Here is a 220,825-nt window from a genome sequence, read left to right as displayed (position 1 = left end):
CAGAACAAACTCTGGCTTCAAAGAACCTGCTGGTGCCTGGTAAGGGTAACAAAGCCCACCTGGGAGCACATTGCTCCCACTCATCTCACTGCTCATTCTGTAGCTGAAGCCCACCACAAACAATCCAGTGGGGTTTATGAGGACTTATGGAAATACCTATTTAGTTTCCTACACAGGGAGACCTCCGAAATGGTGCCACCAACACAGCAATCCCCCTTCCCTTCGTCACCTAAAACGCGTTCCGGAGATACCCACGTGTAGGTGATGCGCAGCTCCTGCAGTACCGCGTGTGGCCACACGATGGCATCTCCCTCTCAGTGATGTGCTACCGGGCAGGCAGCGCCCCTCGGCTCCCCTCCCATCCTCCTTTGGTTGCCCGTTGCCAGGCAGCTCACTCCGGGGACTGCATCTCTGATGCCCGCTCTCTGGCGCCGCACGTCCGGCCGCCCTCCCGCAGGCGAAGAGCCGGGACAGCAAGCTGGTGCTCGGCGTGTTTTACACGCGGTGAGCTCCATAGCGGTGCCCGCAGCGTTGCTCTCGCTCCTCGCTTTCCCACCTCAAATCCCATCTGCATCCTGCCTCCCTGGTGCCTGCTCTTGGCTGTCCTGAAGCCCTGCTCGCAGGGTGAGCCCTGTATGTGAACCACCGCACAGCCCTGTCCCACACCTGCCACGCCAGTGCCATACCAAACACCATGCCATGCTGCCTTATCCCCTTCCCCATGCATCCCCTCCATCCCCATCTCCCTGGGGGAAAAGAGACACCTCGTCCTGCCCCAGCTTCACATGGCACATGCACTGTTCCCATCACTGCTGCAGCCAGAACAAGGCTGTTCTAGCCCAGTTCCTAAAGGCAGAATAGGAAATGCCCCTGTTCCCCCATGGCTTGGGCTAGGAATCCCTGAGCAAAGGCAGCCAGAGTGGCTCCCTGTACATCCCTGGAAAAGATGAACTGGATGAGAGTCAAATGACAACCAGAGGCTTTATTCCAATAGTCCCTTAGGATGGTTGCAGACGTACAGACACACGTACATATTTACACTCTTACACACCTCACAGAGCTTGGATCAATAAATTAAAACAAAAACAGGGGGCGGGGATTGGGCTTTTTTTGTTGTGTTTTTTTTTTTTTTCCTTTTTCTTTGTTTTTTGTCACATAAGAAACAGCAGCTCCCCGGGAGGGGGGGGGGCTGGGGAGCCACTGTAGCCTCGAAGACAGAAGCCAACACAGACACAACCCTGCCCCAGAGAGATGCAGTGACGGCGTGCTGGTCAGCAGGAGCCCACCTCACACCCTGGCTTCGATGCACTCCAGCTTGACCATGTCATCCAGCCTGCAGCCCTCGGCTTGGGCACAGTGGCTCAGGGGGGCACTTGGGCTCTGGGGGCAGGTTGCTGCAGGCTGGGGCGGGGGGGACTCGCACTCGTCCGAGGTAAGGTCCGGCACATCGTCCGACTGGCTGTCGGAGCTCTCCAGGTCGCTCCGGATGCTCTCGGGCTGTGCCAGGGTGATGTCCCAGGTTTTGCTGGCAATGCAGTCCTTTTGCTCACAGCTTGGGTGTTTGCAGGTCTGCTCCTGCTCCCCGTCCTCCTCCTCCTCCTCATTCTCTGCCATTTGGGTGTGGACGTGCAGAGAGTCCTCTGTGCTGCTGCCGCTGGCCAGCTGGTAGTGACTTGGTTTGGCTTCGATGTCCACCTGGATCTCCATGTTATTGCACTCCCTGCAGGAACAAGCACCTTTGTGTTACTGGGCTCCACTGGGTCACCGCTGGGCTGGAAGGATCACGTTTGCTAAACACGAGCAAGATGCTGCTTATCACCCTGCAGCATCTGGGAAACAGCAACGCTTGCTGCTCTCTTTGAGTCCTCCCAACAGCAGCCAAGATCATCCCAGGCTGTAAGCCAGGAACTGAACTGGGAAAACATCAGAGTGACCAGCCAGGAACAGCCCTTGAGGATCTTGAGTTACAGCTTCCTTCCTCAGCCTCCACACCACACGTGGAGGCTGCTCCCACATTGTCCCCAGCCCTCCTGGGCTAGGGAAAGGATCATTCCACTTGCCAGCTACCAGAGAACAGGCTGGAGCTGCTGCAGTCATCTCCCCGCCCACAGCAGCACCCCACAGAGCAGAGAAGATGCCAGCACCCTCCTCACCAGTGCCCATCCTCCTACCTGTCCTGGGGGTTGTAGGAGCTGATGATGGAGCCAGCCATGGCTCGAGTGCTGGCATTGTCACTGATAGCCCCCAGGCTGACAGAGTCTTTGGGGAAAATCTCCTTCTGGACATCAGCCTGAACTTCCAGCCTGCAGGAAAGAAGAGGATTCCTCAGGAATGCCTTAGATGGTCCCTGAGGGGCACCAAGCACTCATTGTTTGTCATGGGAAGGCAAGAGGCCCGTGGTGCCGGTGCAGCTCAGCTTGGCAGAGTTCAACCCCAATGGTTTCTCTCCTTAAGTCTCAGGTTTGGCTCTGTTTAGGTAAAGCCGTTCTGTTTTCCATGACGAAGGTGAAGTTGTTTTTCATGACTCACACGATTCCTGCGAAGAAGCGATTTGCACAGCTCCCGTACAGAGCCATGATGGGATCCTGGCTGCCACCTCAGCACATGGCTCCAATCAACCAAAGTGACTCATAGGCATGTTCAGAGAACTGTGGTGCAGCCTCCTGACTTGGCAAGCAGTGACCCTGCTTGCTTGGGAATGGGAAGCATCAAAGCCTCCAGCCTGGGACAAGAGAACTGGAAGAGCTTTAAGCAGGCCACGCAGGCAGCTCTGCACCATTCCCAATTAACCTGAAGCATCAGCTCTGTAGTTTGAAGGAGCTCAGTAGGGACAGAAACCCCTGTCCTCCTTGCAGGAACCGGCCCAGCACTGGCTCCAGAAGCAGCCTGAGCTGCTCCTGGTTATTCTACAACACAAGATGCCCTTTTTGCAAGGGCATGTAGTGATAAGACAAGGGGAATGGCTTTAACCTGCCAAAGGGGAGACTGAGATGAGCTCTTAGGCAGAAGCTCTTCCCTGTGAGTGTGCTGAGGTGCTGGCACAGGGTGCCCAGAGAAGCTGTGGCTGCCCCATCCCTGGCAGTGTTCAAGGCCAGGTTGGACACAGGGGCTTGGAGCAAGCTGCTCCAGTGGAAGGGGTCCCTGCCCGTGGCAGGGGGCTGGGACTGGATGAGCTTTAAGGTCCCTTCCAACCCAAATCACCCTATGAAAACCTACCAGGACACAGAGGGGGATGCACTCACAGCCTTGAAGAGCTCCCCAGCAGGCTCCTCCCCAGCCAACACCAGCCTTGGGGGCCTCTCCCCTTTTCCTGTGTGCCCAGCAGCTCACTCACCTGCTGTACTTGCCCTTGCCTCCAGAGAGGACCCCCCCATTGAGGGTGCCCCCCGAGAGCGCGGCGAAGCTGGCTGTCTCGCTGTAGTTGCCCTGCATCACGCTGAGCCCATCGGTGGGGCTGCCGCTGGTGCTCAGCACGCTGGTCAGCCCCTCGATGCTGCTCTCCCCAATGCTGGGGTTCTTCAGGGCTCGCCAGGCATCAGCCACTGCGGGAAGAGCAGCACAGGAACAGGGATCAGCAAGGGAAGCATCCGGCTGCGATGGTGCTGGCAGAGCTGGGGTCAGGCAGCATGTGCCCCATCTCAGACTGGCTCCCGGCCTCAGCCAGGGCAAGGAAGAGCTGAGACATTGCTTCAAGGAGCTACGGAGCTCATCACCAAGAGCCTGAAGCAAGTGACTGCTTGTAGGCAACGGCAGACATTCGGGTCTCGGTAGCATGATTACATTACAAGAGGCAATGGGCAGGGTCTTGCTTCACCCCCTTCCCTTCCCCACTCATCCCATTACCTGTGATGGGTCCATCATCTTCATCAAACTCGATTTTCACCCCCTTCCCATTGGCAGTGCTGACCCCGCAGCCACCGCCCCGGCACAGCGAGATGGGCACCACACCGTACACGTAAGCCAGCATGATGGGGACACCGATACCTGCAGAGGAGGATGTGCTGGTGTCAGAGGAGCAGCTTAGGCTTGAGCTGTGCTGGGCAGACAGAAAACTCTTTGGGGTAGGGACTCTTCCCGTTGTGTTCACGCTGCTCTAAAGCCCTAGTTCACAACCCTGCAGGCAGTGCAGGAGCCCCCTGTGCTGCTGCAGTGCAGAACAAGGGAGCTCCAAGAGCAGAGACAGCCTCAGCCGAACCCACAAGACATCAGCCTCCAAACCAGCCCACGGGCAAGAGGCAGCTCTGCTGTCAAGGGACTCCCCTATGGGCTGTGCACAGGCAGCTGGTGCTCCAGACAAGCCCTGGGCTGGCTCCAGGCCACCTCAGGCACAGCAGGATGTGGACGTGAAACAGAGCCATATGCCCAGAAGAGCAAAACCCCCATCCCACAGGGCTGCTCTACCCCTTGTCTCAGTGACCCCTGGCCCCCCAGAAGGGAAAGGGACTGTGCCCACTCACCCACACTGACAGCAGCGATGACTGGAGAGGCAATGACAGACAAGGTGACCCCACCAGTAATGGCCAAGTTCCTCTTGTGCTTGGAGGTTTTCTTTCCCTCGTATCTGCTGTGGATCTGACAGAAGGAGAAGCACCAGGTGAGAACAGAGCAAACACCAGCAGAAGACATTAATAAGCTTGTGATTTTACAGCCTTGTCAGCTGGATTAGCCCTTAAAGAACCTCATCTTGACCACAAATCAGATCTAGTAGGTGGGTCTGTGCTGTAGGAAAAGGAGGAGGTACAAATACAGTGCTGACACACCATTTCTTGCCTCTCAGTGCCTCTTCAGCAGCACAGACACACAACAGCATCACACAGTTCGGGGCAGTAGCTCAGCATCAAAACACGAGTGATTTATGCAAGCTAAAGTGTGATGCTCAGGGTCCAGCCACTGTCCCATAGGGCCCATCATCACGTGTTAAAAAGGGACCAGGTCTCCCCTTGGGTGCTTCCGGTGCAGGCACAAGAGTGATGCAAAATGCATTTGAGAGGACTCAAGGGCTACCAGCCACCACCTTCCCTCTCCCCACCCAAAGCTCTAAAGATAAGGTAAAGCTTAGAAGAGAACTGAGTTTGGGTTCCATGACCAGATCCACCCCTTGTATCAGATGCTCTGAGAGGAGAGAACGCCCCAAACCCCTCAGCAGCTCCAGCCTCCTGCTCTCCACACTCACCTTCCTCCCAACGTACACCGGGATGCCAATGACCATAGCAGGAATGGCAATGCCAGCGATGAGGGAGATGCCCACGGGAGCCCCGATCAACGTGCCCAGCTGCCAGAGAATCTTCTTTTTACGACTCCATGGCTTTTTGCCCCAGAATGTGCAGCCAGAGGGGCTTCACGGAAGGGGAAAACAACGCCATTAGCATGAGAGCGATTCCCGAGAGCCCCCGTTCAACTTCCACACGGACAGAACTCAGGAAGCAGGCAGACAACACAAAAAGGGTTTCCCTCTTTTTCTCCCCATCAAGATTAACTTGCTCCTCAAGGTGATGACCACACTACTGGGCCCTTGCTCAATACCCAGTACACCAAGAGCCCGCTGTCGTGTCAGGAGGAACCTGCTGTGGAAGAGCATCTAAAGTAGGCAGAAAGCTCAGCTCTTGGGGTCAGGCACAGCATTTGGCTGCCTGATCGAAGAGGCAGGAGGAGGGAGGCCACCAGGCAAGGGAACCCCTGCCCAGAGCCCCAGGGCAGCAGGGGCTGCTCCCCTCCTCACCTGAGGTAATGCAGGTCCGAGATCTCCTTCATGCAGAGCCAGCAGAACTCGCAGCCGCACACCGCGCACGTCATGTGGTTGCAGCTCCCGTCGTTCATCTTGATGATGTACGCGCTGCAGCGCGGGCACGGCTTGATGTCGTCGGCTGTGGGATGGATGAGAGCATGGGATGGAGCTGGGAGCAGGCAACAAGGGGGACCTCATCGTGGATCCACCCCTTGGTGGCAGCGCGGGCAGAACGCCTCTGCTGAGCGCATACAGTGGGGAGGTTGTGCCTTTATCTTCAGGGTGAGAGGATAACATTGATGGGACAGAGCCCACCAAAGCCATTTGCCTGCACAGCAGGGACTGAGAACAGCAGCTGCTTTAAAAGCTTATCGTGGCTTTGAACAGGATGTATTCCAGAACATGCTTAAACCCTGGGAACAAGTCATACCTGCCCTGCGCTAGCCAAGGCAGCAGCAAGAGTGAGCCATTACCAAATTGCTCCACTGCGGTGATTGGAAGGCCAAGAACGACAGAACAATTGGGAGCACAAGGGCTTGGAGAAACTCTGAACCTGACCTTGGAAAGCAGCTGAAGAGGGTCTGCAGCCAGGGCAGAGCTTGTGCAGCCCCTGGTTTGCTGCTGGCAGAGAGGAAGGGGCCTTCACCTCTTCCTTAATCCAAGCATCATCTGACGGCGGTTACACCGTGCAGCGGCTCAGGGCTTGCTGGCAGCCTCTGCAACACTCCACAGTATGAAATCCAGCTGCTGGGACCAGCTCGCACCTTATGAATCACCACATTGAATGCAGCAAGAACAGGGTGGGGGAAAACCACTGTCTCAAGAACCTCCCTGTCGGTGGCTGAGCACTAAGCTTCCTGGCAGGGATCTCCTTTAACAGGATGGGAAAACTCGGAAACTATTTGCTGCTGCTGGTTTGTACCACAGGCTGGGCTACAAGCAGTGTCTATGTTGTCCGTTACCAGGGCCCTCTAACTGGGGCATGTTGAATCTCAACACACCACGAAGCCACCTCAGAACCACCCACAGCAGCCCTGTTCTAAGAAGTTCAACTCCTGACAGAGAGGGGAAACCAGAGGGTTTTGTTTAGGGGTAAAGCAGGACTCTATTGCCAGGCTCAGGACAGTTGGTTTTAACCAACACTAACCCAGCAGACACAGCAGCTCCTACCAGGCAGCGTGGGAGGCTGTGGCTTCAGTCCCTGACATTACCAACACCTAACAGCACACATTGCTCCCCACACGCAGCAAGGCATGAACACTGCTCCTTGCTACTGCAGCAGGCAGACTTGAAGCTGCAAGGGTAAAAAGTGCCTGTTTGTTCAGGGTTTAGATCACGGGAAGTGAGAACATCCAAGATCAAAGGAGCCACAAGCCTAGCTGGGGCGGATGAGGGGAGCTGCCCTGACACAGAAGGACCCAAAGCACTTCATCACCTCCTCATCTGTTTTGTGCTCTTGGAGGAGCCCATCACGAGAAGGGGAAATGGCTCTGAGTCTCACAGCTGGTCCCACTGGTGGCTGCTGCAGACCCGCGGCTGTGCCAGACAGCAGCAGTCCCTGCAGGGCACTAACACCCCCCTGCTTTGGCAAGAAGAGTTTTTGCCCTCAGATGGCTCTTTCTCAGCCCCACAAGCTGCACTGCAGTAACCACAGCAAGGTGTGAATCATAGAATCAGAATAGTTTGGGTTGGGAAGGACCTTAAGAGCATCCAGTTCCAGCCCCAGCTCACACTAAACCTGGCTCTGTCCAGCCTGGCCTTGAACACTGCCCGGGATGGAGCATACACAACTTCCTTGGGCAACCTCTGCCAGCACCTCACCACCCTCCCAGTACAGAACTTCCTTATCTCCAACCTGAACTCCCCCTGTTTCAGTCTGAACCCATCCCCCTGTGTCCCATCACTCCAGTCCCTCATGAAGAGCCTCCCTCCAGCATCCTTCCATACCTGGGCCGGACTCCTGCCCATAGCTGAGGCCTGACGTGTGCTTGGTGCGTACCCGCAGCGCCTGTGCCCGCTGCTGCCGGGCCATGTCGCAGGTCTGGTTGGGATGCCAGATCTGCTTGCAGTGGTAGCAGAACTCCGTGTGGCAGCCGTCCCTCTCGCAGGTCAGCTTGGGGCAGCTGGCACAGCCGTAGGCAATGACCGCGTACCTGAAGGGGGGAGACACCAGGAGGATCAGGGAAAGGTATCCAGAGACAGGGATGCTTTAACCCAGCCTGCGGAGAGCCTGCAGCCCACACCCTAGCCAGATTCCTGCTCTCTCCAGTCCTATGCTTTGCACTGCAGGGCCTGAAATTAAGCAGAGCTAATGGGGCTCCTTGGGGCTGACAGCTTTGACACAGACAGCTTGCAATAGCGAGTTCTCTCCTCAATAACTCTTCTGTCAGTTCAGAGAGACCAGATCTGTCCTGCCCGTGTGCCTGGTTAACAGTTCACTGCTTCTGATTCAGGCTCCTAGGACAAGCTCACACTGCAATTCCCAAGCATCCCAGCTTAATACACGTACCCCAGTTCCTTAGGACAGGTATACAGGTGGATGTTATATGGGTGGATGAATCTAGGAAAGCTGAGGCTGTCCTGGGCACTTTATCAAGTGAATGATTCTAAAGTGGCACAACAAGGTTTTTCATGTACGGATACCTCAAGAAGCGTCCATCATCCCCACAGCATTTCCTTTTCTAGAGCAGTGAAGGACAACACTGTTCCTGGAGTGAGCCAAAACTTGAGCAAAACATGCAAGAGAAGAAGAGCAGGTTCAACCACCTCGCTTCTTCCCATAGGAGCGTGATGCTTCCAGCAGGAAATGTGCTGTGTACGCAGCAGTTTAACCAGCACCACCAAGCAGTGCTGCAGGAAAGCTGACTCGGTCCCCTGCAGTGAGCTCGCTTCCACTGGCAGGGGCTGAACTGAGCAAGTCCAGAGGTGCCCCCTCCAGCCCTGCGACACCAGGATGGCAAAGGGTGCTTGTGTTGATCATCCTCAGCACCTCTGGTAGGGGTCAGCTCTAGCCCAGGTTTTATATTTAGAGCCTGCGTGGCTCCAGTTGTGTTGCCTCTTCGCAGAGGCAGCAGCGTGAGAACCGCCGAGTGTGTCACACCACAGTGATTCACATCCCGTGGGAGTCTGAGCAGCTTCATCCTGCCAGGGTACAGCATCATCATCACCAGAGAAACAGCAGCTCCGCGCCCAGCGTGGGGCCGGGACGCACGACTGCAGCGGCCCCGCCTGCACGTGAAGCTGGGACTGGAGGGGAGATGGGATACAGGTGGCTTTAGAAGGCTGAGAGGGACAAATGTGACCTGCATGGACCAGTAGGCATCTTGTCTAGAGACAAGAGTCCCTTCCAAGGCAAACCATCCATAATTCTGTGAAGATCCCACTAAGCATCCAGTGCCTAAAGGGGCTCCAGGAAAGCTGGAGAGGGGCTTTGGACAAGGGCCTGTTGGGGCACGCCAAGGGGAATGGCTTTAACCTGCCAGAGGGGAGACTGAGATGAGCTCTTAGGCAGAAGCTCTTCCCTGTGAGGGTGCTGAGGCGCTGGCACAGGGTGCCCAGAGAAGCTGTGGCTGCCCCATCCCTGGCAGTGTTCAAGGCCAGGTTGGACACAGGGGCTTGGAGCAAGCTGCTCTAGTGGAAGGGGTCCCTGCCCGTGGCAGGGGTTGAAGCTGGATGAGCTTTAAGGTCCCTTCCATCCCAAACCACTCTGTGATTCTAAGATCCCACAAAGCATCCTTACGCTGCTGCTAACACGTGGCCAAAGACCTACCCCTGGCAAACCCCCCTTGATCTGACCAGCTGTGTTGTGACACTGCTACTTCAAACCGTAACAGCAGGCTAGGAAAGCTCAGTGTAATGCAATAAGCAACCCAATGCTCTAAATTACCCCCTCAAAAAGTGGGGTTTTCTAAACACTCAAGCAGCAAATCCTATGAGAAATTACAGTTGTCACCATTTATCTTCTATTCCTTGAGCTGAAATGACCAATACCATGGACAAGCCCAAAGCTGTGGGGGAACAAACTACGTGACTGTCTATTAGGGAAAGAAATAACACATCCCTGCATTCAAGGTCAACTCGGAAGAGGCTGTCGAAGCGATGTCCCCAGGATTAACTGTGGCAGGATCTGGGTGGCCAACATGTGGCCCTTCTTCACCTGACTCCCAGCACATCGCTGAGTTCAACAGCCAGGCTCAACCCCAGCAGAGGAAAGGGAAACTTTGACTTCTCCCCATGCAGCAATGACAGCAAAGGTCTTCCCAAGGCTGTGGAATTGCACAGCTCTGCCGCCAGCCTATTCCTTGGATGGCCACGAGTTGCCTCCATCCCTCTTCCCGTTGCTCCACGCGAGCCAGAGCCTCAGCAGCCTCATTCACTGAGCTCAGCCTACACAGCTCCGCTCCTCTAATGGCTCTGTTATTCTCGCAGGCTTCCAGGAGAGCTGCTGTGTGACAAGCACTAGACAGTGATGCCACCTGACTGGAGCAAGGAAAAACAAGAGCTGCAAACATAGAAAATGATTTGTACCGCAACTGATGGCGCATCAATTGACCGGCGTTTCCATGCCAACACGCACCGGTGTAGTGCTGCTCCTCCTCCTCCTCCCCACGGGCTCTTTCATTTATGAAAGGCTGGGACGTGTGGAAGGGGCAAGGATGCTGTGTGCCACGCACCCATCACCCAGCAGCCCCTCACTGCCACCACCCCAGCACGGGGGGGACAGCCGGTGCTGAGCATCGCATGCCCCAGCTCCCGCTCCGTACACCAGCACTACTACAGTGGGAAAGCCTGGTGTAAATAATTCATACCCTGATGTTACAGAAGCAGGGAGACCCAAGCTGGCTGGCAAGAATGAATAGGGTGATTAATTCCTCTCCCTGCCGGAGGGCTGAATTCCAGCAGCCTTTGTTCAGTGCTGCAGACACACCAGCAGCACTGGTCCGTGAGCATTGCCTGGTCTCCAGCAACCCCAGGGTCGCTTCTTGCTTTGCTGGGCAGCTCAGAGGAGGGTGCCCATGCACATTCCTTGGTCAGCCAAGGGAGAGGCTTTTGCTGGCAGGAGGAGCTGTGGGTGACACCGGTGTGCACAAACCCCCTCAAGACACAGATCAGGCTCAGGCTGGGTGACTGCCCCTGCGCTGGGGGCCGGCTCCTTCCAACCAGGCAGCCTGGGTGATGCACCTCGAGTTTACACCTTATCCTGAGCACAGAGAGACACCACAGCAGCCAAGGAGCCGAGATTCAGTAAGCAGGAACAGGGTTTTCTCTAGCCAGCTAACAGCACTGACAGCAGGGGCATTCCCTCTGGTACTGCTCCATGGCAGCACAACCTGCTCTATCACCCTCCTCTTATCCCCAGAGCTCCTGCGACAACAAGATCCAACACTCGATTTTGCTTCTGCAAGGAGAGAAGCTGTTGTTTGCTATTAACACTGCCCTTTGAAGAAACAAGCCCTTTACACAGCTGCTCAAAGCAATGGGGAACCTGAGCCAGGCTGGGTTTGCATACGAAGGCTATTCCACTGCCCTGATTAAATCTTCACAACCCTCCCACCACGCTTTCCATGCTGACTGCTAGGTCAGACTTTCCTTTCATGTTCTTGCTACCCAAATTGCAGTCCAAGCCGAGTTGTAGCTCAACTTCACAGCACTTCTCTAAGTTTCCTGAATGAAGCCCTTTTCCAGGCAGCTTTGGCTTAGACTCAAACAGAAACCTAAGAGAGTTCATTTGAAGGAAAAGAGAAGAGAAAATGAAAGCAATGCGCAGATAACTATAAAGTCATCAAGCTTGGCTGGGCTGACTTCTGGCCAGGCAGACGTTGCCTCATTTGGGTAATGGGCAATGAGGCAACATCCCTCCTCTGGGCCATGAGCTCACATCCTCACTGGGAAAAAGTGACCGGTTGTGGTTCCCTCTTCCCCACTACGGATGCTGCAGGGTGTCCCCATGGCTGGCACGACCAGGAAACTCCACACTTCCTATTTGTGCTTTCTTTTAAATGAGAGAAACTGTGGCTCACCTAAAACCCCCTTCAAGTCCTATTACTCATAGCTGGGTTGTCTGGACTTCATTAGCCCCAAGATCAAACCCTGGTGCTCTAGGAGGCAGCAGGGATAGACAGTGATGCTTTGGTACCCAAGGCCCATCAGCTGTCCTGGGGACTCCTGACAAGGGGCACAAGTTATTCCTGGGGAGATTCCAACTGGATACAAGAGGGAAATTTTTCCCATTGAGAACAACCAGCCACTGGAATGATCTGCCCAGGGAAGTGGTGACTCCCCAGCACTGGGCACTGTTAAGGTTCAGCTGGACAGGGCGCTGGGACATCCTGTTTAGGCCATGCTTTGCCTGGAAAGGCCGGACCTGTTGATCTTCCAACCTGGGATACCACACAGCAAAGAGCTCCTGGGTGCAGGCTCTCCCTCGGCACTCGGTAGCACTGGAGGTGCGCAGCAGCAGCACCAGCACCCCACCGGGAGCGAACCAGCCCTCCTGTGCCCTCCCCGGCACCCAGACGGGAACGGGCAGCACCCCAGGAGGAGGCCACGTCCCGGGGCCATCCCAGCTGGGATGTGATCCCCAGGGGACCGTGGATCCGCATCACCCACGTACCCCAGCACCCAGCAGGACCTGGGGGGGGGGGGGGGGCTCCCTTCCCGCACCGTCCCCGGAGGGCATGGCCGGGGCAGCACCGCACGGGGCCGGGGCAGCGCCTCACTCACCCGCAGTCGGGGGCCGGGCACCAGCGGCAGTCGGGGTCGGCGGCGAGGCAGCGGCGGAGCATGAACTCCTCGTACTTGGCGACGAGGTGCGGGGAGTCCCGGAGCAGGCGGCGGATGTCGGCGGGGTTGAGGCGCTCGCTGCACTCGGGGCAGCAGATGTTGACGCGGGACTCGGTGATCTCGATGCGCAGGTACTGCCGCAGGCAGGCCCCGCACGACCGGTGCGGGCACGACAGCAGGCGCGGGGCGTTCTCGGCCGGCTGCCGCACGAGGCACAGCGGGCACTCCAGCTCCTCTTCGCCGCCGCCCTCCGGGACCACCGCCGCTTCCTCGGGGGGCGGCAGAGGCGGCGGCGGCGGAGGAGGAGGAGGAGGCGGCGGGGCCGGCGGGGCGGCGGGGGGCGGCGGCGGCGGGGCGGCGGGAGGCGGCTCGGCCTTAGCGCGGCGGCGGCTGCCCGCGGCGGAGGCGGCGGCGGCGGAGAAGACGCTCTGGAAGGAGAGGCGGCGGCGGCGGCCGGGCTTGGGGCACTTGGCGGCGGCCGAGTGGATGGACGAGGAGCGCGGCGACTCGGAGTCCCGCTCGGAGCCCATGGCGGCGGCTGGAAGTCAGCGGTGTCCGGTCACGGCGAGAGTCGCTCCGGGGGCTCCGGCTCCCACCGGGCGCTGCCTGCACGGCTCTGAAACGACAACGGCGGCGGAGCTGAGGGAGGGAGAGAGGGAGAGAGGGAGGGAGGGAGGGAGGGAGAGAGCGCGGCGCCCGCCCCGGCCCGCTCCGCTCCGCCCCGCCCCGGGCGCGGCCGCCGCCGCCGCCATTTTGGTTGCTGGCAGCGCCCAGGGGCAGGCCTGAGGCCGCGGGGCAGGAGGTAACGCTGGGGCATTATGTGCCCCGGCTCACCTCAGGGCTCTCGGCCCGGCTCCCTCAGCCCCCCCGGCTCCCCTCAGCCCCCCCGGCTCCCCTCAGCCCCCCTGGCTCCCCTCAGCACCCCCGGCTCCCTCAGCACCCCCGGCTCTCCTCAGCCTCCCCGGCTCCCCTCATCATTCCCACTCTCCGAGGCTTCCTCCGTTCCCATCCCAACCCAGGCACTACCACGGGTTGGGAAGGAGCGTGCCCCTCTTACAAGGACAAGTGAAGGGCTGTTCCCCAGGGGCAGGTTGCTTTCAAATGTGTTTCTGGTTGGAGAGAGGGGCCTCGAACCACAGGAGTCCCCTCCAAATGCATTCATCCCCGTGGCGCATCCCGTCCCTTCCTGTGGGACTCCTTCTACAGCAGCTGTGGAGATTCCCTTGCCCAGGAATGCTTCCTGGTGCGGGCTTTCGGCTCTCCCATGCACCGGCGCTGCCATTACAAGCCACGTTCCTCCTGCACCCATGCAGAGCTGCCGAAGCCCCCGCTCCCCTGCAGGGCTCTGTCAGTCCCCGGCTCCCGCTGCCGTCAGCCATGGGACAGCGCTGCCCGCTGCGCAGGGGAGGGAGGTGAAGCAGGCGGCTCTGCTGTGCCTGTGCCGCGCTCAGACCCGCACGGAAGGGGCTGCTCGCCCTGCTGGCTGCCAGCTCCCGACAGCCCGGGCTGCAGGCCCTGCCATGCGGGTGACAGGACAAGAGCGGCTCCGTGGCTGCCTCCCGACCGTCGCCGCTCCTGAACTCGTTTCAGCACAGCCTCTTTGCACGGTGATCGCCAGGCTCCCTCCCGGCTGCTCTCAGTGCCCCAGGGATGGAGAACAAGGTGTAGGGAACCAAACCCAGGCTGACAGACAGAAGCACCGGGGGTTTGATGCTGCCTGACTTGCCGTAGGCAAAGACCCCGTGCCTGTCTGCAGCAGGGATAATGATGATGCTTCCCTGTTTGATGGACGGCAATGAAGGCACAGAGGGAGTAAATCACCTGGATAGGAGCACACAGCACACTGGATAGGAGCCAGTCCCCTTCATCTCTCCTGTTACCTTCCCTGTCCTTCTCTGCCTGTCACGCACCCTCACTTGGTGCTTATCCCAAGGTGCCTGCTGCCCGCAACTCCTTCCCTACAGCTTATGTTCCCCAGACATGTGCCAGCTCTCCCTCACTTCGGCTGTGCTCCGGCGTTACTGCAGCACCACACATGGCTCTGGCCCAGCTGGGAGGTTTGGACCACACTTAGGATTGGCCTCTGTTAAATTCCCACCTGGGACAAGAGCCCTGTTACTGTCATGGGGGCGAAACAGTTCTGCTCCAGGAGAGGCAGGGATGCTACAAGGGTGCTTGTGGAGCCGGGTGAGCTGCTGGGCTCTGGTCCCTGGCAACTGTGGGCAGGCATGAGGATGCTCAGCACTTCTCTGATCCTTGTGATGTGGAGCTTTTGAAGTTGAAAGGATCCTCTCCCCATGTCGGTGGTGGGAAAGGAAGGCCAGAGAAAGAAAGGAGAGATGTACTGGTGTGAAACAAGGTTCTATTGAAACGTCTGAGATGAGGCAGGTATACGGCATCTTCAAACGGCTGTCGCTGCCCCTCTGCAGCAGAGACCGGTTTGCTTTGATGATTTCCGTAGAAAAATCACACTGGTGAGTGAAACAGAGAACCCTGCGTAGGGTTTGTGTGGGACGGGTCTCGCAGACAGAGCTCTGCCAGCTCAGCCCTACGTCCTGTGCAGCGCAGGAGCACAGACTGGAACTAATTGTGGGAAGGTTTCGTCTCCAAAGCTAATGCGAGACAGGCCTGAATTACCAGCACTGCAGACACAAACAGAGCAGAACCAGCTGGAGTCCTGGGAAAGGCATCAGCTCACAGGGCAGCGATGACTCCTCATTCCCTTAGACGAGGAATCATGACACAAACAGGGCTGGGGGAGGCTGGGGAACATCCGAGGGGCTCACGCTGCCTTCAGAGCCATTCCCTGCTCCGGAGCTGTGCACATCTCTTGCCAGTCTTTGTGTCTGCGGGAATTCAGTGCCTTCCTGGAGCTCAGACACAGCCTCCTGCTTGTCCTGCCCCCATCGCGGTGCACACACAGCATCCACCTGAAAACACGTCCTCCACGGCTGAGGTGTTGCTCCGTGGCAAGTTTCCATTGCCCTTGCCAGGAGCAGAGGCTCCTGCTCAGCACGTTCCTGACTCCGGAGCAGTTTGAACCCAGGAGGTTGGTTGGATTCCAACCGGGGGAGAAAAAACCCAACCAACCAGGGACTGGGGAGGAGAGGGCAAAGGAAAGGGCTGCCAGGGAGGGGAAAGCCACTGGATTGGGAGCGAGATCAGCTCAGTCCCTCCCCGGGGCTGCAGGGAAACAGTCCCCGCCACCAGTGACCGGTCTGACCCCTTAACCGAGGGTGTTTGAAAGATAACAACGAAAGAAAACCAGCCGGGGGGCGGGGAATGGAATTCAAACGCTCCAGTGCCCTGCTCCGCAAAGCCCTGCTCCCACAGGCGGATCTGCGCTGGCAGCAAGCTGGAAAGCCGCTGACTTCCAAGCCCGCCGCTCAAATCAGGGCAGGATTTGGTCCAGGCGACTTTAAACACTGCCCGGATGGAGCAGCCCCGAGGCTGGGATGGGCTGAGCCTGCTCTCGAGAGCCACGGGGCTGGCTTCCAGAGGAACACCTCAGTCCCCAAGAGCCCAAACCCCCCCCCCCCCCAAGCAGGGTGAGGGCTCTGCCGCCAGCTCTGAGGAGGAAGAGCCTCTGGTGAGGCAATGAAAATCCCCCTTGCTTAATTCCGAGAGTGAAAGCAGAGGCTGGCTGCCGGGAAAGGGCTTGGTGAAACTCCCTGCTCGCACCGGGAGGATTTGCATGGAGGAACTGGGCTGTGCCGGGGCTGGGAATGTTGTGGTGGCAGCAGTGAAATAGAAACGCCAGCTCCTATCCCGTCCCGTTGGCCTGTCCCCTCCTTTCCTGGTTACCTCAGCACAGAATGGATGATAGAACCACAAACTGGGTTGGGTTGGAAAGGACCTTAAGAGCATCCAGTTCCAACCTCCGGCCGTGGGCAGGGACAGCTCACACTAAACCAGGTCACCCAAGGCTCTGTCCAGCCTGGCCTTGAACACCGCCAGGGATGGAGCATTCACAACCTCCCTGGGCAACCCATTCCAGGGCCTCAGCACCCTTACAGTAAAGAACTCCCTCCTTATCTCTAACATGAATTCCCCTGTTTCAGTTTGAACCCATCACCCTGTGTCCTGTCACTCCAGTCCCTGATGAAAAGCCCCTCGCCAGTATCCTGCTTTCCCAGGGTTAGGCAATACCTGCCTGTTGCTCTCAGCCCTGGCCCGCCGGACACGGGGATGTTGAAAGAGCTATTTTGGGACACACAAGGCTTCAACCTGCCTGAAACCTCCAGGTCTTTCTGGCCCGGAGGTGGACATGCTTCCCTGGAGCAGGCTTTCTCTGGAAGTCCATGGCTTTGCTCAGGGTTTCTCATGCTTCCCCAGGCAGAGGTGGGTGGATATTCGTGGGTCACAGCCTGTGCTCAGAGCAGATGGAGGCTGGAGAAAACAGAGCTCACGTTGCTGCTTTCTGACACGGTGGAACAGGGGAAGAAGGGGATCTTTACACCAGGCGTTCTTCCTTGTTGCTAGACAGGGAATGATTCAGCTCCAGTCTGGCTGGGCAGGATGAGACCTTTGGCCGTGCTCAGGTGGGACAGCCAGGGCTGTTAAAGGGATCCATGAGGATTCACCAGTGTCACAATGCAGGTGACAGCTTTAAGGCTCTGTGTCCTGAGGACCCACTACAGGAGGGCACAGCCAGGGACCATCTGGCAGCCAAAGCAGAGAGCTTGCTGTAGGCACAGCCCTGGGGCAAAGCTGGGAGGGACAGAGGGATTCCGGTGGCCCAAAGGTGGTTTTAAACCTCTCTGAGGGGTCTCATCCCAGCTCCGTGCCCTGAAGGGATGTGCCAGGAGCATGGGGGCTGCCTGCATGGGGGCCCTGCTCCCCTGGGTGCAGAGCAGGGCTGGGCTGTCCCAGCCAAGCTTAACCCTGAGAGCTTTGAGGTGTGCGGTGGGGGATGCTTTGCAGTCATGGGGTAGCAGCTGTGGAGTCAAGAGCTGGAGTTCAGTGGGGTCATTTTCTGCTAGGGCCCTGGGGGACACGGGTTTGGAGTGCCACACACTGAGCCTCCTCCCATAGAGATGCCATTAACGGCGGGTTATGGCTCTCCAGGGAGGACACCCGTGGCTGGGAGGGTTCTCCCCAGGGCACACATCTGGGTCTGTCTCGTTAGTTCATGTGCTCTTTGCCTCTCGTGGTCCCCTGCGATGTGCTCAAGGAAGGAAGAGCTGATTCGACTTGACTCCTTTTCCCCTGCCGTGCTTAAGGATTGACATCCTTTCAAATGGAGCGGGAAGGGCAGGAAATGGGAGCCCCGAGTTCAGAAATTCAAGGCTTTTCCGAGAGGATTTGTTCTGGTTTAGGCTGTGATGCCTCCTCTTCTGCCCTCCATCTCCCCATCCCACTCTGCTCCTTCCTCACACCCACATGCACGGCGCACCAATCTTCCACTCCCTGCTGTGGCTTCCCGGGGAAGAGGCTGTCATGTGAAATCCTGGGAGAGAGCTACCACATGGAGCTCTCTGGAAGCACGGTGTCTCCGGCAGAACATGCCTGCAGACAGAGCAACGCTGCTCCCCCTCCTCAAAACCCTGCATGCTCCCAGGGATGGGGGTGTGGGGAGCAGGGAATCATCTTGGAAGCCTGGGAGCTGCCTACACACAAGACAAGCGTTGTCAGCGGCTGATAGAAGAGGTGGGAGGGAGGGAGATTTGGAGGGGGAAGAACTCGGAGGCTCGTGTGCCCACGTAGCTCAGCACCCTGTCTCCCCCAGGGCCCAGCAGGCAGGATGGCTCCATCACTGACATGTGCCTTGAAAGAAGACTCCAAACAGGGACTCAAGAGATAACTCCCATCTACTTCAGCAGTGACATAAAGGTAGGGAGCATTAAGCAAGTAATAGTAACCTGGCATGCTTTTCCCCTCTACAAAACAGCATTTCCTTCTGTAATAAAGCACAGGCTGTTCCGGCTCCTTCATGAACCTGCACCCTCACTGCGCGGCCTTGGGGATAGAAGCAGCAATGATCCCTGCTCTCGAGTCACTCTTCCTGCTGACCTGCTGGACTTAATGACAGGGGATTTACAAGTGAGAAGGTTTAGCACAGGAGGGTGCTGCCCTCTGGGAAGTGCCGGGCTGATCCCTGGCCAGGAGGAAGCAGCCGGGCTCCCTGCTCACCCAAGCCGTTAACAGCCAGTTCTGTGTTTGCTGTGCGCATAAACACAGGCAAATTGGTCACTGGAGAAAACCCCGGTGCCTGCCACAGCTGCCTGGGGCTGGAGGACCCGGGGCGGGGGAGGCAAACACCTCTGAGAGCAGGCACCTGCCTGGCCTGGCCACGCTGTGCCCATGGTGTCCCTGGCACGGAGCTGCTGTGATGGGGCAGGGAGCTCCCATCGGCTCGGGACGCTCTCCTCTCCTCTCTCCTCTCCTCTCTCCTCTCCTCTCCTCTCTCCTCTCCTCTCCTCTCCTCTCCTCTCCTCTCCTCTCCTCTCCTCTCCCTCTCCCTCTCCTCTCCTCCCCTCTCCTCTCCTCTCCTCTCCTCTCCCTGGTGCTTGGGGTGCAGCAAGGAGCAAGGTGAAATCTTCAAGGACCCACTGGGGGAGGACGGAGGGAGGGTTTGTTCTGCCCTCGAGAGAGCAGATGCAGAGAAGCTCCAGCTCTGGCACAGGGCTTGGTTTCTGCAAGGAGAACAGTGAGGCACTGGCCTGGTTTCCAGGAAAGGAGAACAGTGTGTCACAGAGGAGGCGTCGAAAAGACCTGAGGCTTCTGCCCCAGCTTTCTGCCTTCCTGCTGCAGCCGTGTGTGTGCTTGGGAGTTCAAAAGGCTAAACTGGAGCCTGTCCTGCAGCTGGCTCAGGGCAGGGAGCTGTGGGCTTCTCCTGCACAGAGCACACTTGGAGTCCCTGTCCTTGCTGGAGGTCCCTGCATGGCTCAGCACCTCTCCCCTTTGCCATGGGAGTGTGGGAAGCAGAGCTGCATGGGACAAAGCACTACTTGTAGAGCCCAGACCCCCAGAGACCCCCCCATCCCCTGCAGCCTCAGCTCAGAACCTCTCAGCATCTCTGCCATCCTTCCCACTGGTGCATCCTGCAGACACAGGTAGGGCTGGGCACACCACACGTTTCCTCCACCCGAGCCACCCATTTCCTATGTGCTGCAGACATGAGAAGCAGTGAGTTAATCCTGCAGGCCATGAACTAAGCTGTCTTAGCAGACACCATCTGTCCGTTTTCATTTGCTGATGCACGACCTATTTTGCTGTGGAACAGAGCAGGGGCTGCAGTTTAGGGGCTTGCATGATGCACTGTCCCTGTTGCCAGGGTTTAATCCACTGCTCCCTAATGGGAGAAGGCTCCAGTGACCTGAGCACCGGGGGGACCTGCTGTCATGGACTGGTGGTGCCTGAAGCTTGTCCCTATGGATGCTAGGCCTCAGTGGAGGTTTGAGCCTCAACCCCACAAAGCACTTGGGAAGAGAAAGGTCTCAGCAAGAACAAGAGCACAGCAGCCTTCAGCAGGGGCCTCCCCTTTACCTGGAGCCCCTTCAGCAATGGCCATGGAGGGACACTGCGAAATGCCACCCTTTAGAGCCACCATCCAGCCATCACAGCCCTGCACTGGGGCTGGGGACAGGAAAGGCAGGGTAAGAAAAGGGAAAGGGACTGTTTCTGTCTTGGTAGGGGAGGAGACACATCCGAACTCCATCACTTGCCAGCATCTCAGGTCTCTTCAGCACCATCTGGGAGAATACTAGCATGGGGCTCAAACCCTTCTGCTTGTGCCCCTGAGGACACAGATGTGGCACTTCCTTCCCCTGAATAACAGCCCTGCACTTCTCTGTTTGGGAAGCAAAGTGTCCTTGGCACCTCCAGCTCATTTTCATCCCAAAGTGGGGTTCCTGAGAAGAGGCCACATGCTCTGCTCTGCGCTCCAGCCAATGCTGCTTTAGCCTGGGGTCATTCTGGTGCTTTACAGAAGCCGAGCAATGGCAATCCCAGCAGGACAGGGAAAGACAGGAGGAGAACTCTTTCTGTATCCCTCTAAGGGGATCTGGTCCTGCCTGGGAGCAGTCTGGTGACCCTTGTCTGGGTACACAAGTACAGACGTTACGAAAGGTCATAAAACCATCAGGATATTTCCAAGGCAGTTATCAGATTTGATTTACCCAGCTCTCAGAGCCATTCCAAAGGTTAGTGCCTTGCTGTGAGCTGCGATTCCTCCCGAAGTTACCAACTCTTTACTGAGCTCAGCCCTGGGGGCAGGATTTCTCCCTGAGCTCTGAAACCAGGAGTGAGGCCATTCTGTCCTTGGGTGCTGTTAGGAGGGAGCCGAGCACTCGGTGCTAACACCCTCCTGCCACCCAGGTAACTGCTCAGTGACCTCTGCTCGGGCTCCCCACATCAGCTTCCTGCTTTTCCACACAACAAAAGTGGAACAGAGGGAGGAAGCTCTTCAGACTGACGGCATCAGCCACACAGCTTCCTTCTGACTTAGCCCACTTGCACCATTTGGGCTTTCCAGAGAACTCTGAACCTTCTGGATAGGATGTGGCCTGAATCCACCCACTTCTGCGGCTGCCTCTGGGTGGCCAACGCTGGCTGGGCAAGGACAGTGCAAGTACCTGCTGTGGAGTAACTTCCCTGTCCTGATGGTTAGAGAAACCCAGCCTGGTTTGGGTTGGAAGGGACCTTAAAGCTCATCCAGTCCCAACCCCTGCCACAGGCAGGGACCCTTTCCACTAGAGCAGCTTGCTCCAAGCCCCTGTGTCCAACCTGGCCTTGAACACTGCCAGGGATGGGGCAGCCACAGCTTCTCTGGGCACCCTGTGCCAGCGCCTCAGCACCCTCACAGGGAAGAGCTTCTGCCTTAGATCCCCTGTTTCAGTCAGAACCCATCACCCCTTTTGCTGTCCCTACAGTCCCTGATGCAGAGCCCCTCTCCAGCACCCTTGTAGCTCCCTTCAGACACTGGAAGCTGCTCTGAGGTCTCCAAGCAGCTTCTCTTCTCCAGGCTGAACAGCCCCAATGTTCTCATCCTGGCTCCATACGGGAGCTGCTGCAGCCCCTGAGCATCCTCGTGGCCTCCTCTGGGTTTGCTCCAACAGCTCCATGTCCTTCTGATGCTGAGGACACCAGAACCACAGTTGTGCTCTTTTCAAAACCAGCTGAAGCTCTGGACCCCTGGTTTCCTGCCCTGCTGCAGCTGTAATTGCCGGTACCTTCTGCAGCCTTGCTGCCTCCAGGGATGCTTGACCCCTTCACAAACCTTGCTCAGCGTTGGACACCCAGTTTCAGCAGCAATTAACCCTGCTGGCTCCTTGCTGTGTTTGCTAAGCTTTGCCCAGTGTTCCCTTGTCCGTGCTGTGGACACTCCTTTGGCCTCTGCATCAGGTGTGACAAGAACTAACGACTTCCCTGCGAGATGCCATCATGTCCCTCCTGCTCTCCTGCGAGATGGGATGTCCCTCCTGCACTGTGGGGACAGGGACAGCAGCCGGGCTCAGGATCTCTGTGCTGGGAACAAGCTTTCCTCACACTGGGGGGTACAGATCCCCACCGCAGGGCTGCTCCCAGTGCTCCTGATTTCTTCGTGCTTCGGGAAGAGAATGGACTCAGGAATTGTCTGGATGTGAGGCCAAGGAGCAGGCATCACCCCCCCTCCCAGCACACAGCCATGGGCCTCTCCTGAGCGTTCATGAGGCAGAGGAGCAGGGAAGGGCAGCGCTTTGCCAAGCCTACAACAGACCCAGGCTTGGGACTGCTGTCAGGAGCTGGAAAGGGGAAGAAACAGCCCAGTGCGGTCAGCACTGGCTGGGAAAGGCAGTTCCTGCCCAGAGCTGCCTGGGGAGCATTTCCATAACCAGTAACAGCTGTCAAAGGGGAAGACAGAGAAGGAAAGAAAGAAGGAACAGCTCCTGGCTGCAGCCTCCCAGCACAGCACTCCCAGCGCTCCCAGTACAGTGTTCCAGCACGCCCAGCGCTCCCAGTACAGTGCTCCCAGCACTCCCAGTACAGTGCTCCCACCACTCCCAGCACAGCGCTCCCAGCACTCCCAGTACAGTGTTCCCAGGACTCCTAGCACAGCATTCCCAGCACTCTCAGTACAGTGTTCCCAGCACTCAGCACTGCACTGCCAGCACAGTGCACCCAGCACCCCAGTACAGTGTTCCAGCATGCCCAGCACAGTGCTCCCAGTGCTCCCAGCACAGCGCTCCCAGCACTCCCAGTACAGTGTTCCCAGCACTCCCAGTACAGTGTTCCCAGCACTCCCAGCACAGTGCTCCCAGCACTCCCAGCACAGTGTTCCCAGCACAGTGCTCCCAGTGCTCCCAGTACAGTGTTCCCAGCACTCCCAGCACAGTGCTCCCAGCACAGCGCTCCCAGCACTCCCAGTACAGCGCTCCCAGCACTCCCAGTACAGTGTTCCCAGCACTCCCAGTACAGTGTTCCCAGCACTCCCAGCACAGTGCTCCCAGCACTCCCAGCACAGTGTTCCCAGCACTCCCAGCACAGTGCTCCCAGTGCTCCCAGTACAGTGTTCCCAGCACTCCCAGCACAGTGCTCCCAGCACAGCGCTCCCAGCACTCCCAGTACAGCGCTCCCAGCACTCCCAGTACAGTGTTCCCAGCACTCCCAGTACAGTGTTCCCAGCACTCCTAGTACAGTGTTCCCAGCACTCTCAGCACTCCCAGCGCAGTGCTCCCAGTACAGGGCTCTGGCTCCGCAGCAAGGAAAACGGGAGTCATTTTCCAGAGGGCTGAGCCAGCACTAACCCATGTGAGTGTCTCACTGACAATCAGCTGCATCAGGGCTCCCTTGTCCTGGCTGAGCTCTTTCCCCAGCCTGCCCTTTGGTGGCCCAGCCCGTCCTGGCTCAGGCCAGGGCTGTTCTCCCAGTGCTCTGCCCTCCCTGCAGCACAAGGTGGGCAAGGGAGAGGGGAGCTGTGATTTGGGGTGTCCTTCCCTCCTGGGCCAGCATGGAGAGGTAAAGTGGGTTTGTTGTGCAGGGTTTGCTGCTGCCGTGACCTCCCTCATCCTCCCTAACTTCTCCGCAAGCAGAGCCCACCTTTACCACAGCCAGGAAATTCCTCTTCTTCCTGCTCTCCCTCACCCCTTCACCACCAGGAGCAACCCTCCTGCCCCTCTGGGGCTGAGGCCATCTGTGCATTGCCTTAAGCCAGGGTTTCAGCAGCCTGGATCCTGAGCTGTGTGCGGAGGCCGGGCTGTGCCCCACAGGAATCGGAGCAGGAGGTTTCTGGGGTGATGGGTTCAGACTGAAGCAGGGGGAATTCAGGTTGGAGGCAAGGCAGAAGCTCTTCCCTGTGAGGGTGCTGAGGCGCTGGCACAGGGTGCCCAGAGAAGCTGTGGCTGCCCCATCCCTGGCAGTGTTCAAGGCCAGGTTGGACACAGGGGCTTGGAGCAAGCTGCTCCAGTGGAAGGGGTCCCTGCCCGTGGCAGGGGTTGGAGCTGGAGGAGCTTTAAGGTCCCTTTACCCCAAACCACGCTGATTCTATGATTCCATCAAGTCCAGTGAAGCAGGAGCTGCCCAAGTGCCCCCCTGGTGCCTTGGGGGCACAGGGTCCCTCCCCAGTGAAGCCCTGCAGTCCCTCAGGGGTAACTGCTGGCAATCACAGCCCTGTTTCAAACCAGCAGAGCCTTGATGGGGCCTGTCCCTGCCTGTCCCTGCCCTCGTGTGTCTGCACAAAAGCCTCCCAAGGTGGAGCCAGCTCCTGTACGCGCAGCCCGGGCTGGGGCTCCTGCAGCCCTGGCTCCTGCTCCAGCCATTCCCACCCACTTCCCATGGGTCTCCCAGCACCCAGGGGTGCTGCCCAGCCCCAGCATGGGACGAGCAGCGCTGTCAGCATGGGACGAGCACCAGGATCGCAGCTGGGGAACCAGGCAGTGAGCACGGAGCAGGGAGCAGAGCCCCGGGCTGGGGCCCTGATGCCTCTTTCCCATCCGACAAGGCAAGGCTTTGCCGAACCCCAGCGCTTGCTCCTGCGTTTGGCAAGCAAGAGACGGCAACAGGAGCGTGTGTGAGGCGGAGCGAGGAGCTCCAGCGAGGGGGGGAAGTGGCTTTCCCTCGGGTCTCTGTGACCTTTTCTGGTGTGGGAAGCGCAGCGCTGTGCAGAGGCACTGGCAGCTCAGGGCACAGCAAAGCCCAGGGCTTACGGCAGCCCCAGCCCTCGGCTGCTGGCCTGGAACCCCTGGAAATCCAGCTCCAGGGAGTCGGTGCCTTCTCCTCTTTGCAGCAATCGAGCCTTACTCTGGGCTGCTTGTGGTCCAGCTCTCTGGGATACAGGTCCTGCCACCAGCAGCCAAGGCCATGGACCGGGAGCTGTATCAGCAGCACCATGAGGATCCCGTTGAGGGTCCTCACAGCCCTCCTTAGAGGGGCGAGCACAGGGAATGAGCTGTTGGGGCAGACACCCAAGGGAGTCAAATGGCTCCAGCAAGTGCTCCGTGTGCTCCCAGCCCTTCTTGCTTAGCTTCAAAGAGAAGTGATGCTGGCAGGAGGAGAGGAAAGGAGCAGGGTCCTGTGCAGGCAGATTGGGATGCACCCAGATCCCCCCCGAGCTGAGATTTAGAGGTTTAGGAGCAGGTTTAGAGCAAAGACAGAAATGCTGACTTGGCCAGAGGGATAAGATCCATTGAGAGCTATTGATCACTCAAGTAAGCTCAGCTGTGACACAAACAGCTGCCTCAGCAGAAGGCCATTTCAGCCTGGCTTTGGGGAGAGGCTATAGAGGGACCGCAGGGCAGGGCAGGGCAGGGCAGGCAGCAGTGGGAACACAGCACCCTGCTCTCCTTGAGCCAGCTGCCTGCTCCCGGTGGCACCAGATAAGGGGTGCAAACACACACAAGGCAGGCGCCTGTTTGCAGCCCTGCCAAAGGAACAAGGAAGCATCCACTGCAGCGCAGTCAGGACAGACGCTGGAATGGGAAGGATTAAAACGTCTCACAGGACCTGGCGCGGCTCCCAGGGCCCTCTCTGGACACTGGCACAAGGGCAGCTCCTCCCTGAGGCTCAGGCTCTGCAGAGGCTCTCAGCTCCCCATCCCGTTTTCCCAGGAGGGCTTGTGCTGGAGCCAGCACCCAGCAGAGCACAGGTTCCCGTTTGTTCCCATGTTCCTGCGTATCCAGAGTGACAACTCCCAGGTAACGCAGCAGTGAACAGGCCTGCATGAAGGCACTACGAGCACGTCAGACCCAGCTGCTTCAGCTGATGTGCAGATCCCATGATCATCCCTTTTGCAGTGCAGGCAAGTGCAGGGGGAGCAGCAGGGAGAGCCAATGGAGCAGTGCAGGTCAAGGACAGGAGGGGTGACTTGGCCCCTCTGCTGAAGGAGCTCCCAGTGCCATTCCCTGCATGGCTCCGGAGCAGCGGAGCAGGGTCAGCTGCTGGCCATGCACAACTGCAGCTGCAGGCACTGCAACTGCAGGAGAGCAGCGTGAGCCCTTCCCTGCCCAAGCTGCCCCCGGAGCCTGGCTCAGGCTGTGCCCAGCAAGGACTCATTTGGGAGCCCCTGGGCCCATCCAGAGCTGGCTCCCTCCCAGCGAGGGCTCAGAGCACTGCCAGCAGGGCCTGGCCTCTCCTCTCCTGCCCGTGTCAGCCCCACAGCCACCTGAGTGACAACGCTGCAGCCTCCAGCCCCTGCTCCCACACAAGCCCCACAGCAGCACAAGCTGTTGCTGTTTGCAGAGTTACCATCAACCGGCACCCCAGGCCCCTGCCCGGTGCTCCCCATCGACCCAGCAGCATCTGTGCCTTCATCCCGCAGCAACAGCCCTCACTAAAGCATCTTTCTGCTCCTTACTGCCACTCTCCTCTCGCGTGTACTCTCAAGCATTCCTGGCTGCATTTCTCCCTGGCCATACTGCTGCCCCCAGCCCTTTACATGAATTGGGAAACACGGGAAACGTGCTGTTTCCCAGCAGGGATGTGACGGGAGCATCGGCCTCTCCCTGCTCTTGGATTTCAAACAAGGTTTCTGCAGCCCTCCCGAGCATCTGCTTTGTGCCTCTGTCACCTCCAGCACAGAACTGCTTTCTGACACCCACAGCACCGGGCTTTGGACCCCAATGTCCTTTCCTCACTCACATACACCTCAAGGCTGAGTGCAAGTCAGCTTAGCACAGAGGGAGTGGGTGCTAACCCCCTTTCTGCTTTGCTATCGCTGCCTGCGTATAGGTGCAGAGTCCACACACCCCTGCCATGGAGCTGTAAACCCAGCAGCTTGTTCAAGTGTTCAAGCCCAGCTTTAGGATTAGCAAGAGCTGAAATTCCACCCCCAGGGCCCTGGGCCAGCACAGGGGTAGTGCAGGGATGCTGCAGGGCACAGAGGTGACCGTCACCCCTTGTTCTCTCCCCTCACAGACCAGATCCCGTTATGCAACCGCTAAAAGGCAGCACAGCATCCAGAGTGGATCCAAGGACTTCGTTGGTTTGCCTTCCAGATCCCCATCCAGAGCGCTCCCAGCACCAGCTGTGCACCGTGGCTGCCTTCCCCACAGCCACTGCTTCCTGCAAGGGCAGGATAAGCGCTGAGCCTGCTGGAGAGCTGCAGCTCAGGCTCCCCCCTGCAAACACGCGCTGCTGGGCTGGCTCCCAGTGCAGCAGCTCAGGGGCTGCAAGCTCCTCATTCCTTCAACCAATGACTCCTGCTCTAATCCCAAGCGAGCGCCCTGGTCCCCTTGCCCACTCCCTTCAGCCCACGCTGGCTTTCCCCGCACAGCATCAGTGACACACACACACTGCTACACTGGGGGGATGGCTTCGCAGGTTTGGACCAGCCAGGCTGCCAGGGCATTGTGTAACGCTGCCGCTGCCCGAGCGCCATCAGAAAGAAGCCAAGGCAGGATGGGAGCCCAGCAGATGCCCCCCCTGCTGCCCCCGGAGCATCCCTTACCTCTGCCAGGAGCCCGCTCCCGCTGCAGCTCTTCCCTCCGCAGTCTCCCTGGCTCCCCGGTCCCCACTCGCCTTCCCTCTGCGCCACCTCCCGGTGTGATGTCAGCCCGGCCCGGCCTCCGCAGCCGCTCCATCACACCCCGCGGCTGCTTCCCTTCCCTTCCCTTCCCCACGGTTGCCACAGCGACAGGAGGGGGAATCCCGGCCCCTGGTCCTCCACCTCCCGGAGCCTCGCTTGGTATCATCCACTGCAGCGCTTCCTCAAGAGCCTGGAGACCAGGCAAAGGACACGGTGACAACGGGGAGCAGTGGCAGGCAAAGGCCAGGGACAGCTTCCTGGCTTAACCTGCCTGGAAGGGAGGGCAGAGGCAGCCATGGGAAGCAGGCCCAGGCAAAACAGGCGCTCACCTTATCCACAGCCATTCCCACCCATGTCCCTGGGGCTCCTTCCCCTTTCCACCCCCTCCATTCACTGCTCTCCACGAGTTCTTTGTTCCTCAGCCCCTCTGCGCTTTCCATCTCAGGGCTATGCCCATGTGCACCACGATACAAACTGTACAGACAGGGGCTTTGTGCTGCTTGCCCGCAGCAGGTGCCCCTTGCAGCCACTTCTCACTCTGAAATCAAAGTCAGAGATCAGGTATGGAGCAGAAGCGCACGCCCACCTTCAAACCAGACCCTCAGGAGTCGGTGGGCTCATTCTTACTCCCCACAAAGGTTTTCCTGCACTCCCCTTGTCACAGATGGCTCCAGCAGGAGGGGAGAAGGGCAGATACTGTATTTTTAGGACTGCAGCACATTTTTAATGGGAAGCAATGGCCCAGAGCTTCTCAGCCCTCCCCCATCCAAGAAGCTGCTGCTTTTCAGCAGAAATCTCTCTGCATTAGAGAACAGGTCACTTCCTCTATCAGGAAGAATTCAGTGTCCTATTTGATGCTGGTCCTTGGGCTATAAATAGGAATTTTCCCCTTTTATAGCTGCTGAATAATTGGGAGGCTGAAACACGAGCAGAGTTTTCAAAAGAGTGCCTGATAAGCAGCTTGCTGGAACGGAATGGGGGAACAGAAGGGAGCTGCAGCGCCTGCAGAGCAGCATGCGCGGAGGGAAGAGTCAAGGGCAGCTTGAGAGAGACGGGTCACAGAGCAGAGCCACCTACAGAGGATGGAGGATGGAGGTAAACAGCCTCCCCACAGCTCATCCCATGCTCCACACTTAGGTAAGCATCAAACAGAAGCAGCCCAGCTCAGAGGAGCCAGGATTCTTCCATCCCACGTACTGGAAAGCCAGGAGGAGCAGGCAGAACAGGTTTTTAAACAGCAGCAGGCAAGCAGTAGAGGACACAATCCCAAACCATGAGGAAGAGCCCGGCTTAACATCCATCAGCAAAAGAAATAAGGGAAGGACACCACAAACTTGCCTTCAACAGGGAGGGAATGCTAAGTGGAGGTACAGAGAGGTGCTAAACCCATCAGAGCACAGAAACAGGGTAAAGGGAGGCCAGGAACTGCTCTTGTTCCCTGTGTTAGAGCAGATTTTACCCTTGGTACTTCAAGAAGCACCAGTGGAGGGGAACAAAGAGACACAAGAAGCTACAAAAGGCAGAAAGCAACCAAGCAGAAGCAGAAGATAAAGCATGAGGGTTCCAGTTGCTGCAGGAGGAGAGAAGGAAATGACATCAGCTCCTGCATGCACTGGCAGCGTGAAGGGAAAGTAGAAAAGGTTTGGAATTCCATCCCTGAAAGAAGCTTTGGCCAGAAAGGGTCAGGATACAGAGTGCTTTCAGTGCCATGCCTGAAGAAACAGGAGAGAGCGAACCAGAAGACACCATTGCCATGGTGATAAAGCATTAGAACACATCCAGCAGGGAAGAGGAAGAAGAATTCCAAGCCACAGTTCCAACTGCCCAGAACATCCTCAAGAAAGGATCAGGCCCAGTGTTAGTTGCCTACAGTGGCATCCAGCTCCTCTCCCATAGCCTGCAGGGCAAAGAGGACACAGCAACAGGTACAAAAATGTAAAGGGGTTTTTATTCTTGATTCAGAGGTTAGACAAAGGCACCATTTGAGCTCAAAAGAAATGCAAAACCAGCCCCATTCAGTGTTAGCTCTGCAATCACCCCAGGAAAAAAAAGGCTCTTTTGCATTTCTCCAGCATTGTGAGAATTCCAGCTTGGTCACAGTGAAGCCACCCCATTGCCAAGGCAGGCACAGAGCCACAGCCCCTCTGCTCAGCCCAGAGCAGCCCCTGTGCCAGGGCTCAGGAATGCAGCAGAACAAGAACTTCCAGGAAAAGACCTGGCATCTTTTTTTTTTTTCCCCTTGGTCTTTCCATGAGTCATTTGTTCAGTTTGGTCCTTGCTGATAGGAAGAAAAAATCATAGCAGTGGCCTCAAGGTACTCAGGAGAGAAGCCTGGGACAGCATCTACCCCTCCCCTCCTCACAGGCCAGGGACCTGGTCCCTGCTGGGGATGTTTCACCCTATGCCATGGTTTTCCCTCCCCAGTCAGTGATTTGAAGGAGAAGCCCATCTCTTCACAAAGATTGTGCTGAATAAGGAATCCAACCAAAAGCCAACCAAATCAGCCCCCAAGCCCCTTGTCTACCACCTCCTTCCCTCCCCTCCCATGTCGTACCCCCCCTTCCCTGCTGCAATGGGTGCTGGAGCAGTGTGCAGCGTGTGGTGGTGTCTCATCTGCTTCGTGGAGTCACTCAGCTGGAATAAATGGGAACAAAAACATAGATTTAGGGAAAAAAATAAAGAAAACCCCCCAAGTAATCATGGTTTAAGGCAGGAAAAGGCTGTGAGCTGGATGCAAAGAGCACAAAGGGGGGAAAGAAGAGCGTAGAACACATTGTTCTTGCTGTGGAGGAAAACCATGGCCAGATCCAGGAATGTCAACTGCTTGGGAAGCCTTCCCTGGGTTAGAGCAGCGTGCAGGGAGCTGCAGCTCTGACTCTCTCAAGATGCTTTCAGCTGAAAGCTGCTTCCACTCAGACCTTCTTTATAGTCACACAGACACTGGGGCAGCTCTAACACACGCTCCCCTGGAGCCCCACAGTCCTATGCCACACACCAGCGCTGCCCTTTCTCTCTCCCCCCATCTAGAGGATCCCAGTGGACCCCGAGAGCTGCTGAGGAAACCAACACCATTCACTTCCAACCCCTGTCTCCCTGCAGCCACGTGCTTTCAAGAGCAACAAGTCAAGTGCTTTCAGTTCCCCATGATATTCCATTTACTGGAAGAGGTGCGTTTCCATGAAAAGGATGCCTGAAGACACAGAGTGATTCTCAGACAAAAAGAGCAGCTCCCAAGAGCAAAGGATTCCAGAGGATGGGGCATCCAGAGCGGACACACAGTCCCCAGAGCTCAGTGTGGGAGGGAGACAGCCCAACTCCCCCAAACAGGAGGGGACTCCACCACCAAATCACTCTGTAACACATGGAAGGCTAAAGGCCAAAGTCTCATCTGGGCCAGTCTGCACTGACAGCAGGGTCCTCCAGGCCAGGCTGGAGTGCCACATGGGCAAAGGGCACCGGCAGCCCTGCAGGGTCACCACAGAGCAGTATAATGGCACTAAGACACCGCACACGGTACCCTAACGGAGCAGCAGGATGTGCCCAAGGAACAAAGACTTTTCCATCAGCTCACAATGAAGGTCGCCGGCTCAAGGACTCATGAAGCCAGTGGTTAATAACGCTGTCTTGGGCCCTGAGAAAGCAGCTGTTTGGCAATAAGGCTTTATTTAGGCTGTGGGATCAGGAGCAGCTCAACACATCTTCATCTCCTTGGCCAAAGCCAAGGCAAGAGTGAAGAGATAAAGCCCATGTCTTTTTCTTGTCCTCAGATCACCACAGTGACTGTTAGGCTCTGACCAGAGACTTCCAGTTAAAGCAGAAAGCACCTCATATTTGCTAGATTAGGGCCCACAAATGAGAGGCTGAAACCTCCCCAGCTCTTACTCCCCCTCTTCTGCCCTAAAACCCCATCAGAATGGGAGGAAGATGGGCTGAGCTCTCAGGTAAACCTGCCCCACAGAGAATAACACCCCCAGAACCAAGACAAGCTCTCGGCCAGCCCTGAGCAGCAGCACTCAAACCGTCCCTCCCCAGATGACACGCACACAGAAAGCCCTTCACCGCTTCCTAAAGTAACCCTGTGTGTCATTGCCTACAGAGCATCACCTACCCAGCACCCAGGCCTGCTCCCCAACCTCCTGCTGGGGAGCAGCCAGGAGGAGCTGGAAGTTCAGCTCCTTCTAGAGTGAAATAAGCGCCTTTAGAGCCCGGGGATGCAAACCCCGCTCCCGGCAGCGGGTGCTCGGGCTCGCCGCGACCTCTAGAGGCCAAAGCTCCGGCATCCGCAGGCACACAGCTCCCGAGATACAGAGACCGTTAACAGCTCCTTTAATAGGGAATCAGCACAGCCCTGCCTTGGGCCGCGTCCCCTCCTCTTCTACTCTGCTCAGCTCCTCACCCTCCCTGGCCCCAGAGACAGAGATGGAGAGACAGAGAGAAAAGCGAGAGAGCTCCGTCCTGGGACAGAGCCCTAAATGAACATAACCAGGTCTTTACATGTTGCTTTCGAGAAGGCTGCCAGGATGCTGGCAAACACCACGTCAGGAGACTGGGAGGCATCCACGGCCGTGTGGATCCCACGCTTGCTGTAGTAGGACACCAGGGGGGAGGTCTGGGTGTGATAGGCCTTCAGGCGCGTCCTCAGGGCTGTTTCATTATCATCCGAACGGCGGATGAGGGGCTCTCCAGTGACCTGGGAGAAGCAAGGGGACAGTCTCCAGCTGGCTGCTGCCTGGCACGCTGCCCCATTCGCTCTGCAGCTCTCACAACCCGTGCTCCCCTCCTCCAAACACAGCCCTGAGCTGCAGGAGCGATGCCCGGGTCTGCAGGGGAGAGCAGGGCGAGCCCAGCGCAGCCAAAGCAGTCGCTGAAGACACGAGGGTTCAGCATCATGGCCATTCCCCCACACACCACTCTGCTTGCTAAAAGCAGCCAAAAGAGGCTTTAAGAGCAGGCTACAGTTGCTCCCCAGGAGGGAAACCAGTCACAACCCACTGCAGCTTCAGCTATGGACAGAGTCCTGCATGGCTCCATGGAACAGCCATGCCCTTCACTCATCCCATGCCGTCGCCTCAGGCTGCCCAGGCAGATCCCCACGCTCCCCAGAAAGCCAGGACAGGAGGCAGGAGAGAAGGAAAGCAATGAGGTTTTGTCCAGGGATGCTGCAAAGCAGCAGCTAAACCCAAAGCAAGGGAAGCTGCAGCCTGGGGAGCTCACATACATCGTCCTTCATGTGCTCTTTCGGGGGTCTGAACTCCTCGTGATAAGAGCGGCCGCTTGCTGGGTGAATCAGCCTGAGACAGAAAGCAAGAGTCAGCAAAGGACAAGCTCTCCTGAACCTCAGACTCAGCAGCATCTGAACATCTGCAAGAGCAGCCCCATCAGCCTCTCTGTGCTCAGAAAAAAAGCTCTTCTGGTTATTTCTGTACCAAGGGCCTCTTCAGGACCCTGAAAAAAGCAGCTGTGCTAAGAGATGGAGCTTTTGCTTTATGCTTTCCTGGGGAAGAGAGCCAGCTTCTGGAGATGGGAGGGTGACACCGGGCAAACAGGGGCCATCATGGACCACAACTGACCCCAGATAGGATGTTCAGCAGTGCTGAAATATAGAATCACAGAATCCCAGAGGGGTTTGGCCTTAAAGCTCCTCCAGCTCCAACCCCTGCCACGGGCAGGGACCCCTTCCACTGGAGCAGCTTGCTCCAAGCCCCTGTATCCAACCTGGCCTTGAGCACTGCCAGGGATGGGGCAGCCACAGCTTCCCTGGGCACCCTGTGCCAGCGCCTCAGCACCCTCACAGGGAAGAGCTTCTCTCTAAGAGCTCATCTCAGTCTCCCCTCGGGCAGGTTAAAGCCATTCCCCTTAGCCTGTCCCTGCATCCCTTGTCCCAAGCCCCTCTCCAGCTTTCCTGTAAACCCCCTTTAGATACTGGAAGACTGTTTTAAGGTGTCCCTGGAGCCTTCTCCTGCATAAAGGAGCAGCAACAGCTTCAGAAGAGCAAGAGCACAGCCTAAAGGCTGACCTGGGTCACCACACTCAGAGCAGGAAACCCCACATCCCGAGTGGGAGAAAAGGATTTACCGGCCGGTGATTCTCCGGATGAGCAAGGAGTCGGGAATGCTGAACTCGATGACTGAGTCCAGCTTCTCTCTCCTCTTGTCCAGGAGCTCATCCAGCTGCAACAGAAAGTACCCACCTCAGCAGGACAGCGGCAGAGGAGCTGGGGTCCAGGGAGGGAGGAGATGCTGGAGCAGCAGCTCACACGTACCATTTCCGCCTGCTTCACCGTGCGCGGGAAGCCGTCCAGGAGGAAGCCGTTCTTGCAGGGAGGGGAGTCCAGGTTGTTCTCGATCAGCTCCACCACCATGTCATCACTCACCTGGGAAGGAGGCACAGGAGGGATCTTAAAGGTCTTTCTCCACCCCAAGTGATTCTAGGACACCCCGATTTTACACACAGCCCCTCTACTCACACCGGGCTGTTTGAACAGGCATCCCTGGTGCCAGAAGACAGGAGCTAACAGGGTGGAAGCTGTGTGTTCAGACCTGAAGCACTCCCTGCCATGGGTGTCACCCACCACCAGGCGGCTACTGCCACATTCCACACCAGGGACTTGGACCAGTGCTACCACATCTCTGTTCCAAAGGTTGCTGGGTTTCAAGGAACACCAGCAGCCTGAAGGCAAACTCTGGAGATGAGGGAGGTCATGACATAACCTCTACTTCCTGCTACTGCGTACCTTCACCCACAGGGCCCTGCGGAAGCCAGGAAGGGTGAAGCAGTTGCTCATTGACTCATAAACCTGGTGTGAAGGTGAATGCCTTCAATGGCTGACAAGCTCTGCCCTGGCTGCCTGGTTTTTCCCCACATACCACCGAGATTAGCACCCTTTGGGAGGCACTAACAGGCACGGCAGCCCCAACAATAGCTGTTTATACAGGAGCTCTCCTCAGCAGAGCTGTTTTCTCCAACACCCACAACTGGGACCCAGCAGGATCAAGGACCAGGCTGTGCCAACACACAAACAAGCACCCTGGGATGGGAAGCGCTGGGGTGGGAGGAGTTTGGGGAAAGCACCAAGCCCCTTCTGTGCGTTCCTGATTACTGCCTTCAGAGAAAGGGGTTCTGCTTCCTAATCGAGCCCAAAGCCCGCTCCCTGAGGCCAAGTTATCACAGAGCCAGAGCATGGTGCTGGGCTGTACCTGCACAGCAGCCCTGTGGAGCTGCCCCGCACACACGTGGCAGATAGCACCAGCAGTGCCAGATAACAGCCCTATCTTTCATAACCAGCTGGGCTATTGCAGGCTCGGTGTTGCAACGCAAGCCTGGAGTGAAAGCTGGAGCTAGGCCACGCTGTCCTCCCAACCTGTGGCCTGCAAAGTCTCTGTGGGGGGCTGTAAGTCCATGAGCCAGCAGCAATGCCCAGGATCTGCCCCATACCCCTTTGTTTTGGAGCACATCACTGCAACTTGCTGTCCCTAATGACATATTTCAGTCATTTTGCCAAGCCCCTCAGAAAAGCAGTGTGTCAGAGGCCCCAGCTCTGTCCCCTGGGAATCCAAAGCATCTCTTGCACAGCATTACCCAGTGCCCACTGTATCTCAGCAACACCCCTGCATCTATTTTTGCATTACAGGCAAATGGCCTTCTTGCAGAGCTGGGACCCTCTGAACAAAGTCATCCAGCCCAGAGGAGCCCAGGAACGACGTGAAGCGAAACCAGAGCTACAAAGCCTGACTGTAACAGCCTGCAGCTCCAAGGAAAAAGCTTCACTTCAGTGCTGAGGAGCCAGAGAACCCCTTGCACCCAACCCGAGCACAAAGAGGGACACTGGCTGCTGGTAAGCAAGGAGCAACTGTGAAGAGGAAGGGCGTTTAGAGAGGGTGTTTACTCCTGCGGGATAATGAGAAGGGAAACCCCCGCCCTGCAATCTGCCTCCCTCCCCTTTTGTCACCGAGGCTTCTAATTACCAGGTGGATTTGGGCTGTTCCCATTCCAGCGCTGCCACCCGCCTCCCCTCCCACCACACCCCCGGTACCCACCAGCTTCCCGGCGTCCATCGTCTCCTTGAGGCGCTTGCCCAGGTCGGAGCCCGAGGCCACCATGGCCCGCAGCATGTCGCCGGTTGCTAGGTGGCACACGCAGTAGGTCTCTGCCAGCTTCGGGGCCTGCGGGAGGACACAGACACACCGGGGGGGTGCTCAGCGGGAGGGCTCCGAGGGGCTGAGGCCCAGGCAGGGGATGGAGCCCCAGCGCGGCCTTGCTCCCGCTCTGCGGCCGGCAACCACGTGGCAGGGCCCGCCGGCAGCGCCGGTGCCGGGGCCCGGATACCGGGTCCCCGCGGCCGCCCGTAGAGAGTGGACCGGGACAAAGAGCACGGGTACAGGCGCACGGCTGAGCCCGCAGCGGGAAGAGGCACGGAGCCCCCGGGTCGGGTCGGGTCGGGTCAGGCCGCCCGCCCCGCTGCCTCGGCGACAGACGCGAAGCCGGACACCGGCGTCACCCCAGAGCCGAGCGGGCCGCTCCCGCCGCCGCCCCGTTAACACCGCCCCCCGGTGCCCCCTCACCTGCGTGCCCTTGCCCGCACCGGGCGGGCCCAGCAGCACCGCGCGGATGCCCCGGCGGAGCCCCGGACCCGAGGCCTGCCCGCGGCCATCGCCCGGCTCAGAGGTATTTTGGGCTCTCTTCCCCTCCATGGTCCCTGTGCACACCATGACTGGCTGCAGGAGGGCTGGGGGTGAGCTGCCGGCGCGGGGTAGGGGGCTCGGTGGGGATCGGGGTGTCTGCTGGGGGCAGCCCCATCCCTGGATAAGGTGGGCGAGGGGTGGAGCATTCCTCAGAAGGGATGAAGGATGCTCCGAGGCAGCTCAGCCAATGGGGTGGCTGGGTTTGGTTGCCATGGCTATGGTTGGAAGGCAGAGCAAGGAGGGGGGTGCTGGGATACAACGGGTCCAGGGCCCGCCAAACACAGGGTCTGGGGGCCAGGGGCAGGCGGGGAGCTGGGGCAGGACAAGAGGCACGGCTGGGGCCACTCCATTCTCCTGCGCGACCTATGGGCAAAGCCTGTTTAAATGCTTTCTAAGGTAACTGCGGGAGGACGACACGGGGCTGCGTGGGGCTGCCGGGAAGCACAGCCGGGAGGGGGCTGAGGAGGGATGCCTGTGCTTGCTGAACGTTGGGAATGATGGCTCAGTGCCCCTCACCAACCCCTCGCCCTGCTTCTGCCCAGAGACCTCGGACCCCCAGCAACAACAACGCCTCGGGGTGCAGCGGGAGCTCAGCGTTCCTTGGGGACCCCCCCTGGCATTGTGCCTAGGCACTGGGAAGGAGGCATCGGACCTTGGGAGGGAGGGATAAGACCTTGGGAAGGAGGCATCAGACCCTGGTAAGGAGGGAATGTCTGTCTGTGGCATGGGCTGGCAGGAATGACCCACTTAAATGACATCATTTCTGTGCCAGCCGGGGGGGGGTGAAGGGCTGGTTGGTGATGGGCAGTGAAGGGCAAGGCTGGAGGAATCACTTTTCTTTCCCACGTACGAAGCTTTAAGAGCCTCAAACTCCATTTTTTTTACCCCGTTCCACATCTCTGGAATTCACTGGCAGTGCTTGCTCAATGCATGGCACCATCCGGCTGCTCCGGGTCAGCGTGGGCCTTCCCTAGTGCCGCTCCAGAGTGTTGTAAGGTCTCTGAAGGGGAGGAGATGCAGCTCTGATGTGAAACCTCTGTCTCCCACTCACTGCAGGTCAGGGAGACCTGTAAAAGCCCTGGAGCTGGACCTGGAGTGGGAATGTTCCATGTGAGCTTGCGCTGGGTCATCAGCTCCCTGCATTATGGGATGGGCTGGATCCAGGGGAGCCAAGTGTGTGAGCTTAAAGCTCAGTGTACGAGTCAGGAAACACCCTGCAGCTTAACTTGTCCCCTTGCTCCACACCCTGTCTCAAGGGAGGGAAATGAAACTGGAACCACAGCAGGGATCCAGACCATCCTCAGCGAGTGGCCTGTGCTGTGCTCTGTCAGGGTGCCTCTTTCCATGGGGCTGTGTGCCTGGGTCCATGAGACAGGAAAACCACAAGGGTCCTTCACCCCATGCAATGTACAGCAGATCCAGCTACATGCCAGAGCGTGATGGGACATGTCCTGGCATCTATAGGCCATCTGCTTTGCAGTGAGCTTGGCTTTGGTGCTAAACTTGCTTTGGGTTGGTGCCTGAGCTGCAAGGTCTGGAGCTCAGGGTGTACACTGGTGAAGCTTCTGGACCTTGCTTCTCGCATCCCTTTCCTTGTTTTCCCACTGCGTTGCATACTTAGACACTAAACCCTACTCGAGAAGGCCTCAAACTCACGTTACCGCACCTCAGCCATGAACGGGTACTTGAATGAGTCCAACTTCATGATGGTGGAGGAGGGCTTCACCACCAGAGACCTGCTGGAGAACCTCCTCGTGGAGCCGTGCCAGGCGGTGAGGGCCGATGCTCGCTGCTCCCTTGGCAGAGGTTGGCACGGGGGGGCCAGTGCTGCTCACTGCAGCTTTCCCCCAGGGTGCCCAGCAAGCCTTCTTCGTGGCAGACCTGGGGGACATCGTGAAGAAACACCTGCAGTTCCTGAAGGCCCTACCCCGGGTGAAGCCGTTCTTCCCTGTTAAGTGCAACAGCAGCGAAGGAGTGATTCGGCTGCTGGCGGAGCTGGGGACAGGCTTTGCCTGTACCAACAAGGTAGGGCTGTGGGAGAACAGCCTGGGGGAAGCATCCTTTGGGCATTTAACAGCTGGGCTTGGTCGTAAAGGTCTTTTCCAACCTGGTTGATTCTGTGATGAGAAAGCAGCAGGGTGCAGGTTTCTCCTCCCAACACAGCTCGGAAATCCATGGCCTCTCTGGTGGCTCAGGCTTGTTCCCTCTGACCCTCATTCCTGCCTCTGGAACTGGTGCCCTGGCTGGTGGCAAGGCAGGTCCCTGGGGGGCTGCTGCCAAAACCAGCCAACTCCTGGTGGCTTTCAAGCTCCCTGCGCCCTCCTGCAATAGCCAGATTCCAGGGAGGAACCAGAGCTGAGCTGCTTGTACACAGTTAAATGGTACCAGGAGGAGAAAGTGCAGGGTTGTGACAGGTCAGAGCAACGCTGCCACTGTCACCCTCGCTGCAGCTCGCAGGGGACACACGCACCAACCCCATACCTGCTAAACCCCCTCGTTTCCTCTCCTCCTCATCTCATTCCACTCATAGACATCCTGCTGCAACCTGCCCTTACCAGGACAAGGTCTGGCGTGATCCCTTTGAGCTCCTGTGGCTGTTCCCTGGCAAAGCCCAGGCTGCGATGCTGGCCCAGGGCTCAGCGAGGTGCCAACGTGTGTGTTGTGTCCCTGCAGGCAGAGATCGCACGGGTTCGGAGCATCGGAGTCCCCCCTGACAAGATCTTCTACAGCAGCCCTTGCAAGCAGGTTGCCCACATCAAGTATGCAGCGAGCCACGGGGTGCAGCTCATGGCCTTTGACAACGAGGTGGAGCTGAGCAAGGTGGCCCGGAGCCATCCTCAGGCTCGGTGGGTGTCCGGCAGCATCACTGCACGGGGGGAGCTGGTGTAGGAGCTATGGGGTGGCTGTGGGGTGATAGAGGGCCTGAAACCCCTCAGCACCGGGTGGCTTTGCTCTGCAGGATGTTGTTGGGTATCGCTGCTGATTCCAGCCCTTCTGCCCATCCGAGTATGGCATTTGGGACCACGCTCAAGTCCTGCAGGCACCTGCTGGAGATGGCGAAGGAGCAGGCTGTGGAGGTGGTTGGCATCAGGTACAGCGCGTGGTCCTTTATCCATAGGGACCGCATGGAGGTCCATGGAGCCATCAGCAGCTCTGGTGGGGAGAGAGGTGAAGGCAGGGACCTGGGGAGGTTGACCCTTGTGGGACCAGTTTGGGGCAGGTTTGGACCTCAGAGAGGATCTGGGGGGCTCTGAGGGGCTGGTCGGACACTCGGCATTGGGATGGTGTGTGGGACCCGGTGAGCGATGGTCCCAGCGCTGTGTCCCCTCCCGGCTCTCTGGGGACACAACCCCTGCTGACACAGGGGCTGTTCCTCAGCTTCCACCTCGGGAGCCATGGCCTGGAGCCTCAGGCCTTTGCTCAGGCTGTGGCTGCAGCACAACTGGCCTTTGACATGGGCACGGAGCTGGGCTTCCAGATGCACCTCCTGGACATCGGAGGCGGATTCCCTGGCACCGAGGACACCAGGGCCCGGTTCAAAGAGGTGCGTGGCTCCCGTGCCTGGGTCAGCAGGCAGAGAGTGGAGGGTGCCTGGGTCTGGCTCCTGCAGAGGGGCTGAGCTAACCCAGGGGGTACATTTTATCATGGAGTCATGGAATGGTCTGGGTTGGAAGGGACCTTAAAGCTCATCCAGCTCCCCGGGCAGGGACCCCTTCCACTGGAGCAGCTTGCTCCAAGCCCCTGTGTCCAACCTGGCCTTGAGCACTGCCAGGGATGGGGCAGCCACAGCTTCCCTGGGCACCCTGTGCCAGCGCCTCAGCACCCTCACAGGGAAGAGCTTCCTCATCTCCAGCCTGAACCTGCCCTGTTCCGGTTTGCTCCCATCACCCATCGCCTCCCTCCCCTCCAGATGGCTGCTGTGATAAACTCTGCCCTGGACTCGTACTTCCCGGACGGCCGCGGAGTGGAGATCATGGCCCAGCCAGGGCGATTCTACGTCACCTCTGCCTTCACCCTGGCTGCCACCATCACTGACAGGGAGGAGGCCCCCATGGAGCATCCCGGCTCTGACAGTGGCTGGGATGGGACCAGCCCCGCCGAGTGCCCGAGCCCTCCTGAGCCCTCTCCCTGCTCCTCTCCAGAGGACTCTGCCAACAAGAAGAGCCTCGTCTATCACCTCAGCGACGGCATCTACGGCGCCTTCAGCTGCCTCCTGTTTGACAGCCCCTGCCCCACACCTCAGCTGCCCAAGGTGAGGTCCCTCGCTGTGGGTGACATCGAGCCCAGCCCTCCTCTGTGCCCCCGGGCTCCATAGCAGAGGGGAGCCGGAGTCCCGGGGCTGATGCTGCCCTGATGAACCAGCAGAGCTGCAGCCTGTCCCTGGGCTCCCGGGGTGGGTGGTGATGAACCAGGTCCCTGTGGCTCCGCGATGGCCTCATTCCCAATGGATACCCCATCGTTTCCCTGCAGAGACCCTGCCCTGACCACCCCTCGCACAGCAGCAGCCTCCACGGCCCCCTTGGCCATGCAGACGACCGCCTGGCCGATGGCCTGGCCCTGCCCCAGCTGCAGGTCGGGGACTGGCTCGTTTTTGAGGACATGGGTGCCTACAGCATCAGCACGGCCCCCCCGGGGCGGCCCCAGCCCCACATCACCTACGCCATGTCCCGCATGGCCTGGTAAGAGGGACATCACCCTGCATGTCCTGCATGAGCAGGGTGCTGGGGATGGGGTGTATCCCATGGGAAACACCGCCTTGATTTCCACCTGGGCTCTTTGCCCAAGGGAAGGGGTCAAATCTGAGCACCAGAAGCTGGGAAAAGCTGGTTTCAGAGGCAAAACTCCTCTGGTTTTTAAGCCTTGACAGGCTTGAAGCAGTTTGTTGCTGGGGAAACCACCTCTGGCTTCAGGGGGACAAGGGAGCCCCTGAGCTCCCCCGTTCCCAGCCCTATCCTGCAGCATTCCGGAGGGGCTGCTCTCTCCCGCAGGAAAACCGTCCAGCTCTTCCTTGGGAAGCCACCACAACCCGGAGACGACCACGAGAGCATCTGCACCCCGCTGTCCTGCGGCTGGGAGATGGCAGAGTCCCTCTGTGTCACCCCGGTCTTTGCTCCAGCCGGGATCATCTGAGCCCCGGGAGCACGGGACGCATCCTGCCCGCCGCCGGCATCGCCCCGTGGTGAGGTCTTTGAAGCCTGTGCCATAAAGCCTGTTTCTCCTGCCCGTGTGCTGTGTGTGCCGCCGGGGCAGCAATGGGGCCGAGCAGGTTTGGGCTCTGGGAGTTAGGGAATTACCGGTTGTCCAGAGCTTCCGAGGAGGCGTTTCCCAAGCGCGGGTGGCCGGGAATCAGGCTGCAATAGGCAGCTGGGTGCTGCGCTCGTAGGGAAGGTGGGGCTGTGCCCCCAAACCTTGGACACTGCTGGGGTATGGGGATAGGGTGGGTGAGTGCCAGGCGGGGGGTGCTATGGGGGGGACTTGGGGCTCCCACCCTCATCCCTGAGCTCTTGGCAGCCCTGATGGAGGGCTCTGCCCTGGGAGGGGGGGTCCTGCAGAGAACTCAAACTGCCGGAGAACAGGGACACGGAGAGAGCCCAGGGACTGGGAGCACTGGGGGCACTGAGGGGGGCCTGAAGTGTGGGGATGGGGCACACTGGGAGCACTGGGACTACTGGGAGCACTGGGAGCATTGGGAGCATTGGGAGCACTGGGACTATTGGGAGCACTGGGAGCACTGGGAGCATTGGGAGCACTGGGAGCACTGGGACTACTGGGAGCACTGGGAGCACTGGGAGCATTGGGAGCATTGGGAGCACTGGGAGCACTGGAAGCATCGGGAGCACTGGGAGCACTGGGAACATTGAGGGCACTGGGAGCATGGGGAGCATTGGGAGCACCAGGAGCACCGGGAGCACTGGGAGCACTGGAAGCACTGGGAGCACTGGGAGCATTCAGAGCACCGGGAGCACTTGGAGCACCGGGAGCATCGGGAGCACTGGGAGCACTGGGAGCACCGAGAGCACCGGGAGCACTGGGAGCACTGGGAGCACCGGGAGCACTGGGATTACTGGGAGCACTGGGAGCACCGAGAGCACTGGGAGCACCGGGAGCACTGGGAGCACCGGAAGCACCGGGAGCACTGGGAGCACCGGAAGCACCGGGAGCACTGGGAGCACCGGGAGCACTGGGAGCACCGGGAGCACTGGGAGCATTGGGAGCACCGGGAGCGCCGGGAGCACTGGGAGCATTGGGAACACCGGGAGCACTGGGAGCACTGGGAGCACCGGGAGCACTGGGAGCATTGGGAACACCGGGAGCACTGGGAGCACTGGGAGCACCGGGAGCACTGGGAGCATCGGGAGCACCGGGAGCACCGGGAGCACTGGGAGCATTGGGAGCACCGGGAGCACTGGGACAGCCTCTGAGGCAGCCGCAGCGGCCGGCAGGGGGCACTGGGGCGCGGCGGGCGGTCTGTCCTCCGCGCCGCCAGGGGCGCTCTACCGGGACAGGCTGCTCTTGCCTCTGGTTCATCTCCTCTCCCTGGCTCCGCCGGAGCCTCCCAGCCGTAAAGCGCGGGGCGGGTGTCGCGGTTGCGGTGGCGCTTGACGGCGGGCAGCGTCGTGAAAGGCCCGTGAAGGACGACGACGGCGGCGGCGGCGGCGGCCCGGTCGTGCCCCGGAGGTGTTCCCGTCTTGGAGCCATGCCGTTCTGGGACCTGCAGCAGCAGCTGGGCATCGATGTGGACCGGTGGCTGCTCCGGCAGAGCATGCCGCAGCCTCACGGCAACGCCGGCGCCTGTCACGCCTTCGAGCGGGAGTGGGTGGAGTGCGGGCACGGCCTGGGCCAGACCCGCGCCCGCCGCGAGTGCCAGCCCGAGTACGAGGACTTCATGGAGTGCATGCACCGGACCAAGCTGGTGAGTGCCGCCGGGGCCGAGCCCCCTTCCGCGGGGGGGCTGTGGGCTTTGCGGGCCCCTTGCTGCGCTCCCCCCCCGCCCCTCCAGTGCTCAGCAGCGGTGGGGAAGCTGCCGTTCCCCTGCGGGCTGGAACCCGGTCATTAGCAGTATTAAACCGTGTTGTAACAGCCTGGAAGTGTTGCAGGGGCTGAGCCCCAGGGCGGGGGGGGGGGCTCTGCATGCGCACAGCTTTGGGGACCCTTCAGTGCTTCCCCCCACCCCGTGTGTGTCCTCGGCCAGGCTGCGAGGCTGAAAACCATCCTGGAGCAGCGGGACAAGATGATCAGGGAAGGGAAGTACACCCCCCCCGACTACCACAAGGGCAAGGAAGACCCGCGGCCGTGATCCATAGGGATGTGGCTCCGCGGGGAGGCGTCGACGTGGGATTCCTGCGGGAAGAAAAGCCACGGCGCAGGCGGGTGATGCTGTGGGGCTCCTGCTGAAGGGGAGGGACACCGCAGCGGGCACCTCTTGGGCCAGTAAATGTCTCCTTCCCAACAGCCCTTGACTCTGTCTTGGCTTTATTTACCGAGTGAAGCACAGCTCAAGGGGCTGTGCTGGGGAGGTCCTGAGACATCCCAAACCCCTGCAGTGGTGGGGACCTGCCCTGGAGGGGGTCAGATGCTCCTGGAGCAGGGGACCTGGTGCCTTTGTGCTTCCAGCCCTGCGCTGACTGCAGGAAAACCACGAGGAGTCAACTGGAAGTAAAAATCCCACCACCTCTCCAAGCTTGTCCTGCAAAACCTCATCTAAAACCCACCAGCACGCAGGACTGGTGTGTACTGGGCTCCTTCCAGTCACTCGCCAGGCACTGGAGTGGTGGATGAGGGGAAAACCTGGTACAAGTAGTTCATTCCCACTGGGATTCAGAGCAGTAGTGGGTGGATTTAGTTTCTCTCCTGCCCTTCCAAGGTGGTGGTGCGGGCTTTGCTTTGGGATCCTGTGTCAGTGGGATCCACTTGGCACATTTGTACCTCCCCAAGGCAGATGTTTCCCCCATTCCCTCCAAATCCAGCCTGGATTTGTAAGGGCATTAAAGCAGGTGAGTCCCTGGAAGAGGAGAGGGGAGTGCTCTGAGCTTTAATCCATGGTTTTAATACTGGTGATTGTGGGTTTAATGCTTAATCTTTGATGCAGGTTTTGAGCTCCCTGATCCTCACAAAGCCCCACCCTGGGATGACCAGCTCTGTCCCTTGCTGGTGCTGCTGGTCTCTGCCTCCTGCCCTGCTAATTCATGCCTTTCTCCATGGATCATCCCTTTGGACACACACCTCTGTCTCCAGCTGGGAAATGGCCCCTCTCAGGGGCTGTGGCAGAGCTCCTGGCTCTCCAGGCACCCTGTGAATGATTAACCAGGTGGGGGAAGAGCCACTGGTTCCAGGAGAGCTGGAAATCAGCCTAAAATCCTGCAATGGTTTGGGTTGAAGGGGCCTTAAAGCTCATCCAGCTCCAACCCCTGCCACGGGCAGGGACCCCTTCCACTAGAGCAGCTTGCTCCAAGCCCCTGTGTCCAACCTGGCCTTGAACACTGCCAGGGATGGGGCAGCCACAGCTTCTCTGGGCACCCTGTGCCAGCGCCTCAGCACCCTCACAGGGAAGAGCTTCTGCCTAAGAGCTCATCTCAGTCTCCCCTCTGGCAGGTTCAAGCCATTCCCCTTGGCCTGTCCCTACATCCCTTGTCCCAAGCCCCTCTCCAGCTTTCCTGCAGCCCCTTCAGGCACTGGAGCTGCTCTCAGGTCTCCCCTTCAGGAGCCTTCTCTTCTCCAGGCTGCCCCAGCCCAGCTCTCTCAGCCTGGCTCTAGAGCAGAGCTGCTCCAGCCCTCACAGCAGCTCTGTGGCCTCCTCTGGCCTCGCTCCAGCAGCTCCACGTCCCTCTTCTGTTGGGGTCCCCAGTGCTCAACGCAAAGAAAACCTCAGAATTGGAGGGTTTGACTTGAAGGTATCAGTTCAGGTGGACTGTGCCAGGAGTGAGCAGCCAAGATCTCCCAGTGGGACCCTTCCCTGGCCACAGAGCAGGTGCTCTCAGGCCTTGACCTGCATCTCCTGCAAGTGGGAAGACTCCAGGCACAGCCCCTTGAAGAGCTGCACTGGCAGGTTCCTCCCTTCCCCCATTCCCAGATGGATCCATTGCTCCAGCCCAGATGGGTTCCTTGCGTTGGGGCTGATTCATGCCTGCATGTGGAAACATTCCCCCCGGTTGGGGCAGTGCTGGGGGGGGGGGGGGGGGCAGCAGCCACAATCCCAACTGCAATCCAGGTTGGGATGCTCTGAGCTGGAGGCACATCTGAGCCCCAGGACTGGCTCCTCCCTGCTCCTCCCTTTGCCTGGGATACAGTTGGAATGCTGCCACCCCAGCCCTTGGCTCCGGGGTGGGGGGTTCTTTGCAGCAGGGGTGCCCATGAGGAGGCTTCGGGGAGGGGGAGAGGTCAGCGGGGCTGGGGCTGTGCCCATGGGGGACCCAGGGACCAACGTCACACCCCTGGGAAGCACAGTGTGGGGCTGAGCTGTGCAGGTGCAGAGGGAAGCACCCACATTCCAAAGCTGCCATTCCCATGGGGTTCACCCGAGGATGGGAATTTGGGGAGTGGGAGGTCAAATCTTTGGGACTCTGGGTGCATGCACCCCAACCACTGCAACGGCTCATTAGGGCTGGTGTTAATCACCCTCCCCTTCGGCAGTGGCGTGTTGTGCAGCTTCGCTGTAATGGCTGTGGACACTTGGCCCGTGGCAGCATCCATGGGAAAGGCTGGGAAGGGCAATGCTGCTTTTCCAAGGAGAAGGAGAAAGCTGCAGTGGAGTGATCCAGGCCATGGGGCTGAATCGTCCTGAGTGGCTCTTTAGAGCCATCAAAACCTGATTGTTCTGGCAGAGGCTGTTAAGGCAGGCGGGGATGGCCGGGGCTGGGACCAGCGGGGCTGGCTGCTGGAGTTAAAAGCTCCAGGAGAGATTTCGGCTGATAAAGAGAATAATGAAAGAGCTGCTGAAAACAATCGGATTCCTGGAGAGAGAAAACAGCCACCGCGGCAGGAGCCTGGGCAGCAGCCATGGGGACAGGGCTGAGCATCCTGCCCGCCTTCACACAGAGCAGCCTCTGCTTCCCAGTGTTGATCCCCACGGGGCTGCAGCATCCAAGATCCTGCAGCAGATCCAAGTTTCCAGTTTCCTGGCTGCCTTTTGGTTGGTTTTCTGCACCCAGCTCCCCCATTCCCATTGTCCCATTGCCCTCTGGGAACAGGAGCTGGGCTCTGAGCGAGTCCCCCTCTCCTGCAGCTGCAGCAGCATGTGCAGCTCCTCTGCCTCGGAGAGGGGGAGCAAACGGCTCTTGGGAGATGAATAATTGATCAAAAGTCAAGGGAAAAGGCACATTCCATCTCTGGGCTTGGGGGGGATTTAACGAGGGACAGAGGATGGATCCTGGATCATTTCCCTGTGCCGCTGCGGGTGCAAAGGGAGACCCCAGGGTCCCACCGTACAGCACAGGAATGGGAGGATGAAACGATTCCGGGAGGTAGGACCTCCACTGCACATCCCCCGTGCCTCCCAGGATAGCAATTCCCATCTCCACAAACCATCGCAGGATCTGAACCCTCATTCACAGCACCAACAATCCGGTGCCACCAGTGCTGGGGGCGGATTCTGGGACGCACGTTCCGGGTGTGAAATCCACAGCAGCTGGAGCCGGAGCTGTGTCCCGGCTGCTCCTCGGGGCTCAGCGCAACCGGAATTGGGCTGCTTCGCTCCCAGGGCACCGCGAGGGACGAGGCCGGAGCTGGGCCGTGGCGCCGCGGTGACCAAGGGACGTGTCACCGCCAGCCAGCGCCGGGCGTGCGGTGAGCAGGGTGTGAGGAGCAGCAGTGCTGCCCCGAACGGGGTCACCGGGGAGTCCTGCCCATTGCCCTGCCGAGCGCTGGGGCTGAGCCGCCCAACCCGTCCGGGAGCTCTGGGATGGCGCAGGCAGCGTCTGCTCCTGGGGCACATTCCTCCTCCCAGCACGCCTGAGGCTGCTGCTCCAGCGGGATGAGCCCCTGTGGCTCTTGGGGATGGTGGGATCTGGGATCCACTTGTAGGATCCCAGAGTGTTTTGAGTTGGAAGGGACCTTAAAGCTCCTCCAGCTCCAACTCCTGCCACGGGTGGGGACCCCTTCCACTAGAGCAGCTTGCTCCAAGCCCCTGTGTCCAACCTGGCCTTGAACACTGCCAGGGATGGGGCAGCCACAGCTTCTCTGGGCACTTGAGCACAGCGGTTGCATTTATCCATCAGTGCCAGCTCTGGACTCCACAAGGGTGCACATGAGGGGAGAGAAGACAAAGCTGTGCAGGGGCAGTGGGGCTGATGCTGGCCCAAGAGAGCACTGGTTTCCAGTGTATCCCTTATTTCCACAGTGCCCAGCATTAGCCTGTCCTGGCCACAGCGTTGCCGGGGCTCCTGAGCGCCTTGTGCCCTCATCCCAAGCCAGTGCTCACGTCTTTGAGGCCTTGACTCCCACGACTCCCACATCCCAATGACTGAGTGCTTCCTCCTGCTCTGCATTCCCCATGCCTGGATCCGGCCAGGCAGGGCTGCAGGGCAACACGTGCTCCTTTAGAGCCACGTCCCAAGTGTCCACGAGTGTCACCACACCCCGCGCCGTGTCCTGCGCTGCGGCACACCCCGGCGCTGGAGGTGCTCGTGGAAACAGCCGCCGGGAAGCCGGGAGACGCTTTGGGATGAGATCTGAAAACTGGGGGGGGAGAGGTGCCCGTGGGGCTGCCGGGACCCCGGGCGGACCGGGGCGACGAGCTCGGCTCGGCCTGGGGCCGTGGCCCGGCGCAGCCGCTCCCCGGGTCCCGCCGCCGGTGCGGGGAGCTTGGCTGTGCCGTCGGCCGGAGCGGTTTATCCTGCTCCGCTCCTGCGGGGCGGCCGGGGCTGTCCTGCAGCTCCAGCACCCCCGGGGGCTCCTGCTGGTGACCCTGCCTGCACCTCGGCTGCTGCTGGGACTGAGTCGGCTGGGGCTCGGATGCCTCCTGGCCCCGCAGGTGAGGCCCTGGGCAGCGCACGGTGTTCCCAGCGCCGCGCTCTGCCCTTTCCAGCCTTTTCCAGGCTCTTTTATCCCGGTCGTGTTCTCCCACCCGCGCCGCGCTCCCTGCACGGCTGCTGGCCCCGATCGATGGTGTTCTCATTACCCTGGGCCTAGAGGGCATCCGGAGGATGGGGTGGAAGGGGAGGTTATGGGGAGGCAATGGGGTGCCCGGGGAAGGGGCCGGGGGGGGAGCCGCTGTGTGGGTTATGGGAGGCTGATGGGTGGTTTGGGGGGGTCCGTGAGCAATGGGGGTGCGGGGTGAGGTAGGGGCAGCCCGGGGAGTGACGGGCACCGGGGTCAGGGAGAGCCGGGGGGGGACCCGGGCAGTCGGGTACCGGTGCCCTGCGCTGCGCTGGGCGGGAGGCGGCCGGGACCCCCCCGCCGCTCCGTTGCCGCCCCGGTGGGCAGGGCCGGGGGAGGCGCCGCGGCGGCGGGAGCGCTCGGCGGGGCCGGGAACGGGACCGGGAGCGGCTGCGGGGCCGGGAGCGCCGCGTCCTGCCCGCGCCGAGCCGCCGGGGCCGGGGCCGGGGCCGGGGCCGGGGCTGGAGCATCGGCGGGGGGTGAGCGGGGCCGGGATTGCGGGAGCAGCGGCGCGCACACCGGGAAGGGCGGCGGATGGAGCGGGGATGGGCAGGAGAGGAGCGGGGGATGGAGCGGGAAGGGCAGGAGATAGGGATGGAGCGGGGAAAGGCGGCGGATGGGGATAGGGATGGAGCGGGGGGGGCAGCAGCCGCCGGCTCTGTGCTGGGGCTGCGCGCACCGGACGATGCTCCGGGGGCAGACATAGGACGGCGGGGGGGGGGGGGGGGGGGGGGGGGGGGGGGGGCGGGCCAGCGCCGTGTGCCCCGCAGCGCCGTGCCCGCACCCGCTGCTCCCGCACCTGCTGCAGCCCCAGCCCCGCACCCCCGGCCCTGCCTCCCCCTGGGGGGCACCGAAACCCTCTTCCCCCCCCCCCCCGGGCCCTCATCCTGCCCCCATCCCCCCCATGCCCCCCAAAAGCAGGGCGAGGGCTGAGCCCCCCTCGGTGTCGGGGCTGCCGGGGAGGGGGGGGGGGGGTTGGGCCGCGGTTCCTTTTTTGCAGCTTTTCAATGGGGGGTGAATGACTCATGGAATCCTTTCTGCCTCCCTCCCGACGGGTTTTTGGGTCTCTTTGTTCCTGTTTTGCCGATTAAAATGATGCTCATCGGGAAGGGCTCGGCGCGATGGAGGCGGCTCCTGTGCCGCCGCGCATCGGTTGTAGGAGTCTCAGTCATTTCATGTGCATTTTTCCTGCTGGAGCTGGAGGACACAATGAGAATGGGTTTAAATATGTCTCACGCAAGGTGCTCATTTCCCAGCGTGTGAACGCGGCGCAGCTCACCCCGGGTGCCACAGAAAACCCGACCATTCCACCCCCCCCGCCACCATTAATGGGCTTCCTTAAAGCTATTCCCACTCGGAGAGGGGGAAAATCCTGCAGGTACAAAGGGCAGCGCCGATGCGGTGGCTTCTTGTACTGAGCACAAAGAAACCGAACCCAAAAGGTTGCACTGTGCTTTGTGGGGGTGAGCTGGGGAAGCCAGCGTGAGCATTGGTGGCAGACGGGTGCCTGTGCCATCATCCCTGGGATCCCCACCAGTAAGTGGGGAAACTGAGGCAGCATTGGGGAGCGCCAAGAGCCAACATTCACCTGCCCAAGAAGATGACTGAGATCACAGGGGCGAGGGTAGAGGCATCTGTGACGGGACGGTCCCTTCTCCATCACCAAGGGTACCGATGGAGCCGTGGTGGGGCCTCACACGCTGTTTCCTCCTCTGCAGGCTGCTGCCCGTGGGGACGTGCTGCCCGTGGCCCTGCCCGCACTGCTGCCCGTGCCCGGGGCCATGTCGTCTTCCGACGAGGAGACCCTGAGCGAGCGGTCGTGCCGGAGCGAGCGGTCGTGCCGCAGCGAGCGCTCCTACCGCAGCGAGCGCTCGGGCAGCCTCTCGCCCTGCCCCGCCGGAGACACCCTGCCCTGGAACCTGCCCCTGCACGAGCAGAGGAAGAGGAAGAGCCAGGACTCGGTGCTGGACCCGGCTGAGAGGGCAGTTGTCAGGGTCGCAGGTAAGGCAGCGCCACGCTGGGGCCCTCCAGGGATGGGCAATGGGGCTTGCCGGACTGCCCCCATGGTGGCTGAGGGTCTGGGGTCGTTGCTGCTGCTCCTTGGGAAGCTGGGCACGGATGGGATGGACACGGACGGGATGCGGGGTAGGGAAGGATGGATGTGGCCAGGGTAAATAGTTCAGCTCTGCGATGGCTTTGTCCTGCCTGGCCCCGGGTTGCTCATACCCTCAGCGCACTGGAGTTAAGGGATGACTGGGCACCTCCAACGCTTGGCTTGGGTGATGTTAAAATGCTTAATGAAGGCCTAAATGGCTCCTTGGAGGAACAAAGCCATTGGCCAGGCTCCCGGGAGGAATTTGCCCTAGGAGGTTTGTGACTCCCCCCTTGGCGGATGGAGCTGGAGCTGCTCCTTTGTCATGGTGGTGGTGCCCGTGGGCACCCCCATCATTGGTCATTGGGGTGATCTGGGGTCCCTGCATTGCGGGGGGGACCCTGCCCATGCGATGCCCACCACGGGGGAAGGGACAGGGACAGGAAGGAGAAGCAAAGACAGGGATAGCCCTGCCGTGGCTGATGGCTCCTCCGAGCGCCAGTTGACGGGGCTGGCTGTTGTGGTGGGAGGATGGAGAAGCTTTGCTCAAGGTGTTGGCCCCACCACTGGGATTTGCTTCTCCACTCAAGGCAAACGGACACCGGGGGCTTTGGTTTGTGGCTGATGGGTCTGGCCCCTTCTCTTCCTGCTCTGGGGGTCTTTGATCTGCTCCTGCTGGAGCAAACAGGGATTTGGGGCTGTGCCTGTTCTGCTCTGCCCATGGGCAAATGTGCCCCGCACTGGGCTCTGCACCCTGTGGGGGCTCATCCTGGGATCACCAGGGAGCAGGGGACCTGCACCCGGGGCAGGTTGTTCCATCCCAGCTCACGGGCAGCTCGGGGCAGGAAGAACCAGTTGATTCAAATGATGCTTCTCCAAAGCGCTCGGGCTGGGGCTGGGAGAAGCAAAAGCACAGGGTGCAGCCGGGCCTATCCAGTGCAGCCACCATGCCCCCCCTGCTCAAGGACCAGCTCTGCCCCCAAAGCCCCATCCCGCTGTGCTGAGCGCTATCCTGTGCCCCAGGGCAGGACCCTGCTGGCACAGCCACATCCCCATCCATGTGCTCCCTGGGATGCCGAGCGCTTGTTGTCACAGTGGCTGTCTCCATCCTATGATTAAAGCCTGGGAGATGTCACCAAACCCGGTCTCACGCAGCTTCCCCATTAAAAATAACTCTGGAGGTGCAGCTCCACGGTGCTGAGCAGGGAAGAAAGAGTTTGGAGACAGTTTTGTGTCACCGGGTTTGAAAACGAGCTGAAATATTGATTCAGATCCTGCATTATTCAGTGGGTCTGTCTGCAGCGTGCAGCTGTCCCGGTGCCTGTCCCCACCATGGGGCTCCAGCACCTGGAATGCTGCTGGTGGGATGTCCCATGGGGAAAGGGCACTGGGAACCCAGAGCTTGGGTTTGGGGGACACATGGGTCTGGGGTGTTCTGTGGGGTCTGGTGGTCTCTGCATCCCTCTGGCCATCAGAGCCAAGGGATGCTGGACGTGGTGGTGCTGGTCCCGTAGTGCAGGGGACACCTCGATACCTCTGTGCTGGGCTCCCAGGCAGCCTCTGGAGCCGTGCCCTGCTTTGCTGGCACATCCCTGCAGGCTGTGGCGCAGCGGGGAGCAGGATGGGGGGTGAGAGTCGCTCTGTCCCGCTCCAGCCGCTTGGCAGAGGGTGAGGGTGGTGGCTGGAGGGGCTGGTTAGGAAGAAAAGGCTCTTTGACCCCAAACCTGTTGGCACTCGATCCTGCCGGGGGTCATGGCTGGTGCTGGGGGGTGCTGGGGCAGGAGGGACCGTGGTGGTGGAGAGCCAAGAGCTGTGGCTGGGGCTTGCCAAGGGCTGAGCTTGCTCCCATTGCAAAGGCTCCCGGGAGCCCTTTGTCCCCAGGAGCGTCCTCCGGCGCCTGGCCCAGCGCAGGGACGTGTTCTTCATCCTCGGGACGTGGGAACAAACCTCCTCCTCCTCCTCCTCGGGATGGGGCAGGGTCCCAGCTGCTCTCCCCATGCCCATCATAGGGATTCAGCAGTGCAACAAGGGCCTTACCTTGCAGTGCACCCAGTGCGACCAAAGCACTGCTTCCCACTGTGCCCAGAGCGCTCCAGCTCAGAACTCCCAGTTCATCCCAGCACAGCTCAGCGCAGCCAAACGCATCCCAGTGAGCACAGGGCGCTGCATCCCTGTGCATCCCAGAGCATCCCTGTCCAACCTAGTGCATCCCTGTCCAACCCAGTGCATCCCAGCTCATAAGATCTCTCAGGAGATCCGCAGGGAGCCATTCCCCTCAGCTTGGGAGGGTCTGGGGGGAATTGGGGGTCCCCCCAGTGATTCCAGACATGGCAGAGTGAAGCCTCCCACAGAAATGGGGGCACGGGGGGGGGGGGCATCCCCAGGCCAGGACCGCCCTGGTCCATGTTCCCCCCACCAGTGTCCCCCCCCATCCCAAGGGCACCCGAGGTTGGATCCATCCCCCTTCACTCCCGCCCTCCCCGATTTTTGGCCACCACAAGATGCTGCTTTTTCACCCCGTTGCCATGGCAACCGGCGGGCCGGGCTCCCCAGCTGGGTTACCATGGCAACGAGAAAAGCCCCATCCTGCTCAGCCCAGACATCAGGAGTCTCCCACTGTCAGCCGGGGACCCCCAAACTCTCCACTGGCACTGCAGGGATGCACTAGGATGCAGTGCCCTCGGCTCATTGGAATGCCCTGAGATGCCAGGGCTGTTCTGGGGTGTGCTGGGATGCTCTGGGATGTGCTCTGATGCACTGGGATACACTGGGAAGCAGAGGGATGTGTTGGGATGCAATGCTCTGGACTCACTGGAATGTGTTTGGCTGCACTGGGCTACACTGTGATGAGCTGGGATGCACTGGGATGTGCTGTGCTGTGCTGAGCTGGGATGTAGCACCTGGATCACTGTGGGAAGCAGCGCTTTGGCTGCAAAGAGTGCACTGAGAGCACTGGGAGATAATGCCCTTGTTGCAGTGGGATGTGCTGGGATGCACTGGGATGCAGTGCACTGGAATGCACTCAGATGAGCTGGGATGCACTGGGATGAGCTGGAGTGCAGTGCTCTGGGCACAGTGGGAAGCAGTGCTTTGACTGCACAGAGTGCACTGGAAGCACTGGTAGGTAATGCCCTTGTTGCAGTGGGAGGTGCTTGGGATGCAGTGCACTGGAATGCACTGGGATGAGCTGAGATGCAGTGCTCTGAGCACAGTGGGAAGCAGTCCTTTGGTTGCACAGAGTACACTGGGAGCACTGGGAGGTAATGCCCTTGTTGCAGTGGGAGGTGCTGGGATGCGAGGGGATGCACAGGGATGCCGTGCATGCAGTGCACTGGGCTGCACTGAGATGAGCTGGGTTGCACTGGGATGTGCTGGGCTGCACTGGGTTGAGCTGGGATGCAGTGCTCTGAGCACAGTGGGAAGCAGTCCTTTGGCTGCACAGAGTGCACTGGAAGCACTGGTAGGTAATGCCCTTGTTGCAGTGGGAGGTGCTGGGATGCGAGGGGATGCACGGGGATGCTGTGCATGCAGTGCACTGGGCTGCACTGGGCTGCCCTGTGATGAGTTGGGATGCACTAGGATGTGATGAGCTGCACTGGGATGAGCTGGGATGCAGTGCTCTGGGCACAGTGGGAAGCAGTGCTTTGGCTGCACAGAGTGAACTGGGAGCACTGGGAGGTAATGCCCTTGTTGCAGTGGGAGTTGCTGGGATGAGCGGGGATGCACGGAGATGTGCTGGGCTGCACTGTGATGAGCTGGGCTGCACTGGGATGTGCTGAAATACACTGGGCTGAGTGCATGCAGTGCACTGGGCTGCACTGTGATGAGCTGGGATGCAGTGCATGCAGTGCACTGAGCTGCACTGCGATGAGCTGGGCTGCACTGGGATGTGCTGGAATACACTGGGCTGCAGTGCACGCAGTGCACTGGGCTGCACTGTGATGAGCTGGGATGCAGTGCATGCAGTGCGCTGGATGCACTGGGATGCACTGGGCTGCCCTGTGATGAGCTGGGCTGCACTGGGATGTGCTGGAATACACTGGGCTGCAGTGCACGCAGTGCACTGGGCTGCATGTGATGAGCTGGGATGCAGTGCATGCAGTGCACTGGATGCACTGGGCTGCGCTGTGATGAGCTGGGCTGCACTGGAATACACTGGGCTGCAGTGCATGCAGTGCACTGGGCTGCACTGTGATGAGCTGGGATGCAGTGCATGCAGTGCGCTGGATGCACTGGGATGCGCTGGGGTGCACTGGGATGCAGTGGGATGCGCTGGGGTGCACTGGGATGCAGTGGGATGCAGTGGGCTGCACTGAGCTGCACTGGGATGCAGTGGGATGCGCTGGGGTGCACTGGGATGCGCTGGGATGCACTGGGATGCAGTGGGATGCACTGCGATGCACTGGGCTGCACTGGGCTGCACTGGGATACAGTGGGATGCGCTGGGGTGCACTGTGCTGCACTGTGCTGGGCTCACTGTGCTGCAGCACCCGTGTCACCGGGCTCACTGGCAGCCCCGGTCGCCGCCGCGGAGCTCGGCGGGGCAGTGCGGCCCCGGGCTGTCCGCCCGCCAGGAGGCGCTGCAGGGCCGGGGCGGGTGTCAGCGGGCGGGGCCACAGTCAGCGGAGGGCGGAGCCAAACGTTATAGGCGGGGCCTCGGGCTGTGGGCGGAGCCATCCTTAGTGGGCGGGGCTCCCGGCGGTGGGCGGGGCCGCGGGTGGGGCGCGGCGCGGGCGGAAGCGGTGGCGCGCAGACCGGCCCCGTCCGCCGCGCCGGCAGCAGGAGCACCGGGGCCGCCGGCACAAAGGCCGCCATGGCCGGGTACGTGCCGGGGCTGCTCCCGGTCGACCGCAGCCAGGAGAAGGAGTTCGTCCAGGCCTACGAGGACGTGCTGGAGCGCTACAAAGGTACCCGCGGCCGACGGGGCCCGGTGCGGGGCCTGGAGCGAGGCGGGGGCTGAGCCGGTGCACGGCCCTGGGGCGAGGGGGCGGGATGGCCGGGCCCGGCGTTCCCGGTGTCCCCTTGTGTGGGGCCCTCGGGGGTCCCCGGCACCCCAGCGCCCCACGTTCCCTCTCAGAGCACCGCAGCATCCTTCATCCCGGGGGAGGTGTGAGCTGCACGGGAGCCCCTCACCCTGCCCCGGTGTCCCCGCAGCCCCCCGCGGGGCAGTGGCTGGGCAGGGGTAAGGGCTGATGCTGTCCGCGGGCCGTGGCGGTGCCGGTACCGGCGGTGAGTGTGCAGTTTTGATGTCAGCGGCTCTTCTCCAGGACTTGAGTTCCATTCCAGCCTTGGTGTTATTGTTTTTCCCTCCTCGCTGCAGAGGGAGGCTTGTCGTGGAGCCCAGATTCAGCCCCACAGGGCTCTGTCTGCGCGCTCTGGTTTGTGAGCTTAGCAGCCAAGACTCTGTAAAATGCGGATGGCCGAGGCCAGCGGAGCCAGGCGCCCGTTTCCTTTTCCTTTCTGCTTGCGGAGAAAGGGGAATAATGGATTCCCTGGCTCCCTGATTCAGGGGGTGCCACTCAAAGCTCCCAGAGGTGGAAGCACGGCGCGGCCTCGCTCCGCTTCACAGGGAGAGAGGGGAGGAAAAGCCTCGTCGGGTGCCTTGGGAAAGCGCTGGGTAACGCGGCTCGGGCTCGTTCAAGGACTTGACAAACTTTCCTATTAATAAAAAGCCTTTTGATGTCGCTGGGTCCAGCGTGGAGCCGCGGAGGGGGAGCGGTGCGGCCGGTGGCAGCGCCTGGCAGGGAGGGAGCTGGCGTTTGCAGCGGGGTTTGCTTTGTTCCGCAAGAGGAATTGAAATGACAGTGCTGGATGTGCTGGTCCAGGCGGAGCAGGGCCGGGGTCCCGTCGCCTGCCCCCGGGATGGAGAGGGTTTTAGGTAGTAACGCGGTTTCTGCACTGGGTTATAGTGGAGAGCTGGTAGTCGCTTGGAAATACCCCGCTGGGTGCCGTTTGATCTTGTTTGTGGTGTGGGGGAAATGAGTGTTTATATTGGAGCTAAGCTTTCCTCTTTGCCTTCAACCCGTTCCCAGCTCCCGGGACGTCCTACCCAGGCTGCAAGGTGGGGAGCCTGCAGCTCCAGTCGCTGCTGGACGCGTTGCCTCTTCCCTGCTTCCCCCTATTGCAGCGCCTGTCAACAGTTTGGTTTTTCCTGTCCGGAACAAGTTTTCCACTGGCTCGTCCCCTCCCCCTCTTAATCCTGCACGAAATGAAGCGTTTTCACCGAAATGGGGGTGTGGGGACACGAGTGGTGCTGGTGTCGGTGTCTGGCTCGTGGTGGCCACCCTGGACCTGTTGCATCCAGGACCTGGTGCCAGCTCGTGCTGTTGGAGGGCAAGGGGGATGCTTGGTTCAGGGGTTCCAGATGCTCCCTGTGGTTCTGTTGGCTCCACTCTGTTCCCAATGGAAAATAGCCTAAAAAAACCCCACTCAGAGCAGCGTGGCCTCTGCTGTCGAGCAAGCTGGGGCAGGTCTGGAGACAAGGAGGTGCATGGCACGGGAAGGGTCCTGGAGCAGCATGGTGAGCTCTGATCCTGCCTTTCCTCACCGAGTGGGGGTTTGGCACCTGGCAGAGCCCCGTGATGTGTTTCTTGTTATAAAAGCACCAAAACCACCCACCTGAGGCAGAGTGGAGCTGCCGGGGTGCCGGGTGGGTAGGTGTGCCGCATCGCTGCGGTGCCGGTGCTCACCGGGGTGCTGGCAGAGGAGGAGGAGGATGATGAGGGTTGAATCAGTGCCATGAGCTGCTGTAGGTGCTGCGGGGGCACCCGACCCTGCTGCTGGTGGGCCTGGTGCTGGGTGATGTGGGATGCTGTGCCCTGGTCCCCAAGGGGTTGGTTGAGCAAGGGAATGGGGGGTGTGTGTGTGTGAATCAGTGTATTGCTCTTTCTTTGTAAGAACAGGGTTACTGAGGAGGGGAAGCAGCTTCTGAGGAGAATATCACATGGTTAAAAGGGTTAAAAGGCATTAAATACATGGTTAATCACATGGTTAAAAGGGTGCTGGAGCTTCCTTCAGTACCCTCAAGGGCACAGCATGGGGCAGAGCCTGGTGCCTGCAGCTGAAGGTCTCCAGCACCAAGGCCTTTACCAGTGTGGCCCAGTTAAAGCCAGCGGGCTGGATTCCCAAGGCCTGGCACAGGGCGGCTTCCAGCCCCGCTTGTCTCATCACTGGGTCATGGTGGTGCCGCAGCACATGCCGGGACGTGCCGCGCGGGTGCCAGTGGGATTGACGGCTGGGGTGCCAGTGGAGCCTCTGGGGACCCCGCTGGGTGCTGTTGCTGGGCAGAGGGGGCAGCCCTGCTCCATCCACACAGCACGCTGAGTGGGGCTCAGTGTCCAAGCACTGCTCTCCGTTCCCATGGCGTATCCCTCCCATTTTGCTGTCCCTTTGGGAAAGCCGGAGCTGGCCCGTGGAGCCCCTGGCAGCACAAGGGTGCAGGCAGAGCTGCTCAAGTCCTGTAAACATTAACTGATGGATCTCTGTGAAAGGCTTTCCTTTTGGCAATTAACTCTTTCTGGGCTTTGTGGGGAGAATCCTGGAGCTTCAATAGCCCAGAAGCTTTTTCTCATGCTCGGTGCTGTCTCTGCCTCCTCCATGGTGCCCAGCACGTGGCCTGCCTTGTTTGGGCTAGGACAGCACGGTGCCTTGTCACCTTGTTTGAGTGACCTGGCTCCTGTTAGGAAGCGAACCCCCTTCCCAGGGGCTGGAGGAGGCCTCGGCCACCTCCTGGTTTCATCCTGCAAGGAGAAAAGTCATTCCTGGGCTGTGCTGAGCGGCTGCACGAGGTCTCTGTGGTCTGTGAGAGCATTGATGGGGCTGGTGGCATGATGGTGACTCCTGGCTGTGAGGAGGAAGCCCTTCTTCCTCTTCATCGCCTGCACGAAGGGTGGTCAAGTGCTGCTGTTGGAGTGGAGAGTCCCTGGCTTGAGCAAGTGCAGGGGGAAGCTGGGCTGGGAGCCATGGGGCTTTCCATCATTGCAGCGGATAACACTGATGCACACTGGAGTTGGTGGCTTCCCTGGGGAGCAGAGACAATGGTGGTGGGGGGCTCAAGGAGGTGGCAGGAGCCCGGGGGTGGTCCCGGGGCTGGTGGAGCAGGGGGGAACGTGCTGTTTTGCTCACGTTTGTTTAGGGCTGTGCCTTGTCAGGTGAGAGGATCCACCCGGCCTCGCCCCGCTGCTGCCTTGGGTGCAGTCATCGCCCTCCGCAGCACCCAGCGGCGCCTCGCCAGGAGCCTCCCCCATCCCAGCAGCACCCCTGCTCCCCGAGCCAGCGGCAGCGGCTGCCACGCTCACCCCGTGCCCTGCCCTCGGCTCCTGGGGCCATTGGCTGCTCCTTGCTTCTGGTCCTCCCTGGGGAGCGGTGGTGGTGGGTGCCCATGGGAGGGGGCTGCCTGCATCCCTGGTACTGGGATGTGGTGCTGTGCCGGAAGGCTCTGATCTTGTTTTAGTGTTGGGAAAGGGCCCGTGTCGTTCTCCTGCTCCTCTCAGCACTGCCTGCATTCCTGTCAGAGCCTTTTCTTTCCCAGCTCATGCTTTGGGGTGAGACCGGAGTCTTTGACCTCCGTCTGCTGGTTCCTGGCCAACCTCCTTTCCAGGCTCGTCTTGCTTGTGTCAGCTAAGTTTAGACTGCTCTGGACATACGGTGGCTGATGCCAGCAGCAAGAAACCTCCTAAAGGGAGGAAGAAACCTTCCCTAAAGGGAAGCAGAAGAAGAGCTTTTATTTAAATGTAAAGTGTTTAAACACTGTTGTTTGAATACCAGGGTGATAAATCCCTTTCTGTGCACCTAAACCACATACGTGCGGGCTGTGGAAGCAGCAGGCACCTCAGTTCCCAGTTCCTCCTGTCTTGGCGCAGGGAGAAGCAGCACCGGCGCTCAGGGTGGGTGTGAAGAAGTTGCTCTGTATTGGGGCTGCTGGATACGGCTCCATCTCTTGTGCTCAGAGGTCATGGGCTCAGCCGAGCTGGTTCCTGCACGGGGCAGTGTTTCGCCACCAGCCAGAGCACAGGGGCTGGGACAAGCATGGGGCAGCCGGGAGCATGCACCAAGTGATGCTGGGAAGCAGCGTGGCTCTTTCCGGGGCTTCCAGGGAGGCTCTAGAAGTGCTCCTGCTCTTGGAGCTCAAATCCAGCCCTTCCCTGCTCCTCTCTGTGCCTTGGCCATGCCCAGGGTGTTGGTCGCTGCCTCGAGAGGCTCTGTGGTGTGGACAGATCCTGGCAATGCCAGCTCGGTTTTCCAGGGTGGATGAGGCAATCGGTGCCCGCGGGGCGAGGCGGTGCTGTGGTGGCTGCGATGGCACGTGGCACACCAAGAGCTGGGCCATGGTGGCAGCCCTGATTTCTGGGGCTGGAGGTGACCATCAGCCATGATGTTCCCCTACCTGGTGGTGCAGAGCCAGCCTTCATGCATCCATGAAGGATGGACCTGGAACCGGCTCCTCTCCACACCCCGACTGGTTGCTCACACCTTTGCCATTCCGTGACTGCGGGTGGGGTGGGAACCAGTGGAGCTGGTGGTGGTGGGAGAACAGGGCTGGAGGCAGGATGCTGCTGTCTCCATCCAGCATGGGGAGGAGAGCTGCTTTTGCCTCCTGTCTGCAGGTGCTGCACGTGCCGCAGCGTGGTCCCCTGCCTGGGCATCCCGCATCCCGAGGGCCAGGTTTGCTGCGTCCTTGCTGGATGCTGACCTTGGGCTCCCCCTTCTTCTTCCAGACCCTCTCGAGGCTTGCTGGAAGCTCCAGATTTAACATCTCAGTGCTGCCCTTGTCCTGAGGGTCAGGGCCCACTGCTGGGCTTTGGAGGTGTTCAAGCAGCCTCCAGCTCAGAGAGGGAAGCCACCAAGGAGGTCTCCTGCATGGTGGGGTCTGCAAAGCATGGAGGATGCTTGTGAATAAGCTGGAAAGTTTCATTTCCAAGCTCATGGCATGGTGTTTGTGTGTTTGGATGCATCCCACCCAGCCTGGGGAGCGGGAAGGGGGATCCTGCAGCATCACCTTCCCAAGGAAGAGATGTGTGGGGGGAGCTTGGCTGATCCGATTTGGGGATGTCTGGCTATGGGCACAGTAAAATGAGTCCTCGGAGCTGATCTGTGTGCTCTGCCTCTGAGATAGATAAGCCCAGCGATTCCTAGAAGGGGGAAAGCGGGGAGGGCTGTTGGGCAAGATGGTTTGGGAGATTTGGGATAGGAAGCGGGATGCTGATCCCGGAGCAGAGCTGGCAGAATGGGCCAGGGCTCCCTCTTGACAGGGGTGCTGATGGGAGCCTGGGTGTGTTGGTGACACAAGTTGGGCTGTAGGCTGGGGGAATGTGTCTTGTGTTCAGAATCATAGAACAGTTTGGGTTGGAAAGGACCTTAAGATCATCCAGTTCCAACCCCCCTGCCATGGGCAGGGACACCTCACATTAAACCAGGTCACCCATGTACCCAGTGCTGCAGGCTCAGCCTGGCAGTGCCCCTGTCACCCCCATTCAGCAGTGACCTGGACTGTGGGTTCTGGCTGCCTGCTGCCAAGCCACAGTCACGTTATTGCTGTCATTTCCCTGTGTGTTTCCATCTCTCATTTCCTGCTTGACCCTGTTTCCCTCCCGTGAATCCCAACCTGCGGCGTGCTCCGGGGGGCCGGTTCTGTGCCCGTGTTTGTCTCTCTCTTTAACCCGTGCTGGGGAAGCTTTTCCAGTGCCCCAGGGGTGATGGGTGCTTTGTTCTGCACCTCTATGGCACATGGGGTGGTCTCCTCCTCTCCCAGCATCTGCTTTTGCCCACCTTGAGCTGTGCTGCGTCCTGGCACAGTTGGGGCCAGAGCCAGCTCTGTCCCATCCTGCCCCTATCCCCTTGCTCTGCCCTTGCTGTCTCCCACCCAGCATCCCATGGAGTCGTGCCCTGATCCCAGTGGGATGTTTGTGCTGACTTCTGCTTGTGTCAAATAAGGGCATCACCTCTATCTTGGGTTATATTAATTGCTCTTTGGGTCCGTTGTGGCCTTTCAGAAGTGCTTTTGCCAGCAGCTTATTTTCCCCTGCAGGAAACTGTACACAAGGGCTCCCATGGCTGCGAGATTCACGTTGACCTTGGGCAGTTTTGCTATAAGAGCTGGAGTCCTGGTAAAACTATCCAGTGGGAGCAGCTCCTTTCCCTGTGGAGCAGGCCCTGCACTGCACATGGTGCCCTGCCAGCTAATGAACGTGAATTAGCAGCCCCTGCACCATTCCAGCACCATTCAGCTGACAGAGGATCGCTATGAGTGATGCTGGGGACAGCTGGTGTGGCCATGGACACCACCATGGCCCTGCTGGGGGCTCGCTGCATGGTGCGAGGGTCTCCTAAAATAAGAGCATCCCACATCCCAGGCTTTGTCCCGCTGCTCCCGTGGGTCACGTGTGTGTCCTGGCTCTGCCAGCATCCTTGGCATGGTGTGATCACACCTCTGTTCCAGTGCTGGTGGTGGTGATGGTGCCCCCCATCACTTGTGTGCACAGAGGGGAGCAAACCCTGCTGTGGGGCTCTGTCCCGGGGTGATGGCCATGGGGACAGCCGTGGCGCAGGAGGTTTTATGGCAGGCAGCTCCAGACGCTGCACGTGGGGATATTTCATCCCCACCGGCTGTTTGGGATGCTTCTCGTTCCTGCTGCTGAGGGCAGTTGCTGTGCTGGGAGACGCTGGATTCCTCGGGTGCGGAGGGGCCATCCCGGGAGCTGGGTGCTCCCCCCCCATCCCCGATCCTCCCTCCTCTGGGGATTCCTGGCATTCCTGATGAGGAGAGGGAGCCGGGATGCTTTTGGATGGGGTCGGGTGGTGTCAGACCTTAAACCTCTTGGGATGGGAGGAGGGAAGTGCCCGTCTCCCTGTGGTGCCAGGCTGGTTCTGACACCACTGCCCTGGTGTTGGATGGCACATTAGGGAGTGAGGCAGGAGGGAACGTGGGGTCACCCTGGAGGTACAAAGCCCTGGTGAGTGCCTGGGCAGCCACATCTCCCTCTTGCTGTGCTTCTGGAGCAGCTGCCTGCGTGCTGCGTCCCGTGTCCATCCTGGGTCTCTCCCTTTGCTGGGAAGGGGAGGATGGACATAGATAAACCCGGGATGTTGTGGTGCTGCCCTGTGCCAGCTCCACTCTCCGTGTGCGGGTGATAGCAGGGATGAGGATGGTGTCCTCTGTTCCCCCTTTGGGGGCTGTTCCCGCTTCCTTCTCACAGCCCCTTTGTCAGCAAGAAGCAGGGTTTTTCCTTTCTTTTTCTTTAGAGGAAAATTCCATTGTGCTATTTTTAGTGGTGACAACTTGGCTGCTCGCAACAACTTCATTCTGCTCCTGGCTCCGCCGGCGGGCGCAGGGGGATGGTGTCTGCAGGACAGGCTCCGGCACAGCCGGGATGCTCCATGTAGGAGCTGTTGGATCAGCTCCCTCTCAGCAGGGTGAATGGATGCCCACCCCGACTGCTGCAGACCCACACATCCACAACTCCCTTTGATGGCAGCGTGTCCTTTTGGGTGTCATCTTCATCCCACCGGAGCCCTGTGCCCCCCACTGGGGTTGCTTGCTTGAAGAAACTGGTTTTATCAATGTTGTTGTGGGTGACATTGGGCACTGCCATGGGACCTGCTTGTTCTGGGGATGGGTGGATGTGCTCCGCCCGTGGATTCATGTGCTGCTCCCTATGGATGAGGGGAATCTTGTCCTGCTGCCACCCCTGGTTTTGGGGGTGATTTGGCTCCTGCCCCAGACCCTTGCTCTGCTTCCTCTTCCTTGGTGCTCAGCCGTGGTGCTGGGTGTGCTGAGCGGCTCTGCTGAAGCCGTGCTGTGGGTCTTGCTCAACCTGCTGGGATCTCTCTGGATTGGCAATGGGATGATGAAGGGAGAGCGGGATCTGCCTCCCTGCACAGCACGTTTCAGCCCTGCTGAGGAGGGTGATATTACCTATTGTTTGCTTTGACACAGCTCTGGGATGTGCCTGGTGGGCACCATCCTGCTGTGAAGGGCAGCGATGAGCAGGGTGGGTGCTCGGATCCCTTTGGATCACACTGGGCTGGATCCTGCTGCCAACAATATCCTTTTAAAGCCGTAAATCTCCATTTTGGCTTTGTAAGCGCCTCGCTGCCGGGATCTGTCCCCCACCATCTCCTGGTCCTTTTATCCAGCACTTTATGGCATTTCCGTTGGCTTCTCCCAGGCTGGTGTCCTGGTGTCCGTGTCACCAGGGTGGCTTTTCCCAGCAGGACCCTGTGCTCTGCTCATTGACTCTCTTCTTCCTATCTTCTCCCAACCAGTCTTAAAGCCTGTTGGGGCTTTTTTTCCCCCTCCATCCCCTCCCAATTCCCTTGCTGGAAATATCTCCAGGACATACAATCCCTGAATCCTCCAGCGTGGAGGGGTGGGGTGAGGGCTGCCGGCAGGCCTGATGGTGCAGGGGCATTTGCCGTTAGTGCTGGGCTCATTTGCAAAAAGGGGGGTGGCCTCGGCCATGGGAGGTTTTAGTGGGCTTCATCAAATAAGGGAAGGCAAGGGCCGTGCTGTGGGGTGGGCGAAGGGCTGGTGGGTGCCCTGATGCTGCCCAGCTGAGGAGCGGGGTTGGGATGAGCTGGAAAATGAACCCGGAGAAGTACAAGAAGTTCCTGGATGGACTTGGTGCCCTGAAAGGTATTTCTCACCCTGTGCAGCACGGGGGGAAGCTGAGCCGCTCCTCCGAGGGCTCGGGCAGAGTCCGACCATCTGCCATGGGTCACGGATGGAGCACTCCTGGGATGTTGAGGAGTCGGCAGCTTCCAATGGAGGCAGGCGGGAGGGAGGGGTGATGCTTTCCATGGCTCCGCTTCACTTCCCTCTTTTGTCTTGTACTTGGATGCGGAGCGGTGTGTCAGGGCACAAAGCGCTGGGGCAGCGGCTGGCCCAGCCCCATCACTAGCACAGGGAGGCAGGGGAGGAACAACTGGGAAGGGAACTGAGCTCAAAATCCCGCTGAAGGGAGCGGAGCCGGATGCTCTCTCCATGGGCAGGGGGCTCCTCTGGTTCTGGTTGAGGGTGCTCCCACCCGGCTGGGTCCCGCTGCCATGGGTGCGCTTTGCTGGTATCCGGGTGCAGTTTGGTGCCTGTTTTCCTCCTTTTTCTTTCCAAAGCTCCTTCCCGAGGCTCTGCCCTGTCCCTCGAGAGTGGCTGCGACACTCGATCGCGCTGGCAGGTGGCTGCAGGCCGGTGGCTGTTGTCCTGCAGCCGGCAGCGCGCCCGGGATGCGGGGCCGCAGCGGGAGGGAATGCTTCCCTTCCGTTCCCCTCCTTTCTTCATCTGTTTTCCCCTCTCCCTCCTATCAAAGGAGCTTTTTGCTTTGGGACTCCACTCCTTGTCCTGCTGCAGGATGGGAGCTCACCTCCTAGAAGGACAGCGGAGAGGGATGCAGGAGGCAGCTGGATGCCATCGCCGATCACCTAACAACACTTCTGCAGCCCTGCCTTGGCACAGCCGGGCTTTACCAGCCCGTGGCTGAGCTTTACCAGCTGATCCCGCTGCCTAACAAAGGTGGATCCATTCAGTGTTGAACTTAGCAGGGAGCCAAGGGAGTTGTCACCCGCTGGCAGGCTCCCCACCCTGCCGTGAAGGGTTAATCCATGGCTCTGTGGCTGACAGCTGCCCTGACTTATCGCGTCCGGCAGTAACATAATTCACTTTCCTAATGCTGCCGCCGTGTCCATCATAAATTTTTCCTGAGCCTCGCTGCAGCTGGCACTGGGAATCAATGTGAAAGGAGCTCCGAGTTGCTGCGTGCTGTGCTCCATCCCATAGCCGCGCTCGTCGCCCTGTCTGCAGCCCCGTGACAGCCGGAGCAGGGATGGGGTTGGGTGCCTGCGCCCCTGCTCTGTGTTTCAGGATGCTCATATGCCCCCGCTTCCAGCTGCAGCCTGGCACGTTCCCCTTCTGCCTGCGAGAACGAGGTGTGAGGAGCCCAGATGACATTATTAATGGCGTTTACAAGGTGACTGGCTGCAAGAGCTGATCTGGCAGCATTCCCCCTTCCAGGTGCTGCCCAGAGCTGCCTGCGCTGCCTCCCGTGGTCCGCGAGCCTGGAATGGCAATGGGAAAACATGGGTGGCGAGTCCCCACAAAGCCAAATGTGCAGGTTTTGGCCTGTTTTCTGCCTGTAGCCTGAGTGATGCCACCTTGCTGGCTGCCACCAGCTGTGTTCACCGCAGCCCTTTGTGGCTTTAATTCAGAAAGTGGGGCAGGGAGATGGAGGAAATGGTGTCATAGGCAGAGGATGCTCAGGGGATGCAGATGGGGCTCTGCCACCCCTTTTGCACTGCTGGGCCGCTTCCCTGTGCGCCTTCCACCTGGCTGTGCTTTGCTCTGCCATTCCCGCTGGCATGGAGATGCTGTGCTGTGCCGTCTTGCTGTCACCATAAGCTAAGCGTGCTGTGGCACTGCACAGGGCTGCAGGGCTGGACAAAGCTGCAGGAGAGGAAGGGTTTATTGCTGGAAAGGTTTTCTTCTGCCCCCCTCTCTCCCCCTCATCTCTATTCATCTCCCCAGGGAGGTGGAGGCAGCAGCGGATATTGGAGCTGGGAGCGTTTCATATGTAAATGCCCCTGTGTGCAAGTCCAGGCCCCTGACCCCCGGCGCGGTGCCAGCATCCATCCATGTCACCCCGCTGGGTCTGGGAGAAGGGCCTGGAGCGCATCCTGGTGCTGTGGTCGGGATGGGGGCCGGGAGGCCCTGCCAGATCCCTGGGGACAGAGGATGCTGCTCTGGGATGGACCCTGCCCCAGCGGCTGCTGCCCCGGTGGGTTTGGGGTCAGTGACTGTTCCACTCGGTCTCCAGCTCCGGTTTCCCAGGGCAGAGGCTGTCGCAGCCCCGCAGTGACACGAGCCTTGGGCTCGGCTCAGGAAACCCATTTGATTACACATTCATCGCCGGGTTCATTTTCCCGGCGGCACGGCCCCAGTTTCGCTTTCTGAGGAGTTGTTGTTTTCTTGGCAGCCGCCTGAAATCCGGCGTCTTCTCGGCCTTCTCCCGTGCCGGTTAATCTCCTGCCTTCATCTGACCTTGTTGCTGCCGTCTGCTTTCCCCAGGGGAACAGGGCTCAGATTTTCCCTGTGGCCACGCAGCCGCGAGTGGCTCTGTGCTTGTTCCCGCAGCATCACGCGTGTGCCGAGTTCCCGCTGCTCAAAGACATGGGTTTAGATGTAACGTGCTGGCCCTGCTGCCGGAGGGATGCGTGGGATCGGAGCAGCATCCAGCCCCGGTGCGTTCCATGGCGCTGACACTGGAGCGATGCCACAGCTCGTCCCCGTGCCCTGCCGTCGCCGTTTGCTTTCCTCCCATCATGTGATGGTTTCCCCCAGGAGCAGCCCAGGCCAGGGCCGCCCAAGGTGGCCGGGTGTGATAAGAGACCCAGGGCCTCCATCTGCCCTGGCCACCGCGGGTGGAGGCCGTGGTGCGTTGTGGTTCCTCCAGCACCGTCTGCCCATGCCTGGGGAGGAGGATGCAGCCGGTTGCTCCTGGGGACCGGAGTGGATGCTTCTCCTCTGGCACAGCCACCCTATGGGTTGTCCCCCAGGGGTACTCATGGCTCCCTGGTCCCACCATGAATATTCCCATCTCTGCAGTGCCAGAGGATGGTTTTTGCTCCGGAAGAGTCCATCTCACCCCTCCTAAGAGCATCTGATGGGCTTGGGCCAGGCTGGTGGGATCCAGCAGGTCTGGTGCTGCGCTGGCGCTTGAATGAAGCAAGCAGAGCGATGTTAGCAACTGACTTATTTCATTTGTGTTTTGATGGGGATTAAGTTTCTCTGTGGGTCTCCAGGGAACAGAGGTGTTTGGCTCCTGCCTTCCCCTCTTTGGTTGGTTGGTTTTAATCCCAAATTCCTCCTTGCTGCTGCACACCAGCCCGGCCAGGAGCTGGGGGCAGAGCCAGGGTGAAGCATCAGGTCAGAGCATGGCACAGGCACGGGTAAAGCCCTGGCATGATCCCTGTGAGCGTTCACCCTCCGGGCAAGTGAGTGTGGAAAGACCAGGGCCGCATCCAGACCCTGGGCAGGCACAGGGTGCTCTGGGGGTCCTGCTCTTCAGCACTGCCATCCTTGGGGGGACCAGGACTCCCCATCTTTGCTTCAATGGAACAAACTACCTACGCTTCGCCCGCCTCCCGCTCGGCACTAATCAGGTTTCACACTGCTTAGTTTGGGACATCTAATGAGATCAGGGCTCAAGGTTGCTGCCTGCCCTCCATTTGCAGAGGGAAACAAGGGAATTGACTCCTTCCTTCTCTTTCACCTCCGTTTCTTTGCACATCTCCTGTCCTGAGCAGGCTGCGGGACTGCAGGTCCATGAGACGCCCTCGTGTTTTCACCATGGTTGAACTCTGCACTGCTTCGTGGAGCACACCAAGGCAGCTAAAGAGAGCAAAAGGGGGTCGAGAGCTTCCTACCAGCAGCTCTTCTGCAGGGAGCTGGGGGTGTTCCTGGGGATCATTCCTGGTTGGGGGGGATCCGGCCCCGACACTGCTGTGTGGAGCCTGTGCAAACACGACTCCCAAGCGCGCCCCGAACAAAGCCCGGCCAGTTCCCACTAGCCTAACGTTTTCCTAGTGCTCCCGCTGCCAAGCAGCCTTTGGTTGGCGTTGGAATAACAAGCCTCTTTGCCGAGACACCGGGCCTTTTGTTAGCTGCTAGAAAAGGAGGTTTGATGCCCATGATCCCTCCACCCCCCTCCCCAGCTTTCCTGCTCCCTACGCTGCTGCTGTGGGAAGTGCAAAGCTTGGCTGTGAGCGGCCGATGGTGATGCCACCACCGTGGGGCTCAGCTCTGCTGGGGTGTAGCTCCGCACCCCAGTGGGATCTGGCGCTTCCAAGAGGCTTGGGGGCCTCCTTTGGGCCTATTTTCCCAGGATTTGGGGCATTTGCTCCTGTGAAGGGGGTGGGAGCGGGCGCAGGATGCGGCCAGTGCTCAGGGCTCTGCTGCTGGGGCTTCCCTAGACCTCACGGTGGGCTTTTGGTGGGTTTTGGTGTGGTTTCTGCCCGGGTTTCTCCCTCGTGCTGCCATCAGGGCGTGCTGGGAATCACGGAGAAGGTGTTTACCCAGCCATGGAGACGGCGGGATGTGGAGGTGTGCGGCGTTGTCCCGGTGGCCGGAGGGGCAGGGAGGGACCTGGAGATGCCATCGCCTTCCTCCTCCTCCTCCAGCCTGGGAAAGATGCCACGTTGCCGTGTCAGCACAGGCCCTTGGGAAAGCGAGCAGACGTGTGCGTCCTCTCGCACGTGGGGGTGCGAGCGCGCCTTCCTCTGTGCCCAGACCCGGGATAATGTTGTTCAATCCCAAAAAGCTGGAGTGCTTCCTGCTGGGAGACCTTTGTTGATCGTGCATCTCCGTCCTCCTCACCTCCAGCACCGGCTGCACGTCTTTCCTCTCACCATGTGCACCAAGAGCTGCCCTCTCCTCTTAGAATGGTAGAGTCATGGAATGGTTTGGGTTGGAAGGAACCATAAAGCTCCTCCAGCTCCAACCCCTGCCACAGGCATGGGCACCTTCCACTGGAGCAGCTTGCTCCAAGCCCCTGTGTCCAACCTGGCCTTGAACGCTGCCAGGGATGGGGCAGCCACAGCTTCTCTGGGCACCCTGTGCCAGCGCCTCAGCACCCTCACAGGGAAGAACTCCTTCCTTATCTCCAACCTGAACTTCCCCTGTTTCAGTTTAAACCCATTAGGGGTTTAGGGCCCTCTTGGCCATCTGCCTCCTGACGTGCAGCTTTGATCTGTGCCCTGGTACCCAGGTGCTGCCTGTCCCTGTCCCCTGCAGGATGATGCCACCGGGTCAGCGCTGGCTCACTGGGGTTTGGTGCTTTCCCGGAGCCCGGGTTGCATGGCCACGAGTTTCATGCAGTGAGCCAGCGCAGTGGGCTCCCTGCCAGCGTCCTCGGGGGGTGACAAACCAGGGCAGGCTTCTGAGAAGTAGGAAGGGATGAAATAATGCCTGAAATGCTGCTTCAGCATAAACCAAATGGCCTTGCAGTTATCCAGGAGGTTTGTAACACTGGGGAGAAGTGGTGAGATCACCCTGGCTTCCTCTCCAGCCTGATGCACTCACCCCTGCTTTGAGGCCAAAAGGGAGGGTTCAAAACCCTGGGAAGTGCTAGAGAGGGTCTGAATGCGGATGGTGTTGCCGGGGCTGGTGATGGGTTTGAGGATCTCCTGATCCATGGGGTGTGTGGGGGATTGGGTCACTGTTGGGGGCTCATGGAGGGGTGGGCACCCTGTCCATGCTGGGGCAGTGGGGCTGGGAGTGCTGATGGCTATGGACACCCCTGGGAAAGGTTCTATATCTGGGCACCAGAAAGGGAGCCCCACCAAGGACAGGAGTCTTGTGAGGGACCAGGCAAGGCTCCCTGCTGTCCGGGAAGGAAAATGGGCTTCTTTTTGGTTATTTTAGAGATTCTTTAGGGTCTGGGTCCTCCTGTTGGCTCCATCCATCCCGTTTCAGTCAGTCCCATTGGACAGCCCCAGTTGGGATGTCGCATTCCCATAGATCCCATAACTGCTGGGGGTTTTCCACTCCTCCTGCCCGGGAGCAGGAGTTAATCATTCCCCAGCAGCAGGCTCAGCATTAAGCTGGGAGCAGGTGGCTCCAGCTCAGCTGTTTGCTTTGCACAGTGAAACCTGGCAGGAATGGTGTTTGCTTCCAGCCTTACCTCCAGCCATCCACCTCCACCCTCCACCTACCAGCAGCAAGGTCATCCCAGGGACCCCCTGACGCCCCACAACAGCTCTGTTGGTGCTCTGTGGGAAGGAAGTCTCCTTTTTAAGCTGTAGTTGTTATTTTGGTGCCCAGACGTCTGCTGGAAAGGGGAACATCTCCACCCTTATCACCAGCACTTCCTTCCCCTGGTTCCTTGGAGTCCAGGCTTTACCACTGATGGGATGGGTCCAAGCTTCCCCTGCGCCCCTTGTCCCTCTGCCCTTGTTTGCTGTGTCCAGCTGACCTTCAGCAGCTCCTGTGCTGAGAGATCTGCAGTTAAACATTCACTTGTGCTGCCCTTTTAGTGCGGACTCTGCTCCGAGGTGGTCAGCCCTGGGCTGAACAAAGCTGCCCTGGTCACTGTGGGTGAACCCCCCCAGTTCCCTGTGCAAACATGGGGGTGATGATGGGGCACTCGGAGCCTCAGACCCTTGTGCCCTACCTAAACCCCTGTTTGCACGAGCACCGCTGTCCAGGAGGTTGTTTTTTCCAGGACCACGAGGCACGTCGGGACAAAACAGTCCCTATTTTTCCAGCCCTTTTGCAGCCCTGGAGCTGGGAGGTGATGCCGAGGGGCCCGCACAGCACCCGCTGATGAAAGCCAGAAGGAAAAGTTTCCCGTAGGGAATGCGCCCGCTCTGCCAGGAGCTGGAGGCGCTTGGGCAGGGCCCGACGGCAGAGCCCTCCGCATGGCGAGGAGGGATCGGCGGCTCTGCCCGCACACGCACGGGGAGGGTGATTCAGAGCACAAGGGAGAGGTTCGTGCCGGAGCAGAGGAGCTCGTCCCGCAGGGATGCGCTGGGCAGTGCCGGGAGCCGCGACCTGCCTCGTTCCTCCTCTGTGTTTAATAGCCCAGATCACAAGAAATGTCACCTTTGTTCTTGCTTCCCTTTCCCATGGCTGCTGGCGCCGCGGGCAGGGTGGAGCGAAGCCTCCGCGCCCCGGTAGCTCTGCCCGTGCTTGCCGGCAGGACGGGGTGCGCGGGCACATACGGATGCGCTCGGCAGCTGGAGGTGGTGTTGCTGAGCTCTGTCTCTGCCCACCCGCAGCAGCGTTTGCAAGGAGGGGGCAATGATGGGTTTAAACTAAAACAGGGGAAGTTCAGGCCAGAGATAAGAAGTTCTCCCCTGTGAGGGTGCTGAGGCACTGCAATGGGTTGCTCAGGGAAGCTGTGAATGCTCCATCCCTGCAGAGTTCAAGGCCAGGTTGGACAGAGCCTTGGGCGACATGGTTTAGTGCGAGGTGTCCCTGCCCATGGCAGGGGTTGGAATTGGGTGCTCTTAAGGTCCTTTCCAACCCAAACCACTCTGTGATCCTTTGTGGATTTAGCCAACCTCTGGGTTTTGCAGGGGGGAGAGCTGTGGTCCAGGATGGTTGATCCCGGTTGAGTGCTGGTGCGGGGCATGTGCTCAGTTCCCCAGCTTGAGGTTGGGGTGCAGTGGCTTTGCTGGCACACGGTGCCCCCCATGCAGTCTCTGTCAAGGCCAGAGCCAAATTGGGCTCCATAGGGAGCCCTGGGACAGTGGTGGGTGATGTGTGTCTGTGATTGACCTGAGCATCCCTGATCCAAAACCCTGATCCGCCCCTTCCTTTGCAATTCACAGCAACTGGGATTTGCCCTCAAAACCTTCCTGCAGAAAGGAGGAAAAAACAGCAGAAAGATGAAAGCACTGCAGAGGAAGCACAGCAGGAAACCTGGCTCCTGTGCTGGGGTTATGAGTTTGTGTGTGCTCAGCACCACTGCTGAATGGGCTCTTTACCCCGCTGTGGGGAGCAGGGTTTTCCCTGCCCAGTGTGGGTGGTCCCACTCCCCATTTGGGACAGAGACCCCCCTTTGTAGCACCCCACAGAGTCCCTTGGTGTGCTCACAGCCACTTCTTCCTCATCCGGTGGTAATTGATGAGGGGGGGACTGTGAGGGGCCCTGGCAAGCACCCCCTTGGGCACAGGAGGGTGCAGGCAGAGCGCTGGGGAGATGCTTCTCGCAGGTAGGGCAGCAGTGCCATGCAGTGACACTCTGGTGCTTCCACAGTGCCACCTGGCTGCCACCTCCCTGGTGGGACATGTGTCCCCGTTGGAGCTCATGGGGGACCTGCCGGGATGCAGACACCCAGGGGACTGAGGAGCATCCCGGTGGCATCACCCACCCGGTGTCGGGAAGCGTGTGCCGTGCCCGGCAGCTTCTCCAGTCATATAAGGAGATGCCGGAGCCGGGGCTGTGTCGCCTGAGCATTACTCACCAGGAGGCACATGGTGGGGAGGGACCAGGACCGGCCCTGGCCCCGGAATGCTTGGCCGGAGCCAGGGGTGACTCAGCTCCGGGTGTTAGGAATGGCTAGAGCGAGTGGGGAGACGGAGCAACCCGTGTCCCCCATCCCATCCCATGGGTACCCTCAAACCCAGGCAGGGCACTGGAGGGGAAACAGGGGTGCTGATGGAGGTGATAACCCCACTTTGGGTGATGTTTGGGGCTGCAGAAAGCACTTGGTGAAGCAGATGAAGCACTACAAGGTGGGGATCCCCCCATAAAGGGGCTCAGCCTCTGTGCGCCCCAAATTCGTGCACAGGCAGGAGATCCATGGCCCTTCCCCACCCGTTTCCAGGGTGAGGTGACTGTTGGAGCTGAAACAGTCACCTTGAAAGGACTGAAATGAGCTGTTCGTGTGTGCGTGTGTGTGGGGGGGGCTGGTGGCTGCATCCGGGGCTTGGGGGTCCCCAGAGCCCCAAAAGCTCCCTGCACCCCGAGTCTGCCACATCCTGTTTGTGGCTGTTATCAGCTTCCTGCTGTGGCAGGAGGCTTGTGCTGGTGAGGGGAGTGTGGAAGTTAAAGTGAGTGGGATGAAGTGGGGGACCACTGGTGTCCTGGCACAGAGGAGGGATGTATTTATATATATATATATAATATTCATTATTTTGTATGTATATACACATATAAATATTCATTATTTTGTATATGTTTACATAGAGATAAAAATATATATGGTTATATCCATTCAAAGAGTTTCTTTTGCCCAAAGGCTTGTCCAGCTGGGGATGGGGAAAAGCAGCTCCTGCTTTCAAAAGCCTTTTCTGCTGGCACATCCCAGCCCATCACCGGCAGCAGCAGGCGTCTGCCTTGCAAGGTGCTATTTGCCCCGCTGATGGTGGCCCACGGGCCCATTTATGGTGGCCTCATGCCTCCTGCAGCACTTCCTCTGCCTTAACACAAAGCAGATTGCTTTAGATGAAAGCTGTGCCGGGATATTTTTCATCCGAGCAGGGATGAGGCTGTGGAAAACACATTGCAACAGCGCCGAGCCCTGGGGTTACTCGCTGTGTTTTCCATCACCCATCCCATGGGTGATGTCTGGAGGTGGCAGGGGGTGCAGGTCCCTCATGGAGCGATGCAGTGGTTGGGGCTATTGAGTTTTGCTTGATGTGGTTTTCTCGTTGGGCCTGACCAGGCTGTGGTGTTGGGTTTGGGGAGCTGCTCAGGGGGGTTAAATGCAATAGAAATCTCTGCTTGTGTCTGGGTGACACCCTGGAGGGTTTCACCATCCCACACTGTGGAGCACTGGGGGCACTGGAGCCTGGTCTCCTGCTTCTCCCCATCAGGAAAGCCTGAACCAGGCTGAGGTTTCTCAGCTGAACAGTTTTCCCCTTGCTGCCCCAGAGCAACCCCCTCTTGTCTGAGCCCCTCTGGGAAGGTAAAGGCCACGAATGAGTGTTTAATTCTGCACAACTTTCTACCTCAGAGTAGGTTTCTTCTCCCAGGAGCTGGCGGGTGACGTGATGGGCTCTGAAGACAAAACGGCCTTCATGAGGAGCCTCTTCCCCCGCTCTGCTCGTGGTTCAATGGCAAAGGGGCCGGGGGACGCTGCGGCCATTGCAGGACTCGCTGCTCTCGGTTTCCCTGAACTGTTTCTGCACCTTCGCTGCCGGAAACGGTTCTGAACAGAAGTGAAACTGAGAGCAAGGCCCGGCCCGGCACTGTCTGTAACCGGGGTTGCGCTGCCTGGTCTCGCCGTGGGCGCGGCGCCCGGCTGCGGGAAGGGCTAGGATGCAGATGAGCATTTGCCTTCTGTGTAGAGCATCTTATGGGTATTTCCCCGTGTAGGTGAGCTGGCAATTAATACACGGGCATCCAGGGAGGGGAGGGAAACGCTTTTGGGGTTCCCAGCTCTCATGAGCCCAAATTGTGTTGCCTTCACTTGTGGGGCAGTGGTTTCCTGCAGGCAGATGGGCAGAGGGTGCCCACGGCTCCCAGCCGCTGTCCCCTCCATCGCGGCTGCTCTCGGTGTGTTGGCATCACCAGGCTGCCCACCCTCACCCGCTGGGGTTCGTGCCTCTCCCGAGCCCCCGTGAGGAGCGGGGTGCCGCGGTGATGCCGCACGGCAGCTGCTCCCACCCATCCCACCCTTGCCAGAGCCGCAGCCGCCTTCCAGCGGGGCTGGGAATGGAAAGTGAGGAGATGACGTCTCTCCCCCCAGAGAGGAGGGGGGGGGACGGACAAAGTTTGGCCGCGTGAACACCAAGGAACGATGTTGGAGCCGGCCTGACGCTTTCTCCCTTTACCCCCCCCCCCCTCCCTTCTCCCTGAGCTCCCAAATCTCCCTGTTCCCGTCCCGGTGACGCTGGCTGTCCCCAAGCCCTGCCAGCGCCGGGGCTGCAGCCAGCTGGAGGCAGAAACAGGCAGGAAGTTTCGGAAGCGTCTGCAGGCAGCGGTTCACCCTCCCCGTCCCCTCACCCTCCCGGCGATGCCGGCCCTCCTTGGGAGGAAGAAGTTGGGAGCAGGGCTTGGGATAGCGGGACGGGAATAGGAGACGATGCCTCTTTCGGAGAGCTCCTATCTGCCGCCCGCCGCCTTTATCCTGAGCCACGTCCTGGGCATCGCCGGCGTCCTGTACTGGAGGAGCCGGAGCAGAGAAGGTAGGGGCAGCCCCCGTGTAAGATGGCCGGCGGCAATCCCGCAAGGAGCACGGCTTGTTCTCCCTCTCCCTAAGCTGTGGCAGCGGCACGGGCAGGGATGGACGTGGCTGGGAGGGAGGAGGATGTGGTGGTGGGGTCCCCGTGCCGGGGGGGGCAGAGGTTTCGGTGCCTAAATTTGGTCTCGCCACCCGTTCCCGGCCCACGTTGGGGTGGGAGAGGCTGGGATGGGGGTTGTCCCGCTGGGATGGGGTTGTCTCACTGGGGATGAAGCTGCTTTTTGTCTCGGCGCAAGCCCTCGACACGTGGCTGGTGTTGTGCCTCCCATCTCCTGCCCCTCGCCATCGCCCTTAGCCACCAGCACGGGCAGGATGTGGCCCCAGAGCTGCTCCCGGCGCTGGCACGGGCTCGCTGAGCAGCTGGGGCTCACCCTGCCTCAGTTTCCCAAAATAGGGCTCGCACATGACCGCTGCCCGGGGAGGACGAGCATTCGTTCCAGGGATGTGCGACAGCGCCGGGCCCCGGATGAGCGCTCGGCAGCTTCTTCTCTGTCCCGACCCCTTTCTCCTGGGATTAGTTTGTTTTCATTCCTCCCTCTGTTTTTCCAGCAGTGCTCGTTCTCGCCTGTGCCTCCGCATGGGGCCTTTTCCCTGCATCCGTGACCAATTCCCCCTTTTTTTCCACTTTTCCCATGCAAAGGAGCGAGGCCGCGGAGCCCGGGTAGCGCGCAGGGGCTTTCCCCTAAATATCGCTTTTGGGATATTCTTCCTTTCTCTTTCAAAACTGCTTGGGAGACCAAGTTGCACAACCGTGCTGCTGTGCAGAAGTGCACCCGCTCACCCATTAAACCCAGCCTGGCTGCAGCTTCTCCTCTTCATCCACCATCCCCTGTCCACTCCAAAGTCTCTTTGGAAGAACTCCCAGTGGAAGTGTTGCAAGCAGCCGGTATATTCCGTATCGGTTTTCCTTCATCACTCCTTCCCGGAAAGGCTCAGGTAACACCCACCCCACAGGCGCAGCATCCTGGAAGCTGAGGGTCATCTCACAGCAGGTCCTGTTGCCCTGTGATGCTCTCCCACCTCTGCCCAGCATCTGCCTGGGGCTCCTTTGCATCATCACCACTTCTCAGGTGTCTTCCTCATCACAATACTTGGCTGTTGGAAAGTTTTCCACTGCAGGTATCTCCTGTGCATTCTTCCAGGCTGAATCAGGCACCGTTTCCTCTCCCTGTTTTGAAAGGCTCTGTAAATCCTGCCCGGTCTTGGCTCTGTTGTCATGGTGGATTATGTCAGCAGCAAGTTGGCAGCCAGCATATTTGAAATACCTCGTGCTTCTCAGCCAGGCAGGTTCTTTGCATATCCCCCATCTTAAAAGCACCACGTTAAGAAAAAGAAGGCACATTCCCATTCTTTACCTGGAAGGAGTTCAAAGTGAAAGCGATGGGTTTCTCACTGAGCATGGGCTTGGGGAGGTCATGGAATCACAACCTGGTCTGGGTTGGAAGGGACCTTAAAGCTCCTCCAGCTCCAGCCCCTGCCATGGGCAGGGACCCCTTCCACTGGAGCAGCTTGCTCCAAGCCCCTGTGTCCAACCTGGCCTTGAACACTGCCAGGGATGAGGCAGCCACAGCTTCTCTGGGCACCCTGTGCCAGCGCCTCAGCACCCTCACAGGGCAGAACTTGTGCCTAAGAGCTCATCTCAGGCAGTCGACACCTCCTGTATTCCCTCAACTTTAGCAGGAATTAATGAACAGGAGTTGAAAGCTTGGGAGATGCTTCCAGGCTCTATTCCAGCAGGATGAAGGAGCTGGGGGGGGACGCTGAAAGCCCCCGGCTTACTGCCAGGAATGGTGAAGGACCATCCCGAAGGAGCCCTGGAGAGCCTGGTCCCAGCCCTGGGCTCTGGTGGGTTGGGGAGTGCTTGGCTAGGATTAGGATTTGAACTGGGACCAGGCTCTTGCAGCAGCAGCCTGAGGCAGGAGGAGGTGACCAGTGATGGAATCTGGCAGTGAGTGAGGCCAAGGATGATGGAGGAGAGATCCTTGGGGAGCAGCAGCTCCCGGCCGGGCGTGTTGGGAGCTGCTGGGGACAGGCAGGCTGCCAGGACAGAGGCTGCTGCAGGCAAATGGGGCAGGGAACTGTCTGTGCAGGGTGCTGTGGTGGTGTGGGAGGGTCCCTGGCACCCAGCGCCGATGGGAGCCATCCCAATGATGGTGGAAGTGCCTAGGTCTGTGGGTCTTTCTTCCAGCTGATGCCCCTGGTTTTGGGGTGCTGGAGACCAGCAATGGGGCAGGATGGTTTTCCCCTCCCCTCCTTGCTAGTTGGGTTCACTTGAGGGACTGCCAGTGGGAAAACCTCAAACCCCACCTTCTGCCTCTGCTCCTTGGTCCTTGCTGCTTCCGGCCCCTCTACAGGGATGGAGAGCAGACAGTGCCCCGGTGCCTTTGGGATCCCCATTCCTGGGGATGCAGTGGACTGTGCCCTGATATACAAATGGGGGAGGAGGGAATGAAGCTGCATGTGTGGTCCTGCAGAGGTGCAGGCACCATGGAGCAGATCTCGGAGCACTCCGTGGCTGTCCAGGGCTGGGCTCTGCCTGGGCAGGGATGGGGATGTCCCAGGCTTGGTTGTTGCTTGGCTCATCCTGGTTTTTGTCTCTGTGAGTCTGACCTGTCTCAAGAAAGCAGCAACATGAGAAAGTGCTTCACATCTGGAACATCCTTACAGCCCCAATAGCATCGGCTGTGCTGGAAGCCGTGGGGTGGTTGTATGGCACTGCTGGCTTGTCTGCAGAGAGGTGCAGGTTCCACCTCTGCTCGCTGTCTGTGGCTGGTGGTTCTTGGTGGCTGGGGTGAGGCTCTGCTAGACAGGGGAGAGGACAAGCATGGGGGGGGGTTGCAATGAGTTGCTCATCAGGGTGACTCTGGCAAAGATTAGCCAGGGAGAGATAAGCCTGCAATGCCTTAATATCGTTAGTAAGCAGTAACTGGGCATTATTATTAGCTCAGGGTGGGGAGGTGTAATCTGGTCAGAGCCCAGGAACCACCCAAAGTGGTGAGACAGGGCACAAAAGGGAGGAAAACCCCCCTATTTCTGCAGGAGATGGGACGAGGGAGCACACTGAGGAGCTGCTGGCCTGAGGGCACCTCCGGATCCAGCACCAGAGACTTGCTGCAGACTTCCCAAGTGGGACTCGGGTGATGTGCCTCCATCCCCGTGTTATCCATGTGGTGCTCCGGGACGTGCTCCTGCCTTTCCCCAGCAGCAGCCCGGCTCCTGTCACCCTCCTGGCCGGGTTCCTGCCGGCAGAAGGTCTGCAGGGGGATTATATTTAGAAGAAGAGGAAGAGAGGTGGTGATAAGGAGGCCCCCGTTATCTCCCCGCGTGCCGAGCGGGGCTGCGGCCGAGTCCCGGCTCTGCTTTGGACCCGGGGAATGATTTGGGAAGGATCCGCAGGCAGGCAGGCGAGAGCGGAGAGAACAGCCTGGCATTGTCCTGCCCGTCCCTGCTGCAATTAACTGGAAAACAAGGCGAGGGAAAACAAGCCAGGAGCCTGCTGGTGGGGCAGCAGCTCTGCCCATTCCTCGCTGGGAGCTTTGCGAGAGGCTTTGCCGGCCGTTGGGATCGCGGTGGTGAGGCACTGGGCAGGCTGGGAGCACCGGGAGAAGCACAAGGAACAGGGGAAGCAGCCGTTGAGGTGATGATGGGGTTTGGGGCGATGCCCTGCAGGAGGAAGGGCTGGTGCCCGTGCCGGGGGTAGGAAGTGGCGCGGTGGGAGGAGCTGCGGCCGAGAAGACACCCAAGGTCGGTGAGCCGGTGGTGCCACCAAAGACCCTTCCCCAGGAGCCCGGAGGTTGCTTTGCCAGGACCCTGCGCTCCCCATCCCAGGCTTGGGTGATGGAGAGGAGGCATCTCCCCAGGGAGCAGCGGCGGCTGAGCGCCTGCCTCGTGTGCCGGATGTGCTGCATCGGTCAGTACCCACCGCCGTCCCCTTCCTGACCCGAAGGAAGCCCCCAACCATTGCAGCAGGGCACGGCTCCAGCTTTACCCACCCTGAATTAACACCAGGGTTAGGAAGGGACCCTGGAGGGGTTGGGTGAAGGAAGGGACCTTAAAAACACATGGGGGTGACGCAGCTTCCTATGGCAGGCGGTGCCAGGCGGCAGCTCCGTGGCTTGGCCGCGTGGTCCCAAGACCAGAGCCCGGTGGGGTGGGGAACCAGAGCTCAGCCACTGGATGGATTTGGGCGCTTGGGGATGGAGCGGGATTCGGGATGTGATGTGCCGGTGGTGTGCCGCGTGTTCCGCTGCAGCGCTTTGGGATGGGGAAGCCGTGGGGTGGATGGGGAGGAGATGTGGTGGTAGATGCTGCGTGCATTGAGATGTGGGGAGGTTTTCCCTGGGGCTGTGGCTGCTCAGATAGAGAAGGGACCCCCCCGCCACTGACTCCCTGTCCCAGGAAGGGGGACATGGGCTCAGATAGAGAAGGGACACCCCCCCCCCCAGTGACTGCCTATCCCAGGAAGGGGGACATGGGGCCTCCGGGCAGGACACACTGTATGTCTGCGGAGCCTGGGTCCAGCGTGTTGATTTTCTCACTTTCCTTGATATTTTGGCTTCAAATGAAAGCAAAGGCAGCTGCTGCCGGGCAGACTGATGGCAAGGGGATGTCTTGGGGCTGTGGGGCTTGTCCTTCACCACTGTATCCAGGGGACCTCCTGGCTGCACAGGGTGGTACTCGGGAGCTTGGGTCATGTCTGGGGGTCAGCACTGAGGCACCTTCCCCTCCGAGGTGATGCTGTTAAAACCAGGTGATCCCCTTTGGCACAGGGCTGGCTGCTGGGGTTACCCTGAGCCCTCCTCATGCGCCCCATGGGACCCTCCAGCCCTGTGACCCCACCTCGTGTCCTCTCCTTTGATAACATGTCCATTGTATTATGTTTTTGCACCAAAACCCGGCAAAGCAAAGCTCCCGTACCCCACATTGCCACTTGGCATTGCCATCAGTGTCCCATCCTGTCCCCCCATGGGGCTGGCAACCCCCCCCGGCTGCTCTGTGGGGGTGGGACCCCCAGACATGGGACCCCCATTGTCACCCCTGCTCCCAGGATGCCCTGGGCTGAGCCGTGGGACAGAAATACACATTAAGTCCTGACAATCCAATGAACCGAAAATACAGCGACACAATAAGCTGCTAATGGCACCGGCTGGGGCTGGGTATGGGACATCTGGGGTTTATCTCGTGCACTAAAGCCTTCCAGGAGCGGGCAGGGGAGGGGGTCACCCTCCGGAAGAGGGGGCCTGGGAAAACCCCAATTCCCTCCCTGTGCTGGTCCAGGAGGGATGTGGAGGCACAGGGAGGACCCATTCAGGGGTTTTGGATGCCGCTGCCAGCTGCAGCTGTACCCGTCCCAATCATCCATGCTGCTTTTGTTCAAATAACACTATTCTGTCCCCCAAACCCATCACTCTGTCTGGTTGTAGCTGTGTGGATGCTCCTGGTGTGGAGCGAGGTGTTCCCAGAGCTGCCTGTTCTGCACTAACCCATGAACAAGCAGCCTCTGTATACCCTGCATGGGCACTGGATCCACCCTGGCACCGGCAGCGATTCCTCTTTCTCTTCCCCTCATTTCAGTGTCATTTGAGTTTCTGCATGAGAAACACTGACCAAGAGCTCCCTTTTGTCTTCTTTTGACAGATGAACGGGACAGAGTCCAGAAGAAAACCTTCACTAAATGGGTCAATAAACACTTGATGAAGGTAAGGGACATGGAGTTTATTATAAGGCCGGTTCAGTGACCATCTGTGTGTCTGCTCTGGCTCAGCACTGGCTGCTGAATGCCTTTTTCTTAAGGAAGTTGTGTTTTGTCGAGGACTTTGTGCATGGATTTGAGTGTTCACACCCGTGTCTGCGCGCAGAGCAGAGCTGGTTGCAGTGGGAATGTGCTGGTGCCTTTGGAGGGCACTGTAACATCACCACACAGCCCTTGCTAGTGCATGTGCCTCCTGAGTACCCGGTCCTTGCTTTAACACGAGGCTTGTGCATCATCAGGGTGAAAGAGGAGATCCCAGGGCCCCATTGCCGGGCAAAGGGGCTGCATTGTCTTTTGAAGGATGCTCCTGTGTGGAAATGGGCTGCAAAGGGAGATGCTTGCTGTTATAGGTAGCTAAGCAGGATTAACGTTGCACTGTGAGGTGCCTAATGCTTTTCTTGGCTAATGCCAGGTGTCTGGTAATTAATTCTCCATTTTCCAAAAAGAAAAAGAGGGACCAAGGAGAAGGAGTTGTCTGGGCGTTGGGTGTCACTGTGTGTTTTCCTGCCAGCTCTGCTGAGCTCAGCATCAAGCTTTTGGCTACTTACTTGTTGTGGGAACACATCAAGGGATGCGCCCAGCTCTGGGCCTCCAATGTAAGGATGTGGATCTGCTCGAGCACATCCAGAGGAGGTCACGGAGCTGCTGCGAGGGCTGGAGCAGCTCTGCTCTGGAGCCAGGCTGAGAGAGCTGGGCTGGGGCAGCCTGGAGAAGAGAAGGCTCCTGAAGGGGAGACCTGAGAGCAGCTCCAGTGCCTGAAGGGGCTGCAGGAAAGCTGGAGAGGGGCTTGGGACAAGGGATGCAGGGACAGGCCAAGGGGAATGGCTTTAACCTGCCCGAGGGGAGACTGAGATGAGCTCTTAGGCAGAAGCTCTTCCCTGTGAGGGTGCTGAGGCGCTGGCACAGGGTGCCCAGAGAAGCTGTGGCTGCCCCATCCCTGGCAGTGTTCAAGGCCAGGTTGGACACAGGGGCTTGGAGCAAGCTGCTCCAGTGGAAGGGGTCCCTGCCCGTGGCAGGGGTTGGAGCTGGGTAAGCTTTAAGGTCCCTTCCAACCCAGACCAGGCTGTGATTCCCAGGTGAGTAAAACCCCAGGACAAGGTCTGGGTGTCTGGGAAGAGCAGTTCCAGAGGCTGCTCTCACAGCTCGCAGAAGCCTCCTCTGCTCTCAGATGGAGCTGGGTGCCGTGCTTTGGGAGTTACTCCAAGGCAGCCTGAACACTTAAACCAACGCTTCAGGACTGCAGAGCTCTGTGTGCAGTGTTATGAATGCTCCATCCCTGGCAGTGTTCAAAGCCAGGTTGGACAGAGCCCTGGGTGCCATGGTTTAGTGTGAGGTGTCCCTGCCCATGGCAGGGGGTTGGAACTGGATGATCTTAAGATCCTTTCCAACCCAGACTATTCTATGACTCTTATAATTCTATTGCCTGGAATATGGGTGGTTTAACAGCCTGATTCCATGTGTATAAGTTGCAGCAGGTTATTTGGGAGCCAGGAGACCTCTGTCCTTAGCCATCATTCTGGAATCACCGTGCAAAGTGATGGTTGTTCCTCCCGCAGGTGCGCAAGCACATCAATGACCTCTACGAAGACCTACGAGATGGCCACAACCTCATCTCCCTCCTGGAGGTGCTGTCAGGGGTCAAGCTGGTAAGTGCCCAGGGCCGGGCAGCGATGCTGCTGCCACCCTTCCCCATAGGTCCCCTCCATCCTTCCCCCACTCCCTTCATTCCTGTCATTTCTTACGCCATAGTTTTGTTTTCAAATGTCTGTCCTTGTTCCTTTTATTGTATTAGTTATCATTTTTGTTGTTTCCACTCAGACCCGTGTTCCCCAGGCTGGTCTTGGATCCCCTCAGAGCCCCTGGTTTGCAGTGCCCTGGGTAGAGCCCTCTTTTTGTGGAGGCTTCAAACCTTCATCTGCATTTAAAATAGCAGATACTGATGGCTTTGACTCAAACTCTTCCTGTGAGAGTTTGCCCAGTGCTTTAGCTCACGTTTGATGCTCCTGCCCCATGCTCAGCTCCTGCCTGAGCTGCATCTGTGGCGTGCAAACCTCATCCTGCGTCATGAGCATCGTAGAGTCCCCCTCCTTCCTCCTCCTCCTCCTCAGACTGACACATTCACTCAGCTCTGGGAAGATCCCAGTGCCTGCAACAGGGTAGCGCAGCAGGAATTATTTTAGCTTTCCCCTAAAATAGGATGTGGGTAAAGATCTCCCCGCTCCCTCTGTTACCCTCCACAAGATGCCAAATCAGGTTTTTGTGGGGGTTGAAAATTTGGATCAAGCTACTTGTGATCCAGACAGCTTCCTTCTCTTCCCTCCGGCTTTCAAATCCAAGGGGAAATTTCTGTGCTGGAGCCCAGGGAGTGCTCCAGCCGCCTTCATCCCCACTCTTTTGTTTTCCCTCTCACCTGGGTGTTGCCTTTTGGTTTCCATTGTGTCTCCCTGTCGTGTCCCCCTCCCGTCGCCTCGCCGCCGTCCCTCCCGTCCTCCATAGCAAATAGAGCCGCCAGCTCAGCGGAGCCTTCGCCTGGTGAGAGCGCCGGCCTGGTGCCGTGCGAGCAGCGAGGAGCGGGAGGAGGAAGATGATGATGATGAAGAAGTAGGTTGAGTCTGTATCCCGGGCAGGCACTGGAGTGCCGGCGGATAGTCCAGTGCAGCCCAGAGGCTCCCAGCTTCCCTTCTCCTCGGGTCTGGATAAAAGCCACCCAGGGTGGGCACCCTGAGCGAGGGAAGCAGGAGGGAAGCTGCAGGAGCCCCGGCTCCCGGTTCTGCTCTCCTCCTTCCTGGGCTCTGCTCACCTGAACTGGATTATCCGTGCGCGCCCTGCGGTGTCAGCCTGCGGTCAGGGCACGGCACCCACCCGGGGTGACAGCATGTGTCCCCCCCACGGGGCTGCAGTGGTGGCTGCTCACCTCGCACTGCATGGACAGGGCACAGGCACCTTCTTGGAAGGGGTGGGGGGGGTTGTGGCTGGTGCCACTGTAGGGTGCGAGGCACAACCAGCAACCCCATGCATGTGAGTGGAGGTAGGAGCGAGCACAGCTGAGGGTCCCCATGAGGGGGCAGACCCCAAAGCCTTACTCAGGGTACAAGGGGTGTTTTCCAGCCCCCTTTGCTCTGGGTGATGACTCCCTTGTGCATGGTGTCACCTCCACCTGGAGCAGTGCGGGAGGAGCTGGGGGGGCTGTAGCATCTTCCCACCAGGCTCCAGTCCCTGCAGCCCTGGAGATGTTCCCCTTGCAGGGGCAGCCTTTCCCCTTCAGGCTGGGGAAGGAAGGGGGCTCATAGGAATTGGGGTGTCCCAGCAGTTCAGAGCATCCTGGTGATACCTCATTGAGGCTGGGATCAGGATTTGTGCATCCATTCTCTTCCTGCTGTATCAAAGCAGATCCAGCATCCCATATCACATACCCTTCCCCTGGCCACGGCTCAGCCTCCTGGTACCTTGGAGAGTCCCCTGCCTGCAGCAGCAGCGATGAGCGCAGCCCAGGGCATTCCCGAAGGGTTTGGAAATGGGGCCTGGAGCCCACATGTGGGAAAAGCTGAGCTGGGTCTGCAGGGGCTGAGGCTGAGGTCATGGCTTCTTTGCCATCAGTGGGGACCTGCCTGTGTCCCCATGTCCTGCTGCGGAGCAGACCTGCCTCTGCTTCCATCTGGATGGCTCAGACCCTGCACCCGCTCATGCACATCTCTCTTTGCTGAGCCCTCTTCCCAGTGTGTCTGACTTTGGGATAGGTGGGATCCTGCCTTGGGATCTTGGAGGCTGCACCGGTCCTGCCTGCTGCTGGCTGAGCACACAGCTCGGAGCCTGGATGCCAGCCCTCGGGGTCTTGGAGGAGGTCAAGATCTTGGGGTCTTCCCACCTCCATGCCCCACCTTGCAGCAGGATCATGAGTAGCAACGCCTCTATTTGCCTCCAGAGCGAGAGGATAGAGCAGGATGTGTGCAGTGCACGGGGTCACAGCAGCACGCTGGGCACGGGGGGTGGTTGTGCATGTGGGGAGCTGCCAGCCCGGCTCCAAGACCCCCCCTGAACCTGCTGCCTCTCTTGCAGCCGCGTGAGAAGGGGCGGATGCGTTTCCATCGCCTGCAGAACGTGCAGATTGCCCTGGATTTCCTGAAGCAGCGACAGGTAAGGGCTGAGCTGGGCTCATCCAGAGGCAGAGCTGGGTGATTTGTGGTTGTTCTCCCGGCTGGGACTCGGGAATGGTGTTGAGAAGCAGCATCAGCCTGTGCCAGGGTGTGCCCATCCCCGTGGTGCCAGTGCTGGTTGAGGGTGGCTCTCAGGGGACATTCCCCTGTAGGTGTTCGCTCTCAGAACCACCCACGCAGCACAAAAACCAGTATGAAAATGAGGAACCAGACTCCACTTGTGGGAAGGGGATTGCAAATGTCACAGACAGGCACTTCTGTTCCCCAGAAAGCCTCAGATCCCAGCACCGGGGATGGGCGGCTGTGGCACATCCCACGGACAGACAGCATCCCCCTTTGGCTTTCAGAGGGCAGGCTTTTGGGAGGTGCTGGCCCTGCAGTGCCTCCTCCGCACCCCTGGGCGGGATCCGCCTGGAGCACTGGGATGCATCCCCAGACTTGTTGGCTCTGTAGGTGGAACCCCCGGGGCCGTGTGTCCCGTTCTGCCTGTTGGGTCAGGTCTCCCCACCGAGATGCTCCCCAGATATGCCGAGGTGATGATAAATCCGAGCAGTTCCTGCTGAAGCAGGGTTCTCTGCTGGCCTGGGGGCACTGAATAAACGTGACTGTGCCCCCACTCCAGGGAGGGTGAGCTGCTTCCAGCCCCCTGCTCCTCCTCCCCAGCCCCTTGATAGAGACATTTTGCTGGGGGCTCTCGGGAGCTTGTTTCTCTACTTGGATGAAACAGCTTTTCCTTTGAAGCAGGATGTCTTTTCCCACGTGCTCCTGCTGGAGACTGAGCGTGGAGCCCTGCTGGGGAGCGGGGACCCTCCATGGGGAGCCCACCAGGGAAAAAGAGCCCAAAGCACGTGGCAGCTCCTGGGATAGCGGCTGCAGGGGGAGCAGGAACAGTGGCCAGGCAGCTCTGGGACTGTGGGGCTGGAATCTGCCTGGATGGGGCTCTTGGTGGGTGCTGGGGGAGGACCCTCAGTGCTGGTGTTTCTGCTTCCTTAAAGTTGAAAACCAGCCCAAGCAGGGTGGTTTTGAACCCGGGAATGAGTTGTTAAAGCTCAGCCATCCTCTTCTACCCGTGCTCTGTGCCTGTTCAATTATGCACCAGTGCTCAGGGCTTTGGGGATGAAGCACTTCCCTGTGTGAGCTAAAATAAAGCCATTAAGTGCTGGGAAAGCAATTCCAGATGGAGAGAGCTGGAGATGTGAAAAATCCTTCCTGAGACAGGGCATGGGGTGGCCTCGCTGCTGCTTCAGGAAGCGCTGGGGTCTTGCGTGTCCCCACTTGAGGTGCTTGGGGTGGCCCATGGGGTCAAGGCCATGTCCCCCTCCTTCCTGTGGGTGAGCTTTGACCCTGATGTTTCTCTTTCAGGTGAAACTGGTGAACATTCGCAACGATGACATTACGGATGGCAACCCCAAGCTCACGCTGGGGCTCATATGGACCATCATCCTCCACTTCCAGGTAGGTCATCAGAGCTTCTTGCTGAAGGGTGCGGGGTGGATGGACTGGGATGGCGCTGGCATCCCTCTGTCCGTGTGTTCTGTGGCAATGCTGCTGCATGGATTGGTCTGGAGGATCCGCACCCATCGCAGGATCATGGAGACTGGTGCTGGAGAACAGCAACACCCTTTTCCCATTGTTTCTGTAATGGGATCATTAATGATGGGCTGTGTGTGGTGGCCTCCCGTTGGCACTGCGGTTGCTGGCGGTAGCTGTTTGCTCAGCTGATGTCTCTGGAGGAGAAGAGCAGATCCTTGAGGGATCCAATGGGCTGAGCTCCCACCCGCATGGGGCTGTTATCCCGAGGTGCTCCCAGCCCTTTGTGTGGTTGTTGGAATGGAAAATGTCAGCCGCGTGACAGTGGTTCAGGACAGGGATAGGAGAAGCTCTCTGGCCCTGCTGGGGAACGCAGCCGGGACCGTCTCCAGCAATTGTGTGCTGTAGATGCTCTTGTAAAACAGGGTCTCAGGTCTCTAATACCTCAAATTACCCAGCTGTAGCTCTGAAGCCCTCAGGGCACAGCCCCGAATGCCACCAGTGTGCTGGCATGTTGGCTCGCTGAGCACTGCTGCTGTCAGCAGCGTGTGAGCTATGTGGCCGTTCCCGCTGCTGTGTCCCAGCTCCCTGCTGCATCCCTGCTGGCATCTTCCAGATGAGGCTGGCGCTGGCTTTGGGACCTCGTAAGGAAGGTTTTATTACTTGGAGGAATGAGTGAGCAGTGCTTTTGGGGGGATCATGGGGATAAATTGGGTGTGAGGCTGCTGGCAAGGCACTCGGCTGGTGGTTTGCCCTGGGAAGCAGCCAGGATCGAGCAGGATCTGGATGCTGAGCAGTCGCTGTTGTCTCTGGTGGGACCCTGGCTGGTGGCATCCCATGCCCGTGGTCCTCGTCTTTGGGTTGGTCCAGTCCTGGTGCATCCTCTGCTGCAGGAGACCAGCAAGGGGATATCAGGAGGTCCTGGGTGCCCTCCATGCCCAGCTGGGAGGGGATGATGCCACCCTGCCGTGGGGGACAGGGTGGGTGACAAGGGGTCCCATGGGGAGCTGGGCTGGTGCCATGAGCCTGCCCATCCTCTCCCCACTGGGCTAATGGGATTGTTTCTGGGGTTGTGGCTCCATTGTGAACCTCTTAATCTCCAGTGTCCCAGTACCACTGCCTGGGGGCAGGCGGCTGGGAGAGGTTTGGGAAGGGCTGGAGTCAGTGTGGAGCAGGGAGCTGGAGCAGTGAAGGTGTGGGGCCTGCCCCACATGCCCTGGGAGCTCTTGGGGTCCCTGGCTGCCATGGTCGTCTCCTGGGTTGCTCCTCATAGTGTTTTTCTCCCCTCCCAGCCCTGCTTGCTGGGGCTGAGTTCCATATCCCCATCTTTATGCCTCCCTTTTCCCCATTTTCTGTCTCATCCCTGCTTGTGGTGCATGTTGCCCTACTCTGGTCCCTCTGAGCTGCTGAGAGCTGGAATGATCAAAACCTGCCCTCAGAAGGGGTTGGACTGGGATGGGGTCATTGGCACTGGTTAGGACCCCAGGCTGCTTCTCCCTGATGCCAGGTCCCCGAGGTGCCTTGTGCTCCACGCCCTGAGCTGGGCGAGCCCGGCAGGAGGGTGGGCACATGAGCCCCCATGAGAGCTCTCGGGGCTCTCAGCATTAAGGTTTAAGGAGCAAACCTCTCGAATTGGCCAGGAGCATCCCTGTGGAGCCGGCGCATTCCCCGTAGTGTGCGTGCAGAGCCGCTCTGACTCCTCCCTGCTTCCCCCCACCCCGTTTCTTTCCCACCCCTTCCTTTATCCTACCTTTACCAACCTTCCCCGCGTTCTGTGGGGTTTATCCTCCCCGTTCCCACCCTCCTCCCCTCTCTGCTCCCTGTTTGTGTCGGCGAGGGCCGTGCTCCCATTACCTCATGTTTGGAGAACAGGAGCTGCAGCCAATCCCCGCTCCCTCTGCTTTTAGGTCAAGTGATTTCTGAACTGCAGTGAGATGCTTTGAATGTGTGTGCTGGCAGCGCAGGCTGTAAGATGGCTGTCTGGAGCGGCGGCGGGGCTGGCGGGAGGGAGCGCCGGGCACGGGCACCCCGCGGCACGGAGCACGGCCCCCGTTGGAGCCCATGAAGCCCCGTTCGGGATTGATTCGGGAGCCGGCGACTCGCTCCGCTGCGGTACTGCCGGCGCCGGGGAGGAGGAGGAGGAGGAGGAGGAGATGGGGAATTCTCTGGGCTGCGTTAAGGAGCCGAAGGAAAAAACAGTGGGAAAAGCACCCCTGTCTCCTAAAAAAAGGGTCCGCTTCAAACGGAGGCGGAGGGGGAAGAGAAGAACGATGCCGGAGGCAGCCCCACAGCAGGAAGCCCCAGCCCTGGAGGTGCGTGAGGATGAGGATGTGCTGAAGTCGAAGGCAGCGCCTCGGGAGGGAGGAGAGGAACCCGCCGGCCGCGGGGACCCCAAGGCAGCCGCGCTGCACCCCGGGCTCCTGGTGCAGGTGAAGGAGCGGTTCCAGGGCAAGGTGCAGAAGGTTCTGCTGGTGCCGGAGCCGCAGCAGCCGGGCGCAGACCCTGCCGGGGATGAAGGCACCACCGTCATCGCCCGCTTGCTGGACAACCCGGCTGAGGAGGGCTGCGAGAGGGCGGTGAGCCGCCTGGTCGAGCTGCAGAGGAGCGGCGCAGGCAGCCGCCGGGCTGTGCTGCTGCCCCTGCGCCCCAATGGCTACCCCGGGGGGCTCCTGTCCCCGACCGGTGCCGAGGAGCCAGCCAAAAGCAAGGAGCTGGGAACCAGCAGCGCCCTGGATGCCTGGGGGAAAGGAGGCAGCAAGGACCCTGGCTCCAGCACTGTGTGGACCTGCTCTTCCGCAGCAGAGCCGGGCACCCTTTCAGAGCTCTCGACGCCGTCCCCCATGGTGGATCAGGCAGAAAACCCCAGCACGGGGAGAACCTCAGGGCTGCCATCGTCTCAGGCTGGGGAAGGAGATGGGCATGGACCGCCGGCATCCCGCAGCACGTCCTCCTTCAGCGGGCGCAGCGGGTGCGCAGCCCGGAGCTCCTCGGGGTACGGCAGCGACCCGGCCACACGCGCTGGAGCCGGTGGGACCGCGGCGCCTCCCTCTGAAGGTGGCCACAGGCTTGGAGGGGACCAGGCTTGGAGGGGGAGCTCGGGGCCAGCCGGAGGAATGGTCAGTGCCTGCGTGTGCCCTCACCCGCCTCTTGGACCGGGGTGGGGGGAGCCGGGTCAGTGGAGCCCGGATCCTGGTGGCTCCTGGGGACGGTCGTCTTGGCAAGGGGCAACCTCGTGCTGAGCATGGGTGGTGCAGAAAGCTCCCGGAGCCCTTTTCCTTCTGAGCATCTCCACTGGGAAGCGTTTCCCAGGGATCAACCCATCCCATCCTGTGTTCCCAGTACAGCCGGTCGGAGAGCTGCGCTCACCGGAGCTCCTGCGTGCTGCCAGGGGTCACGGAGGTTCTCGGTGCCGTATTGGTGTCACCAGTGGCACATGTGCCCTCGGGGCTGCTGGGTCGGGTGTGAGTTTGGGGTATCCCCATCCTGCTGCCTGCACTAAGCTACCAGGAGCAGGGGCTCTGCCTGATCTCAAAGAGGAAGAGGAGGGGATGGTGCTGTGTTGGAGCCCATTGGTGCTGTTTGGAGGTCTCTGTTTAGGGGAGGCAGGGTGGGCTGAAGGAGCTCTTGGGTTTGGCCAAGCTCTGTATGCCCCAGGAGACGCATGTGATTGGAAGGGGAGGAAAGGGGCTGTGGCCCCGATACCTGTGCTAGGCTGGGCTGGTGTCACCATCTGGCCTTCAGCATCCTGCCACCGGTTGCTTGGTTCATAAGACTGATGCTGGAAGGGTTTGGAAGAGGCTGAGCCCCGGTGCTGTGAGTTTCCACTCTCAGTTCTTGCTGGTGCCTCCCTAAATCTTTGTCCTGACACAGACATGTGAAGAAAGGAGGGTGGAGCTGGTGCTGCATCCTGCACCTCCATACGCACGCACGTCTCTAGGAGGGTTTCCTGCAAGGATGCCCTCGGGGAAGGGCTCAGAGGTTGGAGAGCCCCAGTGCTGTGGGAATAGTTGAAAATAGAGGATTTATCCCAGCTGGGTGCGTGAGGAGTGTCCTGAGGGGCACTGGGGAGCTCAGGTGGGGCAGAGCTGATGGGTGGCTCACAGGAGGTTTCATTCTGCTCTTCATTAGGAGTCGCTGGGTAATCAATAAGGGAGTGCCGGGCAGGTGAAGGTTTGTGGGTCCATCCCTGCTGCCTGCACACGTGGAGGGTCCCATTCTGCTGCTCACCTATGCTATATCCATTCTGGCTGTGCTGCCGGGTCCCGGCATCCCTAAGGAAGCGCAGGCGCGGGGCTGGAGGAGTTAAAGGCAGCGCCGGCGGTGTGGCAGCGGCTGACAAAGAGCAGTTCTGTGTGTGATGAGCGGCTCAGGCTGGGGAGAGGGCGGTGAGCTGCAGCATACCAATTACACATCCTCCAGCCTTCCTCCAGCTTCCTGATCCGGCAGGACCCGCCTGCACAGGGATCTCCAGCAGCCAGGGCCCGAGCAGTACCAGCACCCACCCGGCTGGGTTTTGGGGGGGGGGATGAAGGTGCTCAGGGGGGCTCGGTAGGGCTGGGTCCTGGTACCCCTTCTCCCTGCAGTGCCGGGAGGAGGAGTCCACTGAGCGTTGCTTTTCCACAGGCACCCTGGAATATCCAAGCAGCTCCCGCCCTCCCCTTTGTCTGCCCCTTCATTAAGGGGAGTAATTGCACTAATTGGGGAGCTGGGGGGGGACGACTGGGTGAGGAGGAAGCTGTGCCAGTCAGGAACATGCCGGAATGTGGAGACACGTGCGTTCTGTCACGTGCAAGTCTGGGATCTGCAGCCAGGCCTGGGCGTCTGGCTAAGAGGGGTCCGTGACCATTGGTCTCTTGTTAGGGAGGTGGGTCACAGCACCCCTGTCACCAGCACCCCTGTCACCAGCACCCCCGTCACCAGCACCCCTGTACTGCCTCTCCAGGTACCACGAGGCAGAGTGGGGATGCAACAGCTTCCTCCCCATTCCCTTTCCCCCTGGGATGGAGCTGATGGCCCTGCTGCAAGCAGCACCAAGCTGGAGGTCAAGGAGAGACCTCTGTCCTCTCACACAGCACCTCCAAACGCTGTTTTCTGCTTCTTAAGTTGGTTTCTTTACAACGTGATGCTCTGGGTGGAGCATCCCTCACTGTGGTGGCTGCCCTGATGAGGGATGGTGTTGGTTGCTCCTTCCTTGGGTGCTGCTGCATAGGGCTGTGACCATTCCTGGTGAGCCCTGGGTATCCAAGGGTGCTGGGCAGGAGCTGGCAGTGGAGTGGGTGCACGAGCTGCCAGGTCTCAGGCGAGTTCATAGGAACCAGCGGTGCTGGTGGGGCCTTTTCCTGCTCCTGCATCACCCCAGGGCTGCTGCTTCCTTGCAGATCTCCGACATCTACATCAGTGGCGAGTCGGGGGATATGTCAGCCAAGGAGAAGCTGCTTCTGTGGACACAAAAAGTGACTGCAGGCTACATCGGGGTGAAATGCACCAACTTCTCATCCTGCTGGAGCGATGGGAAGATGTTCAACGCGCTCATCCACAGATACAGGTAGGCAGGGGCAGTGGGGAGCATTGTCTGGGTGGGAGGAAGGGCTGAGGACCTCGGAGGGGTCCCTGCCCACAGTGCATAGAAATGTAGGTGAGGTTTTTGTCTCTTTTACCTGGAAATCATCTCTTCAGCCAAGTAGCTGGGGGCGGATGCTGGGGAAGAGCCACAGTACATGAGGCTGCAAGAAAAAGCATTTTGAGTGAGGCTGGGGAGAGAGGCAAGAAAAGCTTTTAGACTGGGAGTGCTGCAGTGTTTGATGTGTCAGTGCTGCCCTTCCTGCTCTCCATGAATAGCAACACTTCCATCCACGCTGTCATCCCAGGGTCTCGGAGCTCTCCCCAGCTGCAGATAAACCTCTCACAGTTCCTTTAGGGACAGTGCACCTTCTGCATGGGCAGGGAGGCAGCGCTGGGGCTGCTTTGTCAAGGGCACTTGGCCTTGGAGCCTGCAGGAGAACAGCAAAGCCCTGGGAGGAGGCATCTCCTGGGAGCTGGAAATAGCACTGCCCTGTGCTGCTCTGGGCTTGCCTGTGGCCGGGAGGAGCAGGCAGGGCTCAGCAGGGAGGGACACAGCAGGATTCTGCAGGCAGGGGCAGGCAGGAGATGGGCGCATGATGGGCAGCACGCTCGTGGTGCTCAGAGGCCGGGATTTTCCTGGCTCCTCCATGCTCATTTGAGGTTCATTTGTGCTGTGGTTTGCTGCTGGTTCTGTTCTGGTGCAGGGCTGGCAGCATCTGTGCCTGCTGCATCCCCTTCACTCCGCCCGTGTCCTCTGGAGAGGTTTAACCACCCGCTTTGGGGCTGTTCGTGCACCTCTGTCCTGTCCCAGTCCACCACACTGGATACAGAGTGTGTACAGAGAGGGGTAATCCCAGAGGAGCACAAGAGTTTTTCCTTCCTAGCCTGAAGATCCCTTTCCCAAAGGGGCTGAGCTGGGGAGGTGCTCCCAGCTCACCTTGGAGACAGACACCAGCCCAGGGCAGGAGCTCAGACAAGCCCTTGGGAGCTGCCTGGGCAGTGGGGCCCATCCAGGATGCTCCATCCTGGGCACCTTTGTGCTGTTTGCCAACGTTGTGGCTGTGCTGCGTGCCTGCAGGCCGGATCTGGTGGACATGGAGAGGGTGCAGATCCAGAGCAACCGGGAGAACCTGGAGCAGGCCTTTGAGATCGCGGAGAGGCTGGGGGTCACCAGGCTGCTGGACGCTGAAGGTGGGTGCCCAGGGTGATGTGGTGACGTGGGGTGATGCTGACCTCTGCCTGCTCCCCTTCCTCACTGCCTTTCTCCTTCCCCCTTGTCAGATGTGGACGTGCCCTCTCCGGATGAGAAATCCGTGATAACTTATGTGTCTTCAATCTATGATGCCTTTCCCAAAGTCCCCGAGGGAGGAGAAGGGATCAGTGCTATCGTGAGTTGGGATGCTGGGGCAGCGATGTGGGAGGCAGCTGGTTGTTGTGGGGAGGGCTTGGAGGTTCCCTGTCCACTGTAGCAGATGGTTGATGGGTGGAAGAGGCTCAGGCAGAGGAAGGAGCTTCCCTGTTAGTGTGTCTGCCTGTGAGCTGCTGATGTGCCTGTGGAGCCGTGGTTTCTGCTGTGGGTTTGAGCTCATGGGAAAGCAGAACTGGCTTCCAGGGAGCAGCTTACGAGGAGGATCGTCCTCCTCCTCCTTCCTATACCTGAGATGGCATCACAGGAGGGAGGCACAGGCAAACGATCCACCCCTTAGGTGTGACCATGGCACCTCAGTTCCCTCCGTGCTCTGCCTCTCCCCATGGAGACCTGCCCATGGCAGTGCTCTGCAAGGGCCCTCTCACCCCGCAGGAGGTGGACTCGAGGTGGCTGGAGTACCAGACCCGCGTGGAGTCCCTCGTCTCCTGGATCAAGCAGCACACGATACTCATGTCAGATAAATCCTTCCCCCAGAACCCTGTAGAGCTAAAGGTAGGTCCTGAATGAGGTCAATCTGCAGTGTCCCATGTTCTCAGCATTGAGAGCTGGCTGGTTTCATTCCCCATGGTGGTTTCTGATGAGCTTTTCTCATCCCAGGCACTTTATAACCAGTACATACACTTCAAAGAAACTGAAATCCCAGCAAAAGAGCAGGAAAAAGGAAGGATAGAGGAGCTCTACAAACTCTTAGAGGTAAGCAGCATCTTGGCTACCCAGAGGCTTGCAGGTGGGAGTGTTGTGTTGTGCTTTGAGCAAGACTAAAGTGCCCTCAGTACAGGTTTATTTTGGAAGGGAGAAGTGGAAATAACCTTCAGGGTAAAGGATGTAGCAGGCAGCGCTCTGCAGGAGTGATGCTGTTACCTTTCAGCCCCGCTTTCCTTGCTGTGGTCTGTAGCCAGCTGGAGGAGGAGGGAAGGAGATGCCATTCTGTTGCTGTTTTCCCCAGGTATGGATCGAATTTGGACGCATCAAGCTGCCCCAGGGCTACCACCCCAATGACGTGGAGGAGGAGTGGGGCAAGCTTATCATAGAGATGCTGGAGCGCGAGAAGCTGCTGCGGCCAGCGGTGGAGAGGTCGGTGTGGGGACGTCCCCTGCTCCCCTGCCTGGGGGGATGGCCCAGAGCCCCTGTCTCATTGTGCTCCCCTCTGTCATCACAGGCTGGAATTGCTGCTACAAATCGCTAACAAAATCCAGAATGGTGCTTTGAGCTGTGAGGAGAAACTCACCCTGGCCAAGAACACGCTGCAGGCTGTGAGTGAGGGGGCATTCCCACCCTTCCTGGTTTTCCTGCCTCTTCCTCTGTCTTCTGCGTGGGGTGGTTGGTTCTCCAGGCCACCTTTCCTATCTCTTCTGACAGTGTGGGGTGGTGGTGGATATCACACAAGGACCCTGGGGACAGCTTGTTGTGCTGTTAGGCCTAACATCCCCAGATCTGTTTCATTTGTCTGAAAAGGACAGAAAGTCCTTTGGCAGAAAGGACTCAGGTGCAGGCTGCAGCCACCTGGGTAGGGAGCAGGTATCTGAAAGAGGGCGTTTTGTTCTGGGAGAAAAAGATGTGAGGGTTGGGAGCTACAAATAGTTAAGCCCAAGCAAGAAATGAGATGATTTACGTGACTGTCCATGGGACTAACCACAGGAACCCATCTGTCATTAGAAGCTTTCAGTTTATCTGCAGGAGCTTTTCTAAAGGGGACATCCTGGGGGTGGTGTGAATGATGAACTCACGTTCTTCTGCTCACGTCAAGCTTGTGGACCAAAAGGTCTCTTGGGGTTTGAAGTTGATGCTGGGCTCCTGTGCTGTCGCTGTGCCCACGTGTCCTCAGTCTCCTCTCTCCATGCAGGATGCTGCTCACCTGGAGTCAGGGCAGCCGGTGCAGTACGAGCACGACGTGGTCATGTACCTGCAGGAGTGTGAGGGGCTCATCCGCCAGCTCCAGGTGGATGTGCAGATCCTTCGGGATGAGAATTACTACCAGCTGGAGGAGCTGGTGTTCAGGTGAGACGGGCCCTGCCGGGATGGTCTGTGGATGGAGAAACACGGAGGAACAGAGCTCTGCTTGGCTGTGGGGAAGGGGCAGAAGTGTGTGTGCATCTCCTAACCCAGGCCTTGCTCCTCCAGGATCATGCGGCTGCAGGATGAGCTGGTGACGCTGAGGCTGGAATGCACTAACCTGTACAGGAAAGGTCACTTCTCCACCCTGGAGCTGGTGCCCACTTCCACGCTGAGCACAACGCACTTGAAGGGCGAGTCCCTGACGAAAGGGCTTCACACCTCCTCTGCCTCCTGGTTCCGGAAGCCCATGACCAGGACAGAGCTGGTGGCCATCTCCTCTTCCGAAGATGAAGGCAGCCTCCGGTTCGTGTACGAGCTGCTGGCCTGGGTGGAGGAGATGCAGGTGAGTGCTGCCTCTCTGGGGGACATCACCCACTCACACTGATGTGGGGCGGTAGGAGCCTGCTCTGGGCTTTATCCTGCTTTATCTGTGAATAACAGTTTTGGTGGTTCAGAGTTTCAGGGGGGCACCAACACCTTTATCTTGTGTTGGGTTCTCTCTCTTGTGGCCCCTCTCATCAGTGGGTATCAGGAGATCCTTTCAAAGCTGGAAGCAAATCTGTACTGATGCAGTCAGTTCTTTTGCTCTTAAGTGGATGTGAAGCTTGTGCAGGCTGCCCCAGCCATCATTCAGTGGTGGAGCACTGGCTTAGGACCTTGTGCCAGGACTGGCGTGGTGTTTGTTCTGTCTTGAGTGACCTGGAAGGTTTTCTTGCCCTCGTGTCCTATGAGAGATGCTCCTGCAGATGAGGAGAGCTGACCTGAACCCCTTGGCCTGTTTCAGATGAGACTGGAGCGGGCAGAGTGGGGAACCGACCTGCCGAGCGTGGAAACCCAGCTGGAGACCCAGCGGCACGTCCATACCAGCGTGGAGGACCTGGGCTCCAGCGTAAAGGAGGCCAGGATGTACGAGGTACAGTGGCAGGGGCTGGGTGATGCAGTGCATGGCACAACTCGTGTGGGGAGGTGAGGGCATCAGGATGGGTTCTTGTGGGTAAAGGCGTTGTTTAAGGATGGAGCGTCTGAACTGATGCTGGGTTGGTCCAAGGAGCTGCCGCCCTGAGCCATCCTTCCACGTCCTCTCGCTCGCACAGAGCTGGGGAGGGAGATTTGGAGGTGGGGTTTCAGGTGGTGCTGTTCTGTGTTGGGTAACAGGAGCAGTTTTCATCCTTCAGGGTAAAATGTCTCAGAACTTCCGTGCCAGCTACACAGAGACGCTCGGCAAGCTGGAGACACAGTACTGCAAGCTGATGGTGAGTGGGCTGGCACTGCCCGGGGAGCACAGGGTCCATCACAGAATCATAGAATAATTCGGGTTGGAAAGGACCTTAAGATCATCCAGTTCCAATCCCCCTGCCATGGCACGGACACCTCACACTAAACCATATCACCCAAGGCCTCATCCAACCTGGCCTTGAACACTGCCAGGGATGGAGCATTCACAACCTCCCTGGGCAACACATTCCAGTGCCTCAGCACCCTAACAAGAAAAAAATTCCTCATTATATCCAATCTAAACTTCCCCTGTTTAAGTTTGAACCTGTTACCCCTTGTCCTATCACTGTAGTCCCTACTGAAGAGTCTCTCCCCAGCATCCTTATAAGCCCCCTTCAGATGCTGGAAGCTGCTCTGAGGTCTCCATGCAGCCTTCTCTTCTCCAGGCTGAACAGCCCCAACTCTCTCAGCCTATCTTCATACAGGAGGTGCTCCAGCCCCTGAGCATCCTCGTGGCCTCCTCTGGACTTGTTCCAACAGTTCCATGTCCTTTTTATGCTGAGGACACCAGAACTGCACACAATGCTCCAAGTGAGGTCTCACGAGAACAAAGTAGAGGGGCAGGATCACCTCCATGACCTGCTGGTCACGCTCCTTTTGAATCCTTGCTGCCCTGCTCCTGAGCATCCCTGCTCCAAGGCTGGGGTGGGGGGAAGAAACCAGCCACTGCAGAGCAGGGAGAGGAATCACCCTTCATTGTGTGCAGGAAACCTCGAGCTTCCGGCTGAGGCACCTCCAGAGCCTGCACGGGTTTGTGTCCCGGGCCACTGCTGAGCTCATCTGGCTCAATGAGAAGGAGGAGGAGGAGCTGGCCTACGACTGGAGCGACAGCAACACTAACATTGCAGCCAAGAAAAACTACTTCTCGGTGAGCAGGGCTGCTGGGATGGGTGCTCTCTGGGCTGCGCTGCTGCTGCTCTTGACCTGCTGGGGGTCCTTCAGCTGCCAACAGACCTGAAGTCCCCAGAGGTTGGATGTTCCCTCTGAAGTCATTGAGCTTGTAGCTCAGGAGTGCAGCTGATGAAATTATTTCTTCAATTGAGTTTCAATGGAAAAGGCGTCAAAAGATGATTTTTTGACACCATGGGGAATTAAAGGCATCTTTAACTGGTGGGTAGGAAGAAAAGGAAAATTGATTCCTCTTTAAAGCAGTATGAATAAACTGCTGTCTCCGCAATTGCACTCTCTGGGACTGAAGAGGCTCCTGGGCAGGTTTCCAGTACCTGTGTTACATCTGCCCCATGTGTTTGGTGCCCCGGGGGCATCCTGAGGGGGACTGGTTGTGGTGGTGCTGGTATTTACTGCAGCACTTCCGTGCTGTGTTAACTGGACACGGTCTGAGTGAGGCAGCTCCCCATAGCTGAGATATGCACTTTGCTTGTGTCCTTCATGCAGGAGCTGATGACAGAGCTGGATGAGAAGCAGGACATCTTCCGCTCCCTCCAAGACACAGCAGAGCTGCTGTCCCTGGAGAACCACCCGGCCAAGCAAACCGTAGAGGTGAGCAGGCAGGAAATCATGGAATGGTTTGGGTTGGAAGGGGCCTTAAAGCTCATCCACTTCCAACCCCCTGCTATGTCATCTCTGTTTGGTCCATGGTTCCCAGGCCTACAGCGCTGCTGTGCAGACCCAGTGGCAGTGGATTAAGCAGCTCTGCTTGTGCGTGGAGCAGCACGTGAAGGAGAACGCTGCCTATTTCCAGGTACTTGGGAGGAACAGCCCGGATTCCCCTGGTCCCCATCCACTGCATGAACTTCATATGCTGCTGTTCCCTCTGGGGGTGAGGGAAGGAGGGATTTGTGGTGCTCATGGGGGCTGCTTGCTCCTGAAACATCTCATTTCCATTAGCTGCTCTCTGGGGATGTCTCGCTAGGGCAAAAGGGATTGGTTTCCATGTAGTTCTGGCCATCCATGTGGAATGCTCGCTGCCCTTGCAGCCTTAAGGCTGGAATAGCATTGGGAGTTCCTGGTTGAGGTGCTGAGGAGGGGTCTGCAGTGTGCTGCTGACTGCTCCCGGGGCTGGGGCAGGTTTCTGTGACCCTCGTTGCCTTTGCAGTTCTTCAGCGATGCCCGGGAGTTGGAGACCTACCTGCGCAACCTGCAGGACTCCATCAAAAGGAAGTATTCCTGCGACCATAACACGAGCCTGACGCGGCTGGAGGACCTGCTGCAGGACTCCATGGTGGGTTCTCCAACACCCCCACCACCCTGGGTGGCCGATGGGTGGCCTTCTTGCTCCGGTTCAGCAGCATTGCTTGAGGCACCTCTTGCTTCCCAGGGAAAACTGGGCTCCTTTTATTCCCGCAGCGATGCGGGTTCATGGAATGTGATTTGTTTCTCCATCGTGGTCAATGTTTTGCTTCTCATTGGAGCTGCTGCACGTGTTTGTACGTGGCCATAGAGTGCACATTGTGCACCCCTGTGTGGATTTAACGCTGCTCATGGTAGCTGGATCTCAGTTACAACAGCCAATGGGTCACTGCAGCTTCGGGGTGAAGAGCAGGCAGCACGTGCTGCCTGTGCAAGCTCTGAGCTTCACATGTGAGCTGGTTCTTCCCGTTGGTATCCATCCTGCCATCCTGGTCGGCATGGAGCCTGTTGGGTTCTACCAAGGGAGCCGCAGAGCCTGTAGGATGCTCCAGTTTCTGCCTTTGAGCTGGTGCTCACTAGGATACGGAGAAATGCCTGCTCTTCATCCAGACTAAATCCCATGTTAATCCCTGGTGCTGTGCCGCTGGGGGCAGAGCCAGGGCGGCCTGGCTGTGCGTGGGGATGGGAGCAGTGCTGAGCTCCAGACACGTGCCCTGGCTTAGCTGCAGCGTAGCAGGGAGGGGATGACCAAGATCATGCTGTGATACCCTCATCCAAATTGGCCTGAAAGAAACACAACTGAAAACCAAAACCCAAGGTGCAAAGCATCAGATGGGGTTTGAAACCAGGGCCAGAGGAGGGTTTGGGCTGTGGGCAACCACTGAGCCACTGCTGGAAGGGCCAGGAGGTGCCATTTGAGGGTGTGGAGGCAGGTGGCTGCTTTGGCTTTGCTCTTGGTGCACAGCGCTGATCTCCAGCGTGTCCCCAGGGAATGGGGATGCCCTTAGCGGGTGTTGGTGATGGGTGCTTCAGCTGGGCTAGGACTCACCCTCTTCTCTCCTGGCGGCTCCCAGCCTCTCTGTCATGGTCTCAGGGTTGTCCTGGTCTGTTCTCTGGCACTACCGGGACACAGAGCTCCTGGTGTCCATATTGGTGAGCTCTGCAATTCCAGGAGTCCAGCGGGCACTGGCCGGGGTGGGAGAAGCTCATCCGGGCAGCTGGAGCGTGGCCAGGACCGCAGGGCTCAGCTCTATTACTCTTTCTTACCTGATCAGTTAAAGTTGTATTTCTTCCAATCATGCTCCCTGGGACAGGCACAGGTAGTTTATTTAATCATTTCTTCTTTTCTTTTTTTGCCATTAAGTTATCCTCCACTGTTGTTAGCAACTAACCAGCCCCGGGAATACCAAGCATGAAGGAGAACGTGTTCCTGGGATCCTTTTTAAACCTCTGCAGCCAGAATAGGCTGAGCTGCCACTAACGACACAAGCTGCCAGTGCAGTGATCCTCACAGGTCTCTGCTGGTGCCAGGGACTTTTCCACCAGTGCCCTGGGTTGTCCCACCACCAAAGCCAGCAGGGACTTGTGGGAATCAGTGCCCAGCATCCTCCTGCACTTGGGAAGTTTCTGCCCACAGCCAGAGGCCTGTGCAATCACTCCATCATTTAGCCCCTTCTCCCCAGATGTTTTACCCGTGTAATTCATCGTATTCCCATTCCAGCCGTTGGTTTTCACGTGCCTTCATCCTTTGCTTTAGAAAAGGGAGCATGCTTCTGTGGTTTCTCCTCCAGACAACTGAATGTGCCGGCTTTGGGCTGGAGCTTGTCCTGTAAGGACAGCCCCTTACAGCTCCTGAGACGTTCGTTTTGGTGTCTGCTGTGTTCTCTTTCTTTCCCTTTTGAAAGAAAACGTGTTCTTGTCCTCGCAGCAACAGAGCCAGAGGCGTGCATGCGGCTTTGTAGGGCAGGGGGAGTGGTAGACGAGAGGACCCACCCCGACGTGAAGTCCGTTCTCCCATCCCATCTCCTGACCCCTTTTCCCACCCCGTTAGGGCAGCAGGATCCTCCCGATGTGTTTGTTCAACCCCTGAGATCCCAGCGTAGCTCCTCCAGGCCAGCGTTGGGGTGGGAGGTGCGGAGATGCCTGTGAGAGAGCTTCTCCCCCCTGCCTCCAGCAAACCCCCCCCCATCACCCTTCTCTCGGCCAGGACGAGAAGGAGCAGCTCATCCAGTCGAAGAGCTCCGTCGCCAGCCTGGTGGGACGCTCCAAAGCCATCGTTCAGCTGCGGCCCAGGAACCCGGAGCACGTCGTGAGGAGCACGATCCCCATCAAGGCTGTTTGTGACTATCGGCAGATCGAGGTGAGGGCTGGGAGGTGCTGGTGAAAGGGGAGGCAGGGGAGCAACGCCCATGGGAGTTTAGGATGAGCTCCACGGTGTCTGTCAATGGAAAGCAGGAAGGGAGGGGGAAGCAGAAGCGATTTGCATGGCTGTTTTTCCTGGAGCGGGTTTCCGTGTCTCAGATTTATTCTGGGCAGGAGTGAAAGTCCTTTTTCCCCAAGGATGGGCTTCATCAGCCTCAGCCAAATAAGCACGTGGTGGCAGCCAACTCCTGTCCCTTCCTCTCCAGACATGAGCTTGATGCACTCTTGGCACTGATATAGGGATGTATATATCATAAATACATGATACAGGGATATATATTTATGGAAGCTGGCATCAAGGGGCAGGTGTGTGCAGCCCCACTGCTGGGTTGTGACGGTGTTGGTGTCCCTGCAGATCACCATCTGCAGGAATGACGAGTGTGTGCTGGAGGACAATTCCCAGAGGACCAAGTGGAAGGTGATCAGCCCCACAGGGAATGAGGCCATGGTGCCTTCTGTGTGTTTCTTGATCCCCCCGCCCAACAAAGAGGCCATCGAGATGGCCAACAGGTAACTTGGTCTCTACTGGGGAGGAGGCTGATGTGCAGTGGCAGGGAGATGGGGAGAGGGCAGAGCTGGGGTGGGAATGGGAGAAGAGCTGGGGTGGAAGAACAGGAATGGGTGGCATGGCTGGTTTGAGGTAAAGGAAGGAATCCCTATGGTTATACAGCTGCAAACTCCATTGCAGCAGCTGCTATAGTAGCTTAGAGAAAATGAAGATATGGGAAAAGGGATCCCTGCAGGGCTTTCTGGCAAGCTTGTTGGCTTGGTGGGCTGCTGGCTGGCAGCAATGGCTGGTGGATTAACAGGGTCAGGGCTGAGCGTGCTGCAGAGATCCAGCGCTGATGGATCTGCTCCTTCCCCTGGCAGGATAGAACAGTTGTACCAGAAAGTGATGGCTCTGTGGCACCAGCTGCACATGAACACAAAGAGCCTCATCTCCTGGAACTACCTGCGGAAGGACATAGCCGTGGTGCAAAGCTTCAGCATGGAAAAGGTACAGTAGGAGCTTCTCTGCCTGGATCTGTGTCGGTCACTGTCCAGGCTTCTTCATGAGGCTGAGGAGAAAGGGAAGACCAGAGACTGTGAGGCTGGGGAAGTGAAAGGTCTTTGAACAGTGGGAAAACCTGTGGGGTTCTGTGCAGAATGGTTGTGTTTTTTTTCCCAATGGAAAGAGCATCAGCAGTTTGCTGCTGCACTGTGATAGGGATAAGAGACTGTGGACTGAGAGTTCCATTAGGGAGCAAGCGAGGCTGGAGGGAGGTGTGGGGCTGGTACGGAGGAGCTCGGCTTCCCCTCTGCATAGAACTCCTCACCTGGCAAACGCAGGCGATTGAGCTGGGCAGGGTGGCCTCAGGTGCTGCATCGGGAGTCGTTCCGGGGGGCTCCATGTGCTGCTTTTCCACGTGCAGCTCCGCTCCTTGGCGCAAGGGGAGTGCCAGCAAGCCATGAGGAGCCTCCAGGCGCACTACGAGGACTTCCTGCAGGACAGCCGCGACTCGGAGCTCTTCTCCGTGTCGGACCGGCTGCGCCTGGAGGAGGAAGTGGAGTCTTCCAAGGAACACATCCGGCAGCTGCTGGAGTCCATGGAGAACGGTGAGCTTCAAAGGGCTGATGGATTAACCAGGAGCTGTGGGGACTCATAAGCAAAGGATTTATGGGATGGCTTTGTTTTCTTTCTGGGCTAGCTCGTTGATGGTGTGAGCAGCTGCTCTCCTTGTTTCTCCATCCACTCAAGTGTTGGGCCTTTGTCCAGCCATGTTCTTGTAGAGAGGACTTGACTTTGCAGCTTCAGCTTAACTGCTGACTCCTCTTGGCCTAATACTGTTGGAGACAGGTTTAGTCGTGAGGATGCATTCTGAGCAAGGGGCTCTTCTTTAGGAAAACAGATGTGGTGGTGACACATGTGACACAGCGATGCTGTGAATCCCGCTAAGACCAGGGACTCCAGTTTTCTCCTGGTGCCCTGTGGCTGGGCTCATTTTCAGCTGCATTTGAACGAGATGATTTGCTTGACTCATTTTCCATCTGAGCAGACGTCCGTTGCCTCGGTGTCACTGTGATGCTGCATTCGGCTCCAGGGCTCCCGGCAGGTCCCATGTGAGGCAGACACCAGAGGGCTTGATGGAGCTGCTGATTTGGTTTGTCTGTGACTTGCAGAAGACAAGGACGAGACCGTTGCCAGGACCTATCTCTCGGAGCTGAAGAACATCCGCCTGCACCTGGAGGAGTGCGAGCAGCGGCTCGTGAGCCGCATCCAGGCCCCCAGCAGCGCCCGAGCGGATGCTGACACCATCCAGGAAAACACCATCCGCATTGCGGAGCAGGAGGTCAGTCCTGGCACGGGGAGGGCAGGGAGGTGGTGGCCACCGGTCTTCAGCATGGGCCAAAACCAGCTTTAACTTCTGCGGGGGAATGTGAGGGTGGTGGGTGCGTGACTGTGCAGGGGTCGAGGGGATCCTGCTGCGCAGGAGGTAGCAGGAAACCTCTCCAGTTGCTTCATTTCGTATCACCCCCTTTGCCCGGGGCGATCCTGCCGTTTCTCCACCTGCTTGGGCATTCCTTTCACGTTCTTCCCGTTCCTGCCGTAGCGGATGCAGGAGGATCTGCAGCGGCTGCAGTCGGACCTGCGGTTTGTTTCGGAGAGATGCTACAGCTTCCTCAACAAGGCGCCTGCAGGGTCCAGCACACCGCACCTGCGTTCTGAACTCGACTTGGTGGTGAGCAAGATGGACCAGATGCATGGGCTGTCTTCCACCTACCTGCAAAAGTGAGTCAGGACATGCCTCTGTTCCCAAATACCTGCTTGAATCCACCCGATTCTGCTAAAGATGTTTGCTCTGGGCTTCTAACACACCTTGCACTGGAGCGTAACTGAGCTCCATCCCTCTGTGGCATATGCTGCAAACAGGTCCAAGAGGATCTCTGTGTCATTGTGCTGCCTCTGTTTGCTTTGCAGGTTGAAGACGGTTGATGTTATTATTCGTAACACCCAAGGAGCAGAATCTCTGGTCAAAGGGTATGAGGTTAAACTGAGCCAAGAGGAGGCAGTGCCCGCTGACCTGGCCGCTATCCAGTCCCAAAGAGCAGCCTTACAGGTTGGTGCTGGTCACCTGCTGGGATGGGCAGGCAGAGACCAGCCAATGCTTTGGTATTTGTCAGGCTTCTGCTCTTTTCCTGCTCAGTCTGTATTCTGTGACACTTTTCTTGCCTTAGAATAGCTGCCAGGAGGATTTTATGTTGTTTCTGTGACCCTTTATTGCTTTGGAAAGGTGAAGGAGCAGCTATAGCTTGTGCTGTCTCTCACAGAGCATATCTTGAGTTTCCTATTGCTGTAGGACAGGGGCTGAGCCAATCTGTCTTGCTCCATGCTGGGAACATGGTCGCCTGCGTTTTATACTTCCTATAATCAGCCATTTCTTGGCGGGTTAAGGAGATACAAACCCCTTCTCAGGCAAATCAGCCCCATCCAGGAGGGCATCACTGACCTAATGTGCCTTTTGCTTTCCGTGGCGCTGACCCGGTGCTGCCTCTCTCTGGTTGTGCAGCAATGGCTCGGGGAGGTGAAGGACAAGGGCTCCGTGTTCTCCACGCTGGAGGAGGAGCTGGCGAAGGCGAAGGCGGTGGGGGAGCAGCTCTACCGCCTGCGGCAGGAGCGCAGCATCGACCTCGAGCGCTACCAGGAGAAGGGCACCCAGCTCTGGGACCGCTGGCAGCGCGTCTGTGCCCAGATCGAGACCCGGTGAGCCCCCAGATCCGCTTCCGTGCTTCAGCTGAGAGCTGGGATCACGCTTGTTAGCAGCTGTGTTTCCAGATGGGATTCCCGCCGGTGGCTGGGATATCCCCGTAGCCTCTGGTGCCGTTTCGCTCTCCTCTTACTTGTCTTGGTTCTCTCAGCCATGCAGAGCTGGAGAGCATCCAGGAGGTGCTGAGTGACTACCGGCAGTGCCACAGTGCCCTGATCCAGTGGATCGAGGCGATCACGGTGCAGCAGGAGCTGATGAAGCCCGGGCAGGCGGAGGACAGCCGGGTGCTGTCGGAGCAGCTCAGCCAGCAGACGGTGAGGAAGGACCTGGTGGTGCCTCAGCTGCTGCAGTGACCGCGTCACTTCTTTTACTAAAGCCTTATCTGTGAGCTTCACATGATGAAGCGTGGTGGGGAAGAGGCTGCAGGCCTGAGCTGGGGGGTCTGGGACATGGAGAAACTCAGCTTAGCTTGAGGTGGAGATGAGGCCATGCATCAAAATGGAAGAGTTTAAAGACTTTACCCAGAAGGGGAGGGCTGGGGATGGGAATTCAGCTCAGCACCCATGGCAGCCATCCTAACAACTGGTTTTGCTTCAATTTTGGTGAAGGCTTTGGCTGCAGAAATCGAGAACAATCAAGCCAAACTGGACCAGTGTCAGAAGTTCTCCCAGCAATACTCGGCTGCTGTCAAGGTACGTGGTCCCTCCTGCACCTACACGAGGCTGGCTGGGCAGGAGCGGTCCTGCATTTGCATCTCCATGCTCCATGTCTCTGCACCCTGGTTGTGTTGGCAGGACTACGAGCTGCAGCTCATGACATACAGGGCGTTCGTGGAATCGCAGCAGAAGTCGCCCATGAAGCGCCGGCGGATGCTCTCCTCCTCGGATGCCATCACGCAGGAGGTAGGAGCAGGGGAGGGATTGTGAGGAGGGGTTCTTCAACACTGAGCAGCCTCTGAAACAAGCTCCTTTCTGCTCAACCCCCTGGGACCGGTACAGTTTCCACCCTGGCTGCTTTTCCCCATAGCCAGAGGGGATGCTCTAAGCACCAGGTAGGACATTCCCACGCTCCTGGCAATCCGTGGGTCGAATCAGTAGGCTCGGCTCAGCCCCTCAGCCTTGCGAGGTAAATAACAGGAGCACCACGCAGCGTTCCTGTGGGGATCCTTGGGGTGAGGCCTTGAGGGCCCCGAGGTCCTGTCTGCTCTGTGTGGGTAGTAAAGATCCTGGTAGTCCTCTGTAAGAGCTGAGCATCCCAGTGTCCGTGACCGGCATCTCCCCTTTGCTCAGTGTCGTGCAGGATGCTGTATGTGGCCCTCTCAGACTTGCTGTGTTTCGTTGATGCTGTGCTGGGTCTGTGAGGTGTCTGGGGGCTTTCCAAGCGAGAGCTGGTGCATCGGGTCCTGTTCTGTAAAGTACATCACCGGGGATCTGCCAGCTGTGGCAGATGTGCCCCATTTCCCCCTCTCTCCCTTCACAGTTTATGGATTTACGGACTCGCTACACAGCTCTGGTGACATTAACCACACAGCACGTGAAGTACATCAGCGATGCTCTCCGGCGGCTGGAGGAGGAGGAGGTAAGGGTGTTGTACAGGGCTGAGCTCTGTCCAGGCTCATTCCCTAGCACCCCAAGAGTGCTGCTCCATGTTGAGGTTACATCTGGGATGCTGCTCCTGAGAGCCTTTGGGGACCCCTTTGACGTGGTTTCCTTCCTCTGTTTGCAGAAAGTAGTAGAGGAGGAGAAGCAGGAGCACGTGGACAAGGTGAAGGAGCTGCTGGGCTGGGCTGTGTGCTTGAAGCAGAGTGTCCAAGGCAGGGTGGCTGCCGCTGGGAGCAGGGAGCTGGGCGACATCGAGAAATCCATCTCGGAGCAGCAGGTAAAGCAGGGGCAGGGGGCAGACAGTGTTTAACTGCTGCTCTGCTTCCACAGCTGAATTAAGCATCTGCCTTTTGTGTCTGGTTTTGAAAGGCCCTGAATGAGGAGCTGGCTGCAAAGAAGGAGCAGGTCTCTGAGGCCATCAAAACTTCACAGATCTTCCTGGCAAAGCACAGCCACAAGTGAGTGTGGTGTGAGGAGGGGCCGGGGAGGGAGAGCACTGGGGGGAAAGTGGGACCCCTTAGAGCTGGGATCCAGTGCCCAAGTCTCATTAGAAACAGCGATGAGCTGCACGTGACAGTTGTCTCTTTCTTCTCTGCACCAAGAGCTATGAAATACGCCACCCGTTTGCGCTGTTGTGACTATATTAATCCCCTTTAGTAGTGACCCAGCCCTGTATATTTGGGAGTTTGTGTGTTACAACTCATATTGTAACAGCCTTTGCTCAGCGTACTGACCTGTGCTGGTTTTAGCTGAGCCAGGCAGTGGGGAGGGAGCACTCGTGCTGGGTTTGGTCTTTGCCTTCACAAGAAGAGCACGGTAAGTCTGTGGAGCTGGGCTGTGCAGGTTCCCTGACAGGTTTCCCCTTCCCTTTGCAGGCTTTCCCATCCAGAGAAGGAGCAGATTTCCGCTCAGCTCGGTGCTTTGAAGGAGACCTACCAGGAGCTGTGCAGCGACTCCACGGAGCAGCTCCAGCAGCTCCAGAACCAGCTGGCTCAGGAGACAGAGCACAAGGTACTGACTGCTCCCTGCTCGGTCCTGTGGCCACATGGGCACAGGCTGCTCCTCAGGGTGTGAAAAGGTTTCCCTTGGTTGTGTTTCTCATGGCCACCGGTCACTGTCACCTTTCTTACGTGCACGTGGTTGCCCTCCCTTCTCTTCCATCCGTGCATTATCCAAAGCTGGGGTGGTCCCTGGAGGCCAAGCAGGAGGAGCCATTTACCTGCTGCCTTCCAGGTCATGGGAGAGTTGTCCTCTGCAATGGACCCTGTGCACCAGGGTCAGCTTGTTCACGCTTGGTGGGCAATGTGTAGATGAAAAGGGTCCCCTTAGCAGATGTGTGTCCTCTGCAGGATGCTCTCTCAGTGCTTTAACCACAGAGTGCTCCATCTCACAGGCTGCCTGTGCGCAGGGGAGCAAGAAGGTGGGTTTCTGCTGGACACTGGCAGTCTCATGTATCTCAGGGTCTGGTGAGGTTTGTCTCTGGATGAAACTGCTCAACTGAACGAGGTCCTCAGCTGGCCTGGGAGACCTTCACAACCCAAGCTGCACCCATTCCCTGTTCCCATCCACCAGTCCTCATCCCTGGGTAGGGAGGGCTGGAAGCGCATCCTTACTGCCTCTGTTAAGAGCTGTCTCCAGTCATTCAGATATACATGTCCGTGCTATGTGAGTGTGTATACATGTGTCAATGATATATTTGTGTTTGCTTGCTGGCTCCCTGTACTCTGAAGCAACAGCCCACTCAGATCTGGACACGTAACGCCGCGTTTGGCTGTTGGGTCTGTGAGTGAAGCCCTGTTCTAACTGCTCACGGGCTGCTCCTTTGAAATCTGCTTGTCCAGCTTCTGCCTAAACACGGAGCGTTTCTCTCCAGATTGGACTTTATAGCACGTTTCAGGTGTGTCAGTGCAGTAAATGCTTTCTGGTGCAAGCCCTTTAGCCCTTGTGCTGGCAGTAGAAAGCTTGTGGTGAGCAAACTGGCTCTAGTCACTGCTAAACCATCGTGGCTTTGATGCTGCTGCTGCCAAGAGAGCAGCTGGGAGCAGCCTGCCTGCGGAAAGGATGCTTTTCCCTTTCCCTTTTCCTCCCTCCTGGGTGGGAAAACGACTTGACAGCAAAAGCCTTCTCCAGGGCTTGTTTTCTTACAGCATCAGCACACGCTGGGGCTCAGGCTGGAACAGTTGGGCTCTCCATGAAGCCCAGGGAACAAAAGGAGAGACGGCAGTGGGGCTTTGCCATAGATCCCATTTATGGGATGATCCCTGTGGCTCTTGTGCGGTGCAGTTGCTTCACTGTAGAGGGAGCATGAAGAACTCTTTAACATTTGCTTGCTGGAAACATCCAACTGTCAAAGAGAAGTTACAAAAGACGGGAGTGCAAAGCAGAACGCGCTAAATTGAGCATGATGTGTCCTGTACAGTTTGTGTTTCATGTCAACTGGGTTTGAGATTAACTGACATCCTTGCTTACAAGTTTAACTAACCCTCCGGGATTTAAACAATCAAAACACACAAGGTGAAGGAGGACGACCTGTGTGGGGGGTTCTTTTTGCAAACAAAGCAGTCGCATGCTGGACGCTAACACCAAGCTTTACACTGTGTGTGACACGGCTGAACTGCTCCATAAGGCTCTGTCTTTAACTGCTCAAGGCACACCCTGCAACTCGGGTAAGTAAAAGCCTTTTACCCCCCTCCCTCCCATCTCCTTTTTTCTCTTTTCTCGTTTCTTTCCCCCTCCTCTTCTCTGTCTTTCCATGGCTTGTTCATCTCCGAACGTGCATGTCGCAGTCTGGTGATGGTGGTGGAGAGCTTAGGGTTCCTCTGGCAGGTTCACCGTGTCTCCACAGATCAAAGCACCCCCAGCCACTGGTGCTGTTAGACCCACCAATGAAATAGAGATACCAGAGGGTGTTCGGGATGCAAAAGGAATTCATCCCACAGTCCTCATTACTTCCTCCCGATCCTCACAAAAAGATTGGGTCAACTTATACCCAACCGATGGCACTGGGAGAAACCCAAATGTCCAAAGAGCTGCTGCTCTTTATCATTTTAATATTGCCCTACCTGTGGGGATACTGGAAAGAAGGGAAAAGCCCCTCCAGAAACACCAAAGTAGATGGTCTGTTCCCAGTCTGGGACCTCCAACTTATCCCAGTCCTCCCCTAGCCCTGGCTGTGTGGAGGTGCAGGGGCCGGTGGTCATGCTTTTGAGCTGCCCTGCACGCAGCGCTCCTGCCTTGATGCATGGCCAATCTGTGAGGCTGTGGAGCTGCTCGATGGCACAGGGGGCTGTGGGGTTCCCCGGCCATCCTGACACTTGGGGTCTGCTTGGGAAGTGCAGGATTTAAAGCACGGCAGGAATCAACGCTGGGAGAGATTCCTAGATGCCCTGGAGTGGGCATCTTTGGGGTTGTTCTCCTCCATGAGTACACAGGGGGATTGGTGCTGTCTTTCCTTTTTAAAGTGGAGGTGTTGAGCAGCTTTGGTGTGCTTGTTGGTCTCCTTCTCTCTGTTTCTCCATGGAGCATTAGGAGCACCTCTGGGGTTTGCTGCTTGCTGCTTTGCTGCGTTCCTGTTGGTGGATGTTGGAAGCATCTCGGTGCTGCCTTGGGTGATGGACTAGATGAGCATTAAAACTTGCTGGCAACGTGCAGGCCAGCAAATGCGCCCATTTGTGTGCTGCGGTGCCTTTGGAGGTGCATTTCAAACACTTTGGGACTTGCTTTCTAGCCTGTTTAGGTGGTTTTGGGTTTGTTTTTTTTTTTGAAACTGAGATCTCCCTCGTGCAATCCAAATACTTGAAATGCTCAATTTTGATTGAATTCTTTTCCCTCTCTTTCTGTTCTAGGGCAGCGAAGCCGTGGCAGGCGTGATTGATCTTGGCACCGTAGAAATATTCCCTGTCTTTGGTGCCATGCAGAGAGGTCTTATAGATCAGGACACTGGCCTTGTCCTCTTGGAGGCCCAGGTTATCACATCTGACTTAGTTGTTCCAGAGACCAATGAGAAACTCTCCTTGGAGGAAGGTCTGGCAAGAAACCTCATCGATCCCAGGACATTCCAGGTGCTGCAGGAATTGAAGGATGCTCTCCACCGGGTGGAAGAAGTCAGATGTGAAGGGAGGCAGCTCCTACCTGTTGTTGCTGCGATAGAAGAGGGGAGGATCAGTGAGAGCATTGGACTGAAGATGCTTGAAGCTGAGCTCGTCACCGGGGGCTTTAAAGTCCATCAGGGCAGAATCAGCATGGAGGCAGCAGTGCAAGAAGGGCTCCTTACTCACGAGCTTTACTCCAGGCTCGTGTCTCACCTGGAGGGTGCCAAGGATTTGGTTGACCCCAACACTGCTGAGAAAGTCAGTCTGCTTGAGCTCATGCACCGATGCATCACCCACCAAGAGACGGGGCTGAGGCTGCTCCCAGTCAAGCAGCTGGCGGGTGGGATGCTCAGCTTGAGCTCAGGCAGGAAAGTCAGCATCTTCCGTGCGGTCCAGGAGGGGCTGATAGACAGGCAGGTCACGGTCAGGTTGCTGGAAGCCCACCTCTTTGCTGGTGGCATTGTGGACCCCAGGACGGGGCACAGACTGACTGTGGATGAGGCTGTGAGGCATAATTTAATTGACCAGGATTTGGCATGTGCACTTCTTATCCGGCAGCTTCAGACAGGTGGCATCATCGATACCAGCACGGGAGAGAGACTGAGCATTGATGAAGCTGTAAGGAAAGAGTTGGTTGCACCAAGAATTGCACTGGTGGTCCTGGAATCCCTGTGGTCCTTCATGGGGCTCCTGTGGCCAGAGACAGGGGAGATCATTCCGGTTGTGGATGCTTTAGAGCAAGGAATCCTGTCCACAGAGTTGGTTTACAAGATTCTCAGCAAGAGGCAACATATTAAGGGTGTATTTATACCAGAAACCACGGAGGTGTTGTCCTGGAAGAAAGCTGTTGAACATGGCATCTTGGAGAGGGATGTGGTGAGCAAGCTGAAATCAACAGTCATGCCTGATGTCATGGCCAGCGTGCAGCTTGCTGGCTCCCCAAGAAGCAGGCATGGGCAGAGCTCTGCTGCAAGGAGTCCCACAGATCACAAAGAGCAAAGTGACCCCCTGCTGAGGAGTGACGACGACCGGCTGATGTTCCACTTGATGACCCACAGCTACATCAACATCCGTGATGGCCAGAAGCTGCTCTTAGTGGATGGAGACTTGAACAATCTCACTAAAGCCCTCATCCAAACCCAAGAAAACGGATCCTGTGCATACCTGTTGGAAGACACTGAAGGCTTTGAGGAGACAAAGGCAAATGCAGCTCTTGAAAGTGAGCCTTGCAATGGTTTGGCTTTACAGCAGCTTGAGTTTCAACTTGCTCCTTCAAAAGAACAAAGTGATAAGGTCCTACCATCCACAACTGCTTTGGAGAATGGGGAGGTGGCGATGGGACCTGAAAGCCTCCTGATGGAGGAGGCAGAAGATGTCCTGCTTGTGGAGGAGCAGGAGCAGGAGCAGGTTTATACCAAACAGGCTACTGTCAAGAGTGAAACCGGTGCTGAGTTTGGAAGAGAGGAAGTAGATTCTACAAGCAAGGATGAACATCGTGAAGAGTTACCAATGCCAGGACATCCTGGTGAGTTCCATAGTGGATTCAGAGAAACAGAAGAAATGATGATTGAGACGGAAGAAGAGTTCAAGTCTACTACAGTAGATGGAGTGGAAGGCATTGAAGATCAAAAGAGGGCATCAGAAGTTGGAGCAGTTGTTGTGAAAAGTGAGATCTGCATATCGATGGGTGTTTCAGAACACAGGGATAGACCGGAAATCCTGGCAGAGAGGTCTCAGGGTGTGGAGGAACCTGAACCAGAGGCTGAAGATGTTGGAGAGATTTATATGTTACACGAGGAAATGATTGAGAATGGTGTGTTGGGAGGAGAGGAGGTTGTGCTCCCTGAAACTGGAGAGCCGGAGCAAGCAGAGAGGCAAGGCAAAGACATGGAAAGCGTATTGGAAGTGGAAGAAGGAGAGGGGAAAGAAGCATTGGGTGATGAGAGCCTTGGTGAAACATCCCTGCCGGCCCCTGCAGAGCAGGAAGCAGAGGACACTTTGGAAATGCTCTTAACGCAGCTCCAAAGTGGTGGCATAGTCCATGAGCAGACAGGCAAGACTCTTCTCCTGAATGAAGCGGTCTCCTGCGGGCTCGTGCCCAGCCACACGGCTGTGAAACTCATGGAGAAGATGAAGATGTTCAGTGGCTTCTTCGACCCTCAGACCTGTGAATCATTGACCACCGAAGATGTCATTGAAGAAGGTCTGATGGATGAGAGGCTTCTCCAGAAGGTGCTTGCATCTGACAAAGCAATAAGTGGTGTTCTTGACCCAGGCAATAACTTTGTCTACTCTGTCAAGGATGCTGCTGCCGTTGGCCTTTTGGACAAGGAAACAGCAATGAGGATCTTGGAGGGGCAAGTGGTTACTGGAGGGATTGTTGACTTGAAACGTGGCAAGAAAGTGTCAGTCACTTTGGCTTCAAATCTGGGCCTCATAGAGCCAGCAAACCAGAAGGAGCTGGTCAAGCTGGAGAAGGCTTCCAAAGGGAGAGGTACCGATGAGGTGACCAGACAGAAGCTCATTAGCTTACAGGCTGAGACCAGTGGGATTGTGGATCCTAAAAGCAAGCAGCCTCTGACTGTTGCCCAGTCTGTTGAAAAAGGGCTCCTGAGAAAGGAAAAAGCTTTTCAGCTCTTGACCAAGCAGATTGCTGAGGGAGGAATCATCCATCACGTGTCTGGAATGAGGCTGTCGGTAAATGACGCCATGAAGCACGGTTTGATTGATGAAGATCTATATGAGGAACTTGGGAAAGCTGAAAGCGTGTGTCTGCAGGGCTATGTTCATCCAGACACAAAGGAGAAGTTGCCTTTGCCCCAGGCAGTATCCTTAGGGCTCCTTAGTCCAGACTTCCAGAGGAAAGTGCAAGAGATCCAAGCTGGGAGTGGAAGCATTTTTGACCCTGCTTCTGGCCATAGGCTGGCGCTCTGTCAGGCAGTGCAGGAGGGCTTGGTGCCCCAGCCGGTTGTGGAGAAGGCCCTGTCATCGCCAGAGATGAAAGAAGGGATCGTAGATCCCGAGACCTGCATGCTCGTTCCCTACTCGGAGTTCCTCAAGAAGTGTAAAATCGACGTTGAGTCCGGGCAGAGGTACCTGGAGGTCCATCCCTTCCGCGCCATCCGGGACGAGGCGACGGGGAGGAAGCTGCCGTGCGCCGCAGCGGTGCGGCTGGGCAAGGTGGACCCTGTGCCCGCGCTGCGGGTGCTGCAGGCGCAGGCAGACGGTGGTGGGGTTGTGGAGGGCTCTGTCAGCAAGAGGCTGTCCCTGAGGGCTGCTGTGGAGCAGGGGCTGCTGGATGAGGGCATGGCCGAGCTCATCGCCACCAACCAGATGAGGGCTGGGGGAATTGTTGATGCTAGCAGTGGGAAAAGGGTGACTTTAAAGGAAGCTGTTGAAAAAGAACTGATTAGCCAGAAATTAGCTGCCAGTCTTCAGGATGCTCAAGTATCCGGAGACAAATACGGATCTGAGGTCTGTGAAGTAGACAAAAGGCAGGAAAAAGTATCATCTCCAAAAGAGGAAGATGTCATCCGTGCTGCCAAGAAGCCTGATGGTGCTGAGCACAAACCTGAACCTGAAGCCGTGAGCTACGACGTGGCTGGTGGTGCAACTGCTGCCAGTGGGAGACCCCCGGTGACAGCGACAGAAGGGGAATCAAAACCTCAAGAAGCTTCAGAGGCTGGTTTAATGCACCATCCCCAAGAAATGGTCCAGCTGACTCCAGAATACCCCTCGGGTTTAGGTGCAGCATCTCTCCCTGAAGAGACAGTGGTGGTGAGGGCTATGGAAAAGGAGATGGCAAAAAGCAGCTCCCCGGTGAGAACTGCCTGGGGGAAGGAATCAAGGAGAGAAGTGGTAGATCAAGGGACGGGGAAAATGGAGGGATTTGGCTTGGAGAAAGAGCAGGAAGTGGAGGTGCTTCAGAGCGTGGAGGAGGAGAGGAGGAGAAGGAGGAGAGGGTTTGTAAGTGCAGAGGGAGCTGCAGCAGGTGACGAAGGTGCAGTGGAGACTTCTGAGCAGGGACGAGCAGGCAGCCTGGACCGGGTACCACCAGCAGCCCCGAGGGCATCTGTTACTGTGGGTCGAGGGAAGGAGGAGGTGAGTCCTGCAGAGTCTGCAGAGCCCCCTGAGACCAGCATCGCTACAAAGCCTGAAGGAGATGAGCTTGCAGGTGAAAGAGCTGTCAAACCCGCTGAAGGAGAAGCCCCGAGAGTGGGTGCAGAAGGTCCAGTTGATCAGGAGAAAACAAGTGAAACGGAGCTAAAACCCACCCAGAAGCAGAAGAGGAAGAAAAAGAAAGCAAAGCAGATCAGTAGTGCAGGAGACAGCGCTCAGCCAGAGAGATCTGCAGAAAAGCAGTCCCTTCCTTCTCTGATTTCCAAAGAAATCCCAGGGAAGAAGGAGGAGGGCTTGGTCTCGAGCACAGCAGAACCAAAACATGAAACCAGCACCAGGATTATCTCTGAGGAAGATAAGGAAAACCTCAGCGGGGCTCAGGTGTCCCCTGTCCCCCCAGAGCAAGAGGGAGCTCCAGAGGTGATGGAAAATGGGACCAGAAGTGGATGGGATTCCTCAGCAGCATTGAGCCTGGAGGAGAGGATGACCCAGGCAGACACCAAGGTGAAAGCCACCGGTGATGTGTCCATCACAGCCCCTGCAGCAGACGAACTGCCCCAGGAATTACTTATCAGGGAAGCTGAGGAAACCTCTGCTGCAGTCCTTGAGCTTGGAGAAGAGAAACAGCAAGAGCCAACAGCGGAGGTCAGCACAGGGCAAGAAGGTGCCCCTGCTCCCCCAAGATCCCAAGGAGAAACAGCCCAGGAGAGGAGCAGGCAGCCGGGTCCTGGCGACCGGAGCTTGCTCCTCCCTGTGATAGTGGAGGGGGAGCTGCTGGAAACCTCGAGGGAATCCACGAGACCAGCCCAGGTAAATTGATGCTTTTGGTACTTCAACAGCTTTTTATGAGCTCTTTGTGTAGGTTTGGTGTTAAATGTGCCCGAGGACCTCGGCACAGCCAGAACGTGAGGGGTGAATGTTTGAGCTTGATGCTGCAGCAGTGGCTGCAATGGATTTGGCAAAGGACCCAGTGATGTCTGCCTGAAAACACTTGGGGCTTAGTTGTGGCTTCTTTCTGCTGGAGCATTATTTATAAATGACTAATAAGTAGGACTCTTTTTGGCACTTTTACTGTAACTCCAGACATCTCTTGCCATTTATGTTGGGAAAAGAGCCACGTGGTTTATTTTCCCTGCAGTAAATCGTGTAGATAAGGCCAGCAAAGGGCAAGTCCATCAAGTGGAATGCTATTAATGGATTCTTTCTTTGGAAAAAAAGAAGAATGATCCTTTGTTTTGTTCTCTCTAAATTCCAAGTTTTGCATTGCTGTTTGGTTCTGCAGATCATGTTCAGCAAGAAGATGTGTCTGGAGCACGATGAGAAGCTGATATCCTATCTCTCCATGCTCCGAGATGTCGAGATGCGGATCAAGCGGGTGCAGCCGGCGGAGCAGAGTTTGGCAGCTCTGCATGAGCTGCTGCAGCAGGCGGAGGTGAGCTGGGTTTGGCTGTTGTTAGGCAGGACACAGCTCGTCCCTCCTGTCCCCAGCTTCATGCACCTCCTGCTTGCTCTTGGAAGCCAGCAGGAAGGTCAGACTCAGGTTTAACAGGGGTTTATGTGCAAAACCCATCCCTCCCTGTCTGGTCTCACCTCCTCCTCCCTGCTTAGACAATCAGAATCCCAGCCTGGTTTGGATTGAAGGGGCCTTAAAGCTCCTCCAGCTCCAACCCCTGCCACAGGCAGGGACCCCTTCCACTAGAGCAGCTTGCTCCAAGCCCCTGTGTCCAACCTGGCCTTGAACACTGCCAGGGATGGGGCAGCCACAGCTTCTCTGGGCACCCTGTGCCAGCGCCTCAGCACCCTCACAGGGAAGAGCTTCTGCCTAAGAGCTCATCTCAGTCTCCCCTCTGGCAGGTTAAAGCCATTCCCCTTGGCCTGTCCCTACAGGCCCTTGTCCAAAGCTTCTCTCCAGGTTTCTTGTAACCCTTTTAGGCACTGGAGCTGCTCTGAGGGATGCAGCCCAGAGGCAATAACCTAAGCTTGACTGAAATGAATTTTACAGCCTGGAGAAAGCCCAGGCGATTGCTGGCAGCTGAACAGGGCTGGAGGACAGCACAGGGATGCATCTTTAACAGATAGACGCAGCTTGGAGCTGGGTCTCCAGAACCTTTCCTCAGTTCTGGCAGTGGGAAGATGAAGTCACCCTGTCTCAGACACAACGATCCTGTCTTCCCGCAGGCCCTGGGCGCTGAGCTGCAGGAGCTGAGCTTCCCAGTGAATCAGGAGCTGGACGCCGTGAAGCAGATTGTGGCCAACCCCCCTGAAGAAGTCCCTGAGCAATTGCTGAAGGCTTTGGAGAAGGATGCCAAGAACTTGCAGAAGTCTCTGAGCTCTACGAGTGATGTCCTGGAGTCCCGGCTGCAAAACCTGCGTGGGGCAGCAGAAACTGCAAAGGTAAAGCTGGCACCGGCCCCGAGCATCCCGGTGCTCCTTCCCGGGAACGCTCTGCTCCTTTACATGATAAATCCCTGTTTTCAAGGCTAAAATCCTGGCACATCACGAGACTCTCCAGGGCAAGCTCCAGGAGCTGCTGAGCTGGGTCTCCAGCACCGCAGAGTCGCTGGAGGGCAGTGATTACAGCCACGAGACTGATGCGAACAGCCTGAGCCGCTGCCTGCAGCAGTACAAGGTAACCATAGCAATGCCCCTAATCCTGCTGTCTGATGAAGATGCTGTCCTCTGCATGGAGAAGAAGCTTTTAATCCTGCTTCCCTCCTGAAGCCTACCAAGGGTTTGCCCTTATCCTGTGTTGCAGGAGGAGCAACAGTATTGTATTTGCTCCAGAGTCATTTGTTTCTACAATACAGGAGCCATCTGCTTTGGTTGTTTGGGGAACATGCTCACATGTAGGTGTGGGGTAAGGGCTGAGGGACTCCCATCTGGCTATTGAGGAAAGAGCTGCTTCCTTATGCTCTGGTTGCTCCATCCATTGCACCTGCCCTGGTCTCCATCAGCTTTACGAGGAGCTCTAACTCCCCTCCATATTTATTCAGGCTGCCCCAAGAAGCTGTGGCTGCCCCATCCCTGGCAGTGTTCAAGGCCAGGTTGGACACAGGGGCTTGGAGCAAGCTGCTCCAGTGGAAGGGGTCCCTGCCTGTGGCAGGGGTTGGAGCTGGAGGAGCTTTAAGGTCCCTTCCAACCCAAACCGCTCTGTGATCTATGAATCCCTTCTAGCAATAACTGTCAAGAAATGGTCAGTTCAGCATCTCCTGGCTGCTGCTAGCTCCTTGGCATTGAACTCAGGGATCAAAGGCTATGAGTGCTGCTGGTGACACCATGGTCCCCATGGACTGTCCAGGCCTGTAGGGTCATTTTGACGGGTCTCTTCTCCATCATTCAGGAGCTGAAAGAGCCCTTGGCTGACACCAAGTCTCAGCTCGACGCCACTGCCTTCGACATCCAGTTCCTTATCTCGGAGCACGCACAGGACTTGACCCCTCAGCAGAGCAGGCAGCTGCTGCGGCTGCTCAATGAGCTGCAGAAGGCTTTCCGGGACCTGTCGGAGCACGTCACGGCTCGGGTGGAGGTCCTGCAGGTCTGCCTCCAGCAAGTGGAGCAGACGGATCAGGTGAAGGTTGGGAGACGTCTGCTTCCTGGCTGCAGTTTGCTCGCTGAAGCGCTTCCCGGCCACAAGAACGTGCGCTGAGACACCTCCTGTCTGGGATTTGTGTGCATGCCACTCACAGTTTATGACTTACTGCACATCACGAGCTTCCTCTAAAGTATTTTCTCTCCTACCACCTAACTCCCAGGTGGAAAGTCGCTTTTCTCCCAAAAGATGGAGCCTGGGTAGTGCAGCCATCAAGATGCTATGCGCTGGGTGGAATAAACCCACCAGAAAAGCCCTGTGTGGAGGGGCCACCCCAGGCATTTGGCAGTTTTAATGCTTATTCCCACTGCTCAAGTCAGGTGTAGCTGTCCCAGAGAAACAGCAGATGACCCATCAAGGCAGCAGGCAGCTGCAAAAGCACCTCCTCAGGTCTCTGCTGCGTTGCTGCAGCACCCATCACTGCATGGAGCCTCTTATTCAAGACAAGATTAATGTGGTTTTTATTAACAATTGCTCTCTGTAACTCCTGCCTGTCCTCTCTGGAGTGTGTGTTTGTATATTAACCAGTTTGCTTTGCTTTTTCAGATTGAGTGTGCGCCCATCCTAACCCAAGAAGAACTCGCTTTGCAGCTGAAGAGCTCTTAAGAAGGCTCTTGCCATGTGCTTCTATTGCGTATCTTATGACTGGGAGAAACAAGCACAGTGTTTTGCACAAGTTTGTACATCACCTTGCTGAAATGCCCAGTGAAACTCAAAAAAAAAACCCTTTATCTCCCCTGGGAAAGGGGAGCAGGAACGTTGCAGGGACTCTCAGGTCACATCATGCTCAATTGCTCAAACAGGCGCTTCTGTGTTGTGCTCTGGCAGCAAAACCGAGGAGCTGGATCAGCTACAGAAACACATTCCCTCTCCCGGGCTCCCTCTCCAACCCCAGGATCAAACGCAGCCTACTTGGGCTGTCTGGGGCTCCACAGCGGTGCTGCCTGACCCCAGGTTGTTGCCACCTCTCTTAGATGCGTTTCTGCTGCAGTTTTAATGCTTGTGAGGCTGAATGGAAAAGGCACAGAAACTCGTGGTTGAGCTCTCCAGGAGAGGAGTGCATGACCTGGAGCGTGGCTCCACGCTGGAGTTCAGTGGGCTCCTCAAAGAGCAGGAACCTGCTGGAGTGGTGGCAGCGGTGCAGGGAGCAGCTCCTGCTCACAGGCACTGGGCACCGCAGCCCCATTCCTGCAGTGTGTGAGCTGGAGAAGGGAGCCTGCGGAGAGCTGTGGTTTCTGTGCTGCCTGCTCATCTTCAGTAACCTCTCACCTTGCCTTGCAGCCATGTGCCTGAGCCGGGTGCAGCTCTGGTGCTAACTGTCCCCTCTCGCCTCTGCTCTGCCCACAGACACTGCAGGAGCAGCAGGCAGCCCGGGCGCAGAGCCTGGCCGAGCTGAGCCGCTGGCTGAGCCAGGCTGAGGACACGCTGGTGGAGCAGCAGAGAGCAGCCAGCGAAGGGGACCTGTCCACCCTGCAGCAGAGGCAGAGCCACGTCAAGGTCAGTGCTCCAAGAGCTGGGGGGCAGGAGGAGGAGAGGCTTGGGAGTGAATGGAGCTGACGGCATCGTCTGCACAGGAGCTGCAGAGGAACATGCACACCCGAGCCGCCTCCTTCGCCAGCATCCTCAAAAGCACAGAGGAGTTTTTGGAGGACAACAAGGTGAAGATGGAGCCTGGGGAGCTGGCAGCTCTGCAAGAGAAGCTCCAGCACGCCAAGGAGCAGTACCGGTCCCTGCAGGAGAGGACGGAGATGGCCCAGAAGGAGCTGGAGAGCGCCGTGACTGCTGCAGTGCAGCAGGAGACTGAAAAGGTGACATGCAAAGAGCTCTAGCCCTGAAGGTGGGCAGTAAGGTTCCACATGCTGCAATCAGATTCATTTGGGGTCCTGGCAGCCAGCTGGGTGATGCAGCATAAAGCAGTTTGGGGTTCCTTCCTGTCTGTCCCTCAAATGAGGTGCCCCCCAGGTATTTCTCTCATGAAGTGCCTTGGGAGTTGCAGCCACGGATGGGCTGGTTGTGCAGGAACTGGGAGAGGAAAAGGTTCTGCCTTTGGACTGACCTTTAATGGGAGCTTGAGCATCAGGGCTCTCCATGTGCTGGTGATGAAGGTGATGCTCACTTCTGGAGTCAAAGCATTTCAGGGTGGGGGCTCTGGGCTTCATCAGGGTTTAGAAGTGCAATGCTGAGTTTATGCAAAGCTTCTTTGCACCTTCCTCCCTTCCGGAAGAGCCACAAAGGTTTGTGGAGCTCTGTGAGTGTCTCAGGCATTTGCTGTGGCTGGAAAACTGTCCAGGGTGTTTCCTCTGTGGGGTTTTGTCTCCCTCCTCCATGCAGCAGGTTGCTGAACATGCGTAAAATGGGTCATTCTTTACCTGGCGCCTTTGTGCTTTCAGGTGAAAGCTGCCAAAGAGCTGGAGGAGAACAGCAAGAAGATCGATTCCCTTCTGAACTGGGTGGCATCACTGGAGCAGAAGGGAGGGCTCCTGGAGTACAGACCCCACCCCATCGAGCAGGCACGAGGGGAAGGAGCAGGGACAGGCACTGGGGACGTCCCTGATGGCCACGTCGTGGGAGCTGACAGCGCTGCTGAGAGCCTGGATGAGCAGTACGAGAGGCTGAAGGTCAGGACAACGCCTGCTTCCTCCAAAGCTTTCTGCCCCGTGCACTGACCCTGCTGATGCAGCTGGGAGCAGCATTGGATGTTAGATGTGGCTGGCCTTGAAAACCTGTGTTCAGGGGGATTTTCCATGTGGGAAACTTGGGAAGTCGCTGCTGGCTTCCTGGAGGACATGCCCTCTGGGTTGGTGGTGGGTGCTGTGGCACGGTGCCATCAGGGTAATGAGAAGGTGCTCGTCATGGTCAGACCAGGGGTTCTGTGGGCAGAGCTCCTGTTCCTATCCCAGCCTTTGCAGTGTTCCCCACCTCACCAGTGCTGGGGGAGGTGAGGTACACTGGGTGCTGCTGGGCAGGGACCCTCAGTCATAGAATCACAGACTGGATGGAAAGGGCCTTGAGATCACCCAATGCCAACCCTCTGCCATGGGCAAGGATGCTTCACCCTGGAGCAGTTTGCTCCAAGCCCCATCCAGCCTGGCCTTGAACACTGCCAGGGATGGAGCATTTATCACTTCTCTGGGCACCCTGTGCCAGCGCCTCAGCACCCTCACAGTAAAGAGCTTCTTCCTTACATCCAGCCTGAACTTCCCCTGTTGCAGTTTAAACCCATCACCCCAAAGTCGCAAGCATCACCTTTGCTCACTGGCATCTTTCAGGCCCAGCACCAGGAGCTGCTGTCCCAGCAGCAGGACATCATCCTGGCCGCGCAGTCAGCGCAGGCGTTCCTGGACAAGCACGGCCACAGCCTGGCCGGGGAGGAGCGGGCCGGGCTCCAGGGCCGGCTGGCAGAGCTCAAGCACCAGTACGGCGCTTCCCTCGCGCAGTCGGAAGCGCGGCTGAAGCAAGTGCAGGTCCTGCGGGATGAGCTGCGCAAGTTCCTGCGGGATCACGGAGAGTTCGAGGCCTGGCTGGCGCAAGCGGAGCAGGATCTGGAGGGCATGGCCAAGGGGGGCAGCGACCCCGCAGCGCTCCGGCGGCTGCTCCAGCGGCAGGGCAGCTTCTCCGAGGATGTCATCTCCCACAAAGGGGACCTGCGCTTCATTACCATGTCGGGGCAGAAGGTGCTGGATGCGGAGGGAGCTGCTGGGGATGCCGGGTCCCAGGCGCTGATGTCCGGGAGCGTGGTCAGGAGCAAGCTGGAGGATGCGACGCGGCGATACACCACGCTGCACTCCAGGGTATGGGAAGGGCTGTGGGAGGCTGGGAGTTGAACCCTGGGTGCTGTTTTCCTCCTGCGCGTTGTAGAACACACAGGGAAGGCAAAGGGACATTTCAGTGTCTGGCTGGCCTTAGAGAACCACAGGATAGGTTGGGTTGGAAGGGACCTTAAAGATCACCCGGTTCCACTCCCCTGCCAACTGGTGGTACTTATGTGGATTGTAGGACAAGGTTTCTCCAGTGCTTGGGCAGGGGTAGCACGTCTGCCTTGGGCTCCTGTGGTTCCTATAGCACATAGGGCAAGATTGGGGTTTTTAATTGTTTTTCTTTCTTCATGACTTCTGTGCGTTTTCCAGCAGTGCCCAGGTCACTCCGCGCTTTGTTTGCATCCTCTCCTTACGTCTCGTTGCTCCTTTGCAGTGCACCAAGCTTGGTTCCCACCTCAGCACCTTGCTGGATCACTACCAGCAGTTCCAGGAGGTGGCAGAGTCTCTCAGGACATGGCTGCAGGAGAGCGAAGCTGCCGTTGGGAAACTGCTCTCGGAGGCGGTCTCTTCGGATCCGGCCCTTCTGCAAAAGCAGCTTGCCAGTGCCAAGGTACGGGATCCATGGGTGATCCTGGGGAAGCACCGGAGCCCGTGTGGGAATGTGGCTGCTGCAGCCACAGACTGCCCATGGGGACATCCCAGTGGGACATGGGGGGACATTCACCCCCAGTGAGGGTGGCTGAGCACTGGGACAGCCCAGACCCTCTGACCCAGCTCTGCCTGCAGCGTGGGGTTGGGCCTTCCATGCAGCGTGGGGTTGGACCTTCCATGCAGCGTGGGGTTGGACCTTCCATGCAGCGTGGGGTTGGACCTTCCATGCAGCGTGGGGTTGGACCTTCCATGCAGCGTGGGGTTGGACCTTCCATGCAGCGTGGGGTTGGACCTTCCATGCAGCGTGGGGTTGGACCTTCCATGCAGTGTGGGGTTGGACCTTCCATGCAGCGTGGGGTTGGACCTTCCATGCAGCGTGGGGTTGGACCTTCCATGCAGCGTGGGGTTGGACCTTCCATGCAGCGTGGGGTTGGACCTTCCATGCAGCGTAGGGTTGGACCTTCCATGCAACATGGGATTGGACCTTCCATGCAGCGTGGGGTTGGACCTTCCATGCAGCGTGGGGTTGGACCTTCCATGCAGCGTAGGGTTGGACCTTCCATGCAGCGTGGGGTTGGACCTTCCATGCAGCGTGGGGTTGGACCTTCCATGCAGCGTGGGGTTAGACCTTCCATGCAGTGTGGGGTTGGACCTTCCATGCAGCGTGGGGCTGGATCTTCCAACCTATGATATTTTTCCTAAGGAGTTTGTGGTTGAACAAGGTCCCTCAGCAGGGTTCTGTGGAGCCCTGAGCTCCCCATGGGTGCAGAGCTCTTACGTGTGACCCACCACTGACTCTGCCTCATCTTGTGTCAAAGCAGCAGTTGCAGGGAGACCTCGCTGAGCATCAGGTGCCAGTGGAGAAGCTCCAGAAAGCAGCTCAGTCCCTGCTGGATGTACAAGGGGAGCCGGCTCCGGACCACGGGCACATCCAGGAAACAACAGGTACAGAGCAAAGCCTCCACCTGCGTTAGCAGGGATGGCTGAGGGGGGGTGCAAACCAAACAGGGAGGGAAGATGAAATTTCCCACTTTTGGGAGAAGGTGAGGCAAAGCCTCCCAGCAGAGCATCTTCAGGGCTTGTATTTGCCCATGGGGAGCACTGTGATCCAGGCTGGCTGTTTTGTGTTGGATCCCTGTCTTGCTGCTGAGTTTGGGCACGGGAATCCATCGTCAGCGGGAGTTTGGCAGGAGGCAAGGGTGATCCTTGCTTCTCGCTGAGCTCTTTGTGCCGAACTCCACAGATGCCATCGTGAGCCGCTTCCAGAGCCTCTCCCAGCAGATGGCCGAGCGCTCGGACCTGCTGCAGAAATCCATTGCCCAGTCCCAGAGCGTCCAGGAGAGCCTGGAGAGCCTCCTGCAGTCAGTGGCCGAGATTGAGAAGAGCCTGGAGAGGGAGCAGCCGGCCGCGCTCTCCTCCGCATCCATCCAGGACTCGCTTGCCACGAGTGCGGTAAGGCTGGGGCCTGGGCTCCTGACCTCGAACGTGCCTGTCTGCAGGACCTGAACCCTGCAGGTTCCCCATGCTGCAGGACCTGAACCCTGCAGATGCTCCAGTATTCTGAAAGCACCAAAAACAGCCCCTAAAAAGAGATGTGAGCAGAATCTTTAGTGAATTCCTTTAAGCTAGGACCCAGACCTGTTGAAAATCTCTTCTCTTCTTTGCTAGCAAGTAGGGCTTGGGAGTCACATAGAATCATAGAATCATGTTATTAATGAGGTTGGAAAAGACCTTTAAGATCATCAAGTCCAGCCATTATCCCAGCATTGCCAATGCCACCACTAACCCATGCCACTGAGGGCCTCATCTACCCAGTTTGTGAACACTTCCAGGCATGGTGACTTCAGCACTGGCCTGGGCAACCTGTTCCAATGCCTGAGCACCCTCTGAGGAAGGAATTGTTCCTAATATCCAACCTAAACCTCCCCTGGTGCAGCTTGAGGCCGTTTCCTCTTGTCATAATCACGCAGTGGGGGAAGGCAAAGCAGGCTGGGGAGATCAAAAAGGAAAGGAAAATGGATAGGAAACAATTCCCACCCAACCCTGGCTGATGGTCCCAAGGACAGCCCAGCCTCTTCACATCGGTCTTGCCCAAGAGCCTTCTAAACCACCACCCATCCATCCATCCATCCCTCCCTTTTGTGTGCTTCCCGCAGAAGCTGAAGCAGGACATCGCCCGGCAGAAGAGCTGCCTGGAAGCCACCCGGGAGATGGTGGCACGGTTCATGGAGGCAGCAGACAGCCCCACGGCCTCTGCCCTCCAGGACAAGCTGGCGGAGGCGACGGAGCACTTTGGGAGGCTGTGCCAGCAGCAGCGGGACAGGGAGGATGCCCTGAAGGGGCTCCTGCCCAAGGTGGAGCAGTACGAGCAGCTCTCGGAGAAGCTGCAGCAGTTCACCGAGAGCAGGGCAAGGATGTTGGCATCTGGGAATCAGCCGGACCGGGACATCGCTCGCTTCTCCCAGCACATCCAGGTGAGATGCGTGGCGAGGCGCCTCCGTCTGTGTCAGGGCTGTTTTGCTGTGATTCCCTCCCCATCTAGCAGGATCCATGGGAGGCTCTTTGCCTGTTAAAGGGAGCATGTCTGAGGTGGCTGAGGCTGCTTCCAGCAGGGAGAGGATGGTGGTTCCTTGGAGCCAGGCTGGTTTTCAGAGGGGATCTCTAGCCAGGCTTATAGAGGCCAGTCCAGATACAGCAAGGATTTACCAACTGAAGACTCCATGGGGTTAATAGAGCAGAACACCCATGCTGGCAGTACGCAGGATGTGACAAAGCCCTCGGAGATGCCGTGGGTCATGGTGGCCGGTCATGGCTCCATGGGACTCCTCCCTTGGGCTTCCGATGAGTTCTCTGCTGTGGGGGGCACTTTGGCCCCAGCCTCAGAAATGCTGGCATAAAACCAGACACGTGTGTGTGTGTGTGGGATTGATTTGGTTTGTGTACGGTCCCCCCATCCCCTTCACTGCATGGCCTTGCACCAGCACTGGGAAAGGTGGGATTTACCCTGTATTTGCCATAAGCTATGCCCACCTGGCTCTGGTGCCTACAGAGGACAGGACATGGGGCTGTCTGGTTCATCCCCTCTGCCCCAGTCTGGGGCGCAGTCAGCATCACCTTTTGCTTTTGGCAGGAGCTGAATTCGGAGCTGAGGCAGCACCAGGAGGACCTGGCTGTCCTGGAGAGCCTGGCTGCGGAGCTGAGCTCCTGCGGCTTCGCCCCTGGCGCTTCCCAGCAGCAGGAGAGGCTGCAGAGCCTGAAGAAAGACTTTGTGCAGCTGCAGAAGGTGGCAGAGGAGAGGTGAGTCCGGGGACCCAGCACCCCTTGGGGCAAGACCCCAGAGCAAGGAGAGGGGAGATGCTCTTTCCACAGGGGGGCACGAGCGAACCCTTCCTGCCTCCTCCTGGCAGCAGGAGCTGGGGGCAGCTCAGCCCGCTCCAGCTGACGCTTTATAAAAAGCCTTGGCTGGGGGCGTTGTGAAACATTCCTGGTGCTGTAGGAGCCGCGTTCCTGCGCTTCCCGGCGTGTGGGCTGCTGCAGCTCCAGCCTGGAGCATCCTGCCAGAGGGGAGATGGGGGCTGGCGCGGGATCGGGAGCCGGCCCCAGGCGTGCTCTCATCTCTGGAGGTGACAGAGCAGAGGAGCCTGTTTCCAGCTCTGCTAAAGTAGGGATAAGGAGGAGCTTTAGCAGCAGCTTGAGCTTGAATTGGCCACGGCAGCTTGAGCAACAACATGCCTGTGTCCAGGGGGTTCATACCTCTGGGTGCCTCCAGACTCCCTGGTGAATACAGGGAAGGGGGTGGGAAAAAAGCAGCTCACAGAATCCCAGAATGGTTTGGGTTGGAAGGGACCTTAAAGCTCATCCAGTCCCAGCCCCCTGCCACGGGCAGGGACCCCTTCCACTAGAGCAGCTTGCTCCAAGCCCCTGTGTCCAACCTGGCCTTGAACACTGCCAGGGATGGGGCAGCCACAGCTTCTCTGGGCACCCTGTGCCAGCGCCTCAGCACCCTCACAGGGAAGAGCTTCTGCCTAAGAGCTCATCTCAGTCTCCCCTCGGGCAGGTTAAAGCCATTCCCCTTGGCCTGTCCCAATGAATCCCATGACAATCCCCAGTCATTCCATGCTGTGCCGGCTGCTCGCAGCTGCGGTGTGTGAGTGCGGAGGGGTCCATGGCTCCTGTCCTGTCCTTGTTCCTACTGGATGGGCTGAATAGAGCAGAGCTGTGGCCAGGGAGGAGGGGCAGCATCCCCCCCCCTGCAGCTGCCTGGGGCCAGGGGCATGAATGAGCTCTGTCTTCCCAAAAGCTTCTCTTCCTGTGGGACAAAGAGCCCGGCACAGAGCCAGCGCAGGTCCCGGTGGTCCATCGCTCTTGGCTACCGTGGTGATGCTGGTGTGGTCCCCAAAGCGCCACCAGCCACGGCTTGAGGGGTCCAGCAGTGGTGAGGGGCAGGCTGGCGAGCACCCCGCTTCGGTTGGCGCTGCCTGCACTGCTCCTGGGCAACATCTACTACTGATAGTAATAAAGGGCTCCTAAAGGCACAACTGTGCTGCATTCAGGCACGGGTAATTGCAAGGCAAAGCACGAGCTCTGACTCTCCAAAACCTTTTCACTCCCAGAGAAAAGGATGCGTCGTCCTGCCAGGAGCAACTGGATGAGTTTCGGAAGCTGGTTGGGGCCATGAGGAAGTGGCTGAGGGAGAGCGAAGGCAAAATGCCGTCCGCTGAGACCTCCCTGGGCACCCAGGAGCTGCACCAGCGCCGGCAGCAGGTCCAGGTGGGCAGAGGGAGCTGGAAGCAGGCTGGGACAGTTGGCAGCTGGTGTGGAAGTGCTGGAATCGATCCCAGGAAGCAGAGTGCTGGGAGCTGTTTTATGGTCTCAGGAATCCTGGGCTCCCCTGTACTTGCTGCTGAGCTGCAGCCTCTGGGGTGTGTGTGCATGCAGTGGTCCCTGCGGGGAGCAGAGCAGTGTGAAGGTCCTGTTGAGCACTGCCTGGTTTCCTTTCCTCCCCTGCCTCCTCTGGGTGGGATTTGGGAGTGGGAGACCCAAGCACATTCATTTTCCCTGAGTGTTTTCCTCTTGCTAGACAATGGAAGGTGTCCTGTCATCCGAGCCCCCGCTCCGCGATGCTTTAGATCAGGATGTGCCAAGGGTTTGACTCAGAGGCAGAGCAGCGCCTGCTGAGTCACTCCCAGCCCTCGCACCCCTCGGCACGTCACCGGGCTCCCCACGGCGCATCGGGCTCCGGCACCCCCGGGCTCTGCCAGGACTGGATTCAGCGAGGCTGGGTTGTGCAGAGAGGAGGAGGGAGGTCCCAAACCAGTAGGAGGGAGAAGAGGGTTTCCTTGAACAGACCCGATAGTTCGGGAAGAGCTTTTCCTTCCTTGAGTTCCCCTGACAAAAATAAACGTGAAGACACCCACTTCCCCGGTGCAGTCTGCTCGCCGGGCTCCGGTTCCATGGGTGCCGTGTCCCGGTGCCACCGAGTCACTGCAGCGGTGATGGGTGACGAAGGGAGGGCTGCAGCCACGCAAGTGACATCCCCAATCCCGGCCTTTGTTCTCGAGCAGGATCTGCTAGAGGAGTGGAAGGGGAAGGGGGCTCAGGTGGAGGAGATCGGCCGCAGAGGGACCCTCCTGGAGAACCTGATTGTGGAGATTACGGCCCCCGACACCCCGTCCAAGGCAGGTGAGTCGCAGCCGCTCTCCTGAGGATGCCTCCTTCCTCAGTGCTCCGTTTGCTCTCACACTGAGCCCACCTCAAGCAAACAATGGGGTTATTTCCCCCTTCTAACAAACTGCAGAGGGCCTGTGGTGGTCCAGCTATCGTGGAGCTCAACCCCATGGTCGGGTCGCTGGTGCTTGCTGCATTGAGGCATCAGCCAAGCACTCGGAGGCCACACACTTGGCTTGATTTGCTGTAGCATAGCAAGCACTGAATGACTGAATGTGATCCCAGCGTGAGGACAGGGACTGCTGCTCGCATGGAGCATGGGAGCTCATGGAGGCAGCTCCTGCTTTCCCTTTCGATGTCCTTCAGGCTCCTGAGGGCTGGAGTGTTTCAACCAAACTCCAGCCTTTGGGTTTCATCTCTGGATGAAACAAGACTGCGATATTCAAAGATAATTTGCTTGTCTCCTTGCTGGCTTCAAGTCTGCGAAGCAATGAGATTATGTCTGGGTTGTTTGGAAACCAACCGAAAGACGTCTTCCAGCTTGTGAGAACAAGTCCCTGAGCTCTCATCATGGATGGGCATTTATGGGAGTGCACGGTCCAGATGCGTTCATTAGGGTTAACCTGAGGAGCAGTTCAGTGGGAAACCTCCAAGAGGGGTGGTCACCCCACATGGCGTGACCAAAGCTGCAGCCCCTTGCATCCATGAAAGCTTTAAAATACGTGGTTAGAAGGAGAGAAGCTTGCCCTATAATGTTTCTAATGAATCCCACTTTGTTGTGAACATAGCTGTGCTATCTGGTGTCCAAGGAGTGGAAGCCTCTTGGCAAAGAGAGCGTGTCTGTGCACTGAGGCGGGTTTAAATAGTTTCATCCCATCAGAAAAAGAGAACATGGGGGAGTTATGCTCTTCAGGGGAGTGAATCTCTTCAGAGAAGGCACTCAGCACTTGATATTATAAAGTCATGTTTAGGCTAGTAGCTTTCCAGGCTTGGGGAGGTGCCCAGTGGTCCCCAGAATGATAGGAGCCACATCCACCATGCGTGATGCTGCGAGAGGTGACCAGCTCCAGGCAGCTTCGGCTCTTCTGCTTCTGGTCCAGTGAGGCAGGAGCAGCTCCAGGGCAGCGAGGGCTGCGAGCGTGTGGGGAGGAGGAGGAGGAATAAACCCATTCCAAAGGGAACTGTGGGCTCAGTGGCCCCGGGCGGGTGGGGACGCTGTGTGTGTGCTTGGTGGCCGGTGTAGTCCATGTCATTGGAGCACCATTCATCGCTTGCTGTCTGCATTCCTAACGCCTCTGTCTTGTCCCTCTGTCTGTCTCCGTCCCCTGTGCTCAGGTGCGGCGCTGCCCGCTGCGGGAGGGTCGCTCGGCAGCGTGAACGGATACCACACATGCAAAGGTGAGCTCGCTGTCACTGCTGTGCCAAGGCCACCTCACCGTCCTTGTCCATTTGTCTGTGCATTTCCATCCGTGAGAGTATAAACCCCGCTGTGGCACCATCAGCATCCCATCCCAGCCGTGCTGGAGCCGCGGTGCTGGAGGACATCAGTCAGGCTGAAGGATGCCGAGGGGCAGCTCTGGGGAGTGAGGGCACCCTGGCACCCCCATCGGTGGTGTTAAGAGCTGATAAATGGGAGATGGTTTTAAGGCCTGCAGTTAAATTTATTGGTTCTAAGGGATTGTAATGGCATCCAAGCCTTCAGTTTGAAGAGCAGTTTTAATTATTGCCCGTTATCTGCTGTTAACGCATCAGTTCAGCAAGGTAATAGGTGCATAAAAACAGCTTTATATTTCGGTGTCAAATCCTTTAACCTTGTACCAGCAGTGACCTTGATGGGGGGGTTGGACACGACTCAGCCTGCACCATCTCACCCACACAAAAGCATTTGCTTTGTTTGCAACCTGTCAGTGTGCGGACACGGTGCCGCTGGAAGGGCCCCTCGGGCACGAGAGGGGAGGATGATGTGACACTGCTCTGCAGGAGGATGGACAGCAGCACAGCCTCTTCCTCCTCACGCTTGGCTGGCTGTGGCTGCCCAGAGCTAGATCAGTATCTGAGAGCCCAGGTGAAGGCAGGCAGCGTGAGCAGTGTCCTCACCTCGGGCTGCTTTTTGGCGACAGATCTGACTGAGATCCAGTGCGATGTGTCTGACGTGACCCAGCAGTACCAGGGCCTCGGTGCGGCGCTGCAGGAGCGCCAGCAGCAGCTCTCGGCTATGCTGGAGAAGATGCAGGAGGTGCAGGAGGAGGCCAGCTCCATGCTGAAGTGGCTGGAGTCGAAGGAACGAATGTTGTCGGAGCTGGACGCCTCCTCCTCGCCCACCAAGACAGAGACAATGAGAGCCCAAGCTGAGCACAACAAGGTAACAGCTCTTCCAGAGCACAAAATGGGGATTAAAGCATTTCCTCCCAAAGGATCTCAGTGATGGGCTTTATTGCAGCAGGACTAGGAGCTTAAAGAAAGGCTTTCCACAGAAGGGATCTCACGCAGGTCATGGTTCATGAGCCAACGTGCTGTGCTCGACCTCTTTGCTTCTAGACCTGCTGCTCCCAGGCACTGGGCTCAGGGGAAGGGAGTTTATCTATAGCCCTTGTTGCTGGGTCACTCCAGCTTCTCCTGGAAAGCAATTCCCAGCCTTTCCCTGCTCTTGGAGCCAAGTTAGCTCATGATATTGCTAATAAAATGAAATGATTTCATTAAAGAGCAAAGAGCAGAAATTGCCTAACTCCAGCTTGTAGCCGCTGCTTCATTCCTACTCAGTGATTTCAGTCTTTTGCCCTATATCTGAAGAAGTTCCAATGATTGTTTTCCAGGCATTTCTGGCTGAACTGGAACAGAATTCAGGGAAGATCCAGAAGGTGAAGGAAGCGCTTTCTGGCTTGCTGGAGAAATACCCAGATTCTCCAGAAGCAGCGAACTGGAAGAAGATGCAGGAAGACCTGAGTAAGTGCCCGGAGCACTTAGTGAGGCTCCTGTCTTGAAGCATCACATACAAGGGGTTTGGGATTGCAGGGGGCTTCCAAAGTCACAGCAGAACAGAGTCACTTCCAATTAAAATGAAGTAAATAACAAACTTCTCTGCAAGCTGTCTGGTGTACAAGGTGTTCCTGAGATGAGCCCTGTCCTGATTAATGAGATCTCCATGATGGATGTGGATTTTAAAGCCTTGCCTCCTTAAATTACTTCTTAAAGAAAAGGAGGGGAAAAAAAAAGCATTAGCAACACAAGTTGATTATTTTCATTAAATGCTTCATGGCTTGATATAAAATTCCAAGCATTACTAAGGCTGTCCTGGGTAGTTAAATGTTGACCCACCAAGACTATTTAAAAAGGAGCCCATAGATTCTCTTCTTTGAAATAGCAGGAACCTGTTTATGGACTTCTCTGTCCAGGAGATCTGAATGTGCTGTGTGAGGCCTGATACCCATGAGAGCATCCTCATGCACTGAGCCAGGGATGCTCAGTGGCACCCAAGGCTGGACGAACTCATGGCAGTAGTGACCCAAGTGCAGAAATCCTCCTTTCCTATGAGCTATGACTACGTAGCCATTAGAAACGGCTTCTTAGATGGAGAATGAGTAGAGCCACGCTAGCTTTACTGACAAGCTGAGGAGGTTTCGTGGTGTGGAAGCCATGGGGAGGGTAAAAACCGTTCTTGATGGAGTGGTGGGCATGGTCACCACTAACAGAGCCCGTGCTTCAGATTGCAGGTGGGAAAGAGCCAGCCAGGCGACGGCCGCGCGGCAGCAGAAGCTGGAGGAGTCGGTGAACCAGCTGGCCAGCTTCCAGGCTGCTGAAGCCCAGCTGCGGCCTTGGCTGATGGAGAAGGAGCTGATGATGAGCGTGCTGGGACCCCTCTCCATCGACCCGAACATGCTGAACGCGCAGAAGCAGCAGGTCCAGGTGAGCCGGGAGCTCCACTGCGTGATCAGGTCAAGAGGCGAGGGTGTCTCATCCGGTACATGAGGTGGAAGATTGCACTTGGAGATGTCCCAGTGAGTGCTGGGAGACCTCAGGGCTCCTCCAAACCCTGCCATGAGTAACTCAAAAGGGAGCCGTGCTCGAGCTCCCTTCCCCGCACTGCATTGACTCATCAGTGAATCACTTGGCCCCTCTTGGAGAATGAAATTGCTTTAAAGAAGACCTGTGCTGCTGCTCAGCAGGACTCACTAACGCTGCCCCTCCACCTGGCAGCCTGCCCTTTCCCAACCTCTTACTTCCCAATCCTAACATGTAACTGGCTGCATCAGAAAACGCAATGCCCCGGTTAACATCATCTGATTTCCTTCTCATCTGCCTGGTTTGTGTCACATTACACAGCAGTAGAACAAATAAGAGCGAGCAAAGTACAGAAGTCATGGACCCTCCCAGCTTTTTAAGTTGGAAGGTCACAGGAAATCTGGCCTACCCAGCGCAGGGCTTGTTCCATGGGCTGGATAAAGCCCCTGGAGGTCTGCTTTGTCTTGGCTGTGTGTACACGGAGCTGTCAGTTTTGTGCAAACATTTGTATGTTATTTCTATTCCAGTTTATGCTGAAGGAATTTGAAGCTCGCAGACAACAGCATGAGCAGCTCAACCAGGCAGCTCAGAGCATCTTGACTGGCCCTGGAGATGTTTCTCCATCCACTAACCAGGTGCGGGAAGAGCTCCAAGGGGTTAATCAGAAATGGTCTGAGCTAACGGAACGCCTCAACTCCCGCTCCAGCCAAATTGACCAAGCCATAGTGAAGAGCACCCAGTACCAGGAGCTCCTCCAGGGCCTGTCGGAGAAGGTGAAGGCAGTGGGGCAGCGCCTGAGCAGCCAGTCTGCCATCAGCACCCAGCCCGATGCCGTGAAGCAGCAGCTGGAGGAAACCAGTGAGATCCGCTCGGACCTGGAGCAGCTGGAAGAGGAGATCACGGAGGCTCAGACCCTCTGCGATGACCTCTCTGTCCTCATCGGGGAGCAGTACCTCAAAGATGAGCTACGGAAACGTCTGGAGACAGTGGCGCTGCCTCTCAAAGGGCTGGAAGACCTGGCAGGTGAGATGGAGCTGAGAAGTTGGTTCAGAGGTGTGGGGATGTCAAACTCCACCCCTGCTTTTTGCCTAAGGGCTCTTCCATTGCTGGGCTTCTAAAAGTAAACAGATTCATTGGTTTTCAGGGTGTTTCCTGGGTGTTTTATGTGGATCTAAGCGCAGGAGAGTTCACACTGCAGCCTGGGGAGCGAGTTTAGACCCACTGATGTGGCTCTTCAAGCACATCGCAGCAGTGTGCAGTGTGCTGTGCTTGGGGTGGAAAAAAACAGTTCCTGAATTCAGAATGGGGCATGGAGAAGAACCAGTGGCCAGCCTCTGACCTTGGGGTGTCTCTTCTGGTTTCTAAGAGGTTGCATTTAGGGACTGGCCCGGAGAACTTGAGGCTCCTGTGTTATCGTTGCCACTTACTATTAAGGAAATTTATGAATCAGTGAGCAGAAAAGGCCAGTGATGCAATGGAAAGCTCCTTCCTGTTAATCAAAACACAGTTGGTGCATCTGAGCTGATTTGAAATAATTGCACTTTGCTTATTTGATTTCAGCTTAATTGTCGCGTTCTAATGTCATTCCCGTTTCAGCCGACCGGATGAACCGACTGCAGACTGCGTTTGCCAGTTCCCAGCAGTTCCAGCATATGTTTGATGAACTCAGGACCTGGCTCGATGACAAACTGTGCCAGCAAGCTCAGAGCCAACCCATTTCTGCTAAACTGGAGAGGCTACAGAGCCAAATTCAGGAGCAAGAAGAGTTCCAGAAGAGCCTCAACCAACACAGTGGCTCCTACGAGATGATTGTAGCCGAGGGAGAATCTTTGCTGCTTTCTGTCCAGCCTGGGGAGGAGAAGAGCACTCTGCAAAACCAGTTGGTCAGCCTCAAAACGCACTGGGAAGAGCTCAGCAAGCAGGCTGCCAACCGGCACTCTAAGCTCAAGGACTGTTTGCAGAAAGCTCAGAAGTACCAACGGCACGCAGAGGACCTCCTGCCTTGGGTGGAGGACTGCAAGGCAAAGGTGATGGAGCTGGAAGTAACTCTGGATCCAGTGCAGCTGGAGGCGACTCTTCTGAGATCAAAGGCTATGCTGAGCGACGTGGAGAAGCGCCGCTCCTTGCTGGAGATGCTCAACAGCGCTGCCGACATCCTGATTGATGCTTCTCAAGCCGATGAGGATGACATTCGGGATGAGAAGGCTGGCATCAATCACAAGATGGATGCCATCACAGAAGAGCTGCAAGCCAAGACTGGCTCCATTGAAGAAATGTCCCAGAGGCTCAAGGAGTTTCAAGAGAGCTTTAAGAACATTGAGAAGAAGCTGGAAGGGGCGAAGCACCAGCTGGAGATCTACGATGCACTGGGGCCACAGGCCTGCAGCAACAAGAATTTGGAGAAGCTCAGGGCACAGCAGGAGGTGCTGCAGGCCCTGGAGCCACAGGTGGATTATCTGAGAAACCTCACTCAAGGTCTACTAGAAGATGCCCCAGATGGATCTGACTGTTCGCAGCTCCTAAGCCAAGCTGAGGTGGCTCAGCAGGACTTCCAAGCTGTGAAGCAGAAAGTCAATGACTGCTGTACACTCATGGAGAACAAGCTTGAAGGGATCGGTCAATTCAGTAACCGGGTCAGGGAGATGTTCTCCCAGCTGGCGGATCTTGATGATGAGCTGGACAGCATGGGCCCCATCGGGAGAGACTCTGACAGCCTCCAGTCCCAAGCAGAGGACGTTCGCACGTTCCTGGGCAAGCTCCATAGGCTGAAGTGTGACATTGAAGCTTCTGAAAGCGAATGTAAGAAGATGCTGGAGGACGAAGGGAGCCCAGATTTATTAGGACTGAAACGTGAGCTGGAGACACTGAACAAACAGTGCAGCAAACTGACAGAGAGAGGCAAGAACCGCCAGGAGCAGGTAGAAACGACGCTGTCTCGTGTCGAGGACTTCTACAGCAGGCTGAAGGAGCTGACCCACATGACAACCGCAGCAGAGGACAACGAGGCGTTGCAGTGGGTGGTGGGAACAGAGGTGGAAACCATCAACCAGCAGCTGGCAGACTTCAAGGTAAGTCTTTATGCCACAGTGTTTCTTCAGTGGTGTTTGGTGTTGGAAGGTCTGTCTAGTGTTGTGGTGTAGGACCTCTGGTCTTGGAGCTGTCACAGCTTTGCTGTTCGTTGCTGTCGTGTCAGCAGTTTTGGTGTTGGAAAATCGCCTTGCTCTGGAGGATGGAAGATGAGCTGCTGGAGTGGATTGTGGTGAAAAGGTGCAGAATGGGTTTGCTCGTGGGAGGAAAAACCTTTTCCCTGTTCTCCTTGGCATGTGTGATGTTGGTGTGCCAGTGCCTCGTGGGCTTGGAGAGGTGGTTGGCATTTAGGTTTTGGGGGAGAGAGCGTTGGTTTTGAGTCTATCTTAACTGTCAGTTGGTGTCATTTGAGTACTCCAGATTGAAGCATCCTGCAGGTCTTTCTAGCTGGCTCACCTTTTCCTGCTGCTTGTTCACCTCATCTGGGCCATGTATTGCATCCGTTTTGGGGTCCTTGGGTACAAGTAAAGCCACAGATAAAACTATGGGACAAGGAGGTACACACGGGGGATAAAACCAAGGCCAGGTTTTGGTGTGGGCTTTCATGTGCCTACCAAAGAACTGATGGAGACCATCAAGGCTTGCATATGAACTGCTGAGAGGGAAGAGTTGGCGTGTTTGCTGTTCTTTCACGCAGTATTACGGTGTTGGGTCCTGCTGTTACACTATGTTGATTATATTAATACTGCTCAGAAGCTCTCTTGCTGTGACATTTCCATTACTGGTGTGCTCGGTAGCTGCTGATAGGGCTGATGTGCATCTGGCTGCTCGGCTCCTGGTGTTAATGGAAGGGGTGGGAAGGGGGGTGGTTTTACAGCCATTTACTCCTCATCTCATGGCTAACTGATCCTGTTCCACCTCTTAATAGCTCTGTGAAACCTTCACCTGGACAAAGTATTCCTGTTTTGGGGGCTGCCTATCCAAAACATTGTTTGGAAGTGTTACTTACAGGGCAAACTGAAGCTCCTCTGGTGGTTTTGCTGTTAACTCTTGTGTTGGGCAGTGTTTTGCATTGAGTTTGTATTGATTGGGAGGATTTAACTTCATCAGTAAACACCACAGAGGAGTCTCTTGGAATATATCCCAAAATATATCCCAAAAGTGGTTTCTTTTCCTTAAAACCAGTGAAACTTTCCTACAGAACAAGGGATTATTCCCTTGAGCAGCTCTCATTAGAAACAATAAGAAAACCCATCATCAGTGCAGATTGCTTGGTTGGGGTTGGCAGGCACAGCTTAACCCATCGTAGTGCTTGTAAATGGTCTGTATCTCAGTGACCTTGACGTGTCTCAAGCTCTGTGACCCTTTAAGACGATGGTGGCCTTGGCTGCATGAGCCAGGGGTGCTCTGGGAGGTTATGTGTCTTTACCAGGAGTCATTCGTTGTCCCCGCGGTGCAGTTGAGGTCTGTGTTGGTGGAAACCCAGCAGCTGCAGCAGCGATGGTGGGCTTTTACTGTGCAATGGCTGAGAATAAAAATGGGGGAGAAGCGAGAAGGGGGGATGGAGCAATCGTGGTTACGCCGCAGCATCCCTCCCCTGCACGGTTCATCCCGAGAGCAGGCATTGCTGCACGGATCCCGAGGTGCTGCAGGGCACATCTTTGCAAAGCCTCACCGTACCGGTTGTCTCCAAGGGGAAATGCAATCCCGGATACTCATCTGCACGGGGAAGGGACCGTCTGTACTCCAGACGTGCAGGAGGGAGAGCGCTGGAGAAGCTTGGCTTGGGCGCTGGGGGAAGCGGGGACCTCAGGGGGCTTTTCTTTCTCAGCGCCTAAGACAATATCACAACTGTGTCCCGTCTTGGATCGCAACCAAGATGCAGGAGAGCGTGTCCGGGGGGACCAGAGGCAGCTCCTGGGTCGGGAAGTGCTCCCGCAGCAGTGTGGGGATGATGCAGCTGAGCGTGGGGAGCAGGATGGGGTGGCCGGGGCTCTCCAGGCGCCGTCGGGGTCGGTCTCTCCAGAAGGCTCAAATGGAGGCAGATATAATGTCTTAAGGCATTAATTTTAATGAACATCTGTGTGAATGAGATGCAAATCAGGCATGGCCCCAGGCCTCCCGGCAAGTTGCCAGTGCAGCCCTGACAAAGGTGGGCACTTCTGGGCTCATTGTGTCCAGGTTTTAATAAAGAAGATCTATTGAAGCTCTGATGGAGGCCGTGAACAGATGACTCCTGGAGCAGTTTATACTTGAAACTCCCCCTAGATTTGTCCTGCAAACACCCCTCAAACTTGCCCCAGAAGGCCACAACCTCCAACAGACCCTTAGCTTTTGGAGAACTGCCACCCATGCATTTCCTCTCTCCCGTCCAGCCCCATTCCCAGGCCACAGAGGGACTAATCCTGGCTGTGGCAGGGATGAGCCCTCTCCTGCTGTAAATGCTCTTCCTGGCCGGGGCTCTCGGAGGCAGGAGGCTGGGAAGCAGCTGTGGGATCTTGCTGGGATGGGGGAAGCTTTGTTTGCAGGAGGTGTTTCGGCTCAGCAAGCAGATGCGGAGATGGGGATGGCTGCACCGAGGGGCTGAGCCCATGCCGGTTCCTGCAGCCATCAGAAGGCAGGATGGTGATGGGGGGAGGTTGTGGCACTGGCCTAGGTAGGGACCGGTTTGGAGCACCACACTGTTGGAGGACTGTAAGAAACCCATCAGGAAGGGACTTGAAGGGGTCTCCTGCTTAGCTTCTAGTTTTATGGTGAGATCAAGTGCAGCTGAAAGGCATTTCTGTGGTTTGGAGCCTGTGCTTATATGGATATCCTGATGAATTGCTTCAGATAGAGCTACACTGCGGAAGAAAGAGCACGGGTTCAGCTTGTGTTAAGCTGGCAGAGCAAAGGAAACCTCATCCTTAACTCCTGCTCTGCATCAGTTTAACCCAAGGCACTGTCTTCCCATTGCTGCCTCTTTGAGGAGCATCTTTTTGTATAAAAGGAAGAATCTGTGCCGTGTCTCCATGAGCATCACGCATCCGAGTTGGGCTCTTCAGCATGAGGGACAGGTGACAGCCACCAGCAAGAGCTCCTGGTAGGAGCTTCCAGGCTGGGGCAGTTCCTCCCCCTCCGTCCTCTCTGCTGTCAGCTCAGGTTTCTCAAAGCTAATATTAAATGTTAATGGCTGGAATCAAATGAGCTGCAGTTGAAATGGTACCAAATCGAACATCTTATGTTGATTCCATTTAGCAAACAGCAGAATTCCCCAGGGAAGCAACTCCGTAGGTGCAGATGAGGGACAGAGGTTCACACAGAGACACGTAGGGGTTTTCTCCGTCGCGTACTCACCAGGTTACAACCCTTCATCCCAAAGGCTGGGAAACTAATGCTGTCCTTTGGATCAAGCTTGTGCTGAGAGAGGGGCTTGGGACAAGGGCCTGTAGGGACAGGCCAAGGGGAATGGCTTGAACCTGCCTGAGGGGAGGCTGAGATGAGCTCTTAGGCAGAAGCTCTTCCCTGTGAGGGTGCTGAGGCGCTGGCACAGGGTGCCCAGAGAAGCTGTGGCTGCCCCATCCCTGGCAGTGTTCAAGGCCAGGTTGGACACAGGGGCTTGGAGCAAGCTGCTCTAGTGGAAGGGGTCCCTGCCCGTGGCAGGGGTTGGAGCTGGAGGAGCTTCAAGGTCTCTTCCAACCCAAACCATCCCCTGGTTCTATGGCATAACCCAATGGTCACCATCACATCCAAATGGGTGCGGGTGCACTTGGCTGAAGGGGAGGCCTCATGGTGACACCTCTGTGCATGGCTGGACCCCCATCACCTCACCGGCCCCCTCCTGATGCCGCACTGGGGGCCACCACAGCTGCCTCCCCCCCGTGCGCTGGCAGCAGTGGGGCACGGCACAGGAATGCCGGCGAGCTGGGACGTGCCGCAGCTGGCACAGGCAGTGCTGCCTATCCCAACCTCACTCCCAGGGTTAATTAAACCCCACCCTCGCCCCAGCCGGAGCGAGGGGCTGCTGCATCCCATGGCTTTGCTGTGGGGAGTGGAGAGGGGATCTGTGGCTCCTGCCATGGATTTCCCCGGAGGTTATTGAAGCTGTTGCTCAATGCAGTGAACTCGGGCACCACTTCTGCACGCCAATCAACGTTTTATGCTGGATGATGCTGGGGGAGGGAGAATCCCCAGAGAGCAAGCACTGAAGCTGCAATCCCGTTCTGGTTTAGAGCGGGTCAGGTCGGCCGGAGCCCTCGTGCCCTCAGCACCCTTTTTGCTCAAATAAATGCAAAACGCAGGGGAGCAGTCCCAGGAGGGGTGATGCAGTGAGCGAGTAAAGCCCTGCACAGCGATTACTCAGCTGCCGTTCTGATGCTGCTCTGTCTATCCCTGCTCCGGGTCCTCCCCTCTTCACCCTAAGTAAAAGCAGCAATTAGCTGTCGGGTGCTCATCAGGAGCCCAAGCTCTTAGGTGCTCTATTTATGCCTCTGTCAGGCAAGAGCTGACTCAACAGCACTATCAGAAGTGCTGTTGTTAATAACAACGTCCCTTGTGCCCAGTGCCCTGGGTTTTTCCTGCATGCTGCTTTTCAGGAATGGGGCCTGTACCTTGGGGATTACAAGGGCATCACCTCCCTGAGGTGAAGCTGTCATTGCACAAGGCATCAAGAGCAGGAAGAGATGTGGGATGGGATCGGCCCAGCACCGTGGAAGGTTTCATGGGGGTCATTTTGCAGGAGGACTGAGGCAGGTGGTTTCTTCCCAGTTTGTCCCATTCAGGTTTGAAGAGCCCTGCAGGCTGGGGACAACCGTGGTCCCTGATTGCACAAATCTGCCTTTGTAAGACACACGTCTGATGATCCGTGCTTCCATCTCTGGAACCAGCAGCTCTGAGGATGGGCAGAGGGAAACCAATGCCCCATCTGTGGATCAGAGAGCAGGACCACATCCGTGTGCCGATGAGGGGATGGGATGGGATGGGGCAGGGAGCGGGACACTGCCACTTGCTGTGCCCCAGCCTGACTGAGGGTATTTTTAACCCTGTGTGCCCCCGGAGGAATGCGGGTGGCTCCCGACAGTCGTCCAGTTGGGAGCAGCTGGGTGGGACTGGGCTGGGAGCGGGGACCGGCTGCACGACGGTGTCTTCTCGTTGAACGCTTTCCAGCCCTACTTAAAGTATCTCTGGTTAGTATTTTCAGCATCAGCAGCACACGCAGAAATGCCTCCTCTCTGACAGCTGTTAAGCTGCCTTAAAGGCACCATCTCCCCTCGTTGGAGAAGAGGATGATAAATGAGGGGTGATAAGCGCAGGCTGTGACGGGGCTGTCACCGATCCTGGCTGGGGTGAATTGGCCCAAGCAGGGCTGTGAAGTGCTTGGTGCACTTCTAACCTGGGGTGTTGTAAAGGAACGTCCTTGTGCCGGTCCCTGCAGCCTCCTCCTTCCTTGGAAATGAATTGTACTGGGGAGGGAAGAGTAAATGTGCCCCCAGAGCTCATCCTCTCCAAAGGGAGCGTCGCCCATGTGCTTGTTCATCAGCAGGTGGATGGGCTTTGACCTTGAGGTGTCAGCGGGCAGGCAGAGGGGCACAGGCGCTGCTCTGGTCCTGAGTAAAGAGTGAATTAAGAGCTGCTGACACTGACAATAATAGCGAGGCTTTTACTGTTTGCCTTGTCTTGACCATAAAACACTTGGGCTGTGGTCAAATGGTCCCTTCCAGGAGCCGGGTTGGGTCAATGCTCTCAAGCCACCCCCTTGCAGATGCTTTGGCGACCCTGCCTGGTCCCAGCTGCGGGAGGTGGCCATAGGAATGTCCCCCGTTAGCTGGTGGTGGTGACACTTCCCAGCGTTTCCAGGAGATACTAAAAATACCAGCGTTGCATGGGAGCGAGAGAGCCGAGGATCCGAGGGAGGAGGTGATGGGAAGCTCTGTGTCTGCAAGGGCTGAGCAGAGGAGGGAGAGGAGCCTGGTCCTGGTGGGATGCGGCCACGAAGTGGGAGATCCATGGGAAGCACGTGGACGCGGACTTTCCCATCACCCAGAGCATCTGAGGGAGTCGGGGCTCTCCACCAAAGGGAGTGACTGTGGCCACGAGGGTCTGGAGCAGCTTCTCCAAGGGCAGGGCTTGAGCTTGGATTCGTCACCGCAGCCCTTGAGGAACAATTGCCAGTTCTTCTGCCAAAGGAGCGTTTAAAATGTCTCCCACCCGGAGGATTCTCTGGATAACACACTTACCTCACTTCCTAAGGAGCCTCCAGAGCAGTTTATTCATCACCTCATCCCTCGGGCTCTCCCTGTTGTCCCTGATTACTCTGACATTGCTCACTGCCACGGCGTGGGGCTGTGCCTGAGCTCTGCTGTGAGAACGTGGGCTCCAGCCTTCATCTGGGAGAATTATTTATACCAACGTATGTATTAGCTGCCTCGCAGGGAACGTGCCACCGCGCAGCTCCAGCACCCGTGGAAAAATCAGGTCCGTGTAAAAGTGCCGTGCTCGGGTGTCTGTACATCCAAGCTGCAGGTTGCTTCTGTGGGGTCTGGGTTTTAACCTCTTCCTGCACCTTTTCCCATGGAGGTGCAGACCCCCCCCATGGAACCAGCTGAGGTTTCGTCCCCCAGTGCTGCAGAGCAGGGCCCTGAATTCATGCTCTATAGGCTCAAATCACCGCATCACCAACCACCCGAGCCTTTGAGGAGGGGATTGCATGGTGGCAGAGGCCTGGCATGAAATGGGTTTGAAGTCAGCTGTAAGGCAATGGGATGAGGGAGCAGCCAGCCCGGCATGGTGGGATGGGATCAGCCCCAGTGCTCCTGCCTGGAAGAGGCTGGGAGCTTGAGGCTTGCCCACGCAGCACCGTGATGGCAACGATTTGGCAATAGGAGCAAGTTTAAGAGGAGAACAACAGCACTGGAAGGGAGATAAAGAAATCTCTCTGACTGTCTGACGAATGCAGCAAAGGGTTTAAAATACACGAACGCGCTGGTAAAAATCCCACAGCAACCTAAAAAGCAAGTTTCTGAGGCAGATTTTGTGTGTGCTTTGGCTTTGTGCTTTCATTGCAGGGTCTGAGGGAGGTTGAGATCCACCTTGAGTCCCTCCATCAGGCTCAAGGCACTTGGGGTTCATCTCCTCTGCCTTGCTTGGACATGGCACCGTGTCCCTCCTGCCACCACCAGCTTGGTGACCCTGACAGAGTCCGATATGGGGGACACAGTGACCTGCACACACAATTGGATATGGGGGACATGGGCAGCAAGACCTGTAGGGACAAAGCTCATGGTGCAAAGTCAGGAACAATCCTGCACCCAGGCTGGGCAAGTGGGTCCTGCCCTACCTGGCACCAAGGGCAGATTGAAGGCTTGAGGATGCAGAAGGCCCTTGGTTGTACCCTGGTCTCATTAGCAACATGTCCATCAAAGATCTTGAGCTATCTCTGGGCTCTCTTGCCTGTCACATAACACAGGTCCCTCATTTCCAGCTGCTGAGATGCATTAAAAGCAAGCTAAAAATATATTGGTTTCCAAATACTGCTTTCCCATGTAAACAGTGATGGCAGGATGTAACACAGTCATAAACAGGGTGACATCAGCCCGGGATGGGGAGGGCACGTGTCCCGCGGCCGGTGGCCATATGAGGAAAGCTCTGGGAGACAAATGAGGATGCTCCTACTTTGAGCAAGTGTTGGAAAACCTCTGGGTGGGTTTTAGCTGAGGGTCTTTATCTGCAGGACGTGGCCCTGGGGCATGAGTGGGGCTGGGCAGGGTGACAGCCCTGGGTAGAGCTCGCTGGTCCTTTCTCCGTGTTGGGCGTCCCAGCGCTTGCAGCCATGGTTCAATGTAGGATTGGCCAAATATGCTGGTAATGGGGATTTGGTGACTGAACAAAAGCCAGATGAGGTCCTGGTGGTCCATTCTGCTTACCACCACCATGCTGCAGGTCCAGCAAGCTGCAAAGGGAGCAGATGTGATCTCCTGAGCTCTGAAGCTCTACCAGCCCTTTACTTCAGCCCAGGCACTTGCTGCTGGCGGGGCTCTGTGTGCTGGAGCCACATGGAGAGAGCCCAAAGGACCTTTTTGTCCTGCCCCGTCCTTCCATCAGCCAACGCAAAGCTCGAGCAAGGTGCTCAAGTTTCAATTCTCACCATGTCCCCATCGCTGCAGTGGCACTTGGTGGCTTCAAGCCATGACTTAGGGAACCTGCAAGGGCTCCGGTTGGGGTCTTTAGGCCAGGCACAGCAGGTTTGTAATTGGCTTTAGTACTTGCTGAATATCTCCTTAATGGTTTTAGGGACGGGGGGGGATGTGTTGGAGGAAGACTTGGCTTGCTCCTGGCACGTGACTCGGTGAGGAAATGGGAAAAGAATTTCTGGCTGTGAAACGGCAGCTCCACGTCGAGACCTCGCTCCTTCTTCGCAGTGGAACAAAAAGGCTCCGCGCCCCAGCCCAGATGCCTGGGATTCCTCACGGAGGGGCCCCGGAGCGGTAACGGTCCCGCTCCTGCTCCCGGCCAAGGTGGTAGCGGGGAGGCCGGGGGTGGCTTTGCTGGAGCGCTGGCACGGCGCAGCCGCCCTCCTCCTGTTGTTTCAGCTGCGCTGGGTTAATAACGGCAGCCGAAAGCTGGGGTGTCCCTGCCAAGTCTTCAAATCTGGGCTTTGGGACGCTCTTGTGGCGTTGGCAGCCAAGGATGGAGGAGGCAGCAGGGCCAGCCATGACCGTCCGTCTGGAGGGGACAAGGGATGGGCAAAGGGGATACGGGGGGGCTGCTTGTACACACACACACACACACACACGGTCCCTACTCCACCTCCCGTTCTTGGTCATATTTAATGATGGAAATAAGAAAAGGGGTTTCCAGAGGTTTCCTGGTGCACAACTAGCCCCACCGAGCTCTTTGGGCCATTGAGTGGGTGCTTCTCCTCTCATAGCCCTGAACCCTCCCCTTCCCAAAAGCATCCGTTCCCATCTCTCCAAAAGTGATGCCCCATCCCTGGCAGTGCTCAAGGCCAGGTTGGACACAGGGGCTTGGAGCAAGCTGCTCTAATGGAAGGGGTCCCTGCCCGTGGCAGGGGTTGGAACTGGATAATGAGCTCTAAGGTCCTTTCCAACCCAAACCTTTCCATGATTCTATCGGGGTGCACGGTCCATGCTTTTATGCATTAAGTACCTTCCCAGGCTCTTGTATTTTTATCCCGATGCTGTAATTCATCCCGAGGCAGCAGGCCGGGGGGCTGGTGGGGTGGGTTGTTGCCTGGAGATGTGTGGAGGCTGTTCCCAGCCCTCCTGGTTTCTCTCCCAAGTCTGCGACTTCCCTCGGCATCACTTCACAGCAGTGATTCACGTCTCCCAGCCCCACTGCAGCCGCTTTGACTGTTCCCCATCTCTTAACCCCAAGGGTTGGGGAGGGGAAAACAAGAGGGTGACGGGGCTCGGGATGGGGGGAGCACGGCACTGACCCGGAGCTGGGGCTGTAAAAATGAGTTTTTAGGGCGAGGAGCCGGCGTGCCGTGCGGCAGCAGCAAGTTGTGGGTGGGTTTTTGGCAGTGTGATGCGGCTCCAGGGAAGGCGAAAATGGGACTTTGGGGATGGTTTTTTTGGGGGGGGGGATTTAATAACCCGGCTCTTTGTGCAGGGTGGGTGCGAGAGGAAGGGGAGACCCCGAGGCTGGGTCCAGGCCCCCTCCCAGCGCGGGGCTCGTTTGGGAAGCGCCTTTAAAAGCGAAACCGGGGAAAGCCCCGTGTCCGGGCGCGGACAAAGGGCCGGGGGAGCGCGGCTCGGCGGGGCCGGTGCGCGGGGAGGGGGGGGGGGGGGGAGCCGCTGCCGTTGCCGGAGCCGAGCCAGGGCGTTGCTGCTCTTTGTCGGGGGCTGCCGCCTCCCCCCCGGAGGAGGGGCCAGTCCCGGCGGGGCGGGGAACGGGCCAGCCCCGGGGCTGCCGCGGGCCGAGTGCTCCTCCCCCGCCGCTCCCCGCCGGGGTCCCGGTTCCCCCGTTCCCGGGGCTGGTGTTGGGGGGGGGGGGGGGTGGACGGGGCCGCGGTACCCGGGAAGGGGCGGCCCCGGTGCTCCCGCCCCGCCCCTCGGTGCCGCCCCCCGCCCTCCGCCGGGGCTGGCAGCGCCGCGGGAGCCCGGTGCTGGCGGCGGGGCCGGGGCGTGCGGCGGCCTGCGCGGATCGGCTTTGTTCCGGCGGCGGGAAGGAGAGCGGGCGGCGGCGGGGGACGACGAGGACGAGGAGGAGGAGGAGGAAGGCAGCAGCCCGGGCGCGCCATGCATCCCGCCGCACCGCCCGGGGGCTGCCCGCGGGGACGACGCGGAACTCCCCGGCCCCGGCCCGGCCGCTGAGCCCTGCACAAAAGGGACGAGAGCGGCGGGGAAAGAGAAGAGGAGAAGGAAGAGAAGGAAGAGGAGGAGGAGGAGGGGGCGGTACCGCTCTGTCCCGCCCGTCCTCCCACCGCCACCGCGGGGACCGGCCCCCGCCGCCCCCTCCCCAAGCCATGGCCGGGCCGCCCGGTGGCGCGGAGCCGCCGCAGCCCCTTACCGGCCGCTGGGAAAGTTAGTGCGAGAGGGGCCGGGAGGAGGAGGAGGAGGAGGAGGAGGAAGCAGCAGCAGCAGCAGCAGCCTCCGGCCGCGAGTGCTGCCGTCCCCCCCGCCGGCTCCCCGCAGCCCGGGGGATCCGGTCGCTCCGTCCCGTTGCCATTTTTGGATGCGTTTTATCGCCTTTTTTTTTTTTTTTGCCTGGGGAGGAGAAGAAGAAGAAGAAAAAAAAAAAGCAGCGAGGACGCGGCAGCCTTCCTCGTCCTCCTCCTCCTCCTTCTCGTCCTCCTCCTCCGCTGCAGGACTCAGCTGGCTGGACTGGGGGGGTTCGGCGTCTCTCGGTGATCGCGGGGTGACGGAAACCCCGATGCCATCATGGTTTGGAGACAGGAAACCTCCAAGTTTGCCCTGAATGAAGAACTTCCTGTGTTGAAACTTGTACGAATATCCGCTGACAAGCTCAGTTCAAATGAAAACACGGGAGCCGGGGGGAGAGGCTAATTCAGACCGGCTGGACTTTCCCGGGACAGCGAGGAGCCGCTCGGGACGCGATTCCCAAGCCACCGGGACAAGCAGTGCCTTTGTTGTTAGAGGCGGACATTCGGGATAACCGAAGAGCTTCAACCTCTGTCGCAAACGGCGATTTGGAATATTTTACCGAAGCTGCCGGGTGTTTTTTCCCCTTGGATGGGGGGTTTTACACGATGAGATGCGGTGTTTCACTCCTTGGGAACGCTGGTGGAGCTGCTGAGCCGGCGCGGTGCTGCCGGTGCACCCTCCTGTTCCCATAGCGCCGCTGCTTTGGGGTCCGAGTCTGCCGCGGTGGGTTTGGGACCTGCTGGCTCTGTGATGCTTCCTGCGGTGCTGGGGCGGTTCCGTCATCCCTAAGGACGGGAGCATGGGCAAACCACTGAGCCGGCCAGACTGTTTACGGCAGAACCGCACTTGCCTGGGGAAGGGCGAGGAGGAGGATGGTTATATAGAGGATTGCTACGTGCCCCAGAGGTCCATATACGACACGATGCGGATTAACGAGCAAATCGATCAGGGATCGAAGCTCAACCAGCTTTCCAAGAGCACCCTCGGCAAGGGGGACGGCAGCACCATCTCCAGCAACGGCACTCTGGGAGCTGCCAACGTCTTCGAGTCCAGGGCGCCAGAGGCAAAGAAGTTGGACGAACGAGTCATCTTCGATGCACTGAAGCTCAGCAGCGACGTCTCCAAGCCAGCGCCGGCTCCACCGAGGAGGCGACCGAACCCTGAGAGGAAGGAGAATGTCAACCGGCGGTCGTGGAAGTCCTTCATGCCACCAAACTTCACCGAATTTGCAGAACGGATGGGGGCTTCGCTGAGCGAGGTGTCGGAAGCGGGTGCTTCCAACCCTTCCCTGCGGGATAAGCGGGAGTCAAGCACCATACTCACCGACCACCCAGGCCAGCCTGACCACGGCGAGCCCATGTCTGAGTCTCTCACCTTGGAGCACGTCTCCAAGTCATCCGGCACAGCGGAGGCTCTCACGGCCAAGCAGTTCGGTGCGGATGGCTACGGGGGTGCCCGGGATGAGCGCCAGGCCCTGCTGAACCCCGGTGAGGGCCGCGGTCGCGTCGGGAACCTGGCCAGGGTGCACCGGCTCCCCAGTGCCACCTGGCCACGAGCCAGGAAGAACTTCATCAAGGGAAGCCTCAGCGATGGGCACCAGGAGACCCTGGAGGCCTCCGAGTCGGACTCTACGGTGGAGAACGTCAACCTCTCTCCGTGCCTTAGCGAAGAGCTGCTGGATGCGGGACTGGATATTCTCATCGCCTCCAATCTCAGGGAGAAAACGGAGTCTGAGCTGAGATTTGAGGAGGACGAGCGTTGGGTGATGATGGAGGAGTGGGAGGAGGCGACGCTGTCAGAGAGAGGAAAGGCTGTTCTGGTGGCAGAGGAGAAGAGGAGCTGTTGCTTGGCAGATATTACTGAGGAAAGGGAACAATTCACTGCTCTGACGGACCCCCCCAGCCCGGGGACCTCCCGGTCCTGCGCATCCCGGGGGGGTGCCGGCAGCCCCCCCGCTGGCAGCATGTGCTGTACTGAGGACACGGCGGTGCAGTGCCAGGTTGAGGACTTGGCTCTGGGTTCAGAGCGCTCGGCCAGCCCCACGGGCCCTGAATTGTCCGACACGGACTCGGTGCAGATGTTCCTGGAGCTGGAGGAGCAGTGCCTGAATGAGGACGAGGGTGATGGGGCTGCTCCCGGCTGCTTGGAGGTTCAGGTCTTCCCGATGGATTCAGAGGGGCTGGACCCAGATTCAGCCAAACTGGCCCGGGTGGGGATGGAAGCGTGTCCGCACAGGGCCCCTTTGGACATCAGCGCTTCAGACTCTGCCGTTGTGTCAGATCTGGAGGACTTTGATGTCACCTGCAGCTCGCAGGTGCTGAGCGCGCTGGAGCCCTTCTCGGAAAGGGACACCTCGGCCGTCACCCCGACGGACTCGGACGGAGGGGCCTCCCCCAGCCCCATGGCCATGGCAGGGCCGGGCTCCCTCCTGCAGTGCTCCTCGGCACCAGTGGAGGATGAACCTGAGCCGCTGGTGGAGCCGGAGCTCGCAGGCAGTTGTGTGGTGGTGCCGGGTGGTGAGGTGCCATCGCCTGAGATGGGCACAGGGCCAGCTTCTGGCTTGGAGGAAGCTGGTGACCCCAGTGCTCGGGTGGGATGGGGTGTGGAAAACCAAGACTTGCTGGTCCCTGATGGAGAAGCATCAGAGCTTCCCGAGGAGACCTGTCCTGGCCGAGCATCCCCCTGCCAGCCCCCAGCTCCCCCCATGGTGGTGGAGGAGCTGGAGTCTCCCCCACAGCAACACAAAGACAGTGTTGAGTGGATGGATCCATTTGGGACCCATCACCTTCTGCCAGGAAGGACTGAGCTTGCCAGCTGGGATGTCCCACAACTGGTTTCTCAGGGTGAAGCCACAGACTTGGGGTCAGAGAGCGATGGGGCTGAGGGCCAGCCTCATGTGGCAGAAGGGGATGCTTACTGTGGTTCTCTGCCACCTTTCCACACCAGCTCTGCATCAGAGCTGGGCTCTGAGGCTCCAACAACATCCCCAGTGCATGTTGAAGACCCTCTATGGGAAACGGATCCCCTGGGCCAGAGCCTGGCTCTGGAAGGGGCTGCCCATGCTGAGGGGTCCCCCATGGAGGTGGCCATCATGCACAGGGATGCACCAGCCGCCATCCTGCAGCCGGGAGACCTGGACTTGCTGTTTGCCGGTGGCTGGGAGGGGCAGTCAGCAGCACGGTGCTGTGCCATGGTGCTGGGTGATGGGGTCCCATGTGCAGCCAGCCCAGCAGCCCTGGAGGAGCTTCCCAGCACATCACCCATGGTGGGGCAGCCTGCTCCCGATGCCATCCTAAGGGATGTTGGAGGGCTCTCTGCTCCAGGGGATGTGGCTGTCCCAGAGCTCCGGGCTCAGGAGACTCCACCAGCCACCGGGTATCCCACCATGGGTGCTGAGGAACTATGTATTGAGCACCTATCTCCAGATGCCACCACCACTGCCATGTCCTTGGCAATGGAAGAGCTTCTGGATGCTCCACCACCATTTGCTGATGTGCCTGTTGCCGCCGTGCCACCACAAGCAGGCGACCCACTCGTCTCCAGTGTTGGGGATCTTGGCGGTGGCCCTGTGCTGCTGTCAGTGGTGGGGCCAGCAGTGGCCTTGGGGGATCCAGATGACTTTGCCACCGCGGTTGTGCCGCCCGTCCCGGAGGAGCTATCCGCCAAAGTGCTGGCTTTGGAGGATGACCCCACGGTGGGAGCGTCCGCTTTGGATGCGGCAGCCTGGGATGGTGCCATGGAGGGGCCCTCCTTTACCTTCCTGCCCCCTTTGGAAGGACCCAGCTCCCCAGAGCCATGCGTGCCGCCGGGTGCACCCTGCCTGGCACAGAGCCCCCCGGGGGACACCCTCCATCCCTGCAGCCGTTCCCCGGCGCCCGGTGAGGGGTCGGTGCCTGCGGACACGGAGGGACCCCCCCTGGCCACCGCTCTCCTCGCAGAGGGGCCTCCAGCTCCACGGGATGGATTCGTTCCAGATAACGAGGTATTTGCTGCCTGGACGGGGTTTATTTTGTGCTCGAGGGGTGGGTGGGAGATGGGAACTTAAGAACACAAGGACAGGATCTGCCTCCCAAACAGCCTCCTCCCTCCGGAGTTCAGCTTGGATTTGGGAAGCAAAGTGTTTCGGGGCCGGGGTGGGGGGGAGTTGTGTGTTTTTGTAAGTAGGGCTTCTGCTGCTCGATGACCTAAACCATTGTCTTAAGCTGTTTTAGCTTCTCCAAGTACATTATGGTCACCCCAATGTAAATCACAGGCTTGAGAAAAACCTTTTTGCCAGGTCCTGGCGGGGTGGTTCCTGTCTCTGAAGCAGAAAATGCATTGGAAGAGAGAATCCTGTGAAACAAATTAAGTGCAAATAATTCCTGTCCTGGGTAGTCATTGCTTGCTGCAGCTTTTTAAGTGAGCACGGAGGTGCTGGGGCTCTGGAAGGGCTCAGATTCGCTCTGGTGTTTGGGGATTTGCTTTGCTGTGCCATAGTTTTGCCTGGAGAGACCTCGGTGGTGGAGTTCCCACAGCCAAGTGCTGCTTTCCTGCCATCTGGATTAGGAGCGATATCACTAAGGAGACATCAGAAGTTAGACAGCGCCGAAAATCCCAATTGGGTGGCATTTCCTCATCCTTTGGGCTGTGCCACGTGTGTGGAAAACACACGTGGAGAGGCTTGGAGAGATGTTCTCACATGGGGGGGTCCATGTGAGCATGGGCTGGGGCACCCAATGTGGACCTTGGCAAGGAAGCAGAGCTCTTGGGTTCTTGCCTCTTTGGTGTCAGTGTGTCCTTGCTGGAGGAACCCTTGTTTCAAGTGCAGCATCTCATTGTTAACCCCATAAATCTCTGCCTTGCTCAAACGCTGTTGAAGCCATTGCCAGCTCTGGGTCTGTGCTGGTTCTTCCTGCTTCGGGGCCAGGCCCCGGGTTTGGCAGCGGTGGGGTTAAGGAGTGAAGGTGATGGAGGAAGCAGAAAGTGAAGGGATGCTTTGGGAAGCTGCTTTGGGAGGCATTGCTGGGAGTGGAGCAGATGTCCTTCTGCTTGCCAAGACGTCTGTCCAGCCGCTTTGCCCAGGGGGGACGCCTCACTCTGCGCCTTCTCCTGCCCAGCAAATAGATATTAAATATGAGCCTCAAAGCTGAGTCACCGTGAGGTTAATGAACTAAATCACTGGAATCTTTTATGAGCAATGAAACACAATGTGTTGGCCGTGCTCGCTCCTCGGGCTGTGGCTGTGATTGCCTTTGTAGGGATCCTTGCGCAGCGATGCATGGTGCAGGTGCCTGTGGCCGGGTTTGCTCAGGGCTCCTGCCCTGCTCCGAAGCCCTGGAGTTTGTTTTTTTGCATGCCAGACTTATCAGCCTGGTCCTTTTGTGGCTTTGGCTGCTCTGGCAGCCGGCTCCAGATATAAACAGCCACGGGAGCAGCAGCCAGGGCATCGCTGGTTCCGTGTCACTGTTTGTTTCTTAGAACCGTGGCATAATTTTCCTGGAGCAAACAGCTCCTGGATGGGAAGAAATCACTTGGGAAATGAGGCAAAGAAAGTCAAAGCAGCCCCTTTGCTTGGGCTGGGGACTTTGTGTGTGTTTGTGGGGGGAGGTTTCGCCTGCCTTGTGTTCCTTTGGAGGCCAAGCGTCTGCTGGGTCCGCAGAGCTGTGCCATCCATGAGCTGCTGCTCTGTTAGGAGAGATCCTGCATCCGAGTGGGACTTCCTTGATGCCGTCAGTGTCCATTCAGTCTGTGGCACATGAGGAAGCAGGCAGCTGCCTGCGATCCCTCTGCTTCCCAAAGAGAAGGTGCTGTGCCAGGGCTGAGGGCTCCGCTCCTGCCCAGCGCTGGGTGCAGGGTGATTTGTGCTCTGGGTGGGCTCGTGGTCCAAGGGACCAGAGGAAGTGATGGAGGGCCTCTTTTCCTTTGGTTTTCCCAGGTTTGTCCCTTGGGACCGGGCTGTGCGGCTGCAGGGACCATGCAGGGCGGCCGTCAGCACGGTTAGAGCAGATCCCCAGCTCTGATACTCTGATAAAAGCATGTATCTCCTTCCAGGGAACAGGATTTGCCCTGCTGCCTCTCTTCACAATGGGGTGCTTCATCCGCTCTCCTCCCCCTTCCCTATCGCATCTTTTGTGTTCTGAAAAGCTTTTCCCCACAGGATTCCCAGGCAGGACCATGCCAAATGCGTGGTGCAGTAAATGACTGGCACATTCATTGCTCATTGCCTTTGTCTTTCGAAACACAGCCGGCTTCATGGTGTCTGTAATTTTGTGGTTAACAAACTCCTATGATGTCAGGTCTCTGTTCTCAACAGCATCACTGTGAGAATTGCTTTAGGTTTTCCCCCAGGAGCATCGTTTCCCAATCTGGTGGCTGGCCAGAGCCAGTGCTCTCATTTCTTCACCCATTTGCTCTTTCCACCTTGCCCCAGTGCTTGGAAAAAGGGGATTTACCCATTTAAAAGCAGAGGTGGATGCTTATAGATCCCAAGCTGTGCTCCACACTAGTGGCATCTGTGTTACTGGGTCAAGGCGAGGGAGGAGTTCAAACTTGTGCAACTCCAATGAAATCACTGCAAGGAGCTTCTGCATCTCCTCTAGAGAAGAAAGCCTTTTGTATCTGAATGATTGGAGGGGCTTTAAGAGCATCTCGTGGATTACAAACACCTTTTCTCTCCCGCCCTTCCCATTCCTAGCTGTTCCAGAAGGAGCAAGTGGATCCTCTCCAGCTAAAACTACAGCAGGTCAATGGAGTTGGTCAGGGACTCATCCAAAGCGCCGGGAAAAACTGTGATGTCCAAGGGCTGGAGCATGACATGGAAGAAATCAACACCCGCTGGAATACCCTCAACAAGAAGGTGAGAGCATGGCAGGGGGGGCTGTAACCAGATCCTCTGGGCCCTGTTGGGGTCTGGTAGAAGAAGGGGGTCATTGGCAAGGAGCTGAGGCTCCGGTGTCAATGCATCAGCAGCCTGACGGTGCGGTGGGGTTGTATTTGGGGTACAGGTGGCCCAGCGAGTTGCTCAGCTGCAGGAGGCCCTGTTGCACTGCGGGAAGTTCCAGGATGCCCTGGAGCCGTTGCTGAGCTGGCTGGCAGACACCGAGGAGCTCATCTCCAACCAGAAACCTCCCTCTGCTGAGTACAAGGTGGTGAAAGCCCAGATCCAGGAGCAGAAGGTGAGCAAGCACAGGGTGACAACAGGCTCAGTGGGACCGGGAGCCCTGCACAGCCAGACAGTGTTTTGGGGACCAGCTGTAACAGCAAAGCCTATCTGGGATGTCCACAAGCCTGCTTCTTTCACAGGGACCTCAGAACAGCTTCCAGTATCTGAAGGGGGGCTATAGGGATGCTGGGGAGGGACTCTTCCTTAGGGACTGTAGTGATAGGACAAGGGGTAACGGGTTAAAACTGAAACAGGGGAAGTTTAGATTGGATATAAGGAAGAAGTTCTTTACTGTGAGGGTGGTGAGGCACTGGAATGGGTTGCCCAGGGAAGCTGTGAATGCTCCATCCCTTGCTGTGTTCAAGGCCAGGTTGGACAGAGCCTTGGGTGACCTGTTTTAGTGTGAGGTGTCCCTGCCCATGGCAGGGGGTTGGAACTGGATGATCTTCAGTCCTTTCCAACCCAAACTGTTCTATGATTCTGTGGTGGATCTTCTGGATTCCCACATCCTAATGTAATAAGCAGGTAGCTCCTTTGACCACACTTGCTATCTCTGCTGTCCCAGTCACCAGCGTTGCTTTACCCTCCTGCTGCCTCTTGAAGTTTGCTGCTGGTTTTGCTGGTCGGCCGTGTTTTTCCAGCCCTGCCTTCTGTTTGTGGTGGCAGTTCTGCTGTGTCAGGAGCAAGCTGCTGTTGTAGGCACTGGTTTGGGTATTTGGACAAACTGTAAGACCCGGCCTGAGGCACGCTGGTGTTTGCAGAGATAACAGCCTGGGTTGGCGCCTGCCCTTGTGAGCCAGCGAGGGAAAGTTCAAGTGTGGTCATAGTAAAACATCTCAGAAATGAATTCTTACCAGGGCTTGGCCCGATGTCTTGAGGCTCTGAAGAGGAGATGTATTTGAAGTGGAAGTTAAAACATGATCCCCATAAGTTAGGGGGTGATACGGGGGAAGCCTTTGAAAACTTCCCCGGTGCAGAAGTGCTTTGAATTTCTTTTCAAATAGAAATTGGAATAGAATGGGACTGAACGGGATCGAATGGAATGGGATAAAGTGGAACGGGATAGAATTTAACAGGATGGGATAGAATGGAATGGGATAAAATATTTCAGTTGCAAGGAGCCTACGATGACATCTAGTCCAACTGCCTGACCACTTCAGGGCTGACCAAATTAAAGCATCTCATTATGTTGTTATTATTAGTTTTAAACTGGTTTTGATGGCAGAGGCTGACCCACGGGGCTGGCTTTGGCCTTAGCCCCATCCTTACAAGTGGTTTTCAGCCACAATGAGAGATGCCACCTCTCTGAGGGCTAGAATTGGTTCTGCTGCTCCAGCCCGGTAACCCTGCTCCTTTGGTCTCACTGCTGATGCTGTAAAGCTGCTCCAGCGCCTCCTGGACGATCGCAAAGCCACCGTGGAGATGATCCAGGCGGAAGGCGGCCGGATCGCGCAGTCGGCAGAGCCCGCGGACCGGGAGAAGATCGTGGGGCAGCTGGAGAGCCTGGAGCGGCGCTGGGCAGGGCTGCTGGGCAGCGCGGCCGGCAGGTGAGGGGCAGCTCAGCCTCTGGGCTCCCACGTGCGGGAAGCTGGCGGGGGTTTGTGTGCAGACACATCCTGGAAACAGCTGGAAAACAGGGGAAATCAGAGGCAGTCCGGGAGCTGAAGCTGATAGCGGTGGCTTCCAATGGCAGGGAAGAGCTCGGATTAAATAAATTCCCTGCAGGGGATGGATGTTATTTTTATTCCTTTAAGCTTTAACGTTTAGCTCGAGCAGCAGCATCCTGTTGACACCTTCCTGCTGCCTGAATCTCATTTGTGAGTCGCTTGTTGCTACATAAGCTAATTTTTGAGGTTATGAAATCACTTCTGAAGGCCCCGTTTGACCTTCCCAGTGTTTTAGATCCCTGCCAAGATGGGACTGCCCATATAAGACTTGTATCAGTGCTGGAATGTCTTTGAACAGAAGCTCAGCAGCTCCCAAACACCAAGAGCCCGGCCACAAGCTGAGCATGTCAGAGCATCTCCAAGATAATGATGGGAATGGGTGTAAAGCAGCCCAGTGAGGGAGCCTTTCTGCCTCTTTCCCAGGGGGATGAACTGGACCCAAAGGCACTGCTGCACGAATCAGTTTATTTTGCAGTTTCCCCACGCTGATTTTTGTCCTTGCCTTTGCAGCTTGAATGACAGCGTCCCCACCTTGCTCTGAAGAGGGCTGCTTTGGTTCCCTCTCCCTAATACTCAAAGCCTGGCTCCAACAGGGAGCTGCTCCTTAGTGCTTTATTCCTCACTGCAGGCAGAAGCAGCTGGAGGACATCTTGGTCCTGGCAAAGCAGTTCCACGAGACCACGGAGCCCGTGTCGGACTGGCTCTCCGTGACAGAGAAGAAACTGGCCAACTCGGAGCCCATCGGCACCCAGACTGCCAAAATCCAGCAGCAGATCAGTCGGCACAAGGTAGGACCCAGGAGCTGCTGATGGAAGTGATTGCTCTCAGGTCCTGCTCAGGTGGTTGTTTCTGCCCCAGCGAGGGGGTTTTGGGCACAAATAAGTACGCAGGGAGGTACCCAGGCTGCTTTATGTACAGAGAAGGCTCCAAACCCTAACTCAGGGCGGGTAAATACCAAACTGATGTCTTTGCGCCTTGCAGCCTGTCCGGCTCTGGATAGAAAACCCATTCCTGCTCTTGTGTTTCAAAGAGTCACAGAATATCTCAGGTTGGAAGGGATCATCGAGTCCAACTCCCTGCTCCTTGCAGGACTACCTAAAACCAAACCATCCAACCAAGAGCTTTGTCCAGATGCTCCTTGAATATCAGTCTCGGTCCCTGCACCTCAGAGATGTGCTCCCAACTTGGTGTGAAACCTTTCCTTTATTCTGTTGCAGCGTGCCCATTCACGGATGGGTTTCGTGTCTCCTCCATCCCGTCAATCACATTTCATTGTTTCCGTTTCCCCTTTTGCGTTCGTTTGGTTGTGTTCTCCATTTTTAGTTTTGGTTTGCTCACTCATTTTCCTTTCTGTTGTCCATTTTATCCTCCCGCCATTCAGGCTCTAGAGGAAGAGATAGAGAGCCATGCGGGCGACGTGGCCCGGGCGCTCGGGGTCGGGCAGTCCCTCTCCTCCCTGAGCTGTGCCGCTGAGCGCAGGCTGCTGGCAGAGAGGTTGGAGTCTCTGCAGAGCCGCTACGGCGAGGTCCAGGAGCGGTGCTGCCGGAAGGCAGCGCTGCTGGATCAGGCGCTATCGAACGCCAGGCTCTTTGGGGAGGAGGAGGTGGAAGTGCTCAACTGGCTGGCTGAGGTCGAGGACAAGCTCGGCTCGGTATCCGTAAAGGATTACAAACGGGACGTCCTGCAGAAGCAGCATGCCGACCAGCTGGTATTTTCCATTTTCTTCCATGTTTATGTTGTTTATTTGGTTGCATTTCTCTGTCTTTAGTGCCAGTTCTGGTCTGACTTTAATTTGACATAGCTCATTCCACTCCTGGTTCCACTTCTAGGCTTGGAGAAGCATAAAGAGTTTTCATGTGTTAAAAACAATCGGTATGGCCCCAAAACCCAGGTTTCCCAGAGGGGAAAACATCCAGTTATTCATCTGCTTTGTGAACAATGTCTGGGCAAGCTTGGCCACCCCATGCCTTTAGGAAGCTGGATGCTGTTTCCAAGAATGCGAGCTTGAAAAGCCCAGTGGGTTTTCCAAGGCAGGCTGGCCACCGAGGGAGCGTCTGCTTCCGCTCCTGGGGCCATGGAAGTTCCTTTCAGAAGTGAGGTTATGTCTAATACAAGGGCGAGTTCTTTGCTAACACAGATCCAGTGGGTTGGGTTGGGTTTGCTCTAAGATTGGAGCCTTTTGGTCCTAGAAGTCCCAGTTATGCCCATAGCAGGATGTCTGGACAAGTACCACATCTGATGTTCACCCTTCCCATACTCAGGAGGAGCACTTCATGCTCTCCTTAGCATCTCTGGCTGGCAGGACACAGGGACCTGCCTGCAGGAGGATAACCCCAATCTGCCTTTCCCTCCAGGCTTTGAATGAGGAAATTGTCAACAGGAAGAAGAATGTGGACCAAGCCATTAGAAACGGGCAAGCTCTTCTGAAGCAAACCACAGGTACCACGAAGAGCTGGGGATGCTCTGGCTGATGGGGGGGTCTGGGAAGCCCCTGTCCTCCCCACGATCCTCCCTGGGAAGCCCATGCTCTGCAGTGATACTCTCTTTGAGGGAGGATGTTCTTCCTGAGGTCTCATTTCTTTTTGGATGCTCCCAAAGGAGCTGGTTTGCATCCAGAGCCACAAAGTGCTCCAGCTTAATCCTTTGGACTCCCTTGGTCCCAAGTCTCATAGCTCGGTGCGCGGGTGATTCCCACCAGCGTGGCGATGCTCTGTGCTAAGCAGCCCTGCAACGCGAGGGAGGGTTTTCCCATTGCATCCAGCTGCTAAATCACATGGAAAGAGGTTAAAAATACACCCGGCCCTTTCCTAATATCGCTTTCCCATGCTGAGCATTTGTTGCTGTTGCCACGTGGGTGCGAGTTTGTGTTTCTGAGTGGGAAGAAAGGTCGGGGCGATGCATTTCCTTCAGATGTGGTCTGCTCGGAGCAGATGTCCAGGCCTCTGTCCCTGTGGGAGCCGTGCAGCAGGAAGAGTGATTAGAAAGAATTTGGCTCGCAGTCTCTTGTCCCCTTGGGAATAGCAGTAAAGAGTGAACTGGACCTTTTTTTTCTTGGTACTTGAGAGCTGAGTTATGGTGGTTTTGGGGTTTGTGGCAAAGCCAGGCTTCGCAGCATGATCCCATCCTGTTCCAGGGATGTTGTGCTGGCTGGTAGAGAGTGTCAGCTCTAAGAGCAGCTTCCTGGCTGTTAAAATAGGTTGCAAAGCTGCACTTTGCATCCCTTCCAGGGATGGGGCAGCCACATCTTCTCTGGGCACCCTGTGCCAGTGCCTCAGCACCCTCACAGGGAAGAGCTTCTGCCTAAGAGCTCATCTCAGTCTCCCCTCAGGCAGGTTAAAGCCATTCCCCTTGGCCTGTTTCTGCAGGCCCTTGTCCCAAGCCCCTCTCCAGGATTCCTGCAGCCCCTTTAGTCACTGGAGCTGCTCTCAGGTCTCCCCTTCAGGAGCCTTCTCTTCTCCAGGCTGCCCCAGCCCAGCTCTCTCAGCCTGGCTCCAGAGCAGAGCTTCTCCAGCCTCTAATCCAAACAGGGGAGAACAGGGCAGGTTGCTGCTTAAACCTTCCTTCAGCACCCACAGCCCCAGCATCATTTGCCCCTTGGTGCTGTCTCACAGGGGAGGAGGTGTTGCTGATCCAGGAGAAGCTGGATGGGATCAAGACCCGCTATTCGGACATCACCGCCGCCAGCTCCAAGGCGCTGCGCACGCTGGAGCAGGCTCGGCAGCTGGCCACCAAGTTCCAGTCCACGCACGAGGAGCTCACGAGCTGGATGAGCAGCGTGGAGGATGAGCTGGCTTCCAGCGGGGGACAGTCCCCAGCCAGCGAGCAGATACCCCAGTTCCAGCAGAGGCAAAAGGTGGGAGCAGCACCCGGGCAACGCGAGGGTGGGAGACAGCAGGGATTTGCTTGCTGTGTTGAGAGGATGGGGGATGATGTTCTTGGGTGTCCATGGGTGCCTTCCACAGGAGCTGAAGAAGGAGGTGATGGAGCACAGGCTCGTCCTGGACACGGTGAATGAGGTGAGCCGAGCGCTCTTGGAGCTGGTTCCCTGGCGAGCCCGGGAAGGGCTGGACAAGCTGGTGTCCGACACCAACGAGCGCTACAAGCTGGTCAGTGACACCATCAAGCAGAGAGTGGAAGAAATCGATGCTGCTATTCAGAGGTCTCAACAGGTAATTTAATAACCCCACTGGAGACTGATGGGGTTGCTTGGGAGAGCGGGAGCGAGCGGCTCAGCACCGCTCCAGCCCATGCGGCATGGTGGTTGTGAGAGCACAGCACAACAGGAGAGGGAGATCCCATTGGGAATGCCAAGAAATGAATGGGCCCCACCAGCGGTGCGTGGCAGCCAGGCTGGTTTCTGACCCATCGTACTGTGTGTGGTTTGGATTGGATAACTCTGGTGCAGCACTGTGTTATCCCGCCTGCGGGCTTTAGCTCGCATGGGTGATGGAGAAGGTGTAAAAGCAATGACAGGTGACTTTCAGGCCTGGAAGAGCATCATCCCGTGTTGTGATAGCACAGGGATTTGTTCCAGGTGAACAGTCCTCTCAAGCAAGGCTTGTTCTCCACAGAGTGGAGGCTGTGGAGCTCTCAGAAAACTGTGTCCACCCCAGTGTCCCCTTCTCCCCACATCCTGGCAAGACGTTTGTTCCCCTACATCCCTCTGGGTCCCCCATCTCTCCCACCCTCCCCAGCGTGCTCCATCCCTGCTGCCCATCACTAACCTGTGCTGCCTGTCCTCTCCCGTGGTCCAGTACGAGCAGGCGGCCGACGCGGAGCTGGCCTGGGTGGCTGAGACCAAGCGGAAGCTGATGGCTCTCGGTCCCATCCGCCTGGAGCAGGACCAGACAACAGCCCAGCTGCAGGTGCAGAAGGTACGAAAGCACTTGCTTGGTGAAGAGGGATGGGCTTTGGGTGATGGGATGGGCTTTGGGTGATGGGATAGGGTTTGGGTGATGGGATAGGGTTTGGGTGATGGGTTGTGGTTTGGGTGATGGCTTAGGGTTCAGGGGGTTTACCCTGGGGTTTATGGTGCTGAGCCCAGAGCACCAGGAAAGATTCCAGCACTTGTCCTTGGTAAGCAGATGGAAAAAACAAGGGAGAAAGACAATTTAGAGAAACAAAATGTTGGGCTTCTAAAGGAAGAAGCCTTGTGTCCTGTCATGGCTGTTTAGGGCTGGATGGGTGCTCTTCGCTGTACTTTCAAGGGCTTTCCATGTATCCACTGGAGCAGCTCTCCGTGGATCTTGGAGGCGCTGGCAGCAGGAAGGGTTCAGAGAAAAGTATCTATTGATTAATGAGGGTGCTTTTACATTTGCTTTTTGCTCATTGTTCCTTGCAGTGAGGGACTCGGTTCCCTCCTGGCAGCCAGACGTGGAACAAAGAGGCGCTGGGGGGGTGTTATATCTTCGAGATGAGCTCATCTCAAAGGGCCTGAAAGAACAGCACTTTAAATATAAACGGCCCTTTTCTTCCCTTCGCCAGCCTCAGCGATCAGAGCAGAGCACGGGCTTATTGGGCTTGAAAACAAAAAGGAAACATAAGACATTGTTCTAAGGGAGGGGACTGAACCATTGAGTATCAAGTTAAATTGAGCTCAGCTTGGCTTCCCGCTGCTCATCGCGTGGACCTTGGGAATGGCAAAGTTATTGGTAGATGCAGTTCTGGAGAGTGATGTTTTGGGAGTTACCATGTTGAGTGATGAATGGAGGGTTGAGCTTTTCCTCTGGTGTGGAGCTGGGCTGATTCCTCAGGCCTTTAAAAGACAGAGGTCAATGCGGATGAGTCATGAGAAACCCATGCTGTAATCTGCACTTTCAGCCAGGTTTTCCATGTGCTGCAGGAACCTTGTGCCGAGTTCTGCACAGTCCCTGCACTGCTGAGCTCCCATGGATGGGTCGAGGGGGAGAAATCAGGCTCAGCTCTGATTTCTTTCCTTTCTCTGGATGTTTCCTTCCCGCAGGCTTTTTCCATCGACATTATTCGGCACAAAGACTCCATGGATGAGCTGTTCAGCCAGCGCAGTGAGATCTTTGGGACGTGCGGCGAGGAACAAAAAGCTGTTCTCCAGGTGAGCCCCGCTCTGTGATGGGGAGGGACGGAGAGGGGTGAGTGCTCAGCTTGCTCACAGGCTGAAGTAGTTTCTAATGGCTCCATCTTTAGGAATTCCCACCAGTGTTGGCAGAAATCTCTTTGCATTTATTGCTCTGCTTTATTGCATAGTTTTATTGCAGTGTTTGGGGATTGGGCTTGGGGGGAGCAGAGATTTCTGAGGCTGCTTTAATTGGAATTACAGCCTGTGCACGTGGAAGGCCACCAAAGGCACCTCAGCTCTTCGAGCTCACGGCATGCCCTGGTGCTTGGCCTGGTCCCTTTCCGTCCCTGCCTATAACTCCCCTCCCTCCTTTCCTTTAGGAGAAAACCGAGTCCCTGGTGCAGCAGTACGAAGCCGTGAGCCAGCTCAACTCGGAGCGCTACACCCGTTTGGAGCGTGCCCAGGTCCTGGTCAACCAGTTCTGGGAGACCTATGAGGAGCTGAACCCATGGATCGAGGAGACACAAGCCCTCATCTCCCAGCTGCCCCCTCCGGCCATCGATCACGAGCAGCTCAAGCAGCAGCAGGAGGACATGAGGGTAAGGGGATGCGGCGTTGGCATCTCGGGTACCATCAGTTCTACCTTAATGGAGGCACAGCTCCCACAGGGGTTTTTCATGTTTTTTTTCTGATTTTTTCCCCCCATTCTCTTCTTTTTGGGCATCCTGCCTGTATAATACAATATTATATTGGCCATGAGTGTACCGTGTGAAAATCACTAGATATGTTGGAGCCCTTCTTACTGAAATACAGATGGCACCCAAGGGAGCCAGGCTGCCTTCGGATCTCCTGCCTGATCGTGGCAGGGAAAACTGCTTTGTGCTTTTAGGGGAGAGAGCTGCAAAGCTTTCTCTGTGGTGTTCCCCATGGGGAGGGGAGGGAGCCGGGCAGACTGTGCCAAAGCCATGTTAGGAAGCGGCGAGTGCCATGTGCTTGGCAGATGCTGGGTCAAGAAATCCCCAGCATGAGTTCACTACGAGATAGGATCGCTGCGTTTGGAGTGTCTCATGCAACAGAGGCAGCAGCTTTCGGCAGGTTTCTAAACAAATGTGGGTTTTATCCCCTCTATTCCCTAGCAACTGCGAGAGTCCATTGCTGAGCATAAACCTCATATTGACAAGCTGCTGAAAATCGGGCCGCAGCTCAAGGACCTGAACCCCGAGGAAGGGGAGATGGTGCAGAAGAAATACTGCACAGCAGAGGCCATGTATGCCAGAATCAAGGAGGAGGTGTGTCAGCGGGCTCTGGCGCTCGACGAAGCCGTCTCGCAGTCCACCCAGGTATGCTGCGGTGCCGTGGTGCTGAGTGCTCTTATCACAGTGTCCCAGGGGAGCCACGGGCTTTGAAATGTGGTTTCATTCTGAGTGTTACAGTTGTAAAACCCTTTCTAAGGCCCAGTGTGGTCAGACACCTCCGGGGTAGTTTCCTGCCACTCAGCACTGGCTGGGAAAGGAGGGGAGAAGGCGTTGGAGTCCTGACATAGTAAATAGGGTAATAAAGTTTTACAACCTCAGTAATGATGCTCGTTCAAAGGGGCTGTGTTGGCATCCACCCAAGGTTGAAAGGGCCTCTTGAAAGAGCTTGGAGAGATAAGTTTCCTTTCTGATAAGCTGTGTGTGCAGTGAACAGCCATGTGCTCTTTTGTATGGGCGAGTTAACGGTCATCTCTAGGGTCTGGGCATCTCCAGAGGAGGTCGATGGCAACAGGAGCAGAGATATGAAAGGAAGGGCTGTAGGTGCTAAAGTCCAGAGAGGGGGTGAAGAGTTCCTGCCACTGGAGGTTTATGACCCCCTGGTTGTGTTTCATTTCCCCCTGTGTTAGTAGCACAGTTGGTTTTTGTCATGTCTGGGTGTTTTTTACTCCTGTATTGTGTAGTCACTTCTCTTGGTTTGCACTGTATTAACTCCGAGTTTTTCCCCTCCACCCCCCCTTCCCGTCTCATCTCTCACTCCCATTGTGGAATGTGTTATCTGTGTGTGTTGCTGCCTGTGCCCGTCCTCCCCACATGGTCCCATTTCATTCTTGTGTTGACTGCGCCCCACCATTGCAGATCACGGAGGTAAGCCCCACACCACCCATCCTCACTTACACTCTTCCTTTGGGCTGATTCTGATTTACACCCGGACCTCTAGTCCTGGTCCATGCACAGCTGAGCAGAACATGCTTGAAAGTTAACTCCGGGGGCCTGAAATCCCGTTTCTGAGATGGCTTTTGTTGCGTTGCCGCCTGGTTACAGCCATTGGCCAAGCTTCCGCTGGGAATGCTTCCTGCAAAGCAGAGGGTTTGCTTTTACATTGATGCTCAGAGCTTTCTGCTCTGGCTGCACTTGCTGGTTTGCTCCTGCTTCTTGGCTGAGCCAGCGTGTCCCAGATCAACTTTGCACCCAGAGCCCATCTCCTCTCTGCTGTTGGAGCCTGGGTTTGGCCACCACCAGCACTGGTGTCCTGCAGGGAGGGCCTGGAGCTGGCAGTCGGAGCACAGAGCTGTCCTCCTCCAGCAGAGATGCTTTGGGATCTTTAAGGCCAAAGTTGACTTTTCTTCTTAAGGAAGACAATAGCAGTGAACCCTGCTAGACCCCATCCTCTGTCACTCTTGGCTTTCCGGTTCTGCTTTGGTCAGAGACCCAGCACCGTGGCAGCTCGCTCCTCCCCATGCATGCAGCCTTCACCAGCTCCTGCTCCTGCCGGGGCCATATCCTGCTGCCGTTGCAAAGTGGAGATTCCATCAGCACCAGACACGGTGCTTTTCCAGCAGCATCTCTGCACAGATGCTCAAACAACCGGGAATGGATTTTGGTACCACGCTGCCCATCTGCAGCAGCCAAAAATGGGAGGTTTTGAAGGGTTGAATCTGGTGATAAATCGCTGCTGTGTTTGGTTCACAGTTGCCCGTGCTGGCTCTGTGAGGCTGTGGCTTGTGTGTGGTTTGAGCTGGGGCAGCCTGGGGCTGTTGGCAGCAGAGGAGAGCCGAGGCAGGCACGAACAGGAGGCTCCAGGTCTCATTGCTATTGCAGGCAATGTTTGTCCTCTCCAAGAGGCCGCTGGGGCTGTTGCACACGCAGGGAGCGAGGCAGCGTTGCTTCATCTCCTCTCGCCCTCCCTAATGGACTTGTTCTTCTCCAGTTCCATGACAAGATCGAGCCCATGCTGGAGACACTGGAAGCCCTCTCCTCCCGCCTGCGTATGCCCCCGCTCATCCCCGCCGAGGTGGAGAAGATCCGGGAGTGCATCAGCGAGAACAAGAGTGCCAGCGTGGAGCTGGAGAAGCTGCAGCCCTCCTTCGAGGCGCTGAAACGCCGCGGGGAAGAGCTGATCGGCCGCTCGCAGGGAGCAGACAAGGACCTGGCAGCAAAAGGTATCTCTGGGTGCCTTAAACAGGAGGTGCTGGCTGGCCTCGTAGCTGTGCCCAGCTTCTCCTACCCAAACCACGGCTCTGTCGCTGTTGGGGAGGCTTTGATGTCCACGGGGTGTATTTCAGAGGGTCTCCTGGCCTTAGGAGGAAGGATGCGTGCTCCGTGTGGAGATGTCTGATGCCTGCTTCCATCCGGAGCAGACAGGGTGGTATCAGGGCAGAAAGAAGCGTTTGTGGCTTCTCAGGCAGAGGTTTCAGCTCAGCCAAGCTGAGCCCTCCCCCCTGAGCTGGTCTCTTGTGGCAACGATTGGTGGCCCCTGTGAAACGATTTGCTGGTGTTGATTCAGCATCTAATGGAGGGAAAGAGCATCCCCAGCACAAAAAGACCTGTCAACAGCATTGGCACTAATTGGCACCTTTTTTTGGCAGCTCAAAAGCCAGCTCATGGACCGAGCAAGCGTAGACTTCATGCTAGAGGTGGCCAGAACAGAGGTTCACTGGAAGAGAGTGTGTGGGCAAATTTGCCCTGAGCTTGCCTGCACATAAAGGCTTTATTGCTGCAAGCTGGAGTTTCTCACATCCCTTGGTTCTCAGAGTAAATGCTCTAATAGTTCTGGTCGTCTCTAGTTCCCGTTGAATATTCCTTTGGCTGTTTCTAAGTGGAAAGCGTTTGCAAAATGCTCTTGAGTTGTAAAACGATTTCCTCCTCCACTGAATGTTTTCACTCCCTTCCTCAGTAATCCAGGATAAGTTGGATCAGATGGTCTTCTTCTGGGAAGACATCAAAGCTCGGGCAGAGGAACGTGAAATGAAGTTCCTTGATGTCCTGGAGCTTGCAGAGAAGTTCTGGTACGACATGGCAGCTCTCCTGACCACCATCAAAGACACGCAGGACATCGTTCATGACCTGGAGAGCCCAGGCATTGACCCCTCCATCATCAAGCAGCAGGTGGAAGCGGCAGAGGTGAGGACCGGGGGGCTGTACCGTGTCGGGAGCTTGTCTGCACCCAGCTTGTAAGCTAAACGGGGACAGATCGTAGATAGGAGCATGGCCAGAAGTGGTTGTAAAACGGCTCTGTAGGCAGGCAGGCAGATTATGACATGCTCTTTCCACTGCGATTTGGAGCTACAAGGCAAAAAGCAGAAGTGTGTTTCGCATATCCCTGCCCACCACCACCCCCTGTTCCAGACAAGGAAAGGATGTCTAAATCACTTTATCTGCTCCTGTTTGAGGAAGCGTATCAAGCGTGCGGTCAGACTCGCGTGCCCACTTGTTTCGAGTGACGTGGCAGTTTGCACGGGTCTGCTCCCAGTCAGAACTGGAGGCATCTCCCCAAGTGCTGTCTGGTGTGGGAAGTGTGTGTTTAGATTTCGGTTAGAGCAGGGAGAGGTGTAAAGCTGGATAGGCTTGCATGTGTGTCTTGTTTGTGGGGAAATGCACTTCGGGTGGATTTGACTCCGACCTTGGGCAGCAGAGATTTCTTTATGCTTTGCTAAGTTTGTCCTTGCTGTTCTCCCTTTAAAACCATTCTGGCTTTGCAACTTATTCCTATATTGACAAAATGCTCCTGTAAACAGGATGGCTCTTCTAAACAGCACCCTCAGCCAGGCAGTCCAGGCACGTGTCAAGCTAAATACAGTTGTTCTTAGTTGAGTTCCCCCAACCCCTGCACCCAGCAGCATCGCTGGGAGCAGGTCACTGGTGGTGATGCCAGTGAGCAGGACACCATCATCTCGCTGTGTAACCCCATCCTGGGGTCTGGCACTGGGGCTGTCAGCCAGGGCCCGGGACACCAGAGCTGGAAGGACTGCCCGTGCCTTAGTTCCTAGGGTGATTTTGGAAGAGCATTTAACACTAAACGTGTTTCTCTTGTCACTGTGTCCCATGCAGACCATCAAGGAGGAGACGGACGGCTTGCACGAAGAGCTGGAGTTCATCCGACTCCTTGGAACCGACTTAATTTTTGCCTGTGGTGAAACTGAGAAACCAGAAGTGAAAAAGAGCATTGATGAGGTAGGAGAACCAGCAGCCTCTCCTGCAGGTAACATCAGGTAGGAGGAGGTGGGAGCTCCGCTGGAAGAGCCTAATACATTCTGTGGGCAATTTCTTGTTCCACAGATGAACAACGCATGGGAAAATCTAAACAAAACATGGAAGGAGAGGCTTGAGAAGCTTGAGGAAGCCATGCAATCAGCTGTGCAATACCAAGACACGCTTCAGGTAAGAGGCAGGGTATGGGTAGGCTTTGTGAATCCTCTCCCTGGAGTCGTACTGGGATTTGCACTCACGCAAAGCAGGAAACATCTCCTGGGCAAGTGTTTGCAGCCTCCGGTAGAGCCTGAGCTCAGCAATGAGCTCCATGGAAGAGCAGATATTTGGTTGTATTTGTCATCCCAAATCTGACTCCATTTCTGCATGAAGCAGTAGGATGAGCCCTTTGCTGGAAGCAGGAGAGAGAAGGAAAGAGCTTGGAAATCAAGCAGGCATCTCTGCCCTGAAAGACAAGTTCTGTGGTTGCAGGGTGATGGAGGCAGCAGCCGCAGGAGGAGCCCGTGTTGCCATTCCCTTTGCTAACGATGCCTTTGCTCCTTCCAGGCCATGTTTGACTGGCTGGATAATGCCGTGATCAAGCTCTGCAACATGTCTCCTGTGGGCACTGACCTCAGCACAGTGAAGGAGCAAATGAACGAGATGAAGGTACGTGGGACCGGTTCTCCGGTGCTGGCTTCGCGTCACGGCGCTCGCGCTCCAGGGATTCATTATGGTCTGGTTTTTGTCCTGCTTGTTTTGGCAGGAGTTTAAGATGGAGGTTTACCAGCAGCAGATTGAGATGGAAAAGCTTAATCACCAAGGTGAACTGATGCTAAAAAAAGCTACAGATGAGACAGACAGAGACATCATAAAGGAACCACTGACAGAGCTGAAGCATCTCTGGGAGAATTTGGGCGAGAAGATTGCTCACAGACAGGTAGAGAGATTTGGGCACTTGTAGGTGTGGGGCCGAAACTCACGGGGATGCTCCTCCTCCCTCACCACTTAAACTCTCCTTTTCCATCCCTGTCCTTGCCCAGCATAAGTTAGAAGCAGCTCTCCTGGCACTTGGACAGTTCCAGCACGCATTGGCTGAGCTCATGGCCTGGCTGACCCACACTGAAGAGCTGCTTGATGCTCAGAAACCCATCAATGGAGACCCAAAAGTCATCGAGGTTGAACTTGCGAAGCACCATGTGAGTACCCCTACTCCAGGTACATCTTCACTCTGTTCTGTTGCAGGATTTCCTTTCTCCTGGTTTGAGTTGGCTCAAGCCCATGAGAGCGGGCAGGAATTAACAAGATGGTTTGAGGTGTCCCAGTGTTTGCCCACCCCATCTCTTGTAGAATCATAGAATAGTTTGTGCTGGAAAGGACCTTAAGATCATCCAGTTCCAACCCCCTGCCATGGGCAGGGACACCTCACACTAAACCATGGCACCCAGGGCTCTGTCCAACCTGGCCTTGAACACTGCCAGGGATGGGGCATTCACAGCTTCTCTGGGCAACCCATTCCAGTGCCTCAGCACCCTCACAGTAAAGAACTTCTTCCTTAGATCCAATCTAAACTTCCTGTTTCAGTTTTAACCCCTTACCCCTTGTCCTATCCCTACAGTCCCTAATGAAGAGTCCCTCCCCAGCATCCCTATAGGCCCCCTTCAGACACTGGAAGCTGCTCTGAGGTCTCCACGCAGCTTCTCTTCTCCAGGCTCAACAGCCCCGACTCTCTCAGCCTGTCTCCATACAGGAAGTGCTCCAGCCCCTGAGCATCCTCGTGGCCTCCTCTGGACTTGTTCCAACAGCTCCATGTCCTTTTTATGTTGCAGGTGCTGAAGAACGATGTCCTGGCCCACCAGGCGACGGTGGAGACTGTGAACAAAGCAGGCAACGAGCTGCTGGAGTCGAGCGCAGGGGATGATGCCAGCAGCCTGCGGAACCGCCTGGAGAAGCTCAACTCCTGCTGGGAATCGGTGCTGCAGAAGACGGAGGAGCGGGAGCAGCAGCTCCAGTCCACTCTCCAGCAGGTCAGGGGGGTGCTCCCGTGTGCCGTGGATTGGGGCTGCTTCCCCCTTTGCTTTGGGGAAGAAATAAAGGGGGAAAGACTTAGAGAGATGTTGGGAACTTTTTCGTGCCAAGTTTTTCACCTAAATCTTAGTCCTGGAGGGTTCTGAAGCAGGGCAGGGACCAGGCACACGTGCTGAAGGATATCCCATATATCTCCCAGCCTGGTGCCTCCAGCTCTGCCTCTTTATCTGGTTCTGAATCAGACGCAGCGTTAACCCTGGCGCATGATCAATGGTGGCTGATGTCATCTGATCCTGATTCTGTGTTCCTGAACAGGCCCAGGGTTTCCATGGTGAGATTGAAGACTTCCTCCTGTGGCTAACGAGGATGGAGAGCCAATTGTCGGCATCAAAACCCACAGGAGGGCTGCCAGAAACTGCCCGGGAGCAGCTCAATGCCCACATGGTAATTTCCTAGGAGAGACTTTTTTAATGCTTTTAGTTCAGCAAGCTCCTGTCAAATACCAGCATTGAAACGTCTGCCCTTCTGTATCTGATGGGAAGGAAAGTGCTTTTCTGGTCTCTTTGAGCAGATAATTCTGCACCTGATGCCTGGTACAGGTGCCGTGGTGCTTTAACCACCTTCCTCTGCTCAAAGTGACGCACTGCTGTCATTCCCTGCCTGCCCTGAGCTTCATTTTCTCACCACCCTGACTTGCAGCCAGCCGTGGCCCCTCTCCAAGCTCTTCCCTTGTCTAACGCCTCGGTGCTGCCTCCCTTGCAGGAGCTCTACAGCCAGCTCAAAGCCAAGGAGGACACCTACAGCCAGCTGCTGGCCAAGGGGCGACTGATGCTGCTGAACCGCGACGACACGGGCTCGGGCTCAAAGACAGAGCAGAGCGTAGCACTGCTGGAGCAGAAGTGGTGCCTGGTCAGCACCAAGATGGAAGAGAGAAAGGTAGTGTTGGTGGGGATGTCCGCCCTCACCCCATGAGCTGGTCTGGCAGTGGTTGCTCCCTGCTTTGCTAGTCTGTTGTCCCAGGAGGGATGGAGCCGGTGAGGGCAGGAGAAGAGGCTGGGGTTTCCTTTTGGACACCTTTCTGTGCTGTTCAGATTGAGTTTGTGCTGCCTGAGTGTCAAACTGTTAGTGTTTCCTCTAGACAGTCATCAGAGTTGGTTAAGTCCCACAGAAGATGAGGGTAAATTTTGTTGTGGGTTAATAGGAGAAATGGGAAGAAACCTCCCGCTTTGAACAGCTTTGTTGGTCCCCCACAAGACAGCAGGCAGAGCCCTCCTGTGAGCTGCCTCCATCCGAGGCTTTTGGCTGGCGATGAGATAAACCAGGGCACACAGTGGTCTCAGCCCAGAATAAGTGTGTGGTGCTGCAGCTGCTGCCGTTGAAACCCCATCCAGCTCACTGAGCCGCGCTCCCATGGCGATGCCGCTGGCAGGAAGCTGAGGGTGACGCAGCTGCTTGCTCGGGTGCTCATGAAGGTCTCCCCTTTCAGAGGCCCTTCTTGTTTGGAAAGGAAGCGTTGGCTTTCACCAGAGCCCCCTCCCCGCGGTAGAGAAGCCGTGTTCCCGGGCTGAGGCGAGGAGGTCCCTTTAGAGGGACGTTCCAGCAGGGACACAAAGGCTGCCTCTGTCCGCGGAGCCGCGCATCGGGAGCTCTCACCCTCCATGCTGTGTTTTCTTCCCCTTCCCTTTTTGCCTTCCCGCTGCTGCAGGCGAAGCTGGAGGAGGCGCTGGCCCTGGCCACGGACTTCCAGAATTCCCTCCAGGATTTCATCAATTGGCTCACGCTGGCCGAGCAGAGCCTGAACATCGCGCCCCCGGCCAGCCTCATCCTCAGCGCCGTGCTGGCCCAGATCGATGAGCACAAGGTACCGGTGCCACCAGCAGCCAAGGGCTCGCCGGGATGCAGGAGGGAGCAAGGGTGGCTCCTCACCTGCCCTGCTCGCAGGCACGGCTCCCCTTACACAGGGCGCATTTTGCCGTTCGCAGGTGTTTGCCAATGAGGTGAATGCTCACCGGGACCAGATCATCGAGCTGGATCAGACTGGGAACCAGCTGAAGTTCCTCAGTCAGAAGCAGGATGTGGTGTTGATCAAGAACCTGCTGGTGAGCGTCCAGTCCCGCTGGGAGAAGGTCGTGCAGCGCTCAGTGGAGCGGGGACGGGCTCTTGATGATGCCAGGAAGCGAGCTAAGCAGGTGAGAAACATGGGAAGGGTGTGACAAGAGCCTGGGGTATATCCAGCTTTGGAGGGCAGGAGGTCCCAGGACCAGACAGGGACTTTGGGACACCACCAGTGTTAAGTTTCAGACTGGCTCCTGTTTCTTTGCAGTTCCATGAAGCTTGGAAGAAACTGGTGGATTGGCTGGAGGATGCAGAGAATCACCTGGACTCAGAGCTGGAGATTTCCAATGATCCCGACAAAATCAAGCTCCAGCTTTCCAAACACAAGGTAGAGTTTTGGCAAAGCAAAACTGGTGCTGAACGCTGGGGGAAAGGGTGCTTTGTTGGGTGGGGAGCAGGGCAGCATCTCCCCTGCTGTGAGGGCAGGGGAAAGGAATGTCAGTGCTTACCACTGCCATGGAAAACGTTCCTGTGGGGATCTTCACTTCAGAGAGCCAGGGCCAGGCTTCCTGAAGCACCTTTGCTTTCTCTCTGGTTCCCAGGAGTTCCAGAAGACGCTGGGGGGGAAGCAGCCCGTCTACGACACCACCATCAGAACAGGCAGAGCCCTCAAAGAAAAAGCATTGCTTGCGGATGACACTCAAAAGTTGGACAATTTGCTGGGAGAAGTCCGGGATAAGTGGGACACAGTGTGTGGCAAGTCTGTGGAAAGGTGAGTCCAGCCCCAGCCTTGTACCCACAGCACTTGTTGGGCCATGGCAATGGCTAAACACACTGACCAGGCACATCTCCCGGGGTGGCTGGAGGAGGCCACTGGAACGTGACAAAAGGAGGTGACTTTGTGCATGGAAGTTCATGGGGATGTTGCTTTTCAGGCAGCACAAGCTGGAGGAAGCCCTCTTGTTCTCTGGCCAGTTCATGGATGCTCTGCAGGCCTTGGTGGACTGGCTCTACAAGGTGGAACCCCAGTTAGCTGAAGACCAACCTGTCCACGGCGACCTGGATCTGGTCATGAACCTGATGGATGCTCACAAGGTGAGAGTGTTGTTTCCAGCTCTGCTCTGAGACACAAGATGGGTTTGTCTTCCCCAAGAGCCAAAGAAGAGAGAAACTTTGCTGCAGAGCTGCCTTGCTTTGCTGCAGTGGACAAGGAGGGCAAAACAAGTGGGAAGAAGCTTTTGCATTACTGGGAAGGATACAGGAGCTGGGGCTCCATTCTTCTGAGGTGCTGCTAGTCAGATCTGTTGAAGGTTTAGTTTGGAAAGGTGGCTGGATTTATAGTCCTGGATAAACTTTGGCCATGGCCATTCTCCAGCACGTCTCGGAGACTGGGTTTGGATCAGCTTGTACATTGAATTCCCTGCACAGCCGCTGTGTTGCAGGGCCTGGAACTTGTCTGCTCCAGGTCACAACTGCTTCTACCAGGGTGTCAAGTTGTTGTACCTACACCAAAACATGCTCAGGAGCTGCCTGTTCTGCCTGGCTTTCTGCCTGCCCTCCCATCACACCAGGTTGGGTTGGATCCCTGATGTGGGCGCAGAACCGTGTTCCAAACTCATTTCATTCACTCCTTCCATATGAAACACCCCGCCGGGACCGACCAGCCCTGCTCAGCTTCTGCCCTGTGTCCCTGCAGGTCTTCCAGAAGGAGCTGGGGAAGCGCACGGGCACGGTGCAGGTTCTGAAGCGCTCCGGCCGGGAGCTCATTGAGAACAGCCGCGACGACACGACCTGGGTGAAGGTGCAGCTGCAGGAGCTGAGCAACCGCTGGGACACGGTCTGCAAGCTGTCCGTGTCCAAGCAAACCCGCCTGGAACAGGCCTTGAAGCAGGTGAGCAGAAGGCTATGGCTGGGAACGGGCTCAGAGAGCTTTGCTGGGCTCCAGCTTTGAGCCTCAGCGAAGAGGTTTTGCCCCGTGCCTGATCTGGCTGAGCAGGGCAGCCCAGCCCCGCAGCAGTTACCAGGGGTTGCTGCAGAGCAGCCAGTGGCTGTCAGTTATTTACTTATTCTTTACCCCAAAGAAGAGCCAATAAAGGCTGATCTGAGAAGGGAGAACGAGCAGATCTCACTGATGTGCACAGCAGGATTAGAGCTGTGATCAGACTGTCCAGGCTGGGGTTTGCTGATGTCCAGTGCAAGAAAGAGACCTGGATTGGAGCTAAAAGGGGGTCTTCAGCCACTGCAGGACCCATCTGCTGGTGCTGCACAAACCCAGGCCAACAAATAGGACTTCTTTCCCCTCTTTTAATTTGTTTCCCAAGTCCCTCTCAGCCCTTTTGTCTCCCCAGCTCCCAGCAGGGGTTCGAGCAGTGTTGCAGGAGGAGGAGACCTGATGCCTTTGCTTTTGTCGCTGCAGGCAGAGGAGTTCAGGACGGCCGTGCACATGCTGCTGGAGTGGCTCTCGGAGGCAGAGCAATCCCTGCGCTTCCGAGGAGCGCTTCCCGATGATGCCGAGGCGCTGCAGTCCCTCATCGACACGCACAAGGTACTGGGGAGCTCTGGAACTCAACCTGAGCAAGGCTGCTGGGGGAGCATGTTGCTAAATCCTTGACTTGGGCCTTTCAGGAGTTCATGAAGAAGGTGGAGGAGAAGCGAGCGGACGTGAATGCAGCCGTGGGCATGGGGGAGGTCATCCTGGCCGCCTGCCATCCCGACTGCATCACCACCATCAAACACTGGATCACCATCATCCGAGCCAGGTTCGAGGAGGTGAGTGCACCGGGTGTCGTTGGGGAGGGATGGCTGCAGGGGTTCCTGCCCAGAGCCGGGCTGATGCTCATCCCTGTGCTCCCAACAGGTTCTCACATGGGCAAAGCAGCACCAGCAGAGGCTGGAGTCTGCACTTTCGGAGCTGGTGGCGAATGCAGAGCTTCTGGAAGAGCTCCTGGCTTGGATCCAGTGGGCTGAGACGACTCTGATCCAGCGGGACCAGGAGCCCATGCCACAAAATATTGACCAGGTCAAAGCCCTCATCTCCGAACACCAGGTGAGCCCAGTCCCCAACACGGGGGGCACTTGGGATTGGGGCAGGAAGCGGGTTTCTTGCCCCTCCATGGGAGAGGCATTGACCTCTCTTGGAAGTCCCTATTAAAACAGGAGGTGACCCAATCAGAGCTGTCACCTGAGAGCAAAGCCAGCCCAGGGGATGAGCTCCAGCATTTGCAGATCCAAGCCAAGCCGGCGCTGTGCAATAGCTTGGCCACAAGCTTACCTCTCCTCTATGGCCTTGCCATGTCCCAGCAAGGACCTGGAGCAAGAGGAGACCAAAACCGTCTCGAAACTGCCAAGGTTTTCTTGTCCCTTCTGTATTTCCACAGTCCTTTATGGAGGAGATGACACGGAAACAGCCGGACGTGGACCGGGTGACGAAGACGTACAAGAGGAAAGCTACTGAGCCCCCCCACGGGCCTTTCATTGAGAAGTCCCGCAGCAACAGTATGTGCCTGCTTGATCCGTGTGATGATGGGAGGAAATTAAATGCATAGGGAACTAATTAACTTTGATTATCAATTAATGAGGCATCCTGCCTTGACAGGCACCAGGAAGGCAGTTGAGACTTGTTAGGAGGGGAAAATCCAGGTGGCAGTTGCCAAAACCCCTGTGCTGGGGTGTGTGGAGCTCGTGCTGTCGCTGCTCTTCCCTTTCTCTGCGGTTGCTTTGAGATGAGGTTTTGGGTCTTTTTTGGTGTTGTTTCTTGAAGCCGGAGTCCAGTGTGAATTCCCAAGTGCAGAGGGAGCGCTGGGGAGGTTGGGTGTAGAGCCATCCATCACCATGTCCTCCTACTCGGGGACACTGCATCCCTTCGGAGAGCAGCCAGCAGGGACCGCTCAGACTGGCTGAAACCCATCGCCACCACCTCAAACAATTCCTTTTCTCCCTTTTCTTCCAGGAAAATCCTTGAGTCAGGCCGCCCCCCCCAGCATGCCCATTATCTCCCAGTCGGAAACAAAGAACCCCCGGATAAACCAGCTCTCGGCCCGCTGGCAGCAGGTCTGGCTGCTGGCGCTGGAGCGGCAGCGCAAGCTCAACGATGCCCTGGACAGGCTGGAGGAGGTAACAGTCCCCGGCTGCTCGGGGATGGGGAAGGGAGCAGTGCTGTGGGTTGCTGTGAAGCATTTCACATTAGTGCTGCCTCTTGAGTTGCCCACTCTTGCAGGCAGCTTCTGCTGCCTGGCTGATGGTATGCCTACAGTATCAAGGCTGAAAGCTACCTTCTGTAATGAACTGCCTATTAATGAACTGCTTCATGCCCCTGCAGTCGGTATCTGTAATGACAGCCAGGCCTGTACTCCTAGTGCTTAGTTTAACAATTACTGTCTCTATCTTTTCCAAACATCTAATGTCATTTTTGTTTTTATTTATGCTTAACAAAGCAGCTATGCCCAGAAGTGAGTGTTTTTGTTTTCTGTTGCTTTTGCTGTAGGTCAGTTCAGTTTATGCGTATTAATGTTTTTTCTTTGTTGCTTTGAACTCCCAAGAATGTTGAGAGGAAAAAGAAAATGCTCAAAAACAATGGCATTACCTTGTTGTGAACTGCTTGAGCTTGGGGGTGGGTCATGGGAGCCCTTTCGGTGGGGTGGGCAGGATAAAAAGGGTGTTGGTTTAAACTGGAGGGTGAGTGGCTCAGCTGAGGCCAGTGGCAGAGCCACAGGGTTTGTAGAGCTGAGCTGTGCCCCAGCCACTGTCTTACCTGGAAGATGAGCAAGAGATCCCTTCTTTGCTGCTTAGAGGGAAAGGGAAAAGGGAGCAACGTGCCCAAAATGATGCCAACAATGAGTATTCTTCCCAGGCATCATCCCCAGCTTCCCAAGCAAAGACGGGGTGTGTGTGTGTGTGTCTGTGTGCAAGTAGCTGATACCTCTGCCTATGTGTACATATACCAGCGTGGGGGATGCTGCATCCCATGTCCATGGGTCCATGGTGCGTGGTCCACGTGGTGGCTGTTGGCTACGCCGTGTGTCCTTCTGTCTGGAAAGTCAATTTGAGTGGCCCCCTCATCTGGATAAACCCAGATGAGCCTTCCAGGAGGGTGGGAGGTTGCTTTCGCACCAGGAGCTCGGCACAGGCTCAGCTGGAGGCTGGTGTTTGAGGGTGCTGTCGAGCCGGGGGTGCTGCTCCCTCAGGGATTTTCCCCCCTGACTCCCATGGGTTTGCTTCCAGTTGAAGGAGTTTGCAAACTTCGACTTCGACGTCTGGCGGAAGAAGTACATGCGCTGGATGAACCACAAGAAATCCCGCGTCATGGACTTCTTCCGGCGCATCGACAAGGATCAGGATGGGAAGATCACCCGGCAGGAGTTCATCGATGGAATCCTGGCCTCCAGTAAGTGCCTGAAATGAGCTCAGAAATGGCCACCTCCATGTGACGAAGTTGGCCCTGCTTGAGGACTGAGATGCTGAAGAAACTGGGTTCAGCCTGGAGAAGAGAAGGCCACGGGGAGACCTCAGAGCAGCTCCAGTGCCTAAAGGGGCTGCAGGAAACCTGGAGAGGGGCTTTGGGCAAGGGCCTGTAGGGACAGGCCAAGGGGAATGGCTTTAACCTGCCAGAGGGGAGATTGGGTGAGCTCTTAGGCTCTTCCCTGTGAGGGTGCTGAGGCACTGGCACAGGGTGCCCAGAGAAGCTGTGGCTGCCCCATCCCTGGCAGTGTTCAAGGCCAGGTTGGACACAGGGGCTTGGAGCAAGCTGCTCCAGTGGAAGGGGTCCCTGCCCATGGCAGGGGTTGGAACTGGAGGAGCTTTAAGGTCTCTTCCAACACAAACCATTCGTGATTCTATGCTGACCATGCTCTCACATCTTCGATTGTGATGAGTGAGGTTCCTGTGTCGGTTGCTCATTTCCCTCTCCTTCCAGAATTCCCCACGACGAAGCTGGAGATGACAGCGGTGGCTGATATCTTTGACCGTGATGGTGATGGCTACATTGATTACTATGAGTTTGTGGCTGCTCTCCATCCCAACAAGGATGCCTACCGCCCCACCACTGATGCCGACAAGATTGAAGATGAGGTAAAGCACCAGAAGAGACGGGTCCTCAGGGCTGTTGGGGTAGTTCAGGCTGTGGAGAAGACAAAAGGGAGTGGGGAAAAAAGGATCATGGAGGTGCTGAGCCAAAATAATCACCTGGTTCTGACAGAACCCACCGTGGTTTTGAAGGAAAGGCTGCTTAGGTCTGTGTTTTAGCCACGAGACTCCCCAAATCCCGGTCCCTCACATCTCTCTGTTGGTGATGGCAGGTCACCAGGCAAGTGGCCCAGTGCAAGTGTGCCAAGAGATTTCAAGTGGAGCAGATCGGCGAGAACAAATACCGGGTAAGGCAGAGGGGGCTGAATCCTGCTCCCCATTCCCAGCTGGGGCAGGGGCATCACCGGCGGGGTGCCGGGCACCTCGTCCTCCAGCTCCCAACAGAGGTGGCTGGGCCATGTTTGCCTAGCACCGTCCTCGGCCCCAGGGCGTTCCCTGAACCGGGAGAGCATAAAAGTGTCCCTGTTCTGGGGCAGCCGTCCCTGTGAAACGCTGCATTCAGCGCGCCCGCAGCCGCCCTTGAAGTGTTCCGTGTGGATGAGTGTGCCTTCCGCCGTGTTTTTCTTAGCTTGCTCCCCACCAAGGGAGGATAATTTCCTTAAAGAATCTCTTTGTACCCAGCTCGCTGTTTACCTTTGGGATCCTTCACCGAGGTGAACCGGTGACAGAGCTGGCAAGCTGGGTCCTGCCCTCTTCCTGGTGGCGGGGCCGATGCTCCGGCCGGGAGGAGCGGAGCCGCAGCGCTCACCCCCTGCCTGCACCAGGCTCCCTGAGCTCCCACCCAAGTATCATAAACCCTATGGATCTCTAACTACCTGCAGTTAACAGTTCTCATGGTTATTGCGCTGTTAATCCCATTAAATGTTTTTCTTGTTTTTCTTTCCCCTCCTTTCCCTCTCAATTTTCCTCCCACCCCACCATCTCCCCTCCCTCCGTAGTTCTTCCTCGGCAATCAGGTACAGTTTGCCTTGTGATGCTGCCTCTCACCTCCTGAGTTCTGTTAACAAACGTAGCTCTGTGTGTCCTGTCCTTTGTCGCTGTGGGAGGATGTGATCTGTGAGCGCTGCTCAGCAGAGCCTGGTACAGGGGAGCGCCTGGGCTGGGAGGGCCACCTGGAAAACAGAGTGCACTGGGCAGAAAAAAAAAGGGGGAAATTCAATGGGAACAGCAGGATTTGACAAAAATGGAGAGAGATTTCCTCACCGTGGCTCCTTCCTCATATACATTGGGGGTGCTGATGGGAAGCAGTGGCAAATCACAGCACCCTGTGTGGGGAGCACCTACCTGCATGAGGTCTGTACCAGGCTCTGGGTGGGTTTGGATCCCAGTCACTGTGGAATGAGAGCACTGAGTCCTCCCTTTTAGTCCTGTAGGTAATGATAACTAAACCCTCATCCCCCTACACCTCCTGAGTAACTCCTAACTGGAGCAAGGCTCACAAAACCTGCATGTATCCCCATCATGTCATGAGCTGTGGCGAGCAGGGCAGCATGAGTGCTGGCTGGCTCAGGGGGCAGAGCCCTTTCTTTAATGGGACTGGAGCATCACGTGCCAATAGCATGTGCCACTCCAATAGGAGAGCACATTTTTCACATAGGATGATGGTGCCCTACCAAAAGCATGTCCAAAAAGAAACAAACTTGGCTGGATCTGAGGGAGCTCTGGCTATCATTTAGGCAGTGATTTATAGAAACCTTTTCAACAGCAACTGAAGAATAAGGTCAGTGTGGCAGAGGAAATGGGAATTGACTTGTCCCTGGTGCAGAACAAGCTCTTGGACACCTTACACAGAGCCCAGAGGGTGGGAAGGCAGCTCCCTGCCCTCCTCATACCCGGGGCACTGCAGCTCTGCCAAGCATGGCTGTGACAGCTCTTTCACCATGAGCCTGTTTTGGTAGGACCCTGGAGCAGGGACACCCAGGCCCAGAGTCCCATGTCCCTGTGGGAGGAGATGCTGTTCCCTCCTGCCCCTCTGACCCACCCCAGTGGCTTTGCACTCTCTGTTTTCATTCAGTCTCCTGGGTTTTCCGTTCTTATCCACCCAGGGGCAATGTTGCTGCTGTTTCTTTCTTGGTTTTAATCATCCTGAAGGTGGTTCTTGATTTCTAAGGATTCCCCCATCCTCTCATCACATCAGATGCGCTGTAGACCTGGCTGCAGAGCTGCCGCATCCGAGCCAGGCTCCCGGTGTCCCACATCGGCTCTGGTGCCAAGGGCAACCGGGAGCCTGGGCTTGGCTGTCCAGGAGATTCAGGGGAGCTTTGTAAAACAGGCACATGCTTCTAATTGAGGGTGCGCTCGTTTGAGATTGCAGGTGTTTAAAATCACTAATGAACATTGCAGTCACTAATCGACATTGCTGCGGGATTCCTGCCTGGATTCCCATCACTCCGCACTCACCAGGACATCCTCACGGGGTGATCTCTGCGGCGGGGGCTTTCTGGCTGCTGGGGTCAAGTCTGAGGCTCAGTGAAATCCCTGGGCTTCAGACTTGATGAGAAGAGGTTCCTGGCTGAGCGGTGCAGCGCTGCTTTGCCTCACTGATGCACTGGCATCCGTGAGCTGGATCTGCCGGCTCTGTTCCACGTGGGCTGCACCAGGAGAGGGGCATTGTGTTGCCAGCCTCTTGTTTCCTTCACAGTCAAAAGAAACTACAGTTCTGGCTGGAAAAATCCCATCCAGAGACCAAATTCCAAAACCTCATTCGCTCCTCTAAAAAAAAAATCCCTTTCCAGCTTTAAAACTAAAGGATTCGGTGAGTTGCATCACCTTAAAACCATGCAGCAGCAGAGCTGCTGTAATCTGGTGCTAGCCTGCGCTTCCTCCAGAAGAACCTGTCTGGAGAAACCTGAAATTCCTCAGTAGATCATTCCCAGGATGTGGAGCAGCCCGCAGTGGGAAGGGGCCGGGTCTCCCCTCTCGTGTCCCCCTTGTCTGAACTCTTCCTTGGCTCCACAGTTCGGCGATTCCCAGCAGCTGCGGCTGGTCCGTATCCTGCGGAGCACGGTCATGGTCCGCGTCGGGGGAGGATGGATGGCCCTGGATGAATTCCTGGTCAAGAATGATCCTTGCAGAGGTAAGGCAGCTCCTGGGGTTTACAGCACCAGTGTCTTCTCGCCCGGTAGTTTGAGGGCTTGTCTGCTGTGACTGAATGGATGGTGCCGGAGCGGGTCTGGGGTATCCAAATAACAGGAGATGGAGAAAACACATCCATGGAATGTAAAAGCAAAAAGGTTTGGTGATACTGTGACAGTATCTGCCCAGGGGTATTGGGAAGAGGAAAGGGAAGGGATGTGGTTCTTGTTTTAAGACCCCAGTGAGTGTTGCCGCACTGTGTGCTTAGGAGCAGTCAGTGTGTCCGTGTGACTCTGAGTGATGGACTGAGCTTCATAGAGGTGACCTGAAAGAATTCAGAAGGTTCAAAGCCAGGAGATGGTAAAATCCTGGTCTGAGGCACTCTGGGGAGAAGATGCTCGAGCCCAGAATGGTTGAACCCATGGTACTGAGGCAGTGGGCTGTGGCCACAGCGTACAGATGGTCCATGCTCATCCTAGTGAATAAGCAGAGATTTCTCCTGTGACCTTGAACTACTTGGTTTCTCTCTGACCTATTCCTACTACAGGTTTTCTCAGTTCATCTGTCATCCCTTTAGAGCAGTGGCATAGGGAGCTAACGTGGAAACCCTGAGCTGTACAGGACCGTGCACCCTAAATAAAGCAGCAAGAGCTGCCGATGGTACCGGGTCTTCTTCTGGTGCCTTACAAACCCTAAGGTCTCCTCCCCTTTGTCCCCTGGCAGCACGAGGACGGACCAACCTTGAACTCCGAGAGAAGTTCATCTTGCCGGAGGGGGCCTCCCAGGGAATGACGCCGTTCCGATCGCGAGGCCGAAGGTCAAAACCATCCTCCCGAGCCGCCTCCCCGACACGATCCAGTTCCAGTGCCAGCCAGAGCAACCACAGCTGTGCTTCCATGCCATCCTCTCCCGCCACCCCAGCCAGCGGAGCCAAGGTGGGTCCACGTGTGAAGCCTTCCTCTTCCCTCTCCTCTAGAAACCTTCAAACCCAGCAGCGTGAGGAGCTGCAGGAGGTGCATGGAGGAGGAAGAGGAAGGTTGGGGCCTGGGGGCTCGGTGGTTACTGTGGTTTCTAGAAGATGTTCATGGTGTCTGCAGCAGGATGGAGGGTGGGATGGTGCAGGACAGGTTCTCAGCCCAAGCTGGGCGCTCTTGGCTCTGCAGGATGGTCCCCGGCATCACTGTGCAGCTGAAGGCTCCTGGTCCCCAGGGCTGAGCTACAGCCATGGTGCTTGGCTGGCAAGCAGGAAGAAGCCATCACCCGTGGTCTCTCCGTTCCCACCACATCATCCACCCATGCATGCTGTATTTCATCATCTCTTTGGGTTTTTCCCCTTTAATTTATGTATTCCCGTTTGGTTCTCATTTCATTTTAGTGCTGTTTTCCCCCATTCCAGGTACTTCTCCATTCCTTTATTTTTTTCCCTTCCACTCATCCCCACCTCTCCCCCTTCTCCTTGGATTTTCCATTTCACAGACTCCACATCACTTCTCTCGATGTTATGACAAACCCTGGTTGATAAACAGTAAAGCGAGCACCCCTCTGAGGGGATTCGATTATTCCGACTTCCAGCTCCCAAGCGCCGAGGTAGAGTATGGTCTGCAGCCCTCAGGACAGGCCGGCGTGCTGCTCCCATGGAGAACCCCTGCTCCCCTGCCTGTTTTAATGCTTTCCTTGTGGTAGAGCAGCGCTTGTTGGCACCGCTACCGCGCGGACTGTGAGCAGTTCTCATGGGTTTCTAACTCGGATCAAATCCAACGTCACCCTTAGGATAAAGCACAGCGGTTGGTGATTCCCACTTACAGGCTTTCGAGCCACGAGAGGCACACTGATCCCCTTGTGCTGTGAAAATTCATCATTATTAATGCTTTTAAGCATTATGATTGTAGCAGGGCAATCAGAAAGCCAAAGGGTTCGGCTTCCAACAGCTGAAATGCAGCGGCCGAGTTGAGACCTGAGAACCAGCCACAGCGCATGCCCAGCGCCACGCTGCTGCGTGCTTACCCAGTGCTTGTGTTCGGCACCGTGTGGAAGCACACGTATGCTGTGCTCCCAGGAGGAGGAATTCGGTTTGAGGCTTTGGGCTCCTTCCCCTGGCCTTGTGTTTCGGGGGTGAGGAACACCGGGCTTGCTCCCAGGGATTCACCGAGCGGTGATAACTGCGCCTCGCTCCGCGGTGCTTTCACGCAGGAAAAGGAATCCTTTGAAATCATCAGTCAGGCACATCCCTGATTTCCCTACATTGCCTGCTTGCTGCCTGTTGTAAACTAGGATCCAGGATGAGAATTGGAGTCTCTGGTGATGATAATGGTATCGGTGAAATCACGTGTTAATGGGTTTTAATCCGCAGGGAGCTCACTGCAGCTGCCCCTCTCCCACCACCTGCTGCAGCTCCAGTTTCATGGCATTTCAAGGTTTCCAGGTTGCCCAGAAATCACAGGGGATGAAGGGGAAGCTCTCCAGCTGTGCTTTAAGCTCATTGGGAAATGCCCTCTGCTATTGGTGTACATCTATCCAGGAATGCCCCTGGGCTGGAGCAAGGTGCTGCTCCGAGCCCCGGGACACCGCAGGCAGCCGCTTCCCTGTGGCACTGCCCCAAACCTGGAGCTTTGCTTGGTGTAGAGAAACTGGAGCTGCCCTTTCCAGCCAGACCCAGGTGCCTTTGTCCTGCCGGCACCTTCCCCTTTGCTTCCTTCCGCAGCAGCGGGAGCAGAGCTGCCTGTTTGCTGCTTTCCCACCTGCGTTTGCAACATCTTAAAGGTCAGGGGAAAAAAGCACCGTTTCAGGATGTGGCCGAAGTGGATCCGCTGTGGTTTGTGTCCCTTGTCCAGTGTTGGTGCCTCACCAGAGTTGTCTGCCCTTGGGGGGTGCACAGATCTGCCCAGGGCACTGGGGCAGCATCCCTCCACCTTGCAGCATCATGCAGCATCTCTGCAATGGGATGTGTTTCTTAAGACACTGCCTTACATTTGACCTTCCCAAACACTCTTGAGCTGCTTAGGTGCTAAAACACCCATTTTTGCAAGATTTCACATTCTCTTTGTGGAGCTTTTGAGCCCAGATGATGCCGTCCTCCCCCGGGTGGATTGCAGCTTTGCTTTTGTTATTTTTCCAACAAAAAGCTGTGCCTTAGCCTGCAGCTCCAAATTTTCAGGATCCAGGCTTTTCTCCTTTGCACTAAGTACTGCTGAAACGAGAGCTCATGTTCTCCTTGACCATTAAGATGGGTGTTCATTAAGTGTTGAGTTCTTCTTGCCGAGCTGCTGCCCTCGGACGTGCCCATGGCCCAAGTGCCATCTAAGAGATGTTGTGTGTGTGCTTCCTCCCAAGGTGACCCCCTCTGCGGGCAGCAAGCTGAAGCGACCCACCTTCCACTCCAGCCGCACCTCCCTGGCTGGGGACACCAGTAACAGCTCCTCACCCATCTCCGCAGGTGCCAAAACCAGTTGGGCAGGTAAGTTGGGTGCAAAGGCTGCAGAGCTCCTGCTGCTGCTGTTCCTATGTGGTTGCTAGGATTGTCAGAGAAGATATTTCACGTTTAGGGAGCCAGCAGTGAGCTGGGGAGGCTGATGCCCACCACTGTGTCCCTGCCTGGGAGAGGAGCTCATAGGATCCTAGAATCCCAGGTCGGAAGGGACCTCAAGGATCATCTGGTCCAACCTTTCTAGGCGCAGCATGACCTAGACTACATTTCCAGCACCCTGCCCAGTGTTGGGATGTCACCATGCCCATGGGATTATTCCAGAGGCTGGTTGTTCTCAAGGGGAAAAGTTTTCCTCTTGTGTCCAACCAGAATCTCCCCAGTAACTTGTCCATCTCCCTGTATCTTTCTCATGGAACCCGTTGTCAAAAGGGAGTCTCTGTCCTCTTTGTAGCCACCCTTTAAATCCTGGAACATGGTGATGGGCTCTCCCCTGAGTCTCTCTTCTCCAGGCTGAACAGACCCAGCTCTCTCAGCCTTTCCTACACGGCTTTCCAGCCCTTGGACCATCTTTGTGACCCTTCTCTAGACCCTCTCCAGCCCATCGGCATCATTGTACAGCAAGGATCAAAACCAAACACATTGCACAGATGTTCTGGTGTCCTCAACATAAGAGCTGTTGGAGCAAGGCCAGAGGAGGCCACGAGGATGCTCAAGGGCTCTGGAGCACCTCCTGTATGAAGACAGGCTGAGAAAGTTGGGGCTGTTCAGCCTGGAGAAGAGAAGCTGCATGGAGACCTCAGAGCAGATTCCAGTGTCTGAAGGGGGCTACAAGGATGCTGGGGAGGGACTCTTCATTAGGGACTGTAGGGATAGGACAAGGGATGATGGGTTCAGAAACAGGGGAAGTTCAGGTTGGAGACAAGGCAGAAGTTCTCTGCTGTGAGGGTGCTGATAAATGCTTCATCCCTGGCAGTGTTCAAGGCCAGGTTAGCTGGGGCTGGCAGCAACCTGCTCCAGCGGAAGGGGGTTGGAACTGGACGAGGTCCTTTCCAACCCAAACCGTTCCATGGTTCTGTGCTGCAGCAGTTTGACAGCTGCTCCCTTAAATCTTGGGAATGAATCAGTGCTGATGTTGAACCCGGTGTTTCAGGGGTGCTGGGTGGGATGGGGACGGGGATGGGATGGGGATGGGGACGGGGACGGGGATGGGGACAACTCCTCCTCACGGCTGTGCCCTTGCAGACCCCAAGAGGACAGCGAGCCGCCCCACCAGCCGTGCCGGGAGCCGCACCGGGAGCCGGGCCAGCAGCCGGCGCGGGAGCGACGCCTCCGACTTGGACGTGCTGGAGACGCAGTCGGCGTGCTCGGACACCTCGGAGAGCAGCGCGGCCGGCGGGCAGGGCGGATCGCGCCGCGCCGCCGCCAAGCCCTCCAAAATCCCCACCATGTCCAAGAAAAGCACCACTGCCACCCCGAAAACGCCGGGCCCCAAGAGATAATACTGTACCGCAGCCCTGCCGGGGCACAGGCAGAGAGAAAACCCGACCCGTGTCCAGTTTTTAACCCTGCTCCGTACATTGGATGTATATTTATTCTAAATGGGAGAAACTATATTGTTAAAAGTGTAAAAGAAAGTTGTGTTATGAAGCTGCCTTATTTTGGGGGGGGTGGTTTTTTTTTTGTTGGTTTTTTGTTTTTTTTTTTTCCTTTTTTTTTTGTAAGTTACTATTTTCATGTGAATATTTATGTAGATAAAAACTTGCCTCTCGGCGCTCCCTGGTGCGGGGTGGGGGGGCTGAAAACCTGAAATGTGGGAGAGAAAGAGGGGGGAGGGGAGGAGGAAAAAAAGGAAAAGAAAAAGAAAAAAAAATGGAAAAAAAAAAAAAAAAGGAAGCAAAACAAAGGTCAAGATGTGAAAGTGTAAAGAAAACCGAGCCTATAAATAGGATTTCTGCGCGGTGCAGGGTGCGAACCTGCTTTATCTTTTAGGATTGTTTCCTAAATGCATCTTTATAAACCTAACTTGCTGTCTCAGCAAGGTAAATTATATTTAAAAGCAAAGACCTGAATCCTGCAGTGTCCAAGGAACTCTCTTTTTTGTAACTCACAGATACCTCAACCGCAGACACGTGAGGTGAGGGGACGGGGGGCTTCTGTTTCCATTCTCTTTTACAGCTGAGGTGGTTTTAGCTGAAGGAAGCGGGGTTTGACCTGACACAGTTTGCACACGCGGCAGCCTCAGAACACAGTCCCGGCTGCTTCGCTTTTAAAGAGCAAAGGAGTAAATGGGGGGGGTTTGGGGAGGGGTTCAGGCTGAAGCTGCCCAGTGAAGAGCACGGGGTAGGGCTGTGGGTCTGGACCGCTCAGACACATCCCTGCGCGGTGGCGGGTCCTACACGTGAGAGGGTTCTCCTGGTTCCATGGGGCTGACCCACGGTGTTCACTGTTTTACCTGCATCTCTTTGGGGGTTGTTTTTGTTTTTCCTATTTATTATTGAACCGGTCATTCCACTTCCAACCAGGCTGAGATGGATGCGACCTCTGCTCCTAGGAGAAATCTGGACTTACACGCACAGTTGCTTGTCCTTGAAACGAGTCTCACCAGCACACTTGCTATGAGCCCTGTCTCGCTTTTGTATGCTCCTTTTTCTTTGTAATCGAATCCAACTGACCAAGTGACCAGGAGACGGGCCGGGGCAGGGGCTCTCCGAGCTCCTCTATTTATTAACCACTGTTCCTCTCCGGCTCCGACCGTGTTGCTGTGTGATTCTCTCAATTGGTTTAAATTGAGGCAAAACTGAAGCTCTACCAATGAATTGTTTAAAAACCAGACACATTTTTGTATTAAAATTTGCTTGCGGTAATAAACGATCTTGCCTCCTACTTTATTCCACAGTGTTGGATTTGTGAGTGTGAGAGCTGGAGCTGCTCATCCCTTGCAGGGACGCGATGGCTGAGCCCACTGTGGGGGCCTGCACAAGGGTTTCCTTGCAGGACAGAGCCAGGAAGCCCAAAATTCAAAGGGCCAGGTGGGTGAGTGCTTGCTGGTGTGGGTGCACACTGGGGATGGAGGGTGCTTGTTGGAGTGGGTGTTTGCCAATGAGAGTGTCTGGCGAGGTGCGTGTGTGGTGTGGTGGGAGCTTGGTGAGGTCGGTGTCTCTGGAAGTGGGTGCGCAAGGGTCAGGACCTGTTTTGGGATGGGTGCTGCTGAAGTGGGTGTCTGAAGATGGATGCAGTGGTTGGGTGCCCATGGGCTTGTGTGCCTGTGAGTTTGAGTATCCATAGGGGTGAATGACCATGGTTTGAGTGTCAGTGATGGTGGATGCCCATGGGTGCCTATGAGGGTGGGCATCTGTTGGTATCGGTGCTCATATGTATGGGTGCTCATGGGTTTGATTGCCCATGGAGCTGAGCATCCATGTGGAACAATGCCAATGGTTTGTGTGTCAGTGAGAGTGGCTGCCCATGGGTCTGGGTGCCCACTAGGGTAAGCATCCATATAGGGATGGGTGCCCATGGAAACAAGCATCCACAGGGGTGAGTGCCCATGGGTTTGGGTGCCCACAGGGGTGAGCATCCTTAGGAATGGGTGCCCATGAGTTTGGATGCCCACGGAGGCAAGCATCACTAGGGACATGTGCTGTTTGTTCTGGGTGCCCACAGGGGTGAGCATCCTTAGGGATGGGTGCCCATGAGTTTGGGTGCCCACAGAGGCAAGCATCGCTAGGGATATGTGCTGTTTGCTCTGGGTGCCCACAGGGGTGAGCATCCTTAGGGGTGGGTGCCCATGCGTTTGGGTGCCCACAGGGATGAGCATCCTTAGGAATGGGTGCCCAGGAGTTTGGGTGCCCACGGAGGTGAGCATCGCTAGGGGTATGTGCTGTTTGCTCTGGGTGCCCACAGGGGTGAGCATCCTTAGGGGTGGGTGCCCATGCGTTTGGGTGCCCACAGGGATAAGCATCCTTAGGAATGGGTGCCCATGAGTTTGGGTGCCCACAGGGGTGAGCATCGCTAGGGGTATGTGCTGTTTGCTCTGGGTGCCCACAGGGGTGAGCATCCTTAGGGATGGGTGCCCATGGGTTTGGTTGGGTGCCCGTGGGTTTGGGTGCCTCTGAGTTTGAGCATCCTCAGGGGTGGCTGCCCACGGGTTCCGTGCCCAGCGCAGCTCCCCGGGGCCTCGGGCGGGGAGGGCCGGGGCGTCCCGGAGCCGGGTCCGGGGCGGTGCCGCCGGAGGGACCGTCCCTTTCCCTCGCCCCGCCGGGGCGGGCCGGGACCGTGCCCGTGCCCGGGGCAGCACCGCACCGGGTTGGGGGGGGTGGGGGGGGCCGGCCCGGTGGCGCGATGGGGCCGGGGCTCGGGGCGGCGGGCAGGGGTCCGGTGCGGGCGCTGTGGCTGCTCTGCGCCGTGGCCGCGCTCTGCCAGCTGGGCAGCGGCAGCGTCCTCCGCCGCCGGCTCCACGCCGCCGGTTTCCTGCAGCGGCGGCTGAGCGGCGGCGAGCGGCGGGACGTGCAGCGGGAGATCCTGGCCGTGCTGGGGCTGCCGGGCCGGCCCCGGCCGAGGAACCCCCCCTCTGCCCGCGGCCCCGCCGCCGCCGCGCCGCTCTTCATGCTCGACCTGTACCACGCCGTGGCCGGCGAGGAGGAGGCGGAGGAGGAGGAGGAGGAGGCGGCGGTGTCGCGGCCGGTGCTCACCGGGCTCAGCACCCAGAGCCCCCCGCCCGGCAGCGTCGTCAGCCGCGCCGACACCGTCGTCAGCCTCGTCAACGTGGGTGAGCGGCTCCGGGAGCACCGGGGGGAGCCGGGGGCGGGGGGGGACAGCGGGGTGCGGGAAGGATCCAAGCGGCTTCGCTGGGGCCGGCGTGCACCGGAGGGACCGGAGCCTGCGGAGGCGCCGGGATGCTCGGGGAGGACCGGGGCGCACGGACGGAGCCGGTGGGGGGACCAGGGCAGATCAGAGCCCGCGGACAGGACCGGAGCCTGCCGGGGGCACCTGAGGGACCGGGCAGGGCCCCGGGTGGAGGCACCGGAAAGTACAGGGAGGTACCGGGAGCAGCGCACAGCGGGACGGGGCGCACGGGGCGGCGGCGGCACCGTCGGGGCTGAGCACGGCACGGAGCTCTCCAGCCCGGGCTGAGCCGAGCCCGACCCAGACCCCGCGGAGCAAACCTCGGCCTCCGGCTGCGGGAGGGGACCGAGGCTGGCGACCCGACGGCTCCGAGCATCCCCCGCTGTGGCGGTGCCTCCCAGGGCATCCCCGTTCAGCAACGGGGCTTTTGCATGGAGCTGAGCTTAATAACGCGCTGTGAGGGGCGCGGTGGGCGCGGGGTGCACCCCGGGGTGCTGGGAGAGGGCACCACGGTCCCTGGCCCCATCTCAGTGGGCTCACATGAACCGGTTGCAGGCACGCAGGTGGGACAGCAGCAGCATGAAGTCAGTTACCCGCGGTGGGACATTGAAGCAGGGCTCAAAGTAATATTCTTAAGGATGCTGATTATTGCTGGAACCTCATCCAGCTGGATAGTGGGCAACGTCAGGCTCCAGAGACCCTCCAATTTCCAACCAGCATCAGCAGGGATGTGAGTGCTGGCACATGAGGGGTCCTCTCGTAAGGGTAGGCACCTGGGTGACCCAACCCCAGCAGGATGCTCAGGCCAGGCATTTGGATACAGATCCTTTCATTGCCTCTGTTTGCTTCTTTAAGGGGTGTTTGGGTGTCCCTGAGCAGGCCAAGCATGATGAGGCTTCTGGGGAGCATCTGTGCAAAGGCTGAGGGACAAGAAGCAGGGCAGGGGGTGTCAGTAAGCACCTATGGCCAGTGTCCCGGGCTCAGGGATGCCTCCCTGAAGCAAAGTGGATTTGGCTGCTGCACCGTGGTGTGCCAAAGGGTTTGCAAGGGGAAAGTGCCTTCTCCAGCACCCCCGAGGACCACACAGGTCCCCTTTGCTCCTCAGCACCTCTCGAGGCCCCACAGGCAGTGCTCTGAGCATGGGGAGAAATCCTCCAGGAGATTCCAGGAGCTCAGCATCCCAGGGAAGCTGAGACCGAGGGAGGCAGACACCAGGGCATCAAATCCCAGCTCCCCTCAGCCTCAGGACAACACAGAAACACCAGGTTTGATGACAGCCAGGGTGGGATGCTGAGGAGGATGCTGGGGAGCAGTGGTGCTGGCACAGGGGTGCTGGCGCCGCTCCCTTTTCTGGTGCTCCTGGAGCAGCCAGGAGAGTTGGGGAACACAATTCCAGCCTTCAATTTGAATGGCTTTGATTTCTGCGGCTTTGTCAGTCCCTTCATGTTAATTAAATTAATGTCTGTGGGAGAAGGCTAGCTCTCGTTTGCATGCATAATTTGCTGCACAATTACCCTGATGGGACATGCAAATGGGGTAAGTCGCTGCTCCATTGGGCACTTGGACCTCTTTGCTCCCAGCTACCCCGCAGAGGGCTGTGTGAGCCGGGCCGGAGCACGGCTCCCAACGGCACACCTTGTTCCTGGGAAGGGGAGATGACAAACCTCCCCGGAGCACAAACAGGTCCTGGTTGGGGCAGGCAGAGCTCCCCGACTGCCTGCTGGGGGCATTCCGGGTGACAGGCACCCTCGGATGGGTTTGGTGATGGTGGAGCATACAATCTCAGCCTGGTTTGGGTTGGAAGGGACCTTAAAGCTCATCCAGTCCCAACCCCTGCCACGGGCAGGGACCCCTTCCACTAGAGCAGCTTGCTCCAAGCCCCTGTGTCCAACCTGGCCTTGAACACTGCCAGGGATGGGGCAGCCACAGCAGCCTGGCCCATCCTTCTTGATACAAAGAAAAACCCCTCCAAGCCTGACCCGTGCTATTCCTGGGTGCTGACTGGAGGCTGGGTTGTGTTTTTAGGCCTGGGTAAGGATGGGCTTTTTGATTCCTCCTTGGCTGAGCCACCAGCCGTGAGTCACGATTCCATGCAGGGTGTAATCGTGGAGCAGGGGGTTGTAATGGGAAGATGAGGAGGTGGCTCACAGCGTACCGGAGTCCCCCATCAGCACCATGATACACGTCCCCTCCTTCCCTTACCTTGCCCTTGGTGGCTGTTTGTAGGGCTGGGGGATGGAACAGGGGCTCAAGCTGCCCCACGGCCCCATGCAACTGGGCCCTGTGTCCTGCAGCTCCTGCTCTTCATCTCAGGAGTATGGAGGAAGCGCTCAGGATAACTCCTGGCTCCCTCCCTGCTTCGGAAAGCTTATTTTTTCCTGCTTGCAAGCAAAGGATAGCATCTTCCTTGCATCTTCTCTTAAACCTATTTTGGGACCCAGGGCACTTGATGTGGTTGAATATCCTGGCATTTCCTTTTAATTTAGTGTCTGAAATGATCATGGGGACCACTGGGAGCAGCCAGGACCAGTAATTACGACTGATGCGCAGTTTATAGCAACAGAGCAAGTTCACAATGAGAAAGTGCAGCTCAAAATAACCTGGGGAGCGGGATGAAGGGCAGACGGCCCCATCACCCATCACCCCACCTCTGGGAAGAGATCAGGAGTGGGCTGGGATACACCAGAGCCAGAGCTGGGCACCCCTTGCCATGGTCCCATGGCCATTTATATATGCCTCTCTTCTATTTCCCTCCCAACGGTGGGGTGGTGGGAGCCCGCAGCAGAGGCGTTGGCATTCAGCTCTGGGGAAAGACTCAGCAGCTCTTAGGGGCGAGATGGGAAATGCCACAGGAGGGGGCAAGGAGAGCGAAGAGCTTGGGCTGGGTGTTTTTAGTGCGTCTCATCCGCAATCCGGATCATCCGCCCACGGCTAATTGAGGGTTGCGGAGCCGCTGAGTCAACCACCGCCAATCGATGGCCGCTGCCCAGGCAGGACCGGCTCCGGGCTGGGGAAGGGGGGGCCCTTTCCCGCACACCCCAGCACCAGCACCGCTGAGCACCCACTTTTCCACCTGGGCAAAGGGTGCTGGGTGAGTTGGGGATGCGCCGGGTGCTGCCCCGCTGCAGGGCTGTGCTCGTGTAGATGTTTATGGTCCGGCCAGAAAACATGGTGATGTGAAACCCACTCCAACCTGCTGGTCATCACCTAGGGTGGCTGGTGGCTGTTTGTTGTTTGCTGTTTGCAGTTTGATGTTTGCTGTCTGTCTGTGCCCATCACCCTCATCTGCTGCACTAACCCCGTATCAGTGCACGAGAGGATGTTTCCCCCTTGGTCCTGCCCTTCCAAAGGCGTTCTGCACCACAAAAGGGCAGAGGAAGCAGGGATTCCTCTGAGTCTTACCCCAAATTCTAGGCAGCTTGATGCTCAGGCCAGCTCATTTGGTTCATTAAGGTGCACAGCTAACTGTGGTCTCCTTTAGTATTCCCCCTTCCTGGCCAGGTGTCCCTGAGCTTCCCACCCCTCCAGCTCCCCCATCAATGCCTTTGTCCCTGGACGCCTCCATCACATAGATGGGAATGTTTCTTATTGGTTTGTGTTGGAAGGGACCTTAAAGCTCCTCCAGCTCCAACCCCTGCCACGGGCAGGGACCCCTTCCACTAGAGCAGCTTGCTCCAAGCCCCTGTGTCCAACCTGGTCTTGAGCACTGCCAGGGATGGGGCAGCCACAGCTTCTCAGGACATAACAGAGAACTTTCCTTCTTTAGCAAAGGTTTTCACTGTTCTCTGGTGCCAAAGCCCACCCTGTTTCTGTGTTTCTGGGTCCCTGTGACCTTCTTGGCCATAATTCCCCCCTGCCTTTCCCTGGATGCAAGGCTCACCAGCATGGTGCAGTGATTTCATCTGGTTGAGTCTTGCTTGATGCCAGGGCCCAATGGGGTGACCCAAGAAATACTCAAGGGGACCCCACTCTGTACCCGGCTGTCCCTTGGATGTCCTGCTGTGGGTTAACAGGGAGGAAATGGAGGTGATGCCTCTGGTTGTGTTTTGGTGGGATCCAAGAGTTTTGCAAGAGCCACGAGGCACCAGCGGGCTCAGGAGCATCTCTAATGGCCCAGGAGCATTAAAGCACCAGCGATGGGTTGGTGGAAGAAATGGGAAAGCAGGAAAGAGCCCAAGGGGCTGCAGCAGGGCCGGGGGACTGATGTGACACCCCCCCGAGGGGTGCATGGGCTGGAGCTGGCTCCCCAGCATCCTCCTGCCCGCAGCCGGAGCCTCCCGCAGCAGGAAGCGCTCTCCACATCCTCCCAGGCTTTTTTTATCCATGACTTGTGGTGAGGCTGGAGCTGGAGGGAACGTGGGGCTTTAAACAGGGAAAAACCGAGAAGAAAAGGGAAAAAAACATGAAGAGGGAAAAATAAAAGACCTGAGGATGCATAACCAGAAACTGAGCGCTCGGTTTGGGGCGACGCGCTGCTCCCCCGCATAGAAACCAGCAGCTTTATGGTGTGCTCCGTTTGGAATGGTTTTACTGCCTGGAATGGGTTAAAACAATGCATTTTAAGCACACACTTTTCTTTCTTTGAGTTTTTGTTTTAGTTTTCAAAGGAAGCACCTGGGCAGAGCTCTGCTGCTGCTGCTGGTCCCGGGAAGAAGCTCTTCCCTGTGAGGGTGCTGAGGCGCTGGCACAGGGTGCCCAGAGAAGCTGTGGCTGCCCCATCCCTGGCAGTGTTCAAGGCCAGGTTGGACACAGGGGCTTGGAGCAAGCAAGGAAGGGGTCCCTGCCCGTGGCAGGGGTTGGAGCTGGAGGAGTTTTAAGATCCCTTCAACCCAAACCAGGCTGGGGTTCTGGGATATTTTGAGGTTTTGGATATATTTTTCACCCTTTGGAGACTTGCGAAGGGCTGCGGCCCCCAAACCACAGCACAAGGGGCGGCTTCTCTGTGCTCCCACTATAACCAAGCCTTTGTGCATTTCATTATTTTATTTTATTTTATTTCTTTTATTTCTTTTATTTCTTTTTTGTTTAATTTCATTTTTGATTTGTTAGTTCTTTTTTATTGTTTTGTTTTATTTCATTTCACATCATTCATGCATACAAAAGGAATAGGGCTGGGAGGCCGGTGGGTTTACAGCAAAATAAAGTTGGGGGATGTGTGCAGAAAGAGGGACGGGTTGCACCAAGATTGATGGAACTGGGTGATCCTTACGGTCCCTTCCAACCCAACCTATGAGGATTAAAACCCTTGGGAGGGGAGCGCTGGGCAGGTGCAGGCAGTGGGTGAAGAGCCTGGGGCCAGCGGGTTTGTCCCCATGTGGGTTGTGGGGATGCTGCAGGCTCTGACCTGCGGCACCCGGAGGTCCCATCCTGACCCCTTGGCTCCGCAGTGGAGCAGGACCGGGACATCTTCTCACCGAAGCCGTACTGGAAGGAGTTCAGGTTCGACCTGACCCAGGTGCCCGCGGGCGAGTCGGTGACAGCCGCCGAGTTCCGCATCTACAAGGCACGAGGAGTGAGCCGGCACGGCAACAGCACCCTGCACGTCAGCGTGTACGAGATCGCGGCCGAGCACTCCAACAGGTGATGGGATGGTGGGGATGGGAGCGGGAATGGGTGGGGGTAGGATGGGGGTGGGAATGAAGAGGGTGGGGATGGAGATGAGGATGGGAATGGGGATGAGGATGGGGATTGAAATGAGAATGGGAATGTGGATAAGGATAAAGAGGATGAGAATGGGGTTGAAGAGGATGGGAATGGAGATGAGGAAGGGGATTGAGATGAGAATGGGAATGCGGATAAGAACGAAGATGATGAGAATGGGGATGAAGAGGATGGGGATGAGGGTGGGAATGGAGATGAGGGTGGGGATTGAGATGAGAATGGGAATCGGGATGAGGATGGGGATTGAAATGAGAATGGGAATGTGGATAAGGATAAAGAGGATGAGAATGGGGTTGAAGAGGATGGGAATGGAGATGAGGAAGGGGATTGAGATGAGAATGGGAATGCGGATAAGAACGAAGATGATGAGAATGGGGATGAAGAGGATGGGGATGAGGGTGGGAATGGAGATGAGGGTGGGGATTGAGATGAGAATGGGAATCGGGATGAGGATGGGGATTGAAATGAGAATGGGAATGTGGATAAGGATAAAGAGGATGAGAATGGGGTTGAAGAAGATGGGAATGGAGATGAGGAAGGGGATGGAGATGAGGAAGGGGATTGAGATGAGAATGGGAATGGGGATGAGGATGGGGATTGAGATGAGAATGGGAATGTGGATAAGAACGAAAATGATGAGAATGGGGATGAAGAGGATGGGGATGAGGGTGGGAATGGAGATGAGGGTGGGGATTGAGATGAGAATGGGAATGAAGAGGATGGGGATGGAGATGGGAATGGAGATGAGGGTGGGGATTGAGATGAGAATGGGAATGTGGATAGGAATGAAGAGGATGAGAATGGGGTTGAAGAGGATGAAGATGAAGATGGGAATGGGGATGAGGATGGGGATTGAGATGAGAATGGGAATGTGGATAGGAATGAAGAGGATGGGAATGAGGATGAAAACAATGTAGACAAAGATGGGAATGGAGATGAGGATGGGGATGAGGGTGGGAATGGGAATGAAGCTGCTGGGTATGAGAATGGAAATGGAGATGAGGATGGGAAGGGGGAATAAGAATAAAGATGGTGAGGAAGGAAACGCGGATGGGGCCTTGCCCCAGCCCCAGGTTTTCCCCTTCCCATCACCATACCAGCAGCACAGAAGCTGCACCGTTCCCACACTTTCCCAGCAGGCAACACCACATCCCGGTTTAGCAGCTGGGGCTGGGAAGATGCCTTTCCAGGGTGTCACCACCATGCCAGGCAGAGCCGGAGGCGCTGGGAGCTGCCCTCCTGACCTGCTACACCGGGACCTGTACGGACACGGGCACCGGGAGCCATTGCCATGAACTGTTGTGGTGCTGGTGCCCTTTGGGTGCTGTTTACTCACCTGCTCCTGTTCCCTCCCGTTCCTGCAGGGAGTCTGACCTGTTCCTGCTGGACGCGCAGGACCTGCATGCTGGGACCGAGGGCTGGCTGGTGTTTGATGTCACGGCCGCCAGCAACCACTGGTTAGTGGATCAGAAATACAACCTGGGGCTGCGGCTCTATGTGGAGACAGACGATGGTGAGTGTGCCTGCGCACCGACAGCATGGGGGGGGGGTAGATCCCAGGACCTGGAGCCTTCCCTGCTGCCCTCCTGGTGCCACTCAGGCCGTGGTGGAGCTCATCTGGATGCAGTCAGAGATTTCCAGATGTGATGGAGAAGCCGGCACCAGGAGCAGGCAGGGCCTGATGGCAGAGCCTCCCGAAGGCTTCATGCTAATGGGGTTCCCGGTGTGGACTTTAATAACCCCATTAGCGCTTAATGAATGTCTTACCTGGAGGTATCCTCCTGTGTGTGTGCGGGAGGATTAACCCTCTTGTGACCACAGCTTCACATCTGCTCCAAAGATGCCTTTTGCAGGTGCACAGGCACACAAAGGACATCACCTCTCACAGATGATGGGGGAAATCACCCATGGGATGTAAATGCCTCATCAATCCCCTTCCCTCCAAGCTTTCCTCCCCAGTGACAAAGGGGAGAATCAATCAGTTGGGTCGCACTTGGTTTTAATCCTTGAATTGCTCTATTATGACCATTGCATGGGGAATATGAGGCTGTAACATACACCATACACCCCCTGGGCAACGGCAGCAGAGCAGGAGGGTCCAGCCTCTTGGGATGCCCAAACCGCAGCTCTCTGCTGCATATTTCCTGCATTCTTTCCTCTTTGGCATCCCTGGCAGTGTTCAAGGCCAGGTTGGACACAGGGGCTTGGAGCAAGCTGCTCTAGTGGAAGGTGTCCCTGCCCGTGGCAGGGGTTGGAGCTGGAGGAGCTTCCAGGTCCCTTCCAACCCAAACCAGGCTGTGGTTCCGAGAGCAAACCCCTGCGTGGTGCTGTCCCCACAGGGCACAGCGTGGACCCGGGCTCTGCGGGGCTGCTGGGGCGCCGGGGGCCCCGTTCCAAGCAGCCCTTCATGGTGACGTTCTTCCGCGCCAGCCCCGGCCCCGCACGCATCCCACGGGCGGCCAAAGCCCCGCGGCGACGGCAGCACAAGAAGAGCAACGACCTCCCGCACCCCAACAAGCTGCCGGGGATCTTCGGTAAGAGATCTGTGGGGACAGAAAGGGTTTTCCCTATGGAAAACACTGCCGTGACCAAGAGACCTTCTGTTAGCAGCTTGCCCCGTCATAAAGCCCGCTTTTGCCCCAGGAGAAGCAGAGGTCTGGTTTTTTAGGGTTGGGGTTGTTTGCAGTGGGTCTGGGGTTGATGCCCTCGAGGAAATGAGGTTCTGGGGGAGTTTTGGGATACCTGAACGTTGGACTTTTTGCATCGCTCCTCTTGGCTTTGAAGCTGCTCTGGGAGGGCATCACCCCAGGAGGGTGTCCCAGCCCCAGGAAGCTGCTCAGGCAGGAGGAGAATGGGAAGCCCCAGCCCTCCCAAACCCCATTTACCTTGGAAAACCCTCAAGGGTTTCCTCCACGGAGAGCAGAGCTGGGATTTCGCCCTTCCCAGGCTGAGTCCCAATGGTCCCAGTTTTGGAGCATTAAATTTCTGGCCAGTCTGAAGCTTCTTTTCCCTTTATGCAACCACAGGGGCTCCTCTTTTGTTCTTCTGGACTAGGATCATGGGGACTGCTCTATGGCACCCTTGAGTGGGGTGGCTGCAGGGGAGGGTGGGATGCAGGATGTGGGTACCAGGGGGCTGATGCTGCCTGTCCCCTTCTCCCACAGATGATGTCCATGCTGCGGATGGGCGGCAGGTCTGCCGGCGCCACGAGCTCTATGTCAGCTTCCAGGACCTCGGCTGGCTGGTACTTGTCTATGGGGAGAAGTCAACACCAAACCCCATGCTGCTGCCCATGGCCAGCGGCAGAGCGGGACAGCCCCATCCGGGAGCTGGGAAAGCAAATGGGAATCGCCACAACCCCAAACGCCACCGGTGCCCCATGGTTCAATGGGAAAATTCAAACTGAGCCCTTGCTGCTGGCACAGCCACCCGGGGAGGAGCCCATGGGGGTGGTTTGGCAGGAGGGGATGGATGAAAGGGCACAGAAAGGGTGAAGCCCATGGCTGAGAGAGTTGGGGCTGTTCAGCCTGGAGAAGTGAAGCTGCGTGAAGACCTCAGAGCAGCTTCCAGTGTCTGAAGGGGGCTATAGGGATGCTGGGGATGGGGACTCTTCACTAGGGACTGTAGTGATAGGACAAGGAGTAATGGGTTAAAACTGAACCAGGGGAAGTTTAGATTGGATCTAAGGAAGAAGTTCTTTACTGTGAGGGTGGTGAGGCACTGGAATGGGTTGCCCAGGGAAGCTGTGAATGCTCCATCCCTGGCAGTGTTCACGGCCAGGTTGGACAGAGCCTTGGGTGACCTGGTTTAGTGTGAGCCCATGGCAGGGGGTCGGAACTGGATGATCTTAAGGTCCTTTCCAACCCGAACTAGTCTATGGTTCTATGATAACCAGGGAAAACCCTTTGTATGTTGCAGGACTGGGTGATCGCTCCGCAGGGGTACTCAGCCTACTACTGCGAGGGGGAATGCGCCTTCCCCCTGGACTCCTGCATGAACGCCACCAACCATGCCATCCTGCAGTCCCTGGTCAGTGCAAGCCACTGGGGTGAACACAGAGGGAGTGGTTGGAGGCCAATGGGTCCTAATGGAGAGCTGGATTTGGGGCAGGGAATGGGGCTAGGTTGGAGCGTGCAGCTCAGCTGCACCTCCCAGTAAAGCATCTGGATGGGCTGGCGCCTGCTGTGGGCTCACCACAAGGGGCCATAAAGGCAAACATGGAGAGAGCAGCATGAGGGCACACGGGGTCAGCAGCTCTGCCCATCGACCCGAGCCCCAGGGGCCTAACAGGGGGATGCTGTAGTGCTGGTGCTCCTCCACCTCTTGGTTTTGTGACTTGACACGATCCCGCTGGGGGTTAGCAGCAGCAGGCAGGGTAAAACCAGGTGCTTTCTGCTGGGATAACAGCAACGTCCCGTTGGAGCAGGCTCTGGGATGAGCCCCGGTGCTCACAGGAGCCCCCAGTTCCTCCCCATCACCAAGGGCATCGTGTCTCCAGCATCCTCCTCACCAGCCACATGAGGGTTTCATCCCGGTCCCCAGGGAGCACCTCTGCTGCTCAGCGCCCAAACCTCGGGCTCAGCAGATTCCAAGCGGGAAGGCTTCAACGCCCCGTTTTTCCCAAACCCATCCCGCATCCCAGCCAGTGCTTTTTAATGTCTGGAATTTCCTGCCCTGTGAGTGCTGCATTTCCCAATGGCAGAGGCCACACCAGCTCCGGGGTAATTACAGGGAGCGCCGAGGCCTCGCATGAGACTTTGAAGGCGGGTTTAATCCTCGCGCTAATGAAGCTGCTGGGGCTGGGTGCGATGCTGCAGCACGGGGAGGGGGCCCCAGCACCCACCCAGCACCTCCGAACCCAACGCTCTTCCCAAACCAGAGCCGTTCGGGCAGGATGTGACTCACCTGGCACCCGGATCCAGCCCTTCTGGGAAGCACTGGGGCACAGGAGCGGTGCCAGCCCCAGCCCGTGCTGCAAATAGCAGCGTTGGGCAGGAAAATCCCGGACTTCCGAGCCGGGAGAGCGAAATGAGTCGCACATGGTGGGTGAAGGCAGGGGCCAGCAGCCTGCAGTGGATGCCTGGGATAACGGGTGTCCTGAGCCGGGCATGAAGGAGCGGTCAGAGAGGTGCAATGGGTTCAATGCGGGGCAGCGCTGAGCCCTGATGGAGAATCCCTATTGCAGCAGCAAAGCACACAGGGAAGCTTGGCACAGCCCTGATTGATTTTTAGCCATTTATTGACGTTTATTTATAGGGAGAAAAGAGCCCAGAAACGCCAGGTTCCTGCAGGGGCTGCCTGGCCCTTGCAGTGCCCCGAGCCCTGATCCAACACAAACTGCAGCGAGGGCTGCCCAAGGCTCAGGGTAAATATTTTTGCAGGAAGCTGGAAATAATCTCCCCATTCACGCAGGCTTTTCATGCAGTTAAGAGCTGGTTCGATGTTTTCCTCCTGCCCGGATCACTGAAGGGCTCCATCCATCCTTTAGGTCCACCTGATGAAGCCCGAGGCCGTGCCCAAGGCGTGCTGTGCGCCCACGAAGCTCAGCGCCACCTCTGTCCTCTACTACGACAGCAACAACAACGTCATCCTCAAGAAGCACCGGAACATGGTGGTGAAGTCGTGCGGCTGCCACTGACGGCCGCGTCCCATGGCCACCGGAGCAACGGGACACCGGGGATGTGGGATCCCATGGGCTGCATCCTAGCAACGCCCGTTCAGAATAATGAGTAATAAAAATAACCCCCTCCCACCCCTTCCTAGAAGTGGATGTAAATAATATAGAGCTCTTATTCTCTTACTGCACTTCATGGGACACATCCATATAGAGGAAAGGGAGGATTTGTGACTGGTTACGTGTGCGCTGGCTCTGGCTGATGTGTTTTCCCCTCGCTGCAGTCTCTGATGGAGGCAGCTGGGGCTCAGGGGTAATGAGGACAAGGTTGCTGTGGGATGGAGCTGGGTCTTGTCCTGTCCATCCACCTCGTCCCCTTAATGAAAACAGCAGCAGGCAGGAGCCGGCTGCCTCCCCTGCTCCTGTTTACTTCAGGTTCATAAACCTGAAGGGGGGAGAAACGAAACTCAGAATGCACCTTGAGCTACAACACTGCTATAAAATAAACACCTCGTCTGGAAAGCAAACAGGGAGTTCCCCTTGCTCTGCGTGCTCTGAGAAATGCCACAGCACAGCAGCGCTCTGTTCAGGGCGTGCGGTTTCGCAACGAAAACACACTCAGCATTGCCTAAAAGGGTCGCTGTTTGCCCACACCCAGCCCTGCCAAGCTGGTGGGATGCAGGTTTGGGGCCAGGCAGCGTCGCCCCGGATGGGAGCGTGGCTGCGCTCACCCCTGGCCGCGTCCCGGGGGCTCGCAGTGGGGCTGGGACCGCAGCTTCCCCGCGCTGTGTGCACGGTTCTCCCTTATTTGCTCTGCTTTTAAAAGGAAAGGGCCTGGCCTCGCAGCTCGGGTACCCAGGGAACCTTGTGTCACTGAACAAACATCCTGGCCTAGCCACAGGCAAAGATCCCCACAAACCCACCAGCATCAGGTCTGCCCCGTGCCGGTGCCCTGCTTCCCGAGGAAAGGTCCCACTTCTTCGGGAAGAATTGATCTGCTGACTGCGTTCCACCTGAAATCCAGCTCAGGACGTGATCCTGGCTCTGTGCAGCAAGAGAAAAGCCAGGGCTTCCAGTGATTCCCAACATGGAGCAAGGGCTCCCCCTGGTCCAGGGGTTGTTGAAGGTGACTGCAAGGATTTGGCCTTTAAATCTCAGCTTTTTGGAGACAAGGAGGGAGCAAGGGAAGGAAATGCGGGGTGGGTTTGGCTCTTTGTCAGGGATCCCATCCGGGTGCCCGGATCTCACCTTGTCCCAGTTGTAGGGCAATGCACAACCCCCGACCAGTGTGGAAAAGCAGGAAGTGAATAGAAGCAGCCTGTGGTTATCATGGAAAACAAACCTGCCCTGGGAGCAGCCGGGCTGGCAAACCTGGCAATTCCCAATAGCCCAGAAAACATCTCCCTAAACCCCAGCCACGCACCCCTCATCCTCCCCTCTGGTCTGGCATCCCCCATCCCTGCTTCCAACCCCACACATCCCTTCCTCCCCAGGAACACGCATTCCCAGAAGTACCCAGTGCCATCATTTCATGGGAAACCCCCAATCAATCACTTTCCCACTGATGGGAACTATAAAAGTACGTGGCTATTCCCACTTGGAAAATTTAACCACTTCCCCCAGCCTCATCACTTAGTCCTGTTCTTCTGACAACCAACCAAAGGCCTTCTTCATTTCCTGGGGCTTCTTGTCCCAACCTTGTTCTCCCACCCACATCCCAGTAAACGCCCCCTCTCAGACGGGGATGGAGCTGGACCAGGCTGGCTTCCCAGCAGGACATCCGCCAGCCATGGACCTGCCTCCCTCTGCTGATGGGAAAGGAGACTACAGGGCCAGAGACACGCCAGAACACGTCCACATGATCCTGCTGTGGAAGAGGCTCAGAGATTCCCTCGGCTCTCCTTGCCCCAGCGCACGTAGCTCCCATGGAGCCAGGATTTAGGCACCAGAGTTGAGAAGACGAGGAAAGCACTAAAGCAAAGACCACCCTCACCCAATGAGAATTCAACAGCCGGGGGCAGGCCCTCGGTTATGTGTAAAAGTAGGTTTTATTTTGACCAAACCAAGTCCTTCTGAACACAGCAGCAGGAGCAGCCCTGCCCGGCCTGGAAGCGGTTTATCCCTGCAGGGATCACCCCCCGCAGCACGGCCCATGGGCACGTTCACACCAACAGCGTAGCAAGGATCGCCCCGGGAGCTGGGCACTGCTGGGGCATCACGGGGCCACCCCATCCCAGCCCGGCTCAGCCCATGCTCAGGGGCACTCTCCGCAGTCCGAGATGATCACCTTCTGCTTCGGCTTCCCGTCCTTAGTGCCCTGAGCCTTGGGGAACAGAGCAGCAGGAGTCAGAGGCACGAAGCCCAAGGGTGGCAGGAGGCTGGCTCTGCTCGCACCTACCTCGATCTGCCGCACCACGTCCATGCCCTCCGTCACCTCCCCGAACACCACGTGCTTCCCGTCCAGCCAGTCTGTTTTCTCGCACGTGATGAAGAACTGGGAGCTGTTGGTGTTTGGGCCCGAGTTTGCCATCGATAACAGCCCTGTGATCATAAAGGGCAGTGGTGGGATGCTGATGCTTTGACCCACACCCTGCAAAACACTGCCAGTTTTAAGAGAGCCTCTGGATATTAAACTCCACAAACTACTGGAAACAACACAAACACCTGCAGGCACGAAAGATGGAAAGGGGTAGAGATTGCTCATCCATTTATAGCTGCGGTAACAGAAAAGCTGCTTGCATGGAGATAAACCTGCTTGCTTTTTACTGCGCTTCATAATCGCACCGTGACTCCTTCAAACTCAAAGGGAAGCAGCTTTGAAACTCTTTGTCCATTATGCAGCACTGGAAGTTCACAGTGTGCGACCACAAGTGGTTTGCCAACAGAGGCTGTAATTCAGAGCTGCGACCATCAACGAACCAGCCCAAGGGTGGCCCCTAGATGACATTGAGCCCCTTTGTTCCTCAGCCCCTGCCCAGGAGATGGCTCTACCTGGCCCCGTGTGTTTCAGAATGAAGTTTTCATCATCAAACTTCTTCCCGTAGATGGATTTGCCCCCGGTGCCGTTGTGGTTGGTGAAGTCGCCAGCCTGGCACATGAATTGGGGGATGATGCGGTGGAAGCTGCTCCCTTTGAAGCCAAAGCCTTTCTCATGGGTGCAGAGGCAGCGGAAATTCTCTGTCCGGGCCAAGGGGAGAGAGGTGAGAGCTGTGCCTGCTGGAAGGCTCCACGCCGGGGAGGCTGAGCCACTGCTCACCCACAGTCATGGGCACCACATCCGAGCGCAGGAGGATCTGCAGCCGCCCCGCAGGTTTGTTTCCGATCTTGATCTCCATGAAAACCCGAGGGTTCGCCCGGGATTTCTTGGCAGGAGGCTCACCCTGAGCAGGAAAAGGAAACAAGGAGCTGGGATGACATTCCTTGCTTTGCCTCCAGCGGCAGTTAGGCCCCACGCTCTCAGCCTTCGGGGCCGCAGGGACGCAGACAGCTCCGTACGGTTTTCTTACCTCCTGCACCTCTTTTTTGGAGGCCTCTGCTCCTCCCTCCTCTGTGTTCTCTTCCAAAGTCTTCCCCGAAAACTTCTTCAGCCAGTCATCATCCGACCAGACTGCGATGGCAAAAGGAAGGCTCAGAGCACAGGAACCAAAGGGCCACACGGAAGCACACACATGCGCACACACATGAGCACACACATGAGCATACACATGCCTGCACAGGTCAGGGCGCAGCCTACCCCAGGAGACACAGCATGCGGGCAAAGAAGAGACAAAGTCACCTCTTCTTCCTCCCAGAGGTGCCTCCACGCAGGGCAAGCTTGTGGCCTGCTCGTTGCCACTGCCCATCACACTGCACAAGTGCTTGGCATGCCTTGGCCCCCTCTGCTTACACAGATGTGGCCAGCTGTGTGTGCCATTTTCCTGGCATGGTGTGCATGCTGTGCCCTCTGCCAGCAGGCATGAAGATAATCAGAAGTGCAGCCAAGAGGGTTTCCACCCAAGGAACGAGGGAGTATTTTGGATTATGTGGTTATTAAGTTACTTGGATGCTGCTCAGACCCATGAGCTCCCCAGATGGGAAGCAGAGCAAAGCTCTCTGCCCTAGGGCCTGATGGCTGATGCACAAAGCTCTCAACACCCATGGGGATGCTCTCCCCTCCCAGACACCAACTCACCAGGTCTGGATGATCCCTCTTTAATTCGCATGGGTCTGGCCAAGTTCACCCGAATTGTCCTGCCAAAGAGCTCGGACTCGTTCTGCCGAGGAGAAAAGCACAACAAAGCCCACCAAAGGGTATAAAAATCACTGTGCCCCCCAGCTCCCCATAGAGGAGAATCACAGAGCTCTTGGAGTAGCTCACACCATTCAGGGCCTCACTGCTGGGAAGGCAGCAAAACCACTTGTCCCCATGGGTGAACAGGGTCCCTACCATGTTGTCAATCGCTGCTGCTGCATCCTGCCAAAAGAGGTGAAAGAAGATCATTATTGTATCACCTCTTCTCTCCCTTTCAAAGCAAAGCTCAGCACATACATGCAAAAGAGACTGCCCAGGGACTGTGCTCCTAAACCTCATCTATATATGAACCAATGGATCTCGCAGGAGCTGTACCCAATCCAGTACATGGGACTCCTTTTCCCACATTTGATCCCATAAACCCATTTTATTTAAGATGCTTTACTGCTGACGCCAGCGTTTGAGAGAGGAAGAGAGATCCTGCGTGTGAAGCCCAGGACAGGCTGTAAGATCCTGGCAGTGTTCAAGGCCAGGTTGGACACAGGAGCTTGGAGCAAGCTGCTCCAGTGGAAGGGGTCCCTGCCTGTGGCAGGGGTTGGAGCTGGATGAGCTCTGAGGTCCCTTCCAACCCGAACCAGGCTGGGATACTATGAAATACACAAAGCCAAGAAACCCGCCCGAGAGAGCAGTGCCCGTGCTCCAGCCCATAAGAAAGTGGGAACTTGGAAAAGCAGAGCAGCACCAGAGGTAACCCCCGCTTGCTGCCCCCAACCGCATCCACCAGGAGGAAGCTCCCCCCCCGAAGCCCCCGCTTAGGAAGCGCCCTCGCCCCTGCCTCACCTCTGCCAGCTCGAACTCGATAAAGGCGAACCCGCGGTGCTTTTCTGCAGAGGAAGAAGCGAGCGGTCACGGGCAGCACCGACACCCGCTCCCGCGGGCGCCCAGCGGCGCCGTCCGGGGCACGCACCCGTCTCGTAGTCCAGCGGGATCTGGATGTCGGTGATGTCGCCGAAGGGGATGAACGCGGCGTGCAGCACCTTCTCGTCCACCTCCTCCGCCAGCCCGCCTGCGGGCGGACACCGGTCACGGACACCGGACACGGGTCCCGGGCAGCGACCGCGGACACCGAGCACGGGCACGGCCACGTACAGCAGCCCCGGCACTCACCTACGTACAGCACCCTCTTGGTGGCCGCCATCTTCGCGCCGGAACCACGTGACAGTCGCGACCCGGAATCACGTGACTCCCGCCCCACGGCTCCGGGGCACCGGCGGGAGCGGGGTATGGCTGCCGGGGCAAGGGCAGCGCTCTCCATTGGAACGGAGCACCCAAAGGGGCTCAAAGCACGGACTGACCCCACTGCTGGCATGCGGCGGCGTTAGTGGGTGAAGGTGGAGGAAGCAGTACCCAGGAAGAACGAGACGCACCCGACTGGATCCCTTTCACGTCAACAGATTCTCCAAGAGCAGCCAAACCACGGAACACCAAAGGGCAGCAGAGCTGCTCTGCAGCGGTGGGGGGATGCAGAGGAAGCCCCCACACGCTCCCTGCCCTTGACAAACAGCTGCCCCCCAGCCTCAAGCAGCCTTTCTCCACAGTCAGCAGTAACAACTCCAATCACACTCTTCACGTAGCAACCATACACTCAAAGTTGACTGCACTGAGCTCTATCACACCACTTAGCAAGTGAAGATAACAGAGTGGAATTTTATTCCTTTATTGATAAATGCTTTCCAGACTTTCCAAACTGGACTGCTGAGTTTAAAACCAAAACCACAAAATACTTCCAACCTAAAATCCCAGGCATCCTCCTCAGAAGACACAAAGGGTAGCTCTGTTCTGGCCACAACGGAGAAGCTTGCGAGCCCAGTTCTGGTTTGGGAGATCTACAGCTTCAGACCTGGCTTTTTAAATAAGACCTTAAAGATTAATTTACAAAATGCAATAAACTATGTGATAGGATGCATGGCATTGAGATCTGCAGGACAGGGAGGAGCCTCCAAACATCTTCAGCTGATGGCTACAAAGGGGCTATTTGGCTTCTTTGCATCCTAGAAGAAAAGGGGCAGAGGTTACCCACAGCCAGCACACCTCAATCCAGAGAGCCAAGCTCCCCACAGCACAAGCCATGTATCATACAGCTCCAACATGAGCTTATTATATTAATATTTAATACATGTGTTAAAGTATACTTTAAGTGACTCCAATATCATTTGCAAGGTGTGGAAAGGCTGTTAACAGCTGTGGAAAATACCCATTTCTGATCATCTGACAAGAAACTCTTAATTCCTTAACAGAGGAGCTAGCAACTGGAGCCACTGAGGAAGGGAGGGAAGTACCATTCTGCACCCCTGTGAGCTGGGACATCTGACCACAGCAGCATCACAAAAAGAACTGAAGCTGTCAATTCTAGACAACCCACAGAAAAATGGATCATTAAAGCAAGAAGAGGCATTCAAATAATCAAAAACCTTATTAGGGTTAAACAGGAGCCAGCTCCAAACACAGGAGATGGCATTTGCCTGCACAGACCCATGCAGTGAAAGGACATTTCCAACACCACCACCTTAATACACACTGTAGGCAGATGATTGTCAGGCTAAGGAACAGGCATGAACACACTGTGTTGACCTCAGAGTCACTGAAGCATCTTGTGTCTCTTTTTATTTCCCAGATTAGCAGCTTCACAAGACTCAATATGTTAATCCTTCCTTGACGTGTCAACTGCTAGGAACATGTCAGGGACTTACCATCTTTCTGATGCTTAATGAAAGTAAGATTTCTGAGGAGTATTTCTAAAGCTTCCACAAAATAAGGATTATATTGGGGGAAAAAACACATCAGGGAGTTGGGTTGAGCTGGATTTTATTAAAGAATGGAGTAAACTCAGACAAGTGCTGCCCATGGGTCTCCAGCCTGGCTGCATTCACAAACCATCACACTTTATTCCCTCCGATGTGGAAGCTTTTAAGTGAGTTTGAGGACAGAGACACTCACCAGTCTTCCCGGTTTAAGAGGTAGCAGCAACCACGCCCACCTTCTGGGCAGCTTCCTTCTTGGCTTGGTGAGCCTGCAGCACTGCAACGGCCTCCTCCACCTCAGGAGACAATTCAGGCATGAGAGCAGCTCTCCTGAGCAGAGCTCCCCACCCCACCTAACAGAACAAGCCATCTACCTTGGACCGGAGGGACTCCGGAGACTCTAGCATGTGCAGCAGCTCTGAGTTGTCAATCTCTAGTAGCATTCCTGTGATCTTCCCTGCCAGGCTGGGGTGCATAGCTTGGATCAGAGGGAACAAACGTTCTCCTGGGGGTTACAAAAGAAGGGAGCTCAGACAGCTAAGTTTCAATTACAAAGTCATCTTTGAAACCTGATGGAGTTTCCCTTACCCAGCATCTGTTTCTGCTCCTGGGGGGGGGCAGCAGCCAGCATGGAGGCGGTCAGTGGCTCCTGTCCTTGCACATGGACTGCAGGCTGAGGTGCCTATGGAAGGGCAGACATGAGGGTTCTGAATCAGGTACTAGGCTGATTGCTTCATATTTAGAGACAATCAGACAACATCCATTCCCTCCTTCAAAAACACAACCTTTGTCAAGCCTATAGCAGACTGATGTTTCAGGAAAGGACAGGCAAGGTGCCCTTGGTTCACAAACATGCTCCCTTCCAAGTCGTGAACTCAGTGTCACACATGGGCACTGTAAGTATCTTGCAGAAACTGGATCAAAAAAACATTGCAACTGAGAAAGAGCAACATCCACACCTGCTTTTTTTTACTACACAGGTTTGTGGGAAAAGCAAACTGACCAATGACCCCCGAGAGAGAATGGGACAAAGAGGTTGGAGAACAAATGGCTGCAAAATGGGAAAGCAAAGAACCAAGAAAAACACCCTTACAGCAAATCTGGGTGGAAAACGGTTTGCAAGTACAAGGCAGGTGAAACAACTGCCTCTGGCAAAGGTACAACCACCAGGTTTTTGAATTCCAAATCACGATGCTTGTCTGGGTTATAAAAGTAGCTTCAGGTTTCTGCAGAAACACTTGAGATGCACATAAACCCTGCTGGACTGCAGCGAGTGGAGAGAGTCCCCAGGCCAGCCCCTCATGGTACCTGCAGGGGCTGCACAGCCGGGTGCGGGCTGCGGACACTGGAGGCGTATTTGTAGGGAGGAACTGCTCTGGGAGCCGGGGCAGCCACGGGCGGGCGAGGGGCCAAGCTCTGTGCTGCAGCGCCCACTCCTGCAAGAGAGGAAGAGACCAGATCTACAGACACCTGCAGCAATGTGCAAGTTAGGATGCCTGCTGTTAACTGCTGAAGCCAAACTACGCTCAGGAGAACTTCTTTAGGAACCAGTCTGCAAAATGCAACTGGCTACTTCAGGGGAACGAGCTATTCTCCCTGAGAGTAACCCAGGGATTCCACATGTGGCACTTCAGGTACTTTCTAAACTATTCACGGGTATAGAATTTTTAGATGTTCTACTCTGAAAATGATATCCATAACTTAGAGCCTTCTTTTTTTCCTCTTTGAGTGGTAAATGTTGCAGAGATGTAGGAAAGAGATCCAAACCAGTGGAGAACAACCCATCTGGATTTCCATTGCTGTGCACCAACTGCCCCCAGACCTGCAATGCACAGCGAGCAATAGGGAAGACTCAGGTGCTGTCTCTGCCCATTGAGTCTAATGGTCTTTGGTTATCTGTATCTGACAACCATCTTTGGAAGCAGAAGTCAGATCTCGAGAGCATCCTCGCCCCTCACAGACAAGGGGAGAGCCTGGAAGCAGACACCTTACCAACTCGCTGGGCAGCGGCAGGGAGGCCACGAGAGGCCGGGGCATTGCCAGCAGGGGCCAGGTGGCGCAGTGCTGGCCGTGGTCCAGACTGGCGCATGGCATTTGGCATTCCCTGGAAGCCTAATGGAAGAAATGAGGGGAAATCCTCAAAACAGAACCGACTGGCAAGTCAGGACAGTCAGCTACAGGAAGCAGGTTGGGGTTGTGTACACCAAGGAGAGCATGCGCGTTGGTCTTGTTGGAAAGTACAGCCAAAAAGGTCATACAGCCAAAAATGTTTCTCTCACCTTGAGGTCTTCCTCCTTGCTGCCAGCGTGGGTTGGGTCTCATCTGTGCCATTTGATTGGGTGCATAATAAGTGGGTCTGCTCTGAGCCTGAAGATAGATTAGACAAGCTCAGAGACAACACCTAAGTGAGTAGCAAACACTGCTCACAACATGTTTTGGCAGCTGTTGCCAGGACTCAACACTCAAGTCACCTTAGGCAGTGAAGTCACAGAATTAACTCCACTGCCTGCACCCCTCATTAGGAGTTACTTGTTTATAGGCGCAGAAAGGCTCAGTGACATTACTGCAGCTGAACCACCACAGCTCCAAGGCGTTCAAAATCCACACTAGCTCAGCTTACCTGGGGCACAGCAGGCATGAAATAGCCCCCAGCAGCAGGCTGGAACTGGTTAATGATTGTGTTGGCAGGCAGGGCTCTCATCCCAGCGATGCGCTGCATGTACTGGTTGGTCAGATGGGCCTTTCGCTCCTCTTTCCTTTGGGCAAGTGCCACATACAACGGCTTTGAGCCCACAATTCGCCCGTTCATCTCTGTCACAGCTTTTGTGGCTTCCTCTGGAGAGGAAAAGCAGACAAAGCCAAACCCTTTGCTCCGTCCATCTTCCAGCATCACCTGCAGTAAAGATCAATTGCTAGTGGAGCACCAGAACAAGAACTTAAGCTAAGAACCCACGTTTTAACACATCACATTTCGGGCAGGTTGGATGTAACTGTTGCAGAGGTGTAGAGGCAGGTACCCACTGAGAAGTCACCTGCCTGGATTTACTTTGCCTTTCTGTATGCACCATGTGTCCCCAGGCCCACACTGAGCAGTAAGGAATGGGAAAGATTTGGTGCAAGCTCTAAAGGAAAATGCCATGTCATGCTTACTGGGAGTCACCTTCAACGAGCACTTTTCCCACTTCCTGCCTCCTCTTTTGATGAGGGAATGAAGCAATTTTTCAGTAAGATCCCACCAAGACCCAAAGAAATTTGTGTGTTTATTAGCCCACATGTTCTCAGGATCACAATGATCAGGGAACAGAAGAACTGCCCTTCAATTCCAGGTCAGATACAGTTCCTTCTTCAGGCTTTAAAATCCAAATAGCCCCCAAGCCCACAATACCTTGGCACTTGTTATTGAGCCAAAAGGTGAGAATTCCTTCCTCAGTTTTTCATCATCTATGGTGTCATCTAGGTTTTTAATATATAGATTAACACCCTAGAAGGGAGAGAACAATGAGGCATTCATAACATCAAAGAAAAACATTGACTGTTAGCATCCATCTGCCAGAGCTGTAATTTATCTGAAACACTCTTTTTAGCATCGTGTTCCCTTCATACCACCCAAAGCTGAAATAGATGTTGCAAAGGCGTAGAGACAAGTCCCACTGTGGTGAAAGGGAGCTTGTCTGGATTTCCTCTGCTTTTCTGTTGCATCATGTATCCCCAGTTCAGCACTGTATCTCATGACCTGGGAAAGATCTGATGCAATCTCTGACATGACCCAGTTTTGCCATAGTGACAACAGTAGAGGGTTTTGCTGTCTCTCATCCTTCTATGTAACCCCACTGAAAGCAAAGGAGACTGGCTGCTTTCTCATGTCCTCCTACACACTTGCATTGCCTAGACTAGGCCCTGATTCCCCTTTGTCCCCAGATACCTTTACATTTTAACTCCCAGGATCTGTCACAGGACAACGTCTACTTTGCCAACAGACTGAAAATGGTGCCTTAATTCAGGAGAGGAACAGACAATTCACCTGGTACCGGCTGAGTCTCTCTTGTTTTAGCTGTTCAAACCTCCGTTTCAGCTCTGCCTGGCGCTCAACCTTCTTTTGTGCTCGGCCTACAAACACCATCTTCCCATTGATGTCCTTCCCATTCATTTCTTCTACTGCCTGGACAGAGGGGTCAAGAGGAAACTGTCAAGTGCTAAAGCGAGACAGCAACTATTCCTGTTGAAAACAGGGCTGTCCAAAGCTCACACTGTATCACTGCCCTTTGGGCAATAAACCAAGGCTGACCCTTTATCTTTGCACTGTGTAATAACAGGCTAATTACAGACAAGCTGAAGGGATCAGGAGAGCCCACACTGACACCACCACTCTACCTGCAGGACTAATGCAACTTGGGAATTTATCCCCATCTCTTCTTGAAATTAAGGCCAAATTTTAGTAAGCCTGCTGCTCTGAGAAGACCACTTCTAAGCAATGTTCTCACTCTAGATGCTTCCCCCTTCAAACCCTGCACTGTAATATTTCTTCAGCACTTAATGTTCTTGATTATAGCGCTATATTCTGTGTGGATCTAGGAAGCTGGAAAAACGCCAAGTTACCATTTAATGTCAAGCTAGTAAGGTGCAAAAGGCTTCTAAGTTCCCAAACCTGGAAGAGGTTATGCCTGAGGCAGAGTTTTCTCTCATTTTCACATTCTCCCCTTATAAACCAAGTTTTTCTTCTCTGAAGATACCCAAGCAGCATAAAAACCAGTCATACCTTGTTAGCATCTTCATGCTTTTCAAAGCTTACAAAGCCAAAGCCTTTGGATTTTCCAGTGGGGTCTGTCATCACTTTAACACTCAGAGTTTTACCTGTTACCAAGGGACATGGTTAGTAAAATATCACAGAACTATTTCAAGACTAAACTCTCAGCCCCCCGTCTCTCATCTCCTCATCAGCCACTGCCTCCTGTCTAACACTTGGCACAACTAGTACCCACACATCAACTCTTTATGTTCCTCAGCTTCCAAGCGACCCAGGCAGAACTAGACACTGGTCCTGTTAAACTGCCAGGGGTCATGAAATTCACAGCCGCATTAGAGGTGTTTCTGAATTTACCGTATTTGCTGAAGAGCTCCTTTAGTCTTTCATCATCCATGTCATCCCCAAAGTTTTTGATATAAACATTGGTGAATTCCTTTGCTTTGGCTCCCAACTCAGCCTCCCGTTCTTTACGAGACTTGAATCTCCCAACAAATCTGTAAGAAAGAAGGAAAAGCCCAGTAAGCAACTTGTTCTCAAGACTGCAAAAAGCAATGTGTGACTTGCAGCGAGACAAAAAATGAGTGTGTAGTAGAAGCTGGGCATAGGGACAAGAGTGACAGCAGAAGAGAAGGACAAACAGGCCACAGACCAACTGGAAAAATCACCTGTCCTACAGTTGGCCAGGAACGCCTACCCAGCTCTGCCGTGGAGAGTACTGGCCACAGAAACCCACCCCAGCCCACTAGTGAAGAGGCAGCAAATCAAGGCTTGGTCAGGGAAACCCACCAGGCCCATGATGGAGGGGTAGCAGGCCATGGCTTGGGCAGGGTCACTCACCAGCCCTGTAGTGGAGAGGTAGCAGGCCAAGGCTTGGGGCCAGGAGAACCAGTGCCTTGTGTGTCCCTGTTAATACCGAGATGCATCCCGGGTCATGCGCTCGCTGGTGCTGCTGGCTGTGACACTCACACTTTGCGGTCGTTCAGCAGCATGCCGTTCATCTTCTCGATGGCTCTGTCTGCAGCATCCTGTGTCTCAAAGTGCACAAACGCGTAGCCCTTAGAGCCATTCTCATCACACACCACCTACGTGGAAGGAGAACAGAATGTCAGTTCTATGTTTTCTGCCTCTGTCACACTCAGACACAGCACATAGAAATCGGTTACTGCCAAGGAGCAGCTCTAGGAAGACATTATCTGTGTTTCACACTTGTGCACTTCATGACCCAATCTGAGGTAACTTCAGCAAACCCTGAGCTTTTGGTCATCTCTGTCTTTACAGACTCCACTCCTCACTTGGTGAAAGGTGTCCCTTTTGCTTCCTACACTGGACGTGTCTGATCACGTCACCGCTAGAACAGAATGGGACAAAGCAACCACATCTCACCTTGCAGGACAAAATATTCCCAAACGCTGAGAATGTGTCATAAAGTGCCTTGTTATCAATGGATTTGTCCAGGTTCTTAATGAAGACATTCCCAACCCCTGACTTCCTCAAGGAGGGGTCCCTCTGAGACCACATGATGCGAATGGGTTTTCCTTTGATCACATCAAAATTCATGGTATCTAGAGCACGCTCAGCTGCAAGAGAAGTCAAGAACAGATTTCTGTGGTTTGTTAAAGAATAAAGGCTTCCATCACGGGGGTGATCATTCCCTCTGAATTCTATTCAGCTCATGGAGGCATTTGGTGACCAATTCCAATGACTTTTTAACTCAGTGTTTCAAGGGAGGTCTTTGCAGCACAGTCGTTAGACATCTTTAAGTGTGGAATAGGCTTAATAGACTTTTAAATCTGTATTAATGTTTTAACAACCACAGCAAAATGAATGTCAAAATGCTTGGGATTTATCAGTTAGTCTTAACTATTATAAAGGTAAATTGCTCCACCCAAAGAAGGAAAGTAAATACAGGAAACCCTGGGGAAAAAGGGAAGCAACAAAAGCGACTGTTTGGCTTGGTTGCTTCTCACAAAGCTCACATCCACCCGCACTCATCTCTATGAGGAGAAAAGGATCATCTCCCCATCGCGTCAGGGTGAGCATGCATGAACACGTGGCTGGCTGAAGAAGGCATGAGGCAGCTTCTGACTTATGTGGCCAAAAAAAGATTCCTAAATTGCTCAATCTGAAGATGACAGCAAAAGTGGACAAAACTCGGGGGTGGGGGGGAACCTATAACCTGATCTGATGAACAGGGAAGTAATGATCTAAACTCAACAACCCCAGCACCGTCATTCTAACCTACACTGAAACCCCCTCCACGATTCTATTTCTGCTGCCTACTGCTATATTAAAAGGATCATTACGTACACACATCAGGATCCTGTTCATAAAATTGAGATGCTTGGGACTCTTCTGTGCCAGAAAACACTCCCAGCATGGAGCGAGCAGAGAAAACAAGACTGTTAATCCCCAGCATGAAGCGGGAAAAGAGAGGGATATACATGCATTAAAATCAAGGAATATTAACAAGGCAGAACCTGAGTTTTCCAGATTTGTTTGGCTCAGTTCTTCCAAGTCACCTTCACCCAGAGAGAATTGCTGATTAGCTTTCAGGAGCAGGAAATTCAAGGAAAATGGCAGTTCAAACACTTTCTTTCACGTGACTCTGTTGGTGCAGCCAGAGCTGCACTACTCAGCATTTCACAAAACTAGCTCTAGGAACCCCAATGGGACATGGCCTACAAAAGCCTCCTGCACTCCCTATCCCAAAATCAACTTTCTGCTAATGCACGGAAGTTTCCCAGAATGATTCAAGTGCTTTGAAATGTTCTTCTTGCTGCTTTTTAAACTGAAGTGGTGCTATTGCTATTTTCCCCACGTACACCTTCACACATACGCCCAGCTGGGAGGCAAGCTCTGCTGGACTTCATCCCTGAGGCAGTCAGGAAAAATAAAAGAAGGAGGGAAGTTATACTAGCAAGGACTCTAGCAGCTCTGTTCAGTGCAAGGTGTTAAATGCAACTAACCGCAATGCTAAAATGATTCCTCAGCTACTACTCTGAGTCAGTGCAAGTGCAAGTGAGGTCCTTCCTGCAGCCCACTCCTAAGAGGCACTTCAGCAGGCAGCTCAGTCCAGCTTGTCAAATTTGGCAGTGGTTATTTATAGCAGGGAGCAGTCCTGCAGAAGCATGTGTTGGCAAGGACACAAACTACTTGCATATACCATTTGCAGCAGAAACAGGGTTCCTGCTGAAAGGTGACAAGCAGATGTAGCAGTGACACAGAACCAGAAGGACCTGTGAAACACTGCAGCAACCACCAAGATACAGCCTAGTTGTAAACTACTCCCAGTTCTTTAGAGGTTTCTCATCACATACTTAAGCACATACTATTGCCCTGCTCTTTCAATAGCTTGCTAGTATCGCACTCTATTATTATAGTCCACCTAAAATTCACTCAGACACTTCTTGTGAGCATGGGTGCAAGAAAGCTCTGGATGATCTGAGGAAGGTCTGTCATACCCACAGGTGGAAATGCAATCACATTACACCAGGACCTAAGAAAACCTGTAAAGGATCAGCATGAATTATGTGGCTGACTCACACCAAGCTCATCTGATTCATTTCCTTAATCTGAGCAAACACCTTCTCATTTTTTTTCTATTTAAGCCACGAAGTTTCAGCCATTTCAGTTCCTGTATCTTTCTCTCCCACTGGTTCCTGTCATCCTTCCAACGGACTCAACTGCAACTCATACAGAACATTATACATTCTCTTAACCTCTTTCAGGCTTCCTTTTCATTCCTCTTCCACAGCCTTCTAGCTAGGGAAAGCACATGAACACTCCTTGCAGTTTGCCTGAGGCCTCAAAGTCATTAATCTGCCTTAGAGGCTCCCTGCTGCAGAGCTAACACAATGCTGGAATTAGCAGCTGTGGTTGAGCAACATGAACACAGATAACCACAGGCACAGCCCAAGATTCACCCATGAGAAACTCTGCACAGGGACAGGCTTAAATCTCTTGGTTGCTGGAGTCAGAAGAAAACACTGCTGGCAATGAAGCCCTCAGCTCTCCCCTTACATTGTCTTCCCCTCTGAGACAAAAACTTTATCCATACACTTGCACACCTTGCTGCTTCAGAGCTATTTATCTCACCCCAGCTCTGGGTTCTGTCTTGGCTTGGAAAACATTGTTTTCTCTGTACTTCCAGAACAGCTTATCTCTGGAGCCATATTAAAGTTTCTCTGCTTCATTATCTGAGTTGTCATGTCATGAGTGCCATTATTATGAAACCCTGGAATGCAATTAACCTGCATGAGGAAGCTGTGAAAAAGGAAATTCAGCTTTTCTTTCAAACGAAATGAGTTTTTCTTTCCCTTCTTCACAGTCAAAACCAATAAACATTAACAACTACAGCTGAGCCTGAACCAGCCAGACCTTTGAAGCTTAATCTGCCTATCACAGTACAACAGGTTCAGTGTTCAGCGTTCACTGGTTACTACACCAAAGAAGTTCAGTTGAAAACAGCAGAGCTTCTTTTCACTAAAAATAACCTCTTTGCAGAGACTACACCAGTGAGACAACGCACAGCCCCTGCCAGGGTCAAGCATCTCTCCATCAGCTAACAAAAACAAAGGAAACAAGCAGCTTTGAGGCAATTCAGAGACAGGAACTCTGGAAGTACAGAGTGTGTTCAGGATGTAACAGTGTGAGCTCCTGGTGGCCTCACATCATGGGAAAGAGTTCTGGCTCCATGACTTGCTCGGTGGCCTTTCTCTAGACGTAAGGCCAGAGACCTGTTTGCCACACTAAAAAGTGATCCCTTGTTTTCTTCAGATTTAAAAGCACTCCTCCTTCCACAAAAGGCTGGGGAAATGCAAGCTATCATACAGCAAATTCTTTAACACCTATTGCCACTTGAAGCATACTAACAATGCGTCCACAAGAACTTCCCTACAATTTTTCAGAGCACAAAGCTTCCCAACTACTTTAAGTGGGATTTTGTAGCATCTCCTATCACCCATAAATCAAAACAGATCCCTTCCCGTGCTATGCAACACCCCACACCTCCTCACAGATTCAGTTAAATGAAGCCCAAATGCAACTCCGATTATGTATTCCTGGAAGAAAACACAGATCCCTCCTGTAGGAACCTTTAATCATCCCTATTCCTGCATTTGGCAACAGAAATTCTGCTCTTCATATTCAAGTGTGTTTCAGGGAGCCCACAGTACCCCACCACCTTTCCAAAGCTATCTGTGTATGTTTTCCTGCATCACATTCAGTACAGCAGCTGGTTTTCACTTAGGCAAAGTAACACACACTGCAGTTTGCCAGCAGAAGAAATCAGGAGCATTTCACAAGAGATCTCTTCATCAGGGCAGGAGGAGCTTGAGTATTTCTCCTTGCCCACATTAACTATATGATTAGGTTGAAATCTCTTGACCTTCTAAGACCCAGCAGTAACAGGACACCACTTTGCTGAAGTATCACTTCAAGCACTGGGACTTCCTAAAATGTCTGCTGCCTCACCAGGAGGCCTGAATGATGCAACCTCACTCTAAAATCCTGCCTATTACCATAAAAGATTACCTTGAAATGCATTGGAAAGCCACCATATCCTCAGATTTGTATGAGGTGAAGAACTTTCCTGCTAAGGCATGCACACCACTCTTCCCTTTTAACATATGTGTTATACAGGTCTTGTCTACTTTAAGAGACCTTTATCTAGACTTTTGCATCCCATTTCCCCAACAGTCCTCTAATCTGAACTCAGAACTCTTTTTTGGCTTTATTTCTGCTCCTTGCTTTTATTTCTCTTATCCTGCAAAATGAGATCATAGCCTAAACACAGGCAGGATAACTGTACCATTGCCTGAACAGCACATGAACCTCCTGAGGTGGTTTTCTAACAGGGAGTCAGAGCAGACAGGCCCAGCAGATCACATAATCAGGCTCTAAGGTTCTTTCCCTCTGAGTTTTATAACAAATACATTGCTTAGCCTGAAAAAAAAAGCACTTCTGAGAGTTCCATGAATGAGTAATTATGCACTGGAGTGGAAAGCAGCTTTTCATCAGCCTGGCAAGAAAAAAAGATCAGAAGTGCTGGATCAGATCCGCCTGCATCCCAAAGCAAGGCCATGCAGAAGGTACTCTGACCTGAGAGAAGATGGAACCTAGGATGGCACATCATCACAACAGACTAAGTAAAATCCAAGCATTTCTCAACCCCAGAGGCTCTGCTAGCCTGCAGGCATACAACTTGAGTATCATTCCTGTTATTCTATATATCTACACAATACTTTGATCCAAAGTCAATGAACCTGTGCCACAGACAGACCACGCCGCTGTTGGTAAAAATGTAAAGCAAGAGAAGCTACTACAGCCTAAAAGGAAGTTTACTTGCTGCTGAAATCTGTGCTGCCGTGAATCGATGCTGAATTCAAAGGAAAAGTTCACTCTCATCTGTCCTTTGGATGTCTCCATCACATGCAGATACTGCTAGGTGACAGCACAGAGCAATAAACTTGCACCAGTCAACAAGCAAAGGCTCTGAAAACTAGGGCAGAAAATGCTGACCCATTTTTCTTAAAGATGTGTTCCAAAGTGACCTCTTCTGTCCCATCTTTCACATGCTCCTGCTGCCTCAGCTCTACAATACTTATGTGAGCAGGAACCAACTTAAGGTATGAAAAAAAGTCTGGCAAGAGCAAATCAACATATGAGACATGCATGTGAGACAGCCTGGTTTCCCACACACTGAACAATGCATCTTCTTTCACATTAATGCAGGAATACCACTTCCCAGACTGGGAGACCCATCCAGCTGCTTGCTGCGCACACCAACTTGGAGTCCACCAGATCTCCTAAATAATAAATTGGGTTGAGTGGGCAGCCAGAGGCTGAACTAAGCATTCAGCCAAGACTGACTACTCTCAACTTTTTTCACTAGGACTGACTGCACAGAGATGCACACAAATAGCCCAAACCTATGTGAAAACAAATATGGGAACACAGTGGAGATTATTCTCCTATGTGAAAAACAAATCCAAGTCTTTAAAGTTTAATATAGTCGCACTTATAGATAGGTCTACATAGAAATAGATTTCTATCTAAAATAGGTAGAAATTTCTACCTAGAATAGAAATAGAAAATTTCTACCTAGAATAGACAAATGGGTCTACCCATCAGAGGTGTTACCAAGATGTGCATCTTGCAGACAGACACCAAGCAGTAAAAAAAATTCCAGCTTGAGTCACTAGCAAGTTACTTACCCTGTAACGTTTTAATAGTGACAGACACCAACAGAAGTGTGAATGAGCAAACAAGAAGTGAATAAAAGCAAAGGAAAGAAGCCACAGATGCGGCTGCACATCTCACTTACCATCCGCCGGCTGCTGGAAGTTAACATAGGCATAGCCGAGGGACCGCCGGGTGATCATGTCCCTGCACACCCGGATGGAGAGGACGGGCCCGGCGGGGCTGAACTTCTCGTAGAGCATGGCCTCGGTGACATCGGGGTGCAGGTCACCCACGTACAGCGACGCCATCGGGTAACTGCTGGCAGCCGCGTTCATCTTCCCCCACCACGTGCGCCCAGCGGGGAACTCACTCGAGCCTTGGGGCTTCTTGAAGTGGAGCTTTTGGTAAATATTTAAACTGGGGGGGGGGGCGGACGGACTCAAAAACCTGATTTAAAGCCTCGCTAAGCCGGGGCCTGCAGACACTGCCCGGGAGAGGGGGGGGTGGCAGGAGGGGACAGAGCGGCTGAGGGGGGCAGAGAGGCCTGGAAACCAGAGAGGAACTAAGTTAAGCCTCCAGGAGGGCAGGGTTCGGGTATGAAGCCAAAACCCACACGCAGCCTCCTGCGCCTTCCCACCGGCAGCCCTTGGGCTAAACCCGCCTCGACCTCCCTTAAACCCACGCCCCTTGTTTCACTTGAAGAGCCTGATGTAACCCCAGCTCTCCACAGCGGAGGCCGTTTGGTTTTCTGAGGTAAAAAAAAGGCAAAAATTAGGAACACGCCCCCTCTATGCACTATATATTGATACTAACCTTTCATTTACAGTTAAATCTCCTCCGCTGGGGTTGTATTTATATATATATATATATAGAACAGAGCGGCTCCGCCGGGGCAGCACGCAGCGCGGCGGCCGGAGGGAGCGGAGCGGGCCGCAGCAGCCGCAGCCGCTCTCGCCCGGAGCCCCGGCTCCTCCCCGTGCCCCCCCCCACCCCTTCCCCCGGCCCTGCCCCGCGGCGGCGCCGGGCCCGACACCGACTCACGCGCAGCGGCCCGGCAAGCGGAGAGAGCGGAACGCCCTGCGGCCGCCCCTTTATAGCCGCCACCGGGGCCCGGCGGGGAGCGACCCCGCGGCCTGCGCGCCGCCGCCGCCCGCTGCAGCGACCCCAGCGGGGGGGAGGACCGCAGCGCGCCCGGCCTGAGGCGGGGCGGGGCGGGGCCAGCCCGCGCTGAGGGGGCTCGCGGGTGCCGGCCGCCATTTTGGGGTGGGCGCTGGGCCACCCTCATGAGGGACATGGCGGCCCCGCGGCATCGCTCTGCAGTCACCTTCGCTCCTGTGGCATTCCTTGTGTGCCACAGGACAGGCTGCGCTTCCGTTTATTTCCAGTGCAGGAATCCCTTGGGGAAGTTCTGTCCCCTCACGGTGAACACTTAACCCTCAGTGCTATGCTGCTGGAGGCCGGGTGCTCTGCTTCAGACCCCAGCCCCTCACAACGGCCACCTTCCCCTCTCGGGGGTGTCCGCCTCGCCCCAGCCAGCGACCAGCCCAAGAAATAAACACAACAGCTGCTTAATAGAATGGTTTGGGTTGGAAAGGACCTGATTGTCCTCCAGCTCCAACCCCTGCCACAGGCAGGGACCCCTTCCACTAGAGCAGCTTGCTCCAAGCCCCTGTGTCCAACCTGGCCTTGAACACTGCCAGGGATGGGGCAGCCACAGCTTCTCTGGGCACCCTGTGCCAGCGCCTCAGCACCCTCACAGGGAAGAACTTCCTTATCTCCAACCTGAACTTGGCCTGTTTCAGTCTGAACCCATCACCCCTTGTCCCGTTGCTCCAGTCTCTGATGCAGAACCCCTCTCCAGCATCCTTGTAGCCCCCCTCAGACACTGGAAGCTGCTTTGAGGTCCCCATGCAGCCAAACAGCCCCAAGGTCCTCAGCCTGGCTTCATAATCCTTCAGATCTCTGTGGCTGTCACAGAAAGCAGCCCCCGGGCGGTGTTTGGAGGCAGCAGTGCAGGCTCACAGCTCAGGCCATGTCCTGACCCCATGGCCCCTTGAGCAACACCAAAGCCTTGTCCCTGCTCAGCGCTTGATTGAGGGTGAAATCCTGCATGGGGGGACACGCACCCACAGCCACAGCACCGTGAAGGGTGGGCTTGGGGGTGTTTCCCATCCCATCCCATCCCATCCCCTGCATGCCGATGTCTCACAGGGCAGCTCAATCCCACCACCAGACAGGACAGTGTTGGCTGATGGGGACAAGGAGCAGGATGAGCAGAGGAAGACACCAAGGAAGCAAACAGTTCCTCTGGGATGATTTTTGTCTCTGCTTCAAGCTGCGGTGTTGGAGGTGTGGCTGGCAGGGAGATGAGCGGCCGTGGCTGGAGCTCTTCCCACAGCCTCCTCCTCTCCAGAGCATCAGTGTGAGCTCCTGCACCAACTCCCATCAGGGGCTGCCCTGGCGCAGGACCGAGGGTCCCTGTGGAAAACTCGCTCTTCCAGGGTGAGGGTTGAACAGCTCCGAGCACTGAATAAATCACAGCATCATCTACTGCAAAAAGGGAGGGATTCCCCCCTCCCCTGCACTGTCCCACAGCTTCATCCTCATGGGATCCAGCTCTGAGGAGACCCGGAATGATCTGTTTCCAGCATCTTCAGCAGAGCGTGAGGATGCAGCAGCATGGGATTT

General features: G+C 56.7%; 8 protein-coding genes and 3 non-coding genes across 23 annotated transcripts; 4 read left to right on the top strand and 7 right to left on the bottom strand.

The window, feature by feature from the left end:
* Positions 1–1,235: 1,235 nt before the first annotated feature.
* Positions 1,236–13,097, bottom strand: RNF19B (ring finger protein 19B). Its single transcript, XM_057412578.1, has 9 exons — positions 12,449–13,097; positions 7,673–7,878; positions 5,720–5,864; positions 5,174–5,336; positions 4,458–4,572; positions 3,844–3,984; positions 3,335–3,542; positions 2,172–2,303; positions 1,236–1,720 (listed from the first exon to the last, which is right to left on the bottom strand). The coding sequence occupies exons 1-9, from the start codon at positions 13,036–13,038 to the stop codon at positions 1,288–1,290; spliced, it is 2,133 nt and encodes a 710-aa protein (XP_057268561.1). The 5' UTR covers positions 13,039–13,097; the 3' UTR covers positions 1,236–1,287.
* Positions 13,098–29,375: 16,278 nt separating this feature from the next.
* On the bottom strand, positions 29,376–36,107 carry AK2 (adenylate kinase 2). The gene is made up of 7 exons (XM_057412572.1): positions 36,011–36,107; positions 35,486–35,611; positions 33,712–33,822; positions 33,525–33,619; positions 32,668–32,740; positions 31,944–32,139; positions 29,376–30,083 (listed from the first exon to the last, which is right to left on the bottom strand). Exons 2-7 carry the CDS (start codon positions 35,558–35,560, stop codon positions 30,076–30,078), a joined length of 558 nt encoding a protein of 185 aa, XP_057268555.1. The 5' UTR covers positions 35,561–35,611; positions 36,011–36,107; the 3' UTR covers positions 29,376–30,075.
* Positions 36,108–36,371: 264 nt separating this feature from the next.
* On the top strand, positions 36,372–41,353 carry AZIN2 (antizyme inhibitor 2). 3 transcript variants are annotated; one of them, XM_057412569.1, is made up of 10 exons: positions 36,372–36,526; positions 36,673–36,828; positions 37,752–37,902; positions 37,982–38,155; positions 38,804–38,976; positions 39,090–39,221; positions 39,509–39,674; positions 40,041–40,382; positions 40,601–40,809; positions 41,119–41,353. In XM_057412569.1, the coding sequence occupies exons 3-10, from the start codon at positions 37,804–37,806 to the stop codon at positions 41,258–41,260; spliced, it is 1,437 nt and encodes a 478-aa protein (XP_057268552.1). In that variant the 5' UTR covers positions 36,372–36,526; positions 36,673–36,828; positions 37,752–37,803; the 3' UTR covers positions 41,261–41,353. The 3 variants fall into 3 exon arrangements, with proteins under 3 accessions (XP_057268552.1, XP_057268554.1, XP_057268553.1); XM_057412571.1 differs by lacking the exon at positions 40,601–40,809; XM_057412570.1 differs by lacking the exon at positions 36,673–36,828 and having other exon boundaries at positions 36,419–36,526.
* Positions 41,354–42,827: 1,474 nt separating this feature from the next.
* On the top strand, positions 42,828–43,582 carry NDUFS5 (NADH:ubiquinone oxidoreductase subunit S5). The gene is made up of 2 exons (XM_057412565.1): positions 42,828–43,043; positions 43,323–43,582. The coding sequence occupies exons 1-2, from the start codon at positions 42,828–42,830 to the stop codon at positions 43,425–43,427; spliced, it is 321 nt and encodes a 106-aa protein (XP_057268548.1). The 3' UTR covers positions 43,428–43,582.
* A 6,405-nt stretch (positions 43,583–49,987) lies between these two features.
* Positions 49,988–184,693, top strand: MACF1 (microtubule actin crosslinking factor 1). Of its 9 annotated transcripts, none has more exons than XM_057412545.1 (99): positions 49,988–50,224; positions 80,630–80,691; positions 82,301–82,390; positions 84,801–84,878; positions 86,261–86,353; positions 91,807–91,973; positions 93,069–93,181; positions 93,272–93,378; positions 93,792–93,911; positions 94,017–94,112; positions 94,366–94,493; positions 94,579–94,672; positions 95,263–95,417; positions 95,541–95,817; positions 96,259–96,387; positions 96,650–96,727; positions 97,456–97,617; positions 98,145–98,249; positions 98,356–98,451; positions 98,806–98,931; positions 101,047–101,199; positions 101,617–101,771; positions 102,132–102,258; positions 102,674–102,857; positions 103,422–103,591; positions 103,853–104,031; positions 104,221–104,359; positions 104,810–105,003; positions 105,159–105,321; positions 105,616–105,699; positions 105,802–105,909; positions 106,487–106,585; positions 106,733–106,885; positions 106,978–107,066; positions 107,484–107,619; positions 110,454–115,628; positions 116,101–116,250; positions 116,997–117,212; positions 117,298–117,447; positions 118,159–118,392; positions 119,755–119,904; positions 119,982–120,215; positions 120,798–121,025; positions 121,677–122,198; positions 122,599–122,775; positions 123,638–123,761; positions 124,060–124,268; positions 124,973–125,290; positions 125,947–126,113; positions 127,430–127,586; positions 128,381–128,498; positions 129,819–129,881; positions 130,604–130,845; positions 131,297–131,426; positions 132,187–132,386; positions 133,010–133,505; positions 134,079–135,550; positions 152,787–152,948; positions 153,097–153,267; positions 154,635–154,801; positions 155,550–155,709; positions 156,303–156,629; positions 157,276–157,360; positions 158,533–158,774; positions 158,884–159,090; positions 159,676–159,795; positions 160,884–160,991; positions 161,336–161,554; positions 162,092–162,295; positions 164,139–164,370; positions 165,105–165,331; positions 166,259–166,381; positions 166,487–166,588; positions 166,964–167,065; positions 167,163–167,336; positions 167,440–167,595; positions 168,226–168,423; positions 168,740–168,868; positions 169,187–169,360; positions 170,130–170,285; positions 170,407–170,613; positions 170,748–170,867; positions 171,082–171,251; positions 171,415–171,574; positions 172,176–172,370; positions 172,896–173,024; positions 173,105–173,248; positions 173,337–173,525; positions 173,857–173,974; positions 174,429–174,592; positions 175,700–175,862; positions 176,391–176,545; positions 176,773–176,847; positions 177,499–177,516; positions 179,519–179,636; positions 180,359–180,570; positions 181,112–181,222; positions 182,966–183,089; positions 184,302–184,693. In XM_057412545.1, exons 1-99 carry the CDS (start codon positions 50,005–50,007, stop codon positions 184,556–184,558), a joined length of 22,335 nt encoding a protein of 7,444 aa, XP_057268528.1. In that variant the 5' UTR covers positions 49,988–50,004; the 3' UTR covers positions 184,559–184,693. The 9 variants fall into 9 exon arrangements, with proteins under 9 accessions (XP_057268528.1, XP_057268532.1, XP_057268534.1 ...); XM_057412547.1 differs by lacking the exon at positions 49,988–50,224 and adding an exon at positions 55,059–55,222; XM_057412546.1 differs by lacking the exon at positions 49,988–50,224 and adding an exon at positions 74,798–74,936.
* A 2,707-nt stretch (positions 184,694–187,400) lies between these two features.
* Positions 187,401–199,261, top strand: LOC130600876 (bone morphogenetic protein 8B-like). The gene is made up of 7 exons (XM_057412555.1): positions 187,401–187,827; positions 193,292–193,484; positions 194,930–195,078; positions 195,905–196,099; positions 196,730–196,809; positions 197,484–197,594; positions 199,054–199,261. The coding sequence occupies exons 1-7, from the start codon at positions 187,401–187,403 to the stop codon at positions 199,201–199,203; spliced, it is 1,305 nt and encodes a 434-aa protein (XP_057268538.1). The 3' UTR covers positions 199,204–199,261.
* A 2,137-nt stretch (positions 199,262–201,398) lies between these two features.
* On the bottom strand, positions 201,399–204,629 carry PPIE (peptidylprolyl isomerase E). Of its 2 annotated transcripts, XM_057412540.1 has the most exons (10): positions 204,578–204,629; positions 204,378–204,476; positions 204,251–204,294; positions 203,606–203,632; positions 203,351–203,432; positions 202,686–202,786; positions 202,436–202,559; positions 202,171–202,356; positions 201,578–201,720; positions 201,399–201,502 (listed from the first exon to the last, which is right to left on the bottom strand). In XM_057412540.1, exons 1-10 carry the CDS (start codon positions 204,606–204,608, stop codon positions 201,434–201,436), a joined length of 906 nt encoding a protein of 301 aa, XP_057268523.1. In that variant the 5' UTR covers positions 204,609–204,629; the 3' UTR covers positions 201,399–201,433. The 2 variants fall into 2 exon arrangements, with proteins under 2 accessions (XP_057268523.1, XP_057268525.1); XM_057412542.1 differs by lacking the exon at positions 203,606–203,632 and having other exon boundaries at positions 201,409–201,502.
* A 482-nt stretch (positions 204,630–205,111) lies between these two features.
* PABPC4 (poly(A) binding protein cytoplasmic 4) lies at positions 205,112–219,051 on the bottom strand. 2 transcript variants are annotated; one of them, XM_057412574.1, is made up of 16 exons: positions 218,951–219,051; positions 218,280–218,535; positions 212,339–212,532; positions 211,922–212,037; positions 211,310–211,449; positions 210,968–211,062; positions 210,233–210,370; positions 209,597–209,692; positions 208,832–209,104; positions 208,491–208,578; positions 208,204–208,323; positions 207,520–207,647; positions 206,800–206,893; positions 206,586–206,716; positions 206,408–206,507; positions 205,112–205,461 (listed from the first exon to the last, which is right to left on the bottom strand). In XM_057412574.1, exons 2-15 carry the CDS (start codon positions 218,470–218,472, stop codon positions 206,421–206,423), a joined length of 1,893 nt encoding a protein of 630 aa, XP_057268557.1. In that variant the 5' UTR covers positions 218,473–218,535; positions 218,951–219,051; the 3' UTR covers positions 205,112–205,461; positions 206,408–206,420. The 2 variants fall into 2 exon arrangements, with proteins under 2 accessions (XP_057268557.1, XP_057268556.1); XM_057412573.1 differs by lacking the exon at positions 218,951–219,051 and having other exon boundaries at positions 218,280–218,573.
* LOC130600905 (small nucleolar RNA SNORA55) lies at positions 207,945–208,071 on the bottom strand. Its single transcript, XR_008972548.1, has one exon. It is a non-coding gene; the product is annotated as a small nucleolar RNA SNORA55 (small nucleolar RNA).
* Positions 209,200–209,328, bottom strand: LOC130600903 (small nucleolar RNA SNORA55). The gene has a single exon (XR_008972546.1). It is a non-coding gene; the product is annotated as a small nucleolar RNA SNORA55 (small nucleolar RNA).
* LOC130600904 (small nucleolar RNA SNORA55) lies at positions 209,831–209,962 on the bottom strand. Its single transcript, XR_008972547.1, has one exon. It is a non-coding gene; the product is annotated as a small nucleolar RNA SNORA55 (small nucleolar RNA).
* Positions 219,052–220,825: the final 1,774 nt, after the last annotated feature.

This window comes from Pezoporus wallicus, unplaced genomic scaffold, assembly GCF_028554395.1.
Source record: "Pezoporus wallicus isolate ANWC-B61680 ecotype Strahan unplaced genomic scaffold, APGP_CSIRO_Pwel_v1 contig_12604, whole genome shotgun sequence".
NCBI classification, from domain to species: Eukaryota; Metazoa; Chordata; class Aves; order Psittaciformes; family Psittacidae; genus Pezoporus; species Pezoporus wallicus.
This window is presented reverse-complemented; position numbering and strand designations above follow the sequence as displayed.

What these genes read in the sequence shown, in the direction of transcription:
- PPIE (XM_057412540.1), bottom strand. Translation starts at nt 204,608, where the DNA reads ATGGCGGCCACCAAGAGGGTGCTGTACGTAG. An exon ending in TCGAGTTCGAGCTGGCAGAG is followed by an intron (nt 203,633 to 204,250) that starts GTGAGGCAGGGG and finishes CTCTTTTGGCAG; the next exon opens with GATGCAGCAGCAGCGATTGA. An exon ending in CCAAAAAAGAGGTGCAGGAG is followed by an intron (nt 202,560 to 202,685) that starts GTAAGAAAACCG and finishes TTTCCTGCTCAG; the next exon opens with GGTGAGCCTCCTGCCAAGAA.
- NDUFS5 (XM_057412565.1), top strand. Translation starts at nt 42,828, where the DNA reads ATGCCGTTCTGGGACCTGCAGCAGCAGCTGGGCATCGATGTGGACCGG. An exon ending in GCATGCACCGGACCAAGCTG is followed by an intron (nt 43,044 to 43,322) that starts GTGAGTGCCGCC and finishes GTCCTCGGCCAG; the next exon opens with GCTGCGAGGCTGAAAACCAT.
- AZIN2 (XM_057412569.1), top strand. Translation starts at nt 37,804, where the DNA reads ATGAACGGGTACTTGAATGAGTCCAACTTCATGATGGTGGAGGAGGGC. An exon ending in GCTTTGCCTGTACCAACAAG is followed by an intron (nt 38,156 to 38,803) that starts GTAGGGCTGTGG and finishes GTGTCCCTGCAG; the next exon opens with GCAGAGATCGCACGGGTTCG. An exon ending in CCACACCTCAGCTGCCCAAG is followed by an intron (nt 40,383 to 40,600) that starts GTGAGGTCCCTC and finishes GTTTCCCTGCAG; the next exon opens with AGACCCTGCCCTGACCACCC.
- MACF1 (XM_057412545.1), top strand. Translation starts at nt 50,005, where the DNA reads ATGTCGTCTTCCGACGAGGAGACCCTGAGCGAGCGGTCGTGCCGGAGC. An exon ending in AGCAGACGGATCAGGTGAAG is followed by an intron (nt 118,393 to 119,754) that starts GTTGGGAGACGT and finishes CTCTGCCCACAG; the next exon opens with ACACTGCAGGAGCAGCAGGC. An exon ending in CGACACCCCGTCCAAGGCAG is followed by an intron (nt 128,499 to 129,818) that starts GTGAGTCGCAGC and finishes CCCTGTGCTCAG; the next exon opens with GTGCGGCGCTGCCCGCTGCG.
- RNF19B (XM_057412578.1), bottom strand. Translation starts at nt 13,038, where the DNA reads ATGGGCTCCGAGCGGGACTCCGAGTCGCCGCGCTCCTCGTCCATCCAC. An exon ending in TGCCCGGCCCCCGACTGCGG is followed by an intron (nt 7,879 to 12,448) that starts GTGAGTGAGGCG and finishes TCCCCCCTTCAG; the next exon opens with GTACGCGGTCATTGCCTACG. An exon ending in GGCAAGGGCAAGTACAGCAG is followed by an intron (nt 2,304 to 3,334) that starts GTGAGTGAGCTG and finishes TCTTTCCTGCAG; the next exon opens with GCTGGAAGTTCAGGCTGATG.
- PABPC4 (XM_057412574.1), bottom strand. Translation starts at nt 218,472, where the DNA reads ATGAACGCGGCTGCCAGCAGTTACCCGATGGCGTCGCTGTACGTGGGT. An exon ending in CTGCTGAACGACCGCAAAGT is followed by an intron (nt 211,450 to 211,921) that starts GTGAGTGTCACA and finishes TCTTTCTTACAG; the next exon opens with ATTTGTTGGGAGATTCAAGT. An exon ending in CGGCTGTGCAGCCCCTGCAG is followed by an intron (nt 206,894 to 207,519) that starts GTACCATGAGGG and finishes GCCCTTCCATAG; the next exon opens with GCACCTCAGCCTGCAGTCCA.
- AK2 (XM_057412572.1), bottom strand. Translation starts at nt 35,560, where the DNA reads ATGCTGCGGGCCATGGTGGCCTCGGGCTCCGACCTGGGCAAGCGCCTC. An exon ending in CGGTGAAGCAGGCGGAAATG is followed by an intron (nt 33,620 to 33,711) that starts GTACGTGTGAGC and finishes TTTCTGTTGCAG; the next exon opens with CTGGATGAGCTCCTGGACAA. An exon ending in ATCCGGAGAATCACCGGCCG is followed by an intron (nt 32,741 to 33,524) that starts GTAAATCCTTTT and finishes TTTCTGTCTCAG; the next exon opens with GCTGATTCACCCAGCAAGCG.
- LOC130600876 (XM_057412555.1), top strand. Translation starts at nt 187,401, where the DNA reads ATGGGGCCGGGGCTCGGGGCGGCGGGCAGGGGTCCGGTGCGGGCGCTG. An exon ending in CGTCAGCCTCGTCAACGTGG is followed by an intron (nt 187,828 to 193,291) that starts GTGAGCGGCTCC and finishes TTGGCTCCGCAG; the next exon opens with TGGAGCAGGACCGGGACATC. An exon ending in CAAGCTGCCGGGGATCTTCG is followed by an intron (nt 196,100 to 196,729) that starts GTAAGAGATCTG and finishes CTTCTCCCACAG; the next exon opens with ATGATGTCCATGCTGCGGAT.